This window comes from Ovis aries, chromosome 2 (assembly GCF_016772045.2).
Source record: "Ovis aries strain OAR_USU_Benz2616 breed Rambouillet chromosome 2, ARS-UI_Ramb_v3.0, whole genome shotgun sequence".
In the NCBI taxonomy this organism is placed as follows: Eukaryota; Metazoa; Chordata; class Mammalia; order Artiodactyla; family Bovidae; genus Ovis; species Ovis aries.
Window position 1 is genome coordinate 84479822 of NC_056055.1, and position 288358 is coordinate 84768179.

The window sequence follows — 288358 nt, forward strand, 5'->3', positions numbered from 1 at the left end:
TCCCTTGGCCTCCCATCTCCAATCCCATCTATTGCTTTAACCCCTGTCTTGTTTTGTGCTGCTTCTTTCAGATGAAGAAGAAGGGAAAAGAGATTTGATTTCTGCGCCTATTAACCATGCCAATAGAAGGTTGTGTGAAAAATGAAGTTCTTGGTAGAAGTTAGGAAAAAATCTAGTTATAAGACCAGAAGAAGACTTGAACTTCAGAGAAGACCACGAATGAACTGAATTAAAAGCACAGTTCTCTTTTCAAAAGCTAACACAAAATGAGGATGGGTTTTATACAAAAGCAGCTGCTCCTGCCAGTGAGTTTATGCATGTCTTTCTTTCATATGCCACAGTCAGACCTAGGAAATTCCCTGGGAAGTCCCCTCTACCACAGTGCTTGCAGTTTCTCCATTTGACTATGATTCCACTGGATCTTGGGAGACTGATCTTCAGGAAGCTGTTATCACAAAACAACTCTTCCTGGAGTGAGGAGAGAGCATGGTACCTGGGAAGACAGAGGGAGTGGACTGGGACATGGGAGTCTGGTTGCTGTTTTAGTTCTACAGCTAGCAGCCTGGGGGCTTTATGAGGAGCCTGCCATTCCCCTGGCCTCAGTGGTTTCATCTGCAAATTGGAACGGCCTGGAGATGACAAAAGTGAAAGCATCCATCACCATGCCTGGAAGTGCTCAAGAAATGATTCTTTCCTGCCTGCTGACTTCCATTTTCCATCTGTAAGGTAAGGGATTGAACAAGAAGATCTCTTGTCCACTCTAATGTTTTAAGGTTAAGTCACTTTTAGGTAACTCTATTGGTGACATTTTAAGAAATCACCAACTAACATTCTGTGGTTGTAGTCTATTAGATTGCATCCAATCAGAATAGCGCAATGATTGTGACTTTGTATTATGATTTTTTATTTTCCCTTATCCTGATTTTTATTTTCTATTTTATGGCTTGTGCTTTATTAAGTTGTCATAAATCCTTTCAGGTATAAGAAAAGAAGTATAACAGACTAGATGAAAGAATGCCTTAATGGAAAGCCAGAGAATAATGCTAATACTAATAAACTGCTTTTATTGGCTACATACTATGTATGAGGAACCTTGCTAAGCACTTTATAAACATTAGGTCACTTAAAGGCCCACAATAACCCCTTGATGTTATAATTATCATCCCCATTTTATAGATGAGGAAATTGAGTCTTTGAGATACCAAGCAGGTTGTTCAAGGTCATACAGTTAATGAGTGTCCAAGCTGAGTCGCAACTCCAAGTCTGGCTAAATCAGGGCAGTGGTGGGCTGACAAACAGGCTTCCAAAAAACTGAAATCAAAACAAAACCCTAAATGCCTGATATAGAGTATTTACTAATTTCCATCATGTAAATACTTCCACCATGACCAATTTCAAGTTTCTAACAGTTAAATCAGCTGAAAAAAAATCCCAAATATTTAACAATCTGCTCTTGCAAGCCAACAGGAGCCAACCCCAAAACACTCCAGAAAAAGTGTAAGTCATCACCACTGAGATACACTGCCTCCCTGGATCATAGGCTGAGGTTGGGGATAATAGAAAAGAAAGAAGAAAGGGAAGATGGTCATAAACAGAGAAAGTAGAGAGATGACAGATTCATTCATTCATTCCACATAGGCTTACTGAATGTTGGCTGAGGACCAAGTATTGTGATATGTGCTTTGGATTTGGGCAAGAGTAAGAAAAGCAGGGTGCCCAAGCCAAAAAGTTTGGAGTGTTTGGGGGAGAGAGCAACACTCAAACAAATAATTGAACACATTATGTGATAGAAGTATGTGAGAGTCTACGGAAGCCCAGCAGAGGGAGGAGTGAATTCTGTCTGAAGGATGCAGTTAGCGACATACGCATGGGGGCTCCTAGGTAACACACATTGTTCTTCCGTTCCAATTTATAGAGGTTTGCCTTACTAGAGAGGTGTGCTCAGCTTAGAATTCTGCATTTCTGATTATAGAGAAACCAAAGGTGGGGTTAAGAAAGGGACAATGATATAGAAAGTAAGCTCTTTGAGTTAGGGGTGTTGTCTGATTTACCCCTATATTCCTGAGACCTAGCACCAGGCAGAGAACGTAGTAAGCCCCCAGTAAATATTTGTTGACTGGATGAACCACTGTTGAATAATGATTTATGAGCTTCAAAGAACTTTGCTTGAGGAAAGAGGGCTAATAACAGGTAAGAAGTAAGCAATATAAATGGGCTTCCCTGGTGGCTGTAGTGGTAAAGAATCCACCTGCCAATGAAGGAGATGCAGGAGACCCAGTTTCGATCCCTGGGTTGGGAAGATCCCCTGGAGGAGGGAATGGCAACCCGCTTCAGTATTCTTGCCTGGAGAATCCCATGGACAGAGGAGACTGGCAGGCTGTAGTCCGCAGGGTTGCACAGAGTAGGACACAATTGAAGCGACTTAGCACAGCACAGCAAGCAATGTAAGTGTATGGAGGATCACATAGAAGAACAGAGTACGTGGGGGGCAGTATATGGGCAGGGACTCCAGGTGTCCAGGGTGGAGGAAAAGGGCCCAGAAGGTTGTGTGTCATGCGATGCTGTCACCTGTTGTGCTGGCTGACCTCTCTGAGGATGATCAGAGGGTGGGACAGATCTCTGGCTTCCTCTGAGAAGCAAGATGTCCTGTCACATGCCTGCAGATGTATTTGGTGAGCTGGAAAATGCCAAGAATGATACCATTCATCATTTGACTTCAAAGTTCAGTATGGGAAGTGTTAGTTACTCTGTCACGCACGATTCTTTGAGACCCCATGGACGGTAGCCCACCAGGCTCCTCTGTCCGTGGAATTCTCCAGGCAAGCATATTGGAATAGGTTGCCATTCCCTTCTCCAGAGGATCTTCCTGATCCAGGGATCAAACCCAGGTCTCCTGCATTGCAGGCAGCTTCTTTACCATCTGAGCCACCAGGAAGCCCTCAATATGGGAGAAGCTTACAAGTCATTGGTGCGATGAAGTTTGAGGATTTTAGTGGATTTCCTTCACATTTGTTTGTTCTTCTCTTTCTCTGATTATCTGAGAGGAGGCTGCTGTTATGGAAAACCAGGTAGTCTGAATATTCATTCTTAGGACTTAGGACTGGTTTGGTAAGAAATGGGTCTGCTACAAATGTGGGATTTGTAGATTATTTTCATCATAACAATGCCTTATACATGTGGATGGTTCCTAGCTGCAAAGATTTTTCCAGTAATTACTTTTGATGCCTCTTCAAGACAGTCCCATGAGGACATTAGAAAAGATGTGAGTGGCTCTATGTTACTAAAGAAGTCAAATAACTCAGAACCACAGAACTGAGCTCTAGTAGAGCAAGGGCCCAAGATCTGTCATTCCAGACACAGAGACCTCCGTGTCCTCCTGGTTTCTCTCATGATAATGCCTGCCTCCTGGAGTGAGCTGGGACCCAGCAGTGTCCAGGAATGGTCTGTCTTGATATTCGAGAACTTTTTTCTCTATAGTGAAAAATGGAACCTGCCTGCCCCAGTTTCCAAGCCACCTCATGATTTGAAAAGCAATTGCTTTAACTCTGACAAAATTAGGCCACCTCCAACCTAAATGGAGCCCGTTTTCAGAGTAAGACCCTGCGTGGAGACAGCTCTTTCCTGGAAGGATAACAAAAGCATGCTTTTGTGTGTATTTCACTTGATGGAAAGGAATCCCCAGTGAGGCCATTTTTTCCCCCTGAATTCTCCCAAGTCCAGAATGTGTCCAAGTTTCCAAGATAATCTCAGAAGAGCCATTCATCTATGAAGATGGCCAAACTGTCTTCCAGCTCAGTAGACAAGGTCTGTTCAAGAGAAAGAAGGTGAGGGGGTGAGAATAGCGGTGTGGGAAGAGGGTGAGGGAGGCAGAGAGTGAAGGAGTAGGACATGCAAGGAGGAAATGTGTGTGGACGAATGCTGACCGGGAAAGGAAGGAGACCAAGGGGCCAGCCCCGACTCCGGGGTCCCATCTGCCAGGGACATTTGCAGCTGATTCTTTTTAGAACCTGTCACGGTCTGCCTGGCGAGCTGTCACTTCTCATCACTTGGCTCTCGCTGAGGATCTTTGTGTCATCACTGTCATGAAGAGACCTGGCAACTGGCAAAGAATTTCCTGGGGCGCTACCTGATATGCCATTATTTGCCTCTTATCATCTTAGTAGAGTAGTTACACCGCTGTCAGAGGTAATGGAGACTATGCCACTAAGAAAATTGGCTGTAATTTATTTATCAGTTGTTTCTGCATACCACAAAAGCGGCCTTCTACTTTACAGTTGTGTCTAAGGTATTTGAGAGCCCCTGAAGTTAAGGTTTTCCGGCATTCTAAGTTCTACTTATGGCCTTTCCTGTATATGACACACAACACCACCCTTGTGGCTTGCAGGCCGTTTTCTTCTTTGCTTTCTTTAGTCACAAATCATCCTGAGGCATCCCTTAAGTGCATTTGTATTGTTAAGTGCACTGGCTTGATTTGGTGTTAATTCAATTTGAGTGCCCTTAATATCTTGTGGGGGTGATGCAATGCGGGCCGCCTGTACCTTGTAAAATCGGGTCCCAGGTCTGCCTGGGAGCAAAGCACCTTTCCCATAGCCATTTACCAAAGTTGCTGATAAAATTTTCATAAGGGAACCTTTTTAGTCTGACCCTATTGTGTTATTGTACCATTAAGTCTCAGAGAACTGAGCTGGCTTCTAGTGACAGCTTATCACGTTCTCCATTATTGCTGGCTGCCTGAAGAGCTAACGGACTGGGTGCAGTGCGAGCTCCCTCCTCCCTCCCACTTCTGGTCCGTTCTGGGAAAAGCTTATGGGCCAGCACCTAGAGGCTAATGTGTGATTGTCTCTCTGTGGGTGCCAGAGAGCTGAGCTCTCTTTCTGATGAGCCTGGGAAAGCTTGAGAGGCCCTGAAGGACTTGGTGGAGCCTTCGTGACAAGAAGGGGAGAAGAATGGGCTGAAAGAGAATGAGAATTACAAAGCACTTTGCTTAAAAAGCAACCTCCAAAGTGGTAATGATAATATTGACACCACTTTGACACATAGCTGGAAGTAGTGGATTGGGCCAGGACCTTTGGAAGGTTGGCATTAGAATTCTGACAACATGATTAACTCAAAAAAGAACTCCTAATGCTGGGGTTTGGGTGTACCTGGGTTTGCATCCAGCCTCATTCATTGGCTTACCTGCCCTGTGACCTTGATCATGTTTAGTCTTGGAGCTTCAGGGTTCCATCTGTGAAATGGGAATATCAAGGTCAACTCCATAGGCTTTTTGTGGTGATGACGTGAGTGTGGAGTGTGGCTGGCACTCACACAACATGTCCTAGGGTTATCTTGGAATCTCAGAGGTTAGAAGGTGAGGAATCTGGTTCATATGGTAAAGAAATTAGCTGGCTACCACAAGATGAAAAAATGTAAGAGAAAAATCTAGAAATCTGGTCTCCAGACCCTCATCTAGGTGTCTTTCCATCCTTCCCATTGCCTACCCAATGCTGTCCACAGACATCAGGAACTTGGTTGGATTGGGGGCGCAAGAGGCCACATTCCACTTCCCTGATGATGGTATTTCTTAATAGCAGACTAAACTGCTTCTCAGTCCTTCTGCTTGTCTTGGTGGAAATGGCTTGAGCCTGCCTAACCGTGTGAGCCCAGGCCCTGCTTGTCTCTGCTGCTCTGGCTGAAAAAGCTCAGTGGTCTGAGAAAAGAAATGGAAGGTGCTGTTTCAAAAGAACACTTAAAAATCATTGTCATAAAAGCAATACATGTTTACTGTGGAAATGAGAAAATCTAGGTAAAATATAGAAACTCTAGTGAAAGAAAAAAGCTCACCTGTAATCCTACCACCTGTAACCCTAGGCTGCTGCCGTGTGTTTCCTTTCAGGCTCCTTTCCGTGCCCACACACATGCTAGCTTGTTTGGGCCCTTGCTCACTGCAGTATATTTTAGGCATTAAAAGTGCAGTCTGGCTCCACAGGCAAATCATTTAACTTTTCCACTATTGTTTCCTCGTCCATAAACTAGGGCTTCCTCAGAGGGTGGATTAGAGAAGTAAATGAGCTCATCCACCTGACACACAGCATGGAGCACACACAGGAAGCCCTGCCGAGGCTTTCCTTAGCATGACTATTATTCAGTATAAGTCTGGGATTACAGTATAATCTGCTGGAAATACAGCTCTTATGGGGGCCATTTCTTCTTTGCTCACCCCCAGTTGCTCAACTCTGATGCTTTCTTAAACTGCTCATCCAGACAGGGTCTCAGGGTCAGACTGACCTGGCCTTTCCCCAGCTGAATGGTGATAATCATGTGTTCATCTTCCCAAAGGGTTAACGCATGAATTCTCACAACTTGACTCCTGGTGGGCGTATTAGACCCACTTTATAGGAGGGAGAACTAAGATGGAGCAGGCATTGAAGTGGCTGTATGAGGTCTCCAAGCAGATGAGGTGGATGTCCTGGTTGCCAGGAAACAAACAGGGCCACCCATAGGAGTGGTTGGGCTGTTCCTGGGCTTGGATTTGCCTTCATTACGCTGGAGATGAGGCTTAGATGGTACAAGGAGGAAGGCTGAAATCACAAAAAGACAAGTTCTTGCAAACGAATATCTCGTGGAAAAGCTCTGAGAGTCTCGTTGATGTGTGTTTGTGTGTGCGCACGTGTGTGTCATCTTTTTGGTGCTTTAAAGCCTCCTTTCCTGGGATTCAAAGATTCTGAGAGCGAAAAATGATCATTTTAAGCCAGACTGGACAAGATAGGATCATAAATCAGAAAGGATGGGTCCAGCTGTGTGTGTATGTGTGTGTGTGTGTGTGTGTGTGTGTGTGTGTGTGTGTGTGTGTGTAACACGTGCACAGAGAAGGCGCCAGTGTGCAAGCCTCTTGGGGCGAGTGGGAGGAACGGACATGGGCCTGCAGAAGGGAGCTGGTTTTGATGAAATATTGGCTAACGCTTGGGGCACCGAAGGAGAAGAGGCTCTGGTCAGGGAACTGCATTAGAATTTATAATAGATTAGTTTATCTGCCCCTTGATCTTCAAGGGTATTTGGGGAGCTGAGGATGAAGCATGTCTGCCTTGATTTTCACAGCAAGAGGAAACCTCTGGAACAGAATTCCCAGCCTCTCCCTCTGCGCAGCCCAAGGCGGTGAGAGCTTGCTATTCACACCCCCACTCAGGTCATTTGGAGGAGGCTGATGGTACCCAGGAATGCCGACATACCTCACAACATCACACAAGAAAGAGCCCACTCAGATTCCTCAGGGGAGCTGCTGTCAGGCCATCCGGGTCTGGAGTGCAGCACTGGACATGCTGGCCCCTGCTCCCCATCCCGCTGCAGAAGTTTGCAATCCATGTTCATCCTCACTGTCCACAGGATTCACTTCTCTCCATCCATCTGTGTGTCTGTCTTTCTCTCTGTTCCTCGCTCACTCTCATGAAAAGGGGAGCCTGCTAGGGTGTTTCAGATGCTCTGCTTTAAACGCCGATGAGCGAAGCAGCCAGGAGAGAAAGAGTGAGAGGTGAAGTGTGGTTTGATGTCTCGGGGTGCTGGGGAGGTGATTCATGTAACATGAGCCCCTTGGGGCCCTTGGTTAAATCCCAGCCTAGCACCCTACCCCCGACCCCAGCTGAACTGGGACTCTGAAGTCCAGCCAAGGAGCATTGCTGGTGCTCCTCTGGCAAACAATCGGAGCGTCAGAGGCAAAGTCCAGGGGAGGGGTGATTCTTTCACTGGAAAAATTACCTGCCGGGAAAGAAGGAATCATATGATGTGTGCGGTGAGAAGTCCAGTCAGGAAGGACCTGGCTGTTGCATTACAAGGCCGCTTGCTGAAGCCAGAGGGACTTTTTATTGTCTGAGAGGCATGCAGGCTCCAGCTGAAGTGGCTGTGGCAAGTCTCTGGGAGGGCATGGTGATGAGGGGCTGCGAGCCAGGGCTCTGGATGCCAGGTTGGGAATGAATGGGGCAGAAGCTGAGGAGGGGGCATCACTGTCCTCAGACTCACTCTCCTAAGGCAGGAGGGAGACCCAGCGGAGAGAGGGGCTGCCTGCTTCCCAGCTAGCCAAGGGCAGAGCAACCTCCATTGCCCCCACCTTAGGCTTTGTTTGACATCCCCTATGTTTGGCCACCCTCTCTCTACCCCCAGCTTCTTAAAACCTTCCCCTCTCTCACTGCACCTTCTCTGTGCTTCTCCCTTTTTATGGAAGTTGCATAACCATCTTTCACTGAGGGCAGCCCCTTTCCCCCAGACTTCCTTCATATAGGTATGGGTGCAAAGACTTTGGGGCACCTGACCCAGGTCTGGCCAGGTGATCCGGTAAGCCAGGAGGGTCCAATCAGAAACAAACCTGGAACTTCTGTTGGAAACTTTTGTTGGAACTTTGGGGATGGAGAAGTTTTCTTTCATCTTGGTTGATGAGAGGATAAAAGGCTGGCTTCCAGGCAGGCCCATCAGGATTGGAAAGTCTGTGTGAAAATGAAGCCACTGGAAAGGGAAGAAGAGTGAAGAGGTGGATAGAGATGAGTTTCTAATGGCATCCTTCGAGCACTAGGATCTGATCTTACTGGAAGGCAGGGTCTACACCTAGGACTCTTCAGTTTGACCAGCCAGTATGTTTCCTCCCCTTTTCCATTCCTTGTTCAAATTTTTCCTGCTACTTACAATTGTAAATGTTATGTCTGTATGTTAGGTGGATATACTTTTCTCTCCTTCGTGCATGGAACCCCCTCTCTCCCTTTCTACTCCTCAGCTATGACTATCTCCCAAAGTTGAGTGCGTAGCTTGCTCTTTTTCCTGACTCACTCGGGCTTTCCATGCACTCTGTGGTGTCAACTGTGTGTGACCCCCATGAGAATGATCCTGACTGCCACATTTGTGTTTCTACCTTAGATCTTGTTCCTCGTATAACATATTTCCACATGGGCGTCATTCACGTGGTCACGCACAGCTAGCTGAAGTCAATATGTTACTCCTGATCCTTGGGAAGGATAGGGGCCCCCTTTTCACATTTCTTCTCTTCAGACTGGGCATCTGCTTCCTCTAGTTCAAAGTCAGGATTATTTTTGATTCCTTCTTTTCCTCTTTTCTGCCCGGTATTGCATTATCCATCAAGCCTCAAGAATTTCTCTCGCGTAAGTTGTTTTCCTTCATCTACTGCCATCCTCTGGTCTAAGATCTCATCGCGATGATCTCAAAAGCCTCTTACCTGGCTCTCAAACTGTCCCATCTATGTAGCACCCTCCAGCATATTTTTAACTTCCTCAAATACCTCTCTCACTTCACAGCTTACCTGGGAATGTTGGATTTCTCACTGTTGGGCATCTCGGTGTCCCTTAGATGTTGGCATTCATGACGTGTGAGAAGTCACAGAAACATCTTTCTGGAATACTAATTTAATCTGAAATCTTTCTTGGGGTGTGGAAAGTTAAGGGTTTTCATGAGAAAGTAATTTAAAAATGTTTTTGTATTAAAACAGATTGATCCCGGGTTTCCCAGGTGGTACTAGTGGTAAAGAACTCACCTGCCAAGGCAGGAGACGTAAAAGAGGCAGGTTTGATCCCTGGGTCAAGAAGGGAGCATGGTAACCCAATTCAGTATTCTTTCCTAGAGAATCCCATGGAAAGGGGAGCCTGGCGGTCTACAGTCCTTAGGGTTGCCAAGAGTCAAACGTGACTAAAGCAACTTAGCATGTACACACAGATTGATCTCATATAAAGAAGAACACAAAATGCATATGAATTTTAAAGATTAAATATTGATTTCAAAGACGTTCTGAGATTGTAGAAGTCTACTTCCAGCCACCACCCAAGAGTTCTGGGTTTCCTTTTCCTATGGCATTGGGAAGAAAGTTTGGGGAAGCACTAACATGTTGAGTCAGGTCTCACGTCCTCAATTTGGTGTCTACCTCAATTGCCCCTGTCTTTCCTACCCTCCTCCTTGTCGCTCATCATTTCTTGGAGGCTTTCCTATTTGTTCTTTGAACTCTGTACTCATTCCCAGCTTCGTTTCTCGTCAGTCACTGTCTCCTTTCCCCAGTGATTTCCCCTTTCTTTTTCATCAGCCTAAATGATCTGCCTCTTTCAGCCTTAATCACCAGCTCACAACAGTTTCTCCCTTCTCATACCCTTGTAGCCTTTGGCAATCCAGACCGATAAATGGATTATGTACTGGCCAAGAGTCACTAGCCTGATCAAAACCCTGACAAGGCTCCCTATTATCTGGCTGTGGGATGAAGCCTGGATTCCTTGGCATGGCTTACTGGCCCTAGGCTGAGCTGGTCCCTGCCTGGCTTCAGTCTCATCCCTCCTGTGACTTCTTCTGATCTTTGCCATCCGGACTTCAAGAACCATTTAGTGCACCTCCAGCACAGTGGGCCTTCTCACCTTCATCTTAGCCCTCTCCATCCCCTTCTCCTTATCTTGTCTTTATCCTTTATAGAAAGTATTGAAGAGGGTGAGGTACAAAGAATGGAGCTAGAGAGGTGAAAGGGACCACATCATGGAGGGCCTCACAAGCCCTGATATTGAGCTTTATTCTGAGGACAGTAGGAAAGCATCAGTTGCTCTAAGTATAAATGTGACTACTTGGTTTATGCTTTTTTTTTTGTGGCGGGAGGGTGTTGCCTTGTTTTCTCTTTCTCTCATTTTTATCATTGTTACTTTATACATATTGAATCTATATTGTGAAGTTCATATATCCCAGTGATGGTTATGTATAGTTCTTCTTTCCTGTTGTTCATATTCCCTTTTTTGTCTTAAATTCCATTTTCAGATATTGGCAGCAATGCTATGACTTTCTTTGATTCATATTTTCACTGAATATTTTTTCATCCTTTCATCTTTCTGTTTCTTTTAATTTTTCTTACAAACCACATATTGTTGAATTATATGCAAAAAATTTAGCTAATCTGAGAGTCTCTGTCTCTTCTGTACTTAAATCTACTTATCCCCACAACTGTCTCAGATCTATCTCTATTCCATCCACCTATCATCTATTATTGATCATCTATCATCTGTGTATAATCTTACCCTGAACAAGTTGAATGTGTTAACATATCCTCATTCTTTTTGCTGTCCATTCCTTTCTCCCATTCCCTTGTTGATATTGTTTGAAACTTTTGTTCTGAGTTCTTATCAACACACTGATTTATTTTTATTTGTTTCTTAATTTTTTAGATAGCAAAAATTCTAGTAATTATTTGAATTTCTTTATTTTCCACATTTCTTTTAGTAATCTCCTGGATTTATTTCTTACCTGAGTTGTCTAAATAGTTTGTTGTGTAGCAAGCCTGCTAAAGCCTTCTATGCTTAAGAATATATCTATTGAGCTCCCAAATTTAAATGATAATTTGCCTGAATATAACATTCTACTATAAAACTCTTTTTTTTCCCCTTTAGTAACAGGTGTCTGGTTACTAGGAGGGGCTTTAGATTGATGGAGCTCCGAGAAAGGGTCAGAGATGAGCTCCAAGGCAGAGTATCCAAGTCCCTACAGCATCTTACCCCAATTTTTTGCCCCTTCACAGGCCACAACTCTGGCCAGAATCCTCTTTTAAGTGTTCTGAGAAAGTGCCCTTGGAAGAAAGTGAACACTGTGGATAAGCTTTTCAAACTCTGGGTGGCAACCCATTAATGGGTCATGAACAGTTTAGTGAGTCAGCCAGTGTAGGTATGGGGAGGAGGAGGGAAGGGAGAGAAGGAAGAACGAGAAGAACAGAACATGAAGAACAAGGAGGAAAATGAGGAGGAGGAGGAGCAGCTGAGGAGGAAGGAGAAGGGGCGGAGAGGGAGAAAAAATAGAATGGAATAGAACAAAATAGGCTGAAAAAAAGTGGAGGGCATCCCAATGGAAGCACATTCTTCTGTGAAATTTTCTTTCATTTATTCAGGGCTCTATGTATACTGAGTCACCACATGAAATGTGTTCTGTCATTGTGAGTGGGAGTCAAATTTGAAGAATATAGCTCTTGATGTGACCCACCAACCTTGAGGTGAGGGGGCATGGAGGCAGTGGTTTGGTGGTTTACTCGCTCAATCGTGTCCAAATATTGTGACATCATGGATGGTAGCCCGCCAGGCTCCTCTGTTCATGGAATTTCCCAGGCAAGAGTCCTGGAGAGGATTGCCATTTCCTTCTCTAAGGAATCTTCCCTACCCAGGAATTGAACTCAGGTCTCCTGCATGGCAGGAGGATTCTTTACTGACTGAGCCACCAGCAGAGGAGTGAGTGCTCAAGACCGGCTGACCAACCCATCAGTTTGTCCCTCCACAGGGTGTTGCATTGTTCTGGTTTTACCCTTGTGCCACCAGCCATCTGGCTAATGTCATTGTCTTCTTTTCCACAGTAAGGCAGGAGATTGTCTCCTGAAGGTAATGGCAAGGGCAGAACTGGGGAGCTTCTTTTATCACTTCGCTCATACCTGTTGTCCCCACCCACATTCAGTCTACCAAGGGCTTCCCCAGTTTTATGTTAGCTCTCCAAATCCAGTCTTGCTTCTTCTTTCTGTGGTTCTTCCAGGTTGGTTGTATGAGAGGGAGCCAGCATCTCAGGCTGGTTTGCACGCTGTCAGGAAGCAGAAACCTTATTTGCAATCTGATCTAGAGCCACTATGGTCCCATACCCTGCTCTTCTGTATCCTTACCTTTAGCAGCCTTCATCCTTCCACACCACCCCAGGCCCTCCCACCTCATAAATCCTCCTGCTTCATTCTCTTCCTTCCCTCATGCACTGTCTATTTTGACTTCTGCCTTTGCCTGTGATTATTGGAAACCTCAGGCCCCAGCCAGCAGGGAAATTTATAGCTAAACAATTACACTGTTGAAACCCTGACAAGTCTACCCTGGTTAATGGCTTTGAAAATATGGGAGAGGTGTGAACAGCTAAGTCTATGAGGCTCCATGTTGCGGGCCTACAAAGATAGACTTGTAGGACTTACTTACTTTAAAGGGAATTGTTCATTTTCTCTTCCCCTTACATTAGTGTTCCAAATGGTAGTCTCACTCAATATGGATTCGTTACCTAGAGAATACCTTGGATATTTGGATAATCATCTTCTAAATAGTTTCTTTTTTCCCTTTCTTATTATGATTTTTGGAGCTTGGCCAACAACAATGCAACAGGCAGGCTGCAGACTGAGGGAAAAAGCACACAGTGCTGGGTTACATTAGTAAATTATCGTCTATTAGATGCAGGTGGGATTCCTCAACTTCCCGGCCTGGCAGAAAGCTTTTAATAAAGCAGCATGAGAAGGGAAGAGCTGCTTTTGAGGTGGTGTCATGGAATCTGGGGAGGAAAGGGTCAGGCAGGAGAGTTCCGTGGTCAAAGACAAGACTCGGTGCTGCTGGAAAAGTGGGTACCTAGGGCGAGCCATCACGGGCATCCTGAAGAACTGGACCGCTGCCTTCCCAGGGCAAGCAAATGACTGATCTGACCCGTCATTCCCTTGGAGCAGTTGTAGCTGCATACCTTTTACGCGACTTCCTGGTAGGGAGGTGTACTTTCCTGCCCTTTGACTCTAGAGTGGGCCAAGTGATTTGCCTTGGCCAGTGGGAGGTTTGCAGATGAATTGTGAGCCCGGGTTTGAAATACACACATGAGATGGGACTTGCCACCTTGTGCTCCTACTTTCGCCATGGAAAGGACACACCTCAAGAAAGTGCCCTTCCAGTGAAGATGAGAGACGTGGGGGAGCTCAAAACCCAACCCACAGGTTGGAACCAAGCCCAGCCACACTCAGTCTCCATCACTAGCCAAATCCCTGTCAACTCATAGATGTGCGAGTGAAAAATAAGAGCTTTTTGCTGATTGCTGCTGAGATTTTTGTGGTTGTTTGTTATGAAGCACATCTCACGGATGTACTCAGCAGGGCTGTCCTGGGACTCAGTGGGGAGCCACACTCTGCTCTTCGCTGAGTCGGTGTAAGAAGTGGAGGTGGTTTTAGAACCCTGGAAAAGTCTAAGCTGTTGCTTTCTGTGGCAAGATGACCCATGCAGATGGCAGTGCCACTTTCTCCACAGCATGGGTCTGGAAAGGAGAGCAGAGATACAGTCTCCAGAACTTCCTGAGACAGAGGAAGAATTGAGAGAGCAGTTCTGTAAAGGAGCAGGAGTACAGCATTTCAAAATGTTGCTTCAAATGGGAGGTTGAAGTCCTGTAGGTGATCTGCATGTAGTTTGTGCCAAGACAAAAAAATAATGTGCTGAGAGGTTTTATGGTCATGACTTAGCTAAGAGCGAGTGGGAATCTGTGTTGTCTTGACAGGTGTAGCTTCTAATTCAACGCTGGAAGTTTCAAAGGTTTGATTTGACCGATACTTGGTCTCAGTCTTCAACACTTAACCCAGTACTAAACAAATAGGAGATGCTCAATCAATTGACTTATAATTGATAGATTATCAGGAAACTTAAACCTGATCACAGCACTGCCATTGATTAATTACATGATCCCAGACTAAAAGCTTAACCTCAGTTCCCTCATGTGGAAATGAGTAGGAGGCTATTTGATGTCCATAGTCTCCATGATGATAGTTGGGAGGATAAAGTGACATGAAGATGGAAAAAGTCTCACTCTCCATAAGTGATAGACTATTATTATCCCCTAGGCACTGCTGTACTGGGTGCTTGTAACTTGTTGAGCAAAAAGGAGGCTGAAGCAAGAATGCAGCCTTGAAGGGGTCAGAAGGTGCTATTTCCCTCTGCTGTCTCTACAGGAAAATGAATAAAGGAAGTAACAATAATATTTCCCAGTCCTTTTACCACTGTAATTTGTGAGGCCAAGTCAGGTCTCTGGGTTGAGAAATCAAGCTTTTTATTGCACCTTAAATTGCGTGATGTGAGCCCTGATTTGACCTATAATTGTTTTGTAAAAACATTTCCTCAATCAGCTACATTGGAGGATTAAACTAGCAGCATCTCTGATCATAGGCCCTCTGACCTCTTTTTAAAGCTCCCTGGTGACATAGGTAGTCATGTACAGATGTGAGAGTTGGACCATAAAGAAGGCTGAGCACCAAAGAATTGATGCTTTCAAATTGTTGTGCTGGAGAAGACGCTTGAGAGTCCCTTGGACAGCAAGGAGATCAAACCCACCAATCCTAAAGGAAATCAACCCTGAATATTCACTGGAAAGACTGATGCAGAAGCCCTAATACTTAGGCCACCTGATGTGAAGAACTGAGTCGTTGGAAAAGACCCTGATGCTGGGAAAGATTGAGGGCAGGAGGAGAAGGTGGTGACAGAGGATGAGTTGGTTGGATGGCATCATAGACCTGACGGGCATGTGTTTGAGCAAACTCCAGGAGATAGTGAAGGACAGGGAAGCCTGATGTGCTGCAGTCCATGGGGTTGCAAAGAGTCAGACATGACTGAATGACTGAGCAACAACAATAACAAGTGACATAGGTATGGTTTGAACTGTGTCCCTCCAAATTCACACGGTAAAGTCCTAATACCCAGTAACTCTTAAAGTGACCATGTTTGGATATAGGGCTTTACAGAGATAAATTGCAAATAAACAAAATAGCCTTCTGTGACCACCTAACTTAAAATAGAAGCACCCTCACCACACATGTGTTTCCTATTTCTCTTTCCCGCTTTACTCTTAACACCTGTATCTGCATGCTTTAGCTTGTTGAATATATATTGCCTAAATCCCTGTACTGGACTGCAGACTCCATGAGGGCAGGAATTGGGTCAGGTAGCTGCTTTATTTTGTGCACCTAGAACAGTGCCTGGCACAGAGTAGCCATTCAGTGATGTGTTTGTTAATAAATAGATCGGTGTTTGACATACGGTGCACTGATAAGGTACAGTGTTGTATCATCAGATATTGTACCATAATGTTCAACCCCGACTCATTCTTAGTGATATGGGAGTGATAAAAATGACAAGTAAAAAATCAGTTTTCTAAGGTGTATATAGTAGAAGATCCTAATTATATAAATACATGTTTCCAGGAAGAAATAAACCAAGGTGTTAATAGTTATCTTTGGTGTGACTTCCCTAGTGGCTCAGGCAGTAAAGAGTCTGCCTGCAGTGCAGGAGACCTGGGTTTGATCCCTGAGTTGGAAAGATCCCCTGGAGAAGGAAATGGCAACCCACTCCGGTATTCTTGCCTGGAGAATCCCTCGGACAGAGAAGCCTGGGTGGGATACAGCCCATGGGGTTGCAAAGAGTCGGACACGACTGAGCAAATAAGCACAGCACAAAGATAAACAAGTTAAAATGAAGTCATTCCTGTGAACCCTAGTTTAGGATGACAGGTATCTCCATAGAAAAAGAAAATATGGAATCAGACATTCACAGAGGGAGAGCTCCATGTGAAGATGAAGGCAGAGGCCAGGGTAATTCTTCTAAAAGTCAGGGAACACCAGAAATTACCAGTGGTCTACCGGAAGCTAAGAAAGGGGCATGGAACAGATTCTCACAGCCTTCAGAAGGAGTCAACCTTGCCAACACCTTGATTCAGACCTGTAGCCTCCAGAACTGTAAGACAATGAATTTCTGTGTTTCAGGTCACCCAGTTTGTGGTATTTTTAAAGAGTAGCCTTAGCAAACCAATGCACATAGAATTTTTATTTGTGAAAAAGCTGGTTCGTTGTATTGATAGCAAAGATGTCTACAGTGCTTACGATTTACCAGGCAAGGTTCTAAGTACTCTACTTATAACTTATGTATTCCTCATCAGAATTCTCTGAGGTAGGGACTCCTAGTATCCTCGTTTTGCTGATGAGGAAACTGAGGCAATCAGGTGTTTTAGTAACCTGCTTAGGGTTAGAGTCAGTATGTGGCAGAACCAGGTATGAACCCAGGCTGACTGGCTCCAGAGCTTGTCCTTTTGCTTTCCAGGAATGTGAGATAGGACATTTAATGGTGTCCACTTGTTTGTGCAAAGATCCCAAATCTGCTGCCTCAGTCTTTGCTCTCTAGAATAACAGAACAACTTTATTTCCAACTCTAAATGATGCCTTTTCTGCTATATTTATGATATAGTTTCCCAAACTTTCCCCCTTGCCTTTTCCTCTGAATATTCCTTACTTACTTGTCAACATTGTCATTCATTTACTTCAGTTATCTAGGATCCCAAATGTGGTCTGATCCAGTTGGAAAAAGAGTTATCACTTGCCATGATCTAAATATTATATTGATTTTTTAGTAGTTGCATTACCCTAATGATCACATATTAAATCATGGTCAGCTGACAGACCTGGTCAAAACTCATAGCTCTTAAGCTGGTATTATCCTGTCTGTACAGTTGATTCTTTCAACCGAAGTAATGGACTTTGTGTTTGTCCCTGATCTTTTTTTCCCCAACATTTGCACTGTCAAATTATATTCAAATTATTTGAATCTTGATTCTATAATTCATGGCTACTCATAATTTTATAGTAGATTTATTTGTTGGAATATGTTATGGACAGCTAGCCTTCTGGAACAGTCTATCCTTTCTACCTAATTCAAGATGACATAGCCAAGCAGTTACTTTGGTCTTAATGAAATGACAATTTCAGGCAAGTGTGTGTGTGTGTGTCTGTGTGTGTGTGTCTGTATTTATGTTGGTATGTACTGTATTACAGTTTTAAAAAATTTGGTTTGCTCATAATTTTATTTGATTTTTTAAGCTCCCTGAGCTTTAAAATAGAAATATTGAAGCATGTTTAGATGAAGAAGCCATGCCTTGTTCTAGGCTTGATCTGCCCCAGAGGAGTAGTATTCTGTAGCCTTCCTATGGTCATGCAATCCAATCTGGAAATCCAGTCTGCTCACCTTTGGGCAGTTCTTGGAAGATCCTCTTTTATAAAAGAAACATTATTTTCTACCCTGAGAGAGAAAGGAGGGCTAAGCAAGTATTCTTAGCAGTTCACCAAGCACTCTGGAATTATCTTCACATTTTCAGCTTCAAGCCCATGTCTAAAAGACATACTGATTCCCAAAGCCATACCAGCCTCCTTCTTTTTCATGGTAGGTGACTTTTGTCTTCTTTGGGCTTTTCTCCTGCTACTTTGCTACATTTATCCATTCTGCTGCTTGCTATCCTAAACCAGTAGCTGCTATTTCTGTTCTGCTGATATGGGGAATGTCTTTGTTTCTACTGATTTTATGGCTCTTATACTAGGCTCTGATAAAGTTTCATCAGTGTATTTAAGTTTCTTTGCAGCCCTCTCTCTTAAGGAATGCAGAATCTTTTTCTGAGGCTAGGTGGAAGCACATGGGTTTTTAATTAGAAATACCCCTTCTTACTGACAGTGGATCACTGTTCCACATAAATTCCAGACACACCATCAGAGGTCAAATTCTTACCACTTCTGGTAAGGTAAGCTCATTGGGTTCTAAGGTGGACATTGTCAATTGTTTACTAACATCCATTCTTTCTTCTTTCCTAACAAAATCCTTATTTTCTTCTTGGTATTCGATGTCTGTACCCAACTCAGCCTTGTAACTCAAGGGAGGTTTGTTCAGTCTTTCATTTCAGGGATGGGTCTTGATTGGTCTAAGCCAGTCCTTACCACCCCATCTCCTTTGCTGGTCATTATGCCTGGAGCCAGGGATAGGACAGTTCATACCTGATGGTTCCCTGGCAACTACTGGTCCATTGGGTATCCCTGGGACTCGTGTTGACTGAAGGGAAGAATTTTTAGTTCACAGTTAGGGGAGAGTTTTTGTCTTTTGCTCACTGAACATGAATAAGGAAAAATGTAACCATCTATGCTGCTGAGAGCTAACTTGTAATCTTGAAGGAAGTCAGCTTGAAGACAAAGCCAACAAGTGCCAGAAGAACAGACTAAGGGAACCTCAGAGGTTCAGAGTCTGGGCTATGATGTGCCCTGCCTTCCTCATATGTGGGGTAATACTTCTTCTTTCATTGTTTATACCCGTTCTAGTCAAACAAGTTCAAATTAATGCAGGATCTTAAGGAAATGGGAGTCTTATGTTCTTGCAGGTTTGGTAGAATTCCTGAGGTGGGCTTGCATCCAGGGGAAACCCAGCTTTCAGCTTTGTTTGTATAGTGCAATTGAAATATTTGTTTCCTATGGATTAGCTTTTTTTTTAACATAACAGAGATGCTCACTGGACCCTCAAATAAATTTGTCTCCATTGATCCAGTCTCTTATCCCAATTATTCTAAGCTTCCCAGGTGGTGCTAGTGGTAAATAACCTGTCTTCCAATGCAGGAAACATAAGAGACACAGGTTCTATCCCTGGGTCAGGAAGATCCCCTGGAGGAGGGCATAGCACCCCACTCCAGTATTCTTGCCTAGAGAATCCCATGGATAGAGGAGCCTGGTGGGCTACAGTCCATAGGTTCACAAAGAGTTGGACATGACTGAAGTGATTTAGTGTGTAGCATGTATAGGGTGGTGATGATTATGTCTGATCATGCCTTATAAATGAAACATAAATATAATGACCTTAAAAACCTTAAAAAGTCTGACGTTCATTTTATAAAGCTGTATAAATTATGTTGACGAAGGGAGACATTTAGTTCATGCATGACTTAAAAAACAGAAAAAGTTCATTGTGACCATCCATTCCAAGATGCCTGCTCTTAGGAAAGGTACTTGGTATCTTCCTAACAAAAAGGTACAGACTCTTTCCAGTGTGTCATATCTCTGGTAGCTTGGAGAACTTGGAGAAAGAAGGATTTTATGTGGTAACATGATTATTTCCAGCCTTTCTAATCAAATAGCTTATAAGGAAGTGAATTATATACGGTCCAAATTGGTTTGAGGCAGAATAAATTCACTCACGTCTTCATGCTAGGTATGATGGGTTTTTAAGTTTTAGACATTCAGTTTCTTTTCTTTTGTGACAGCCTCACTTTAATGTCTCAGGTTTCCTGAATACCAAACTCTCTTTGGCTGATGTAAACTTGTATTAGTGGTTCTGACCTAAAGGTGGGATAATTTGGTTTTTTAGGGCAAAGATATACCTAGTTTCATTTCAAGTAACCAATAACCTCTAGTTTTTCTTTTAGTTGAACTTGTATATTTGTGTAGTGTGTGTGTGTGTGTGTGTGTGTGCGTGTGTGCGTGCATGCGCATGCTTTTGTATGTCTCCTTATGGACACACTTGCCTGAGCTTTTTATAAACCAGTAGCCAACAGCTTAAGAGATGTGGTCATATAGAATGGACTGAGAGTCCTTTTCTTGAGTGAGAGATAATAAATCATTCTTCTCAGGTGGAATCTTTTATTTATGCTTTGGGATTCCATTTTATCAAGAAAGCTTTGGTTTTCCTTTTTGGCTTTGTGTAAGCTCTACTTTAGTAAGTAATTCCAATCAAACTGACATTTATTAGTGAGGACATGGTCCACTCCAATCTCATACTCACAGTCCAGCTGTTGCCATAACAACTTTGCTCTGGACTTCCCTATTTGTAAGTATGTGTGTATAATGGCAGTGCTGTGTGGTTGTAGATTTGCTGTTTGTTAGTAGAATAAAATCACTATCTACTCCTATGTCTTAGGAATCAGTTAGCAAGGGTTTTTGTCATTAAGAGTTTTCACTTAAAATCTGGGGAATTGAATAGTATTATCATAAACAAGAATACAAGATTTTACTTGTGGGTTGTACACTGAGAATATTTCTGTTTCCTAAGACATTTCACACTCATAGTTTTATCCTCACGGTAATCATGGGGGTCTGTAAGGTACGTGCGTACATGTCATCATCAGTGTTTTATAGCTGAAGAAAATCAAATCAGAGCAAAGTGATTTTTCCCAGGCCCACTCAGTTAAAAACTGGCCAGTCCTGAGATTCAAACTTAGAGCTTCTAAATTCCAGTATGGTTTTGCCACAGGAAGAAACAAAGGTTGAAACAGTGCTCTGAGGTCATTCCAAATCATTGTCTGTGTTGTTCTTGTGTGTGTGTGTGTGTGTGTGTGTATGTGTGTGCGCGCGCGCACGCGCGCACCATCTCAGAATGTAAGAGCTGCCTGTGTTGTTTTCAACATTAATTTTCTGAGATATCTCAAGGAGATTCCTTAGTTGGAAAATAGAGCTGTTTATTTGGGTGCTCTGGCTGGTGTGCCAGTTAAATAATTCCTGTGTTGTTAAGTACTTCTTAGAAGTGGTTCTAGAAAGATAGAGCTTCACATTCCTTTCTTTCTTAGAGATCCAGAAATTCAGATTCCCTGGGGATGGAACCTCTTTAGCTTCAGGGTTTTTTAATAATCAAATTTATTTATTTTAATGGCAACCCACTCCAGTATTCTTGCCCAGAAAATTCTATGGACTGAGGAGCCTGGTTTGCTATAGTACATGGGGTCACAAAGAGCTGGACATGTCTGAACGACTAACACTTTCAGACTTTATTTATTTATTTTTAATTGAAGGCTAATTGCTTTACAATATTGTGTTGATTTCAGGTTTTGGAAGGATTTGAGTTGTTAGCTCCCCCATGGAAGAGTTTACCATTTTTAGTGCTCTTTCTACATGTAAGAGAGAGTATTTTGTCCTGATTGTCACATCTCCTGGAGTGCTCTCTGTGATTTCAAAAACTCATTCAGTGAATTTTTTGAGTGTTCGTATATGCTGGCAGTGCTCAGTGCCTCCCTTTAGTGATCTCAGTTTTCTGGTTTACAGAGACTGTGTTCTGAAGCAAACAGTTGATTTTGCTGAAACCAGTGATAAACTAAAGAGACAAAAACATTGTTTTTCTCTCCAGTTACTCTGCTTTTACAGACTATTCCATTGAGTTAATGTTGGACACAGGTGGTTCCTTTTAAACCTGAATCAATATGTTCTAGAGGTTGTGCTATTAACATTTGCAATCTGTATAACAGGATACTTAAAGTAAAGGCTGTTTCTTTAAAACAGAGAAGGAATATTTGTGGAGGCTGGGCACCATTTTTTCTTAGCTCCGATGAGCATCAGAAGGGGTCTTTGAGACTGGGAATGGGCCTGCTGAGCTGGAAGGCAGCCTGTCGGCACAAGGCAGAGGAAGGAAAGACATAGCTTGTGTGCGTCTTTGTCCTCTTCTTGATCTACACTCCCTCCCAAAGTGGTTTCATCCTATCCCAATGGCTTGCTGCATTTTCAGAGCTTGTTCAGAGAGATAGAAGCCATTCTAGGGAATTCCCTAGAGGCTCAGTGGTTAGGACCCTCTGCTTCCAATGCAGCAGGGCTTGGATTGGAGTCTCACTTGGGGAACTAAGACCCTGTATGCCTTGCAGAGTGTTAAAAAGAAAAAAAAAAAAAAGCCAGTCTAAGTATTATAAGCAGTAATGACTTCAGTTCAGAGAATCAGAGGCAAGCAAAAATGTTGGAAGGGCTGTGGAGCTAAGGTCAGGGAAACTCCCAGTGCTGATCTCAGCTGCTGGCAGCACTGGAGTGGGTCACTCTGGAAAGTTTCCCCGGAAGTCACTGTGGACTTCAAGTCTCCAGGAGCAGGTGATTCTCCAGAGCTCTCCTGGAAACCCCCGTATCTGCTGATATATCTGCCTGGAAATCTTTCTGGAAAACTCTGGCTTCCAAACTTTGTGCAAGGGCCTCTGAAAAGAGACCCTAAGCCACAACCACAGAGGGGAAGACTTGTAAGAAATGTGTTTCGAGGCTCTCCCCCACCCTGTGATGCAGAGGAGAGTATAGCAGGAGGTGGTGCCAATGCTAAGTTATCAGCTGACAACCAAGAACATTGCCTGTATCCATTTTAAAGACCATTTTTTCAGTCCTTACCACGTGAAAAACAGTTACATATGAGAATGTGCAAGTCCGAGGTTCCATGATGATCACAAATATGAATGGATTTGGTAGCCTTTATCCTCTTAAAAATTGTTCTTTTAGCAAAAAAGTAGGGAAATGAAAAGAAGAAAGAAGAAACCCAGTGATAGCCTCACTTTGACCTTTGTCTCTGTCCACAAAGCAAACAACTTCACTAACCAGTGACAGTAATTTTTAAACCTTTCTCATGAATCATTACAATTGGGGCTTTCCTGGTGGCTCAGTTGGTAAAGAATCTGCCTGCCAATGCAGGAGACCTAGGTTAGATCCGTGGGTTGGGAAGATCCCCTGGAGAAGGAAATGGCAACCCACTCCAGTATTCTTGCCTGGAGAATCCCATGGACAGAGGAGTCTGGTGGGTTACAGTCCATGGGCTCACAAAAGAGTCGGACATGGCTTAGTGAATAAACCACCACCACCTCCCTGAATCTTTACTAAATCTGAATGAATTTCAAATATTGGCTAAGAGTTTATCTATTCTACCATAAAGAGAAACTCCTAAATCAACAGTTCTCAAATGTCTGATACAGTGAAGTACTTCTGGAATATTAACACAATGAAAAAAAACACCTTTCCTTTTACAAGTGAAAGAGGATGATCAGGAAAATAGAAATAATTCTTATAAAGTAGAAAATCTTCTCCTAGCTCTTCCCCTCCAGCTATTTCTTTTTTTAAAAATCCCTGTTTCATCATGTGCTTTTCTTCTAATTCCTCTTTCTCTCCTCACACCAGTTGTACCATTAGCTCTTCCTTCTCTTTGTTTTTCCAAGGAAACTTGGTCATGGCCAGGGATGGTCATCCCCCACCTCAGGAACACTGACTGTGCTAATATAAATCATTTGTGGAGAACATACGATAGCCGACAGCCCAGGCCAGCAGGTCTTGGAATGTGTTCTCCTGCCAAAGCCCCTCCTCCCTCCCACAGACATTTTCATCACTGGATTTCAAAGACAGATAATGCATGAGAAGAAGTAACAGCCGTTTTTCTTCCCCCAGCATACCTTCCTCCCACTAAAACTCACCCTGATACCCAATGGGAAAGAAATGAGACAATTAGGTTTTTTTTTTTTTTTTCCTTAGAAAATTTGCAAGACGAAGCCCTAGAGACAGAGCATGCCAGATGTTGTGGAGAGCATGGCCGCTGGGTCCCTTCGGCCACACATGCTGAAGTCATGAAGTCAGGAAACCTGACTCAGGAGTCGCCGTTCCAGTGTGGGGGCTGACAAAGCACCGCATGGTCCAGGACGGCTGGAAACCGAGCCCATCCCCGGAGCCCAGTCCTCTTCTGAGTGCGTTCTTGAGCCGGGGTCAGTGGGAGGGAGCCTGGAGACGTGGATTACTTCAGCACTTTCTGGGAAACCCTGAAAGGTCAGGGTAAGCTGGGGGCTTGCTGTCCCTGCGGTTGCAAGGAGAGTCCCGTCCACACTGTTGATGGATGCTGAGTGCTTGGAGTCTAACCCTGGGTCCCGGTACAGGGTCTTGGATGCATACTCCCACAACAAATGAGATGAGATGTCCAATAGGTTTAAATGTGAGAAAGTAAGAAAGCACATGCTTCCATGTTTTTCTGTTCCAGGTTTGCCTTTATTAAAATTGTAGTGAGACAGTCCTACAATAAATGAACACAAACACAAGAGTGAACCAAGTCTTAAAATACAAGCTCTAGGCTCAGCCTGCTCCTCCTTGAGCCCAGATGCAGTCAACTCCCACTCTGCCATAGGCTATTGTTCCAGGTCGAGCTGGCATATTTATACCAGACTTCTATGGATTCAGAAGGCTTCAGTGCTATGCTCATTTGCTCCAGACTTGACACAGCCTGGCAAAGCAAATAAGATCCTCCTTTTTGGCCCTGCTGATCAGCTCTGGGAACAGCTCCAGCTGCCTCTGATTCCCTGGAGACCAGAACATCCTCCTGGGCTCACACATAGAAACGTTCCCCAGATTTGGAGTTGTACAATCAACATGGACCCATGCTCTGGTTCTTAAATTAGTTCAGAACATTCACCAGGGAGACGTGTTATAGATATGGATTCCAGGCTGCCAGCCCCAAAGATTTGAGTGGATTGCTACAGACCAGGGCATCTTTCCTGAGTTCCCAGGTGGGTCTGATGGACTTGCTGATCGTTGGTGACCTGTCTGGGACAGCTGCATTAGAAACTTCTTCTTACAGCGATGCCTCCAAGTGCCTCCCTAGTCCCCCCACCCTCCCCCAGCCAGACAGGTGCAGACATTTGCTGTTTGCTGTACATCAGAGCATTTTACAACTAGCTTTCTGCAGAACAATAAAAACAAAGGAGTTCAACTTAAACATAGCCAAACGACTTTTCACAGAGCAGTAAAGTGATTTCCTCCCCGGCTCTGCTGTGAAGCAGATCTGAGCGGCTCTGTCCATGCTGCAAGTTGACCCTGGGCCCACTTCAGAATCGCCCTGCAAGGGACCTGGACTGCCAGGTCCAAAGTCCATCATTGTGGTTAATTTCAGGCCTGCATCCCCAAGGGTGGGTGGGAGCTGGCTGAGGCCTCAGACCAGCTGGGTGGAAGAGCCCCATGCCCACGCTGCCTGGTGGCCTTTGGAGCGCTGCAAGGTGGGTGGTCTGTGAGCTGGCAGAGCTCAAGGCTGCAGGAGTTCACAGCCCCCTCTGGGGGACATGACGAATGGCCGCGCTGACAAATCCTGGTCTGCTTTCCATCTCGGAGCCGTGCATGGTTTCGCTTTCAAAGCAGGAAAACAAACCACAGGAACCAGACACAACACTCACAGGCCACAAATGATACAGCCATTTTCTCCTCTCAAATCAGGGACCTGCAAAGGTGAAAGAAAAACTGCTCTGTTAGAATTTTTTGATGAAGAGTGGGTACAGAAAACTCCCCCAGGGCTTGGCCTGAAACCCCCCCCCTGCACCCTCCCTCATCACCCCTCCTTCTGATCAGCCTGGGATTCAGTCCTCTTTGGTGCTCAGACCCATATGATACTGGTCTTTTCCAGGGCTTCCCAGTTTGCTCCAGGCCTGATGATCCCTAGGTAACTGAGGAAGGGCCGCACAGGACACACCAGTCAGTCCATGTCTGCCAGACGTGCTCCCTAGAGTGCCACTAAAACCCCTTCTGAAGAAAAGACTCTGCAGGTAAAGGATGCTCACAATATTCTAATCTACTCTGACCTCACCTTCATTTTAATGATGAGCCCAGCGAAGAAAGGAGAAAAGAACAATGTCATGAGAAGCAGGTTGATTTCTGTGGCCCGCTTCTCGCTGATGTTGTCTTGTCCCTATTCCCCTCTTTCACCCTCTGTCCCTTCCTTTAGGGTGTGCATGGTAATTTAAGGTTGAATTACCAAGAACCAGAAAGAACTTTGTCTCTGCAGATTGTGAATGAAAACCATGTTAGCTAGCCGATGTAATAAGTGATTCCCCTGCTTCAGCCTCTCCCATTGGCAGATGGATCTCTGGGATGCCTGGGTCCTGTCTGCCACACGGGATCATGTCAGGAAGCCTGTCTTCTCTGTGTTCCCACAGCAACGTAGGAAATGTAGCAGACAGCTTAGGGTGGTCCTCTCCCCTGGCGGCTTGTGTATAAAGTGGCTTTGTTCCCCTAGCCATAGCTAGCTAAGCCCATCTGGACCAATGAACTCCTTCTCTTCATTATGTAGTGGTTAACAGCAGGGATATGCTCATGAGAGAGGTGCTATAAGAAGTAGGGCCATAAGTGTTGTGGGTAGACGGGACACTGTGAGCAAAGCAGGGAGGACCAAATGAATAAAGGGTTCAGAGAAGGCTGTAGGGAGCACTGGGAAAGAAGGGCAGAGCCCCTGTTATATCAGGTTAAAGTACTTGGAATACTCTTTTAGGCAACTGGCAGACACAGTGGCACCCCACTCCAGTACTCTTGCCTGGAAAATCCCATGGATGGAGGAGCCTGGTGGGCTGCAGTCCATGGGGTCGCTAAGAGTTGGACATGACTGAGCGACTTCACTTTCACTTTTCACTTTCATGCATTGGAGAAGGAAATGGCAACCCACTCCAGTGTTCTTGCCTGGAGAATCCCAGGGACGGGGGAGCCCGGGGGGCTGCCATCTATGGGGTCGCACAGAGTCGGACATGACTAAAGCGACTTAGCAGCAGCAGCAGAAGGTACATTAAATAAGGAAGTGAAATGATCAAATCTAGGTATGACAAAGTTAACTCTAGTGGCTCAGTGGCACATGGGTAGGGAGTGAAGAGGTGGTTAGGAAAATCTATCTTAAATGGCTTATTTGTTTAGTTGTTCAGGAAAAAAGCCTCTAGTGCTCATTGGGTGTCAAAGGAGAGTAGATAAGAGCTTTAACTTTGGTGATACCTGTGAAAAAGAAGGAGAAAGGGATTCACAACCCAGGTCCAACAAGGCTTGGCAACTGATTTGCTGCGGCTATGTGGGAGAAGCGGGACTCGAGGTAACCGAGACCACGAAGGGACTGTGTGTGCGCAAGTGCCAAGTTGCTTCAGCCATGTCCGACTCTTTGTGACCCTATGGACTATAGCCCATCAGGCTCCTCTGTCCATAGAATTGTCCAGGCAAGAATACTGGAGTGGTTGCCGTGCCCTCATCCAGTTCTTCCCAACTCTGGGACTGAGCCCACATCTCATGTCTGCTGCATTGGCAGGTGGGTTCTTTACCACTAGTGGGAAGCCCACAAAGGGACTGACAAGCCACTGTTCTGAAAGGGACATGCAGGAGGAGGAGCTCTGTGGGATGGAGTAGGGGGAGGGATCAGGATATATATCGAGATGTGTTTCCTCCCTGACCGATGAGAGAATCCTAACATTAGAGAACTATCCAGAGGTTTGGAATCAGTCCACGCCACCTACAAAACTAACGTGAAAACAGAGGAGTATATTTCACGATGATTGGAAACAATCAGAATGTGCTAACAGGGAGGTCATGAAGGAAATGAATTATTAGGAAAGAGTGTGACCCCAGTGCTAATATGAAAGCCCTTTTCAGGAGCAGTGGGCCTCTCAGAGATTCATAGCAGGGCTAGGACACAGCCACCTTCAATGAGTGTGGGCTTCTTTGGAGAACTGAGATAAACATTTGGGCCCATGGCTGGACTTCTATGGAGAAAGGATCTCAGGGAATGAGTAGAGCAGAAAATTTTTTATTTTCTGCCAGTTTTCTCTCCTTCTTACTCCCAGTGTTCTAGAATATTCCTCAGATGTGGTCTCCCACCACCTTCTTCTGAAATTCACACTTGGCTCGCTCTCTCTCTTTTTAATGCATACCACATGCACCTGTGTTTTGAAATATGGATAACTCTGACTTACTAGGGTATTTTTTTCTGTTATCACCTGCTTCCCTGTAGAAATGTTAGAAAGATGGAATGGGGGAAATCACAGAAAAAGCCTGGTTTTGGTGCCAGAAAAACCTGTTGTCAGATTCTACCTGATGTGACCTTGAGCAAGACACTGAGCTTCTCTGGGCCTCAGTTTCTTTAAAACTTCATTAGACTATTTCAGTATTTGAGCTGATGTCTAAAAAAATAGTCAGTATTTAGTAAGCATTTGGTAACTATGAGAATGACTGTGACTCTACACTCTGAGATTTTCTTGTTTCACTATTCATTATCGTAAATGGTCCCAGCATATCTGCCAACAGGTAAAATTCTCTAGAAACAAAACTTTAGCAAATATCAGTGTGGAATTTATTCATGTTTTATTTAATTACTTAGGGCATTTAATGAAAGAATGCATTATTAACTGAGAACATTGATTGTTCCCTGTGTATGACAAGAAGATCTCCTGCGTGTGCTTAAAATAACTCCATAAAATGTAGATCAAGCTATAGTAAATTAAAGGAAGGGAGAAATGGCACGAAGATGAAAAACATGATTGAGCCTGCAAGTCTGCACAAAATGGCAGCCACACCCCAATTGTCCCGCATCCCTCACACTCAGAACTCTGGCTCTCTGGAGTGCTGGTGGGTGCTGGGTTCATGAGCCAGAGTGAGACAGGCTGTCTCTGGTGTCTGCGTTTCTCCAGACCCTCTGCCCTTCTTCACCCTACTCTGGGCCCTGGAAGCCTTGCTCTCTGGCTTTTCACTGGGTCTGTCCAATGGGAAATCCTTGTAGGATGTGGCAATGAGGGAGAAGAGAGGTCTGAGGTATTTATTGCCCTGATTCTCTCTACTGAGTCCTTCTCTCTGACATTCTCTAGGTTCTAGAAGTTAAGTTCCAGGTTCCCTCCCCTTACCACTATGGGCCTGGAGGTGGTGACAGCTCCCGTGTCTTTAGACCCAGGGGACTGGACCATCTCTCATGTGGTATACGCTGCCTACACTTTGCAAATAGTCCTTTCTTTAAACCTTTCTAGAATTCTTTGGATTTGAGTGTGCCATCTGTTTCCTGATAGGCAGTTAGCAGTTGATACCAGCCAAGTCACAGTGGTACTAAAGGCTAAGAAGACTGGAAGAAAGGAAGCAAAATGAGAAAAAAGAAAATTAGAAAGAAGGGAGGCTATGACAGCCATGGAAAGTATCGCTGGAGGACAGAGGGATAGAGAAAGCAGGAAATAAACTAGGACCGCACCAATGGAGCGGAAAAGTGGTGTGTGGGGCAAAGACACGCACCAGCAGCCTCGAGTCTAGGACTACCCCTCACACTTGGCCTCACCAGCCCTTGAGAACCTCTCAGGTGTCAAAGTAAAGCCACTCAGAGTGGTCCACACAGGTGGGCTGGAATGCTTAGCGCGAGAGTAAATTGAGTCACACATAAGGCAGTAATCTTTGAGTTACTTCACTGTGTGAAGACATAGCTGATGGTTCAAATGTATGTAATCTAGCATCTTGAGATAAATCTGCATTATATTCCATACATTCCAAAAGGGAAAACCATATTTGTTGAGGGTCTAGTCCTTGCCAAACCAGGTTTTTTGTAATCCTCATAGCAGCTAAAAGGAGAATAGTGTTACCCTCATGTCATAGGTGAGGAAGTACCTTCAGTGAAATCAACTAACTGCCCTGAGCTACACAGCTTGTGTGTCTCAGATGTGGGAGCTGACCACGGTCTTTCTGATTTCACTGAGGAATCATGCTATCTCAAAAACAATGAATCTTTATCCAGAGTGATCCATGAACATTCTCAAATCCACGCACATTTGAGGCATGACTCTACATTACTCTGGTTTGCTTTCAGTTTCCAGAGGCAATTTCTTGATTCATTTTCCTTTCTAATGTTCCCCTCCTTGTGAGAAATAGACATATGTGTGTTAGCCAGAGGTGGTACGTGAACTGGGATTGGGGAGTGGTACTGGTGTGGTGGCTCAGATGGTGAAGAAGCTGCTTGCAATGCGGCAGACCCAGGTTCGATCCCTGGGTTGGGACGATGCCCTGGAGAAGGGAATGGCTACCCACTCCAGTGTTTTTATCCGGAGAACTCCTTGGACAGAGGAGTCTGGCATGCCACAAGTCCATGGGGTCACAAAGAGTTGGACATGTCTAGGCGACTGACACAGTCCTATCGCTATAATGGTATGATGTGCTGTGCTCATGTTACGTTTCCAGGAAAACTGAGGCTGCTCTGTGAATTCCTAACACCTCGTACTAGGGCAGGGTGACTCATGTTGTAACTCTGACAGGAGATTGTCACTAAGGATATAATGATAACCCCTTGTGGAAGGTTTGTTTTGTTTTTTAATAATTTTTCTTAAAACAGGAAAGAACTAATCAATATGAAATCTAGTTGATTCCACAACTGTGTAGTGCGTGACTGTTATATGTAGGACTCTAGGTTTGGAAGCTCCACCTCTTTAAGGCTTATTTAAGCATCAGTTTTTACTAGAATTAATCAAACAAAGCACTACCATGATCTTGGCTACCCCACTTCCCTAGTGGCTCAAATAGTAAAGAATTTGCCAGTAGGGCAGGAGACCTGGGTTCGATCCCTGGGTCGGGACAGTCTCCTGGTCAGGATCCCCTTCATGGAGAAGGAAATGGCAACCCACTCCAGTATTCTTGCCTGGAAAATCACATGGATGAAGGAGCCTGGCAGGCTATAGTCTGTGGGGTCGCAAAGAATCAAAAACAACTGCGCAATGAACACTTTCAACTTTTACCTTTCAGAGGGGTTAACACCCAAATGCCTCTGAGGGGCAGCTGCATGTGCCTGTGGGACTGCAGCCTGTTCTCCTAAGTTTATGCTTCTGTTTCCTTTTCAGAGCAAAGAGGAAAAGAGGCACAGGAATTCCCAGGCAAGAAATATAGATAGTAAAAGCTGTTGCACGGAGCTCCTGGAAGGCTGGTGAGCAGGTGGGTAATGATGTCAGGGTGAAGATATGGTGGGTGAAAGAGACTAAGGTTAAAGTAACCATGGTTGCGTTTGAAGCCACATCAGCTCTTCCTGATTTCCTGTTGCAGACAGAAAATTTTTAAACATTTAAAAAAAAACATAAAGACATTTAAAAAGACACTAAAAAACATAAAAGACAAGAAATTTTAAAACATTTCTGATGTCCTTTTCATAAGAAAAATACTTTAGGATTCCCTAGTGACTTCTATGACAGATTCTGAAAAGCATGCAGTGGAGGCAATGTTTGCATGAGGTGCATGAAGAGGTTAATGAAAGAGAGCATCAGAACCCTATTAAATATGCCCCAGATACTCATATTCATGGATTTCTGATGCGAGTCTCCAGCCTGCACTGGTTTGGCATTGAGAGTGCATCAATAAGAAAGACATTGCACAACCGATATATTTAATAAATGTGATGATGAAGGAAAAGACTTGAATAGATCCTCTTCTGCAGGCAGTTAGGAAACTCAGAGCAGACACAAGACAAGTTAGTGTGTCTTGGCCAAAAAGGAAGATGGAAAGAGAGAATGATTATAAAAACACCTACCCATCCTTTCAGTGGCCATTACTTGGCTATGGAAAAGGCAACTTACAACAAACCAGAGACTCTAAGAACCAACGCTGTAGGGAGATAGCTGTTGGGTCAGAAAAAATCCTCACTAATCCCTCCTTTGCAAAACATCAACGAGTACATCTAATACTAGCAAAAGCTGAGCTTTCAATAAATCAGAAAACAATGGAGGCATTGTCTGAACTCGCCAAATAGTCCTTTGCTCCCACCACACAGAACACTCCAGTCTGTGTGCAGCCAAAACTCAGCCCAATCTTATCGAACTAAATTGATTTATGAGAGGAAAAACCTAAAAAGGGAAGCAGAGAAATAATGATATTAATTCTAATAATGCATTGACTAGTGCTCATATAAATCATTCTCCCCACTCAGATTGATTTCATACAAATAAGAACTCTATGCATAAACTCGTCTCCAGCCACCCAGGCAGCCACCCAGAGCCTGCTCTTGCAGATAGAGCTCAAGAGAAAGGGTGGGGGGGTCTGCTGGAAGTTCACAGAAGTCTTGCCTGAGAAAAGCCTGTGGGATCAGCCCCAGAGGTACGATGTAATTGGCCACACACACAAATGTTGCCGCATCCGAACATTTTTGGCAACTCATGAAAGCCTCGTTCCTAGAGGCCACTTGAGTGTCCAAATAAAAGGGGATTTTTGTTAGTGAAAACTGGAAAGAATAACCCATCCTAGGATCAGGCTAATAGGGCCTGGCCTGTTAAAATGTAACACTGGGCCGGCCAGAGTTTGAAGTGTTGTTGGCAAGGATTTGGAGCAGCCGTGAGGAGAGCCAAGCCTCTCTCAAAAGGAAAACTGCTGGTGAGGGGAGCTTTCCACAGCCCGAAGAGCCTGTATGGCCCACCTCGAGAGGAGAGCTTCTTCTGGGACAGGGATCTTCCATACAGGGCTGAAGGGAGAGAGCCTGGGGTTGCTTCTGTCTCCCTCAGCACCTCGGGCTCCACTCCCCAGTTCCCTACCCCACCCACCAGGCTGTGCTGCGAGGCAAGTGAGACTTGGTGGCTGACCTCCGGAGCCGCTTCCGCACATGGCCTGGGAACAGCAATTGCTCTCCGTGTGTCTGCAGGGTGTTGACAGCCCTGGGCTGAGGGAGCTGGGGGCGGGGAAGCAGAAACAGTGATGCTGTAGAAATCAGGCCACAGAGGCCTTCTCTTATCACCAAAGGGCCCCCAGCTGAAGAAAGTTCTACTGCTGCCTGCTTCACAAAGGAAATGCCTTCTCCTACTGCAGGCCAATCTTGGCCTGTTCGTGTAGCAGAGGCCCCTAAGTTCTGCCTCTAGTATTGCCAGATGCCTTCTCCTACTGCAGGCCAATCTTGGCCTGTTCGTGTAGCAGAGGCCCCTAAGTTCTGCCTCTAGTATTGCCAGATAAAATACAGGATGGCTGCTTAAATTTGAACTTCAGATGAAAAACAAATGATAATCAAATATAAGTGTGTCCCAGGTGTTGTATGGGAAAATAGTATTTTCATTTGTTGTATTAGGTAGAATTCTTAGACACCACCAATGACCCTGACTTTTGATTAATCTTCTCCTCTGAAGTGTGGGTAATACCAGTAACTAAATGAGCCATCACTGCTGTAATTGTCTTACATTACATAACAAAAGGGATTTTATGTTTGCAAAATGCTATTAAGGTAACTAATAAGTCGTGTTTGAGTTAATCAAAATGGATTAACTATACCTATCCATATGAACCCTTTATATCTGGATCTAGAGGCCAGAGACAGACACAGTCCAAGATTCAAAGCAGTAGAGAATTCTGCGTTGGCCTTGAAGGAGAACACTCTTGTGTTGCAGAGAAACCTCACAGCCAGGCACAATAGCCAGCCTCTAGAACCTGAAAACAGCTCCCAGTTAACAGTCAACAAGAAAACAGGGACCTCAGTCGTTTACCACAATGAACTGAATTCTGACACCCTGAAGGAGCTTGAAGGAGGACCCCAGGCCTCAGGAGAGATGGCAGTCTGGCCGACCCTGATTTCTGCTATGGGAGACCCTGAGCAGAGAACCCATCCGTGTTGTGCCAGACTCTGGACCCCTGCAAACCGAAGGAGGAAAATCCTTTTGTTTTCAACAGCTAAGTTTGTGGTAATATGTTAGGCAGCAATAGCAAATAAATACTTTTGCTGTATCTTAGAGCTCTATCTGTATCCTAGGGTCTCTAAGGCACACTTGTAGGGGTTCCTGGTGTAGACAATAAGAATAGAAGATGTATGAAGGGACAAAGCAGACCTGGATAAACTGGGCATCCACTTGTTAGCAACCTCAGTAGAAGAAAAGCAAAGGCAGGAAGACAAACCATAGTTTTGTCTGCTCTGGGGCTTGTGTCCTAGCAGGCAGGGGTGGTCTGGCCTCATGGACCTCACGGGCCCCAAGTCTCAGTTTAGACCTTTAAACACACACACACACACACCCTTATATATACCTTGTCTCCCAGGGAGGAATGTGGGAGTGTGCAAGACAATCTGTCCCTTGTCTCAGAGACAGATACAGTTAATAGATTTGCACATAAAAGTGTGGTGTCAGCCAGAGCCCATTACTGATCCAAAGCTATAGAAACATATGTGTTCCGTGTAAGGATAAAGTGTGTGTGTGTGTGTGTGTGTGTGTGTGTGTGTGTGTGTGTGTGTGTGTGTGTTGGAGGGTGGGTGTGAATATAAACAAAGAAAGCAAGGGCTGTGCCAGTCTAGAACTTCCTTGGGCATCAATTCAGCTTCCATTCAGGTCATATAAACAAGCCTTCAGAGACTAAAAGAAACTTGGATATCATTTTAAAAAGGCTCAGAGGCTTGGTTTTGTGTTTCATTTATCCAAAGGTTCTTTTGCTTATGGATTCCCCTAAATTTTCTTTCCAACCTCTTCTCAGCCCCTCTGGCCTCACACTACCCTTGAAAGTGGCCAGGAGGAAACTCTTAGGTGTCAGCCAGTCGGCATGGAGAGTTTCTCTTTCATCCCCTGAGTGTCTGGAGATGTGAGTTTAATGAGAGTCATCGACCTTTGAATTATACAAATGGACCTCTTTAGCAATCACTTCCCTCCCCAGTCCATACCCACCCTCAGCTTTTAATCTTCTCAATTATATTTCCTTTTCATTGATTACTACTTTGCTAACTTTCAGATTGAGCAGGCAGTAAAACCTTAGCCACACAGGTAATGCAATTGCTTTTTGAGCCTGATGCCTACATCTCACCTCCTGAGGGGGCTTTCAGGGCCCCCCTCCTACCCTACTGGATCTTGGCAAGTCCATCGGCCTTCAATTGATTTTGCAAAATGGCCCCTTCCAACCAAAGACCTGTGCAATCCTAGTTAGGAAGATAGAATTACCGTTCTGAGCTTTGGTAGCAAAGATTGGTGAGGTGGGGGTGAGGGAAGGGAAGGGGAGAGGCGTGCTGCTGTAGGGAGTAGGGAAGGGTCCTCAAAGAGGCTGGCTGTTCCCAGCTCTGCCTGGGAGTGGCAGGTGATAGGCTTGGGAGCGGGGAGTTCTGGGTTCTGTTCCCACCTCTGCTCTTGACTTTCTGAGCGACCTTCGCTGAACCACTTAAGTTTCTGTGCTTTCCTCTCCATGCCATCTGGAAGGGGGAGACAATGACACTTGTCTGTGAAAATGCTTTGAGGGATCTTGGCATAAAAGATCCAGTGTAAAAGCAAGTGATGGGCAGTGCTTCCCATAAAGAGCCCCTTGTGTGCATCTGCAAGAGGCCCCACTTGAGGGCAAAGAAGAAAACTGGAGAAATTTCCTTGATTATCAAGGCCAGGTGGAGGATGGACGTTGCTCGGGATGAGCTGGAAATCCCTGCTGTAGCTGGGGGCTCCAGAGCTACAGCTGGGATATGAGCTCGGCGAGGTGCATGCTGGGACCTGGCCAGCAGAACAAACAGATCTGAGGTCTCTGCACCAAGTAGGACCCTGTGCCATATCAGGATTAGCCAGGGGACCTGACTGACAGCAAGGCGGGGGTGGGGGGGGGGCTGCCTCCCACGATTTACGGGCACTGACGCAGGGACCCTGCGAGGGAGGGAGGAGTCAGAGAACTTTGGGGACATTTTCAAAACTGGAGGTCGTTCAGAGGAAATTACTCAATAAAAACCAGGTTTCTCTAACTGAATAGATCAATTTACAGCTCATAAGGTGGAAAAAGTCTGAGACTTCAAGATTCTGGCTGGGCGGGTCTCCTAAGGTTTCCTCCCTTGGCAGAGCGGCTGTGGCTTTGGCTCTCTCAAGCCAGGCACCCCTTCTGTAGCTTTTAGGGCCAGCATTTTTTCTCTCATCTTGTTTCTCTCTTTCTCTGCTACTTAAATTTTTCTGGTTAAGATTCCTCCTCTCCTCTCTTACAAGCCTCCAACTTTCACCTCCCTACAGTCCTATTAGAGAAGCCCCTATTGTGTTTGTTTTCCTGATAATACTATTTCTTTTTTCATGGCTCGCCCCTCTTAGCTGCCTCCCCTTCCCCATGGCTAGTCTCAGAGCCTCTCTTCCCTCTGTTCTCCCTTCAGGTCCCTAAAGCTTCTGCCTTTCTCCTCCAGCTGCCCATGGTGTGTTTTCCTGTGCCCCTCTCAACCTCTCTATTTCTCCCTCTCTGCCTTTTATCTTCCCGGCCCCTCTCTTTGGTTGCTCTCTTGGCCTTTCTCAGTTGCTACTGCAGTAATTCATGATGAGCGTCCAGTAACACCATCACCTATTGACTGGGCTTCTTTAAGATAGCACAAAAGCAAGAGATTTCTCAGGGAGGCAGGATCCAGGACCCAGGAAGGAAGATAGACAGGACCCAGATGGAACTGTATTGGAACTCCATCATCCATCAATCATCATCCTTCCATCATCCATCTATCTACTCATCGACCCATCCATCCCTTCATCCAAACCTTCATTTAATCATTCATTCAATGAGCACTTGTTGATACGTGCTACATGCCGTGGACTGGGCTAGGCCCTTGAGAGGAAATGGAGATCCAGTATAGACATGAGCCTTGATTTCAGTAAGGGCTAAGGAGAGGTGTAGAGTTACCAAGAGACCATCTCCTTAGGATAGGAGCCTCTTAGGAATAGGGAATGAGGCTCAGAGGGGAGAACATGCAGGCAGTGTACATGACTTTTGAGAAAGGCTGCCACTCGTGACCCCTACCAAATCCTCTCCCATTGGCAGACCAAAGGCTCTAGTTCTTCTAGCAGAAGTCAGTGCTGTTGGGCATTGACTTCAAGTGAAACACATCCTGTGACCTGAAAACAATGACTTGGTCTAAGTGGTAAATAATAGTCATTAGTCCTTTTTGGAACAGACTTTATGAGTGGGCAGAAGGCATTTGACACCCGAAGGTGGGAGCTTGTGGGAAGAAATCACCTCTCGAACGTGGATGTGTCCCCAGGATGGCGTGCTTGCTCTGCACGGTGCTGAGAGTGGACTCTGAGGGTCTGAGGGAAGAGGGCATGCCTCCTCGCCAGCCTGCTCTTCCAGCTGTCAGCTGGTGGGCCCCACAGGCTGCTCCTTCCCTCTCTGGAGCCTCAGTCCTTCCATAAACTTTGGAGACTGGGTAGTTCTCAAAGCCCCACGCCTCCCTCCTCCCTCTCTCTGGCATTGGTCACAAATTCAAAGCGGCCCTTGAGTTTCATGCCTTGATGGCCTGGTAATTGTTATTGGAACTCGCCTTGGATGGATTTACGGTAATGAATTCACCTAATAGCAAACCTGTCACAGGGCTCTTTGCATACAGGATCTTTCCCGTGTGAAGATATTAGAAAACCATTCTGCAAAGGAAAAGCAGTACTGACTGGTGACTTCAAGTTTAGGAAAAAACACCACTGTTTGAGTTTTTCTGTTGGCCTCTAACTTTAAACACTTCATTGGCCAGTTGCTAACCAATACAGTTTTTGGCCAAGATCCTGTTTATATTGGCACCAAATGTGTGTATCACAAGCAGTTTGTGTGTTTTGGGGCATGTGTGTATATGTGTGTGAATCTGTATATGTTACAAACTGCAAAACTTTTGAGCACAAGGCCTTATGCTCTGCTTTTTACAGATTGTTCTGTCTGTAGACTGAACTAGCAGGCAGAGCACCCATGTGCATGAATAACTTGTTGTCAGGCCACCCTTTCCCATCACAGCCGCCCTCTGGCTTGGCCTGACCTGGCATGGAGCTCTCTGGCTCCCCTGGCCCCCTGTCCTACTGAGTAATGAATGAGTGAGATGGCCTCTGCCCAGTGAAAGGGGCTCCGGGGACAGTGGGTGCTTTCTGTGTCACCTCAGTCCGCAGGACCAGAAGGCTAATCATCAGGAATGCTTGGGATGAGGAGGAATTTGCTCCTAGCTTGAGCCAGGAAGGCTCCATGTTTCTGTGGCTTGGCATTAAGCAAACAGCTGCTTTTTTGTTCTCTCCTCAAATTATTTGTCCAAACAAAAGGCAACTGTCATGGGGAGAAAAGTACAATTTTTCCAGTGCGTGCCCCTCCGTGTGCCTCTTCTCACAGCATGCTCTCTGACTGTGTGCATTTCCACAGTGCGGTGTCGGGTTTCCGGCTGACAGCAAGGCAGGGTCTGCTGCCCTGCAGTATGAAAGCCACCCTCTGCCTCTCTGAAGCCTACTGACCCAGCCCAACATCAGAGCTGAAGGCCAGTTTCCCAGGATGGCACCTTCCCTGTCCAAAATCCCCAAGGGTTTCCTAAGTCTGTAAATCATGAACTGAGAAACACTCCCTTGGAAACTGAAAGTTTGGAAAATCAGTGAATCCTAGAGGAAAGAAGATGCTCCCTCAAACTCCCATTTCTTAAGAAAGTTTTGTAGTTGGTTCTTCTGCCTGGCAAAGGATTGTTATTTAATTGCGAGTCATCCTTTAGAAAAGATTTGGGTTATTAGTTTGCATGTCATTAGAATATGGTAAAATATGCTAAACAATACAACTAAATGATACAGAATTTAATCTTCCTCTGAGGCTTATTGGGATTAGGCCATGTCCTTATCTGCCCAGCACACTCATGACTCTTCTTCAAGACTTGGGGCAAATGTCACCTTTCTAGTGGGGACCTCCCCTGTCACCTGACCCAGAACTGCCCTCACCTGCCCTGCAGAATTAGGGCAGCCTCATCCAAGTCCCATAACTCTCCTAGTACTGGTACATCGCAATGTTTACACTTTCTGTTCTGAAATCATTTCAGACTTATAGAAAAAGTTGCAAGAAGAGGATAAAGATTTCCTATATACCAACGTTTCTCAACCTTTTTCTCATTATTGCCGCCTTTCCCCCAACCTTTTCTAGATGTTTTTTCCTAATTACCTTCTGCCATGAAATTTTAATACCATAGATTTGCTGTAAATATACTTGTGAACTCTCTGTATGTCTGAGCTTTACATGGAAAACGAGTGCGTTTTGTTGCCCCCAAGAACAATTTCCATTCTTGTGAGCACAGTATTGCCTCCTGGAGAATGTATGCTGTATATCCTTTACCTAGACTCCCCACATGCCAGTATTTTCGCATATTTGCCTTATTGTTTTTTCTCTAAATATGTATTATTGTGTTGTTTAGTTCCTAAATTGTGTCCAGTTCTTTTGTGACCCCACAGGCTGTCCATGTGTCCAGGTAAGACTAGTGAAGTGGATTACCATTTACTTATCTGGGGGATCTTCCTGACCGAGGAATCGAAGCCGTGGGTTTGCGTCTCCTGCGCTTCAGGTGGGTTCTTTACTGCTGAGCCACTGGGGAAGCCCCTAAATATGTGTGCATATATATATATATATATATATATATATATATATACATATATATACACATACACATATATGTACATAGAAATATACACATTTATTTATACATATATACAGTATACATTTTTTCTGACTTGTTTAACAGTAAGTTGCAGACATGATGCTAAATAATTTAGAAAGTGTTCTTGTAAATGAAGGCTTTGTCTTTGCATATTAACAAAAAAATTTTTTTAATGTTTCCATCTTTTCCATATGGCTGTGAGTTTCTCAGGGTCTACAACCTGTTTTTCACTATCTTTGGAGACTGAGTACCAGGATAGGGCCTAGCATATAGAAGGAGCTACTATAAAGTAATACATTTCATTGGAATATAGCATATGCCATGCATTTTGATATAACTTCCATTAATAGATATGATGAAATTTTTTCTCTTAGTATAAAATATATAATGTAAAATATCGTATGCTGTACATAAAAATGCAAAACATTTTTATTTGTAAATGAATGGAAATCTCAGGGTCATCAGTATAAACGTCAATCACAAAGTAGTCTATAGTTTCAGAAGCTAGAAGAAATTGTACTGAAAATTTTCAGACTTTGGAAGTTGCTTTAAAAATAGCAAATAGCAACCAAAAAACTGTTCACCTGATGTCAGTGTCATAGAAAAATACTTGGAGTTGTCTGAGCATGGTGCTTGCCCCCTGGTCTCAGCATTTGTGTTACTCTTTGGGAGACAGTGTAATACAGTAATTCAAACACTGTCCTGTCTTTTTGCATTCACTCATAAAGATTTATTGACAACCTTCCATTGACAAGCAGGTATCAGAGGATCCTGAGTTTTATTTTTCATTTTCTATGTACTGAAAAGTTGCCTAACCCACATTTGCCTTGATTTCTTTGACTGTAAAATGGATATCAATATATTGTGTCCTGTGCTTCTGTACATTGCTTAATGTGATACAGGATATGCTGGGGACTGATTGTTCATGGATTTTAGAATGAGAAAATGTAGAGCAAAGTTCCAGGGACTAAGATGACCCAAATAAGACTTATTCCAAGAATTTGGCATCATAGGTATGAATACACTTGGTATGAATAGATACCCATCCCACAAAATATGTAGTTGATGTACAAAACATGTAAAATATGTATGTTAGGTTAATTTATTTCAAAATAAATTATTTTGCTGGATTAAATTTTACCAATGAAACATTGACAACCCTAAGCATAAATGAGAAAAAAAAATATAAGTGTTTGCTGTAGTGACCACTATTTAAAGATTTTCTTGACTTTCTTGAAGATTGCCAAACCCCACTGTTTCCTTGTGTCTTGTCAAGTCCATGCAGTCTGCTCACCAGATTACCCCAAATATCATCTCAGAGTCCCTGAACTTGTGGGGGAAAGCTTGGGTTGGGGGAGCTGAGAATAAGCTGTGATGTTCGATGGTTAGAGAGTAAGACTATATCAAAGACTAATTTTGTTGAAATCACAGTATTCACAATTGATGTTTCCATACTTTGTGCTTTTCATGTCCTCCACAGCAAATGGACAAGAGAAGCTATTCACATCTTCCAAACCCTGAGACAAGACACCCCGGGACAAATCACTGTGAGGACTGCAGCCAGTTACGGCAGAAGGGCCCGCATCACTGAATCCAGAGCTGGAGGAGTCCAGGTGGGTGAGATCTCATCCTGTAATTTTGTAGACAAAGTTAAGTCCCTGTGGATGGAGGTGACTTGGTTATGGTCACAGAACAAGTTACTGGCGGAACTAAGACTAAAGTCCAGGTTTAGCCCCTAGTCTTGGCACTAGGACACTTTCTATTTTTAAGCGCCCTCCTTGGAAAATTTAAAGATTAGTAGATGAGAAAATGTTTTATTCCCACTTCTTTGAAAGAAATGTTCTGAATAAATTTAAATACCTTATGCACCATTACTTGAGATGATCAAAGGGTCTGATTAGATATCATACTAAACTCGTGAGATTAAGAAACAGAATCAGTATCGTCATCTATTTTTAACTTCCCCATTTTGCAGATGAGAAAAATAGGGTCTAGTTGCACTATTTTTGGCACTGTGAACTTTCCTTGAAGATCTAGCAGAGTTCGGATGAGGATTTTTATCCTAACTCAGTTATCTGTAGAGTTTCTACTAGATTTCACTGTTCCTTAGTGGTGGGGCTAGGTATTTTGGACAAGTGAAGTTTGATTTCACTTCTTTTTCATGTTTCCTTGTGCGTATCTTTTCTTTAAGCCTCAAGGTGACCAATTAGAGTATATATTGGAACTCTTTTCTTCCCCATGACTAGGCTTTTCCCTCTCTTACTAACACTGTGCCGCATGTACTAGAATGCCAGACCTCTCTGTCTTTTGAAACACATCCATCCTCTGTCTGATTCCCTTATAGTCCCATTTGTCTGCTGTTGGGCACAGTGGGTCCCAATAGGTTCATCATAAAAGTGATCTATACCAATGAATAAAATAGGCAGTGTGTTAGTCTATCCATATAGCTTGATGTCATAACTAATGAAATGTGTATATAGTGTAAACAATTCTCTCCCTTGTGGTAAATTTGAAATTTTAAGTCCCTTTCTTTAAAAACTTATATTTGTGGCAAAAAGGCTAAGATACAAAGTGATAATAAACTGAGAACGTTCTTCCATTTTGCAGGAGACACCAGCAGTCATTTTGCCAGAGATACTGATCAGCCAGAGAATACACCTCTGTGAACTGGGTAAGTCCAGGGGCAGGATTGGAGGCAGGTTTACCTGAAATAAGCAATAATGTCTGGTGGAATGAGGAGCCTAACATTCTAGGTGACAATTTTTACATCCAATTCACTGGAAATATGGTTGAGTTCCTTGGTAGGAAAATTTATTTTTTTGGCACTACAGCCTCGGAACCAGCAGAGTTCCAAGAATGAGAAGTAAGCGTTTAAAAAGTCCAGCACTGGGTGAAATACTAAGTGTTCCTTTCCTCTTTCTGCACTTTTGTTGGTGGAGTCGTGTTCTCCAGCTGTGGAAGGATCACTCTGCACTTTTGGTGGAGTCGTGTTCTCCAGCTGTGGGAGGATCACTCTGCACTTTTGGTGAAGTCGTGTTCTCCAGCTATGAAAGGATCACTCTGCACTTTTGGTGGAGTCATGTTCTCCAGCTGTGGAAGAATCTCTATGAATTGGTCACTGGTTCACAGCGCATGTCGCATCCTACTGTTCAGTCGCTCAGGCGTGTCTGACTCTGCGACCCCACCAGCTGCAGCGTGCCGGGCCTCCCTGTCCTTCACTATGTTGCATTCTACAGGACTCAGTCCAGACTTGGAATATGGTATCTTCCATTTGGAGCTGAAACTGAGTGTCCAAGTCGGTTTTACCATTCTGTGAGACTGGCTACTTCTGGGTGTTGGGATACATAGTAACACAATGGATGCCATAAGCTCAGTCTGTTGCCTCACTTTTTTGATTGAAAATTAGGCAAGACACAGAAAGAAAACCATTAAATAAAATGTGATCATTGAACTTCATCAAAGTTCAAAGCTTCTGCTCTTTGAGAAGCTATTAAGAAAATGAGGTAAGTCACAGATTAGGAGAAAGTATTTATATTTGTATAGCTGACAAATGACTTGTTTACAAATATATAGAGGACTTTAACAACTCAATAAGAAAATCAATTGACAAGGGGCAAAATTTGAACAGAGACTTCACAAAAGATAAAAAAAAATATCTAATAAACCCATCTCCCCATCATTAGACATCAAAGAATGAAAATTAAAACTACAATTAAATAGTTATAAACTATACCTATTAGAATAGCTAAAATTTAAAACATTGACAGTACTAGATATTGGAGAGGATGGGCAGCAGCTGGAACTCTCCTATATTTTGATGAGATTATAAGCTGGTATTTTGAAAAACAGTTTATTGGTTTCTTTCAGAGTTAAATATGCACTCACCATATGCCCTCAAAATTCTACTCCTTCAGTATATACCCAAGAGAAACAAAAGCATAAGTCCAAACAAATACTCTACAAGAATATTTATAACAGCTTTATTCATGAGAACTATAACCTGGAAACAAGCCACATGTTTATTAATGGACAAAAAAATTGTGGTGTGTCCATACAATGTGTTATTTCTCATTAATGAAAAGGAGCAAATTGCTAATATTACTGATACGTGTGACAGAATGGAGCAGTCTCAAAAATATTATACTGAATGAAAAAGATCCCAATACAAAAGAGTTAATACTGCCTGATTCCATTTATATAAGACTCCAGAAAAGATAAATCAAGTATATAATGACAGAATTAGTGGTTGCCTGGGGCTAGGTTCAGGGACTGGGATAGGGATTGGTGTGAAGAGGCATAGGAGGCATTCTGGTTGGAAGAAAATATTCCTTGTCTTGATTGTGCTATGGTTTATCAGGCATATAAATTATCAAAAGTCATTCAAATGTGCACTAAAATGGGCTTGTTTTATTGTATTGTACTTACGTCAGTACAATAAAACAGATGGAGAAGCTCTATATAATTAGCAAGAACAAGAGCTGGAGCTTCACTGTGGCTCAGATCATCAGCTCCTTATTGAAAAATTTAGGTTTAAATTGAAGAAAGTAAGGAAAACCACTAGGCCATTCAGGTATGACTTTAATCAAATCCCTTATGATTATACAGTGGAGGTGACAAATAGATTTAGGGGATTAGATCTGGAAGACAGAGTGCCTGAAGAACTATGAATGGAGGTTTGTAACATGATGGTACAGGAGGCAGTGATCAAAACCATCCCAAACAGAAAGAAATGTAAGAAGGCCAAGTGGTAGTATGAGGAGGCTTTACAAATAACTGAAAAAAGAAGAGAAGTGAAAGTCAAGGGAGAAAGGGAAAGATATACTCATCTGAATGCAGAGTTCCAGAGAATAGCAATGAAAGATAAGAAGGCCATCTTAAATGAACAATGCAAATAAATAGAAGAAAACAGTAGAACTGCAAAGGCTAGAGATCTCTTCAAGAAAATTAGAGATATCAAGGGAACATTTCATGTGAAGATGGGCACAATAAAGGACAGAAATGATAAGGACATGACAGAGGCAGAAGAGATTAAGAAGAGGTGGCAAGAATACACACAACTATACAAGAAATGCAGATGGTGATTGCAGCCATGGAATTAAAAGATGCTTACTCCTTGGAAGGAGAGTTATGACCAACCTAGACAGCATATTAAAAAGCAGACACATTACTTTGCCAACAAAGGTCCATCTAGTCAAGGCTATGGTTTTTCCAGTAGTCATGTATGGATGTGAGAGTTGGATTGTGAAGAAAGCTGAGCGCCGAAGAATTGATGCTTTTGAACTGTGGTGTTGGAGAAGACTCTTGAGAGTCCCTTGGACTGCAAGGAGATGCAACCAGTCCATCCTAAAGGAAATCAGTCCTGGGTGTGCATTGGAAGGACTGATGCTGAAGCTGAAACTCCAATACTTTGGCCACCTCATGCGAAGAGTTGACTCTTTTGAAAAGACCCTGATGCTGGGAAAGTTTGAGGGCAGGAGGAGAAGGGAATGACAGAGGATGAGATGGCTGGATGGCATCACCGACTTGATGGACATGGGTTTGGGTGGACCCTGGGAGTTTGTGTGCTGCGGTTCATGGGGTCACAAAGAGTTGGACATGACTGAGCGACTGAACTGAACTGAACTAATACAAGAAATGTCTTAATCACCTCGATAACCATGATGGTGTGGTCACTCACTTAGAACTAGACATCCTGGAGGGTGAAGTCAAGTGGGCCTGAAGAAGCATTACTATAAACAAAGCTAGTAGAGGTGATGGAATTCCAGCTGAGCTAAAATCCTAAAGGTGATGCTGTTAAAGTGCTGCACTCAGAATTTTAGCAAATCTGGAAAACTCAGCAGTGGGCATAGGACTGGAAAGGGTCAGTTTTCATTCCAAGTCCAAAGAAAGGAAATGCCAAAGAATGCTCAAACTACCACACAATTGCATTCATTTCACATGCTAGTAAGGTTATGCTCAAAATCTTTCAAGCTACGCTTCAGTAATACCCGAACCAAGAACTTCCAAATGTACAAGCTGGGTTTACAAAAGGCAGAGGAACCAGAGATCAAATTGCCAACATTTGTTAGATCATAGAAAAGGCAAGAGAATTCCAGAAAAACATCTACTTTCCCTTCATTGACCATGTTAAAGCCTTTGACTATGTGGATCACAACAAACTGTGGAAAATTCTTCAAGAGGTAGGAGTACCAAACCACCTTACCCATCTCCTGAGAAACCTGTATGCAAGTCATGAAGCAGCAGTTGGAACTGGACATGGAATAACTGACTGGTTCAAAATTGGGAAAGGAGAACAACAAGGCTGTATGTTGTCACCCTGTTTATTTAACTTATATGCACAGTGCATCATGGAAAATCCAGGGCTGTATGAATCACAAGCTGGAATCAAGACTGACTGGAGAAGCACCAAAAAGACTCTCAGATATGTAGATGATACCATTCTAATGGCAGAAAGTAAAGAAAAACTAAAGAGCCTCTTGATGATGGTGAAAGAGGAGAGTGAGAAAGCTGGCTTAAAACTCAACATTAAAAAAAACTAAGATTATGGCAGCCGGTCCCGTCACTTCATGGCAAATAGAGGGGGGAAAAGTGGAAGCAGTCATAGAGTTTATTTTCTTGGGCTCCAAAATCACTGCAAATGGTGAGTGCAGCCATGAAATTAAAAGACACTTGCTCCTTTGACAGAAAGCTGTGATAAACCTAGACAGTGTATTAAAAAGCAGAGACATCACTTTGCCAACAGAGGTGTGGACAGTTGGAACTCTAGTTCTTCCAATAGTCATGTACAAATGTGAGAATTGGATCATAAAGAAGGCTGAGTGCTGAAGAATTGATGCTTTTGAATTGTGGTGCTGGAGAAGGCTCTTGAGAGGCTCTTGGACTGCAAGGAGATCAAACCAGTCAATATAAAGGAAATCAACCCTGAATATTCACTGGAAAGACATCTGATGCTGAAGCTAAAGCTCCAATAGTTTGGCCACCCGATGAGGAGAGCTGACTCACTGGAAAAGCCTCTGATGTTGGGAAAGATTGAAGGCAAAAGGAGAAGGGGGCATCAGAAAATGTGGTGGTTAGATAGCATCACTGAATCAATGGACATGAATCTGAGCAAACTCTGGGAGTTAATGAAGGACAGGGGAGCCTAGAGTGCTACAGTAAATTAGGTTGCAAAGAGTTAGATTCAACTTAGCAACTGAACAACAACTTATACCTCAGGAAACTTGTTTTTTTTTTTTTTTTTTTTTTTTATAAAAAGTGTGTACTTATATGATAGTGGATATAATCACCTTGTGATTCTATCAGAACTTGAACGCTTCGTTGTGAATCATCTTTCAGGGATTGACATGGATTCCAGTGAGCACCCTAAACACTTCAAGCTCCATTAGATTCATTAGTCAGAAGACCTACTGGCAGAATGATTTGTGTTGTGGCCTGAATCAGCTTCTCCAGCTTTGGACTCCACTCAAGACTGAGTAACCTTATGCCTTACTCAGCAACATGGTCAGAGGAGGACATCCATATGTGGTATGTATTGACCCAACAAAGGCCAATAAAAGTGTTGCTCATTCTTAGTGGTGGTGTATGTATGATACAGCAGTATTTCTTTCATCTTGGAGGAACTATTCTAGTATTGCAGAAACATGAGCTTCCAGAAATGCCCCTGAGGCCCATGAAATTCCAATGGATGTATCTCCCCACTTGTGACACATGTGTGCTTTACCGAAATATCTGCTCCTGTCTGCTTGCCTGGTTGATTAGCCTGGTATCAGCTAAACTGGTCCTGTAGAACGTTCCATGGAATAACAAGAGGATCAACAATCTCTCCTGATCTAAATTATGGCACAAGGCAAACAGAGTCCCGAGGCCAGGGTGGTGAATATATACTATTATTCCTGTCAGATAAAAGCAAATTTCTTCTGATAGAGAGTATACATTCACCAGGTCAGCAGCATTAGATAACTAATTCGGTGACTTGGTGACAAGCTCTTCTGCTGTCCCAGCTATTACTCATGCCAGTCGTGGGAATTATGCGTCAGACGAGAGGGAACCATTTATATGAGGTCAATGGGGGAGATATTTTGGGAAATGTGACTTTTCTTCATACCATATCTCTTTATAAATTGTGGCAGCCCCACTGTGTGATCTGGCCATTGATACTAGGATAACTTAGATTTGCAGGGAACTTTAACTTATAAAGAAATAGCTTACAAATATATTTATTCACATTTCCTTCACAATAGGTCTATGGAACAGAGAGAGCAGATATTATTTTCTTTAAAAATAAATCATTTATTTGGCTACACTGGGTCTTAGTTGCAGCATGCAGGGCCTTCTTGTTCCATTACCAGGGATCGTACCTGGGCCCCCTGCATTGGGAGTGCAGGGTCTTAGCCACTAGACTACCAGGGAAGTCCCAAGGGCAGATATTATTTTTGAATTTGAAATGACTGATATAAGACAATGTCAGGATTTGAGTGTAGATCTCTCTGATTCCACAACTGAGTTGCCACCATGCCCCTTAAAGCAATGCCGTTCCTAATATGTGGGTTAAATTCAGTTAAACATACTTAATGGTGAGAAATGATATCTACACAGCACTTGGTACAAGATAGAAGATTCACTTGTTGTTGTTGTTTAGTCTCTAAGTCTTGTCTGACTCTTTACAACCCCATGGACTGTAGCCCGCCAGGCTCCTCTGCCCATAGGATTTCCCAGGCCAGAATACTGGAGCAGGTTGCCACGCCCTCCTCTATGGGATCTTCCCAACCCAGGGATCAAACCAATGTCTCCTGCGGATTCTTTACTGCTGAGCCACCAGGGAAGCCCACTAAGCAGTGGCTCCTGCTAAGATTGACATGCATATATTCAGGATATGCCAAGCGCTGGGAATACATGCTCCTCCTTAAGGAGCATGGTGTGGGAGGATAAAGCAGAACCTGCTGAGGTATATGCTTCCAAGATTGCCTCAAAAAGCCAGCTGCTGCTGCTGTTGCTAAGTTGCTTCAGTCGTGCCTGACTCTGTGCAACCCCGTGGACAGCAGCCCACTAGGCTCCTCCGTCCATGGGATTTTCCAGGCAAGAGTACTGGAGTGGGGTGCCATTGCCTTCTCCCTGATTAAAAAAAGAAAAAAAAAAGATTACCATTTGAATTCTGTGTAGGCCAGGCAAATTAAGGCTGGTGGTGGAATGCCCAGGGTTCTTTATGGATCCAAGTTCTGTCCCTTCTCTGATGTAGGGCCCTTCTCAGGTAGGGCCCTCCCTCCCCCAGTGATTTGCCCTGAAAGCAGCACCCACAGAGCAGGTTGCTTCGGGGAGAGGAATACAGTGATCACTGTGAACATTCCATTTTTCAGTTTAGCCAGTGATCATCACCTTATTTCTTGGATCTAATGTGACTTATTGAGGTATAAAAATCAACTGGAACACCTTAGGGGAGAACACCCTGGAATGAGCTTCCTACCTCTGGGGGATCACCCAGGAAACGTCCACATTCATATCACTTCTCAGCGTTCACAGGACAGAAGAGTCAGATGGGTTGGGGGTGGCAGAGGAGGCCTGCAGTGAGGCAGAGTGAAATTGCTTATGCAGTCCAGGGAGGGAAGAGGCTGACCTGGGCATTAGAGAGGTTTCTGTGACACCCAGATGCTCCAGAGGTGCCCTGGTACCACCAAGGGCTTTCCCCAGGGGAGGACAAGAAGCATTCTGAGTGGCTGCTCAGGGTCTGCATGGCGCTGAGAGTGGCCTGGTTTGGCTGGATTTCTCTTGTTTTTGTTTTCCTGTTTTTCAGAAACGGTCACCAAATTCCCATCATTCTTTGTATGCAACACCCATTAAACCTAAGTGATTTTCCAAGACAAAGAAAACACCATGTCTGGGAACACGTGCCAATAAGAAGTACATGACCTCCTCTTGCTGGGGCACTGGTATTTTTAAAGCAACAAATGCTTGATATTGAATATCCCATCAAGGCTCCCTTCTGAGCAGATCCAACAATTGTCCTGGGGAAGAAACAATCTGAGAAATGCCCCCAAACCGTTATGGGGTGCCCACAAAAACAGCTCATCAAATTCTTCTCCCTAATCAGGAAGGCAGGGGGTAGTGTGTGTATGTATGTGTGTGTGTGTCTGTGTGTGTGCGCGTGTGTGATAGAGAGAGGTGCTTGGCATGGTGCTTGAGACCCATCGTTGTCCCCTTATCAACCTTTTGCTTACCCCTGTAAAAACACAATACAACTTCTCTCCGAGAACATTTTCCAGCCAGAGGTCTCTGCCTCAAGGCAGATATATCGACTCTTCTGTGAAGACCCTTCACAGGCCTTCTGGAAGCTGAGCGCCCTCGCTTGGCTAAGTAAATATCAAAGTGCTGGGGCTTGTGAGCAGGTGGAGCTGAGCCTGGTGGGCCTGAGCCTGAGCCATGGCCTTTCTGATCCTTTGTTTTTCAGCAGCAAGTGGAGGCTAAGGCAAAGGTGGAGGGAAGGGAAACGTGATCTCCAGTGAATTGCAGTGTTTTGCTTTCTCTAATCCTATTCAGGTGGTGACTGTAGCAAAAAGGAAAAACAGGCCCATATGTAGGATGCAGAAAAACCCTGATTATTACCCCGATGAATGTGCATTGGCGGAATTGAATTCAAGTCGCAGTGATTCATTATTAATGGGTCCCAAGTTCTGACCCAGGGTGGAGGTGGGGCTCTTGTGAAGGCGGAGATGGTGGCTGAGGGAGGGTCTCTGCCCTGGAGAGGAACTGGGCCCGGGGCAGGCGGCCCCTGAGCCTGGCCCAGACCGCAGCTGGCCCAGGGCCGCACTTCCTCCAGGACTGCCTACTGCACACCTGCGACTCGGCTTCTCTTGTCTCAGAGCTGTGCTATTGGTAATTTATTCCACCCTGGAGCCTCCCAGAGGCAGGGCTCGGGGAGAGACTGCGCTCCATCTCCGCCATTCCCCAGTGAGGACTCCCCAGGGAGGTGGATGGAAAACGCTGTCTTGCGTGAATAATACGCCTTCCCCTTTTTGAAGATCTCAGAACACCTAGCAGACAACATGCTCTTCACCCTCAACCACTCCCTGAGGCTAAATCAGGTTTTGATTTCCCCCTCCCTGCCTTTTTTTTTCTTTTAAATAGATGAGGAAATGACAGCACTGAGCAATTGGTCCCTGGGAGTGAGTTGTGTTGGGGTAACAGGAAGCAGGCAGGGAAGAGCTGATTTGGTAAGAGTCCTTTGTAGAGGCAGAAATTCTCTCAGCTAACCCCATGCTCAGTCAGCACAGACACACGAAAGGGATCCCAATCATTTAAAAGCTCTGGTCTACATAACAGCTTACCCCAGATGCTGGTCAATGCACAGGCCTTTTTTGTCTGTTTTAACTCACAGGAGGGTTCCCTTCTAAGAGGACACTTCTAGGTCACATAGAAATAGAATTGAAACCACACCTAAGAATTGGAAAGCCACAAGGAGAACTGTGTATTCAAACTTCAGTCCTGTTGAGCTCAGGAAATGAAGGCAAAAATTCCCTGTCCCCAGATTTTTCTGCCAAATGAATGGAACAAGAAGGGAGACCCAGGAATTTCTCTGTGGTAGACTCTCTGTTAGGCAGTGGTGACTAGCCCTCAATTCTCTTTGGCCTTTATTATTGTGCAAATTCTTACTAACCTTTTACCTGCCCCCAGTTGACTCAGTGGTAAGGAATCTGCCTGCCAAGTAGGAGATGTGTGTTCAGTTTCTGGGTCGGGAAGATCCCCTGGAGAAGAAAATGGTAACCCACTCCAGTATTCTTGCCTAGAGAAACCCATGGACAGAGGAGACTGGTGGGCTACAGTCCATACGGTCACAAAGAGTTGGACACGACCGAGCAACTAAACTACCCCATGCTACAGCAAAAATGATCTTTTACGAAACCAAACTCCTATCGTGTCATTCCTGTACTTAAAGCACTCTGTGGCATCTCATGGTCTTCAAAATAAAATTCAAACTCCTTAGCATAGCATGAAAGACCCCTATCTGTCCCACCAGATGCAGGAAACAGCCTGCTACTTTTTATACTCAAGCTAATTCATTCATTCAAGACATCAGACTGTCATTGACTGGGTGTTGGATGTTAGTCTCTCAGTCATCTCTGACTCTGCGACCCTGTGGACTGTAGCCCACTAGGCTCCTCTGTCCATAGGATTCTCCAGCAAGAATACTGGAATGGGTTGTCATTTCCTTCTTTAGGGTATCTTCCCAACCCAAGGATTGAACCCAGGTCTCCTGCATTGCAGGCAGATTCTTTGATTAAGGACTCAATATTCTTCAGTGGGTTTGCCAGGCACTGGAAATGTACTACTACACTTGGTAGAGCCTAGAACGTGATCTGACCAAGACTCAAGGAATCCACCCCTAGCCCCAGAACTTACTTCTCTCTCTGCCCATCACTCCCTCCTCTTCCACCAGCTAGCTTTTCAGCTTCATGAATTTTCTCCTTCATTTCTCCCAGATGCCTCTCTTGAATTTTCTGATAGCTCATGGTGCTGTAATTAGGTACTTATCTGGTTTCCCCCTTGGTGTATGAGATTTTTGAGCACAGGAACTTTGCCTTGTTCACAGCACCTTACATAGGGCCCAGCTCATGGTAGGTGACTCTAGAGGTCATGGTTCCACAGCCACACTGGTTTTGGCCAATGTAGGGTGGTGTAGGGTCTCTGGAAGAGAAACCTCTAAATACACTGTCCCTTGTTTTTTCCTTGGTGTCACATCGAGACGTGATGCCTGGCGCTGCTGCAGCCGTCTTGCTATCCAAGTGGCACTAGCTTTACAAAGAAGCCAGTAATGAGGGCAGCAGGGCAGAGAGTTGCAAGTAACCTCAGCCTGGGATCCTCCTACATCTGGACCTGAAGTTATGTATATAGCAAATTTCTCATGGTTTAAGCCATCTGATTCAAGGTCTTTTCTTTCCTTCTTTTTCTTTTCCCTGCTTCTCATCTTCCTCCTTCTTGTACTTTTTCTTTTAGCTTTTATTTTTTGCTGCCCATATCTTTCTAACTGATTTGTAACTTAGTACCAGTCTTCGGTTGGACTGACAGTGGAGGGCCTAGCCAACTGAGTCTAGCTGACAGCATCTGCAATTAATTGTTTTTATTTAAAGGTCTTATTTTTCCTACTAAGCTATAGATTCTTCTGAGGGGAGGAAGTGATTTTGTCTCATATTGTCCTGTTATTCTCTTCTTTGAAGGATCTACCTAGTGCCTATTACGTAATGCAGAGTTCCAAAAATATTGAGTCAGACTGAACTGAATTGACATTTTCAAATAATTTTTTCTCCTTTTTCTTAACCCTCAATATATCACTTATCTTTATACCACATAATTTAGTATTTTGTGCTATATGGTGCTTCTTACATTGATTCCCACTGAAAGTCTTACTAAGGTCCGTCTAGTCAAGGCTATGGTTTTCCTGTGGTCATGTATGGATGTGAGAGTTGGACTGTGAAGAAGGCTGAGTGCCGAAGAATTGATGTTTTTGAACTGTGGTGTTGGAGACTCTTGCGAGTCCCTTGGACTGCAAGGAGATCCAACCAGTCCATTCTGAAGGTGATCAGCCCTGGGGTTTCTTTGGAAGGAATGATGCTAAAGCTGAAATTCCAGTACTTTGGCCACCTCATGCGAAGAGTTGACTCATTGGAAAAGACTCTGATGCTGGGAGGGATTGGGGGCAAGAGGAGAAGGGGACAACAGAGGATGAGATGGCTGGATGGCATCACTGACTCAATGGGCGTGAATCTGAGTGAACTCCAGGAGTTGGTGATGGACAGGGAGCCCTGGCGTGCTGCGATTCATGGGATTGCAAAGAGTCGGACACGACTGAGCAACTGAACTGAACTGAGCTGAAAGTCTTACACTCCCCAAGAAGACGTTAAGGTTCTGGAGAACAGCATCTGAGTCTCATCTCATATTTCTTTGATATCCCTTGTAGTTCGCAGCATTTGTAGGGCTCATAGAAGCATCTAACAACTTCCTGATGAACTAATGCTCTGAAACCTTGCAAACATTACATCCTACCAAGGTTTTCAGTTGTGCACTGTTGCATGTTTGTCTCGGTTCATGATGGCAAAAGTTCTCACCGTCTTTGCTGGACACCCTATAGACATAGAGTACCTTCTCTTCCTTCCCATGTGCCTAGAGATGACATCAAATAGAGCCTTTGTGACTAATGAAGGAGAGTATTAAAGTACTGTCTTCCCACAGATTACAATTTCACAAAGCGATTTTGGTGAACTTAAACCTCTCAGGGACTATTGTGGTGGAGGTGGAACTAACATTCAAAATATTGTTTCGGATGGAGGGCAGTTTTTGGAAGTGACACCACACGCTGATCATCTTGTTTAGCTGTTAAGACTGGTTTGCTATTAACTGTGGGTAGTTACAGAGCCTAGTTTTCTTTCTCATCTCCAAGACATTTCTATTTTTGAAGCTCTACTTCTTAGGTATGTCCCTCTGGGTTTCTAAAGAAGTCTGCAGTCACAATTACTGTTTGCTGAAAGGACAGTTGGTGCCCTGCTTTCTATCCCTTAGAAGGTCCACTGACAAGATGCTCCAGCTGCCTGTTTTTCACACATTTTTCCAAGACTGAGATTCAACAATACAACTCAGCAGTTTAAATTATTTAAACAAGCTCCCAACAAATAAAAAATCAGGGAGAGGTAAACATAGGGACCTATACATTCTTATTTTTCAATGCCTCTTTGAACATTGCTTTCCCTCTCTTGGTGATGGATTTTGACTCTGGTTATAATAACAGTATCTCTTAGAGAAAATATTTTAAAATCCCTGAAACCAACAGAAAGTGGGAATTAAGAATCAACAAATTTGTCCTCATTTTTCCCTCCTTATGGTATATGTCTGACTGGTTTTGCTCTCCAAATCTGATGAACAAGTTTTCCTTTTGAAGAATGGTCATGCGTTCTTTGGGTTATTTAGTTTGCAGCCAGGTATGTGAAGGTGGTAATAAATTACATGTGTGCTTAGGTGTCAGGAACGTCCATAGTATAATCGAGGGGATGCCAGAGAGCAGGGCTGTTAATTTAATCTCCTGTGTCAAGTACTATACAGTTCAGTTCAGTCGCTCAGTCATGTCCAACTCTTTGCGGCCCCATGGACTGCAGCATGCCGGGCCTCCCTGTCCATCACCAACTCCCAGAGTTTACTCACACTTGTGTCCATTGAGTCGGTGATGCCATCCAGCCATCTCATCCTCTGTTGTCCTCTTTTCCTCCTGCCTTCAATATTTCCCAGCATCAGGGTGTTTTCAAATGAATCAGCTCTTTGCATCAGGTGGCCAAATGATTGGAGTTTCAGCTTCAGCATCAGTCCTTCCAATGAATATTCAGGACTGAGTTCCTTTAGGATGGACTGGTTGGATCTCCTTGCAGTCCAAGGGACTCTCAAGAGTCTTCTCAAACACCACAGTTCAAAAGCATCAGTTCTTTGGCGCTCAGCTTTCTTTATAGTCCAAATCCCATCCATACATGACTACTGGCTTTGACTAGATGGACCTTTGTTGGCAAAGTAATGTCTCTGCTTTTTAATATGTTGACTAGGTTGCTCATAACTTTTTTTCCAAGGAGTAAGTGTCTTTCAATTTCATGGCTGCAATCACCATCTACAGGGATTTTGGAGCCCCCCAAAATTAAAGTCTCTTGCTGTTTCCACTGTTTCCCCACCTATTTGCCATAAAGTGATGGGACCAGATGCCATGATCTTAGTTTCCCGAACATTGAGTTTTAAGCCAACTTTTTCACACTTCTCTTTCACTTTCATCAAGAGGCTCTTCAGTTCTTTGCTTTCTGCCATAAGTGTGGTGTCATCTCCATATCTGAGGTTATTGATATTTCTCCCTGCAATCTTGATTCCAGCTTGTGCTTCATCCAGCCCCACGTTTCTCATGATGTACTCTGCATATAAGTTAAATAAGCAGGGTGACAATATACAGCCTTGACACACTCCTTTCCCTATATGAAACCAGTCTGTTGTTCTATGTCCAGTTCTAACTGTTGCTTCCTGACCTGCATACAGATTTCTCAAGAGGCAGGTCAGGTGGTCTGGTGTTCCCATCTCTCTCAGAATTTTCCACAGTTTATTGTGATCCACACAGTCAAAGGCTTTGGCATAGTCAATAAAGCAGAAATAGATGTTTTTCTGGAACTCTTGCTTTTTCGATGGTCCAGCGGATGTTGGCAATTTGATCTCTGGTTCCTCTGCCTTTTCAAATCCAGATTGAATATCTGGAAGTTCACAGTTCACGTACTGTTGAAGCCTGGCTTGGAGAATTTTGAGGATTACTTTACTAGTGTGTGAGATGAGTGCAATTGTGTGGTAGTTTGAGCATTATTTGGCATTGCCTTTCTTTGGGATTGGAATGAAAACTAACCTTTTCCAGTCCTGTGGCCACTGCTGAGTTTTCTAAATCTACCGTACAACCAATGGAAATATCTCAACTTAAGGAAACTTGACATGTGAGACAGTGTGTTATGTGCCCTAGGGGATAAAAAATATTTCAGACATATTCAAACCCTACAGGTATACTATAAGCAATCAAAAAAAGGGGGGGGAAACCCCTTTTTTTCGAAAATGGAAAAATTGTATCACAAAAGTAATTCACTGAGAAATAGATTTAGTGTAGAGACTGAAATGTCTAACTCTCCATCTCTCATCCCAGAGATAGACACTGTTAAGAGTTTAGTTGAGACTTTCAGAATTTTTATGTGTATAGTATAACGCCTATGTATAGAAATGTGTATTTTTATGCAGTGGGATCATATTATATATATATGGTTCTTTAACCTCTGTCAGTACATCTAATTATCTTTGCTTTATTTCTCACTGGCTATGTACTATTCCATTGTATGTGTGTATCACTCTGCCTCATATTGACAGTGGGACCCAGTTCTCTGAGTTTTTTAAATTGAAGTATAGTTGATTTACGTTGTTGTTCAGTCATTCCGTCGTGTCTGACTCTGTGACCCCATGAACTGCAGCATGCCAGACTTCCCTGTTTTAGGTGTGCAACCTAGTGATTCAATATATTCATAGATTATACTTTATTTAAAGTTATCATAAAATAATAACTGTATTTCTCTGTGATGTACAAAACGTCCTTGTTGCTTTCTCTGAGATATTTTTTACTCCATTAAAAACAGTGTTGTAGTAAATATCCTTGTTCGTTTATTTATTGCACTTGTTGAACCAATTTCTTAGGAAGATCAGGGAAGATTTCAGAGAAGTGGACCTTTAATAGAGCCTGCAGGACCTTTAATAGAGCCTGTGGCATGGGCAAGGATGGAAACCACAAGATGTAGCCTGGGATCTGTGAATAGATAGATGTCTTTGGGTGAAGTGTAGATTTTGTGGTTTCCATCTTGGGCAGTTGACTCACAATAGAAAGTTTAGATGAAGGGGGAGTTTGCTAAAGAACATGAAGTTCCTACAGTTTAGACGTTTTGAGTTTGCAATGATGCCATGATGCCTAAGAAGAAATATTAGATGTGGGAATGGAGGGTGTCAGGTAGATGGGAACCAGCAGAGAGGAGGAGGCATCAGTTTCCACTAAGCACTGGGAAAGCCATGGCACACAAAAGACATCATGAAAGATGATTCAGCAGGGCTGGGGGACCGACTGGATGTGACGGAAGTCAGGAAGCCATGTTTCCCTATCTAAAATTTGGGGGACAACAATTTCCATCCCTCACAGTTAGTATGAGCACTAAGCAAAATAACAGGCAAACTTTTCATAAGTAACAGTTATTCCTGTAATACCATTTCATTGGGTTGTGAACTTTCTCTGTAGTCCCCCAAACAATGGTCATCCCAGCAGGGCTCTAGGAGTTGTTCGTTTATGGAACGAAGAGGGTGAATTACAATGACCTTTTCAGGGAGCAACTGTGAAGTCACCGAAGGGGGTTGGCTATGTTTTCCCAGTGATTCAGTGGAAACTTAAGAGTTTAACTTAACAGTCACCTCCAAAGATGTGAATCTGGTCTAAATACTTTGGGGCACTTTCACATCTGTGGTTACTGAGTTAAATTTTCCCTTTTATCTATTTCAACACCCCCTATCCACCCCACTCCCCATCAAATTACAGAGATTTGTTTTTGCTTTTAGAGCAGAAAGGAAGGATGGGAAGACACATTCCAAATATTTAGTTAGTTTCAAAAGTATGTGTTATTCAAAGCACCTTCAAGTACTAGGTTTCTTGAAATAAGAAACTCTATCATCTCTCTCCGCTGTGTTCCCTTGGCAGGAACAGTAACCATCTACTTCAAGTGCAAAACACTCAGCTCTTTGCAGGGAAAGAATAACAGCCTGAGAGTTGGGAGAGGGGATTTCCAGGCTCAGCTCTCCTCATCCAGGTGGGAAGACTTCTCTGGGCCTCATGATCCTGATCAGTAAAATGAGAGGGCTGAACAGGAAGCCTTTAGTTTCTTATTGGTGAGAAAGCACAACCTCTGGTTCACAGATCCCTTGTGAGGTTGATGGGGCAGTAGCATGAGCCTTGTTTTGCAGACTTGGAAATGGGAAACCCAAGAGGTGAGTGGCTTGGCTAAGCAGAATGTGATTTCCCTCCTCAGAGATAAGACCAGAGCCAGTGTCTGCCAGCTGATTACTAGCGGCAAACACTGTCGTCTGAACAATTCTGCCTTTGATTGGGATGGAGACTTCTAGAAGGTCAGGGATCTGCTTCCTTCATGTGGAAATCACCTCCCATCCCTTGGCAGCCCCCATTATTTCTTCCCTCCCCGCTCCCACTTTTCACTCTTTATTCCAGCCACCATGAACTGCTCTGAATTCTTCATATGGCCCCACTCCCTCTCACCTCCTGCTCTTTGCATAAACTGGGTGTATTTTTCTTTTCTCTTGGAAAACTTTTCTCCCCATGAACGTTTTCCCCTAGTTAACTCCCCCTCCTCCTTCAGGCTTTTGTTCTGTCCTTGTCTCTTTCAGATAGTTTTCCCCAACTCTCCCTCCAAGCTATGTTGGAGATACTTTCTCTGAACTTTTCTAATCATTGTGATAATAGTATTTACCACCCTGCAAGGTAAGTGCCTGGTAACTTACTGAAGTATATGAAAAATATACTTGATTTCAATGGCTTCAACCAGGTAAAAGCTTTTCTTTCAGGTAACAAAAAATGTAGAAATATGCTCTCCAGAGTCAATGTGGTAGCTTAACAGTCAACAGGGACCAGATCCTTAAAGCTTTGTGCTCCGGTGTCCTTAATGTTGCCTCATGGTTCAAAGATGGCTGTTGGAATGCAAGCCATCGTATCCAGGAACGGGGCAGGAAACAAAGGAAATATCTACCAGATCAGTCAGACCCCTTGATGAACCTTTCCTATAAGGTCTACCAAAAGTCATCTACTTGCCTATTCTAGGTTGGTAAATATAGTTTGTCAGTATCCTGAAAAACACTGGATGCTCTTGGGAAGGTACAGGAGAGAGGAGCTGTTTGGTAAACAATCTGCGCCTCTGTCATGTAAACTACTCAAGATGTGGTAGGCCATCCATGTCAGTCTGTGAGCAGACGAGTGAGGAAATGTAAGAATTTATGAACTTTTATAACAGCTTGACATTGACATGATGTGGTACCTGTCCACAATTATAGGCAGTAAAACAGTAACATTTTGTTCTTTCCCACAGAGTTTGAGAAGCCCTCCTTGCCACAGGTCCTCTGTCTTCCCCACAAGACTGCAAGCATCAAGAGGGCAGGTGAGCTTTGCTCTCTGTTTTATTCATGGGTCCTGCTGCTGTGACACCTAAGGAAGAGGTGGTTCACAAACCTGTGAGTCTGGATAATGCCAGAAACTCGGCCTCTGTGCACTGATGCCGGATTGAATCTTGGAGACAGTTTGGTGTGAAATAGGAAAGAATAGAAAAAAAAAAAAATTTGCTTTATTGCTTTGCCAGGCAAAGGGGGACACAGTGGGCTCCTGCACTTGAAAACTGTGTGTACCTAGCCAGGAGGGGTTTTTTGAGGAGTTTTATAGCAATAGTTTAAGGGTAGGGTTGCTGATACGATTAAGGTGTTGCACGGCCTACACTCCTTTAATCTGGTCTCAGGTGGTCTTCTCTGGCATGAGGACTGCTGACATCTTCCATTTATAGAAAGTTAATTCTATAAAGAACTTTAAAACATTGTTATGTGTATCACTTGAGGCTGAACAAGGACCCTGCCCCAAGGCTGCACTGCTGTTTCTTGGCTACTCCTCCCTTGACTCAGCATCCCCTCCCTTCCTGGATTAGCAACTGTTCAAATCTGTGCTTTGAAACTCAGGGAATGTCATGGAGGCTAGAGTCTGTTCCCTATCAGAAATGGGATTACACACAACAGCTTCAGTACCCAGGAGCCCCACAGGGTCCTGCTGGGCTTCACTGATTGCATCTGTCACCATCTGATTCTTGCTCAGCTCACCTGCTCAGATGCGTCTGAATTTCTCTCCTCTCCTGTGTCCCTTCATGATCTTGTGTTCTTGCTTCTTTCTTGCCCTACCCTAGGATCCCTCTTTCTCATCCAACTCTTGAATTTGCCAACTCAGCCCTGAGCCGTCCACTTTTCTCTTTCCACACCTTCTTCCTCTGGGGTTACCTACTTCATCAGTTTTCCTGCTCCTACAGGAGAAAGACCTCCAGATCTTGGCCTCAGGCTGAACTCTCTCTTGGCCCCTGGTATCTTCCAGGTGCTTGCTGGAGTGGGTCCAAAACTGAAGTCTCCCTTCTCCTAAGTTAGGCTGACTTCCCGACTCTTTTCCCAGAAATCAGTGGGATTTACCGAAGACCCAAGAGAAGCCAAGCCTTGAGAATGGATAAATCTAAACAGTTGGGGGAGTTAGGATGTGCTTCTACATATGAGCAAAGGAGGCTCCCCACGCTTAGACCAGGACCAGAGGGGCCCCTCCTGTAAGGCTCTGGGAAGGTGGTGCAGGCCCTGCTTGTGAAACTCGAATGCTTTCTGTATTGGGGAGGGAGGTGTGATTGAAGATGCTTCCTCCCTCAAGGATGACCCTTCATCACAGTGAGCAATTGCTCTTCTCTAATTAAGTGCAAAGCCCACCCACTGTGAACTCACTCCCCAGGTCTGTCTAGGACTGCCCTGGCCTTCTCAGCTTGCTTCACAATCGATAGCTCTAGAAAAAGGAAGCTTTATTCACTGAAATTACAGATCAATGAGACAAGATTTGCATATAAGCTTAGTATATAAATCCTGGGGTGAGGTAATAATTTTTTTACCTGCTATCTTCTGATTTTCCTCCCTTTCTGTTTTCTCAGTTCATTCTCCCTTCTGCTCTTTTGTTCTTCTCTTCACTGATAATGTCCTTTCCTTAAAGACTCCTACTTTCCCCACCCCACTCCTATGCACTTCCTCCAGGCCCTGTGTGATGATTATCTTTGAATTTGCCTCCTTCCACCTAACCCTGAGGGCTGAGACACTATTTCCCTCTGGGTCTCCAGAGTGAGGGCTTCCCTGAGAGCTCAGTTGGTAAAGAATCCGCCTCCAATGCAGGAGTTCAGTTCAGTCGCTCAGTCGTGTCCACTCTTTGCGGCCCCATGAATCGCAGCACGCCAGGCCTCCCTGTCCATCACCAACTCCCGGAGTTCACTCAGATTCACATCCATCAAGTCAGTGATGCCATCCAGCCATCTCATCCTCTGTCATCCCCTTCTCCTCCTGCCCCCAATCCCTCCCAGCATCAGAGTCTTTTCTAATGAGTCAACTCTTCGCATGAGGTGGCCAAAGTACTGGGCCTTCAGCTTTAGCATCATTCCTTCCAAAGAAATCCCAGGGCTGATTTCCTTTAAGATGGACTGGTTGGATCCCCTTGCAGTCCAAGGGACTCTCAAGAGTCTTCTCCAACACCACAGTTCAAAAGCATCAATACTTCGGCGCTCAGCCTTCTTCTCAGTCCAACTCTCACATCCATACATGACCACAGGAAAACCATAGCCTTGATTAGACGGACGTTAGTCGGCAAAGTAATGTCTTTGCTTTTGAATATACCATCTAGGTCGGTCATAACTTTTCTTCCAAGGAGTAAGCCACCCTGGTTCAATTCCTGGGTCAGGAAGATCCCCTGGAGAAGGGAAAGGCTACCCACTGCAGTGTTCTGGCCTGGAGAACTCCATGGACTACAGTCCAAGGGGTTGCAAAGAGTCGGACACGACTGAGCAGCTTTGACTTTCACTTCTCCAGAGTGAGCTGGGCACGGGGGTTTGGGGGCTGCCTCATGGCCTATGCTTAGCACTGTTCTTTGAACTCATACATCTGTTTATTGAACAACCTCTCCTGTCCCTCTCTTTCTCCATTCTTTCTTCTTCACTCTCCCAGCTTCTCCTTTCATTTACCTTCCTTAGGAGGAAGATTCCTACAGGTACCTTGACAAGGAGGAGTTAGTGTGTGTCACCACGGTTGGGACTTCCCTGTCCCAGAGGCCAACGGGTCACCTAGGACAATTAGGGATCATTTCCCTACATAGAAGTATGACCTGTGTTCCCCAATATTCTCCCTTACTCCCAGGGGACTTGAAAGACCTGAAGAATATTTGTGTCCTTCTCTTGACTGAAGGCTTTGAAAGCTTCTCTTAGAGAGGTGGAAATGGTGTGATGGAAACCCCAAGAACCTGACCTCAATGAGTCTCTCCAGAAGATAGTGCCCATAGAATTCTTGGGTTTCTATTTTGTCTTGACTAAAAAGTTGTAATGTGTGCACTCTTTCAAAACAGATACAGCTTTTGACTTTATTTTTGCCAGTTTGATCATGTTTTGTTGTAACTTTCTTTTCTTTTCTCTGGGATATCAAAAAACTTGCATTGGTACATTTGGGGGTCCTCTTCTCAGTGTGGTACTTATATTTAGAGATAAGTGATTGTTTGAATAAAAATTGGCATGGGTAACTGCCAAGACAACTTCCTGCATCATTAGAGACGAGTCCAGATGGGAACGGAACCTGGGGTCCCATCTTGTATGCTGGCTGGTCAAGATTAGAGGCTCCAGTGCTTTGTACTTGTGACATACGACAGTGGTGCCCACTGACATTCTTGTGGTGTCACTTACAGTGTGCCTCCATGTAGGATCTTATTTGAATCTTGTGTTAATGCTCCTAAGGTCAGTTGTAATCACCTACATTGTAGGTGAGTGAGTTGAAGGTCAGATGTTATGTACTTAATAACTTGCCTGCAGTTCCACAGCCAGGAAGCACTTCCTAAGGCTCAAACCCACTTTTTGCTGCTAAATTCCTTGTTCTTCCCACTGAGCCCCATGGTCCAGGTATGAGCTCTGCTCTCGGGTGATGAGCATCATGGGATGGTTCTTGACTGCTACTGCCCTACCTGTCAATGTGAGAAATAGCTCCTGATAAAGTTCACTTTTCCTGGGAGAGAAGGAAAGTGAATGATGTGCAAATAGCTGAACCTCCTTGCTCCAGTTTCCAGAAAATGCTGCCAGGGCCCATGGATAAAGTGAAGTCACTCAGTCGTGTCCAACTCTTTGTGACCCCATGGACTGTAGCCTACGAGGTTCCTCCGTCCATGGGATTTTCCAGGCAAGAATACTGGAGTGGGGTGCCATTTCCTTCTCCAGGAGATCTTCCTGACCCAGGGATTGAACCCAGGTCTCCCACATTGTAGGCATATGCTTTACTGTCTGAGCCACCAGGGAAGCTCGGCCCATGGATAGGGCCACTTTAAATCCATCCCAGTCCCTCCTCTTCCTGTGCATACCTTCTCTTCCTTGCAGCCTCTCAGTACTGCTTTCCTTCAGCCTCCGGCTCTCTGCGCATCCCAAAGCCTATTAATACCCGTTGTTGCAGTCAAAAATATTGTGCAGTTACTCTCCTGTCCCAACCTTTGCTGAGAAAGAATCTGGTTAATTAACATTGATTGCAATCCACCAACTGCAAGTAAAAATCGATTGCTAGGGTCTCTAATTTGAATGTACTTCTGTCTCCTTATCTCTGGTGAGAAGGAGAGAGGCAGAGAGGGTGAGAAAGGGAAGAGGGGAGAGGACAGAGGGTATTTCTTAAGCAGTCCAATTTCCAGGGTCCCTGGTGAGGGACATTAGTGATGCTGCTGGTCTTTAGATTTTGCCCACTCGCCTTCAGCGTGGCCATTTTTCAGTGTGACGTCTAATTGCCACAAATAGTCACTGTGCCCATTTGGGCCTTGTTCATAGCTCCCTACTTTATTGAGAGAGGAGTGCTAGTATTGATTCTGGATGGCCAGGGAGAGCGGCAGAGAATATTAGTAAGGAGCGGAGAGAACACAGTACATAAACTTTTATGACACAATGTCAAGCTGGATTGTGAAGACATAAATGAAAAGGACAGCATGCTCTGTAATTACCACAAGCACATATCTTCTGTCTGCTGGGGAAGGCGGCCCAGGCTGGCTGGGGCAAATTGCAGAGGGAGATGAATTGTCCAGCTCACAAAAACAGTGGCCTGTAGTGGTTGCTCCTCATAGCTGAGAAAGAATATATGGAATGTAAAAAAAAAAAAAAAAAAAAAAAAAGCCCTTTTTTTTTGTGTGTGGCAGTGTGGTCCTGAGAAAATTGTGTGGATTCTGATGTCAAGTCTGTCTCTGACTGTTAGCCATGTGACAGTGGGCTAGTCACTTAACCTCTCTGAGCCCCAGTTCCCTACAGGTAGTTATAATGACTTTGCAGGGATGATGTAAAGCTTAAATGAGATAATGCATGCAAACATTTCACATGGTATTGGAAAATAGCAGGCTCTCAGCATAGCTGGACTTCCCTGGTGGCCCAGCTGGTAAAGAATCCACCCGCAGTGCGGGAGACCTGGGTTTGATCCCTGGTTGGGAAGATCCCCTGGAGAAGGGAACAGCTACCCAACTCCAGTATTCTGGCCTAGGGAATTCCATGGACTATATAGTCCATGGGGTTGCAAAGAGTTGAACGTGACTGGGTGACTTTCCAGAGAAGGCAATGGCATCCCACTCCAGTACTCCTGCCTGGAAAATCCCATGGATGAAGGAGCCTGGTAGTCTGCAGTGCATGGGGTCGCTAGGAGTCGGAGATGACTGAGCGACTTTCACTTTTCACTTTCATGCATTGGAGAAGGACATGGCAACCCCCTCCAGTGTTCTTGCCTGAAGAATCCCAGGGATGGGGGAGCCTGGTAGGCTGCTGTTTCTGGGGTCGCACAGAGTCGGACGCGACTGAAGCGACTTAGCAGCAGCAGCAGCAGCAGAGCGACTTTCACTTCCACTTTCACTTCTTTCAGCAGATAGTAGATATAATCATCATTATTCATTTTTTGATGCGATAAATATTTATGGACTATTTGCCCTGTGCCAGCACTATGCTTGAGGTAGATGCCAGAGGGAGATGGGCATCCCCAGTCTATGGATCTCACAGTTCTATGGGTGAGACAGATGTTAATTAATTATCAACCCAATATGTTAGAAGCTGGGAAGAAGGCCATAGTGCTTACATGACAAGGTGAGATTGAGGGCAGGAGGAGAAGGGGGTGACAGAGGATGAGTTGGTTGGACGGCATCACCAACTCAATGGATATGAGTTTAAGCAAACTCTGAAAGACAGTGGAGGACAGGGAAGCCTGGCATGCTGCAGTCCATGGGGCTGCAGAGTCGGACACCACTTAGTGACTGAACAACAGTAACTCCTGTTCCTGCCTTTTCCGCACTCACATTTATTTGTTTATTGTCTGTCTCGCTCACTGAGAACAGGTACTTGGTTGGTTTGATTCACTGCTCTGTCTCCATTGCCTGGAAGCATGAATGACATAGTGAGTGGGCACTCAGAAAATATTTACTAAACCAGTGAGTAACTATATACCCAGGATACCGAGCAAGAATTTGCACCTGACTTTTAAGAGCTTATAGTCAAGGGAGGTACAGAAGAAATGCATAGTATTTAAAAAGACTCAATGAAATCATTATCAAGTTTAGCTACAAAATCACAATGGCATGTGTACCTAGAAAACTCTCTGCCTGGACACTGGCATCACATACCAGCATGGGCCAGATGTCACATAGTCAGTATTTAGTGAGGAGTAAGGAAAGGCAATGGAAAGATAATGTAAGTGGTTGTCCCTTCTGAGGTTAGTGGCTGTGTTCACCCAAAGTGAGTAGTTAGTCGGGGTAGGTTGACTTATTCAGCCAACAATGCCCAATCTCAGCAGTGAGGTCAGCACAGGGACTCCACTCCACCAACTGTCCAGAACACAGGCTCTGCCGGTCCGGTCTTGGGTGCTCCAGTGGAGCTTCCTTATCTAGCTGGCAGGTGACTCACTGTAGCAGCCTGGAGCCTGCCAGGGAGCTGGCTCTGGCTCACGTGAGCTCTGGCTCGTGTTGTGTTGGTGAGATGTCACGCGGTCAGTGTGGGCTAGGCTGGGGAGTACAGACAAGTGGTGTGTCCAAGACGGGGAGCTGGTGGGCACCTATGTCTCTACTGCCGTGAGCTCAGCAAACTCAAGGAGACCCGACCGGGAGCCAGACACTGGGTTCCAATGTGGCCAGACCCCGGAGCCCTCCAAGAGAATGCCATCTAGTGGGCAAAACACGGAACCAGGTCACCAACGGCAGGTCTTAATCAGGGCCATGGCAGAGGGACAGCAAGCACAATAGCAATGTGTAGAGGCAGGAAGGAGTTATTCCACGCCAATTATGGGGCAGTTGCAAGGGGCACAGTCAGACTGGAAAGGAAGTTAAGACTGTAATCCCTGGGATGGTGAGATAGCTAACTGTACACCGTAGACTCATGTTCCCTTCCCGTGGTACACGCTAGTGACAGGTAAGCAGCTGTCCAGGGTCTCCATTTCACACATCTCCTGTGAGGTTTCACTAGCTCTGAACAGTGAAGTGTCAATCAAAAGGACAATGTTTACCTCTGGGTCAAGTGGCAGGGCTTCTAAATGACTAGGGAACAACCTCCCCCTAACACCCTGATGCCCTGGAATTACCCTGGACAGTATGTGAATGAGAAAGAAAAATATTATTGAGTTTAAAATATTATATGTTTTGGAAAACAGTGTGATATTTTCCTACCAGCTTAAAGATGCACCAGTCCTATCATCCAGCAATTCTACTCCTAGGGATTTACCTAGGAGAAATGAAAACATATGTCCACAAAAAGACTTGTGCTAGAGTATTTATAGCAACTTTATTTGTAATAGCCAAACACTACAAACAGTCCAAGTATCTGCCTGCAGGTGATTGGATAAAAGCACTGTATATTCATATATGAAATACTCTTTGACAATACGTCTAGTCAAGGCTATGGTTTTTCCTGTGGTCATGTATGGATGTGAGAGTTGGACTGTGAAGAAGGCTGAGCGCCAAAGAATTGATGCTTTTGAACTGTGGTGTTGGAGAAGACTCTTGAGGGTCCCTTGGACTGCAAGGAGATCCAACCAGTCCATTCTGAAGGAGATCAACCCTGGGATTTCTTTGGAAGGAATGATGCTAAAGCTGAAACTTCAGTACTTTGGCCACTTCGTGAGAAGAGTTGACTCATTGGAAAAGACTCTGATGCTAGGAGGGATTGGGGGCTGGAGGAGAAGGGGACAACTCAGGATGAGATGGCTGGATGGCATCATGGAGTCGATGGACGTGAGTCTGAGTGAACTCCGGGAGTTGGTGATGGACAGGGAGGCCTGGCGTGCTGCGATTCATGGGGTCACAAAGAGTTGGACACGACTGAGCCACTGAACTGAACTGAACTGAAAGAATGAATTACCGGGTTACTCAACAACATGTGTAAATATTGAAAACATAACGTTGGGCACAAGGAGCAGGACACAGAAGAGTACATGCTGTGTGATTCCTCTGTGTAAAGTTCAAAGCAGACAGACTAATTTGTGGTGACAGAAATTAGGATAGTAGTTGCCTCTGGGAGAGAGAATTGGCTAGAAGGGGACATGAGGGAACGTTCTGAGATATGGCATGGTTGTCTACATTTATCCAAAGTCATCAGTTGGTACCCTGAAGACCTATGCATTTCATTGTATATAAATTTTACTTTAATGTTAACTAAGCAAAAAAAACCAAAGTGTTCAGGCAAAATGAATGATAATTTTGATTAAAGCATGAGGTTCTAGATGGAGGGATAGGGGTAGAATACAGTAGTATTAGTACTTAATATAGAATGATAAGTAGTATTCTAAGACTGGTAAACAGCTGGGCTTCCCTGATTGCTCAGATGGTAAAGAATCTGTCTGCAGGGCAGGAGACCTGGATTTGATCCCTGGGTTGGGATGATTCCCTGGAGAAGGAAATGGAAACCCACTCCACTGTTCTTGCCTGGAGAATCCCATGAACAAAGGAGCCTGGTGGGCTACAGTCCATGGGGTTGCAGAAAAGTTGAACATGGCTGAGCAACTAACACTTTCACTTTTCACTCACAGTAGCCTGTAAGACTGGTATACATTTTGGGCATCTAATGCCAAAGGAGTTGGATTCTATTACCTAAACAATAGGGTGCCACCCCAGGCTTTTGAGTAGTGGAGAAACAGGCTCACGTGCAAGTTTTGGGAATGAAAGTGCTGGCGTGTGGAGGAGGGAAGGGCAGTAGGAGTAAGATGACTAGTCGCCTTAGGAGCCAGGGCCCTGTGAGTTATACGCAGACTGGAATTTTCCTCTGCACGTATGCAGTGGCCAGTCCAGGGAGCCGGCCTGTGATCTAGTAGCTGTGTTGGCCAAAGGTCGAATTGTGAAACAGTTTCTTTCATGCAGAGGATATTTTAATCCCTATGACTCTTTAGTAAGATCAGGCCTTGTGTTTTGATTGGAAATGATTTCTATTATTAGTTACTATTACTACTCTTGGACTGTTGAATGCCAAGGCTTGGGAGGAGCTGGGCAAGACCCAGAGAAAGAAATAGTCTGTGAAGTTTGCATTTCCCAGAGCTCAGCAGACAGGCCCTCAGCCTTGTAGCTAGTCATTTACACTCATTCATCCACACCTCGGGCTCTGTCCTTCAGTTTGCGTCAGAGACCGAGAACCTGGAAGCTGTGATGGTAGCACCACAGGGCAGGGTTTCAGAGGGGGAACAGCTACTTGGACCCATACTCAGCAGCTCACGTGTTCCTCAAAAATCCTAGGAAAGACTGTGGCAGAAATGCCCCCATGCTGCCCTGAGTTATCACCTAGATGAGCCTCCCATATCTCTTGAGGGTGCAGAAGAGATGAAAGGACTACCAAGTCAGCTCAAAAAAACTCTTGTTTGTTAAGTCAAACATTGCATAGGTATTTTCTGAGCATTGACTCTGTGTGGGCCCTGGGACATAAAAGTAGGTGAAACAAACGAGGCTCTTCACCTCTTCTGACTCCTTCCTATCACCCAGCAGCATCTCCATGTCAAGTATTTTCCATGACAGAATTTATGTATTTGGATCCTTTTCATCAGAGATGATTCATGAAATATCAAACCAAATGTGGCCTTATTTTAGTACCATTGTCAGATTTTTCTCTTAGACACCTCCAGGAATTGGAACAATGAATCCTTTGTCAGTCTCTGAAGCAGAGCCTCAGAAGTAGTCATTGTAGTTGGACACACCAGGTGCTCAATAAGTGCTGAAACTGTGCCTAACCAGGAAGGTAAACCAGGGTCCCAGTCATCCTGGCTGTGATGCGCCAGGGGGCTCCCATCCACACTGACTGGGGATGTCCAGCAATTTCATGTAATGAGTTCCCAGTGAATTGTTGCAATGTTTGCGATCTCATGGTGCCAGGGGTCTATCAGTGGTCTTTGGGGTGGGAGTGGCCCTCTGCCAGCTGTCCTGAACACGCGATGTTCGTCAGCTGAGGAGTTCTTCAGAGGGTCCTTGCTTTGCCCTGAACAGCAGAGGCCTGGACATGAGGAATCAATCTTCCTGGAAGCTGCAGATGGTCAGCCTTCCTTCCAGACTCCCCTGGAGGCAGGACTGATCACCAAAGAAATCTGGCTTTTCCTGCCAGGCAGACCTGTGCTCCCACTCTGAGCAAGTCTGTGGACCTCAGAACCTTTGCCTCACGTGGGCCTTTGCCGGGAAGAGACGAAAAAGCAGAAAAAAAAACAAACTCTGGAGGCAGAGAGGCCTAGGTTTGTGTCCTGGATGCACTGTTTACAAGTAGTGAGCCCTAGCCTATTACTCCAAATCCTCAGTTTTCTCATCAATAGGTGGAGGTAATAATAGTGATCACTTGTATTAGAATAAGTAGTGCTGGGAACCATAACCAACAACCTGAAATATCAGTGTCCTACCACGAGAAAGGTTTATTTCTCATTCATGAAGAGTCTAACGTGGATGGTTTTGACAGATGGCACGCCTGGGTGGCTCCTCTATGAGAATGGATTCAGAAATCAGGATTCTCTCTATCGCCTTCCTCTCCTGTTCTAGGGACATGAAGTCCTGTGTTTCCAGCATTGGGACAGAAAGAGAGAGAATACCTATATCTTTAATAAGATAATCCAGAACAAAAACTGTAAGTACCTTTGCTAACAAAATATGCAGAAATACAGGAGGTCAATGAATCATCTCCCCAAAGTTGGCAGCTTGAAGTTGACCTCGATGGGGGTATTTACATCTCAGAAATCAGCAGATACTACAACTGAGGACCATTCCCCAGCTGACCGTTAAACATTTCCAGGAGCATCCCTGGTCCCCTTCAGCTCTGAGTTAGATGAGCATCCTGAGGGCTGAGCGCCCTCCTCAAATACTTTGTGTCAAATGATGTTTGAGAAAGAAGTGATCCTATTCGTGAGTCTGTGCAGAAAAGTAGGTCCCGAGGAACAAAGAGAATAAAGTATGGCCTCGACCAGGAGTCACATTCTGTTCACAGCCTCTGGAGGCTGTAGGCCTGTCACTAAACCATACTTTATCTCAGTGACAAAACCCAGAGCTGTGCCCTTGGTACCCATGACATCTCACCTTCTGAACCCTGGAAACAACACTTGGAAAAGTCACGGGCTCTCTGCCTGAACTCTCGAACCTGCCTCACAGTCTTCCTATCTTGACTGCTACCCCAGTGGTCTCTAGGCCAGCAGAACTGAGAGCTTTTCAGCAGTTGGGAAGCTCAGCAAAAGGCTGTCCTTTACAGCATCCCCCATATAGAAGAGCTGTCTTCTAAAGATAATTATGGGTCCTACAGTGCGTGCACCTATGCACATTCCCTGTCTCCTAATGCTCAAGTTTCCTACTCTTGCCATTTTCTTTTCTGAGACCTCTGGGAACCATTAACAGGGTTTTCCTGCTCCCCAGGATTTGCAGGAGAATGCAGATGGGCCCAGAGCGGCCTCAGTGACGTCTAGAAGGATGTGATAGAATTTGCTACTGGAACACTTGATTTTCTTACCTGTGGTGAACATTCATCGTCACTTCCCAAAATAGCACAGGCAGAACCAAGGCTTCTGGGTCTCTGGGCTGGCCTTGGCGTGGGCCTGTGTGTGCTGGGTAGAGAGGGCTGGGGTTCGTTTCACTCACCGTTCCAGGGGAGGAAAGGCAAGATTCAGTGCCTTTCTGTTTGTTTTCACAAACTCAGTGGGACCACCTCCATCCCTGCTACCACCCAGTTTGCAATTAGACCCTCCCCAGACCCTGGAACACAGCCTCGCGCAGCCACAAGCTCCAAATGGCAGTGGATGAATGGCCAAGCCTGCAGTGATGTCAACGGCCTGTGCTGAGGCCAAGGAAAATATGCGGGGGCCCGGGATGGCTTCATCCCTGGGCTTGTTGAAACGCAGCTGCGCGTCGTAAGTTTTCCATCTGAGCAGACAGAGTACGGTATATCTGAATTAGACTCAGAACCTAGCATGCCGTCTCTGGAAGCCTTGCCCCCTCCCCTGACTCCTCACTCTCCTTGAAGAACCACAATTCTCCAAGCAAGTGGAGCTTGAAGGGGCTAGAGATCGAATGTGAGGTAGCTAGCACTGTCGGTAATTTGGAGATTTGGGGGAAGAAAGCTTGAAGTCCACAAGTTATAGCAATGCGGGGTGGGAGTAGGGGGCAGTGAGCAGGCAGAGCCAGGGGGTGTAAGAGACAGAATTCTGGAATTCTTGATATACTGCTGAGAGTAGAGACAGCTGTTTTGATCATTCAAGCTCCTATGCCTACTTCTTCCTGATTTATGTAAGTCCTTCCAAGTTGTGGTTCCTGTTTTGAGGGGCAGAGGCTTGAGTTGCTTAAAATCATTGTTCCGGTCTTTCACTTGCCGCTCCCCAAGAAGACACGGCCAGTGGGGCTCTGAGCACCCTGCTGCTGCTTCAGGCTGCTGCTGGTGGAGCCATCTCCATGGTCAGTAATTCTCCTTTTGAATCGGCATCACACACATGCAGCCCCAGGGGGACCATCCTTAAGTACCCGAGCGATGCATTTTATGGATCAATTGACAAGTGGAAACCGAATTGTTTTTCAGAGTCTAGCAAGGCCTTGGAGCCTGGGAGCAGTTTAGCGTGACTCCCTGGCTGCCCCCTCTTCCTCCTCCCAGTTGCCTCCGCCTCCCCCAAGTACCTCTGAATTGCTCCAGCAGAGTGGAGGTTGAAGAAAGTAGGGTCTGTATGGCCTGACAGCCTGATGGGCTGCAGGGCCTTTCCTCCCCCGTGCTGACCAGGGCTGGCTGGACACAGCCAGCCATCACCAGGATCGCTGCCTCCCCCTCCATCACTGACACTTGGCTCTCCTTTTATGACTGTGTTTATACAGCAAACATACTTCGGAAAAAGAAGAACCCTCCCGTGGCTGCTGGCCATTCCACCTTGTGATTGCAGAAGCAAAGCATGGCTGGGCTTGATCTCTGGATGCCACAGAGTCCTCCCCAGGGTCCTGGGGGTGCTCTGAGACAGTTGGGCCTTTGACGCACATCTCCATCCCCTCTTCTGGATCACCTGCCACCATGAGATGATGCTGGGGCTTTAAGTCTCCTGGGGAAGGTTCAAAGCTGAGCCACAAAGTTAGAGACCCATCTGCGTTTGTACCTGTAACACCCATTTGCTTCCCTGACCAAGAAGAATAACCTAAGAGCTTCCAGCTCCTGAGAACATAGTGAATGCTCCCCAGACTTTGGCTCTTGTCATTATCAAGGTGCTGCTAGGTATTGTCTGGGTGCTTTGTGTGTTTTTTCTAATCTTTATGCCATCTTAGCAGGAAAAGTACCATTAGCTTCATGTTAGAGGTTTGGCTCAGAAAAGTTAAGTAACTTGCCCAAGGTAACAGCTAGGCAATGTTAGAGGCAGTCTAACTCCGAAGTCTAGGCTCATTATAGGAAAACCTGCAGCCTCCTCATATTTTTTCTCATGCATGCGTGCTAATTCCCCTCAGTCATGTCCAACCCTTAGTGACCCCATGGACTATAGCCCACCATGCTCCTTTGTCCATGGGATTCTCCAGGCAAGAATATTGGAGTGGGTTTCCTTCTCCAGGGGATCTTCCTGACCCAGGGATTGAACCCACGTCTCCTGAAGCTCCTGCACTGTAGGCAGATTCTTTACCTCTGAGCCACTGGAGAAGCCCAATTTTTTTTTTTTTTTTTGGTTATCTGTTTTTTTTCTCTGTCTTGATGGGCTGCACAGGGGCTGACCACTCAATCCTCAGGGTCCATGAGTCCTCGGCCTCTCCTTGAAGAGCAGATACCTCCTGGTTTCTCCTTCCCTTGATCCTGTGTACTCTCCTCTGGGACTCTTTAAAGAACCCCTGCTGGTCTCTGAGCAGCTGAGCTGTGACGAGTAGTGGTCTGTTGGCCAAATGCCCTTTCCAGCTCTCCTCATGGACCTGTTGAAAATTCAACTCAGTCAGGGTGGGGTTGACTTGGGCCTCAGAGTGTTGCCTCCCAGGAGAGGCCTTCCCACGGAACTGATGGCATCTCCACGTCCTTCCCACCTGTACTGGGTGGTGAGACCCAGTCGGCCCAGGGAGGCTCAGCAGGCCAAGCTCCAACAGCTGTGGGCGCTGGGGAGATGGCCAGTGAGCGAGGGGGCCAAGGTCATACAGTTGGGCCCTGAGGAGAGGATCTGAGAAGGGAGGCAGCAAGGAGGGCTGGGGTCCACCCGGAGAGTCCATCTAGGACCTCAGAAACCATGACCACTGCAGCCACTGCGCTTCCAGGTTTAGTGGTCCTCTAAGAAGCAGCGGAAGAGAGAGAAGTCTGTGACCCCAAGATCTGAGGGAAGAAGGAGACGTCTCTCACCATTCAGTACCAACATTCTCTCTTTCATGGTGTGGTCTTCAGTTTGGCTAAAGCTCTGTGTGTGTGTGTGTGTGTGTGTGTGTGTGTGTGTGTGTGTGTGCAAAGGCCATTACATGCCCAGAGCTCAAACCTCCTCTGTCTAGAGTGTGGCTAGGAATTCTCCAACATAGAACCTGTGGCATTGTTTGGTGGGAGCTAGCCAGGGCACCCCACAAATCTTTAGTGGAATAAAAGAGTGACTGTGTGAGTGAATCCATGAGTGACTCAGTGAACAGATGAGATGGGAGACCTCTGCTGGACTCATCTACCTGTCCCTCTCCTTTCTCTCTGTGCACAAATTCCACATGCTACCTTGATTTCTACTTTCTCAATGAGCATAATTTGGGTCAACCTATCAACAACCCTCAGATACAGTATCCAGGGTCATTACCGAGGTGAATACCCTCTCAACGGCCTCTTCCAGGCAGTCTCGAGCAAGCACTGAACTGAATCAGGAGTCCCATACTTGAGCCCCGACTTGGTTCCCAGTTAACTGTATGGCTTTAAGTAGAACGCCTGCCTTTTCCAGGCATTAGCTGCTGCCTCTGCCAAAGGAGGATGGCCTAGGGGCCATCAAGTTATGATTCTCTGTAAGTGGCCTTTGAGTGAGCCACAGCCATCACACTATTGGCCTTCGGTGCAAGAACCATAGTCACTGAAAACCATAGACTCTTGAGGCTTCAGCTTGATTATCAAGTATCTGAAGCTTGAACCTTATCTTCCTGTTCATGGAAAAGAGGCACTGAGGGAGCCTAACACAGTGCCTTCAGGCTGGCAAACAGGTCTGTCTTTGGAGTTGTAACAGAGAGCGAGGGAAGAGGGATGGGGATGTGAGAGGAAGAAGGCCCAGGCTGGCGGGAAGTTACAGGGCAAGGCTCCTCTCAGAAAGCAAGGAGAGCCCAAAGCAGGCAGGGTCACTGAGGAACGTCAGGTGGCAGAAGAATGTGGCTCTTCTGGGCTTGGGGACAGAGAACAACAGGCTTTTTAGTGCTGCAGCATTCTCCTCTCTCCTCCTCTCCTCCTGTAAACACCACCCCGGAGAGGAAGAGGGAGAAGGGTGAGCTGGGGGTTTCTCCATCCTTTGTCAGTGGCTCTGGACCGAGTTGATGATTCAGATGATTTAGTGATGATAAAAGAGTCAGTGAGACTCTAGAGGAAAAGCACAGCTTACCAAAAAGACTCACAGGGAGTCTAGGTCAGTTAGGGAACAGCATCCAAAAGGAGAAAGACCATGAGAAGCCTGCAGACTGGGCTGCGGGCCTGGCACTTGCAGGTGCAGCTACCAAGGAGCCTGAACCACAAATCATCTCACTGGTGAGGGCTGAGGAGCTGTGAGGAGGGCAGGGGAGCAGGGGCCAGGTATGCCGGGGCTGAGGAGCCCAGCCTCTGCCCCACGAACAGCAGATGTCCTGGTGACACCTCTCCCAGAGTGGGTGCGACTAAATCGTATGCTTCAGGGCTGACAAGCAGATCTGCTTTCCCTAATCCCCAACTCCTAATAACCTCCTACAGGCACCTGGAGTTCTGTCCAGGTATGGAAAGCTTTATCACTTAGGGAATTAATGATCATAAGAGAAGACTCTTCTTGAGCACAGACTGTGCCAGGAACTACACTCAGTGCTTTGTAGATGTTGTGTTAGTCGGGGTTCTCTGGAGAAACAGAACAAATAGGAGATCTATCCGTCCATCCTTTCATCCATCTGTCTATATCCATCTGTCCGTCCATCCATCCATCTAGAGATGGGGAGGGAGAAAGATTTATTTTAAGGAATTGGCTCATACAATTGTAGAGTCTATCAGGCACGTTGGCAGGCTGGAGTCCCAAGGAAGAGTTAATATCACACTCTTGAGCTCAAAGGCAGTCTGGAGGCACAGTTCCTTCCTTTCCTGGGGATCCTCAGTCTTTTCCTGTAAGACCTTCAACTGATTGGATCAGGCCCACTCACATTTTGGAGGGTAATCTGCTTGACTCAAAATCTATTGATTTAATCTGCTTGGCTCAAAATCTGCTCGGTCCTAGTGCTTGACCAAGTCTCTCGGCATTGTGGCCTAACCAAGTTGCCACATAAAATAAACCATCACACATACTTTATTTCTTTAATTCTCTGTGCCTGGATAGGTGCTAGAATTATTTTAAATCTTGTAACTAGGTTAAGCATAAATCCTATTTTCCTTAATCCTCAGTTATAGGCCTAAAGGAGATTAAAGGAAGTTAACAAGTCACCAAAAGTAACACATCTAGTAGGCAACAGCGGAGAAGGCAATGGCACCCCACTCCAGTACTCTTGCCTGGAAAATCCCATGGATGGAGGAGCCTGGTGGCCTGCAGTCCATGGGGTCGCTAAGAGTCAGACATGACTGAGCAGCTTCACTTTCACTTTCATGCATTGGAGAAGGACATGGCAACCCACTCCAGTGTTCTTGCCTGGAGAATCCCAGGGACAGAGGAGCCTGGTAGGAGGCCGTCTATGGGGTCACACAGAGTCGGACATGACTGAAGCGACTTAGCAGCAGCAGCAGCAGCAGCAGCAGCAGTAGGCAACAGAGTCAGGACTCGTGTTCAGGACTGTTTGATTCTAGAGCCCACCCCCAGCCACTGTACTGCACTGCCTTCCTGCTTTGGCTCCCAAAGTGTTTGTTTAAAACTACATATGTTTGGGAGGTGTGTCATGTTAAATAATGAACCGTGACTCTCTTGCTCATTCCCCTTTTAAATATTTGGCAGTATGTATGATAAGTAGGACATGCTAGTGAATCAGGCAGGTCAATCGTCTCCTACCCATGGGGTCAGGAGTTTCTGACCTTTCCTACTGAGAGCGCTATCACTTGCCTAGCATTAAGGGGGATGCCCAGCATTGGGGGTGGCACTGCCTGCACACTTGTGGTTTGTCTTTTCTTTTATATTCCACTGCAAAAGTACTTTCATTCCCAGAGCATTGCCTCTCTGAGACTCTTTACAAGGCCATCCACCTCCTGCCTTCCCTGCCCAGAGTCAAGGCCCCATTGCTCTCCTGCCTGTGCTTGGAAGCCTGGGCATCCTTCTTCTAACTCCCAATCAAAGATAAGGAGAGAAAAGGAGAAACTTAAATTCCCATGATGAGCCTTGAGAAATGATGGATTTGAACTGGAAAGCAAAACTTTTTTCCAGCTTCAGGCCCCCTAGAGAAGGATGAAGAGCCCAAGAAAAAGGCAAGAAAGAAATCATCTACCCTGTCTCTGTCTGCCAGCCTCGCCCTCACATGGCTTCTTCTCCCAAGGGTCTATGGTCTCTTCCCCCTCAGCTTCCACCTTCTGGGTTGACCTGGATGAAAAGGGTCAGTGCAATGACCACCCTGATTCCTATCAGCTGAAGTCCCTCAGCCCATACATACACAGGAGATGAATGGCTCCACTCACTACAAATCATGATCCTAACAAGCTGCTCACCAAAAGTCAAGTACGCAGCAACTGTTGAGACTCCCACACTCTCTCTGCCATGGAGGAATTTGCCTAATAAATTTCCTTTCCACTGTGTGAGGGAGAAAGGGAAGAGAGAAGCCAGCCAGCTTGGACAGGAAGCCCTGCATGCTGACGGTGCGGTGCTTGCTGCTTTGTTGGGTCTCCCTTGTTCAGCCCCAGCCACCGGCCGTTATTCAGCATCTGCTCCCTGGTAGTGCCCCACACTGGTTGATGGAAGAGAAGAAAGGCAGACAGATGTTGTTGCTCAGGTTTCAGAGTTTTAGGAGCCACTGGCTCCCTGAGATTCTAATACCACAGGTGTTTCTCAACCCAAGCCAAGAAGGTCAAGTTACAGCAGGAGACAGAACCTCATTATGGGCAGAGACATGGTGGGGTGTGGGCCTCTGGAAATAGCTACTTAGGTCTAAGTAAAACAATTGACTGGTCTTATCTTCTGTATAGAAACCTGAGTTTCCTTTCCATTTTCTTAATCAGAGAACTTATTTGATACATTTTATCTGAATAATGATGTTTCCAGAAGGATCTTTCTGGTCATAAGATCCACTCTCCTTACTCTTACTCATTCAGTTCAGTTCAGTTCAGTCGCTCAGTCGTGTCCGACTCTTTGCGACCCCATGAATCGCAGCACGCCAGGCTTCCCTGTCCATCACCAACTCCTGGAGTTCACTCAGACTCACGTCCATCGAATCAGTGATGCCATCCAGCCATCTCATCCTCTGTCATCCCCTTCTGCTCCTGCCCCTAATCCCTCCCAGCATCAGGGTCTTTTCCAATGAGTTAACTCTGCATGAGGTGGCCAAAGTACTGGAGTTTCAGCTTCAGCATCAGTCCTTCCAGTGAACACCCGGGACTGATTTCCTTTAGGATGGCCTGGTTGGATCTCTTTGCAGTCCAAGGGACTCTCAAGAGTCTTCTCTAACACCACAGTTCAAAAGCATCAATTCTTCGGTGCTCAGCTTTCTTCACAGTCCAACTCTCACATCCATACATGACCATTGGAAAAACCATAGCCTTGACTAGATGGACCTTTGTTGGCAAAGTAATGTCTCTGCTTTTCAATATGCTATCTAGGTTGGTCATAACTTTCCTTCCAAGGAGTAAGCGTCTTTTAATTGCATGGGTGCAATCACCATCTGCAGTGATTTTGGAGCCCCCAAAATAAAGTCTGCCACTGTTTCCACTGTTTCCCCTTCTATTTCCCATGAAGTGATGGGACCGGATGCCATGATCTTCGTTTTCTGAATGTTGAGCTTTAGGCCAACTTTTTCACTCTCCTCTTTCACTTTCATCAAGAGGCCTTTTAATTCCTCTTTACTTTCAGCCACAAGGATGGTGTCATCTGCATATCTGAGGTTATTGATATTTCTCCCAGCAATCTTGATTCCAGGGTGTGCTTCTTCCAGCCCAGCGTTTCTCATGATGTACTCTGCATAGAAGTTAAATAAGCAGGGTGACAATATACAACCTTAATGCACTCCTTTTCCTATTTGGAACCAGTCTGTTGTTCCATGTCCAGTTCTAACTGTTGCTTCCTGACCTGCATACAGGTTTCTCAAGAGGCAGGTTAGGTGGTCTGGTATTCCCATCTCTTTCAGAATTTTCCACAGTTTATTGTGATCCACATAGTCAAAGGCTTTGGCATAGTCAATCAAGCAGAATAGATGTTTTTCTGGAACTCTCTTGCTTTTTGATGATCCAGCAGATGTTGGCAATTTGATCTCTGGTTCCTCTGCCTTTTCTAAATCCAGCTTGAACATCTGGAAGTTCATGGATCACATATTGCTGAAGCCTGGTTGGGAGAATTTTGAGCATTACTTTACTAGCATGTGAGATGAGTGCAACTGTGTGGTAGTTTGAGCATTCTTTGGCATTGCCTTTCTCTGGGATTGGAATGAAAACTGACCTTTTCCAGTCCTGTGTCCACTGCTGAGTTTTCCAAATTTGCTGGCATATTGAGTGTAGCACTTTCACAGCATCATCTTTCAGGATTTGAAAGAGCTCAACTGGAATTCCATCACCTCCACTAGCTTTGTTCGTAGTGATGCTTTCTAAGTCCCACTTGACTTCATATTCCAGGATGTCTGGCTCTAGGTGAGTGATCACACCATCGTGATTATCTGGGTCATGATGATCTTTTTTGTACAGTTCTTCTGTGTATTCTTGCCACCTCTTCTTAATATCTTCTATTATTGGAAGTGGTCAAACAGGAGATGGCAAGAGTGAACGTCGACATTCTAGGAATCAGCGAACTAAAATGGACTGCATGGGTGACTTTAACTCAGATGACCATTATATCTACTACTGTGGGCAGGATTCCCTTAGAAGAAATGGAGTAGCCATCATGGTCAACAAAAGAGTCTGAAATGCAGTACTTGGATGCAATCTCAAAAACAACAGAATGATCTCTGTTCGTTTCCAAGGCAAACCATTGAGTATCATGGTAATCCAAGCCTATGCCCCAACCAGTAACGCTGAAGAAGCTGAACTTGAATGGTTCTATGAAGACCTACAAGACCTTTTAGAACTAACACCCAAAACAGATGTCCTTTTCATTATAGGGGACTGGAATGCAAAAGTAGGAAGTCAAGAAACACCTGGAGTAACAGGCAAATTTGGCCTTGGAATATGGAATGAAGCAGGGCAAAGGCTAATAGAGTTTTGCCAAGAGAATGCACTGGTCATAGCAAACACCCTCTTCCAAAAACACAAGAGAAGATTCTACACATGGACATCACCAGATGGTCAACACTGAAATCAGATTGATTATATTCTCTGCATCCAAAGATGGAGAAGCTCTGTACAGTCAGCAAAAACAAGACTGGAAGCTGACTGTGGCTCAGATCATGAACTCTTTATTGCCAAATTCAGACTTAAATTGAAGAAAGTAGGGAAAACCGCTAGACCATTCAGGTATGACCTAAATCAAATCCCTTATGATTATACAGTGGAAGTGAGAAATAGGTTTAAGGGCCTAGATCTGATAGACAGAGTGCCTGATGAACTATGGACAGAGGTTCATGACATTGTACAGGAGACAGGGATCAAGACCATCCCCATGGAAAAGAGATGCAAAAAAGCAAAATGGCTGTCTGGGGAGGCCTTACAAATAGCTGTGAAAAGAAGAGAAGTAAAAAGCAAAGGAGAAAAGGAAAGACATAAGCATCTGAATGCAGAGTTCCAAAGAATAGCAAGGAGAGATAAGAAAGCCTTCTTCAGTGATCAATGCAAAGAAATAGAGGAAAACAACAGAATGGGAAAGATTAGAGATCTCTTCAGAAAATTAGAGATACCAAGGGAACATTTCATGCAAAGATGGGCTCGATAAAGGACAGAACAGTGCATAAAATAGAACAAATAGAAAATAGAACAATGCAATGAAATAAGTAAGAGTAAAAAGATCACCAGCTTCCCTGGTGGCTCAGTGGTAGAGAACTCGCCTGGCAATGCAGAGTCAGGAAGATCCCCTGAAGAAGGAAATGGCAGCCCACTCCAGTATTGTTGTCTGGGAAATCCCACGGATAGAGGAACCTGGCCAGCCATAGTCCATGGGATCACAAAAGAGTTGGACAAGACTTATGACGAAACAACAAACAACATCAAAGCAAAACCACTTAGAGTAGGTCTGGAATTTATGCTGGAATCTTCATGTTATAGGAGTACATCACTGGCCTTGAGATGTGTTGAACTGGATTATCTTTGAGTGTGAGTCTGAGAAACAGAATTTTAAAGCTGAATGCATCCCATATAAAACCATGTAGTCCAATTCCCTTTTCTTCTAACAAACAAGACAGCCAAGGCCAGAGAAGTTAAGATTCTTGAAAATCATTGCACAGATAAGACCAATCCTGAATTCTGAGTTTGGAGAAATAGAATCAATTGCAACTTAAGACTGAGGAGGAGGCCTTCTTTTTCCTGGTGGAGCATGAAAACCTTTTGAAGGCCACCTTTTGTGGCTGCTGCCTTTTCCCTTCACCTTTCTGTCCCTCCGACTCCAATCTCCTCTAAAAACAGAGGATCAGGAGGTCTTCTGTCTTTTGCAGATGTCTCCAAAGGCATGCCTATGTTAGGCAAGCTATCTTGTGAGATTCTTGGTGGGAGAAGAAAACTTGAACTTGGAGAACCTCTGACATATTTTATCCTTCCTTTGAAAAATGTCTTGATGCCAGCTCAAACTGGTAAGGAGCCAAACATCAGATAAGGCACACCCTTAGAAATGCTGGGTGTTACTCTGTGTCATCATTTTTCAGAGCTGAGAATGATGATTAATAGATAGAGGATTTAGGGTGGCTAGGCTAAAAGGGTGACATAAACTCTACTTTTATCCTCCCCTTTCCTCCTGGGAGCCCGGAAACTCCCCCTTGTGCTCTCAAATCCCTATGGAATGACCCTGGCATCCTGGTTTGGTATCCTGGTTCTGTGATTTTATTGCAGTGTTCCCACAGTAAGATTCTGAGAGAAAGGGGTGGTCACACAAAATGGATTCCTTTGCAAATCAAACGTGCAGGACTCTGGTGATCGTCCTGGCTTGAAATGGAAGTTCGGTTATAATCTTAATCATCGTCCTGGGACTCAGTGTAAACAGATTTAAGCCTTCCTTGTAACCCGCATTCTCTTTTTTACACTACAGTAGCAGAAAATTTTTCAAAACTTAAATCCAGTCATGTCATTCTCTTGCTCAAACACTTCCAGCAGCTTCCCTTCATTCTCAGAGTGAAATTCAAAGTTCTCAGCGTGACCTAAAAGGCCCTGCATGACCTGGTGCTCGCTACTTCTGTGGCTTCACTCCCTAGCATTCTCTGTCCTACACTCTGTTCTAACTACGTTGGCACATTTGTTTCTCTAAGTCACAAAACAGGTTCTGCCTCAGGGCCTTTGAACTTGTTTTATCTTCCTAGAATATTTTTTTCTGGGCAAATAGCTGTGTATTTAACTCCTGACTCATTCCGATTTCTATTCAGAGAGGCTCCCTTGACTGCCCTGTAATACCCCACCCATCATTTTCCATTACCTCATCTTTCCCTTTATAAAACAGCTGTTTTTGTTATTTATTCCCAGTCTCCTTCATTCAAATATAGATATCATGAGTCTGGTAATTTTCTCTGTATTTCTAGACTTGTACCTAGCACATGGTAGGCATTCAATAAATATCTGCAGAAGAAAGTAATGAAAAAAAAAGAAAAGAATGAATGTCTTGTATTTAGTGTTTGCATATATTTATATCTCTCTATATATTTTTGTTCCAAACATGCATACATACATCACATACCACAAATCAAACGTACACTAAGCACAAAACACTTAGGCAGGAGGTCATTTCAAATTCATTAAGCATTAATTTAACACCCTCTTAGGGCAAAGCCCTCTACCAGGTGCAGGAAAGTCCTAGAAAAAGAAACAAAATAATCTGTCTCTCCAGCAAAACCCCTTCCCATTGACGCCACTGAAGCTATTTTACTTCTTGCAATTATAACATAAAACATGAGAAATTATTTGTTTACAGTCAAATATCTGAAATTTTACTTGGTTTTTAAGCATGTCCTCTATGTTCTTCCTTTTTATGTCATCCTGTCTTTGAGTTTATAATTATTCTTTTACGCTGAGTTGTGATTTTGGAATTCTTTATGAGGAATAATCCCAGTGCTGAGATCACACAATTAATTCTTCAAAATGAGATTAAGAAACTCTGCATTCTGGATGGAAGACCCTGTCTGGTGATTAGTTGCCTGGAAGAGCTTGTTACAAGCCAAATAGAAGGAGCTGTCATCCTGTTGATGGTTTCCAGGGACTAAGGCTCCAGGACCTGCAGTAATTTCATTTGTCATCATTGCAAAGTCAGAGAGTCATGTGAACTACCAAAGCCTGCAGCAAAGGAAGTTCACTTGCCAACTGTCCTTAAGAATCTGAACAAAAGATAGACACGGCAACTGCTGGAAGTGAATTATATCCAGCAGTTATATTATCGTTGTCATGAAAAATAGAGGCAGCGAGTTTAGATCTACTTGTAATAATTTCCCAACTCCAGGCAAAGACTTTTAGCAATGAAGATATCTTTAGAAATCATGATGTTAGCTCCTTTCCTTGTCATTACAAAAACAGGCTCCAAGAAAGCTTTGATCAGCAGTAGGGCTGGACTGGAGAAAAGAAAGGAGAGTCGTCTTACCAGCATGCTGTGCGAAAGGAGAAAAGGTACCTGCCTGAAGATTCAGCAATATCCCAAGGGTATAGAAGTACAGGTGATGCTGAGTCAGTCAACAGAGTTAGTGAGCAGTGGATAGCATCATGACCCCAGTAGCTAGCAGGACTGCACTCTTATTCTGGTCAATCTGTCCATCTGTTGATTCGTGGAAACACCCAGCTGATAATTGGGGATAAAAAGAGAGGACTTCAAGTGCCCAGGAAAGAGATTAGCAAAAGCTGAGAGCCCTCACAGACCTCACACAGCCCGGACAAACTGGAATTATGTTGTAGGAACAAATAATACCCATGCTCAGTGACTTAAAACCAGGAAGGTTTGTTCCTTGCTTATAGTAGTAGTGTTCGTCACTCAGTCTTGTCTGAGTCTTTGAGATCTCATGGACTGTAGCCAACCAGAATCCTCTGTCCATGTGATTCTCCAGGCAAGAATACTGGAGTGGGTTGCCTTTCCTTTCTCTAGGAGTTCTTCACAGCCCAGGGACTGAGCCCAGGTCTTCCACATTGCAGGCAGATTCTCTGCCATCTGAGCCCCCAGGGAGGCCCTCCTGGCTCCTACTATGTATATATTACACATCAGGAGCAGGCTTAGCTGGTTGTGGTCATTCAAGGGCCCAGATGCCAATCTCCCTGCTTGAGAGAACAGAGGGCTCTGGCAGTCTTGTGCTCATAATAAAATGCTCCACTATAGAGGTGACCCACAGACAGTCTGCTTACAAGTCACTGGCCAGGGCTAGTTTTCACAGCACCTGCACAAGAGAAAGTACAGTCCTGCTGACTGGGTAGGTTGAGGGCTGGGAACTGGAAATGCTTGGTGAATAGCATTAATGACTTGTGCAACCTCTTCTAGGTCCTGCGGGTGCTCAGGAAAAAAGAGAAGAGGGTTGTCCTAGTCAAGGATGGAAATCCAGAGGAGTTTGGGAGAATGAGGGAGACAATATGGAGAACAAGAAATGGAGGGGCACAGCGGAAACCCAAGATTTGAGACCAAGTCTGCAAAGTGGAGGTGGGAGCCCGAGGTGGTGGCAGCTCAGTGGCCATCCCCAGCCCAGGGCTACCCCTGGGGATTGGGTCTGGATGGTGACTAACTCAGATCCATCCCCTCCCAGTAGGAGACTGAGGTCAGGGGATATTCTTTCCTACAATCTTGAGTGGTTGTAGGTCCTCCAGGCCTTGCAGGAGGAGCCTGTCAGAAGACGTACGTGGGAGGGAGCTGGGGAAGGGAGGCTGGGGCTGACATCTGGCTCTTATCTCCCCCTGACTTAGAAAACGCCTATATTTTCAAGGACTGTCATTCTAAGTCCTAACACCCATGAGAATAGACACAAGGAAGAATTTTCTGAAGCTTTTGAAATTCCCAGATGAGTTCCAAGGGAGGGAGAAGACTTTTGTTTGCCTAAGACTCCACGGCAGCATTTTTTTTGCAGTATGTAGTTCAAGGCCACCCGCCTCTGAATCACGGGGGAGCTTGTCAAAGACGAGGTTCCCTGGGCTTCTCCTCAGACTCACTGAATCATGACTCGTGGGGATGGAGCCCAGAAAGTTGTGTTTTTGACATGTTCCCCTGATACAAATTAAAGTTGGAAAACCATTGCCTTATAAAGGAATCAAATCACTGTTGGAATGGCACAGGTTTGTCCTCCCCAGAAACAGAAAAGGAAACCCTTCTAGTCCAATGGTCATGGATTCCAGGGCTGCAGTGTAAAGATTCCAGTAGATTTCACTAATTAGCCCTGTTTTCTGGTTCATAACTGTATAATGGCTTCAACCTCTAAAACTGTTTCAACTTTCCCAAGCCTTTGCTGAAGTCTGAGCACCCGGTTGCTGCGATGGGAAAGACAGGTGGCTGGGCCTATGGGGTAGGGGGGTCTGCTCTCTGCAGGAGACAATTACATGCTCTGAAAAGGACAACCGTGGCTTGTCCTAGGCAACAGAGGGGAACTCTTGTCAGCATTTTGAAAAGCTGGCGCCATGCTTGAAAGGGGCTGACGGGAGCTACTGATGGGTCCGGCTGCAAAACAATTGCTTATGAGGAGGATCGGTGTCAACTTTGAAGTGAGCCATGCTCGAATTAGCACCGTCGTGGTAACAAGCAGAATGAGCACGGCTGAAATGACATATTTAGTCAGGAGAGAGGTCTGTGTTTAAGGGAAGGACTCTTGCCCCAGAAACAGTGTGTGAGACTTGGATGAGATGCTTCTGGCTCCTTGTTTGTCTGGCTTTAAGAAGCTTCAGCAAAGTTCAGACTTAGAACTGAGTGGCTCCCTGAACTGAGCGACATGTGTATCTTCTGTATTTACGCAGTGGATGGAACCTGCCCTTTCTGGATTGTGGTAGGGTTGCCTTCATGCCCTGCACATCCCTAGGAATCCCGGAGCTCCTGTATGCTCCAGAGTCTCCAAAGGTGGGATTCATGCCTTTCCCCACTGACTGAGGGGTCTCTACAGAGCACCGTGGAGAAAATGAACCATGGTTGCTGCACCTAGGAAAATTGGGTCGATTGTCCCCTCCTCCTCGGGGGTTGTCTCCCTCAGATGTATTTGCAGAGAGTGATGGTGTTGTTTTTGGAGGTGATGGTGGGCTGAGAGGGAGTTGCCAGGTGGCACTAGTGGGAAAGAACCCACCTGCCAATGCAGGAGATGTAAGAGATGTGTGTTCGATGCCTGGGTTGGGAAGATCCCCTGGAGAAGGACTTGGCAACCCAGTCCAGCACTCTTACCTGGAGAATCCAATGGACAGAGGAGCCTGGCAGGCTGCAGTCCTTGGGGTTGAAAAGAGTTGGACACGACTGAAGCAACCTAGCACAGCACACGTGTGGAGAGAGAGGAGTGAGGGATGGTGTCGCCTCTTCCTAGTCTCTGCAGCTTTTCCTCCCTCTGTGGCTTTTTGCTATGCCATGAGCCACACCCACAAACTCCTCTAGGTTCCTTTCTCTTCACAGAGCTTTCTATGCATAGCAGTCGTGGCCAAACTAGGTTCTTGGACCAGGTCTTTTCCTCTCAAGATCTGGTGGAAGGTGGAAAATGGGGCATGAAGCAGGGTATTCTTTCAACTATACCTTCATAAGCCTTTACTTTCTCAACTTCCCCATGTGTAAAATATGGGAATAATACCTCCCTTTAAAGATAAAATACAATCTCTAAGAAGCCTAGTCCAATATCTGGCAAAAAAAATCAGCACATGACACATACTTTTGCCTTTAATTGGGCTATTTTGATGAATATTACAAATGATATTATGATAATGACTTCCTATTTGGGAGTGGCATTGATTCAGGCTCCTGTATCAGTCACATTACAGATGTCACAAAAGGCGGGGTTTTTATTCTGTCTGTGGCACATCAAACAAACAGCTCTACTTTGTCTTCATTTAGGTGAAGAGTTTTTGCCTCTTTTCTCTTAAAAGCGTTCTTTAGCGGAGCCCAAAGTGCACAGTTGGAATACAGTGTTCAGTTTATAATTGAAATCAGGAGTTCATTATTAGCTCTCTGGACTTGTAGAGACAAGTTGCTTAGCACCTCTTCACCAGGTTGTCTCCATCTGGAAGATGGGGACAGCGTTCATTTTCCGGATGGTCGTTTGTCAGTTGTGTTATAAAGATGAATAAAAGAAAATCCTTCAAACACTTTCAGTTCTTAACAACAACAACAAAAGTTGCCATAGCAACCCAAAGCATTAGTCGAGGTTTCAGTTCATGGTTGGAAAAATCTCTCAAAACCTAGTTTCTATGTGGGGGAAAAAAAAGAGAGACATCATGTTACAATCACGCATTCAGGTAACCCTTGGCACCTTTCATACAGACCAGGAATCACTTCCGGAAGGTTATAGAGTGCCTGTGCGAAGAGTAAGTTGCAGCAGAGAAAAAGCTTAGCACAGCTTCTCACAGCTCAGCCATCTGGCTGCCCAGCTTCCCACCACCCTTCTGTCGCTCACCTGGTGGAGCGCTTGCCCAGGGACGGCAGGGGGCGGCCTTGCAGATCCAAGGCCAGGCTGCTCAGCTGCAGCAAGCACAGCAGTCCAGCCACGAGACCAGAGAGTCCATTAATTGGCTAATTTTGCTTATAATGTTTGGTCACTGCCTGGCAGGCCCCACTGTCTCTCGGGTGATATTGGGCTCATTTGGAAAAACAGCCTGGCTTGGAATTGTTTTTTCTGAATGGCTTATGACATCTTCTAATGGTGCCCTTTGCTCCACTTCCTAGTCTGGACCAAGTCTTCTGGTCCTAGGCTACCCAGCAAAGCCTGGTGTGGAGGTGAATCCCAGTGAGTCTCTCAAAATGCCTGCTCCTTCTTAACTGAAGGTTCTCTGGTTTTGGGTGAAGGAGAATGGCTGGGAACTCTAAGCTGCCTTGGGAATCCTTTTCAGACTAGACCCTTTAATCCAGCATGTCACTATCCCAGGGAAGTCCTGGGTTTCTCAAGTCATCCTACATTTTCAGCAGCAAAGGAAATGAAGCCACCAGGTGTTTGCTACAACCAGGACTTCAGAATTTTCCTCCTGAGTTGTATCTGTGTTTGTGTCTGTGTCTGTATGTGTGTTCCTAAGGCATTTTTTGTTCTTTGTGAAAATTTCCTAGAAATGGCTGAACGAGGTTGAGCCCGTTACTCCACCCTTCATTTGATGTTTTGCTTCAGTGCCAGTTACCCCTAGATGTTTTTCTATTTTCTTAGGATTTTGTCTTTCAAACTTCTTACAGGCCTTAGAAACATGTTCTTTTCAACACAACTTCATCCTTAAAACCCTACCCTTAAATTCTTCTTCCTCTAGACCTAGAGAGGGACCAAGTCTCCAATTATTGACTTCAAAGTCCTTAAGAACTCGATAGTCCTATCTTTCCCCTTCTTTTGCTTCTAAGGAAATGGCGTCACCACTTCATCCTTCTAGTCTGTGCTGGAAATGCCCTTTTATTTCTTACAGTGTGCCTGCCTTCTGCTTTTATTCCTCAAAGATTTTCTGAAATCCCATCTCCTTCCTAGTGACCATTCTGCCTGTTGGAGGGATGTTGGTGACTTATCTCAACACCCAGTACACAGGCCTCCTTTTGTCTTTTCGTCTTTCTGGGTCCCTCAGCTTTCACATAATGAAAATTCCTTAATTTTCCTGTTTGCCTAATGCCTGCGCCTCAGTGTATGTGACTTGCCAGCATCCCAGGTTTTCAGTAGGCCGAGTCCGGTCAGATGTTGTCTTTACCTAACCTCGTTCCCTAGCCCCTGTGGCTCCAGGTACTTGGGGTAATTTAATTTTCTTGCACTGTGATGAGGAGCTCTGGTTTACAAATGGCAAAATGAGGTGCAAATAGATTCCTTGGAACAAATGAGTGACTTGATTAGACGTGGAGTTAATCTTGCAGCTCATGAGTCATCTGGCCACGGTCCCCAGAGCTCCGCATTTCTTTCAGATCCCGCTCTGTGTGCAGGAAAGAGAGGAGCCATTCTTTTGGTCTCTGTTCTGCTCCATTTCCCCTACCAGTTGGTAGACATTTTGTAAATGCTATTTGATGAAAATGAAAACCTCACATTACAAAGAGCAACAACATTTGAACTTTATCTAATTCTTAAACTTCTAATAAGCTCTCAGAATGTGACTTGTTTTTCTGAGGGAAATAATTTAGTTGACAGTCCATTTTGGTTCTTCTCAAGGATAAGATAGTTTCATTGAAACCCAATTCCTTTTGAAGTTATCCTTTTTAGTGAAATTGTTTAACTCTGGAGCTCGTGTGGGTATATGAGAGTGATATGTGTGTGTATGTGTGATACATTTGCGCTCTGGGGTGTCTGTGTGTGTGATGTGTATGTATCTATGTACACTGTATTCATGCTATGTATGTAAATGTGATGTCTATGTAAATGTACACTCTGTGTACATGTGACATCCTTGTGCTGTGTGTGTGTACATGTGATGTGTTTGTGCTTTGAGGTGTCTGTGTGTTTATGTGTGATGTATTTGTGGAATCTGTGTGTGTGGTGTGTGTGTATGTACACATGTAGGCTGTGTTTGTGCTATGTATGTAAACATGTGTGTACATGTGATATCCTTGTGCTGTGTGTGTGTGTGTGTACACGTGATATGTTTGTGCTTTGAGGTGTCTGTGTGTGTATGTGTGATGTATTTATGGAATCTGTGTGTGTGATTTGTTTGTGCTGTGTGTGTGTGTGTGTGTGTGTGCATGTACCCATGTATGCTGTTTGTGCTATGTATGTAAATGTGTGTGCACATATGATGTGCTTCTGCTGTGGGGTGTCTGTATGCTGGGGGGTGTGTTGTGATGTGTTTGTACTATGTATGTGTATGCTGTGTGTGTATGTGTGTGCTATGTGTTTATATACATATGTATGCTATGTTTGTGCTATGTATGTAAATGTGTGTATGTGTGATGTGTGTACATGTGATGTGCCTGTGCTGTGGGGTGTCTGCTGTGTGTGTGCTGTGGGGTGTGTTGGGATGTGTGTGTGCTGGGTGTGCCTGTGTGTGCTGGGTGTGCCTGTGTGTGCTGGGTGTGCATGTGTGCTGTACTTGTGCTCTGTATGTAAATGTGATGTGGGTGCATGTGATGTGCTTGTGCTGTTTGTGTTGGGGTGTTCGTGTGATACATTTGTGCTGTTGGTGTGCACGTGTGTTGGGAATTGCTGGTGAGAAGAACACAGCTCCAGGCATCTTGGAGGGAATGTTTGTAACTGAATTTGAAGTTAAGAGCTTTTCCTGGAGCTCATGTTTCATAAAAACCCAAAGCACGGGCCAAATTCAGCAATAGGCTGATTTGCGGTTGTGACACTTGAGGACCGGGCAAATCTGATAGTTCATCAGGATTGGTTTCTGGGGGACCCCGGGTCAGTGTGTGGGAGAGAATCTGTGTCCAATTAGGACTTGATGGGTGAGGAGGGTTTGTTGGTGATCTGAAGAACAATTTAGGGTTCCTCTCAAGGGAAGCCACACAGGCCTGCACACGCAGACAGACCCCATACCTGGGTTTTGTAAGATTTGCCTGTGAGGGACTGTCCCAACTACTTTTCACATGGATGGCTTCTGGCTTAAAGAACTGCACTTAAAAATAGAGAAGACATTTTCTGTGGTAAGACATTCAGAAACCAGAAACAAAGGAGCAAGTGCGCTGCAACTGCCCTGGGCTACGGCAGCCCCCGGGTTCCTCCTCTGATTTCTGGGAAGAAGGGTGCTCATCACAAGCACTCACTTCGGAACTCCAACTTTAAAGAAACATTTCTGACACATAAATAAATTTGCAGACACTGTATCTGGAAAAGCCTGGTGTGCCTTTCCAATTATTGAGTACAGACCAATACTCAAGCCTGCTTTGCTCCCGAGGTTCTTATTACAGAAAACAATTATATCTGCCTGTGTGTCTTGTCACTAGTTAAATCACTGTGTTAAAGCAAGACAAATGTATTCCTTGCATGAGGAAAAAGCATAAGTGAGTTATTTTGAAAATTTGATTGTGAGATGTGTCTGGAGAGAGAGCAAGAATATGAAAGAATGGCGTTGAATGTCTGTGTCCTGTAAACTCCAGCTTCCTGAACTAATCTTCTCATGTTCACTGATAAATGATGCTCCAAAGAATTAGGCAATTGCTACTTTTTTGAAAGACCATGAAAAGTAACACAAAACCAAAGCAAAAGTAAAAAGCCACTAGGTGAAAAGAATGAAAAATCGTTTCCAGGTAGTAGTTGGCTAAGGTATATAAAGAGAAGCATCTTTCTCTCTCACGTCCTGCTGTGTTTATCTCTTTGTTTTGACTCTGACCTCAGTTTTCCACATCGAGTGTGACAGGTGGCAAGAAGACTGAATTCTTCAACATGGGTGATATCGTAAAGGAAGTTTCAGTTCCATGGTAGAAGTTTAGAAGAGCTTTTTTCTATACTAGAGGGAAGATAAGGAGGGGGTGGGGGAGGCGCCTCTGTCTCTGCATCCACTCAGGCAGAATGTACATTTAGAAACAAAAATCCTGTGTGTCTGGAAATAATTGAGACTGCACAAGATATATAAGTGAATAAGAGAAAACATGTAAACAATCCAGATAGCAACTAAGAAACAGATTAACATAAAATAATATAATTTGGTGACACATTGGCCTCTGCCTTCTTTACAGGTAATGAAAACACATGTTTGTATAGTCTGGTTTCCAGGACATTCCTTTAAAGTATCTTCAAAAACCTTATCTTATCTCTGGCTCACTGCCTGCTTAACCTTGGTCTGATGTCTGGGATAAGAATGGGGATGCTCCCGAGATCCATAAAGCGGTATGTTAACCATACAGTGTTCAAAACTGCTCATCGGATGCAGTGTGTGCATATTTCTCAGTACAGAGCAGAAAGGCTGGACGGAGGGCCTTTATGTTGTCTGATAATGCGGCTCTTTGAAACGTTGCTGGCAGACTCTCCTCACATCATGTCACACAAGACAAGAAACGGGACAGGCCCTCTCTGCTTCTTGATTCATCGACCTGCCATACAATACAACAAACCAGCTTTTTCAAGGCCCCCTGAATGAAGGCCTGTGCCTGCGAGGGAAGTTTAATTGGATTTCTTTATGGGTTGCAACAATCCAATGAAAAATTATGTAAGAATGGTATGATTCAGTTTCAGCATGCACTTGAATAATAATAATTTTTTTATTTATAACAAGAATTCTTTACAAAATAAAAAGAAGAATTTTTAAATGAAAACACCGTGAAATAGCACTTTTCAGCTCAACGAGACCAGGCAGCCCAACTATGTCTGAGGCAGCTTGTGTTGTGTAGATGTTTGTGTCATTGTCCCAGCTCAGAAAATGATTTTAAATGCATAGATTACATTCAGAATGGAGTCAGAGGTTTTCAAAAGCACTTGGTTTGGCTTTCTGGAAGAATAATGTTGTCTTTAACAATGTCCCCTGCTTTGAACCCAAGTGTTATTTGTGAATCCTGGAGAGGAAGAAAATGGCCATCCCTCTATGCATTCTTTGGAACATCTATGTGACAACTGAAGATTAAGTCTTCTGTAGTGTTTTGACATCTTCAGATTGGTTGAAACTGCATTGAAGATTATTTCTTTTCTTCCTCCTGGAAGTGGGCAAGTGGCTAGTATCTGCCTAAAATGCCTTCCTTGATATCCCACCTATTTTCATGGTCACAGGGTACTCTTTTTGGCTACTTGGGCAGCACAAGGAGCTAAAAGCACCTCATTGCACCCACCTCCATCCATAAATAGCCACATGGTTGAAATACAAGGTGGCAGATCACTTAGGCTTATCTCCTTTGTGACTGCAGCTGTCCATTTATTTGTTCTCTTTTATTCATCAAAAAATATGCTCTTCTCACTTCCTGTATTATACTTCTTTCACCTGGTTTACCTGGGAAACCCATGTTCATCCTTCAAGACTGGGATCCAGTGTATCCTCTGAAAGGCTCCTTGTGATCCTTCACCCATTCCAAAACCAGCACCCTTCCCCTCTGTGCACCCACTACTCCTTGCCCCTCTCCAGTGTAGTTCATACCGCATCGTCGTAACTGTGTTCACAGACTGGGCCCCCACACTAGACAAAGAGCTGAATACAAGGGCCATTGGCCGTAATTATCATTGTCTCCTCAATGACTGATACAGTGTCTAGCACCAAACAGAAATTTAATAAATAGTTCTTCAGTGTATGAGGCTTCCTTGGTGGCTCAGATGGTAAAGAGCCTACCCACAATGTGGGAGACTCAGGTTCAATCCCTGGGTTGGGAAGATCCCCTGGAGTAGGAAATGGTTATGCACTCCAGTATTCTTGCCTGGAATATCTCATGGACAGAGGAGCCTGGTGGGCTATAGTCCATGTAGTCTCAAAGAGTAGGACACTACTGAGCAACTGACATTTGTTTTCGGTGTATGAATGAATCGTTAAGTGTGTAAATAAAATGAAGTATCAGTAGCCCACATATACCTGCCCAATCAAAAAGAGAATCTATTTTTCTGAAGATACTACATTAAAATGCAGGACTTTATACTTTTGAATCAGGGCTCTTTGCTGAATTTCTTTGGAAATGTCTAAAAACATCATACTCGTTTATGTACAAATGATGTGCCTAAAAACTGTACGGTGGAAAGGAAAGCTTTTTAAATACATATATGAATTGGTGGAGCAGGGCAGCCCCATAACCAATCACTTGGTATTTGCATGATGTCTCATAATAATAATAGTATCTGACATTAGCATGTGCTTTACAGTTTTCAAAGTATTTTGAGATACTTATTCTTGCATTTATTCAGCAAATGCCTACTGAAGGCTGCTTTGTTGTAATTGCTCTGACAGTGTGCTGTGTGGAGCAAAATAGGCCTCAGGGTGCTTACCGTCTAGCAGAGGAAGAAGATGTGAAAGGAATCATTGAACAGGTGATTTTAACAAAGACCATTACGCATTAGGATGGAGTATTAAGAGGGTATCTGTCATGTCCTATGTTACTCGAGTTTTACACTTTTGTGAAGATTGAAGATCATTGTGTATATTGTCACGTGTCACATTAAGCCAGAATGGACAGAGTTTACATCGGCTAGCAAGAGTGGAAGCTCCAGCCCCAAGCATGCAGTATCATGCATCGAACCTGGACTGGTGATTGGTTCAATATTGTAATTAACCTCCAATTAAAATAAATAAATTTATATTTTAAAAAAAGATGGGAAGCAAGAGTAGAATCTAGTTGTACTTCCAAGTAGGAGCAGGCATTGAGAATTGCTGGAGGCTGAGCCACATAAGTTACTGGCCTGGGGCCCTTCCAGAGATGTCTCCACTGAAGTAGAGGAAAGAGTTCCCAGATTAGTGAATGGGAAGGAATTGGAAGCCAGAAAGTAGCTCTTACGGGAGTGTAGCACACCTAGGAGGCTTGGTCAGTCGGGTGTGTGTGTGTGTGTGTGTGTGTGTGTGTGTGTGTGTGTGTGTGGTTGAGATGGCTGGCGTTGGAGGGAACCATGTTCATAACATCTTCTAGCTCCTGTGATGGAATAATAATGGCCTCCATTTTAGCGCTTCTTAGATGCAAGGCATTTATATACTTTAATCTCCATTTTACAGACCAAAAGGCAGAAAGACATGAAAGAGCTTAGAAAAAGTAAGGAAACTGCCCACAAGCACAGAGGTAGAAGGTGACAGGCCTGGGATTTAAACACAGGTCTGTGGCCTCAAAACCTGTGTATGTTGCTGTCATCTATTCTGTGTCTACTTCCTGATCCTCAGATCTCAGTTTTGTAAATTTGGTGGTTGCTGTCAAAAGAACTTTTCCATCATCTTTTCTGTTACACTGGAGCATAGATGTTAAAGGATTCCCAGCACAAGTAGGTTGGCTGATTTTAAACTATAAAGAATCAAAAATGGTAAGAATCTTCCACCCATGCAGGCTGCTACACACACACACACACACACACACACACACACACACACACACACACACACACACACCCACGCACACACACACACCTTACTCTGGAGACTGTCCGTACGACTCGGCTATCTTGCCGCCAAGGAGAGACTTCAAATGTGTTTGGAGCCTCTCTGACTTCAGTGGGATGCTCATGTGTGCATCAGGAGACAGCATTTGGCTAGTGGGGAAGAAATGAATTGTCGCTGTCAGTGACCATGGGGGGAAATCTTGAACCAAGAGTCTCTTTTTACCATGGGAAGTAGCTTTGTTGGTAACAGTCCTCCTAATCTTTTCCAGCGGGTGAGCAGGGTAATGACACCTCTGGCTGAGGTTCATGGGGAAGTGTGGCACGTGGGGGAATAGCTGAGCATTCAAGGGGAGGAAATGTAATCACAGGAGCCGTAAAACCACTGCCATTCAACCCCACTCCAACAGCCCCAGGCCCTCACATTTCAGCCACTAGTAACTTTACGACAAATTCTGCTTTGGGGATAAAACTTTCCAAGTTCAGTCTCTGCTCCCTGAGGGTCAGCTTTTTATGGGAAATTTGTGCTAAATCAGCAAAGCTCTGTTCAAATTGGAGAAATACAAGATACGATATGCTTTCCCTTCGCCAGCTTGAAAGAGACAACCAGCAGGGAGCGTCCCCTGAGGTCACCATCTCAGGGATGTCTCTTGTTTCTGAAAGTTCCAGGCTTGGATATGATCTCAGCGATGATAAGAAACAGCGTTGACAATTTTCAGAGATGTCTGAATCAATGACGGAGCCAACAAATGCATACTGCCAGGTCACAGGGGCAGATGTGAGAGAAATTGGGGGGTAGTAACAAATGAACAGATTTTATAACACAGAAAATGTTAATTGAAAGGGATGTCTCTGATGAAAAATAAAACTCTGAGGTTTAAATAGAAAAATATCCTGTGAGAATCCACCCACCTGTGCACCAAAGCTAGTCTTTCAGTTGGGTATCTAATGTCTCCTGAGGATGTACCTGGTGTCAGACTCCCCTTGAAGCCCCTGGCATCAGATCCACTTGTTCTCAGCATGAACCTGTGTGGCAGAAATTCCTGTCCCCATTTTACAGGAAACGTTGTTCATTTATTCAGCCAATAAACACTTTGGAGAGTTTAACATAGTTAAAAGCAGCAAACCAGACCAGAAATTTCCTCTCTCAAGAAAGTCCCGTTCTCTCAGGGCAGGGCAGAGAGAAACAGTTATGTGTCCAGAAGCGATCAGAGCAGTGAGGAAAAGGTGAAGCGGGGTGTGAACTGCCACTAAGGGCCAGGACCAGGCTCCCTGGTGAGGTGGCATGTAAGCCGGGCCCTGAGGACAGGTATTCTTGGTGGCTGCAGCGTGAGCACAAGGGCAAAAGGGATAAGAAATGAAGGTGGGGAGTTTGTCAAGGGCAAGATCGCACAGGGCTCTCTGGGTCCCTGGAAGTTTTTAGCTTTTATTCTATTGGGTTGGCCAAGGAAAGTTCACTTGGGTTTTGCTATAACATCTTACAGAAAAAAAACCAAATGAAGTTTGTGGCCAACTCAATCATGCAAAAACCAAGGCCCTGGAGGTTGTGACGCTAGAGTACACATTCAGCTGCCATAGTGATGGAATGAGATGCACGTCTCGCTCTCTCTCGGGCGATACCCAGGGCGGGAGGCCCAGGGCTGTTAGAGTGGCCGTGTGAGGGTGCGTGTCACTGCACCCGTAGGCAGGGGGAGGGAAGCAGTGATGTGCCCCCTCTGTCGGCGCTTAGTCTGGATGCCATACACGCTGCATCTGCTCATGGCCCACGGACTCCAACCTAGCTGCGAGGACACGCCAGCTGCTAGGGAGGTGGAAGACAGTCTTTGCCCGTTATTCAGATGCATTTTGGAGGGTCTATTATTAAAGGAAGAAAGGGAGAATGGGTGTTACAGGGCAGCTGAGAGTCTGTCAGAGAAGATTGTGAGTGGAGAAGTAGTGTGATCTGATGTATGTTTTTAAGAGACTGCTCTAAACACTGTCTTGAAAAAAATCACCTGGAGAACCGAGGATGGAAGTAAAGAGACTAGTTAGGAAGTGATTTTAGTAACCCAGGTAATGAATAATGGCACAGGCTAGGGGGGCAGAAATGAAGATGGTGAGAATCATATAGATTCTGGATATATTTCAAAGTAAAGCTAGAAAGATTTATTTTTTAATTAAAAAGCTTTATTGAGGCATAGTTGATGTATAATATTATGCAAGTTACAGGTGTACACTCTAGTGATTCACAGTTTTTAAAGGTTATGTTCCATTTATAGTTATTATAAAATATTGGCAATATTTCCTGTGTTGTACAATGTATCCTTGTAAGCTTATTTTATACATAATATTAAAAGTTTGTACCTCCTTAGAAAAATTTCTTTAAATTTTTATGGATAAAAGTATGAGATGTGATAAAAACAAAAAGGAGTCAAAGATGACTGAAAATTTCTGATGTGTGTACTAAAAAAAATGGACTTATCATTTACTAAGATAGGAAAGACTGAGTAAAGGGTAGATTTTGGTGTAAAATTAAGAGTTTGCTTTTAGACATATTGAGTTTGAGGTAACTATCAGACACCAAAAAGAAATGTCTAGAATGAAGTTGGAATTTTGACCTCCCATTTGGGAGGAAGATTAGACCTGGAGATACAAACTGGGGAGTTGTCAGTGTTTAGATGATGTTTGAAGCCACACTCAGATGTAATGACCTTCTTCCAGTCACTGATGTAGTTAAGATCTTTTTGTCTGTTTATGACAAAGCCTATGCTTTCCCCACTAGGCAACACTAGTGATCCAACTCTCCGTCTCCTAGGAACGGCTCATCTGTCTTCTCAGACCCACTGTGAATCACTCCACCCCTCCCACTCTCCCCCCACACCCATTTAAACTTGAGTTTGTGCCTTCACTATTTCACTAGAGAAAGGAAACAAAATATATTCCAGTCAAGCAGAGAGACTGCACAGAAAGGGGTGCCCTCAAGTCCTTGTTATTCAGAAACTCCTAAAAGTTAACCATAGGGCATGAGATGAAAACAGAGCCGAAAGGAGAAGCTGGTGAAATGGGATCACCTGGGAAAAGGCACTGTGAGTCTCTGAAGGCACGAAGCATAGACAGAACAGAGGGGTGAAGTGGTGGCTAGGGCAGGTGGTGGAGGTTGTCAGGGCAACAGAACGAGGAATAGCTCAGAGCTCAGGAAGCCTGACAACCAGCTTCTGGGACTTTGCATGCTGTGCAAGGGGTGGGGCAGTCCCTGTATTTCAGAGCCCTGTTGACCTGGTCAAGACCACCACTGGGAGGGGCTGTCCATTGTGCAGCTGCTAAGAACAACTTGTATAAAGGTATCATGGGGATTGAGGAAACACTGGGGCGGAGTTTGAGGACTTACAATAAATTTCCTCTAACTTTTAGCATCTCTTAGTTTCTACCCTATATGAGCTGAAAAAGATGAGTGAGACTCTAGAACAATGGAGGAAATGGAGAATGCCATCCTGAAGCTTTGCTCCTGTGGTCTTTCTTCTGGAACTCACTTTCCTGATGACCTGCTTTCAGCTGGCTCATGGAGACAAGGGATTTTTCTGCCCTCCTACTCTAGAGGCCTCATTATAGGTTGAAGAGTGTCCCCCATCCCCCGCCCCCACCTCCTCCACCAATTTCAGTGTTGAAGTCCTAGCTCCCAGTACCTCAGAATGTGACCTTATTTGGAAATTGGGTCATTGCACTTCTAATTAGTTAGATTGAGATGAGGTCATTAAAGTGGGCCCTAATCCAGTAGCACTAGTGTGCTTATGAAAAGGGGAAATTAGGACACAAAGCCATGCATAGAGGGAAGATGATGTAAGTAGACAGAGGGAGAAGAGAGTTATTTACAAGCTGCAGAGAGAGGCCTAGAACAGATCCTTCCCTCACAACCCTCAGAAGGAACTTCAAAGTGTAGTTGAGGTACCATCCTGTGCTAGTTTCTGCTGTGTAGCAGTGATTCAGTTATACAGTGCTTATCTGGTTTTATGTTCTTTTCCATTATGGCTTATCCCGGGATATTGAATATAGTTCCTTGTGCTATAGCGTAGGGCCGTGTTGTTTATCCATTCTACGTATAATAGTTTGTATCTGCTAATCCCAAATTCCCAATCCATTCCCCTCACCCCCAGCCCCCTTTGCAACCAAAAGTCTATTCTCTATGTTTTTGAGTCTGTTTCTATTTTGTAGTTAAGTTCATTTATGTCATATTTTAGATTCCACATATAACTGATTCTTATGGTATGTGTATTTCTTTTTCTGACTTACTTAATTTAGTATAAAGTCGCATCCATGCTGCTGCAAATGGCATTATTTCATTCTTTTTTATGGCCAAGTAATATTCCATTGTATATATGTTCCACATCTTCTTTATCCATTTATCAGTCAGTGGACATTTAGGTTGTTTACATGTCTTGGCTATGTGTATATTGCTGCTATGAACATTGGGGTGCATGTATCTTTTTGAATTATAGTTTTGTCTCGATATATGCACAAGAGTGGGATTGCTGGATTGTATGGTAATTTGAATTTTGGTTTTCTGGGGAACCTCTATACTGTTTTCCATTGTGGCTGCCCTTATGTACATCCCCACCAACAGTGTAGAAGGGTTCTCTTTTCTCTCCCCACCGCTTCAGCATTTGTTACCTGTAGACTTTTTAATGACGTCCATTCTGACTGGTCTTAGGTGGTACTTCATTGTAGCTTTGATTTGCATATTTCTCTCCTGATTAATGACATTGAGCATCTTTTCATGTGCCTATTGACAGTCTGAATTTCTTCTTTGGAGAGATGTCTATTTAGGTCCTCTCCCCAGTTTTCAACTGGACTGTTTGTTTTATTGTTCTTGTTGAGTTGTATGTCAACACCTCGATTTAAGACTTCTAGCCTCCAAAAGGAAAAGACAATAAATTTCTGTTGTTTAAGTCAGCCAGTTTGTGGTGCTTTGTAACAGTAGCCCTAGCAAACTTTTTACAGGCCTCCATCCACATCACTGCAACAGGTATCCACAACAGGATACCAGACTCAGCCTGAGGACAAGGCATTTATGCAAAAAAATGTTTCCTTCTCTCTAATATGTTGTGAAGTCCTGTTCTATGTACCCAAGATTTTGTCTTTGATGATGCTTTTTAGAACCTGAGAATCTTTTTCCCAGCAGCACCATGGCCCTGATCAAAGAGATTCATGGCGTACATGTATACCTTAAAGAAAGTGGACTATATCAGTTCAAGGGAGAAAGAAGAACAGTTTAAATCAGTGGTCCCAACCTTTTTGGCACCAGGGACTGGTTTCATGGAAGACAATTTTTCTGCAGGTGGGGAGAGGGATGGTTTCAGGATGATTCAAGTGCAACAGTGGGGAGCAGTTGCACGTACAGATGAAGCTTTGCTGACTTCCTGCTTCTCACCTCCTGTTGTGTGGCCTGGTTCCTAACAGGCCATAGACTGGTACTGGTCTATGGCCTGGGGATTGGGGACTCCTGGTTCAAATGATGCTGGCAAGTTTGCCCACCATCCCACTCAGCAAATTTATGCTTCATAATGAGTAGGAGCCAAGAGGCAGGAATCTACTGTTCCAACCTACTGTTTGCTCCTGCTCTTGATTCTGGCCTGCCTTCACATGAAAGTCCCTTTCCAGGAAAGGGTGATTCCTCTGTATAAAGACCTGGTTTCATTATTTGGGGTTTAAATTATTTTGCTTTATAAGATGACTCTAACACCCATCCCTGCATAGGCAGTGACCCCACAAAAATACTGCCATGGGGATACTTCTGGTAGACACAATGGCATGTGAGGTGATCCCCATGTGAGTATTGGGCTCCCTGGTGTGGATTAGAATAGGCTCAAAGGCCAATTAGAAGATGCCATGCAGGGAGTGTTTATGAAATTATTTTTTTCCTCATGCAAGTCAAAGACAACAATGAATGGATAGTTCTTGTGTGAAAGAGCAGGAAGATCATCTAAGTTTAATTTTCTTTTTAAATGTCTCTTTTATACATAGCAAACCTATGGGGAACCCAATGTAAAAATCAGATAAAGCAGGAACTTCCCAAGGCCAGAGTCACACTGGTCAAATATCTCAAGGTAGGTCATTCAGCTGAGTGAAGTGAGCTGGGTAGATCTCTGTTGAGATGGAGAGAGTGGCCCTGGTCTTAAGAGACAGCCACTAGATGGCTTCAGCCCTGCAGGAATGGGTCCCAGTGTTACCAGATCTACTTCTAAGGGAAGCCAGGAAGCTAGAATATGTGAATGCGCCTGATTTCTAAACTGCTGCTCTGTGATGGACACTGCTAATAAAAAAAAATGAAAAGACCAGCCATAGTCTGAGAGAAAATATTTGTAAAACACATATCCAATAAACAACTTTATCCAAAATATACAAAAAAGTTGACAATAAGAAAACAAACAACCCAATTTAAATGGGCCAAAGGTCTGCACAGACACATCACTAAAGAAGATGTACAGATAGCAAATAAGCATATAAAAATATGTTCAACATAATATAATATGACCCATGGGAACTGCCAGTAAAAACAGTGAGATGCCATTACACACCTCTTAGAATGGCTAAAATCACAAATACTGTTGCTGCTGCTGCTGCTGCTTCTGCTGCTGCTAAGTCGCTGATAACACCAAATGCTGATAAAGATGTGGAGCAATAGGAGTTCTCATTCATTGCTTGTGGGAATGCAAAATGGCACAGCCCCATTGAAAGACAGTTTGGCAGTTTCTTCCCAAACTAAACATAATCTTACCATATGCTTCAGCAATGATGTTCCTTGGTATTTACCCCAATGATTTGAAAACTTGTGTTCACACAAAACCCTGCACATAAATGTTTATAGCAGCTTTTTCATAATTGCCCAAACTTATAAGCAACCAAGATGTTCTTCAGTAGGTGAATGGATAAATAAACTGTGAGACATCCATAGTGCTAAAAAGAAATGAGCTATCAAGCCATGAAGAGACATGGAGGAATCGTAAATGCGTATTGCCCAGTGAAAGAAGCCAATCTGAAATCACTACCTACTGTCTGATTCCAACCATATAACGTTCTGGAAAAGGCAAAACTATCAAGACAATAAGAAGATCAGTGGCTGCTAAGGGTTAGGCGGATAGAGGGATGAATAGGCAGAGCAAAGGAGACTTTTAGGGCAGAGAAACTAGTTTGAGTGATACTGCAAGGCTGGGTACATGCCATGAGCATTTACAAAACCCATAAAATATACAACACGAAGAGTGAACCCCAATGTAAACTGTGGGCTTTAGTTAATAGTCATCTATCAGTTCTGATTCATCAGTTGCAATAAATATATCACACTGATGCAAGATGCTAATAATAATAAAGAAAACTGGGAGCCAGAGAGAAGTGAGAGGAAACAGTTAGTATCTGGGAGCTCTGAATTTTGGCTCAATTTTTCTGTAAACCTGAGACTGCTATAAAAAAAAAATATTGATTTAAAAACTCCTGATTTTGAAAGCTTAGCAACCAACTCAATAGGTAAGGAAAACAGAACCATTGTACAGGTCAAGGAAAATACTCATCTGTAAGCTGAGCATGAGCTGCTTGATTTTGACCTCTGCCCCAGGCCCCTCTCCCTGGTGGCTCAGACCATAAAGAACCTGCCTGCAATGCAGGGAACCTGGGTGTAATCCCGGGGTTGTGAAGATCCCCTGGAGAAAGGAATGGCAACCCACTCCAGGATTCTTACCTGGAGGATTCCATGGACAGAAAAGCCTGGAGGGCTACAGTCCATGGGGTCGACTGAGTGACTAACACTTTAACTTCTATCAGGTCCCTGCAAGCAGCCCCGTGGGCACTGCCACCAGATGCCAGGCTCCATGGGACACAGCATGAAAACCACGTTGCTTCTCCAGTCTCCATCTATAGAGACAGGGAACTGAGGCCCAGAAAGCGGGGACTGGCCCAGGGTGACCTGGATGATTAGTGACAGAGTTCAGACTGAGACCCCCGCCTTCTGCCTTTAGTTTCTTCCCCAAGAGGTCTTTACTGAGGCCTCAGGCCCTCAGCTTCCTTTCCTTCCATTGCTTAATCAAAGAGAAAGGGCCACCACGTTCATTTTAATAGAGGCAAAACTGAATCCCTGAGGCTTGGACTTGGCAAAAGGAAGGTAAAAATGGAGTGGAGAGATTAGCCAAACAGAGAAAGATTAATTCTTCCAGCAGGGAGCTTCCTGCAAAGCCATAATGACACTCAATGTTTCAAACACAAGTCAGAGGTTGAGACTGACTGTATGTTGAAAACAGTTGGGTGACACAAAGGTTTTGAGGGGGAACAAAGCCTAGTGTTTATGGAGTACTGATGAGTAATGATAGCTGTCGTTATGGAGCACTATCTCTGTGTCAGGCACAGTATACGTCCCAGGCTGTGTTATCCTCAGCAACACTGTACAAGGCAGGCGTCATTCTATCATTGCCATTTCACGAGACAACTAAAGCACACAGGGGTCACTTGTTGGCCCAGCGTTATACAGGCACTAAACAATAAGGCTTGGATTTGAGTTCTGGTGGTATGACTCCCCACCCCCTGCTATAATGCCTCTTTAACACCTATCAAGTGCCCAAATTGGTGGTGTGGTCTTTTGACTATGTAATTGAATGTCCACATAGCCCACTGAGGCAGCTGCAATTGGTTATAACCATTTGTGGTCAGATATTCTGGCTTTGGGCTTCCCTGCTGGTCCAGTGATAAAGAATCCGCCTGCCAACGCAGGAGCCACAGGTTCGATCCCTGGGTTGGGAAGATCCCCTGGAGAAGGAAATGGCAACGCACTCCAGTATTCTTGTGTGAGAAAACCCATAGACAGAGAAGCCTGGTGGGCTACAGTCCATGGGGTTGCAAGAGAGTCAGACACGACTTAACGAGTAAACAATAACAACAATTCTGGCTTCAACACATACCTGTGTTGTTTTCAGGCACCTGAAACAACTTAGCCTCTCTGTACCTCAGTTTCCCACCTGTAAAATTGGGCTGATAACAGTGTCAACCTCGTGGGGCAACTGTGAGGTTTAGAAGAGGTAATGTGCCTGAGAAACCTAGCGCTTTTTTTTCCCATTTAATAAATGGGAAGAATGAGTATCCGAGAGATTAAGTCACTTGCCAAAGATCACACAGCTGGTGCGTATATTGCCTTCTTGGACAGGGGGGAGAAGGGAGTTGGGGGCTGCTTCTGAAATCAATGTAATTCACTCTAAAATGAATGTAATTTGGACACCAAATGCAGCGGAGAGCATCGGACTCTAATAGAGAAAATATGATTTAGTGGTTGGTTTTTAAACTAAACAAATTTACTGTGGTCTCTAAATGAGTCTCATGACAAGACCAAAACATTTCTTTAGCCCCAGATTACCAATATCATATGTTAAGGAGAGAAAGCCAGATGGCTCTTAAGCTGGTGTCAGTAGAAATATATATAGGTGGGTTGTTTTTTATAGCTGTTGGCATATAAAATAAGTCATTATTCTAAATAGAAAAATATTGATGATGTCATCGAGGCCATTGAAAGAACATCAACCTGATCTGATGAACCGGGAAATCAATAGATACTTTCCAAACAAGATGACATGCCTTTTTAATTGGTTGTGTGAGTGTGATATACTGTGTACTGCAAAGTTCAAAGTTAATTCTCACTGGTTTGGGGTTTTGATTGTTGTTTCTGTATGCGGGCACTTTTTGATCCACTTAGTGTGATATTAATAGTGATAATAGTACCTGCTGTGTGTGTTTTCACTCCAGCAGGGACAAAGTCATAGGTATCTTTGTCAGCAACATAATAAGAAGATTGGCATTTCTACCTACTTCGTTGGAGGTCAAGGGAAGCCTGGTGTAGGTTTGACCTACATCTAACGCATGAGACACCAAGAATTATCCTATTTCCCATACGATGTTAATTCAGAGGCAGGTGACTCAGTAGACAAACTTGATTGATTCTGGTTGTGGGATCTCTGAGCTATTGTCTTGGCCCCAAATAAGGTCCAAGTGAAATCTGTGTACACCCTTGTCACTGAAGCGCCTGGTTGAAAAGGTCTTGGGATCAGAGAGAGAGAGAGGTTTATGGGTCAGGGAGTGGTGTCTTGCTGCCGTACCCATGGCTTCTGTTCAGGAAGGTGAAAGTGAAAGTCGTTCAGTCATGTCTGACTTTTCGTGACACCATGGACTATACAATCCATGGAATTCTCCAGACCAGAATACTGGAGTGGGTAGCCATTCCCTTCTCCAGGGGATCTTCCCAACGCAGGGATCAAACCCAGGTCTCCCACATTGTAGGCAGATTCTTTACCAGCTGAGCCACAAGGGAAGCCCTGTGTTCAGGACTTGTGCAGTGATTTTCTGGCGCACCTTCCTAAGAACCAAGACCTGGTAAACATGAAAATGCTTTGTCCCCAAAGGACTTGCTAGCCCTTCCTATGTTTCTTGGTGTCTTTCACATGGTTTGGTATACATTTCCTTTGAAAAAGTGACTGTACCTCCTGAGAGACCCATTTTGAGGAAGAGGCATGAGTGGATTCTGAAATTTCCTGGGAAATCAGTGCTAGAAGGAACCTGAGAAATGATATAGTCAGTCCCCCTCTTCATCAATGAGGAGGAGTTTCAGCTTATAAAGCAGCCTAAAAACATGGGCTGTATATCAAGCTAATTTTAAAAACTATAATGTTTGCTTTTGTAATGATGTATGTAATTATGCAATATAATTTGAATGACAATAGGGAAAAATGTAAAATAACTTGTGAAAGTCCTTTCTGGAGTTTCACATTTTGGAGAAAATGATATATGAAAGAAAGGGAGGAAAAGTCAGAGGATTGGAAGAGGGGAAGAAGAGGACAGGGGGATGAGAAAGAGAGGAGAGAGTGACAAGAAGGCTCCCACACCAGCATCTTAGTCCTTGCACCAGCTGCCTCCCCAGTATCCCAGTGCTTTGTCCTGGCTGCAGGGAATAGTTCCTGTGGACCACTGTGGAAGCTTTCTGCCCATCGGCAAAGATACACTGATGTTTCTCTCTGCATCTCCTCAGCATCGCTGGGTGATGTCTGATTGCTTTCCCCCAGGAAGCAAAAGCAGTAAGCCCCCAGTTGTTATGAAACGAGAGCGGGTAGAAATCTGATTGACGGGGGCTGAGGAAAGTCCTATATGGAGCCTGGAAAGGGGAGAGGTCAAAGACCATGGCCAAGTGGGTGGGCTGGGAAGTAAGGCAGGACACTCCCATGCTCTCTTCAGAAAGTTCTCCAGCCCCTGCAGAGGGTCCCTGCACACGGAGTACTCGCATTAGAAGACAAAGCAGCTGTCATGCTCCAGACCAACCCCATATTTATAGTGACCAACCCTGCCTGAGATTTACAAGCTCAGCCCTTAGGAGGGAAGCGCCTAAGAACGCACACCAAACCCTGTAATGAAGTGGGTCCATCACTCCACACCTTATCACCTCTTCATCCATCAGAATGACATTTTTTATGGCCTTCTTCCCAGCCCAAGGTCAGCCAGAGGGCAGTTGGGCTTCTCTTGTTTTCCTTCATACTGAGAATGTTCGGTGACCTTGCTGCACTCTTTCCCACCACGCCTCTTGGAGGATTTTTCCTGCCTACTCTTAGCTGTTGATTATTGATGTCCAGTCCTTGCTGTGAAGGTGGTGACCCATCTTGGGGGCTCTTTGGCTGGTTTTAGTTCAACTGATTACAGTTTCCAGTCAGATGTCCTTTCTCCCTTGAGGCACTGTCAATACCACCCTAGGTAACCCCCTGCCAGAATACGCCTGGGGGAAGCACCCCATCACATTACAGAAAGGGGCTTAAATGCAAAAGCTTATTATACTTTCTCTATAGAATTGTGACCTTGACCAGGTTCCCTGGAATTGAGTTTCTTCCTGTTGGACAGCAGCAACAACAATACTAATCATTAGAAGAAGCGCTAACATTTATGCTGTTCTTACGCGTCCGGCACTATTAGCGCCTACGTGTCTAGTGTGAGTCCAATCTCTCAAGAACCCTGCCGTGCAGGTATGAATATTATACCCTTTTCACAGCTGATGAGACTGAGGCCTAGGGTGTTTAAAACGTCTCATCTACAGTTTGTTCAGCAGAACTTGGGGCCCAGGCAGCACGACTTTGGTTTAGAGGCCTCAGAGAGTTTGCGAAGCTGTTTCACTGATTCCTTAATATAGTTCCAGAAAGGAAGCCCGGTAAGAATGATAGTTGCCATTTTTCAAATAAGAAAACTGACTCTCAGAATTTAAAAGATGTCCAGGGATAGCTGGCTTGGGCAGAATGGGACCTGGAACTTGTTCCTTTTTGGTAAATCTAGACCTCTTAGCTCTGAGGCCCTGCAGGGTGTAGCTCTCGGCCAGGCACTTCCTGAGGATTCTTCCAGAGCCTCATTCAAGACTATAAATTGGAAAGTGTGAAAGTGTTAGTCTCTCAGTCGTGTCCCACTCTTTGTGACCCCATGGACTACAGCCCAGCAGGCTCCTCTGGCCATGGGATTTGCCAGGCACAAATACTGGAGAGGGTTGCCGTCCCTTCTCCACACAAATTGGAGAATCACCTCTCTTGGCTATTGGGACAAATGTTCCTTTCATTTTTTAAACAGTGATTAGAATATAGGAAGGAAATTCTCCTCAGTGAAATGAAACAAGTTGCTTTATGTAGAAAAATCTTGCTGATAACCTGCTTAACAACAACAATGAGAAAAACCCAAAGCATTTTCTTGGATATTTTGTGTGTGTGTGTGTTTTTTTAACAGAACTCTTTAAAGGAAGCCTAATATTTACTCAGGATTGCCCTATCTACAGAATATTAATTAGGAAATGATTAAAGGATATTGGATTGCCTTCCATTCATTGCCTCAATTATTTATGAAGAATGCATATTTATAGAAATGCTCATTTTGTCATCTTTGAATCTATTAGCTTTCATACTGAGTTGCATTTTGTCAGGTTGCCCCAAAATCCAGTGGCTAAATAGGACCTAAATCTATTAAATATTGACTCCAGCTCTGCCAGGCAGAAACGTTCCTCTGTTAATAATGCAAGTCTATTAAGCATCATTGATACTGTAAGTGAGACAACTTCGTGTTCGAGTGGCTAAGTTTACTCTCAGGCAAGGGAGCAGAAAGGGGTTTTCCAATTTGATGTCAGTGAGTTTCTTCTACCATGGGATTCTTGTGAAAGAAAAAAAAACTGACCAAATTAAAATTGGCCTATGGGCTTTGTTTTTTATTTCCTGTAGCTAAAAGTGTATAAATGGAACTGCACTAAATAACACACAATAATTTGTTCTTGAAATTAGCAAGCACACATTTCACCCATAAAACCGTTGCTCTGTGATGTGAGGCTGGATTTCACTGCAGTGGTCTTGATTTATTGTTTGGTCTGTTTTATTTTGAGGAGGTGGGGATAAGACCACTGCAGAACAGATCTATTAAAAGGGTTGACAAGAAGAGATTTGAGAAGGTTTATTAATCTTTAAAAATCTGAGTCAGTGAGTTGAAAATGTTTAAATGTTAGGAAGAATTATAAAAGACCTTAAAGATGTATATATTCAATTTAAACCAAAAATATTTGATGGTAGTTTGGAGATATCTTCTTGTCTCTATTCCATTCTTCTTTTTAAGGTCATTTTCTATGCTCTTACTTTTTGTGTTTAAGGGAGATTGTTTTGCCATGCAGGTTGAGAATCTGGTGTATTAGGACACCTTGACTGGCTTTGAGAGAGCCTAGCTGCTGCCTGTATAAACAACCACCACCACCATCACCCCCCCCCCCGCCCCCCGCCCAGACCCTGTTCTTCCCCTGCTCATCACATCTGTATGCATTCTCTGATAGGAGCCAGTGTAAATGGGAAAAAAGGGAAGCATTTTGATTAGAAGTGCAAACCAGGGGGCAATATGAAGAGAGGGATTAGAATTTGCAGCTACCTTCTTGGGCTGGTTGTTAAGTTTCTCTGGAAAGACAGGTAAAAAGGCAGAAGCCATCAGAACAGCTTGAAAGTAACTTGGCAAATTGCTAGACACAAGCACTAGTTGCTTTGGATCATAGATAATACTTAGTGTTACTCTGCCAAACAAATTATTCAGTTAAGGTTCTGGGTTCCAGTGATGACCCAACTCAACTCAACTGGCTTTAATGAATAGAAAAAAGAACATGTTGGTTCATGTGACTGAAATTTCAAGAATAGGCTGGTTTCAGTTATAAGGTAGTCCCAGGGGCCCAAATGATGTCACCATCCTCCTTCTCTTCACTCTGTTCTTTCCCAGATGGTCTCATGATGAGGCTCTATGGGGTGCCAAGATAGCTGCTGGCAATGAGTCCAAGGGAAAAACGTTAGCCTCTCTCCCAGGATACCCAGCAGAAATGCCATTGTGTCTCATTGCCTCTGGTTGGGCCACCTGACCATCCTTGAACCCATCACCAGGTCTAGGGGAATGAATGCTCTCATTGGTCAGGCCTGAGTCATAGGCCCACATCTGGGACCAAGAGAAACAAAATCTCCCCAAGTACACAAATTGAGAGAGAAGGATCAAGTGGTTTCACAGAGGGAAAAAGGATGGTTGAAAAACCACATGGCAGGAACAGCAGAAAGCGTGGTGTTCTCAAAGAGGCAGGTTAACAGAGAGACAGAGCAGGGCCAACACCAGGTGGCAGCTGCTGTTGTAAGTTGGGACACACAAGGCACCCCTGTAGGGACACCAAGAAATAACTGAGAAACACTTCAAAGGGGCTCTGTCTGCCAGTTAACTGGATGGGAGACTTGGGCCATTGTGACGAGTACAAAAATGATGACTTGGTTTTCCTTGCAAAGCGAGGCCTAGGGCATTTGATTACACTTGGGACTTAGAGAAGGCAGATGTCACTTAAAACAGAATTGTATGAGTGTATGCAATAAAATCCCCACAACACTCTATTTAAACTCTAGTTATGGTTTGTTTTAGTGCAGTTTTAAATGGTTCGTTCTGGTAGAAATACAAATCCATTTATAGGGCGATTTGGAGGAGCTGGAGACAAAGAAGTCTTTATCCAAGGCAGTTATTAAGTTGAAAATTTCCAAGGCAACCTCAGCAGCTCAGAGATATGACTGCATTTGTCTCCTGAAATGAATTTAGTCCTTTTGGTGTCTGTAACTGTGACTTTTCTTTCTCATTCCTCATGTTGTATGTTTCAGTTTCCGGTTTTAGGCTTGCTAAGGGTTGGTAAATTTTATTTGTCTTTTTGAGGAATCCACTTTGATTTTACTAGTCATATATATTTTGTTATTTAAATTTCTAAAATTAATCAATTCCAGCTTTTTTTCCCTACAATTCCTCTTCTAACTTCCTATTACTTTATTTCTTGCTGGGTTTTTTTTTTTTCTGTTCCATTGAGTTGCATGTTCAGTGTACTTATCTTCTTAATTAGTAAAGCTACATGTTTTCTTTTGAATACAGCTTTAGTCATTGTTCATTAATTTTTTATATCAAGTGTCACTTTTCTGCCAATTTCTGGGTAATTTATCTTTCAATTTGATTTCTTCTTTGATTCAAGAATTTTTTAGAGTTATTTTAATTACCAGTGAATGAGTTTCATTGTTGTTAATACTGGTTTCTGGTTTTCCTTCATAATGATAAGCGAATACGACCAACATTTTGGAGGTTTACAGTTTTATTTCTGGCCAAGAAATAGTCACAGTTTTTTTGTGAATATAAATTAGACGTAAAAGGAAAAAGTAATTCCTTGTGACATATATTATACTTGTGCAAATATATGTACATGTGCACATATATACACAAAAACACATATATACTAGATAGACGCAAGACATTCATATGCTGGATAGATTCTATAGATTGTTTTTCTAAACCTTTATATCCTTTTTTCACCCCAAAACTTAGACACTGAAATCTGAGAAAACCAAAGTCCCTCACTATGGTCATGATTTTATCAAATTATTCTTATATGGTTAAAAGTTTTCATATGATACATTTTACTGTCTTCAACAATTCAAACTATTCCTCTTTACCTAATTTCATGTTTCTGGTCTTAAGTTTTACTTTATCTGACATTAATATCACCATTGTTTCATTTGGTCTGTATTTGTATTTAATGAATAGTTGCAGCTAGTCTTTATTTTCAAACTTTGTTTTTATTTTATTTAAGGGGCATACCTTACAAACCAACTAAATTTTTGGATTGTTGCTGGTTGGTTTGGTTTTTTTTAACCTAATCTGTAAATCTTTGCTAACTGGGCTTCCCTGGTGGCTTAGATGGTAAAGAATCTGCCTACAATGCAGGAGACCTGGGCTGGATCCCTGGATCAGGAAGAAGGGAATGGCTGGAGCATGGAATGGCTACACACTCCAGTATTCTTGCCTGGAGAATCTCCATGGACAGAGGAGCCTGGTGGGCTACAGTCCATGGGGTTGCAAAGAGTAAAACACAACTGGGCAGCTAACACTTTCTAGAAAACCATTTGCATTAATTATGATATCTGACATTTTTGCTCAGATCCCATCCATGTTATTTTAGATTTTTGTTTTTAATCTTGCTTATTGTTTCTTCTTTTTTTTTCTGGTTTCATATTTTTTGCATTCTTTTTCTGTTCTTTACTATGAAGGTCAATTACGTTTCTTATTTTCCTCCTAAATAACTTTATATAATCCAGCAGTAATATTTAAACATACCTCTCTAAATTCAGTAATACAAAAAATTAAATAATATTTGTACCCCTGTCCCTGCCCCCGAAGCACAAGAGTTTTAGCATGTTTTTGCTTCCCTACTCTTTAGCCCTATGCCTACTCCTTACCCTACTTTTATGCTTGCATGCTCAGTCGCTTTATTTGTATCCGACTGTTTGTGACCCTATGGACTGTAGCCTGCCAGGGTCCTCTGTCCATGGAATTCTCAAGGCAAGAATCCTGGAGTGGATTGTCATGCCCTCCTCTAGGGGACCTTCCTGGCCCAGGGTGGAATTCCCATCTCTTAAGTCCCCTGCTTTGGCAGGTGTGTTCCTTACCACTAGAGACACATGGAAAGCCCACTCTACTTCTGGGTATTGTTTAATTAATATGGCATTTTATTTCCAACCAATTATTAAATTTTTATTCCAGTTACCTCATTCTTTTCAAATATGTTTTATTAATACTTACATTATAATTTATGACTGTATTATTATGAGGGTATTTTTAGAGGTCTTATGGTGCAGAGGATAAGTGTGCAGGCTCCAGAGTCAATCCATCTGAGTTCAAATCCTGGCTATATGACCTTGGGTAAGTTACCCACCCCTCAAATAAAAGTAATAGTAAAATTTGATTTTTTCCCTACAATGTGAAGAAAGTAATAGTAAGTTATATATATAACATACTTAGAAAAGCACCTGAGACACAGTAAGCAGACAAAAACTTTTAGCTATTTTTATTATTATCTAGTTAGATTTAGTTGGAAATTATTGCATTAGGCATTTGGTCACCCCTAATTCTTATATTCCATTAGCTTTTATCTTGAGATCTGTATTCTAATTTTATTTTTATTTGACATGCACATTTTATTAAGTAATTCTTTTAGAAAATAGTCTTTTTTATTTTTTTCTGCTTCCCAATGCCTTGGTCAGGTAGATAGTTTTGAAATTATCATCCTTTACTCACCAGACAGGAAAATCAATGGCAGTCTCATTCTGTTCTCTGTGTAAGTGTGTGGTTTTCTCTTTACCCTCTGATTTCAGAAACTTTACCCAGATATGTCTAGAGGTTTTGGTCTGTTTATTTTAAATTTGCCTGACTTTTAGTAAGCCTTTTTTGATATGAAGATGCAAGTTATCTTTTTTTAGGTCAGGAAACTTTTCTTCTGTAATGTTTTTGATTATTCTCTTCCACCTGCTCGTTTCTTTCCTCCTGGGCTTCTGTTATTTCACGTTAGGTTTCCTGCGTCTATCCTCCATATCACTGATCCTTTCACTCATTGCCATTTCTTTGCATTTTTGCTATGTTGGGAGACCATTTGTCTATTTAATTTTCTAAATCACTAGTTTAATATCCATCATGGTCTAGTCTATTGTTCAATTTCCTTGCTCTATTTTAATATTAGGGGGTTGGGTTGTTTTAGCAACATCATTTTGTATCACTTTAGGAGTTTTCATTTTAGTTCACTATTTTGTTTCCATCATATTATAGCTTATTTCCATCATTAAGTCATCCTTAGTGTGTGCCACCTTTCTGGTTTTCCCTTGGTCTCCTATTTTGGCGGCTACTGGTTTCATTTGCACTCTTTCCTTGTTTATTTACACTAGCATATGTGAGTTGTTTTGGCACCTGAGTTGGTCAGGCTACCAGTATCTCCTGACCATACACGTATGGTGGGTAAGATTGGCAGGTGACCAAAGGGAAAGCAGATTATTTTTCCCATCGGTTACCAACAGAATAGCACACTGAATTTTGTCGTGTAGGCTATGGGGACAGCTCTCAAGGATTTCATGATTCTCCACAGTGACAGAGATGTGCTGTCCCCAGCCATAGAAAGGAAGCTGTTCATTCCAAGATTGATGCGCATCAGTGGGAAGGCCCAGGGCTGCGCACAGCCAGCAGGTGGTGCAGTTCCTTTGCCTGTGACAAGTGCACGCTTGGGCTCAGCTGCCTGGCAGCCCTGGGAGAGGTAGTCTTTGTCCCAGAGCCCTTCAAAGGCAGCTCACACCTCCAGTTCCTTTCCCCACCAACCCCCTAGGGCTGAAAACATAGAAAGCTACCCCTCTTGACCCCTCAACTGCACCTCTTCTCAAGAACCTTTCTCTTCCCAAACAAACACCACAGATTCCCTCCGTGCTCAGCAGTAGACCTCCCTCAGAATGAAGGATGAATCAATCCCTAAAGCCAGGGGTCTTCTAGAGTTGTATTTGACCTTAAGTAACTCCTAAGACACAATTCAGTGCTAGAAAATCCTGTTGGGAAGGAAAAAATATTTTTTTTATTATTTTTTTTTATTTTTTAAATTTTAAAATCTTTAATTCTTACATGCGTTCCCAAACATGAACCCCCCTCCCACCTCCCTCCCCACAAGGAAAAAATATTTTTAAGGAAAGTAGGACATTATCTCTTTCTAATTCAGAGAGAGAGGTAGATTGAGATGTACAGATTTATACAACAAAGCTATGCAGTTTTTTTCTGTGATACCTGAAGAGGGAGGACTCAGAGGAGCGAAAAAAGCCAAACGTCCTACCTCTATGCATTTTATTTTTTTTTATTTTTATTATTTTTTAGTTTTTATTTTTACTTTATTTTACTTTACAATACTGTATTGGTTTTGCCATACATTGACATGAATCCACCATGGGTGTACATGCGTTCCCAAACATGAACCCCCCTCCCACCTCCCCTCCCCATAACATCTCTCTGGGTCATCCCCGTGCACCAGCCCCAAGCATGCTGTATCCTGCGTCGGACATAGACTGGAGATTCAATTCTTACATGATAGTATACATGTTACAATGTCGTTCTCCCAAATCATCCCACCCTCTCCCTCTCCCTCTGAGTCCAAAAGTCCGTTATACACATCTGTGTCTTTTACCTCTATGCATTTTAAATTGAATGTGGCTGGCGCTGGTATTTGGCTGTTCAATGGGCATCCCCACCCCCTTATTCCCAGTTAGCCATACTCCAGGGGAAGAGTTAGAATTAGCCTGAGTCAGTCGTGGAAACTCCATCCCCCTTTGCCAGACTCACTCTCCAACCTTTCTTGTGGCTAAAGAGGGTCGTGATGAATTCTAGCCAAAGACACGTTAAGATACATGTTTTGGAGGAGTTCTTTTCCTCCCTTTCATTCTTGTTGGGACGATCGTTCAAAAAGTGATGCCAGTGCTTGGTAGTCGTTTTCTGATCAGAAAAACAACAGCAGCAACAGGACAATCATGAAAAACCAACACATATAAGAGGCTGAATTAACCTATGTTGGAAAAATCAGGTTGTTGATGATAGAAGTGAATCACTAACCATTATTAAGTATACTAAGTAATCATATAGATTACTTACAGCTTGGTCCACTATATTTGACTATTCTATTATTTGTAATTTAAAGCATTTTTAACTGATACATTGACATTTGGATTAATGTGTTAGAATTATGCAAAGGCAGATAACAACTATTATTTTGTTTTAAAACTAAAACCAATATATTACAGAGTATAACTCAAAACTCCTGTGAATTTTTAAAATGAAATTTCACTAAGCCCTTGCAAGAATTCCAGAGCAATTCATATATAGGGAAAGCAGGACTTAGAAAAGTTATGTAATTGGCAGATTTTAGTCTGGTGAGCCTACATTCTTAATGCAAAACTATGCCCTCTTCTAAAAGGCAATTTAATGCCACTCCTACCTATCAAACATATTTTAACCCAGTGGTCTGGCTCTTTTAAACAATGTACCTGTTGATGGTGACATATTTAAACTTTTTTTACCTTTTAAAAACTGACTTCCTACATCTTTGAAATTGTATTGGCGAGATTAAACCAATCAATTATCAATAGAATGGCATGACATTTCTTTATTATCAACCACTGGGATATTTATTAAATAGTAACATACATACTTTCATTGTATTAGATTCTTAAAATATCAAATGAAACACAATTCTGATGGTCCTTGAGCCATAGGTAAAATGAAAAAAAAAAAAATCAAATGTGTTGTGGGGCATGTCACAGATAATTTGGACATAGTGGAGTAGTTTTCTTCATAAAACAGTGCATATAGTCTCTGACATTTTTTCTATATTGACAAAAAATAATTCCAATTTTCACACTGTCATGGTACAAATAGAAGTGTGACTTACGTCTCACAATTTGCATAGCTGATTTCATGTCCTTTTAGCCATTCCATCATGTGCCTGACAGTTACAAAATTGTTTTTCTTTGGGACATCATTGGTATATGCTTATGTTGCAAGGAGTTTCCAAATTAATTCATGGGTTTATTATATGACACAGAGGGAACCTGATCCCGTGTGTATGAAAATCAGGTTTCTTGTGAATTTTCTGGGCCAAGGTACTCAGGAGCCCAGTAGTGAATGATGGATAGACTCAGCACTCCTAAGGCCTGGGGTTAATCATCTCAGAATCCTAGTCTCCTGTGTTTAGTCCCGAATATGCTTCTCTTTAATTAAAATATATATGTATTTGTGTCCACTTCTTGGCTGCACCGGGGCTTTTCTGTTGTGCTTTCTCTACTGCTGCTCTTTGTTGCGGCATGAGGCCTCCTCACGGCAGTGGCTTCTCTTGTTGCAGAGCATGGGCTTCAGTAGTTGTGGTCTGCAGGCTCTAGAGTGTGGGCTCAGTATTTGAGCTGCGGAGCAACGAGCTTGGTTGCCCCACAGCATGTGAGATCTTAGTTCCCAGACCAGGGACTGAACTCATGTCTCCTTCGATGGCAGTTGAATTCTTAACCACTGGACAACCAGAGAAGCCCCTCGAATACGCTTTTAACTAGAACTCTATAAACCTGCAAATGGTGCCTGATAAAAAGCCAAGTTTGGGAGAGCTTAAAGGGCTTTACCAGAGAAGGCAATGGCACCCCACTCCAGTACTCTTGCCTGGAAAATCGCATGGATGGAGGAGCCTGGTAGGCTGCAGTCCATGGGGTCGCTAAAAGTCGAACATGACTGAGCGACTTCACTTTTACTTTACACTTTCATGCATTGGAGAAGGACATAGCAACCCACTCCAGTGTTCATGCCTGGAGAATCCCAGGGATGGGGGAGCCTGGTGGGCTGCCATCTATGGGGTTGCACATAGTCGGACACGACTGAAGCGACTTAGCAGCAGCAGCAGCAGCAAAGGCCTTTACATTCTAACACAGGGATAATAAAGGAAACTTGAATGGCTCTGGCTTAAGGCCAGCCTCTCTACCCTGGTCACCTGCTGCACCATGAGTACCTTGTTACAGCACTATGACCCCTACATTCTCCCACCCCTCTTCTTAGCGGTGCTTTTCTGCCTATGTGAAGTGAAGTGAATTTGCTCAGTCGTGTCCGACTCTTTGCGACCCCATGGACTGTAGCCCACCAGGCTCCTCCCTCCATGGGATTTCTCCAGGCAAGAGTACTGGAGTGGGTTGCCATTTCCTTCTCCAGGGGATCTTCCCAACCAAGGGATCAAACCCGGGTCTCCTGCATTCCAGGCAGACGCTTTAACCTCTGAGCCATCAATTTCTGCCTATAGCTCTCAATAAAAGACAGCTGTATTTTATATCATATGACTTGTCTGAGGCACAGCTGATCAGAACAGAGGTGAGCACTGTTCCAAGGAAGCCAACACAAAGCTTGCCAAAGACACAAGACACTGCCTGTCCCCCAAAAGATGAGCGGAGTCAACCAAGACCTCTGTTTCAGTTGAAAGGAGGGAAGGAAATATCACTGATGCAGGCAAAATAGAAAGGATATCACACAACAGAGAAGAGCTGGACAAGATCCTGGGGAAACAAATTCTGAGTGAGATGGGAAAGCCAATACCAAGGAAGCAGGGGCTATGAGGGGGAAGAAAGGTGTGATACCCAGGGCAAAAGCTGATCATTGAAAGGATAGACGAGAAAGCTGCATGGGGAGAAACAGAGAAGGAAGGAGGGAGGGGCAGAGAAAGGCTAGTTCCCAAAACTGTGTAAGGCTAACGCTTTCCAATTCCTGTATGTGATCTTGTATATCTTTATATTAAACCCTCATTTCCGTAAGAGTTAGTCTGTCCCCTACAATCCAGAGTCTGAATCACACAACAGGCAAATGAGAAGTGGAGGGTAGTAAGGCTAGATACATCATGATGATGAATCCAGGTGAATACAAACCCCAGGACCTGTCTCTGTGTCCTTTCCTCTGTGATTTCAAGGCTCCATGGCCCAGTCTGCCCTAGAAGATGCTAGAATCTCAGCTCTGGAAAGGTCTGGTGTGCCAAATGGCTTACACTGTGAGGACATATTCAGAGGCAGAGACCTTGAAAAGTTCTCTGCAAGAGATCTCAACAGCCCACATACTGAAGTTGATTCCGCTTGGGGTGACCTTGGCTGTGGTCACACTGTTATCATTAAGAACAAACTGTCCTGAGGAAGGGCATATCCTGTGACCTTAAATGAAGAGTCTAATTTAAAAAAGCAGACTCTGGCTTTTCAGGTCTTTAAGGAGAAACTCACAGTTTGCTTGGTGGGGAATCATCTTCTGAATTGCCTGTGACCTAATTCTGTGAACAAACCCCCAGAGACCAGCCACTGTTTGTAGCTGAGGGAAGTATCTGTTCACTTAAATATAGCCCATCGTGCTTGTAGCCAAATGCTTTGACAAGTGGGAAAGGACAGGTGAAATTATCTAAATGGCTCGGGCTATTTATCTATCTATTGAGAGTGCTGTTTCCTGGAAAGAAGCCGTGAGTTAAGAAAACAGTTTTAACTTGTTCTCTCAACTTCCTGGCTGTTCTGATACTCAAACCACATTTCAATATTTCTGGGTTTCGTCTGACAAAGTAGAAATGTGTGGGGAGGGGAGGAAGGGAAAGGATGTAGTGAAGACGAAACCATGAAACTGGAAGAATTTCAAGGGTTCAGAGGCTACAGTCTCTGTTCGCTAGCAGGGCTGCCTTGAAACGGGGGTGAATGTGCCTCTTGTTTCAAATTTGCAATGAGGGCATTATATATATATATATGTGTGTGTGTGTGTGTATATATATATATATATACATATATATCTCACTGCTTTTTCCTTATCTGTCTCAAGTTATCAAAAGCTAAGGAGAGATGATCTTACTTGGTGTCTGTGTAACAGGGTACCAGGTACTTGCCTGTCTTCCAAATCTCTCATCCTTTGTGATCTAAAATATTGTAGACTGAAAGTCATTTCTTTGGATTACAAATCTCCAAGCATCTTCTTTTGATCTTTATATGAATGTATCAAATAACTTTTTCCCAAGGGCAGTAGAGAATTACTAATGAAGTTGAGATTACTGGGCATCTATGTGATCTGTGGAGAAAAATGAATCACAGTTCTAATATTTCTGCAGCACCTTAAATCTGTGGTTTGCAAAATGCTTAGTATATAATCTCATTTCATTTCTACAACTCAAAAGATAGGTAAAATCAGTTCAGTTCAGTTCAGTCGCTCAGTCATGTCCGACTCTTCATGACCCTATGAATCACAGCACGCCAGGGCTCCCTGTCCATCATCAACTCCCAGAGTTTACTCAAACTCATGTCCATCGAGTCAGTGATGCCATCCAGCCATCTCATCTTCTGTCGTCCCCTTCTCCTCCTGCCCGCAATCCCTCCCAGCATCAGAGACTTTTCCAATGAGTCAACTCTTTGCATGAGGTGGCCAAAGTATTGGAGTTTCAGCTTTAGCATCAGTCCTTCCAGTGAACACCCAGGACTGATCTCCTTTAGAATGGACTGGTTGGATCTCCTTGCAGTCCAAGGGACTCTCAAGAGTCTTCTCCATCACCACAGTTCAAAAGCATCAATTCTTCAGTGCTCAGCTTTCTTCACAGTCCAACTCTCACATCCATACATGACCACTGGAAAAACCATAGCCTTGACTAGTCGGACCTTTGTTGGCAAAGTAATGTCTCTGCTTTTCAATATGCTATCTAGGTTGCTCATAACTTTCCTTCCAAGGAGTAAGCATCTTTTAATTTCATGGCTGCAGTCACCATCTGCAGTGATTTTGGAGCTCCCCCAAAATAAAGTCTGACACTGTTTCCGCTGTTTCCCCATCTATATCCCATGAAATGATGGGACCAGATGCCATGATCTTTGTTTTCTGAATGTTGAGCTTTAAGCCAACTTTTTCACTCTCCTCTTTCATTTTCTTCAAGAGGCTTTTCAGTTCCTCTTCACTTTCTGCCATAAGGGTGTTGTCATCTGCATATCTGAGGTTATTGATATTTCTCCCAGCAATCTTGATTCCAGGGTGTGCTTCTTCCAGCCCAGCGTTTCTCATGATGTACTCTGCATATAAGTTAAATAAGCAGGGTGACAATATACAGCCTTGGCATACTCCTTTTACTACTTGGAACCAGTCTGTTGTTCCATGTCCAGTCCTAACTGTTGCTTCCTGACCTGCATGTAGGTTTCTCAAGAGGCAGGTCAGGTGGTCTGGTATTCCCATCTCTTTCAGAATTTTCCACAGTTTATTGTGATCCACATAGTCAAAAGCTTTGGCATAGTCATAAAGCAGAAATAGATGTTTTTCTGTGGAACTCTCTTGCTTTTTCGATGATCCAGCGGATGTTGGCAATTTGATCTCTGGTTCCTCTGCCTTTTCTAAAACCAGCTTGAACATCTGGAAGTTCACAGTTCATGTATTGCTGAAGCCTGCTGCTGCTAAGTCGCTTCAGTCATGTCCGACTCTGTGCGACCCCGTAGACAGCAGCCCACCAAGCTCCTCCATCCATGGGATTTTCCAGGCAAGAGTACTGGAGTGGGGTGAATTTTGAGCATTACTTTACTAGTGTGTGAGATGAGTGCAAGAGTGCAATTGTGTGGTAGTTTGAGCATTCTTTGGCATTGCCTTTCTTTTGGATTGGAATGAAAACTGACCTTTTCCAATCCTGTGGCCACTGCTGAGTTTTCCAAATTTCCTGGCATATTAATTGCAGCACTTTCACAGACAGATGTTCTTATTTTTCCCAAGTCTCAGATAAGAACATTGAAGCTTTGGGATATTCTATGAATGTTTCAAAGTGTGTATGTAAGAATCTGAGGCTAGGTAAGACTCAACTGTTGAGTGTTTTTATTTTTTCCACTCTAGGCAGACTCTCCAGGGAAGTGAAGAGACTCACTTCCTAGACTGTTCTGGGTCAGCCTTTTAGCCAGTGGCCAGCAGCCTGGGGGTCGGAGAGTTAAGTATAGTAGCAGGCAGTGGGCCTTCCTATTCTGAAGGCAATTCTTCTCCATGAGGGGAGCATCCAGGAGCCCATGGCACCCCCAGGCGAGTGGCAGCCTGGCTAGCCCTAATGAGAGGTGCCGTGAACTCTCTGTCCACAAGACAGAAAGCGTTATAGGAAATTACCACCCCGCTTTTCTGCCTTCTCATTTTCTACTTGAAGGCATATCACTTTGAGACAGCAATCTCACCCAAAGTGTGCTGTTGACTTAGTCACCTCCTTAGTATGTTATCTATTGGTGCATAAGAAATTAAGAACAAAACTTAGCAGTTTAAAGCAATAAACATCAATTATCTTCCTTTCTGTGGGTCAGAAGTTTAGGAGCAACTTATCTTGGTAGTTCTGGCTCAGGGTCTCTTAGAGGCCACAGCATCTGAAGGTTTGATGGGGGCTAGAGGATTCACTTCCAGAATGAAAAGATTCACTCTCATGACTGTTGGCAGGAGGCACCACTTCCTTACCACATGGACCCTCCATGGGGCTGCTTGAGTATCCTTACAACATGGCAGCTGGTTCCCTCTGGAGCAGGGGATCTGAGAGAAAGAACACAGAGGAAGTCATGATGCCTTTTATGTCCTAATCTTGGAAGTCACACCATCACTTCTGCCATGTTCGATTTGTTAGACTTTAGTTGCTGAGTACAGCTTACATTTATGGGAGGGAATCAGGGTATTTACAATGTAAATCGATGAAATTACAATACAAACTGCATCTAGGGCACTAACAACCATGACTAAAATTTATTGAGCACTTACTGTAACCCCATCATTATCAGAAGGGCTCTACAGTGTATTAAGTCATCTAATGCTCACAGCAAACCCCTGGGGTAGGGGCTGATTTGACGCCCATTATCTTAGGAGTGCAGGTAATTATTGGTGGGGCTGAGATGAAAGGAATACAAATGAGAAGCAGAGGAAGCCCAGAGAAGAAGAACCTCCTTTTGCCTCGGTGGTGGGGGTGAGAGTTTTAAAAGTCATTCTGAAAGAGGAGATAGTTGAGTTGGTCCATAAGGCATGAGCGATGGTTGGTGGTTTAGGAGCTAAGTTGTGTCGGACTCTTCTGTGACCCCATGACTGTAGCCTGCCAGGCTCTTCTGTCCATGGAATTTTCCAGGCAAGAATACTGGAGTGAGTTGTCTTTAATTCTCCAGGGGATCTTCCTAACCCAGGGACTGAACCCACATCTCCTGTGTTGGTAGGCAGAATCTTTACCATCTAAGCCACCTGGGAAGCCGTGAAGCATAAATAGGAGGTCATTAAGAAGACAAGGGAGACGATATAGAAGAACAGAGCCTGGGTAGTGAATTGTGAACACTGAGGCTAGGGGGTGGAGAGCTGCTGGAATTTTCCCACGGTCTTTTCATACGTTCTGGTGGATGTGAACCAATTTTTTATAGTATTCACATCTGAGTTTTACACAGGTCATGCATAAAGTCTGGTCCATCCTCAAACAGAAATTCCTACACCAAATAGATCCTTAAGGGTAGAGTTCTGGGTGTGTAAGAAAGAGAAAAATGTCTCTGTCTTGCAACATATTGCTCAGAGCAGGTAGGGAACGAAGTTGCCCTCTTAAATTCATTGTCTACGTGGTCTAGTTTGCTCTTCTTTGATCCATTTCACAGACAGTGACCACAGCCAGCTGTGACCTGGCCGGCCATCCCACTGGTATGTCTAGCCGGATAATCAGTGGTTAAACCTCATGTATGTTATTAGGAGTGAATGGGAAGCACATCTTAATGACAAGAACCATCTTTCTATGTGAAGACACTCCATAATGAAGCACATTATTGCCATATTAGACTCCTGTCTAGCCTAAGTAAGATTGTAGTTAGTTCAACATTTTGGTTAACAAAGGATTCCGACATAGATCATCCTTTTGTTACTGGTTTTCAAAGAATTAGAATCCAGTAAGACACTACTTTTTTCTAAAGTAACTCTGCATGATTTAATATTTCTGTGAAGACTCACGGCACTGCAGATATTAAGGGTTCTTAAAGTCCACATTAAGATGGCAAGGTTAGGTAGATGAAATTGAGAAGGAAAAAGAGGGAAAAGAACATTTTGCCCGTGGAAACCACCAGCCTTGCTCTGGACTTTGAATGTGGAGGTCAGCTTAGGAAGTCATGCGTCTTCTAGGTGGTTCTGGGAGTGAGCAGACTTTCAAAGAGGATCACAAGGCCATGCCGGGAGAAAGATGCTGCCACAGATAGAGTTCTGGAGCTTTCTGACCCATGAGTAGAAAGGCATTTGTTGAAAACTTCCCTGCTAATCAAAACCGGCTTCGGAGGTGGGTCAGAGTGTGGTTTCTAGAAGCATAGCTTCCTAAGGGCACTAGAACATTGCTGGGGTGCTACATCTTTCTGGAAATATAACAAGACAGAGAAAGTTGGATTTATCATAAGTGTTGTGAAGTTGAAATATTTAAAAGAAATGTTATTTGAAGGAGTTGCGGTTTCATAATAGCTGCATGGTATGTCTTCAAAAGAGGGAAGGTCTGGTTGGCTACCTACATTTGTTTATCGGAGCAAGTTATGCAGATTTGGGACTGAGCAGAATTGTTCAGAGAACAGAGGAGGTGCCTAAGGCTGTTATTAGTTTTCCTCTCCCTCTCTTCCCACCCCTCCACACTGTGTTGAACGGATATGTACAGAAAATCATTTTGGAGAAACACTGAATTACGAGGCATCCCACTAAGGTTGGGATGTCTCTGTCTGGCTTTGTTCCTAATGCACTGATGCTTCAAAGCTCACTAGTTAACTTATCTTGTGACCCCAGTCACCCAACTTTCTACTGTTTCAATATTGATTATGTTTCCTTCAGAAAGTGGAAAAGATTTTTTTTTTTTAAGAAAAGGGATCAAAAGCAATCAATAAAGTATTTCACTTCTTAATAGCTCTTTTTTAAATAAGGGGGTGGGGAATGAATGGAAGAGGTTGCAACTGGTGTTTAAAATGAGGTTTGAAAATTGCCTATATCTGGTTTTAAAATAATTTATACTAACGTGGATCTTAAAAATGATGTAAGAAGCTTTGCAGATGAGGAAACTGCTCTCCAGTATGACTTGCTGCAGGCCACTGTGCTGTTACAATATGTAATTAAGTGACAATCAATGAGATCCAGGAAAAGTATCCCCAAGATAGAAAGACTTTGAAGGATGTGTCCATCTGGTCATCATCTGTGTATGAGCGCTTTCCCTTCTTTCACCTGATAAGAAATAGAGGAAGAAGAATTACTCATGATTCTTGTGATTACCCGGGATTACTCTCGTGAATAACACAACCACCTTGGATTATGCACCTTTGTTCGACCACATTTATATAGCACTTCTTCCATGAAAGGCATTGTTCCAGGCAGATTCCAAACATGGACCCTTCTCATGATGCTAACAGCCCCCTGGGACAGGCACATCTCCATTGTGCAGATGGAGAAACTGAGACATGCAGTTAGGAACTCGACAAAGTCAAGTCAGGCTCAGAATCTGTGCTGGTAGCCACTAAATTAGCCTGACTACAGAGCTCTGGGCCTTCTCTGGTGACTCAGATGGTAAAGAATCCTTCCTGCAATGCAGGATATCTGAGTTCAATCCCTGGGTCAGGAAGAAGGGAATGGTTACCCACTCCAGTATTCTTGCCTGGAGAATTCCATAGACAGAGGAGCCTGATGGGCTACAGTCTATGGGGTCGCAAAGAGTTGGACACAACTGAGCTATTAACACACACACACATGCACAGAACTCTGCTCCTTGTTTTTCCAGAAGTCTTCATTGTAATCCCCTGTGATCCACCTAAAGTAATGAAAATGCGGTAAGCTGTGCTGGTAAGAACACAGAACCCTTGCTGGCTGGGAAGGGGTCCCTGGAAGGGTCCTCAGGATGAAACAATAGAGCAACACCAGACATCCAGATGAGATTCTTCCCCCACAAAAACATCAGGTTTTTTGGGAACAAAGAGAAGAAGGTGGGTGAAGGCGAGGCTGAGAATGTGTAATAAGATGCAGTCCATATGGGATTACATGAGGACATATGTATATATGTGTTTGGAAGTCTGCACACATGTGGTTCCAGTTGTGTGTGAAAGTGTTTATGCATTCAGGTTTTTATACCCACTGTGTGCATGTGTGCGTGTGTCCGTGTGTGTCTGTGTGCACACGCACGCACACACGCACCCGTGGGCTTGCTAATATTCACTGAAGGTGCTAGAATAAACTCCTCCAGTGACTGGGAGTCTGCCTGCTCCGTGAGCTCATATCCACATCTGGGTTTATTCTGCCTCAGGAGTGCCTGGTCTTCCCTGTCTCCTGAAGGAGGATTCTGCTCACCCTTCTCTTGGAGCCAAAGCAAAATGAAGCTAAAGAGGAAAAGTAGAGAGAGAATTTATAAGTTAGAACATTTTATTTTTTCTGAAAGGGCAATTATTTGTTCAGAAATACATGGGATGAGCAGTGCAGTTGGAAGATTTTCCCACCTCTTTAAAGAAGCTGAGGCCCAGTTGAAGAGGACCAGAGTCCTCTGACATCCTGGCCCCTCAAGCCCACAGCCCATCCCGTGGGCGGCCAGGACCTTACCCCTGTGGCTCACATGTACCAACCATCTGGCCAGGAACCAGGAACCTGGGAGGGCCCTCAGGTCCCATTTCCCTAAACCCTTAAAATGTTAAGACCCTGTTTAAGGCTAGCCATGCTATCCCCAGAAATACTGTGTGTACATGGCCTTTCAGGTTGCTGCTGCCAACAAGCGGCCAAGCAGACAGGGGGAAAGAAACAGAGAATGCTGTGGCTGCTGCATTTTAGCACACACCTGAACATGGCTGTGGGCTTGTGTCTGTCTACAGAAGTGTGCATCCAGGCTTCTTTCCCTAAAGGGGAAGACAGGGGTGGTCTTTCCCAGGAAGGGGTGATTGCTTGGCAGCTGGGATGATAAGCAGGACCAGCAGAGGGCGCCACCGTGCTGACTCTCATCTCACTCTGAGTTACAGATGTGTGGGAGGGCTGCTCAGGAAGGCCAAAGATGGATCGATTCAATACTGTACCCTCTCCCCTGTCTCCCGCCTGCTCCCATCTCTTCTCTTCTCCCTGCCCCCTCCTGTGTTCCCTCCTTCCCTCTCCTCTCTGTCTTTCTTTCCATCTCTAGCCCCCACACCCGCCCCAACTTGAGCAGTTCACCCCAGGGAACCTCAAGTCTAGTAACTGAGTGTTAATTATGTCTGAGTGGATTCTAGAGAAAAAGAAAACCATATACTGTATCAGCAGAGAAATGGTTTCACTATGAGGAAACTAATGATGCTTTTATCAGGAACAATATAAAGATTGCTTTTTTACTAGTGTGTGTCCCATAGGGTTCAGGGCTATGAGATATTTCTGTATCTGGCTTTAGGTTCCTCTGAGCTTTTACATAATCAAATCAATATAGCCATGATTCACCCTCTGGCAACAACTACTCCCTGCAAGTTTGCTGTTGTTTCTTTAGCGGCTAAAGAGAAAATAAATAAATATATGGAAAGGAACTTATTATGAATCTGTAAACATTGATTTGCTCGGTCTTCGGGCTTCCTTTTTAATTGCTCTGCATACACAAGCACAGACACACACGCAAGGCGAGGGTGCAAGTTCATGGTCAGCAGACAAGGTGGCGAGTCCCACCCAAGTGTCTGCTGCTGTCTGGCTTTCACATTCAGAGATGTCTTGCCTGTCTATCTACCAGCGTCCTTTTCATATCTCTTCTTTTCATCCATCGCTCCTGTGAGTTCCCTACATTCTGGGCGTGATTTTGCTTCTTGCCTTTCTCTTTGAGTCATATTGTTTTTATCAGGAATTTCCCTCCCCTCTCCAGGCAGAACAGATCCCCTTCAGACCTCTATCTGGTCCCAGGGCTGTGGGAAAGAGAAAGAGAGCCCATGGCAACCTGAAAACGGGCTCACCGTTTCTTTAGGAAACACATCTTCCCTTTGTGTGTTTTGGAGTCTCAGCCCAGCCTCTACAGTTCCAGAAGAAGCTCAGCTCGGAGAAAGGTTGACATCCTTCCTAGCACGTGCAGCGTGCCCGTGAGGCTTCCCCTCCCCTTCTCTAAGTAAATAAACACAGCCGTCTGTCTTTCACACTGAGGCATGGGGGAGGTTCCAGCCCTCTGTCATCCACTCTTCATAGATGAATCAAGATGACAGAGGCCTCTAAAGATGTCACTTGCTGCTTTGGATCCACAGAGAGTCAACAGAGGAAATCGGTGTGTTTAGCTGGATTTGGAGAATAAAGGTGGAGTCTTACAGGCCTCTGGTCTGTAAGGGACAGGCAGAGATTGTTAGTCCTGAGCCTTTGAGGCCTTGTTCATGATATGCTTTCTTTTCTCTGTCCCTCCAAAGAAGCAAAAACATTAGAAGTAATAACAGAGACAAGGCGGGAGAGAAAAATCACTTATGTAATCAGGTGTGCTGAGCCCTGGGGCTGATAATTATCACAAAAGTGAAATGGCTCCCTAATTACGAGGGAGTCTGATTACTGAAGCCATGCTTCCGTGACAGGGACGCCATACTCCTCTGAGAGGACTGCGAGAGCAAAGTTCCTCAAAGCTCTTCCTTCTCTGGGTAAATATTTGCCACTGAAGTGCCCTCAGCGCTGCTGTACTCCAGGACTTTCAGGCCTCCAGGCAGAGGTGGTGTAGCCTGTGGTCTGGGAAGGGAGGGGGCATGCAAGCACTCCTGGGTGTGCTGCTCCTGGCGGTACAGCGTGTTAGCCTGTGCGGGTTGCGGAGGCTGCCACGTACTGAACATCTGCTATGTACCAAGGACTGTGCTTTGTGTGCATTATTGCATTAGGTTAGTTCTTATCCTCTGGACAGTGTGGCAAAGAAAGTCTTACTATTCCCATTTAATGAAAAAGGAAAGCGAGACTCAGCAAGTTAAATGATTTGCCCAAGATCGCAGAGCTGGCATATGATGGAGTTTTTCCTCTCTCTCTCTCTCTTTCTTTTTAATAAGTGTAATGAATTTTTAACTTTTTCTTTTAATACTTGTTTTTTTATGTAATTTATTTGGCTGTGCTGGGTCTTTGTTGTGGCATACACGATCTTTGTTGCAGCATGCGGGATCTTTTTAGTTGAGGCATACAAACACTGAATTGCAGTTTGTGGGGTCTAGTTCTCTGGCCAGGGATCAAACCTGAGCCCCCTCTACTAGGATCGTAGAGTCTTAGGCACTGGACCACCAGGGAAGTCCCTGAAAGAGTCTCTTGAACTCCAGTCTGTGGACTTTGCACCATCCTGATGTCCCAGGAAGTGTGGAAAACATACCAAGGACAAACTTATAAAAATGATATGATTATGTGTTTCTTCTGAACTCGTGTTAAAAATCATACTGCTACTACATTAAATCCCCTGTTTCATAAATCTTATTCTTAGAAGGGGCTGTTTTTTTGGTTAAAAAGAAAGAGAAGCAGTGTAAAGCAATAAAGCAAACTATACTGAGATGGTGGAGGGTGCTGATGTGGTAGACATCACAGAGGAGATCGAGGCATGAGTGGAGGCTGGCGAACGCCACTACTGGCCGCATGGCCTCACAGAGCAGGAAAGTAGGGAGCCTGTTACTAGCTGCCTCGAGTTTTGTGTTGAGAAGGATTCTGAGGCCCCATATGTTATCTATTAGTGATGCCTGCCTTGGGACACCACGCGGGCTTGGGGGAAACAGTGACTTGTGAGGCCTCTTTGATCAAGCCAACCTGCTCCTTTTCCAAAGGAAGATGAAGCCCAGAGCAATTAACTGAACCAGTCAAATGTTTTGAATCCATAATTCTACCATGAGAAGCTTTTTCCTAACAGTTCCAAACATTTGCTCATCGATACCTTTTGTCCTTGGGGAAGAGATGGAGGTCGTGATATATGCATACTTTCTCCCAGTTGAAGTTATTTCCAGTGGACAGACAGGACTGGATGAAAATCCTACCCTTTTCCACATGTGATTGAGAGGAAGTGACCTTTGAAGTTTACTCCTCCATAGAGTTGAGATTAACATGGTTAGGGCGCAGTTGCAAGGGTTGGGTGAAATAAACTGCATAAAGCACCAATTCTGATAAGCAGAGGAAAAGTTCAAGAAAGGATACCTAATATTCAACTATTTCCTTATCCAAACATTGGGTGCTTGGTCAGTGCCTCCTGTATGCATTGGCCAATAGGTTTGCACAACAGTGAAAAGATCGAGGCAGTTCATCCTTTGGTGCAAACTTAGAAGGCTCAGCTGACACTTTTCCTGATGCCTTTTACAGACGTCATCGCTCTGGCACACAGCCCTCCATCCTCACCAACACACGAATGCACAGATCCTGACCACATGCTCTCACACCAGGAAAATCAGAAAATACACTAAGAAAAATCCAATAATACTGACTTGAGGTTTTCAGACTCCTTGGGGGTAGATAGATACAAGGCAGTAAACCAGCGTAGGGAAAGAAAAACAGTTTAAAAAAAAAACTAATAAAAAAAAATCCCATAGGAAGGAAATGGAAACCCCCTACCCTCCAAATGGAGCTAAATTGTGTGGTTACCGGGACTGCTTTCCTGGAAAGGGGACCAGAAGCTGAGAGCGTGCAGCACTTAGGCTGAAGCTGCTTTCTAAACAGATTTTTCTCTTTTTTTTTTTAGCGTGTATTTTTCACATATTTTAACCTTTCTCAAAATGCCCTGGCCAAAAGCACTAAAAATGCTGTACTATTAAACTTAAATTAAGGGCCTCTGTTGGTTGAGGCACCCAGCTGGGTTTTTTCTGGCAACTGGAGAAGGGCCCTGGGGGTGGTAGGGGAGGCACACAGCAGCCTGTCACCCTCAGGTCCTCACGGGGTGAGGAAGTATACTCGGCTCGGCAGCCCCTGGTGAGTGACAGTGAAGGAAACTAAAAAAAACAATGAAAGGACATGAGTATACGAAAGAAGTTTGTTGTTGTTTTTTTCTAAAGTTTAATCTGCCTGTTTTTAGAACCAGCAAGAGAGGTTATGACTACAGTTTCATTTTGGATTCCTAATTACAAGAAGTGGAAGTGGGGGGTAAGACTTGGCAGGGGATGCCTAGAGGAAGGGTATGAGAGTGGGTATGAGGTAGGGTAGGAGAGTGGCCCAGGTTTTATTCACAACAGTAGGTTTTAGCTGAAGCCAAGCTGGGCAAAAGAGACATGTTCACAAGTCATCACCAGTTGTGGCCAAAGAAACATCACTTTCCATCTCATAATTTTCCACAGTCCTTGGGGACCGAATGGAAAACTTTAGGACTTCTTTCTTCAGGAAAGCATACCCTTGGTGAAGCTGAAGTCCTGGGTGACACAGTGGGTCACTGGGCCATGATGAGAGTCCATTCAGCACAGCCTGACTCAGTCAAAAGGTACCCGAAGGAAATTCTGTGATCGGGGATGAGTGAGTTCATTGATCTTATTGGAAAATGGGCACTTCAGCTTCTTTCCAGGGAATCAACCTGGACGTGTCAGCAAAGAGTCCCTTTGGACACATCGACCCAAGCTGAAAAATGTACTTATGACACTTCACGTCTACTGATGCTGGTGCTAATGGCTGTACTGTCTGGTGGGCCATGCGGGAGGAAAGGGAAGTAGCGGAGTTGGGACTGCCTCTCTCTGCAGCACTGGGCACCTCACAGCAGGCCCTGGCGCATCTGTGGAGGCTCTCAGGGACCTGCTGAACCTTGGCACAAAGATTGTTGCAGTTGGGAAGAGTCTTCGGAACATGGGAAGTGGTCTGCTGGTGCCACCAGGCCTCGTCGTTGGAATCGGGGCTCAGACTGCTGCTAGGACGTGACCAAAGGCAACAGATGTTTGACCAGACATCTGAGAACATCTGTTATGTTTTGCTTGTGTGGATGAAGCTTGCTTGGCCTGAGGTGTCTGCTTTTGGCCCAGATGCAAAATGGATGCCTGTGTGCAAACATGGGCAATGCCAAATACGGGCAAAGCCAACTTAGGTGACTGCATTTTCCCCTACTTAAATCCCTCAGTAAAGATGAGTTTCTTCCTGGTTTATTCCAAATGTAAATGTTCAGCGTATTAAGGGAGAGAACACAAAAGGACCCGGGTGTCTTGGACACCAGCTATTCTCTGGGCTGTGAACCGTCTTTTTTCTCTCCTTTTCCCAACTGCGGATGCTAATGGGCCTCAAGTCGCCACTGATTGGACCTCCCCATGAACCCCTCTTCTTCCTGACCAGGACAGGAAAGTGATGGTTAGGGAGAGGATGTGTAATGGAGCTGTCTTGGGAAGAAGCACTGAAAAAAAAAGAAAAAAGAAAAGAAACAGAAGGAGCAGTGACATCCTGGTCATGATGCCATAGACTTTTTAAGAATGCCCAGGCTTCCAGCCAGGAGTGGCAGCTATTGCTCCGCGGAAGAGTGATGCCTGGTTTATTCTTAGTAAAGTGCTTGGGGAGCGTGAGCCCAGGAGTCCTAGAATGGAAGAGCAACCACCAAACAGAACAGGCTCGCTCTGCCTGTCTTCTGGACTATTCAGAGCTGGGGATGGGACATAGATGAAGACCAAGACCCAGACATCATGGCATTACGAGTGCCCCCAGCCCCCTGCCTCCTGCCCCCCAAATCATGATTGCTTTATGTGGTTCATTTTCCCTTTGGTGAAGGAGAATGGGATGTGGTGTCAATTACTAGGGAAAAATATACAAAGTCCTAATGGCTAATCTATTCTCCTAAGTACAAGGAAGACTAGTACACCTAAGAGACTTGATCTAATTGTATAATAAAACTCGAATCATTTCAAGCAGGATTGGACCTGCCGGGTCTGTTGGAGAAAGCTCAGGCGGCTGCTGCTGCCCTGGGCTAAGAGAGCGGTGAGCTGACCCTGGAAATTGCTTGTGGGTAGAATCCGAGGAGAGACTGAAGGGAGGCGGGAATATGGCTGCAGGGAGCAATGAGGGACGGTAAAGATGTTGGACCATAAACAGCATCTTCTCATTTTATGTGTCTCCATGGTGGCAGTTGTTTTCTCAGCTCCAGTGTCTATGTCAAGAGTCTAACCTTGGAACAGAATCCACATGCCACCTCTCGTTGGTCTCTCCTTTCCTCGTCCCGGCTCTCATCTTTTGTAGATTGATGTTTAGAAAACTCATGGTGCTAAACCTTTTCACATAATTCTCTTGTTTAATTTAATCATCCTGACACCCCTGGTTGGAAAATCCAATTATCATTTTACTGATGAAAAAGAAAAAAATCCAAGAAAGGCAAAGTTGTGCAAAATTACATTGCTAAAAAGTGATGGTTCCGGGGCTCAAACTTGGACTTTCTAACCCATTCCTGGCCTCTGCCGTGTCCCTGTTTGGGGGCAGCATGCCCTCTTTGCCAAGCCCACTAAGTGATTTGGGTGTCAGGGCACTGTGGGGACTTCAGGAAGGCAGTGTGTGTACGGGAAGCTAGTGGCAACATGGATCCTAAAATTAGCTTTTCTCCTTTCAACTCTTTCTGATCTGATCTAAAAACATGAAAAGACTTGCAACTCCTTTGCATGTAAGTCCAGTGACAGCTTCTAACGCCACCACAAAAGGCAAAGCCTATGTTTATTTAAGTGTTGGGATTTTTTTTTTTTTTAAAGAAAAATACATCTGGGAGTAGAAGTCACTGGGTTATAAATGAGCTCTCACCCCACCAAAGAAAAAAATAATAATTATAATAAAAATAATGGCACCATATTCTCTGATAAACCAGTGCCAGAAAAGCTCTTGGGGATCAAGTTTTGTCAGTCCCCAGCTTTTACCAATTTAAATTCTTGGCAGAGTATTAAAAAAAAAAGTATAAGGTATTTGAAACTCCAGTCCCTCAGGTACTAAATCTAGTGTTTCCTGGCACTAGATGAATGTTACTGAAGTGAAAACCTAGCACCACAAGAGCATATCTCCATGGCTGTTCGTATTTATACTTAACAGACAAATATGTCATTCTTTCGGGATCGCTTTACAGGGCCAATTTTTTTTTTTTTCTCATATGTTACCCACCCTTTTCTGATAAAAATGAAGGCAGATCAAGGCCAGGACTCAAACTCTGAGTTACTGAGATGCTCTTTCAGTATCAGAAAGCATGTTTCCCCAAAGCTGTGTCTAATATCCTAAGCCACAGATCAAATGAAGGAATAGGACAGGCAGGACGCTATGGGATGATAAAGGGGAACTGGATGGATGTAGTCTGGTGACATTTACTCCCTGGTCACTTCGCTTGTTTTGTTTTTTTTTTTTTCTTTACAGTGTAACTTTAATCCACAGGGAGAGTAGAAACTCTATGATCCCTCAGATGTTTTTGCCAGAAATCTAGCTTGGCAAAGGATACTCAACTCCCTCTGCACAGTTAGCAAAAAGATCCTTTTTTAGTATCCATGTCCACACTCCATTCATGAGCTAGAGATCATCTTTTCTATCCTAGGCTCCTGCAGTTTGACCCCATCATGGAGTCCTCTAGTTGCCTTTCAGAATTTTCTTCTACTCTTTGGCTACTAATCAAGTTTCTTCTCTCTCCTCTCCCCTAACTCCAGCTAATGAAAGTTTAGTCTAGAAATAGCTGGAAATATCTCAAATGACTCAAACTCTTCAAGTCTGTAGACCACATTTTAACCTTCATCATATAGGAAGGGAAGATGACATGTTCTTATTGAACACCTACTATGTTTGGGGCACTTAGTCCTCACTCAGTTTTAAAACTGGATGATGAATCTTATAAACCTCATGAAGAAAGGAATGGTATTAATATTTTAAGTACCCTGAAACCCTGAGAAGCACTGCATAAAATATTGCAATATGCCACTTCCATTGCTTTGTCTAATCTAAAGGTTCACATTTTTGCAAGTGGAAAATACATCCTTTAACTTTCAGAAAAATGAGTTTTTAGTCAAAGTGTTAAGATATCTCAAAGTACCCTCTGTACTTTGTAAAATATTTATATCCTAACCTGAGGGACACAGAATGGAAAATAACTGGAGTGAGGATTTTCAGCAAGAAGTTGCCACAGGAACTTTCCACATCTCCCGTGGGTACCACTTAAGCTTTAGCCCACACGGCAGGCTCATCTTGGCCCGGGCTGGTGAGATGCGACTCAACTGTCTAAAGCAACTGAGAATCACAGCATCAACCAGCAGTGGCAATGAGGTCGACTTTTTATTTTCGTTGTCCCGCTCCCAAAGTAAGGCACCTGCCCGCCATAGCCCCTTTTGTTTTGTTCTCTCTTGGGAGTTGCTCATCATCTGCAAATTCAATCACGATTTCTATGCTAATCTCTACTCCCCATGCTGACTTCTCCTTAAGGCATCCGTCCTGTGTGCTGAGTTGCCTGTAGGACATTCAAACATGGTGGCCATACCGCAAACTCAGAGTCCCCCCAAAGGAACCCTTTCTCTCCCAGTGCACCCTGCTTTAGCCAGTGTCCCCATTTTTCAGTTACCCACCTCTGAAATACTGGACTGTTCTGACTCTCCAGTCTTTAGTCTTTCTTAGCATGAACAATAATGGTGTGCTTTGCCTTTTTTGGCTTCACAGTCTCATTGAGTCTTTATCACAATTCTATGAAGTAGATATTATTATTTTCACTATATGATTGAAGACTAACCTCAGAGATGAGACATGCTTGGCCAAAGGTTACACTGCTGAGGATACAAGGAGTGGCTTTCCATTCATATCTTGTTCTTTCTCCAGAGCCCATACAAAAATCACTACATTATATGGCAGGCAGGTAGAGTCTGACCAGAATTCCTAAGAAATATCTCTTGAAGTCATCTGTCCTGGTCTATTCCAAGTCTACCTAGCCCTTCACCATCTTTCTCCTAGACTGATTTCCTAAAACCACAATTTCCTTGGATTCAGCCTTTTCCCATCAGAAACATTATCCAGAGCTCATCTTGTGAAGATACTGTGCTTACTATTTTCAGCAAGAACCAACTTCTAGTGGTTCTCTATGAGTGCAGCCTTACCCAAGATGTTTTCTGGAACATTCCACATACATCTCCTCATTGGAGGGTCAAGAGTCTGTTCTGTACCTGGAAGGAGTCAAGACAAACTAATGGAGTTTTCAGTCTAATAAAAAGATAGGCATTAAATAACAGTTATAGAAGTGATGAATGTTTTGAGGAAAAGCATGGAAAGCTTATGGAAGCCCCTGAAAGGTGTGCTAATCTTATCTAGTCTGCTGGTCATGGAGGCCTCTTTTAGGAAGATCCATAGGATGCCTCTTTCACTGGGATTTTTTCCTAGCATATTTTGTAGTTTTGGAGGTAAGCTTGTCTTCAGGGTCACTTTCTTTATGGAAATCCAGTGTGGTCTCCACTGAGGGTGTGACTCAATGGAGAGTTTTGTTGGTTCATAACTGTATTACATCATGGTCTAGCATCAACTTTTCATGTTACAAATCTCATCTCCAGATATCCTTAGACCACATATATAGCGTAAATTCAAACCTCAAATCCAAACAAGGCATTAGGTTATTGGTTGAGAATTCTTGACTAAGGCAAACTTCTTTGTACCCAGATCTCAGATTAAGACAAATTCCCTTGTCTCCCCGTGTTGATGGCTCCCTTGTCAATGCCTGCCTTTGACCCAATACGGAGACTGCAACATGTAAGTCTCAGCATTCACAATTACTTGCCTTTCCAGTTCAACTTCCCAAGACAATCAATATTGTCTATTGGGCTTCCCAGGTGGCTCAGTGATAAAGAATCTGCCTGCCAATGCAGGAGACACCAGAGATGTGGGTTCAATCCCTGGGTCAGGAAGATACCCTGGAGAAGGAAATGGCAATCCACTCCAGTATTTTTGCCTGGAGAATCCTGTGGACAGAGGAGCCTGATGGGCTACAGTCCATGGGGTCGCAAAGAGTTGGAGTTGACTGAGCAACTGAGCACACGCACGATAAGGTATCTATAGGTGAACATAGGGATGAAGAGAATGAAATACATTTCCTTACCCCAGGTTTTATCAAAGCTTGGCAATCTTCTAAGTGTAGCTGGTGGTCAGCTTCAAGATGACTGAGCTTGCCTTGTCCACCTGTGTTCCAGGGCCTGTAAAGCACCTGGAACAGGGTAGAGACTCTCAATAAACATTTGTTCTAAAAGCTCATCATTGAACAATGAAATGCTTTTGCATGAAATTGATGTAGAGATCATGACACTTACAATATTTACACTTTTGTGTCTCCTAAGAGATAAATTCCATTAAGACCTTGTTTCCTTTAGGTTTTTTACTCCAGGCTGAGTTTCAAGGGATTCAAAATGGAAGTCATATAGGCTTGGATTTGAATCTTCCTCCATTTATTAGCTGTGTGAACTTGGGAGACTTACTTAACCTCTCTGTTCTGGTTCTCTTATCCATAAGATGAGAATTATAATCTCAGCCTTTCAGGGTGACTAGGAGTAAATACAATAATGCATGCTCTAAACCCTTGGTATAGAGCCCGGCATAGAGTAATGCAGTAAATGGTCGATGTCACTTTTGCCATTGCAGTTGTGATGGGTGGCTTGTCCTCAGCCTCAAAAGGCTTGCAGTCTAGAGGGGAGACACAGAGCACTCCAGCATGCTCATCAATGGATGGCTCACAGTCAAGGGTAGCCAACACACCAACCTGAATTTTTTTCAGACCCTTCTAAGGTCATGTTCACTGTCTACCATGAAAGGAACTGACCTTACTCCACTTGCCATGCACCCTTTAGACCCCAGTTGGAGTTCTCACTCCCTAATTGCATAGCTGAGTGGGCCTAGTAAAGCCAATGTACCTGTTTTCTTTTCTGGTTTCTGTTTCCATGCTTATGAAATGGTGCTAGCAATGCATATCGCATTGGGAGATGATGGAGATTAAATTAAAGAAGCTAGTGTTTGTGATGGAGAAGGCAATGGCACCCCCCTCCAGTACTCTTGCCTGGCAAATCCCGTGGATGGAGGAGCCTGGTAGGCTGCAGTCCATGGGGTCTCTAGGAGTCGGACACAACTGAGCGACTTCACTTTCACTTTTCACTTTCATGCATTGGAGAAGGAAATGGCAACCCACTCCAGTGTTCTTGCCTGGAGAACCCCAGGGACGGGGGAGCCTGGTGGGCTGCCATCGCACAGAGTCAGACATGACTGAAGTGACTTAGCAGCAGCAGCAGCAGCATTTGTGAACAGGCCTTGTGTAGAGTAGATGCACAATAGCTGTTAGCTGCCTCCCCTTCTTAGCCCACTGCCCTAAACTGTCCCCCTGCCTGTGGGAAACAGCCCTCCTGCAGTGCCCTCTGTCCTCCTCTGGGGGCTGGGGTTTCACTCTCACCCTGTATAAAAATGCCAGGCACTATCCAAATGCCCATATGAGTTTCTGCATCCTGTAAGAGGTAAAAGGATTCTTCTTATGAGAGTTTGCTCAGCTTTCTGGACCATCAACAGAGGGGCCAAATGCAGACCCTTCCTTCCCCAAGTCCTGACTTCCTGTCTTCCTTCCAGTTAAACTTGCATGGTGGCCCTGGCTCCGAGGAGCCTGCAGTCAGAAGGGCGCAGTGTGGCCTGTTCTCTCTGCCCCCCAGCAGGCCCCTTTCTGGCTCTCAGAGCCCCACTGGAAACAGCTCCACTGGTGTCCGATCTCCGAGCTTTCTGATCAGACTCGCTCATATCTGCGCAATGCAAGTACCTACATAGAAGGGAGGGGAGAGAAGTGCTGTCTCCCTCCCCAGCCTCCTGTTTCTGGTTTCTGTGGTGGCTCCTCAGCATTTCTGCCTGTGTGTCCTTGTGACCCTTAAGGTCCAGAAGGAGCAGTTGGGAAGAGCTGGAGGAGGGTACAGACCCCGATTGTAATGTGATAACACATTCGGTTCTCTTAGTAGGGTGCATGGCAATGTCTCTGGAAGAGGGGAGTGATGTTGTGGAAGGAGTGGGGTGACAGCTTGAGGGCAGAAGCAAGAAGCTGAAGAATGTGTCTAAAGCCTGCGCGGTTTAGGGGGAGGTGGGGCGGGGGGGGGGGGGGCCAGAAGTGACACTGAGGAAGGACGACAGAGACCAGAAATGTGGATGGGAATTTAATTATCTGCTGTAGAGTCTCTGTGGACCCTTATCAGATTTTCAGTAAGATCTGTGCTGCTCACTGAAGCACTGTGCCAATGGGTTCTTTCTTGGGAACTCCCATAGGAGCTGGATTCTGCCCAGGGTTGTGCAGGACAACAGTGCAGCTTAAGGAGAGGTGGGAGGTAGAGGACCTCTGGCTTCCAAGGCGACCAGAGCTGCAATAATGAGGACAGGAGACAGGGCCATGGCGGTTTCCTCAAAGGCTGCTCATTTTGAAGTTCAGTGCACTCTGAGAACTACCTACCTTCCTGCCTGTCGTGAAAAAGTTTACAGTGTCTCTTCTCATGGAGCAGATGATCTAATGGACAAAACAAATAAGCAGACACCCAACTTGGATCCACACACAATGACCTCAAATCAGTAATGGTGGGGCCATTAACTTCTGGCCAGGAAAGTCAGGGAAGGTATCAGGAGCCTTAAGAGATGACATAGATGGAAATAGGTAAGGTTATACCCATGGGGATATAAAGGAGCATGCTGGTGTTTATGGGAGCAGGATTGAGTATTGTCACGAGACTTGTATCAAGAATGGGGGCCCCCACCAGGGAGAGTCTTGAAAACACTCCATGGACTAGGATTTTATTACTCAGGCAGATGTTGAAGGTATTTAAGGACACAAGTGACATGATCCAACCGTATTCGACAGCCAGTGTAGGATAGACTGGAGGAGTAGTACATGAGGGGCTCAGAGACCAGCTAAGAAGTAACTGTAGTCATCCAGGTGAGAGGATCAAGGCCTGAATGAGTGACACTAGAAGGGCCCCCTTCTCAGCCAGACAGGCTGGGTTTAATTGTCCCCTGAGATATGTCCGTGGAAGAATGCTCAACACTGAATAGTCAATCCTGAGAGTCCAGCTTGTGTATCTGAAGACCAAATCTGGCTTTGGTTGTTCCCCTCACCCCTGCTTTCTCCATTCCCAACACATCCACCAGGAGAAGGCAATGGCAACCCACTCCAGTGTTCTTGCTTGGAGAATCTCAGGGATGGGGGAGCCCAGTGGGCTGCCATCTATGGGGTCGCACAGAGTCAGACACGACTGAAGCGACTTAGCAGCAGCAGCAGCAACACATCCATCAAGGACACGAATCAAAAAGCTCCAGTCAAACAGGTAATCAGCAGGTTGGAAATGATACTGGGAGAGGGTGTGGTCAGCCTGCCAGTGTGGGAGCTGGGTGCTGGGGGAGGAGGACTGATGTGAATCCACATGTGAGATTCAGCTGAGTATCGATCCAGCCCATTTGCACGTGCACCTCATCATCAGCTCCTGCTTAAGCCCTCGCTTCCCCAGTAATTGACTCTCGCATATTGATTAAGATGTTGATGTGTCCCAGGATTTCTCGGTGGCCATGCCGGCTTGCCTCCCGGCAGGCAGGCTGGGAAAGCTCTCACTGTACGCCTGTCACTGAACGCTCCTTAATGGATAAAGCTGTCATCTGAGAGCTGGAATGTCTTGCAGGCACAAAGACGAAATTAACTGTTCAATAATGTATGGGACATGGAAAAAACTTTACCCAACAACTTGAATTGATTGCTCTAAGTGTTTTGACTGCACTTGCCTGCTTTGCATAAAGTCAGCGACTTTGGCCGATTTTCACATACAGCCATTTGCTGGCCGCTTTCAGAGTAAGAATTGAGACACTTCCGCTGCTGCCAGGAATGGGCTGTCTGGAGGGGCGGGGGCGGGGGGTTCGGGGAGCAGGTGGGCATGGCCAACACTCACCCCTTGGGATTCTTGAGTGATCCCAGGTCTTTAAAGCAATGGGTTCCTGGCAGTTCTGTGGAATCTTGCTGGAACTGATCATCACGGGTGAGGTGGGTGAATCACTGGGTATGGAATTCCTGTGACCTCACTTGGCCTGTGGCTTTTGTCCTCAATTCCAGCATAAAGTCAAAGGCTCCTGCAGAGAGAGGCTGTGTGTTGGACCCATGGGTGGGGAGAGGGCAACTGGGTCACATATTTAACACCAGTTTGATAAACAAGTTTTGTATCACTTAAATTGGCCCTTGCTCTTAATTTGGAATTCATACTCTTGAACTGTCTTCCAGGTACTGGAACCCACTGTGTGCTTCTCTCCCAGTCTGTTACCCATTTCTAACCTGGTAAAGGGGGGAAATGGGGAGGGAGCAAACCTATACTCTACATTTTTTCTGCCAAGCTCAGCCTTTTAAAAACATAACAAGATCCTTTGAACATAGCTCTGTTTTATCACAGGATCTTTATTGAAGTTTTAATCAACACAAGCAGCTGACAAAATAGGAGAGTGCAGATTCGGCTGTACATTATGTATCCTCCTTGTGAGTCTGAAAAAAAAATCATAACATTAAAAGAAGAGAAAATAAACAGCTTCGTTTAAAAAACAAATGAAACGCACCAAACCGAGGAAATCCTCTTGCACCCAGAGGAAGGCCTGCCGTGTGGCCTGCCGACGGCAGCCCTGGAGTTTGCAGCCTCCTGGAGGTCATTACCATAAAACAAATAACCATCTCCTTTTTGTCACCCACTATGAGCGGACTCAAAACCTCAGGCCCACGTCCAAAGATTCCTTCTTCTCAGGCCCGACGAGCCACGGATCAGGAGGACACACCTATAAAGAGGAAAGGAAGGTGCGGGCCTGTGTCCCAGTCCAGGTTCTCTTCTCAGTCCAGCCGCTGTGCCTTGGCCCACGGCCTCCTCTCATCACCACTGCCTTCAACTCCCTTGTTTCCTTTCTCTCCTTACTCACGGATGGGACAAACATCCCTATCTGGGTTTCTCCACTTAGAGTGACAGGGAGAAACCACTAGATCAGGAGGGGTGGATGCTTTTCTTTTTCTGTTCCCAACTAGATATTTCTCTTTTTTTTTAATTTATTCATTTTTAATTGAAGAATAATTGCTTTGCAATGTTGATTTGATTTCTCATTCCAGGGAGATCTGCTTGTCTTTTTGGAGGCCTGGGGTCTTCTGCTGTTGTTTAGAAGTTGCTCTGTAGCGGTTGTTCCATGTTTTGATAAGTTTTTGAAGTGTTTGTGGAAAGACAGGCAATCTGGCCATCTAACTCCTCCACCATCTTCTCCCAACAGCCTATATCTCAAAAGAGCTGGGCTGCAGTTGTGAATTCCAGGAGGGGCATCCCCTGAGTGTATATAGCAATATAGCAATTTCACTTCAAAAGTGGTACATGGGAGCTACAGAAGAGAGAGACCCTGGTGGCCACAGCCCACCTGGTAGGACTCCTCCCTCTGTGGCCAATGCCGCCTCTCTTTTCACTGGGACAGGAAGGAATGCCGGAGCCAGGGGAATGGAACCCGTTGTCTCAGGCAGGGCAGAGTCGTGCTGTGATGGAGAGCTGGACTCTCCTGTTGTCAGGACCTGGATTTGAATCTCAGTCCTGCCACTTAAAATGTGTGGGCCCAGCATCCACTGTGGCTCACTGAATTGGGATGCATTGGCAGAAAGTACGAATGAGGACGAGGCGGATGGTGAGGAGCAGACGGGACAACAAGTAAGACAGGGATGCAGAGTAGCAGGCAGATCAGCCAGATTAGTGTCCTTCAGGAAGTTTTCTTGGAACAGTGCTTTAACTGGGTTATGAAGTAACAGATATTCACCAGTTGGCAGGGAAGACTCTAGGTGGGACCAAGCAACATGTGGTGAGAGAGGCCCTCGGGGAGTCTGGAGACTCAGAGATGGTCACTGACAATGTTGGAGAGCCTTGGATGCCAGGTGGGGCCTGGGAGTGAGCACTGGATTCTTGAGTAGAAGACTGGCAGGATTTGTCCTTAGGAAATGATCCGTGGCCACAATGAAATGATGCTGAATGAACCACAGGGAGTCAGGACACGTGCTTTGTCCAGGATGGCCACCATGGTGTGGCAAAACAAGGGCCAGAACTAAGGCTGTGGGGATCAATATAAAGAAATGATAACAGTATTGGCAGATCTCAGTGGAGGCTGCCCAGCCATCCTGACCCACCCCCTAAGATTGGACTGGCATTTAAAGCAGAGTTTCTACATTGGAATAAAGACTTTCCAGGTAGCTTTCCTAGAAGCTCTATTTCTGTGCATTTTCTCACTTTGCAACCAGATCCAGAGAACTGGATCACCAGGCCAACACTTCTTCCCATCATCCCTTCCTCCTTGCTTCTTCAGACACCCGCCCCATGCACACTCGGGTAGGCAGTGGCATACACAAATGCAAGACACCAGGTCCCTCTTCTCACATGTTTGCAGACCACAGCAGACAGACAAACTGATACACAGACATGGCCATGGTACTGAGGAGGCCAAAGAGACAATGTCACTAACTCAAATGAGAGGCACAGTTCACAGGCACTCATACCTCTGGATCAGTAAAGTGCACACAGGAACTTGGTCTCTGCAAAACAAAAGTAAAAGAGAGGTTCCAAACCTGATTCCTTGTAATGTGATGAGAGAAAGTTTGGACGAAAGTGAAGTTAATACAGAGAAGGGCATGATTGAGTCTGATCAGGTGTGGTAGCAAGTTACCCAACTTGGTAGAAAAGCCAGACTGGCCCAGCCAGGGCACCCCATATACTGTGGGCTTTCAAGAATCAACACCACTGGGGCTGGGGGACTCTTGCAGAGATTTCACAGTTTATTCTGGTCACCTTTTGCTTCTAGACTTTCTGAAGTACAGCGAGTACTTGCCCCTTAGCCATGGGGAAGAGCAGTAAATTAGGTCAGAATTGCAATTTATCTCCACAGGTAACTAGGGGGGATTGTCCCAGAGCCTGGGTGACCAATAGCTGACTCCCCAAATCTGTCTCAAGGCAATCACAGTAAGTGATTTGCAGTGGTGGGAATGGAAATGATTTATTCTGAGAACCCTGTCGATGTTGCTGTTAAATCATTTGTATTTTGTTATGGGACGTGAGTGGGCTGGCTGTTCCCCAAAGGATATTCCTGTGCTTGGGGGCCCCCATGCTATTTCCACAACTGGTTATTTCAGGTGACAATTAACAGGAAATGATGAAAACTGCCCCCAGGGTGGTCACTTGTTCGAGGGATGCTGCGTATTAAGTTTCTGTTACTTATAGGCTCTAATCTAGGTCTCCAGAAGGAAATGAGCTGCTTCTGGAGTTGTCAGAGAAAATCAGTTTCTTTTTCCCCTCCTTTCCATTCCCTATTTTGTCAATTTTCAGGAAGTTACAATAGAGTTAATCTAAAGTTTCTCTGGGGTCTCATCTGTAAGAAACACATCTATTTCCCTTACCATCCAAACTCTAAAAGCAAAGTAGGAAACCTAAGAAGACGAAGCAAATAAACTGAACAAAATGACGTTTATTTGCCCATTTCCCTTCATGAGGTGAGTGCTGTGTTATTGAGAAAGCTCCGGGCAGAGTCCCCGGGTGGAAACGTGACAATTGAGCACTCCCTGCCCTGGTGGATGACAGCTCATTCTTTCTCCTCTGAGGAACCACGTTTCTGGTCCCTGGAGGAGGATGTGCTAGTATTCAGATGAGACAGCAAGCCAGGGTCCAGCCTGGACATGGCGAATATGTGGAGTTTCTGTTGCCTGCTGCCTCCGAAGTTGGCATGGTGCTTCGCTGCCTCTGCTATGGCAGCGAGCAGTGTCTGTTTGAAGTCTGGTCTTTGGGAAGGAAACCCAAGAGAACATGAGCTGGGCTTGTCTGGATATCAAAGTCCAAATTAAAAATTTATTCCAGTGTTTGAAAAATTCCCGACCCAAACCTTCGTATGGATTTAAAAAAATGCAGACTCCCATGTTTCTGCAGTGTCTCCAATTGAGAACTAGAGGATTTATTCTGAAAAAGGAAAATAAAAGCAAGGTCAAATAGCTCCATAAATGGACTCTGGTCAGATAGCGTCTTAGCTAAACCTGTAAGGAAAGTAATCCGTTTAACCATGTTGGGTAGTTGGGAAGTCTTGTTTTAGTTATCATTTTTGAATCATTTAAAAAAATTTTTTCTCTTTTCCTATTACATGTCGGATCATCTAGCCCTTCCCTGCTGGAGCTGGAGAGTAGAGAATGATAAAGAGTTTCTCCTGTTCAAGCCCCCTCCCCACTCTACCCCATTAGACCAAAAAAGTAGAGAGAAAGGCTTTTATTTAAAGTTGTGGATTTGAGGAGGAAAATGCAGGCCAAGCAAATAATCAAATAATGATTATGAAGTCATAGATAACAAGAACATAAAAGATGGTTAGCAAAAACAGGAAATAAATAAAGGAGTAAACATTTAGACAATCCATTGACAACAAGGTCATTAACGAAATTTACAAAAGAAGTAGAACTAACCTGAAATGGGGACTTGGTGAAATATTGAAACAGAAGTTGAGAAAAACTCAGCTTCAAGTGCAAAACACTAGATGAAGGATCAGGCTCAATGTACCAAGTTCTGATTGAAAGCAAAGGGCAGAATAGAGGCAAGTGCTAGAACCGTGTCAACAGAGAGAAGTGATGGAAAGCATGAACGGAGGTAATGCTAGAGCTACAAAGACATAAAGCAATCAGCAGAAGATGCGTGCTGGGGTGTAAATGCATTTATGCTGGCCCAGGGTTTTTGCTGTTGTTTTGATAAACTCTGGTGACTTATATGCCTATCATTAGTGTACAGTCTGAGGAATTTCAGAGAGAGCACACCTGTTCAGATGTGGCTATGGAGCTTCACCGTCACCCTCAACGCTATTGTCTTGACTCTTGCTTCCAAATGTCATGTCTCATCAGACATCTGTCATAGATCCAGCCTGCTCATTTGGGAAAGTCATATAGAGTCTTAACAATATCTATTTCATTTTTATTTCCCTCTCTTCCATTCAATTTTGATAAGACCAATTTGCCAATCTTTTGTTTTAGGGATAGTGAATTTCACGTCTTGTTCAAATTTACCTTCACCAAAATGAAGATATCCTCATGTGTTACATTCTAGAAGCTCTATTGTTTAACTTTTTACATCGCAGTCTGTGATCCATCCATATTTTATCTTTATTTTCAAATCCATTAATATAGAATTATTTATAATATCCATTTAATTTTTGTTAATGTCTGTACAGTGTGTCTTGGTAATTTATGCCAACTCTCTTTTTATCTAATTCAGTCTTCCCAGAGATTTATTTTTCTTTCTCTAAAGGATATAGACAAATACATAGAAATCCATTATGTGATAAAGAATTAAGGGAATGCCAACTGAAAGATGTATAGTGAGTTGGTAGTTTAAAGCAGGAGAATTGATTGACTGAAAAGCTCAAAAGAGACTTGTAAAGTGAGAAGTGTTTGAGATAATCCTTGAAGAAAAGGTAGAATTTGGGCAGTATAAGTAGAAGCATTTGAGCATTGCTGGCAAAAGGGAAACCTGGAAATAGTCATTTGGATAAAGTATAGCTGAGAATTGGTAAGAATACAGGAAGTCTGACAGAGGATAGGTCCAGACTATCAGGAGATTTGAATCATAGGCCACTGAGAAGACAGTGAATATTTTCAATATGTTGTTAACTTGAAACCATGAGGAGTGATGTTGAGAAAAGACTCCAGGTTTTCCAGCCTGGTGATTGGGAGAATGGTGACATTTCTAAAAAAGAAAAAGCATCAAGGAGAAAGAGCACTGCAGACTTTAGAGATGTAGATTCACGGGTACCAGCATAAAGCCGAAGCCTGGAGCTAAGTCTGAATGAGTTATCGAGGGATGAAACAGCTCAAGGACATAATCAGCCTGAGTCCAGCATCACTGACCAGCTCCCTTTAAGTAGTAAGAGGAGTGTGGAGTCAGAGAGCGCAGGAGAGAGGAATGCATGGAGGGAGCCCTGGGGGTCAAGAAGGCAGAATTTCATGCTGAGGAGGGTTCACTGAATCAGCCTCTACTGATTCAATGAACTACTAAGGAGCTAAGTGATGACTGGGAATGCTACTAGGCTTGGTGTCCAGTGGGAAATCACTTTTGACCTTGGCGGTATTTAAGGAGATTGTGAATATTTGGTGTCAGCAGAAAGAGAAGAAGATCCTCATTTGAATGGGTCTGCTCTTCCTAGCTGTGCAACTCCATTTTTTTTTTAATCTATTCAGCAATTCTTCACTGGCTCCCTCCTTTTGTCAGGCACCATGCCAGGTATTCACTGCATGGTGGAAAACAAGAGAAACAGGATTCCTCTCCTACTGAGCTTACTTCTAGAAGAGGGGCTAAACATCTCACAAATATAAAGAAATGATTTAAAAAAACCCAACATGATTAGTGGTCAGGGCAAAAGAAGAGAGGATTATGGGAGAGAATAAAAGGAGCTTGATTTAGGAAGCAGGGAAGAGTCCGGGAGTGCTTTAGCATGGATGGCACACAGGGGCATAAATGGATTGTGACAGTATGGAAGTGACCTTGAGAGCCTCATTCAGGGGCCACGTGGACTATGAAGTTCTGAAACTTACAGAATATCGCACATCCCCGTCATATACCTATCTTCAAGAGACAGAGATCAATGGGAAAGTTGTATAGTTTGAGGCAAAGTTTTCTTTGAAAACACATGGGGTATATGAATCTACCAGTGTTAAGTTATAATGCTGGGAGACTATGAAAGCTCATATGATTAATTGTAATTATCATTTATAATGTATGCTCATAATCACATTGCCGCAAGAACATCTACATTATCGTTCACTTTTGAAATGCTTGTGTTTCCCAACAGACTTGGGAAGGGGCTTTTATTAGGTCCATCAATCCAAACCTTTTAAGGTAAGGCTGTTGCTACCTTAGAAGGCAGAAATGCATTTCCTAGCCTCGAAAGAAAGCACTAAATAGTCATTAGCTTCTTCAGTCTGTTTACCAGACTGCCTGTCACTGGGGTGAGACTGGCCTCAAATTAACACTCTGCTCTATTTGTCCACTGGCATCGTCGCCTCATAGAATGTATTCTCAAGTGACCGCATGCGCAGACCTTACCCCATGCCAGAGCTAAGTTCCTGGGGGGAAAAATGTCTAAATTAAATTTAGTTTATTCAGTTCCATTTGAAATGAAATCTGCGTTTAAAAGAAAGTCCCACTCAAACCTTTTTCAAGCCCGTATCCATCATTTGCACTAGTTGGTCTCAGAAATCTTGATTTGGAGGGGGTTCACACCCTTCTTTTATCACCATGGTAACTTCATTCTCAAGATGGTTTCTTCTCACCTCCTGTGCTCCCTTCACAGGAGCAGGGATGCTCCAAGGGGGGCCCTGCTCTCCCCAACCCCTGCATCCCTCTCTGCCATCTCCAGCCATCCTCTTCCTTTTTCTGCCTTGTATCACTTATTCGCTGGGCTCTTGGGTCTTGTCTCCCTGGGGAATCTCTCAGTGGAAGCCCTTGTGGTGGCTGGCCCATTCACCTTGATCTGTCAGTGTCAAGACCCTTTGGAGCCCACAGGGACAACTCGCCAGTGACCAGGGGCAGAGCAGCTGTATCAACTCAGCTTGGGGAAGCTCAAGTATCCAGTGATCTTGGCTGTGTGGAGTTTGAAACTAAGCCCAACATATTACTCACGGCAAAACTAGGGACCAGCCAAGTTAAATAGAGCTCTCCCCAAAACATTCACGGACTGAGTGGAGAAGGAAGCTGTGATGTGAAGAGAGGCTATTTTGTGCCTGCTTTTATTTTTTAATACAACACACTCTCCATAAGTGAGATGAGAAAAGTAGGAACCTCAAAGAGCAATGTCTATTACTTTAAAAAGTTTGGACCTGTGACCATATGCTATGTCCCTCTAACTTCATAAGCTTGGTCACAACTGTAGTGGTGTCTTCTTTTGTCCAGAAACTGTGCTAAGATGAGTTACAAACATATCTTCATCTAGTCTTCATGGGTACCATTGCTATCCCCCTTTGCACATGGCCAAGCTAAGACCCTGGGGCACGTGCTGTTATATGGCTGTTAAGTGATGGAGCTGGAATTTAAACCCCAGTAATCTGCCTCCATGGGCTTCCCAGGTGGCTCTGTGGTTAAGAATCCTCATGCCAATGCAAGAGACACAAATTCGATCCCTGGGTCAGAAGATTCCCTGGAGGGAATGGAACCCACTCCAATTTTGTCACTTGGAGAATCCCATGGACAGAGGGGCCTGGTGTGCTACAGTCCATAGGTTTACAAAAGAGTACACCTTAGCGACTAAAACAACAAAACAAACAGTTCTGCCTCCATATGGGTACCTGTCTGCAGGTACCAGTGCAAACAAATGCAGGTAACCAGGAGCTTTCACTAAGAGGATACGTCAGGAGAATGCCATGATGCCACCTCTTGGGTCTGTGAATAGAAGCCCGTCTGTGTTTGAGAGAAATTGGAAGTTCATAAAAGTTGGGCATGCCCCATTGAACCAAGCAGGGCTTGAGTCTGCAGATTATTTTCCAAACCAGAGGGAGTTCATTAAGCTGGAGGAAAAAAGAGGATCATTTAATAGACACAGAAAATATTTTTCAAATTTTTCCCCTAGCGGAACGGTTCAGTCTTCCCAAGTCATGGTCCGTGCCTCTGCTGGCCTTCCTACCTGGCATTGTTTCGAGAGGCCTGAAGCAGAGGCCTGGGTCCCTAGCTGGTCAGGCCTGCCCCTTCGCCAGTCGGGGCACCCACACGGCCCTCTGTAGCAGCTCGTCCTCACAGACACTGTTTATTCGAGCACTGAGAATCTCATTTCTCGAAAAGCCCGGGGAATTAGATTGTTTGTTTTCCACACAGAAAGTTTTCATTTGAAAAATAACCCTCTTTGTTTAACTAATGAAGAGGTGGAGGTGGGGGGCGGGGGGAGCTGCTTGCTTCTCAAGCTGGGTAAGAATTCCATGGGCAGTAATTCTGTTTCTCAGTGGAAAATGTTTCGGTTTCTTAATGTTGTTTGGCAGACTGGCCGCTGCCCGGCCCTCGCTCCACAGACCACACATACACACTTATGCACACTCTTCCCACCCTCCCCTGTTGGGGGCTGGGGTGGCTGCCTCCACTTTCCAACACCTGCAGAACAAAAACGAGGTGGGTCCACGGCTGCCGGCTGGCCAGAGCTATCCCCGTCTGTTTGGGATCAGAACGGGTTCCGGGGCCACGCTTTCGACCCCAGAGGCTGGGTGGGCCACAGAGGAAGGAAATTGGACTCCGAACGTCTCTTGTTTCTGTGCATCTCCACGTCAAGCAATTCTCTCACACCATGGAGGGGGTGGTCTAACATTCCCTCCTCATTAGGTTAGTATGAGATGGTGATAAACACAGTGCTGTCATCATTGGCTTTCCAGCGTGGTTGGCGTGGTGCTGAGTGGTCTGCATAACCTATCAAAACATGGCCCCAGAGGCAACTTAGTGGAGGGAGAGAAAGCATGGATACTCAGATCAGACAGATCTGCTCTGTCACTTAGCACCTCAGTCCACAGGCAAGTGACAGCCAAGCCACTCGGAACCTGTGTCCACGACTGTGGACGGGGAAAGTATTTTATTTCCCAGGGATGTGCAGTGCGGAGGATGGGGTTCATCACATTGTAAATGTCCAAGCAACGTCAGTCTGGTTCCCCCCTTTGTTCTCTGAACACTGCCTGTCTCTGGTCCAGCTGAGGAGACAAACCCCATTCCTGTGGAATAAGCTACCAGCCATTGAGTGCTGTCCTTGCAGAGGTGAGCACAGAGCAGGGCACCCTTGCTGAGGTCCACAGCAGAGTTGGGGGGCACAGTGGAGCAAGTACTGGAAGCACTAGGGACTTGAGGATCTGTCACCAGTGGAAACAATTATGTTATCCAGGGAATTTGAAGACTTCCCTCTGTCTACATTCTTCATGTGGGAGAGATCCATCTGTTCTGAGAGGCATGACTGAAACACTGTCCTGCTTCAGGCAAGCGAAAGAGATGGGCAGGATGGCTGCTGTGTAAAAGTGGACATTTAAAAGATCCACACATGTAAGGCGTTAAGGAGAGAGTCAGCAGTTAGCATGGAGTAAATGAATAGCTTCCAGAGGGGATGTAATATGGGACATGTGGGCTTCCCTGGTGGCTAAGCTGGTAAAGAACCTGCCTGCAATGAAGGAGACCCAGGTTCTATCCCTGGGTGGGGAAAATCCCCTGGAGAAGGAAATGGCAACCCACTCCAGTACTCTTGCCTGGGAAATCCCACGGACAGAGGAGCCTGGCAGGCTACAGTCCTTGGGGTCACAAAGAGTTGGACACGACTGAGTGACTAAATCACCACCACAGGTGTACTAGTGAGACCACTTTGGGTTTTAAGTGATAGATACCCTCTTCTAATATGACCTTAAGTAAATAAATATCTAAGACAGTCATATCACTAAGACATTCTGAGTTGATCTTCAGCTAGGGCTGAATACCCAGTCATAGTATGTTATGAACTGGCTCATTTGCTCGCGTCTCTCTCTCTCTCCCTCCCTCTCTCTCACTCACCATCCCTTCATTTTGTCTGCTAACCTTATTCTCTCTTTGTGATTAACTTCCTACTCTCACCATAGCAGCTCCACAGAGAGAGAAATTCTCTTTCTCAAGATCTGTAGATCAAAGCCAGGGAAGATTCTAATTGACCCAGCACTGAACTTCTCCCTGGCTGGAGCATAAGGGACTAGATTCTGCCGAAGTCAACCAGAGTGTTGGTGGAGCTCTGATTCTGTGCAAGGCACTGTTCTAGTCGCTGGGGACCTGGTGGTGAGCAGCAGCGCTCCCTGCCCCCGAGGAACTTGGTCTTGTGAGAGGCCAGGATTTTAGTTGAATCCTGCTGCTTCCTGCTCTGCAGTGTCAGGAACCAAACAGTAGGAGCAAGTCTTCGCTCTTCACAAAGAAGCCAGTTCCTTGGCAAATTTAATACAAAGTCACGAAGTACCATTCTACGTGCTGAAGGTTCCCACACAAAAGACAAATGTACCTGTGGTCTCTCCACATGCCGGCCGGCAGGACAGCCTCAGTGTGAAGGGTGCCTCCTGGAGCTGAGCTTAGGCAGCACTGCTGGCCAGAGTGGCTTAGGTTCTGAGGAGATGCCATGGCTTTGGGGTTTCTTGCAGGAAACTCCCACAAGGAATGCAGATGGTTTCCGTCATGGGTAGGAGCAAAGCAGGATGACCCTACAGCTCATGACATCTCCAGTTGTAGAAGGGCTTAGAGTCATGCAGCTTCTGCTGAATTGTCAGCATCTCCTGAGGACCCAATGAAGACCTTAAAAACCCTAGTCTTCTTTTTAAGGTGAGGGGGGATATGTATGTGTGCGTGCGTCAGTCTTTTGAGTTGTGTCTGACTCTTTGGGACCCCATGGACTGTATAGCCTACCAGACTCCTCTGCCCATGAGATTCTCAAGGCAAGAATACTAGAGTGGGTTGCATTCCCTCCAGGTGATCTCCCTGAACCAGGGATCGAACTCGTGTCTCTTACTTCTGTATTGATAGGTGGGTTCTTTACCACTAGTGCCATCTGGGAAGCCCAGGATATATATATATACACACACACATATACATATATAATTATTTGCTTTCTGGTCAGAAGATGGGATGCTCTCTAATTAGCAGCAGAAATGGACGCAACCCTGTGCCTGTTGGAGTGCTCTGTAATGGGCATTGTGGTTTTAGGTTAGAGGGAAAGAATAGCTTTTCAAACTGTATGTGGAAAGAACAGTAGATTTATATGTCCTGGTGACTTGGATGTGTGATGGGGTGGGAGGGAGGACTCACTACATGTAATTGATTCAGTATTTATTGAGTACCTACTATGTGCCAATCCCTGGGTATATATAATCCAGGCTGTCTGCTTCATGATGGAGTGACGAGCTCAGGAGGCTCCATGTAGACTGACCACACTACTGTGTCTAAGAGAGGTGGCCAACAGACAATGATGCCTCATGTGTCCCAGACACATGGTGGGGAGGTTAATGCTTATGGTGGATATAAATGATTTTCCCCTCACTTCCGAAAGGCTGCCTGAAGCCCCAGCAAGGAGGCTTGGCTGGAAGGCAGGAGGTTTGGGAGAAAGGTGGAGGCAGACTTTCATGTCAGGCCGTGGAGTCATCAGAGGCCACCACCCGCTGAGCACGCTTAGCCTCTGCAGGCCCAAGGTGCTGTGTGACAGGGCTCCTGGGGGCCTGTGGACAATCATTACTTTTATTACACTTCTCACTGTCAGGTCTTCCGAAATCCACACGGACTGCTCTTATGATTTCAGGTTGTCCCCAAAGAGAAGCTCAAGAATCAGTGATGAGCACAGCGGGAGAGGCAGCCAGCTGCCTATCTCAAAAGGGCACATCACCATAATCACGGGGACAGGGGGAGCATATGCAGAAAGAATGAACGGGGCGGGGCGGGCGTGGGGTGGAGCTGTGTGTGTCAGGAGCCAGCCCACACAGTGTACAAACCACGTCCCCTCCCTGCGTGCCTTCCGCCTCCACCGCCAAAGAGTGCCTTTAAAATAGGTGATGGGCACCCGCGTCTTCTCGCCGACCCTGCAGGGCCCCCTCCCGTAGTAGCCACCTTGCCTGCTATTCCAGTCAATTCACCCTGGGTCTCCCCAGGGCTGGCTGTTGCCTTCATATTTCATGCGGAATGTGCAGCCTCCCAGGAGCCCGAGGCATGCCCTGCATTCTGATGCATCGGCCGGCTCTGACACCAGCCTGCCACGGAGCATGCCTAATGAGGAGGCCGACACCGGAGGGGGAAGAGTCAGCCCGGCTGCGAGGGCCTGCCATGGACCTGGAGTGGGGCGGCAGGAAGACGGTGAGGGCGGACTAGGGGAGAGACCACACTCCATCACCAGATACAAGAAGTGCGGGCCATTTAAACAACACTGGGAACGGATCCGAGCCTCAGAGGAGGAGCAGTTCAGATCAGGGAACAAGCTGGGGGAGAGCTGGGGAGACTAAGAGGAGGAGGACGCGCCGAATCGCGTGGGGTTCGGTAGGCAGGGCTGTGCCTTTTCAGTGTTCCTTCCTGTGTAGGGTTTCTCAAGCTTCCTTAAAGACCACTTCATTAGCTCAAAGATCCTGCTGAACAGAAGTTTTTCCTTTGGTTAAAGCCTCATCTACCTTAATTTCACGCACTGCTCCTCCTTCCGACTGGTTCTGTCAGGATAACTGGGCCCTGGCTTCCTCTGGGACTGAGGGCATTTATGCTTGGGGCAAACGGAGCGGCTGCAATCTCCGTCCCAAAGCTACAGGGATGCAGTGCTGACTCCGCCCCCTCCCTGACGCTAGCCCCGCCTACTTCCGATGGGCCATTCCCATGCCTAGGAAGTAGTGAGGCTGGTTCCAGTTTACAGACAAAAAACCAGGAGTGAGAAAAGATCACACACCAGAAATAAGCTGTGCATGCGTGCCAAGTCCCTTCAGTCGTGTCTGACTCTGTGACCCCATGAACTGTAGCCAGCCAGACTTCTCTGTCACTGGGATTCTTCAGGCAAGATTACTGACGTGGGTTGCCATTTCCTCTTCTAGAGGCTCTTTCGACGCAGGGATTGACCTCGCCTCTCTTACATCTCCTGTATTGGCAGGTGCCTTCTTTACCACTCGCACTACCTAGGAAGAAGCTGGTCACCCCTAAAATCTTGTCCACCGTTCTGTTTGAAATGTGTGTGAAATGAGGTAGCAAAGCATGATTCCCAATAATTTCACTTATATATACACTGAGAAAGAGTGAAACATTCACATTTAATCGAAAAAATCACTTTTAAGTCATAAGTGTAACAAAAAATTTCCTTTAAAGCTCTGATTTCTGTCATCCTTGTGTGTGTGTGTAATCAGCCTTCTGTTTGGGTGCTGGGGACAATAATTTCATAATAAGAATAGTAATCCCTTATTGAAGTCTTACTATGTGCCCCATACTTTTCATTAATTATCTCATGTCAACCTTGGAACACTGGGAACCAGGTGATATTGTCCCACCCTGCAGGGAGGAAATTCTTGCTCAGAAGAGTTAAACATATTGGCTAAGGCCACAAAGCTCGTGAGTGGCAGGAGAGGAACCTGTTTGCCTTGCAACTCCATGCTTTTAACCCCTACAGCTAATGCCCAGATTAAGCCACCCTGGTTTGCAGCCACATCACGTAAATACACTTTACTTTCAGCATTACTGTTCCTCATGTACTTCCTGCCTACAGTGTTCTTGAAATATCTCCCTTGTTAATACCTATACTTTTTCTCATGTGGAATCATAGTTTACTGGTTCTGATTTTATGGTTCTTTAGATTCTGTCCTGAAAACAGAGTAATTTCCACTTTCAAGAAGATTTTTTTTTTTAGTTTTTATTTTTAAATTTTAAAATCTTTAATTCTTACATGCGTTCCCAAACATGAACCCCCCTCCCACCTCCCTCCCCATAACATCTCTCTGGGTCATCCCCATGCACCACCCCCAAGCATGCTGTATCCTGCGTCGGACATAGACTGGCGATTCAATTCTTACATGATAGTATACATGTTAGAATGCCATTCTCCCAAATTATCCCACCCTCTCCCTCTCCCTCTGAGTCCAAAAGTCTGTTATACGCATCTGTGTCTTTTTTCCTGTCTTGCATACAGGGTCGTCATTGCCATCTTCCTAAATTCCATATATACGTGTTAGTATACTGTATTGGTGTTTTTCTTTCTGGCTTACTTCGCTCTGTATAATCAGCTCCAGTTTCATCCATCTCATCAGAACTGATTCAAATGAATTCTTTTTAACGGCTGAGTAATACTCCATTGTGTATATGTACCACAGCTTTCTTATCCATTCATCTGCTGATGGACATCTAGGTTGTTTCCATGTTCTGGCTATTATAAACAGTGCTGTGATGAACATTGGGGTACATGTGTCTCTTTCCATTCTGGTTTCCTTGGTGTGTATGCCCAGCAGTGGGATTGCTGGGTCATAAGGTAGTTCTATTTGCAATTTTTTAAGGAATCTCCACACTGTTCTCCATAGTGGCTGTACTAGTTTGCATTCCCACCAACAGTGTAGGAGGGTTCCCTTTTCTCCACACCCTCTCCAGCATTTATTGCTTGCAGATTTTTGGATCGCAGACATTCTGACTGGTGTGAAGTGGTACCTCATTGTGGTTTTGATTTGCATTTCTCTAATAATGAGTGATGTTGAGCATCTTTTCATGTGTTTGTTAGCCATTCATATGTCTTCTTTGGAGAAATGTCTATTTAGTTCTTTGGCCCATTTTTTGATTGGGTCGTTTATTTTCTGGAATTGAGCTGCATAAGTTGCTTGTATATTTTTGAGATTAGTTGTTTGTCAAGAAGATGTTTTATTGTCATGGAATTCCTTTAGAATTAGAACAATAGAATTTTTACAACTGGAGGAAACCTTGGAGATGATCCATCCTACTGAAGCAGGAATTGCTCCTACGTCATCCTGAGCAGATGGTCATCTCTGCATAAGCATCCTCAGTGCTAGAAAGCACGCCACATGGAAAGTAGCTCAGCCTGCTTTCAGGCTGAGAGGTGGGCGAGGTCTCCCTTTCGCTGCCTCCTGTTGAGTGCCTGCCTTCCATAGCCACCGAGAGTCATGTCTACCACCCAAGGACTTCAGCCACTGTGTGAGTTTCCCAAGGATGTCATAACAGAGCACCATGATCTGGGTGATATCTCACTCTCTGGAGCCTGGAAGTCATGATTCAGAGGGTTGTCAGTGTTGGTTCCTTCTGAGCGCTGTGAGGCAGAATTTCCTCCATCCTACTCTCCTAGCTTCTGGTGGCTCGTTGGCAATCATTGGTATTTCTTGGCTTATAGGTCTCTGCCTTCATTTCACCTGGCATCCCACCTGTGTGGGCTTCTGTCTCCAAAATTCCTCCTATCAGGTCACCACTCATATTGGGTTGGGGACCCTCCTTAGTCTGTGTGTGTGTGTGTGTGTGTGTGTGTGTGTGTGTGTGTGTGCATGCACTGGCATGCAGTCGTATCTGACCTTTGGCAACGCCATGGACTGTAGCCCACCAGGCTCCTCTGTCCATGGGAATTTTCCAGGCAAGAATACTGGAGTGGGTTGCTATTTCCTCCTGCAAGGGATCTTCCTGACCCAGGGATCGAACCCAGGGATTGAACCTGTGTCTCTTCAATCTCCTGCATTGGCAAGCAGGTTCTTTGCCACTGCACCACCTGGGAAACCTTCTTCTTGCTCTAGTATGACTCATTTTAACTAATTACATCCTACAACAACTCTGTTGCCAAATATGGTCATATCCTGAGGTAAAAGGGTTAGGGTTTCAACATGTGGATGGGGCAGGAGCGGGCCACAGTTTGACCTTTACCGGTCCCTCTTCTGCAAATTAGCCTTTCAGACATAAGAAGACACTTGTGTTGCCTTAAGGCTTCTCCTTCTCATTTAACAACCTCCAGCTCTTGGCCAGACTCTTCTGTTCTGGGAGTCTCTTCCAAACACACCTCTCTCCTGGTCAGTGCCTAAGAGGGTGGCACCCTGCCAGTTGGGCTCTGAGGGCCCACTCCCCCAGCCCAAGACTCTGCTTCTCCAGGTCAGCTCTGTGCGTCCACATTCTCAGCTGCCTGAATGTGCAGAGCTTCACTCTACTAATCCTCCTGGTCTCTGTCAAATGGATTGCTCTTAAGCCTGGACTCCACCCAGTAAGATGCTAGTTGACTCCCTTTGAGAACATCAGTGAAACAACCCTGGCCAGAGAGAGATCCTTTGCTGGAAAAGAGAGGCACTTTGCTGAAAACTTCTTGTCCAGGTCAGAGGCAGTGCCACCTACTCGTGGGTCATTTAGTCACTTTCCATGTCCATCGCTGCAAACCCTTTTCTAGTCTTGGTATCAAATCCATCGCAAAAATGAAGGAATATGGAGTGCTTTGAAGCCACCTCATTTGTTAACCCTGAAGCTGAAATGTTAGTGGATATCCAGTGTGTCTGGCAAGCTCGGTTTTTCATAAACACACTGTGTTAAGTTCTCGCTGCCCACTTGCTCACTGAGCTTTTCTCACTTAAGATTTGTTCCATTTTCTTGCAAAATAGTGAAATTCCCAGTTCTCTGTTTTCCCTGGATTGTTTCCAGGGAGATAATGCTTTTCTATTTTGGAAATCGGTCCCACATGTCTTCTTTTCATACTTCTGATAAATCCCCTGATCATGATGCATGGTTTTCAGTCCTTTAATAAGTGGGCTTCTTAAGCAATTGTTTTGATCAGTTTTCTAATTTGGGCTTGGGGAGGGCGTTTCCTTCAAATCTACCAATCTGAATTCTTTCCAAGGGCACCATTTTTTGGGTAGTCTTTCTTTGTAGATAGCAAAGAACTAAGGCAGGGCCGAACAAAACCTGGGAGTGGAAGTAGGGTAAAAAAGGGGCAGGTTTAAGAGGGGAAAAAAAATAGCCAGCTCTGTTTTCCCAAATTCTTTTGGGGAGAATATGAGATAGGGGAACCAGACGGGGTTCTGAGTGGAAAACACTGGGGACCAAGATGGAGAAAGGTAGAGAAGGCACGAGGTGAGGCAACCTGGATTGCCTTGGTGTATGAGAATGAGGTAACCCCACCAAGCCAAGTGACATTCAGCGGGGAGTTCAAGCCCTAATCCTTCCGGGACAAGTTCTGGGGTCTCTGGAGAGCTGTGGCATCACTGGTGTATCTGACATGCAGAGCAGGGCATTCTTACCCCCTCCTCTATGCTACAATATTAATTTTTAGGAATTAGCATGTAGTATTCCATAGTAATTATTTCTAATTCTCACTTAGTTTTAAAACTAGAAATTTAAAGAAGAAAATCTCAATTTTGAAGATATTATTTAAAGTCAGCAAAATACTTCATGTATGCACCAAAATGTGGGCTACCCAGGGGGAATTAGAATGGTAAAGAACCCGCCTGCCAGTGCAGCAATGCAAGAGACACAGGTTCCATCCCTGGGTTGGGAAGATTCTAGAGGAGGGGATGGCAACCCACTCCAGTATTCTTGCCTGGAGAATTCCATGGACAGAGGAGCCTGGGGGACTACAATCCATGGGGTCAGATACAACTGAAGCAACTTAGCATGCACACACTAAAATGTATGTGTGTTAAACAAAATATTACGCCTCACGGTTTGCACTGTTTCACTGCCTTAACTATGCAAAACAAACTAAGAGGTCACATAAAATAACAGAATCTTGTTGTTTCATCCTCACGATCTTTTACTATGGCTCTTCTTTTTTGCTTTTATTGTTCAAATGCAGAGATATATTCTATCACAGGAGTTGAATACATAAATAGCACCCTGTGTGAATTCAAAGGCTCCCTAACTAAGAATTTACTCTCAAAAGCAACATGAATGTATATCTGCCTGTGCTGGAGACTACATGGATGAAAATTTCTGATTAGCTTCCATGAAAAATATCTCTATTAGATGATAAGCAGTAAAAATGTGCATATATATGTGTGTATATGTCCGTGTGTGCACACACATGTATATAACAAAAATGCCACAGTAATGGCAACAATTGTTTAACTGAGACCAACAGAAGATTTTGGGGGTGTGGGATCAGGACTGTTTTTAGCATCACTGGCACTTTTTAGCGTCACTGGCACATGGTGGAAATAAAAGCTGACCAACATCACACTGGTCGCTGGGGCATTCTGTTCCCTTAACCTCAGGGGCCACTGCTGACCCATTATGGGGGAGGTAAGCAGAAGAGTGTACTCAGATAAGCCTAGAGGATTGTTGCGGGCAGGCAAGAATTAGGGCCTGAGATAAGGGTCTATGTTGTTTGAAGGGTAAAATGACACACGGTTATTTTGTTCTGCATATTTCTACTTTGTCTCTTTAGCTCTGCAAATATCTCCAGGGTCCCCCATCGAGAGCCCTCGGAGGGCACAGGCCCTGTCTGTACGTCACTGTATTACCCACCTCTCCTGCCGGCCCCCTGGATGTAGCACAGCCCTTGGTTCATTCTAAGTCCTCTGTAAATGTCCACTGATAGATTTCTCTAACCATTATCTTCAGCTGTTTAAAAGCAACTCGTCCTCTCTGTGCTATGTGAGCTCAGGAATTGCAGCCTCCTCCTCCTTCATTCATTACGCACACCAGCGGGCTCGCTGTTCCCCAACATGGTTATATAATAGTCTTGATTCTCCAAAACGCTATTAGCTCACCTTCACCATCTTGGCTTCTGCTGCCTCGGGAGACTGACACAGGGGAAGGGAGAAAGAAGGCAGGAAGTAGAAAGAAGACCCCTGAAGATTTCAGCGAGTTGGCTCCACCTGTGATCATTCAGATACAGGTTCTCAGACCCCCAGGCCTGCTGAGGTTCCCATTATCTTTACGGAAGGGAAAATGACATATCCACAGAGGAGTCCCAGGGCCCTGTGGGAGTGCCTGAGGGAGCTGGAAGATGGAGCCTTTTGGAAAGTGCAGGCCCTTGTCTGCCTTCCTGCTGTGGGGCAGGGAATCAGCGCTGCAATTTGGAGCACTTCCGCCAGCCCACCTCCAGACCCCACAGTTTAGTTCTTCATTAAAAGAAGGTCCGAAGAGGCGCTTAAACACAAAACTCCCCATAATGGTGAATACTCAGAATTACTTTCCACCTGATACTGCTTCACTTAATTGGACTAAAGCAGGCTCCCCTGGCTCCAGGCTCCCTTGAAATCCTGCCCAAATTTGCCTGGCTCCTGCGTGGGCCTGGGTAAAGATGAGGCAGGTGCACCGAGGGGCCGCGAGCCGGGCTCCCATGAACTGTAATGGTTGCTGCATGACTGATTTCCCGACTCCTCCACCTTCCCGCCATATCCCAGGACCCCCCTGCTTATGCAAAGAGCAGGCTCCCTAGTGCCACCTTATGAGGAAGTGGTAGGGCAATTTCATTTAATATTGCTAGTGCTTCCATTAACCTGACTATATTGCTCTCCATCCTCAATTTAAGACTCTCTCTTTCTCTTGATTATCGATGTATTTCGGAGCCTCTGAATGTCCTCTCCAGACCTCTAAGCCAGCCTGGAATAAGCTGATAATCGAAAGCTTCAGTTCCTCGAGGTTTTCTGGCTTTAGAGTAAGGCAGCCTTCCCATGCCCCACCACCCCCAGGCCTTAGAAGCCGTCCTGGGGTTCCGTTTTGCTCTAGTGCGCTCTGATGTTCTCTGTCTTCACTCTTGCCTCTATTTCTCTTCCTCCCTCCCCACCTTCCCTCCCTTCCTTCCTTCCCTCTTTCCTTCCCCACCTTTTTTTTAATCGGCCTCTTCTTTTTGTTGTTAAGATTTGCTCAGTGAGAAAGTGTTTTAGAGTTTTCTTGGAAACAGGTAGACAGAAATGTATCATGGACCATTTTTACTCTATGATTGACTGATTCAATTGTTAATTCAGTAAGTATGCATTAAGTGTCTACTATGTGTCAGGCACTCTTGTAGGTTCTGTAGATGAATCAGGACCCAAAGGTTGTGCTTTCATGCAGCTTAATTCTAGCAGAGAGAGAATAAGTTAAGAAAAAAAAACAAAACACATTTACAGCAGATGAAGATAAAAAGTGTGAAGAAAACTAATGTAGTGTAAGAGGCTGGAAAGTGATGGGAAACCCCCCATGCCTGCCCTTGTATCCATACATGCTCCTTTGAACGACAGAGGCCTCTCTACATTTAAATTCTACAATAAGAACGAAGTGGGAGTGAGATCGGAATACTCTCTCTGGGGGAGAGTACAACTGGCAATGTAAACAAGCTTACATGCCCCCTCCCCATGGCTTCCCTGACATGGCATACAGAAAGCTGGGGCAGGGCCCCTAGGAGAACAACCCCAAGCTTTCCTCTGGAGTGCAGCCCTGGGAGAATGAGGCATCGATATGACTACAGAGAAAAGATGGTGAGTCACCCTGCTCCACCCTGTCACTGCATCAGAACTCTCATTCCATCACCGCTCAGTTCCCAAGGTCTGAGAGAAGGCCATCGCCCCTACTCCTTGCATCCCGTGGGCAGCCTAAGATTGAATGCTGCTGCTGCTGCTAAGTCGCTTCAGTCGTGTCGGACTCCGTGCGACCCCAGAGACGGCAGCCCACCAGGCTCCCCTGTCCCTGGGATTCTCCAGGCAAGAACACTGGAGTGAGTTGCCATTTCCTTCTCCAATGCATGAAAGTAAAAAGTGAAAGTGAAGTCACTCAGTCGTGTCCGACTTTTAGTGACCGCATGGACTGCAGCCTACCAGGCTCCTCCATCCATGGATTTTCCAGGCAAGTGTACTGGAGTGGGTTGCCATTGCCTTCTCCGAGGATTGAATGAAAGCTGGCTTTTCAAACCTATGGTAATTGGGATGAAGGCTGCAGCTGGATTCCTCCGGCCTCTAATGCCTTCAGGGAGTGGTCCACTGTAGCCTGGCCAAAGGAGAGCACAGTTCTCTGACCTCAGCAAAGAATAGAAACCTCAAATGCTCGGACCAGAGGATGATTCTGTAAGAACAGCAGGCCAAGACAAAGGTAGGGCTCAGAGCATGAGAAGAGTTACATGCCTTCCATGAAAATGGGTCTCTAGGCCTTTGTACACAGTGAAGGAGGGATGGAGGGAAAGCTTTGGACTTGGTCAGACTTGGGGCTGGATCCTGGATCCACAGGTCTCTGCTCTCTGGTTGTGGATAGTTTATTAACCCTTTCTGGGATATAGTGTCCTCACTGGTACAATGGGCCAGCCACACCTTGTTCATAGACTTGTGAGGATTAAAGAAAAATGTAAATGGATAAGTCCAGGCACTGGGAAAGGAACCTGGCACTGAGTTAATGACTATACATGTCCTTGTCTGGAACTGCACTTAAGCAGGACTATGTCCTCATTTATTTGAAGCCTGAAGAATCTAGGGGTGAATAGCATGGCTATAATTTACTTTTAAAATTCAAAAAATATTGTGAACTATATAGTACCTTTTCTAGAGAGTTTCTAGCCAATACACTTATCCACTTTTATTCAAAATCTAGGTAATGTCATTCATTGTCTTGGCTTAAAAACCATCTACTTGCCAACAGGGCTTTATTTTTATCTCCAAGCCAGACCTCTCTTAGGAACTTCAGACTCACATATTCAACTGCTAATTTGACATCTAAGAGCGTGCATATCCCAAACAAAATGCTTGATTCCACATCCCAACCCTACCCCCACAACCTGGTACCCAGCCCAGCCCTGCCCCACCTTTCCCATGTCACTAAATAACCACCATGATTCACCCAGAAACCTCAGCCAGAAACCCTCATCCCTCCTCCTTCTCCACGCCCCTCAGCCAACCCATCAGCATTCCCTGCTGATCTTACCCAGGATTTTCCTAATCCAGCCCCTCCCGACCACCTCCACTGCCACCTTCAGCTGGATCACACCAGCAGCCTGTGAAATTAATCTCCCAGCTCCCACTCCTGTGCACTGTAATCCATTCCCTGAATGGCCAGCATCATCTTTTTAAAGCACAAACCAATCTTGTCATTTGCCCACTTAAAACCATCAGTAACTTTCCTTGTACATAGAGTCAAATCAATACACCTTCCCTCACCCCGCCGGACTGGGAATGTGTACCATCTTCTTTTCCACCTTTCTCCCCCTCCTTCCCTTGTCCATCCTCCTGCTTTTCTCACAGCACTCCAAACACACCACCCTCCAGATACATTGCCCTCCTTTCCATTTCTTTGACAAACCAATCCCCTTCCCCTCTGGGCTTTCCGCTAGGCTCTTTCCTCTAGCTTGAATTCTCTCTCCCTTTCTCTTCCCATACCCAGTTCCTTCACATCCTTCAGGTCTCAGCTTACATTTAACCTCTCTGAGTATCCTTCTGTGACACCCCAAGTTCCAAATAGGGCCCTCAGTCATTCTTATAGCACATGGCTCTGCTAACCTTCAGAGAGGGAAGGATTGTCTATTTACCAGGGGATATCCAAAGCCTTGCATAGAGTTCATTAAAATTTGATCTCTTAATGAATGAACCGATTAAAAATCACACTGCCCTTATTCTAAATCCCCATCTCTAGGCCCCACATCTTGCTTCTCAGCCACAGGTATACCCAGCCATTCCTTTTGCCAGGCCCCCGCTGCTTCTTTGTGAGACCCTCACACTTCCACCTCAGCCCATCACTGCATCAGCCTCCCTGTTACTCTGCCAGCACCCAAGTGCCCTTGAAAGGCAGGTTGGCCAACCTGGGGCACAAAGGGTAGCTACGTTCTGCACACGTGTGCATATGTGCATCACACATTTCTTCCTCAGTCTTTTATTTCTCCTGCAACAAATGCGGTCTTTGTTTGCCCATCCAACAACCCAACCCCTGCAAAATGAGACGGTGCCAACACTGGCAGCAGACCACAGGCCCTTGCTTGCCATGTTGGCCCCCTCAGAGGCTTTCTCCTTGCACTTTTTGAGGTGGTTTCCTGTTGTTGCTGAGGTCAGCATTCAGCCCAGCTTTGAACATGGAAGCCTCACCCATCCCAGGGCGACTCTGGCTTTCTTATCAGACTCTGCCCTAATGGGAAGTGAATGCTGCAATCACGGGGCGCACTCCGAGGTCACAATTACGTAAGGATTATTAATGAAGCAACGATGTCAAAATTGTGTGAAATCAAACTCAGATTTAAGTACTTAAAATAAACAGATATAAAGTAACAGATGTCCCGTTTTGTTCTCAGATGATTTCATCCCTTGTTAAAAATAAATGTCTGGCTTGAAAGGAGAAAAAAAAAGAAAAGGGGAACTTTACTTCCATGTTAAAAATTAATTGAATCCAGAGGTTGGTAAAGCAACTAAGTGGTGTGGGTTTTTTTTTTTTTTAAGGCAAAGACATATTTGTGTTGATTTTTATTTCAGTGAGTAATAAATTCATTGCATAGCCCCAACTTTGATAGACCAAGCTCACGTCCTTTGAAACCCAAAGGGAAAATTTCTCCATAGTTATTATGTAGATAAGAATGGGGCCCAGTGTATCCATCTGAGGAGAATTTAGTTCCATGCTTAACCCCAAAGGGTGCAACAGCAGAGGCTTCAAATACCACAAGTCCTGATTGTCATGCTTGCAGCCATCAAAAACCCATGGAGGTGGACTTGCCTTGGAATTTCAGTGTGGAATTCCCAGAGAAGACGCCTACTGAAATTAGTAATGGGAAAGGCAAATTAGGTCATCTTGTCCGTCCCCCTGCCAGCTTCCTACACTGTGGTTAATTTTCTCCTCCTTTGATCAGATACATTTTAAATGTTTCAAGAGATGGAAATTGCACCAGTTGGCTCCCTCTAGAGTTCCACAGCCTACTGAAGTAACAGGACTCGATTTTCTGCCTGTGAGACTCAGTGGGAATTTTTCCAAGAGTGGAAGGTTGTTTGTGAACTGGGGGCTGCCTTTACCTCCCCCAAATGTCTCTTCCTCATTCTGTTTATGGCCCAATTCTGAGGATTTAGAAATCCGGAGAAATGTTCATCTGTCCAAAATCACAAAATGGCCCCGGGAACATTCAAAGGAAATAATTTATTTGTAGATTCTGAGTAAAAAACACAAGGGGATTGGTATTGATGCCCTTGAATAAAAGATGGGGCTGCTCATAGCCCTGATGCTGGCTGTCTGTGCAGGAGAGTTGCATGTAGCACCATTTATTGAAGGGGATAAATAATCCAGATAAGAAACCATATGTTTCCAGGCAGAAAATACATGTTACTAAACTGTTAGCCACTTTGGAAGTAAAAATACTTGGTTTTTCAATCGGTTAAAATTATCTTGCCTGTATTTCCAGTCCCCATCTCTGAACCCCAATGCTTGAACAAACCAACATTAGATTAGCAACGAAGAGTAAAGAATAGTACAGCCTTGTCAATGTACTTAACGGCTCTGACTTGTGTGCTTAAAAATGGTTGAAATGTTTTTTTTTTTTTTTAAAGGGAGGTAGAAAATGAAGCCATTCTGATTGTGTCAGAGGTAAGGAGTGGACAGTTTATACAATAGGTAGAGTGGGCGGAAGGGATGGGGTCTAGTTTTGCTCAGACTTGCTTCATTTCTCTGCACTTGACTCTGCAGCTTCTGCACAGACTGAGTGTGGGCCAAGATGTCCCCGAAGTGTCCCCAGACCCAGCACGTGCCTGCTTTGTGGCAGACACTGCTGTTGCCAGCTCCCCAGTCATTCTCCTTTCCTGCAATAGAACGTCGCTTGGGGTTTTGAGTGTCGCTTTGCTGAACCATTAAAAATAAATAAAAACTCAAAGCTCACTTACTGCCTCCCTTGCAGCTGGTGACTGGCTGTGTGACTTAGCTCTGACCGATGAGATAAAGGCAGCATCCCCAGGGAGGTAGCCATCCATGTCCCCCTCTGTGTCCCTTTGCCTTCCACCTTCTTCCTTTTGCTCCTTTGTGGTTGTGATGCTTGAAGGAGTAGCAGCATCCAGCAACTATAGGGACAATGCAGAAAGGGAGAAGGCAGGTGGTGACATTTCAAAGTTGCCCTTCGAGCCCTTGTAGGGGCAGAAAATGCTCCCTTCTTCACTTCTAGATTCTTTGGATGGTCTTATAATTAAGTTGACAAAAGCAGATTAATAGGAAAAATTTAATTCCATATGTCCAGAAGTGCCAAGGATATGAGACTCAAGACCAAGTCAGGCAGTTGAGCTTACGTCCCAGCTTCAGCTAAGGAATGGGATGGGGGTCAGGGGCTTCAAGTAAGGGTGGGGGGAGGACAATTCACAGAACAATGAGATGAGCAGATGTTTGGTAATTAGAAATTTGCCATGCCATGCAGATATGCCTTTCAGATAAAAACATTATCTCTGGTAATAATCCTTTTTTTTTTTTTTTTTGGTACAGGTCCCTATCTAAATTCTTCAAGGCAGTTAAGGGAGGAGTAAAAGATTTTCCTGAGTCTCGAGGTCTTGATTGCCTTCAGCTCAAAATAATTCACATGCCAAAGTGACATATTTTGGGATAGCATGTTTTGCTCCCCTTCATCCTGGGCAAATCAACACTCTGTGTGTATGTGTGTGTGGGTGAAAGAGATGTGTATGTTTTCCTATAACAAATAAACACTTTTCCTTGTTTAAGCCAGGGCAGTAGGGTTCTCTGTTATAGCCAAATGAATTCTTAACTGCTACAAGTTCTATGTCACGTCCTTTGAAATTCCACATTACTTGCTCCTTTGAATTAAGTGCTGAAGGCCAGTGTTAAAATACAAATGCTCATTGAGAGAAGAACATTTTAAGTTGTAACAAGCCATTGACATCTTACTGAAAGTGAGTTCATCAAAATAGCTCTCTGGTCCAGTAGCAGGGGGCTGAAAGATAGGCAGGGAGGCAGATGGGCTTTGATGGGAGGACAGGGGTTCTATTTCCACTGGATCACTATAGTGACAGTCCTGGGGTCTTGGAGTTAGAGGTCTTCGGGGAGGTGGGCAGTGCTTGAGGGAAGATGAAGGACTGGAAAGAATATGGAAAAGACCAAAAGTGGCCTTGAATTCATCTTCCGAAAAGAACACTTCAATCCTGAACAGCATTGGAGTTAGCCTCAGACATCTACAGGGGAGATGGGAGAGCTGCATAAATATTGCCTGGACAGTTTAGACTTCAGTTCAGTTCAGTTGCTCAGTCGTGTCCAACTCTTTGCGACCCCATGAATTGCAGCACGCCAGGCCTCCCTGTCCATCACCAACTCCCGGAGTTCACTCAGACTCACGACCATCGAGTCAGTGATGCCATCCAGCCATCTCATCCTCTGTCGTCCCCTTCTCCTCCTGCCCCCAATCCCTCCCAGCATCAGGGTCTTTTCCAATGAGTCAACTCTGCATGAGGTGGCCAAAGTACTAGAGTTTCAGCTTTAGCATCATTCCCTCCAAAGAAATCCCAGGGCTGATCTCCTTCTGAATGGACTGGTTGGATCTCCTTGCAGTCCAAGGGACTCTCAATAGTCTTCTCCAACACCACAGTTCAAAAGCATCAATTCTTTGGCGCTCAGCTTTCTTCACAGTCCAACTCTCACATCCATACATGACCACTGGAGAAATCATAGCCTTGACTAGACGGACCTTTGTTGGCAAAGTAATGTCTCTGCTTTTGAATATACTATCTAGGTTGGTCGTAACTTTTCTTCCAAGGAGTAAGCGTCTTTTAATTTCATGGCTGCAGTCATCATCTGCAGTGATTTGGGAGCCCAAAAAGATAAAGTCTGACACTGTTTCCACTGTTTCCCCATCTATTTGCCATGAAGTGATGGGACCAGATGCTATGATCTTCGTTTTCTGAATGTTGAGCTTTAAGCCAACTTTTTCACTCTGTACTTTCACTTTCATCAAGAGGCTTTTTAGTTCCTCTTCACTTTCTGCCATAAGGGTGGTGCCATCTGCATATCTGAGGTTATTGGTATTTCTCCCAGCAATCTTGATTCCAGGGTGTGCTTCTTCCAGCCCAGCGTTTCTCATGATGTACTCTGCATAGAAGTTAAATAAGCAGGGTGACATTATACAACCTTGACATACTCCTTTTCCTATGTGGAACTAGTCTGTTGACCCATGTCCAGTTCTAACTGTTGCTTCCTGACCTGCATATAGGTTTCTCAAGAGGCAGGTCAGGTGGTCTGTATTCCCATCTCTTGAAGAATTTTCCAGTTTATTATGATCCACACAGTCAAAGGCTTTGGCATAGTCGATAAAGCAGAAATAGATGTTTTTCTGGAACTCTGTTGCTTTTTCTATGATCCAGCAGATGCTGGCAATTTGATGTCTGGTTCCTCTGCCTTTTCTAAATCCAGCTTGAATAGCTGGAAGTTCACGGTTCACGTATTGCTGAAGCCTGGCTAGGAGAATTTTGAGCATTACTTTACTAGTGTGTGAGATGAGTGCAATCATGCAGTAGTTTGAGTATTCTTTTGCATTGTCTGTCTTTGGGATTGGAGTGAAAACTAATCTTTTCCAGTCCTGTGGCCACTGCTGAGTTTTCCAAATTTGCTGGCATATTGAGTGCAGCACTTTCGCAGCATCATCTTTCAGGATTTGAAATAGCTCAACTGGAATTCCATCACTTCCACTAGCTTTGTTTGTGGTGATGCTTTCTGAGGAGATAATGCTTCAACAAGAGATAATTCTCATTACAGTTTCTTTTCTCAGGGAAAAGGTATTTCCCTCCCCTGTTGCCATCGCTTCACATCTCCCCCACTTTAAGAGCGTGCTCAAAGCCTAGAGCCTGCCAGGACCCCTGCCCTTCCCCAGGACACTGACAGCAGGCCCTTGCTGGCTTCCCAGCCCTCCCCTCCCAGCTGCATGGTTACGATTCTCCCGGCAGAATGTCCCCTTTGGCTGGGCTGCCTTTTTTGTTTGTCTTAGTGTCTTTTGCGGTGCCTTATGCCTGGTGGCCTTTAAGCTAACATTTGTTGAGTGCTCATGGTAAACTGGGCTTCCCTGATAGCTCAGTTGGTAAAGAATCTGCCTGCAATGTAGGGGACCCGGTTTGATTCCTGGGTTGGGAAGATCCGCTGGAGAAGGATAGGCTACCCACTCCAGTATTCTGGTCTGGAGAATTCCATGGACTGTATAGTCCATGGGGTTGCAAAAGAGTCAGACACGGCTGAGTGACTCGCTTTCATGGTAAGCCAGGCACCTTTCTAAGGCACTTACAGGAACTCTTCCTTCAGTCCCCAGTCCCTGGTTCAGCCCCACCCCCAGCCAGGCCCTCAGTGTTGGCCTGGCAGCGAAGGGGCCCGTGTATTCACCCTGGGTCTGTTCATCACATCCCCTCCTCTTCTCTCAGTCACTCAAGTTAACCTCCCTGCTTTCCTGCCAACAGAGCCAGGCCCTTAGCTGCTCTACTGCTAAAAGATATACCATCCCTATAAAGCTTCTAATGGAGGAAATTACTTCATCAGGCTCAAGTCAAGAGGTAAGAAAACAAGGGTCCTGGAAAAGGAGCATTTAAAGAAGACAGCCCACTAAAATCAGTCCCACACAGCACAGGGGAGGAAGATCCCAACACTGTGAGCCTCAGTCATACCCAACTCTGCGAGCCTATAGACAGTAGCCTGCCATGCTCCTCTGTCCATGGGATTCTCCAAGCAAGAATACCGGAGTGGGTTGCCCTGCCCTCCTCCAGGGGATCTTCCTGACCAGGAATCAAACCTGGCTCTCCTATGTCTCCTGCATTGGCAGGTGGGCTGTTTACCACTAGCAACCTGGGAAGCTCTGGTGAGTCTCTAAACCACCTCACTATAATAATCTGATGGGGGACCAGGCTTGCTCCGAGGTGTAGAGTTAAATACAGGAATTTTAGGCATAGGTAGCCCTGTTTTATGGAGAAGACAATGGCACCCCACTCCAGTACTCTTGCCTGGAAAATCCCATGGATGGAGGAGCCTAATGGGCTGCAGTCCATGGGGTCTCTGAGTCGGACTCAGCTGAGCGACTTCACTTTCACTTTTCACTTTCATGCATTGGAGAAGGAAATGGCAACCCACTCCAGTGTTCTTGCCTGGAGAATCCCAGGGATGGGGGAGCCTGGTAGGCTGCCGTCTATGGGGTCGCACAGAGTCGGACATGGCTGAAGCGACTTAGCAGCAGCAGCAGCAGCCCTGTTTTATGTCCCTGCTCTGCCCCCACCTTGCTGTATGATCCTGGGCCAGTCACTTAGTGTCTCTCAACCTCAGTTTTCTCATCTGTAAAACAGGAGCATAGCTTTATTATAATAGCTCACATCTCCTATGTTTCTATGAGAATTCAGTGAGAAAATCCATACGAAGCACTTTCAGTGGTTCATCAGGGGAGATTTAATACCAGAGATTACTGGGGTTTAGGGTGGTTTGTTGGAGCAAAACTAGGGAGACAGTGTTACCCAGAGAGATGACTGCAGGAAGTAACTGCAGGAAGACCCTACCCTTTGAGCCAGGAGTGAAAGAGGAGAAGGGGTTACCCTTGCTTACAAGCACTATCTCATGAGGCCACCGCTGCCCCTTCTGCTGGAGCCACCACCATTGCTGCAATGAGGAAGCAGAAGTCTGGGCCCTTGCAGACACTGCAGGACCCCAGTAAACCCGAGGGTGCTGCTGCTCACCAGCTAGGCACAGCAGCCTGCGGTCACCTGAACCAGACAACTAACTAGTTACAATATTGATATAATGACTTCTCCCAAGTCTCTGTGAGTTCTTCCCGTGATAGAACCTAACCCAAGCTAGCAAGGAAGTCTGGGAAATGTAATTTTCAGGCTTCTGAATCCTGGATACAGAGGAGAAAATACAAGAGTGTGTAGGAAGCTAAGAACCAACTAAGAAATCACCAACACTGAGGTTACACAATCCAAGCACTTGATTATGTTAATTGTCATCATCGTCATCATCCTTTTTTAAATTTTTATTTCTGCAACAAACAAGTAGTGGGATCTCAGTCATGTTATTTCATCTCTCTGGGCTTCCCTGGTGGTTCAGATGGTAACGAATCTGCCTGCCAATGCAGGAGACTGGAGTTCAATCCCTGGGTCGGAAAGAGCCCCGGGGGAAAGGAATGGCTACCCACTCCGGGATTCTTGCTGGGAGAATTCCATGGACAGAGGAGCCGGGTGGGCTGGTCAGGGTCACCAAGAGTCGGACACAAATGAGCAGCTAACACTAACTGACTAACCAGGCTTTTATTTCTTTATCTTTAAAGTGAACAGTTTGGGCTGGACAAGAAATGGGTCCCTCCCAACAAGCAATTTTATTCTTTCCCTCTTGTATCCAGTCAGTAAACATTTTGCTGAGGTCCCAAGTGTGAACTGGGCACTGAGGTGAAATCAGCAAGATTGGGTTTGAACTAAAGGTCACTTGTAGTGACAGAGACAAACAAATGCGTAATCTCGAACTCATCCAGCTAGTTAAGGGCAAAACACACTGACTCCCGGGCCAGTGCTCTTTCCTGTTTATTGCCTTACTTCCCTAATTGATCTAATAAACTCCACACAGAAGAATTTCTTCTTCTGTCTCTGGATGTGCAGAGAACTAACAGTCCTTTCTCTGATAAGCTCCATTTCCCATTGTCCATCATCTACCTCCTCCCTGACCTGTACCCCAATATCAGCCTGTCAAGGATGTAGCAGACAGGTGAGCTGCAGAGCGGGTCATCTGCCTGGGGTCCTGGTCAGCACCTGCGGAGCTCTCAGAGTAATAAGGGGTGTGAAACTGTGAATGCTCTGGGTGTCCGTGATTCCCCTGTTCGCCCCCTCTGCCATCGTGCTGCCCACAGATTTCCCACTATTGCTGATGACCCTGATGTGCAGTAGGAGACCCTGTGTATTCCATCTCTTACTCCTGCTCACTCTGAATGCATTTCAGATATTGCCGTGGAAACGTCAATTCCCCAAGCCAAGAAGACCCTGTTTCCCAGAAGCTGCTTCTACAGACTCTAGCATATAGATGAGCCTGGCCCAATCACGCACTGTATCTTGACCCAGCGGGTTTGCAGCACACCTGCATTGGAGGTGAATCGATTGGTGCTGCTTAATCCTGGCTACTTCCAGGCAGGTTCTCCCCCACTCACTGAAGCTTAGTAGCAACAAGCCCTTCACTGTAAAGAGAATTTTTTGTCCTCTCACTTGGGACTAAAGGTCAAAGTTTAAATCTATATTTAATGCCATTTTCTGAAAACTGGATTTGTGATTCCCTTTATGTTGGTATTACATATCTTAAGGGATTTCAAGGGGAGAAATCTGGGAAGCCCAGTTTCTGAGAATGACCTTTACTTTAAATGTGTAAATAGGATGGAGCTTGTGTTTCTGCTTTTTAAACCTTTTAATTGTGCTTCCAAAGACAATTCTGGAAAGCATGGGCTGTGCTGAGTGGTTACCCGGAAGCCACTTTGACAAGAAGAGACTCAGACTTTTGTCTCATACAGAAAGGCCAAAGGTTAATGGCTCCTGCTCTGTTGGCCTGCTAGGGACAGTCTCTTTTGAAGCTTTGTACCTTGAGCTATGGTGATCCCATATTAGAATATGCAAATAGTACGGCCTTTAACTGCCTCGGAAAAGGGAAAGTTCAAATTTACTTAATTCTATTTTTCCTCTGAATTTTATAAAACATTATTGAAGTGGTATCAGAATATCATTCAGAATGTCAGTTTTAGAATATTTCAAATATTTACCTAAAGTTTTTTTTAAAGGGCCGCTTTCACTGTCTGAATGTGGCACTAAAGGCAGTTATAAAATTGAATTTCCTTGCACTTCATAAGCTCAGACTTGCATGTTTAAAAAAGTAGTGATGGGAATTTCTCAGTTTGCAAACAGCCTCTGGGCATGGCCAGATAGATAGATACATAGATAGACAGGAAGAAATAATTCTAATATTTAATAAATATACCACAATAAACTTATTTTAAAAAAAAGCTGATCCTCATGTTATTATCACATAATCTCCAATACTTCCTACTCCTAAAATTTGGAGCTTGTTATTTTGAAGCTAGATGTGATTTGTCCTCCATGGCCTCTGTATGGTCAGGCCACCCAGCATGGCTGTCCTGCTGTCTGTCCATCACCTACGCCACCATTACCTGCTTCACCTGACCCTACTCACAGGACAGACCTTCCTAAGTAGCTGCTCCTACCCTGGCTAGTGATTGCTCTAACCTTTAGATCAAAAGATCTCCACCTGTTATCAATGTGGTGATGAAGGGCATGGCTCTCTGCTGGTTTCCTGGTAACTGATGAGCCCACTTGATGTTAATTCCCCCCTGGACCCTCCCCTTCCTCCAGGGAGCAGAATCTGCCACCCTGGCTTGCCCGTCATCTGCCGCACACTTTGGGGTGTCGCTCTAGGACCTGGTTCAGACGTGTAAGTCCCCCACTCATTGAACCATTGAAGGCTCTGTCACCAACTCCGGGCCCTTTCTTTGGTCTTGCAGCTGGGCAAGCACAGGGCTCATAGGTGTGTGGGGTGAAGCCTAGCAACTAGCGGAACAGCCAGGAGACCGAGGAAGCTCCAGTGAGCACCGACATGTTGGGAAATAAGGATGGCAGTTGTGGGGCCTGAAACTTGCAGGGGTGATCCTGGGGTGGCTGTTCACTTGCATATGGGGCACAGAGGTTCTGGGGTGATCCCAAAAGTGGTGGGGAAATCCTGCATGGCCGTCCACTAGTATGCCAGAACCTGGGGTCGATGCGCCAAGAGAGTTCAGAGAACTCATAGAAAATCCTAAGGCTGTTGTTGGCCACAGCTCTGGGCTGGCCGCTGGTTTTTACATAAAGAAAGACCACAGAGGCTAACTGCCGAGGCAAAGGTTAACTTGAATGCTGATTCTTGTTCCTCTGAAAGTGAAGCACGTGAATGTGAGTGAATATGTATTATTGTCTATTACTGTTATTTGTTTAAACCGAATTGGCTATATAGAAACGGAAAAGAAATCCCTGAAAATGTCCCAGGATGGGATTCTTGACATTGTGAAACTGGTTTTTATTAGCTTTCTAGAAGGAATGGGTGTTTCTCTTCTTGTGCCTTTGAGATGCAAATGATCTAGCTGGGCTCTCAGGAACTTTCATCAAATCCCTATGAGTAAAGGGGGGGAAAAGGAGGCCTTTTCAACTCGCAGGAAAATTGTGAGATCTCTGTGTCTGTGCAGATACCTGTATATCTATGTGTATCTTACAAACCTGAGGTGTCTCTGCCTTCAAATGGCTTTGCCAAGATCAGTTTGTGGATGAGCTCTGTTTCCCTGGGTTAAAAAAAAAATGTGTGACGCCAAAAACTCTGCCTCAGTGCACCAGCGCCGAATCGAATCTCAGAGACAGAATTCTGAGTGAAGTAAAAAAGAATACAGTCATTGCTTTACCAGGCAAAGGGGAACAGAACAGGTTCATGCCATCAAAATTGTGTGTCCCAGGGACCTGGGTGGTGGTGCAGTGGTTAAGGCTTCATCTTCCAGTGCAGGGGGTGAGGGTTCAATCCCTGGTCAGGGAGCTAAGAGTCCACATGCCTCATCGTCAAAAAACCAGAACATGAAAAAAAAAAATAAATAAAAGCAATATTATAACAAATTCAATAAAGAATTTTTTTAGGGAAAAAAAAAATTGTGTGTCCCAATGCAGGGGATTTGGTGAGGAGTCTTATGATGAGCATGGTTCAAGGGTGGGGTTGCCAATAACGATCAAGTTATGTGCAGGACCTGCAGTCTTTAATCTGGCTTTAGATGGTCTACTGATGAGTTTCTGTGGTTCTTGAGGTTTCCAAACTGTGACCTTCTCTCTGGACTAAAGAATGCTTCAACAAGTAGTAGTAGTAGTTGTTGTTCTTCAGGCGCTCAGTTGTGTGTCCAACTCTTTGCGACCCCATGGACTGCAGCATGCCAGCTTCCCTGTCCTTCTCCATCTCCCAGTTTGCTTAACCTCATGTCCACCGAGTCCTTGATGCCATCCAACCATCTCCTCCTCTGTCGTCCCCTTCTCCTCCTGCCTTCAATCTTTCCCAGCATCAGGGTCTTTTCCAGTGAGTGGGCTCTTCTCATCAGGTGGCCAAAGTAATGGAGCTTCAGCTTCATCAAATAGTTAACATCTTCCACTTGTTGGGGTTTTAATTTTGCAGAAAAGTTCAAAGATATTGGTACAGTTATCCCTTGGGGCAAAACAGGACTCTGTCCCAAGCCTGAACTATTGTTTCTTGACTGCTGCACTCTTGACTGCTGGTCCCTTGTCTCTGCATCCCTTCCCTTCCCTGATTAGCAACTGTTTGAACCTGCCCTATAGAACTCAAGGAAGGGCATGGAGGCTGAGGCCTATTCCCTATGAAAAAAGAAATGGGGGACACAGATAGGTTTCCATGCCCAGGAGCCCTGCAGGGCCCTGCTCAGTTTCAAGTGCTAACATAAATTCTGAGAATTCATTCCTGAAGCTGGGAAAGTATAGGGCTTGTAGGCCTGTGGAGTACAGCCCAATGTCATATGGAAAGGAGCTGCTAAGCTGCTAAGTCGCTTCAGTCGTGTCTGACTCTGTGCGACCCCATAGACGGCAGCCCACCAGGCTCCCCCGTCCCTGGGATTCTCCAGGCATGAACACTGGAGTGGGTTGCCATTTCCTTCTCCAATGCATGAAAGTGAAAAGTCAAAGTGAAGTCGCTCAGTTGTGTCCAACTCTTAGCGACCTCATGGACTGCAGCCTACCAGGCTCCTCCATCCATGGGATTTTCCAGGCAAGAGTACTGGAGTGGGGTGCCATTGCCTTCTCCAATGGAAAGGAGGGTGGCTCCCAGATTAGATTTTTCATTACTCAGCAGTGTAACAAAATCTAGCCCTAGGAAGTTGTCTCTCTGGGTCCTTCCAAACAGTTCTGCCCCCATCATTCCTACGGCTGACTTGCCCACCCATCTCTGGGTGCTTTCTCTCTGCACAATATCTATCCATGATGCCCTGTCAGGGGTGCTTTTGTATGGATGAGGCCCAGGAAAGGGCATATCTTGCCTAGGTGCAATTCAAAAGTGGCAGGACCAGGTTTTAACCTCTAGCCCATCTGACCCAGAACCCACACCCTCCCTGTGACTCCACTCTGCTCCAAAATGAAGTTCACTGGGGTCTCTCCTCTGAAAAAAAAGAAAAAAGAAAAACTTTTGTTTTATAAAGAGAACCATTTCTTGTAACATTAGTTTTTTCCCTTTCATCCATACCTGTCGCTCAAGTGCCTCCTCCTAGCCCCCTGCTTCCTTCCTCAGAAAGCAAAGTCACAGACAGGTTGAGGCAGAAATGTGCTGGTGTTTCAGCCACTTTAATAACCGGATCAGGTGTCTTTGTGGTCAGCACTAAGCTAGCCAGATGGAACAAAGCTGTATATGCCTGGGGCAAATATGTTCATAGATGATAGCCACGGTGAGCTTCAATTCTCCTAGACCCGTCTAAATATTCACTTTATGCTTGTCCCAAACTTTCCCCTGCTTCCTGTGGTCATTTATGCCTTAACGTTGGTCTCCTGCCAGCAGCCAGCAACCTGCAGCTCCCGAATAGCCCCTTAGGGAGATGGCAGCTCTTCTGCCTCAGTCCCTTCTTCATTTTCTGGGTTGGTCTTTGTTTCTTCATTCTTGCAGCTGGGCTCCTCCCAGTGTCTCCCCACCTTTGTCCCCTGGCCCCCAGATAGCTGTCACTGAGACCGCTGTTGACCCTGGCCTTTCCAGGACCTGCTCTCCTCCGCCCGACATCCCTTATTGAACTGCAGCTGCCTTAGGCAAAGCTGATTAAACTCGCCTCCTGCACTGCCACGCTCCTTCCCCGGGGCTTTGTGCCACCTCTGGCTTTCTTCTTACCTCTCCTGTGATCTTTTACCTTCTGTTCTCCCAGCTCCCTTCAATTCTGCCTGTGCACTTTGTTTCTGTCTGACCCCCTCTATCCCTTCACTTTTAACTGTAGCAGACTCAAGGGAATGTCTTAAAAAAAGAGAAAAGAAAAGAAACCTGAAACACTCTTCCCTCTATTCCCTGCCTTCTCTCTCGCAGCTCCTCCTTTCTCTTTTAAGGCAAGTTGCCACCATGTCAAACTAAAATCGAGTTTTATTGTTTTTGCCTCAGGCCCTTTCCTTTCTCATTCCTAATTCCTAAACTCCAAGCCTAAAGTACTCCTGCAGTGTCTCAGATTGAGACCCTCTTTTCCTTTTTTTCCAAAGATCTTCAGAAATCAGTCTTCTGCTCCTTCCTCAGCAGAAATGTCTTCATTCAGGGTCTGTGTGGTACACCTCGGCTAATGAAATTCTTGGCTTTTCATCATGGAGACCAAGACAGAACCCAAGACCGCCACCTTCGAGGCCTTCTTGGATGGCTAGTACAGATGTAAACACAAGAGAAGTGTCTTATTCACGGCAGGCACGTGATAAATACAGAACAGAACGAGGTAGGATTGTGGTTTCTGGAGTCAGGCAGATGAAGGTTCCAATCCTGCTGGATTCCTTAAAATCTCCCCCTTCCTTCCTCTGTGAAGGATAAATTATAATGACTGCCTACTTTATGTGCTTGTCGTAAGGACTGGTGACATAATGTGTACAAAAGTTAAGCCCTAAGTCTGGTACAAAATACTGTTCAAAAACATTAGTTGTTATTAATAGACAAGGAACAAATTCCATGAGACAGAATTGTAGCTTCTTACAGCTTAACTTCTGACTCTAATTTTTAAAAAATAAAATCTCAGCTTATTGCTAGGTTTAACTGACTAAAAGTGGTTCCCACTGTGTCTTAGGCCTGTTTCTAGTTCTTACGTGTAATACACATTTGGAGTATGAGCAGTTCAGCATGAATCAGGCAGCCCCCACCCCAGCTTTATCGAAAAATCCCACAGCTCACCTTGTCACTTTCCACTGGTATCCCCTGTCAGAGAGCTTTGAGGTACGTAGGCTTCACTGGTAGCCCAGCCAGTAAAGAATCTGCCTGTAGTACAGGAGACCTGGGTTTGATCCCAGGGTTGAGAAGATCTCCTGGAGAAGGGAATGGCAATCCACTCCAGTATTCTTGCCTGGAAAATTCCATAGACAGCTTGGTGGGTTACAGTTCATGGGGTCGCAGAGAGTCTGACATGACTGAGCGACTAATACTTCAGGGTTCACTTGAGGGGACAAGTTTATGCCTTAGGAAAGAATTATTTTAACTTGCGTGACCACCCATCCCCAGCCCAGCCCTGTGCACTTTATGTCGCTTAAGACAGTCACAGGAAAGGCATGGAGAGGTTGTACTCTTTCAACTCTTTTAATTAAATTGGCCAGTAAATTCAATAAGCATTTTAAAGAAGGATCAGTGCAATCAAAGAAATAAGGAATTCAGTATAGCCACAAGTTCTGTGTGTGTGTGTCTGTCTGTCTGTCTTGTGGATGAGCCACTATTGCAGTTGAGACAAAGTGGAAGCATCTGGATTGCATTAACTTCCTTTAAAGCACTTGCAAGTAAGTTGCCTTGACCAAGGGGCTAAGCAGTCGGCCTTTCACTACCTTCTCAACAAATGATAATTTTTTTTCATCAGCCCTGTAAAGTCAGTGTCTGAAGCCAAAGTGTTCGCCATTATTCCCAGAAGAAGAAGAGGGAGCCCAGTGCTGTTGCTTGAGCCAAGAACCGGCCGCCAAGACTTGGAGCTCTTGGTTCTGTTGCATGATCAAGGCTCTATGAAGACGCTCGGCTTCCTCTCCCTCACCTTCTGCATCTATGAAATAGGAGTGAGTGATGTCTAGAATGGCCAGAGACTCAAGGAGAAACAGGCATCAGTGAGGCCCTATGTGAAATGTTCGGTGAGATTCTTGGATAAAGAATTACCAGGGATTATATATGTGCCTGCCCACTTCCAGATTTACCAAATCTGTTATGTTAATGCATAGTCAAATTCAAGGAAAGCAAGTCCAAATTGTATTAGAAGGAAGGACTTTAAGTGCAGCCAGTTGGGGAAGGCTCCTCTCACCATCTGGGCTCATCCTACTTGCTCTTCCAATTCAGGCATTAGTCTCTGTGTGTGATGGGTCCCCCAGGCCTGCAGTCTCAGGGTCACCCACTCCTTGCTGCCCACCGCCTCCTGCAGCTTTGTGCTGTGTCCTCCAATCTTATTTCACAATGAAAGATCACAAGGCTGCCTTTTTGCTGCTAAGTCTCAGATACCCCTGACGTTAATCCTTGGAGGCTACACAAGAGTGTCATTTTTTCAATGCCATCCTCTATTCCTATCAGTGGGTCATCTAAGCTCAAGAATATACACACCATACGCTTCACCCCTGACTCCATGAAGCCATTTTTCCTTTGAATGAGGGAGTAAGATGCCTCCAAAAATGTATTGTTTTTTTACTCTTTTTCTTTTCTTTTTGTATTCAATTTTATTTTTTTATTTTTTTATTTTATTTTTTATTTGTATTTATTTTTAGTTTTTTGTTTTTTAAATTTTAAAATATTTACTCTTAACTGACATTTTTGTGAAGAAGTTATGTAGCATTTGCCCTGCTCTCAGATTGTCTCATGCAGTGAGCCATGTTATAGAGACAGCCTTTCCCAAATATCCTCCCACACCTCATGCATCCCCTCTGAAAAAAGCAAAGATGTGTGTGCTAGACTTTGGGGAATGGAAATGGTTCAAGGCTCCCACCCACTCAGAAGGCACCTGGTCTTCCAGCTCCCCAAATCTCATCCTTACTCCCCTTAACGTTTTTCCTTTGTCCTATTTCTTAAAGGAGCCAATTCAGTGCATGTGTGAAGCTGGTCTCCAGGGAGAAGCATTCTCTCTCTAGTGAACCCAACTAGGCGGGGGGAAGCCAGACAGGGTCACGTCCCCCCATCCCCTTGGTGGAACCAAGCCAGCAGTCAGCTTGGAATGTCTGCGGAAGAGGACTCTGGCAGCCAATCTAATTGCACAACCCCGCAACTCCCCTGGGCCATGAGTCACCCGCCTGCTGTGAGCCCACAGCGCTTTGATGCAGCCCTTCTCAGATCCCTGGGCCTGCTGCTCTCATGACTGTCTAGCCCATTTCCCCATGAGTCCAGGCAGGCAGCATTAAATGCTTTTCACTGTGTCCCTCTGTGCCTAGCACTGTGCCTGATGCTTTGGAAGCCTTTACTAATTGTCTGTCAGATGAACGAACACAGATAAAATATCAGTTGACAATTAACCCACTTCAAAGGATATGGAACTCTATTTCTGGAAACTGTATTGAAGTAATTGGTTCACAGCTTAAATTACTAAAAGTGCTTACTGGATAAATGAGTGACTTTCTTGGCACACTTTATAACAAGTGACACCTCTTTGACCAGTCACCAGAAATGTGAGTTTACCCTCCAGTGTATATTGAGATCCATCTGTGCACCCAAGATTGTTTAGCACATGGGAAAGGGGAAGACAGAAAGGGAGACGTAATAGAAAGGGAGACCTCAGCCTTGTCCTCAAGAACATCTTAATCCTAACAAAGAGGGGCAGATTCAGAAAACTCTTTGCAGAATCCTTCTGCTATTTCAAGCTGGCCTCAGATCCCCAGACAAGCTTGCTGGGATTTAGACATTGCTCAGCCAGCCAGATTGGTTCTGGTCACAGTGTCTCAAGAGCTCATCATGTCACGATGCTCTACGGTCACATCACTAAAATATTCAGACAGGCGTTCAAGCATTATGAAGCCAAACCAGTGTCTGTGGGGAGATGAGTGGTTCCCGTGCAATCCCCAGTCTGAAAGCAGGAAAAGCAAATGGAAAACTTCATCAGACATACCAACTGAAAGAGGAGGAGATGTGCCAGCCTCTTCCATCAGAGCTGTGGTCTCTTCCTTCTGTCTGTCTAGATCCCCTAGCCATCTCTTAAAAGGAGAGTGTGCCTAAGTTGTTTTGATGACACCTATTTCCAACTCCCTTTTCTTTCACAGTCCTCTACTCTAGAGGCTGGAGAAACTATCATTTTTCTCAGCCTGCATTATGAGGAAGGGTGGTCATTTGATCTTTGTGGCCAAGAGATGAAAGTCTTCTAGAGGCTTCTGAGAGTGCTTCTGCTTTCCTGACACTACCCCCATTCAACCCCCAACTTTCTGTCTTTTTTTAAATTATTATTTATTTGGCTGCACCAGGTCTTGGTTGCGGCACACAGGATCTTTAGTTGCGTCTTGTGGGATCTAGTTCCCCGACTAGGGATCCAACTTGAGCCCCTTGCTTTGGAAGCATGGAGTTTTAGCCACCGGACCACCAGGAAAGTCCCCTACTTTCTGTCTTGAATACAGATATGATGCTTCATGTTGGACAGTCTTTTTGTAAACATGAGATAGATGAAGAGAAACATCAGTCTCGACACCCTTGAACCACAAAGCAACCTTCAGACTTCTTATGTGAGAAAAAAAAATTGACTTTTGTTAAAGGCATGATTAGATTTCCTGTTACTTGCAACTAAATACGTACCTAACTGGATTAAAATTTTAAATGTGTTTTTAACTTTTCATGAGGAATAATCAACAAAACATTAACAATGAACAGCAACTAGGAAAGAGGAAAATGGTAACAGAGAGGCTGGTCTCTCTGGGAGGCATTTATGAAAGAAGAGCCCATTGTGGTTGTTAGTGGATGTGCAAGGGGGTCCTTTTCTTGTTTCCCAATTAATACATCGTGGAAACTTTTTTCAGTTTTAATATTTTTTTATTGAAGTAAAGTTGATTTATAGTGTTGTGTTGATTTCCGCTGTATAGCAAAGTGATTCAATTTTTTGTTGTTGTTTAGTTACGAAGTTGTGTTAGAATCTTTGTGACCCCATGGGCTGCAACATTCACACCAGGTTCCTCTGTCCTCCACTATCTCCCAGAATTGGCTGAAATTCATGTCCATTGAGTCAGGGATGCTATCCGATAATCTCTTCCTCTGCTGCCCCCTTCTCCTTTTGCCTTCAGTCTTTCCCAGCATCAGGTTCTTTTTCAATGAGTGAGCTCTTTGAATCAGGTGGCTAAAGGATTGGAGCTTTAGCTTCAGCATCAGTCCTTCCAATGAATATTCAAGTTTGATTTCTCTTCGGATTAACTAGTTTGATCTTCTTGCTGTCCAAGGGAGTCTCAAGAGTCTTCCAGCACCACAATTTGAAAACATCAATTCTTCAGCACTCAACCTTCTTTGTGATGCAACTCTCACATCTATACATGACTAGTGGAAAAACCATAGCTTTGACTATATAGACCTTTGTCAGCAAAGTGATGTATCTGTTTTATAATATGCTGTCTAGGTTGTCAGGAGAAGGCAATGGCACCCCACTCCAGTACTCTTGCCTGGAAAATCCCATGGACGGAGGAGCCTGGTGGGCTGCAGTCCATGGGGTTGCTGAGGGTCGGACACGACTGAGCGACTTCACTTTGACTTTTCACTTTCATGCATTGGAGAAGGAAATTGCAACCCACTCCAGTATTCTTGCCTGGAGAATCCCAGGGACGGGGGAGCCTGGTGGGCTGCCGTCTGTGGGGTCACACAGAGTCGGACACAACTGAAGCGACTTAGCAACAGCAACAGTCTAGGTTTGTCATAGTTTTCCTTCCAAGGAGCAAGATATACATTCTTTTGTAATATTTTTTCCATTTTGGTTTATCATAGTGTATTGAATATAATTCTCTATACTTTGGAGTAGGAATTTATCGTTTATCCATTCTGTATATAAAGGCTTACGCTTGCTAACCCTGAGCTCCCAGTCCACATCCCTTGCTCAACCTTCTCCCCATTGGCAACTGCCAGTCTGTTCTCTATGTCCATAATCCTGTTTCTGTTTCATAGATAGGTTTATTTGTGTCCTATTTTAGGTTCCACATGTAACTGATATCGTGTATTTGTCTGTCTGATTTACTTCACTTAGTATGATAATCTCTAGGTCCATCCTTGTTGCTGCAAATGGCATTATTTTGTTCCTTGTTATGGTTGAGTAGTATTCCATTGTGTGTGTGTGTGTGTGTGTGTGTGTGTATGTGTGTATCTTGTCTTCTTTATCCATTCATCTGTTGATGAACATTTAGATTGTTCCCATGTCTTGGCTGTTGTGAATAGTGCTACTCTGAACATATGGGTGCAGGTATGTTTTTTAAGTTTCATTTTATTTGGATATATTCCCAGGAGCAGCTTGCTGGATCAGGTGGTAATTCAACTTTAGTTTTCCGAGGAACCTCCATACTGTTTTCCCTAGTGGTTGCACCAACTTGCAGTCACACCAACAGTGTGGAAGGGTTCCCTTTTCTCCACAACCTCTCCAGAATTTATTGTTTGTAGACTTTTTAATGATGGCCATTCTGACCATCATTGTGTAAGATGAGGTGGTATCTCATTGTACTTTTGATTTGCATTTATTAAATAATTAGCGATGGTGAGCATCTTTTAATTTGCCTAATGGCCATCTGTATCCCTTCTTTGGAGAAATGTCTGTTTAGGCTTTCTCCCCATTTTTCAATTGGGTTTTTTGTTGTTGTTGTTGTTGTTGAGTTGTATGAGCTTTTTATATATTTTGGAATTTAAGCCCTTATCAGTCACATCATTTGAGATATTTTCTCCCATTCCATCGGCTGTCTTTTCATTTTGTTATGGTTTCCTCTGTGCAAAAACCTTAAGTTCAATTAGGTCCCATTTGTTTGTTTGTTTGTTTTTCTATTGCCTTGCATAGTGACCTAAGAAAACATTAGTACAAGTTATGTCAAGGACTATTTTGCCTATGATCTCTTCTAGGAGTTTTATGTTTAAATCTTTAAGCCATTTTGAATATTTGTGTGTGTGTGTGATGTGAGGGTGTGTTCTAGCTTTATTGATTTATATGCCACTACCCCACTTTCCTAGCACCACTTGCTAAAGAGACTGTCTTTTTCCCATTGTATATTCTTGATTCCTTTATCAAAGTTAATTAACTGCATGTGTGTGGGTTTATTTCTGGAATTATGTTCCATTGATCCATATGTCTGTTTTTGTGCCAATACCAAACTGTTTTGATTCCTGTAGCTTTTTAGTATTGTCTGATGTCTGGGAGGGTTATGGCTCCTGTTTTGTTCTTTCTTCAGGATTACTTTGGCAATTCTGACTCTTTTTTGCTTTCATATGAATTTTAGGATTCTTTGTTCTATTTCTGTGAAAAATTCCATAGGTAATTTGATAGAGATCGCATTAAATCTAGGTTGCTTTGGGTAGTGTGGTCATTTTAGCAATATTAATTCTTCCAATCCAAGAGCATGGAATATCCATTCATTTCTTTGAATCTTCTTCAATTTCATGGAAACTTTAATGTTTTTAACAATGAAACCTCAATTAGCCAGCCCATTGGCTTCAAATATCTAATTACAACTCTCAAATAATTGGCCAAGATCACATCATTGATTACTAATATTTGGATCAATGCCTTCAGGTATTAGAATTTACATATGTCATTTGGTTTGATCACCACATCCTTCATCAGTTCCATGGATATAGATATACACAGGCATGCCTGCCTGGTATTAGAAGGGCATTTTGAATCCTCCAGGAAATAGACCTATTAACTAATTATTTACTGCATGTGAAATATATGCTGGTTTTATGTTTTTAAAAGCTTGTGTTAGTCACTATAGTATGCTGGTCCATAGTACCATTTCTTACGATAGCCGAAAAGTAGAAACAAACCCATGTGTCCATCAACTAATGAATGGATTTTTAAAATTTAGTATTTCATACCACAAGATATTATTTGGCCATTAAAAGCATTTAAGTACTGATACATACTACTACATGGATGAACCTTGAAAATATCATGCTTGATGAAAGAAATTGGACACAAAAGATATATTGTATGACTCTATTCTATTTTTAATTCCATTTATAAGAAATGTCCAAAATAGACAAATCCATAGAGACAAAGTAGATTAATGGTTACCAGGGACTGGACAAAAAGATGAATGGGAGGTAATGCTCATGCTCACCAGGTTTCTGTTCGGTGGTAAAAGTGTTCTAAAATTAAAGGGAGATGATAGTTGTACTAGCCTGGGAATATACCGAAAACCACTGAATTGTATACTTTAAAAGGATGATTTCATGGTATATAAATTATCTCAATAAAATTGTCATTATCTATATCTAGATAGATATGAAAGCTCAGACTTTGTAACCCAGCTTCTTGGGTTTGGATTCCAACACTGTCACATACCAGGGGTGTGATTTTAGCCAAGTTACTAACTTCTCTGTGCTTTAGTTTTCTCATCTGTAAACCAGAAATAATAAGATCCGTGTCTCATAGGACTGTTGGGGGGATTAAAAATACATATAAATTGCTTAGAATCATGCCTTACATATAGAAAGTACTATGTATTATTATATTAAATATTATTTATTATTGTTATTATTAAAACCCAATTGTCTTATTTGGTACAAGAACCATTATTTATATCAAGTTGTAGATAAATTTATTTGAAAACTAGAAAAATTTTAATGTATAGATTTGGTTTTCCTGTCTTCATCCATTTCCTACCTAAATGGATATCTGTTATAGACTTAGTTTTTTGTAGATGCAAAGGTAGTAATCACTAGCTAGTGATTTTAAACACATACACACACAAACGCACGCACGCACACTGTGACTTTGAACTCCACGTATGTTCAAGTATAAGACTTCAAAGACCCCTCTTTTTTTCTGGAAGTCCCAACAAGGAGCTTGCATGAGCCCACAGTCTATCAGTCAACTTCCATGGGTAGTGGGTGCCCACATTTTCTTTCTTTCTCACTCTGGCTAGCATAGACTTGCCTGAAGGATCCCCTGCTACACTGGGACAGTGAGCATCCCCAGTGCCATTTCCCACCTAGACTGCTATCTCCAGTGTGCCCAGAGTAGGCAGGGGACCTATACAGAAGAGAGAGTAGAGACCTTCCCTGCCATACCACCCCCCGTGCTGCAAAGCTGCAGTCCATGCCCAGAATCTCGCAGAATAGTCTCAGGAGAAGAGCTCTCTCCTGCTTTCACTCTTCTTCCTCTGATGGTGAATTCAAGCCTTATCCACCAGACCATACTGAAAATGGTTGTTCCTACCATCTTAGCCAACACATTCTTTTCTCTTTTGCCCCCTTCCCCTGCCAGTAAAAAAAAAAAAAAAAATTCCCCATGCAGTTAAAGGAAGGATCAGAAACAGATACAAGCAGCATGTAAAGAGGAGGCTTGTGTAACTAGCAGCACCCAGGAATGGGGGTCCAGTTTGGTCAGCAAAATGTTCCACCCACTTCTGGTAGAGAACTGCCATCTGAACCCCTCATGAGGCTGAGAGCCTGTAAAGCAGTCTTTTAAAAGGTCATGCTAATTCATTCAGTGAATTGTTATTGATCACTTACTAAGTGCCTGGCATTGGGCTAGTGCCAGGGGTACCATGATGCATAAATATAGAATCTAGCCTAAATCACAGTTTGCAGTGAGATGAAACATGGGTGAATTTGCACATGCTTCCTTTCCCAGTAGAGAGCACATCAGTGGTGTGCTCTCCCTTTTGGATGAATAAGACACATTCCCAGCCTGGACTCTCCAACTCCCTCCATAGAGAACAGAAAGATAAACATTCTTTTATTTGCAGTTGACATGGTTTTATTTTCATGAACTAGGAGTGGCCTTAATAGACAACAGGCCCTACTCTCCAATTACTGCCAAAAAGAAGAGCTACAAAACATCTTTTCTGAAACCATCTCTGTGAACATTTAACTCACTCAAAGTTCACAGTCCTATACAGTTACCTTTTGGTCTATAGTGTAAATACATATATTCGATACCTTCTAATCTAAATTTTCAGGATAGCACATTAAGTACCTAGTGTAGTCCCCAGATGCTCATTTTATAGAATTCCTCTAGGATAAAGAGAAGTCCTCCTAGGAAAGGCTGCATAACTCATCTAAAAAACAAACCAAAACGTTTGGGAAGAATCTCAGCAAGAGTAATTGGAAGAAAAATGGAGAATTCTAACTAAACCCTCCATTAACCAGACTGTTCTCTGCATGTAAGCATTCTAGCTGATCAAAATTTTATTATACTCTCAAGAATTTATAGTAAATCCTTAGGGGGCCCACTTCAACGTCTAATGGTATATACTTCCACCTCCTGGTATATATCCCAAAGAATTAAATGGGGGGCTCCCATAGATATTTGTATGTAAATACATGAAAAGGTTCTTAACATCATTAATTATTAGGAAAATGCAGATCAAAACTACAATGAGGTACCACTCTACACCCATTGAGATGACTACTATAAAAAAATGGAAAATGACAACTGCTATTGAGGATATGGAGAAATCAGAAACTTTGTGTACAGTTGGTTGAAATATATAATAGTGCAACTGCTACTGTGGTTCCGAAAAAAAATTAGAACTTGAACTACATATGATCCAGCAATTCTGCTTCTAGGTATGTACCCTAAATGTTTGAAATTAAGGTCTGGAAGAGGTACTTATGTATGCATGTTCATAGCAGCACTATTTACAGGAGAAAAACAGTAGAAGCAATTAAAATGCACATGGATGGATGAGTGAATAAAAACAATATGGAATATACATATTATGGAATATTATTCAATCTTAAAAAGGAATAGAATTTTGATACATTCTACAACAAGTGTGAATCTTGAAGACATTTGTGCTAAATGAAATAAGCCAGGCACACAATGACAAATACTACATGATTCCATTTATATGAGACACCTGGGGGCCAACTGAAACTAGAGTAGTGGTTCCCAGAAGCTAGAAAGGGAAGTATAGTGGAGTTTTTCTGTAAGGGGTACAGAGTTTCAATTAGGGAAGATGAAAAATCCAGGAACTGGATGGTGGTGTTGATGTACCATGTGAATGTACCTAATGTCATTGAATTGTGCACCTAAAATGATTTAAATGGGATATTTCATGTTATTTATATTGTACAAAAAATTAAACTAAGGGAATTCCCTGGCTGTCCAGTAGTTAGGACTGCACACTTTCACTGAACCTGGGGTCAGTCCCTGGTCAGGGAGCTAAGATCTCCAAAGTCACAGAGCAGCCAAAATAATCAATAAATAAAATTTTTAAAAATTTTTAAAAATTAAAGAGAGAATAGGTGTACTTAGAATGCGACTTGCATGTATGTGCATGAATAGAACAGGCCACTTGTCTCTTCAAAATCTGAAGAGCTCTGCCTTCTTGGGTCTGTTTATCCTATAGCAGGGTCGTTGGCCATAGTCTCTATATCCACCATCCAGTAAGGAGTATCTGATTAAGTGACACTGCTGTATCCGCATGTGATTCACAAAAACCCTGTTTCGTCTTCACCATCACTACTGTTTGTGGCTGCACACTAAATAGGAGTAATCTCAAAAGGTTCCAGCTGGCCTTCCTCAAAGGTAAAGAAAATCCAGCATTTTTAAGGTCTCTCTAATCTTTTGTTTCAAGTGAATGCTTCCTCTGAAGGACTGTTTCAGCATTTCTGGGATCTATTAAGAAGAGCCTAATGAATGATACAGAACCAGTCAACTTAAAAAAGAGAGATAGAGAAGAAAATACTGCCAACTTCCAGACACCTCCCCTACTCCTTTTATACCAAAGGAGCCATATCTTCATGCCATAATAAATGCAAATTTGGAAAGGCTCGCAAACCCGCCTGCCTCTTCAGCTGACAGCCTCAATTATGGGGCCTAATCCTGCATTCCTGACACTCCCTTTACCCCTGTATAACTTCCAGAGGAGTCAAAGGACCCTCAGCCCTGGCCCTGGCAAGGAGACATTAGTTATGCAGGAGCAGTGCCTGGGGCGTGCTGGCAAATTTAAGGGTCTGTTCATATAATGACACACACTTGGAAGCCTTAAATCCTCATGCTTTGGACTCTTCACCTTCTACTGAAATAAAAAGCCGCAGCAACTCCATTAAAAAATATAAAATTGCTCCACAGGAAATGAACACTAGTTTGCTTCCAGTTTACTTTGGTTTTAGGTTTCTTCTTCCCTGCCCTTCCCCCTTTTTACTTTTAATGTCAGTGTCCAGTTTTATGGAAAATATTTTCTTTAAGGAAAAGAATAAACACAAGCCTCGTGCTGGGTCTTAGCTTTTTATTTACTGAAGTGGGCAAAACAGCTCTTACTTGCTGGCTTTCACCCTCCCGTAAATCAGTTGGAATTCCTCGCAAGTATACACACAGGCTACCCGCCTTATGTCACCCTGTGAGGACACCTAATGACCTCTGGCTTATTGAGAAGTGGCCTTGTTTTATATAAACTAATCATCCATCCAGCTATATTAATAACGAGGCTATAACTCATTTTCATCCCAGGCACACGCTGTACATTATCAGTCTCCTAATTAATCCCAGGCAATTCAGGGGGCAGGGATTATTCCTTCCAATTTTCCTCACCACTCCTCACTCCCGAGACCCAGCCAACAGAGGGTCAGGCTCTGCGTCCCGCAGGCACGGCCCTGAGTCCCAGCCCAGAGCCCAGCCCGCCCCAGACTTGCTCCCTCCGCCCTGGGGAAGCCTGGGAACTCGCACACCCCTCACCCCTGCTGATCTCAGAGGCGGCAGCGCTGCCTCTGGGGAGAAAAAACCTGGGGTCAGCAAACATCTGGCAAGCCTGCCGAATGGACGAAGTCCACAGCTGCTCCCCTGAGTCAGAAAATAAACTAAGAGCCTTGGGGCACGAAGCAGAGCTGGGGCCCATGCTCTGGGCAGCTGAGATATTCACCATCCGCCCCGAAGTCCACCTTGTGGGCACCTTTGTCCTTTCTGGGCACAGGTGGGGGCAGCTCCAGGTACCCTGCCCGCCACCACAGGCCAGGCTGCCAGCTGTTCAAAGTAGAGGCCAGGGACTGAATGTTCAAATCTCTCCGGCACATCTCCCCACCTCACACAGGGAAAATCAGAATCCTTTGATGACATGGTGTCCAGAATATTGAATAGATTCTTAGGCTTACTGAGAAAGGAGTTTCTCTTCCTCTTCCTCCTTGGTTCTCAGAGCCTGTGTCTGCCAAGGTGAAGTGTTCAAGCATGAGCATGAGCATTTCTAAACATCCTTGAAGAAGGACAAGCTCCCTTGACTCCCGGGGTGCTTGAGCACTGGAGAAGCTTCCCTTGTTTCATTTGAAAGACCACAGGGTCTGGAGTGGTGGTTTAATCACTAAGTTGTGTCTGACTCTTGCGACCCCATGGACTCCTCCTCTGTCTATGGGATTCTCCAGGCAAGAATACTGGAGTGGGTTGCCATTTCCTTTTCCAGGAGATCTTTCTGACCCAGGAATCGAACCCAGGTCTCTTGCATTGCAGGCAGATTCTTTACCAACTGACCTACAAGGGTCTGGAGACCTGTGTTCAAGTCCTAACTCTCCCATTAACCTGGTGCTTACTTGACCTCCAGAAGTCTTGGTTTTCTCATCTTTAAAGTGGGGATAATAATGCCCTCTTCCTTTGCAGGGTGCTTGTGAAACAACAGCCTTTTCAGGCTCCTTGATAAGCCTTTCTTTGGATCAGCCAGCAATGTTGAAGTTCCTGAGCACAGGGTCCCCAACTCTCCTCCCTTCTCACTCTCTCCCTGGCAGTCCTGTTTGCCCCAGTAATGACCATGTCAGTGTTCCACCTGGTAGGATTTTGATCATTTTTGAGAGTTCTGTGCCTCACCTATGGTTCCTAGGACAAGGAGGAGGACTGCCCTCAGGTTGACTGCATGGCAAAGAGAGGGACATGCCTGGGGATGTATCACATCACATGTGGTTCCTACATGGTGGGTGGGAAAGCTGTGAGGCTTAATGAGTTCTCCAGAATTCCCTTTAAGGAATCAGGCTGACACTGATGCCAAAAACTCAGCCTCTGTGCATCAGTGCTGAATCAAGTCTCAGAGACAGAGTTTGGGCTAAAGTAGAAAAGAATAGCTTTATTGTTTTGCCAGGCAAAGGGTACGCAGCAAGCTCATGCCCCTGAAAAACGAAGTTTCCCAGCCTGTGAGGGTTTGGTAAGGAGTTTTAGAGCAGTGCTTCAAGGATGGGGTTGCTGATAAGATTTGGGTGTGTGCAGGGCCTGCACTCCTTTAATCTGGTTTCAGACAATCTCTTGATGAGCCTCTCTGATTTCACTAATCTGGCCTCAGGTAGTGTTCTCTGGAATGAAGAATACAAATCCATTTGTCAGAGGTTTTGGTTCTGTAAAGAGCTCAAAGATATTGTTCTGTGCATCACTTAAGACAGAACCAGGACCCTGTCTCAAAGCTACACAATTGTTTCTTGGTTATTCCTCCCTAATCTCTGCATCCCCTTCCTTCCCTGATTAGCAACTGTTTGAATCTGCGCTTTGGAACTCAAGGAAGGTCATGGAGGCTGAGGCCTATTCCCTACAAACAAGAAACGGGGGACACGGACAGGCCTCCATGCCCAGAAGCCCCACAGGGTCCTGTCGATTTCAGGATCAGGCGCACACCTCCCCTCTGCAAGAGTTTGCCTCTATAAGCTTTTGTGAAATGAAATGTGACTTCTGTCTCATATGTTATACTCTTATGTTAAGACAAAATATTAGAAGTTTCTGGTTCCACTTAGTTTCCTCTCTCAGCGTTCAGCTCATTTTCCAGACTAAGAGCTTGACTGGTTTTGGGGAAATGAAACCGGACCTTTGGAAACATAAGAATTAAGTTTTTTCTCTTTAATTGTTGCATGACCCAATCACAATGGTTAATTTGGCCATGGGCTGGAGTAAATTTCAGATAGGGCTGTTGCTTTTGAGCAGGGAAGTGAATCCATGCCGCTTCATTTTTTACCCTAGAACCTGGGCATTTTTACACAGTACCTTGACAGCCCCAGGTAAGCAGCATGTCCTAAGGTGATTGTTCATCTGGGACTTTGAGGATGGCCACACACAGGGACCTCAGAGTCTATGTGACAAGGGAGGCAGGCCCCACGCATCCTGCTTCTCTTGGAATCCATTTTGTATTTCTGTAGATGTTGGGTGCATCCGGTCCCATCACTTCATGGGAAATAGATGGGGAAACAGTAGAAACAGTGTCAGACTTTATTTTGGGGGGCTCCAAAATCACTGCAGATGGTGACTGCACCCATGAAATTAAAAGACGCTTACTCCTTGGAAGAAAAGTTATGACCAACCTAGATAGTATATTCAAAAGCAGAGACATTACTTTGCCGACTAAGGTCCATCTAGTCAAGGCTATGGTTTTTCCTGTGGTCACGTATGGATGTGAGAGTTGGACTGTAAAGAAGGCTGAGCACCGAAGAATTGATGCTTTTGAACTGTGGTGTTGGAGAAAACTCTTGAGGGTCCCTTGGACTGCAAGGAGATCCAACCAGTCCATTCTGAAGATCAACCCTGGGATTTCTTTGGAAGGAATGATGCTAAAGCTGAAACTCCAGTACTTTGGCCACCTCATGTGAAGAGTTGGAAAAGACTCTGATGCTGGGAGGGATTGGGGGCAGGAGGAGAAGGGGATGACCAAGGATGAGATGGCTGGATGGCATCACGGACTCAATGGATGTGAGTCTGAGTGAACTCTGGGAGATGGTGATGGACAGGGAGGCCTGGCGTGCTGCGATTCACGGGGTTACAGAGAGTTGGACGCGACTGAACTGAACTGAACTGAACTGGGTGCTTTCTACTTCTTTGTGGCCAGGCTTGTCTTGCCGAAGTCTGCCTTGATTTGACACTTCCCTATAGTTTACTCCCTGGTAGCTCAGACGGTAAAGCGTCTGCCTACAATGCGGGAGACCTGGGTTCGATTCCTGGGTCAGGAAGATCCCCTGGAGAAGGAAATGGCAATCCACTCCAGCACTCTTGCCTGGACAGTCCCATGGATGGAGGAGCCTGATAGGCTATAGTCCATGGGGTCGCAAAGAGTCAGACACAACTGAGCGACTTCACTCACTCACTCATAGTTTACTCAGATTGAGGAGCTGGGTTGAAAATCAAATTCTCAACCTCGGACAAAGCTCTTGATATCACTCAGGCCCAACATTTCAGTGACTGTACAGTTTATACGATGCTTTTTTATAAATTAGCTTTGGAGCCTCGTCCGGCTGCCCTCTTTCTGGTACGTTCTATCCAGGTCTTCCCTCCTCTTAATTCAGATCTCAGTGTCATCTTCCCTGACCCATGCTGTGAGCAGGCCCTTACACAGCTGTGTATTTTCTTTCCAAAGCTCTCATCACTCTTGGAAAGGATCTTGTTTACTTTTCTGTTTCCTTGCTGAATACCTCTCTCCTCATACCAGAATGTCAGCCCCACAAGGGCAGGGACCTGTCTTATTAATCCTGCCTCTCTGTGGCCAAAAACAGTGCCTGGCCCTTTAAAGCACTCAGCAATTTTTTTTTTTTTTGCTGTATTGGTGGAGAAATAAATGATTTTATTTGAGTATCGTGGTCATGTAAGGTAGTTTTTAATCTTCACTTTTGAAATGAGTTACCTACATCTTCATGAGATTAAGCAATTAACCTGAAGTCCCCTGGAGTAGGAAATGGAAACCTGCGCCTGTAGTCTTGCCTGGAAAATTCCATGGATAGAGGAGCCTGGCGGACTATAGTCCAGGGGTTCGCAAAGAGTTGGACGTGCCTGAGCATGCATGCACACACACAGCTGGTCTGTGACAGAATAATACCTCAAATCCAGGTTTTCTACCTCTGTTCTGGAGTCTTCTTATGGGAAGGAAAGTGAAGTTTTACCCGAAATTGGATCATGCTTGGTACTTTTAAAAACAAGCACCCCATCAGAGATCATTGTCAACAGTTTGGAGTGTAAAAACTTGATAAAACCCTGACTCTATTCCCTTTATCAAAGATGAAAAAGCAATCGACAGGATGGGCTTATAAAGCAGAGCCCGAGACTGCTTCCTACACCAGCCCCTGGGTGGATCACTGCCCCTCTCCTCTGACATACCATGGACCCTCTCCCATCCCTCCCTTCCCTAGCCTTGGACCTCACTGGCCTCTGGGTCCCTCATTCCTGGAGGCCCTGGCCTGGCTTTCTAGACTTTCTGCAATTTTTCTGATGTCCTAATTTCTTGATCACCTGTGCTGACACGATCCTGATTTCCTTCAAAATGTCTTTTTTCCACTCCTGGGAAATTTATGTCTGTTCTGGCATATGTCCCCATCTTCCTTTGTGAAAAGAGAGGTAAGGAGGGGAAGGAAAAATGCCTTTTAATATTTTTTCACAATGTCTTCATGTTCTGTCAATAAATTACCTCTGTCAGCTTTTAGAGGCCCTACTGACTCTTGTACTGACCCCTTGTTCTTCCTGTACTTGAAAAATGCCTTATTATTTATCTTAGCCTCTCTCGCAATCTTCTTTTCATTCTTCACCTTTGCTTTCCTTATCATGTTTTTGCACTTTAACTTTGTACTATAATTTCTCCAGCTGAGTTGCTGTTTGATTTTTTTTAATACTTTCTCGCTTTCCTAGTTCTGATTACTTCCCCTACCACTACCACATCCTTTTTAGAGCTATTTGTTTGGCCTATTTTCTATGCAGCAGGTTGCTAGGGAGCACGCATTTTCTTTGGGCAGTTTCTATTCATTTCTCTCTGATTACACTCTTCCGTCAGCGGCTTTTCTTTCCAATCTTTCAGTGCCCTTGGCTTTTCTTGGTAGGAACTGACAACTTCTGTTCCTTCTGGAATTACTGCATGTCCTGCTAAGAGGGTCCTAACTCCTGCTGGGCCTTTCTTGGAATGAGCAGTTCCCCCAGACGGCAGGCCATGGGTCAAGAGGAAGCTGGGTACTTTGATTGACACATCACTCAAGCTTCTCCCACATCAAACTGCCTGCAGGTACAAGACCATACAGCGAGTGTAGGTACCCTGTGCATGCTGGCAGGAACTCAATGCCCTGCAAAGAGCTTGCCTTGGTAGTTGGGAGAATCCCATGGGCTCACTAACAAGACCAGTCGGGTGTGAACACTACCCTCGGGACTCCTTGGCCAATGTCTACCTTCTGGATGCCTTTTTATCTGCTAGGCACTGTTGCTAATGCTGGGCACTGCTGCCACCTCTGTTGGGTATTGTCACATTGACTGCTGTTACCACCTAGCCACCACCAGACTGCTCACTGCCGTGGTCAAGACCACAGCTCTCAATATCTCAAAGCCACACTGTGTTTGGATAGACATCTCCTCTCCTGCGTTATGCTGCAGGTGTCGAGGTGCCCTTGCCTTATAGAGCCTTCGGGGAGGCAGAGAGTTTCATCATTGCTTCCAGCCCTCCTTTACTGGAGTGAGAGCCCCGAGACTGAGTCAGATGCACCCTCAGGATGATGGTACCTTACTTGAAAGGGCATAGGGAACTGGCCCTGAAGTAGATAGCAGAGCAAGCCAGGGCCACTTGTGAGGCAAAGACACAGAATTGTAAGGACATGAGTAAGCAGAGACCGGAGAGGACCTCAGGAAGACAGAGGACTGGGGCAGATACACAGAGCATGGTGGATCAGAGTTCATGTGCGCCTCTGACAAATTAACATCCCTGATTTCCTGGTCTGGGCCCTCACACAGCAGCACTTTTTTCCTCTTACTTTCCTGTAACATTATCTGTTGTACATCTAAAGTAACATTCCTCTTAACTTCAGCTAGTTTAACTGGAGATTTTTGCTCTGCAACCAGAATCTTAACTAATGTAACCTCCCAGTTTACCCAGCTGCAGCCTTCTGGTGCAATTTTTCTGACGCGAATGCCTGCTTAGTCTTCATTATCCAACTTCATTGTCACCTCCTCTCTGAAGTCTTTCCTGACAGCGCCCTCTCTTGTGACACTTCAAAACTCTGCTCATAACCCCTATCCTGGAGTGTGATTCATCTGTTTATAAACACTCCACTTGCCAGACCATGAGGTCCTCGAAGACAGAACTGTGTCTTAGTGCCTGAAACCCAGAAGGTGTTCAGTCAGTGTTTGCAAAGATGACTCAGTGGCTCCAAGTGGATTCTGGGAGCCACCTGCCAGTTGGCACCACACTGCCTGCTGCTCAACCTTCCAGGCACTCGAGGGGTCTGAATTTCTGCTGACTTTGCTAACTTAGCCCTTCACCCTCAGCTCCATCTTTTCCTAGTCCTCCCTGGGGTCCAGGATTGCTTGCCTGCTGGGACCCTCCTGCTCTGTGCAAACTTCACTACCTTTGGATCGGTGACAATTCCAAGGTGACCCCCTCTGGGGCAGAGCACACGCTGTTTCCCAGGGTTCTAGAACCCTATGCTGAGTCTCGGCTCCTCTTAATGGCTTTGTGTGGTTGCCTGGGGCCCGTGCTACCTGCGTGTCTGCTCATGACAGCATCCCCCACCTGATCCAGCCATCTGTTTATTTTGGCTGCATCTCCTTCTTTATTCTCTCACTCCTGAAAGATGGTGAACAGTAGCTACTTCCTTTAATCAGCCAGAAGCCCGGGTTGCCTTGTCCATGGTAGAAAAATGGTCTCCGGATCAGTTGCTGCTTTCTTACATGAGAAAGAACATCAGTGCTCATTTGCTCAGGAAAAGCAACAACAAAACCCTCTCGCTCTGTTTAGACCATTTTTCCTTTATGGATTGCAGTGCCCCTAGCACGCCCACCAGGTTTCCCTGCCAACTGCCAGCCATGTATCCAAGTTGCTGTTTCACTCCCTGACAGCATGGGGCAAGGGAAGAGCTTCACAGCCTTGGGTGGGGGGTTGTTTGCTTTACTCAGGTTCTCACATACAGAGTGTTTTGCAAGAAGGGTTTCTGCCAGTAACTGATACTCTAACCTCTGTACCTATAGGTGTGCAGTTGCCTGGGGCATCAGGTGGTTTAAATGCTCTGGGGTTGTAACCCCTTTGCCCCTCAAAGTTTTACTTTTCTGACCTCTGCTTCCCGCCAAAAAGAAAAAAAAAAAAAAAGGATACCCACGCTTAGTTCATGCTCAGGAATTTCAGAATGATCTCCCTCTGAGCCCCACCTCTTGCGCTGATCGACATGGCTTTCTGAGATTCTGTGATAGCCACGTGCTGTGGTCTGGAAATAGAGTCAGAACTTTGGGCAAAACAGTGCCTGCTGGGGACCCAGGCTCAGGCTGTTTCTGGTCTCCATGATGGATAAGGATGTCCACTCAGGATGGGCTCATATCCAAAAGAGCTGCTTCTCACTTGAGAGGAAAGAAACAGCACTTCTGCGCCAGGCAGTGGCCTTTGGGCCTGTTGCTGTGGGTTGGACACAGAATGAGAAATGAAAGGCCATCTCCAGCCAGGCTGAGGCTATGAGGGATGAGCATGGCAGAGGATGGTGCTGTCCTGACTCTCTTTCTCTCCTCCTCTCCTCGGCTAACTGCCTTCAGTAAGAGATTTCAGTGCATCAAAATATTAGCTAAAGAGACACTTTAATCTGGGGACAAAAGGACACCTATTTAAACCTATTTATCAGTGAAGGCAGCTAGAAGTGGTTTGTATCTGAGCATAAATTACCACCCCACCCCAACCACCACCCGCCCCACTCCAAAGCTGATCTTTTAAAGTGAAAATCTGGTTTGATGATTTGGGGCAGCCTACAAGCATATGTAATAGAAGAGAAAGAGCAACTGTACAGGGAGTCAGGCCATGTCATTTCTTTATACATACATATACATGTATGTATATAATTTACTTGTTTTATTTTAGGTATTTGGGGCTGTGCTGGGTCTTTGCTGCTGCACGCAGGCTTTCTCCAGTTGCAGCTTGCGAGCTCTCGTTGCAGTGGCTCCTCTTGGTTCAAAGCATGGGCTCGTGGGCTCCAGTAGCTGCAGCTTGCAGGCTCTAGAGCACAGGTTCAGTAGTTGTGGCATGCAGGCTTAGTTACTCTGCAGCAAGTGGATTCTTCCAATGTCAGGGATTGAACCAGTGTCCCCTGCATTGCAAGGTGGACTCTCAACCCCTGGATCACCAAGGAAGCCCAGTGTCTCCATTTCTAATGCTAGACTCATTACTAATGATGTCATTTTGGGCAAATCATTTCTCCAGCTTCAGTAGTGACCTCAGTGGAAGCAGAAAACACTGACATTCTAATAGCCAAATCCATAGGCTAAGTTTCATTCCTCATCCTATTTGATAACTCTATTGTACATGGTGCTCTTGATTGCTCTTCCCCTCTCAAAACTGTCTCTGCTTTTAGTTCCTGGGGCTCGCCTCTATGAATCCTCTTCCCATCTCTCTCCCAGCCCTTCACACTCTTTTCTTAAACCCCTCCTGTCTCACTGCTGCCCATCCTTTGCCTGCTGGTATTTCCCAGAATTTCCCCATTGAGCCTCTTCTCATCATTCATCCATTTCATAAGCAATTCCAAGGATCCAAACACCATCTCTTAGCTGATAGCTGCCATCTCTCTACTTTAGAGCTCTCTTGGCCTCTCTCCTGAATGCCAGCCTCTCCTTCCAACTTTAGATGACAAGCCCCTCCAACTCAGCCTGTCCAAACTCAGTTCATTGTCTTCTTATATATGTCCCATCTGTCCCCTGAAACCCGAGTCCTTGCAGCCTGTTTTGCCTTCTGTATTTCACTCGGTCTCAGAAGCTAAATGATCTTTTGTGCTTCATTCTCCCTAAATAGATGTTGCTGCCTAGTTTACCTGAGGCAGGTAGGAACATGAAGGTACTCCTACATCTTCATGCCATTGCTGCTGCTCTCTTCTTGTCCTCAGGGTCTGTCACCTGAATCTCTAAAATAGTACCGGAAGTAGTTAAGGATGGGTGTAGCTGACATAATAGAAAGCAAGGCTTGCCATGGCCTACCCAAACAGAGAGTTTTGTGTGTGTGTTTTTTTTTTTTCATGCAATATGAAATCCAGATACAGAAGACTCAGAATCAATATGGCAGCCCCATTATACCTCCAAGGCATGCCCTAATTTCCTTCTATCTTTCCATTCAGCCATCCTTGACTGGTGCTATCATCTGTGGGCTTGTCACCTCATGCTCACTAAATGATTGCTCCTCTTCTACATCCACATTCCAGGCAGAAGAAAGGAAAGGCAAAAGGCAAATGTCTCTCAAGTCTGTTCCCTTTCAAAGAGCAGTCCTGAAAGCTCCATCCAGTGACCTGACTTACCTTCCATTGGCCAGAATGTCATGGGACCACTCTCTGCAAGGAAGACTGGGAAAGGGCGTGGGAGTTTTGTTTGTTTTTTTAAGCAGGGCACATTGCCTCCCTAGGGGGAGAAAAAAATTGAGGATGGTTCTGTTGGAAAGGAAGGGAAGGAATGAAAGGAATTAACACTGCATAAGCAAATATCTGTGACTGCAACAGCCTGTTCTTGGTCTCCTGGCCATCTGAATCTTCATCCACTACTCTGTCCTCTATATCCCCTAAAAGAAATCTGACCATACTGTGCCACTATTTAAAATATCTCTGTTGAGTCCTCAGTGGCTGCAGAATAAAGAACAAACACTTTGGTCCATGGGGCCCCATTTTATTTTCTATGCTCTCCTCTTGTCATCACCGTCTGCCCAGAACACACTCTAAGATCTCATAGAACCCATAATAGTATGACCATTCCCACTGGCCAACTGCCCTTCCCACTGCTGGAGATATTTCTTCAACCTTCATTCCTGGGGAGGGTGTAGGCATATATCAACCCCTTGACTCAAGTTTCTTCCTTAATCTTTAGAAGAGAGACTTCCTCATGCCTCTGAGTCCTCCCCATCCTACACAGCTTGTGATCCTTGGGTGCAGACCATGGTGTGTTGGTCAGTGTTTAAAAACCAGCTCTCTGGGGATGGGCTTCCCTCATAGTTCAGGCTGTAAAGAGTCTGCCTGCAATGCAGGAGACCCGGGTTCAATTCCTGGGTCAGGAATATCCCCTGGAAAAGGAAATGGCAACCCACTCCAGTGTTCTTGCCTGGAGAATCCCATAGGCTACAGTCTATGGGAAAGTAAGAGGCAGACGTGACTGAGTAACAAAGCACCCTCTGGGGATGGTTGGCTCTGGTCTCTAGAGTTTACTGAGTCCTGTAGTGTAAATACTACCCCCATGACCAGATTCAAGCTACCAACATGATGTAACGCAACCTGTAACTGAAAGAGGCATGGTTGGCTCCCAAGAGCCATTTTGAGTACAGCAGGAGACCCCCAACAGGGAAGAAGCGTGTATGATTAGGTCACAGCACCAAAACCACAGGCAAAGCTTAGTAGTCACCCCCTCACCATCAACTCTGAACTAACACTCCCCCCACCCCTCCCCTGCCAAATAGATCTCTTCTTTCCCCGAGTTCACACTGCTCTTTGGTGATTCTTCTCCCACAGTAGTGTTTTTCTGAAATCTTCTGCGTGAATGGGTGTACTTTTTCACACTGTAGGTTCCCTTGATCGTTTACTCCACACACGGGGCACTGAGCCCCTTTCATCCATGATTCCCTGGTGAATCCTCACCTCCCTGGAGAGGCTGCCACACCTCAGGTGACCACCAGGAGTTACTCTTCAGCATCAGATGCAGACACAGAACCTGAGCAGCAGGCGGCACATAGTGGGACTAAATGCCCACTTGTTTAAAAGGATGAAGGAGAAAAAAGAACTGATTTTTCTCTACCTGGAGCCCAGTCCCTCTTCCCTGATATCCTAGGACTATTCACTTATCATTTAGGGCTCAACTTAAATGATTAATTCTCTAGGAAGCCCTTCTTGGACCAGCAAACCCTCATCCCCACCACCAAAGGTGGGTTAATACCCCTTCTTTGGGCTCCCATAAGCCTTGGCCATCAGTAGAACTGATCACCCTGTATACCTGTTTCAGTTATGACAGTTTTGACAGCCTGAAGACCATCAGCTTCCTGAAGGCAGGGGCCTTGTTTGCAGTGCCACAAAGGAAGTCTTTACTGATCGTTTGCAGAATGGGGCCTGAGCAGAATGTGTAGAATGCTCAAATATTCCCTGGGGAGGTTTAGTTTCATTTCTTTTGCCTTTGTCTTTTGCTCTTGCTATCCTTATTATTGTTTTTCCCACCAAATCCCTCCTTTCAATTGGTAATACCAAAAGAAAAGAAGAAAGATTTCAATGAATTGCAGCTTCCAGCTGGTTATCATTATTTAAATTCTGGCTTTATCTTTGTGGGCAACTGAAACCTATGATTTAAGCTATCTCTAGCTGAGCAAGAAGGTCTGGTGCCCGCCCAACCACTCATATTTCTAGAGTGCACTTTGCTGTGTCAATACACATTACTTGTCACATTGCAAAGAGTCTGAGGAGAAGTTTGATCTCTGCTGTTAAGATTGTTGTCATGTGTCAAATCACACAGCCCAGGGGGAATGACTACAAATGCACAAGAAAGGCAGATGCTAAGCCATGGTTGGACTGCCTGAAAGATAAACACCTTGTAGAGACCAGGAAAAGAAAGGTCAAAAAACAATCAGAAGCCACAGACACTAAGCTTTCCTTTGTCTTCTTGCCCCTCTGAGCATCTCATTTTACCAGCCTGGGCAAATATGCATTTTTCATCCAACTGGCCTTCGAGCTGATGCTCCCTCAAGCAGGGACTAGTTTGAGTATGTAGTAGCATCACTGGTAACCAGGGTGGCAGCCACGATGCTCTCACAACACAGCTGAGGAAACAAGGCCGGGGACTGTGCAAGTTCCTCCCCGCCGGCTCCTTCCCAATGAAAACCCAGAGAAAATGGGCAAATACGACTAGACTCAGGGAAGAAAAACCCACTTCAGGGAGTGTGAGCTACTCAAGCAGGAAGGCTGGAATAACTGTTTGCTGCGGCTGGTGATAGTTTTTTTTTTTTTTTTTTCTTCTTCTTCTTGTTTCTTTTAAGTTGGCTGAAAAAAAAAAAAAAAACCCAAATGGGTACTAGCTGTTCCATATTAAAGAAGGAATGGGCGCTAGTCAGTCGCCCCATTTCAAAACGCCCACGCGCTTGAAATAGTTTCCTAGAAAGGCAGATATAATTTAACTGGGTGTAGCTTAGCACTCTGGCAGGGCATTTTTACGACACCCTCCAAATCCTCGATGGCTGATCTCGTGGTATGACAGCAGCACACCACACTCATTGCACCAGACAAGGATTAGGGGAGTAAAATTAGTCATGTATGTAAATTGTAATCACGTTGGACGGTTGTATGTGCTCATTTAGGCATTTTAACAGTGTGTGATGCTATCCTCTCCGCAGGACTAATAAGCATTAGCCATAATGAGGTCAGTCAGTCAGCCAGGCATTCTCAGGGGATTTAATTGGGACATGGGTCTCTGCTGAAGTGAAAATTAATAACTTTTGTCAATGTTCTGGTGAAATGTTCTGTCTTATTAAACTATGAGGGTCAATTAGAAAGCATTATGTAATAAAGTCCCCAGCAGCAGAACTCAAATTGAGTTATACCACAGTCATTATTCCAGGGCGAATGCATTTGAAAATGGAAAACCAGAGCGCCATATGGAGGATTCGGGTCAGATTTACAAGCATCGCATGTTAAGGCTTCAACAAGAAGGAAACAATTAAACGTAATACCGAAATAAATCAGTGCGCCCAGCGTGCTGTGCAGGGCGGGGCGCCTGGGGCCAGCGCAGCCCCGGAGCCGTGACACTGCGCAATGGCAGCACAGGCGAAAGGCTTGTTTAGGCTGTATCAGGCAGCGCCGTCCCCGCAGATCTCTCTGAGTGCTTGCTTCAAATCTGGGGCACACCTGGAAGGCTTGGGCCAGCACTCCGCCTCCTATAAATAACTCTTTATTGTCTGGCTATTAAGACGAGAGATTGCTTTTTATTAAAGTGCAAGTTATTGTGGTACAGCAAATTACAGAATTTTAAAGTACACTAAACAGCCTCCGATAGTCCCCATTCAGTCATGTTTTATTGTACTTAATTAAAAAAAAAAATCGTAACTCCCTCAGTAAAGAGTTCCACGAGGTTCCAGTAGGGTTGATTCGCCTGCCCCCTCAGGACCCTGCTGGGGCCAGGGCACTAGACCTGCTTTTCAGGAGCGCCACAACCTCCATCCTAAGAATGACGGAGCCCATCAGCAACTAGAATGCTTCTAGCTTCCGCCAATTAGCGCTCACGAATTGTACGCCTTTTCCTGTTTTCTTTGGATCTGCTTTTTGTGCTCCAGTGCTCTTGCCTGGAAAATCCCATGGACGGAGGAGCCTCGTAGGCTCCGCGAAGGGAGCGAAGAGTCGGACACACTGAGCGACTTCCCTTTCACTTTTCACTTTCATGCATTGAAGAAGGAAATGGCAACCTACTCCATTGTTCTTACCTGGAGAATCCCAGGGACAGGGGAGCCTGGTGGGCTGCTGTCTATGGGGTCGCACAGAGTCAGACACGATGGAAGTGACTAAGCAGCAGCAGTTTGCGGGCATCACAAACTCCTTCCTGCGAATGGCGGAGCCAATCAGCATCCAGAATGCTTCTGGCTTCGGCCAATCAGTGCTCACGAATCTTCTGCCTTTGCCGTCTACTCTGACCTTGCTCTAGGAAAGGTGCTAGTAGCCTCTAAGGTACTTGAAATGAGCAGCGTATTATGAGGGAGAGAGTCTAGGCCATGCTTTGAGCTTTGACACAGAACTGTTCAGGCACTTATAACGAAGAGAGATTGGGAAGAATGGATGCTGGGGACACGGCCTCAGGCCTAGATGTGCGGGGTTGCTAGGAGGTGGGGTGCTGGAAGGACCGGACTGTCCTGTCTCTTCTGGAATCCCGGGGAGGAGGCTTGTCTGCTGCACCCTTCAAACAGATATTTAAAGATGCTCTGCACCTAAAACAACTAGGGAATAGAAGAGAGGGAGGGGAGGAGAGGCAGGCGGATGGGGGAGAGGGAAAGATATACATAGAGTATCCTTACTCTCCTGTTGCTGAAGGACTACAGCTTCCTTATCTGTCCCACCCACTCTTTTCTGAACTTTCTCTTCCGTAGTGAAGTGATCTGGGGTCTGATTACTTCTCCTTTCCCGTAATCACGTATGTTGATTGTGTTTCTCATCAAACGCCAGTTGTAACAGTGCCCCTTTCTTGAGTCCAGACCACGGAAGAAGCCAGTTCATTCCCCTCACCCTCATCTTCATGGCCACAGCTACGGTCTGAGTCCCTGTCAGCTCCCACCAGGGCCCCTTTTCCAATGCTGCCCCCCCCCCATTTTTTCACACCAGTCACAGTAATGTTTAAAAAGACACACACACACAGATATGGTCAAGATGTTTTTTTTTTTTAAAAAAAAAAAAAAACCTCTAACACTTTTCGTTTGCAAATAGAATAAATTCCAAAACCCTTGCCACAGCCCACAGAATCCCGCCCGGATGTGTCCAGGGCTCACCGGAAGCCATGCGTCCTCTCACATGCGGCTTCTAGATCTTGTGATGTTGTTGCCCTACTTGGAGTTTTTGCGCATGTAGTTTTCTTAGTCTGGAATTTTCTTCTTCCTGGTTGCGGATGACTAGTTCCTCTTAAGCTTAAATAGCACCATCTGGGAGGCCTTTCCCAGCTATTCTATCTAAAGTAGACCCATCTAGAACTATCATCACCCTGTATGTTCCCAATATAATACTTTCCATAGTGTTTAATTTTAAAAAACAACTTAGTTTGGGCTGTTCATTTTTTTTTTTTTTCTGATTACTTCTGAGTTTAAGTTCTATGATGGCAAAGACCAGATCTGTTTTATTTTCAACTATGTAGTCAGCAGTGGGGACAAGTGACAGGTGCTGTGTGCTCGGTGAATGAAAACCTCATTGAATTAAAGGGTTGTTTCGGAGAGAAACGTGAAGTTTTTCCAACTCCTTTACTTTGTAGAAACTATTTCTGAGGATGGGGAAATAATACGCACAAGAAAATTTTGTAAGAGTTGGGACCGGTACCTGATTTACCCTGAAAATATTTCTTTATTACTTTCTTTTGCCACACCACCCAATCCTATCTATTGAACACATCTTGTCTATTTCCCTATTTGAATAAACACCACCAAATCCTATGGTGAAAGCATGTTTAAAACCATTTTAAAAAGTAAAGCTGCTCCATCAATAACAGAACAGATTATTTGATTCTAGTATATTCACATAAGGGAATGAAAATGAATGAACCAAAGCTATGGGCCTAAAAATGGTTGAATCACAAACACATAATGTTGAATAAGAACAGCTAGTTACAAAACAATATATAATTGTGATAGCACTTATATAGAGTTTAAAACATAAGAAAACTAAATAGCAAGTGGTTAGTGGATATATGGTCAAACTCTAATAAAAAATAGGAATTAAAATTTTTTTTTGAAAAATAATAAAAGGAACATTCAGATGGTTACTTGCCAAATGTAGAGAGAGATGGGAAGGAAAGGAGCCTGTGAAAGGAAGAGCATGGAGATGGGGTGGGTGGTGATACATTAGTTGGGTAGCAGTTTCACAATTACCCATTTATTTTTTATACTTAATAATTTGTAAGCTTATTTATATATAAAGGACTTATCAGGTGGTTCAGCAGGGAATAGAATCAGGAGACACAAGAGATGCACTTTCAATCTCTGGGTCAGGAAGATCCCCTGGAAGAGCAAATGGCAACCCACTCCAGTATTCTTGCATGAGAAATCCCATGGACAGAGGAGCCAGGTGGGCTACAATCCAAAGGGTTGCAAAGGGTTTGACATGACTGAGAAGCTAAGTACATGTATGAAAAATTGATTAATTTTTAATAATTAAAATGGACATGATTTCAACTTTGCCTGACTATACCCAATCTCAGAAAGGAGTTCTTTCTCCTTCTTCAGGAGTGCCTCAGAGAGCTTTCTCCAGCCTCACAAAGCTGGTGAACTGGAGTTCTTGGGGCCTGTTCCTGAGCCAGGTCAATATTATACAAAAACATGCAATAATTGTTCAGACTGTGTGGAAGATGACTTTGGAGTTAACTACCCAATGGGGTAGAGCCCTTGAGCAAAGTAACCTCTTTATTTGTCTTTCTACAATAACAGACTCTTCTTTACTGTCCTCAGCATTTTTACTCATTTTCTATCCTGTGATTACAATGCAAACACCCCTGGAAGTATCCACATCAAAATCAACACCCTAATGATCTTCATAGATGCTGAGTGAGTGGTATGTTGGAGAGAGGCATGGCAGTGGTAAAGGAGGTGAGAGAGCCTCAAAGGCAAGTCAGGCTACTGTCCTCTTATCCAGGTGGCCTTACCTGGTTTTTTGCACAACCTCATTAATTGAAGGAGAAGTGGGTGACAGAGGATGAGATGGTTGGACGACATCATTAACTCAATGGACATGAGTCTGAACAAACTCCAGGAGATGGTGAAGGGCCAGGAAGCCTGGCATGCTGCAGTTTATTGGGTCGCAGAGAGTTGGATATGACTGAGCGGCTGAACAGCAACAATTTATTTCACATTCTTCATCTCTGATTTGAGCCCTGGACTTGTTACCAGCACACAGTACCCCAAGATAGCCAGCAAGTGTGCCCTAGTGGTGTTGCCACATGCTGAAATTAGCCTCCTTGAGCAATTCCTTATTCTAATGTTAGTGGAGGGAGTTCCCACCATAAAGGTTTCTGGTTCATTTGTGTTACTGGGTCTCTCAGGGCCACACTTCTGTTTTGAGAGAGAATTTTGGCATCAGGCTCCTTCTGACATGTCAGGCTGAAAAGTGATTTTGAGCCAAAAGTTCTGTTGCTTCATTTCAGTTATTTATGAGAAGCTGGTATTTTCTGCTAACAAAGACAATGGGAAATTTCAAAACCTAAAAATTATCAAGCTGTTGGGATAATGGTGGGAAAATAGAAATTGCAAAGTATTTCTCAACAGTTGGAGTAACTTGCCTTCCATATTTTTTCCCAAGATAATTATGAAGATAAATGCCACTTGCCTTTTGGAGTCTTTTTGCTGATAAGTATGAAACTATTCCAGGGAGATTCTGGATGCCGGGTCCACATGACCACACGCTCCTATAGGAAAATGCAATCTGCCTGCACTTTCATCTGTTGGTTAGTGAAAAAATGGAAGAATAAATGAATGAGAAAACCACTCAGCTACACACACACACATTGCCACATATACTCATGCATTACTTAGTTTGAGGCTAAATTGTTTCTTTATATTAAAAAATGTGGGGGGTTTCTCTGATTGTAAAACTAACATGTCATTATAAAATGCTTGGAAAATACAGAAAAGTATAAAGAAAAAAAATAAAGGCATCCATAATCCAGCCTCACAGAAAGATCTTATTAACACTGAGGTTTATATCACACACGATTGTTTTTTTGAGCATGTAACTGTTGCATGGCTGAGCTGTTACTGTGCATACTGTTAATATCTGTATTAGACAGAATTCTAAGATAATTCCCCAATGCCTGACACCCTTGATTTATCTCCTCCTCCTGGAGCATGAGCAAAAGTGACCTGCAAATGGGAAATAGATATCACTCCCATGGCTGGGTTATGTTACAATGGGCTTTAAGAAAAGGAGACTATCCCAGGTGGGTCTGACCCAATCAGGTGAACCTTAAAAGAGACTGGACTTTTCCTGGACACAGAGATGTGAAGCATGAGAAGGATTTAAAGTGAAGGAGATTCTCTCTTGGTGGCCTTGAAGATACAGAGGGCTACAGGGCAAATAATTCTGGAAGGTTTCAGAAGTTAAGAGCAGTCCTCACTGACATCCAATAAAAAGACAGGAACCTTGGTCCTATAACCACAAGGAACTATATTCTCAAACTAGTTGAAAGAGTTTAAAAGAAGACCCCAGCTCCAGATGAGGACTCAGCCAGGCCAACACATTCATTTTGGTCATGAGACCCTGAATCTACAGAACCATAAAATAATAAGTGCCTCCATTTGTAGTAATTTGCCATGTTGCAATAGAAAAATGACCAAATATTCTTTTTCATTCATATTATAACTTAAACCTTTTTTTCCCATTATTGTTAACTAAGATTTTCATATTTTCATCTAATATGTGTACAGATCATTTGTTGTTGTTCACTCAGTCCTGTCTGACTCTTCATGACCCCATGGACTGTACCATGCCAGGCTTCCCTGTCCTTCACCAACTCTCAGAGTTTGCTCAGACTCATGTCCATTGTGTGGGTGATGCCATCCAACCATCTCATCCTCTGTTGATCTTTCTCCTCCTGCCTTCAATCTTTCCCAGCATCAGGGTCTTTTCTAGTGATTCAGTTCTTCACATCAGGCGGCCAAAGTATTGGAGCTTCAGCTTCAGCATCAGTCCTTTCACTGAATATTCAGGATTGATTTCCTTTAGGATTGACTGGTTTGATCTCCTTACAGTCCGAGGGATTCTCAAGAGTCTTCTCCAACACCACAATTCAAAAGCATCAATTCTTCAGCCCTCAGACATTTTTATTGTTCAGCTCTCACATCTGTACATGACTACTGGAAAAACCATAGCTTTGATTATATGGACCTTTTTCACCACAGTAATGTCTCTTCTTTTTAATATGCTGTCTAGGTTTGTCATAGCTTTTCTTCCAAGGAGCAAATGTCTTTTAACTTCATGGCTTCAGTCACTGTCCACAGTGATTTTGGAGCCCAAGAAAATAAAATCTGTCACTGTTTCCATTGTTTCCCCATCTATTTGCCATGAAGGGATGGGACCAAATGCCATGATCTTAGTTTTTTTGAATGTTGAGTTTAAGCCAGCTTTTTCACTCTCCTCTTTCACCTTCATCAAGAGGCTCTTTAATTCCTCTTCCCTTTCTTCCATAAGGGTGGTGTCATCTGCATATCTGAAGTTATTGATATGTCTCCCCACAATCTTGATTCCAGCTTGTGCTTCATCCAACCCAGCATTTTGCATGATGTACTCTGTATATAAATTAAATAAGCAGGGTGACAATATACAGCTTTAACGTACTCCTTTCCCAGTTTGGAACCAGTCTACTGTTCCATGTCAGATTCTAACTGTTGCTTCTTAACCTGCATACAGGTTTCTCAGGAGGCAGGTAAGGTGGTCTGGTAGTTGCATCTCTTGAAGAATTTTCCACAGTTCACTGTGATCCACACAGTCAAAGGCTTTAGGGTAGTCAATGAAGCAGAAGTAGATGTTTCTCTGGAATTCTCTTGCTTTATCTATGATCCAACAGATGTTGGCCATTTGATCTCTGGTTCTTCTGCCTTTTCTAAATCCAGCTTGTGCATCTGGAAGTTCTTGGTTTATATACTGTTGAAGCCTAGCTTGGAGAATTTTGAGCATTACTTTGCTAGCATGTGAAATGAGTGCAATTGTGCAGTAGTCTGAACATTCTTTGGCATTGCCCTTCTTTGGGATTGGAATGAAAACTGACCTTTTCCAGTCCTGTGGCCACTGCTGAGTTTTCCAAATTTGCTGACATATTGAGTGCAGCACTTTCACAGCATCATCTTTTAGGATCTGAAATAGCTCAGCTGGAATTCCATCACTTCTGCTAGCTTTGTTCATAGTGATGCTCCCTAAGGCCCGCTTGACTTCGCACTCCAGGATGTCTGGTTCTAAGTGAGTGATCACACCAACATGGTTATCTGGGTCATGAAGATCTTTTTTGTACAGTTCTTCTTTGTATTATTCTTAATATCTTCTGCTTCTGTTATGTACATACAATTTCTGTCCTTTATTGTACCCATCTTTCCATGAAATGTTCCCTTGGTATCTCAAATTTTCTTGTAGAGATCTCTAGTCTTTCCCATTCTATTGTTTTCTTCTATTTCTTTGCACTGTTCACTTTAAAAGGCTTTCTTATCTCTCCTTGCTATTTTTTGAAACTCTGCATTCAGATAGGTATATCTTTCTTTTTCTCCTTTGCCATTTGCTTCTCTTTTTTACTCTGCTATTTGTAAAGCCTCCTCAGACAACCATTTTGCCTTTTTGAGTTTCTATTTCTTGAGGATGGTTTTGATTACTACCTCTTTTACAAACCTCTGTCCATCGTTCTTCAGGCACTCTATAAGATTTAATCCCTTGAATCTATTTATCACTTCCACTGGATAATCATAAGGGATTTGATTTAGGTCATATCTGAATGGCCTAGTGATTTTCCTTATTTTCTTCATTTTAAGGTTTAATTTTGCAATAAGGAGTTCATGATCTGAGCCACAGTCAACTCCCGGTCTTTTTTTTTTTTTTTTGCTGACTGTATAGAGCTTCTCCATCTTTGGCTACAAAGAATATAATCATAATTTATATTAACCAGTCTGTATTATTGGGCATTTAGGTGTTGGCATTATCATGTTGCCATTATACATCTGTACAGTCAAAGTATGGTTTTTCTGGTAGTCATGTATGGATGTGAGACTGGACCATAAAGAAGGCTGAGCAACAAAGAACTGATGCTCTCAAACTATGGTGCTGGAGAGGACTCTTGAGAGTCACTTGGACAGCAAGGAGAGCAAACCAATCAAAGGAAATTAGCCTTGAAAAATTATTGAAAAGACTGATGCTGAAGCTCCAGTCCTTTGGCTACCTGATGCCAGCTCATTGGAAAAGACCCTGATACTGGGAAAGATTGAGAGCAGGAGGAGAAGGGGGCAACAGAGAATGAGATGGTTGTATGGCATCACCAACTCAATGGACATGAGTTTGAGCAAACTCTGGGAGACAGAGGACAGGGAAGCCTGGCGTGCTGCAGTCCATTGGGTCACAAAGAGTTGGACATAACTGAGCGGCTGAACAGCAACAATTATAGGTGTTAGAGATGCGTTACTTAAAAATTAAGTGCTGTCTTTTTATTTTGTAACTGTGCTTTTTATTTTATTTTATTGTCGCATGAAAGAAAAAACATCTGCTGAGCTTCATTGCCTCTCAGAGGAAGAGACAGAGAAACAAATAGGAACATGGTATGTCTAAAGTTTTCTCTTTGCTCCTGAATGGAAGGTAAAAACTGTGTGTTTCAAAGATGGGAGTCCTGCACACCTGCAGGCTACCTTGCTCAAGGGGAGGGATGAAGACTGGCTTCTCCCTAGTTAGGGGTTCCCCAGGGCTGAAGAGAAATATGGGTTGGACCCCTTATGGAGCTCTGGTCCCATCTGAGCCTGGTGCTCTGGGGCACCTCAGAGTGCATGACCGACTATGGGACTGATGAGGCTCTGCCAAGGTCCTCAAACCCAGTTTGAGGTGGGCAAACTGAGAACTTGTCTCATGATGCTTGGTTAATACTGGTTTCAACAAATTTAATTTCACTTTGAAAAATAAACATGAAATTTCATACTTAAGAGATATGGGGCATTGCTACCTGTTACTTAAATGGTACTGTGATAAATAGTCCTACATAAATGTGTCTCTCTATTTATTACTATTTATTTGAACAGGTTTCTAGAGATAGGTTCAAGGATATAAGTATTTTGACATCCTTTATATAAATTGATGCTTTTTAACTGTGGTATTGGAGAAGACTCTTGAGAGTCCCTTGGACTGCAAGGAGATCCAACCAATCAATCCATCCTAAAGGAAATCAGTCCTGAAAATTCGTTGAAAGGACTGGTGCTGAAGCTGAAACTCCAATACTTTGACCACCTGATGGGAAGAACTGACTCATTTGAAAAGACCCTGATGCTGGGAAAGATTGAAGGCAGGAGGAGAAGGGGACGACAGAGGATGAGATGGTTGGATGGCATCACTGACTTGATGGACATGAGTTTGAGTGAACTCCAGGAGTTGGTGATGGACAGGGCAGCCTGGTGTTGTACAGGCCATGAGGTCTCAAAGAGTCAGATATGACTTAGCAACTGAACTGAACTTATATAAATAATAAAATTAGCAGGTTTTTAGATTTCTTAAGCTAAAATATATAGAAGACACTAGATGCATAATAAATTCTCCGTTCAGCCTCTTCCCCCAACCACCCCAGTGTACCAATCACAGAAGATTCAAGCCCAGTGGAGCAAGTGTAGGCACTGTACATTTCCTCATGGAGAAGGTACTAGCATGCAGCCTCTGCTGCGTAACAACTGGCACAGACATGGCCTGATACACACCCACCTATGCCAGTAACTGGCTATGTGACCTTGTGTATGCATATCTTGGGGCTGCCATGACAAACTAGCACAGCTGGGTGGCATGAACAACATAAATTTATCATCTCACAGTTCTGGAAGCTAGAATTCCGAGACCGGGGTCAGTAGGATTGGTTCTTTCTGGAACTGTAAGGGAAGAATCTGCCTAACTCTGTCTCCCAGCTTCTGGTGGCTTACTGGCAGTCACGGCTGTCTTCTCCCCATGTCTTCATATGGTCTCCTCTCCACTCCAAACTCCAAATTAAAAAAATAACTTTGTCTCCTTATTTTTCGCTGTGCTGGTCTTTGTTGCTGTGCAGGCTTTTCCCCCGTTGTGCCAGGGGCTCCTCTCTAGCTGCGGCGCGTGGGCTTCTCGTTGCAGTGGCATCTCTCGTTGGGCAGCATGGGCTTTCGGGTGCATGGGCTTCATCATGCTGTGTATGGGCTCTAGAGCACACGCTCAGCAGTTGTGGCACACCGGCTTATTTGCTCCTCGGCACGTGGGATCATCCCAGACCAGAGATTGAACCCGTGACTCCTGCATTGGCAGGCAGATTCTTTACCACTGAGTCACCAGGAAAGCCCCCATTCACCTTTGTATAGGGATACCAGTACTATTGACCTCATCCAAACTTGAGCATCTGCAGAGACCCTATTGCCATACAAGGTGACATTCACAGATCCTGGGGGTTAGAACTTTAGAGAGACACAGTTCAATTCATGACACTTTGGAGAACCATTACTCTCTTTGAGGCTCTGTTTCTGATTAACAAAACAGGAATGATACTACCCTCCCTATAGTGAGGGTTCAGTTTACATGATAAATGGGAAGAGAGGTAAGTGATAGAGCACTTACTCAGTGCCTGGCACACAGCACTTACTTAATAATATTGACTAAGTTACCAAGAAAACTGTTGCTCTTTCTGTTGCAGTGCACTCACATGGATAGAGAAACCCATCTCTAATTACTGAGCAGAGATGTGGATTTATGTGACCACTCCAGCACCCCTACAGAGGAGAGGCCATCTTACTTTTCAAGTGTCTGGTGCATTTTCCTGGTCCAGTCTTCACAGGCTGATTGTTAGCCAGACACAGACCTCGCCTCTGCCACAAAGCCCACTTCGGAGATTGGTGCCTGCCTTCTGCTGCTAGTTCGTTGTTTGAGAAGTGCCAATGCCCCTGTTCATCCACAATGCCAGGACTCTGTGCAAAGCTGCCCACACAAGCAAGGCTTCCCTGAACCCCAGGGTTTCAGAAGGTGGATCTGGTACCAACCAAACGTAGTAAGAGAGGCCTTTGTGATACACACGTATGTGCATGCGTGCACACACACACACACAAGCCAAAGCAAAGACCCCAATCAGTACTTAAAGCAACTTTTAGAAGGAATAGAAATTGCTCAATCTCTTTGATGATATTCAGAGTCTTTTTTAATATATGAGAAAGCTCATTCTAAATTCTGAACACATCTGGTGTCCCCAGCTCTTTCTCCCCCCACTCTAAACCCTCTTAAGTCCATAAATTAGAAGGTCTGAAGACACACAAGGATCTCACTGCAGCATAACTGGGCATCCTGAGCCCTCTGGGTTGGTTTTGGTGCCCCACCTCAGCCCGGGGAAACTTTTTCACTGAGTAGGAGAGGGAAGGTTTGGGGAAGGGGCAGGGAGCGGGAGGGTGTGGACAGTGGCCTGCCTTTGATCGGAGAGCTAAGCCGCCTGCAGGAAAATGTTTGCTATTCATTTCACCCTGACACTCCAGGAGAGGAGCACAATTTCTTTTGTGATTGGAGGTAATGTAATCTACAGGAAAATCAATGTGGGCTGACAGGAGAATCGCCCAGCTGATCCGCAGACCAGAGACACTGAATCACAGCAGGCTGCAGGCAGCCGCTTGGCTCTGCACTACTGCTGCCTCTGGGAGAATGAGGTTTTGGAAAAGCTCACACCCTGGGGTGCTCCTGACTCCGCTAGGCTGTCAGCCCGGCTGGCTGGGCTGCTAGAAGTTGAGTGACAAAGCAGTCAGTTGAGGGGAATGTGTTAGGGGCACAGAGGGCCACAGCATGAGGCCTGGAGGGTTTCTGTGAGGAGGGAGACAGAGATACTCATATTACAAGGAGATGGGAGAAATAGACCCACAAACAGATACACGTACACACACACGCTCAGTTTTAAATGATCTTCGTGAGCCTGTATTACTTTACTGCTTTTTAAATTAAAAAATTCAGACTCTCTACCTCTGCCCTCAAACATGCATTACTCTAGTAATCAGAGAATTAAATGTAAAAATAAATCGGAGAAACTTAACGACTACAGCTCTTGCCACCCTCAAAACAGCTGCACATCTGCTGGGCCTGGTGCAGCTGACCTCAGCACCCATAGCCACTGCAGCGGCAGCGGCAAGGTTAGCAGGTGTCACCCCAATACGGCTGCGAATCACATCCTTCAATCTGGAGACGTAGTCAGGATCCTAGGCGCAGGCTGCAAGCAATTCTTTTACCCCGAATGTCCCTTTTACTTGCATCACGGCCACGGACAGCCCTCTGGTCCCTGGGTGTTTGATTTAGGCATTACCAACACTTCCCATTTGCGGGTGAGGGGACTTGAGATCTGTGTAGTTAAAACACGTAGTCTGTTGCAAGAAGCATGTGGAAAACAGCATTTGAGAAAGTAATGGGTTAAGAACCAGAACCCAGAGATTGAGTCCTGGTGGGTCCCATTGGTACCCAAAACCGATTCCCAGGCGCAGGAGCCCGGGTGGCCCAGAGGAACTGGCGAGCCTCACAGGCCTCTTGTGACCCCTCCCTCTCGGCTTAGCGAAACCACGTCTCCCACAGACACTGGCTCCTCCACTTCCCTCCTGTCTCCTGCCTCCCGAGCTCCCTGGCAGAGGCTTTCTACTTCATCTACCACGTTCCTAGCAAAAGCGTTTGAGGCCGTAGAGGCGTCGGCCTCAAGCCTGCTCTCTTCCCAGATCTGGGGGCAAGTCTTGGTCTGAACAGGCGCCCATTCCTTCCTTTCCCCCTGCACAGTCCCTGCTCTGCAAGGAGCTGACAAGGGCTCTGGACAGCGGGACAGCGGGATCCAATAAATCTGAGGCCTGTCTAGGTGCTTCATTTATCAAGAGGCCTCATTTACCCAGGCCCTTTAGACTAATTGCAGATTTGCAAAAACTGCTGAGAGTGTAGAACCGAGTATTGTGAGTGTCCCTTGCCATATTTCTGCTAATGTGTTTCATCTGGAGTGCATAAAGAGGCAGGGATGCTGATTTTAGACACAGCACTTTGGGGCTAATCCAGCTAAATGATTAGCCCTAAAATTCTGCAGTGATGTCATTTTCCCTACAGTGCTCTGCCAGTCGGCTTGTTTGCTTTATAGTGAGAAATATGTACTCGCAGCCCCTGCTAGCTGTCTCGGCTTCAGGGAAATCCGCCCTCCGTGGTTTATTTGGGGCAGCGAAGCAGCCCACTCGTCAATCTCTGGGTCTCTTCCCGGGTTGACAAGGATTGCCAGCAGACAGCAATAATGGCAAAATGTAACTTCTTCAGGGGACTGTTGGATATACTGCAGTCTCCTCCATCACCCTAGGCATGCCTGTGGGCAGGTTCTGCCAACCAGGGATGCCATTCAGATTCTGAGTGTCAAGCCAGATGGATATGGATAAGAGATGGGGTCTCAGCTCTGTCCTCAGCTGTGTTGGCACCTGCCAGTTCCACGACCTCTCTGAGCCTCAGTTTCCTCCTCTAGGAAACAGACATGAACACCTACTGAGAAACTCAAAAGAGATAATATGTATGCAAGGGTTAACCAAGGGGGCAGCCCTCATGGCAAGGATGAACAGGGAGCTCTGGAGTCAGATGGCTGAAGTTCAAGCTCAGTCACTTCTGAGCCCTAAGATCCTGATTACTTATCTGCAGTGAGCTCTAGGCTCCTCCTACCTCAGACGCACGGGTATGAAGGTAACCTTGCAGGATGGTTGAACTCAGCATCCACTCACCCCAGCTCCAGGTCTGTGTTCTGCACATGACGGGTGCTCAGAAAACAGTGCTCTGATTTGGGTTTATGCAAGTCCCCAATGTTGGGCCCATGTATCTGTTTCAGAAGTAGTTAATGGTTGTTTCACAGCCTAGCAAGTTGTTTTCCCAGTAAGTTCAAACAAGTCTGCATTTGGCATAACCCATACTTTGGCCACCTCATGCAAAGAGTTGACTCATTGGAAAAGAACCTAATGCTGGGAAGGACTGGGGGCAGGAGGAGAAGGGGACAACAGAGGATGAGATGGTTGGATGATATCACCGACTCGATGGACATGGGTTTGGGTAGACTCCAGGAGTCGGTGATGGACAGGGAGGCCTGGTGTGCTGCGATTCATGGGGTCGCAAAGAATCAGACACGACTGAGCAACTGAACTGAACAGGGTTGAAAAATAAAATTTCTAAAGTTGGTTAGACTTTCTGGAATTCTTGCTATTTTGGAGAAGGGGTAGCAATATCCAAATTGCCAAAATCTTTGCAAATTCCAAAGCGCATATCCTCCTTAGTATTTATAACAAACATGTATAGAGTACATGCCAGGCACTGTAATAAAAGCATTTTATGTACAACTGCCCATTTCCATCTTAACCACACCTCTCTAAGACAAGTGCTATTATTGTGTCCGTATTAGTGATGAGAAAAATAAACTTTGTAAGGTTAAAGACTTAAACCAAAATTTCTCTCTCTGTTAAGGAACAGAGAAGAAACTCAAACCTTTGGGTCCAGCTCCCCTCCAATTGATGCTTTGTCTGGAACATCACACAGGGGCAAAGTCACAGGAAGGGAAACCTGCAAACACAGGCTGCAACCCAGCAGTGGTCTACAGACTGCCAGTTACTAAGCTGGGTGCTGTCCACATAGCATCTCTAATCTTCCCAACAATGCTGCAGAGTGGGAAGTAATATTGATTCAAGTTACAGATGAAGAAAGGAATGCTTGTGCGTTTCCCCAAGTTACTGGGCTTGAAATGGGAGGAGCTGAGAGTAGAATCCAAGGCCAGCTCCCTCTAGAGGCTACTTCTTTGTGCTAATCTGGGAGGAGGATGAGCCCCGCAAATGGGCTCATGAAGCAGACACCCATGATGGAATTGCTGGGCCTGTAATCTTTAGAAACTGGCTCTGGTTCAGTTGTGAGCATGATCTTCATAACTAGGCCAGAATAAATGAGGCTTTGTCTTTGACACCTTCACAAGGCCCCTCGCTTGCCTAAAAACTCTGCAGCATGATCCTTTGGCCTAGAGAATTGTTAAATAGCAGCCCTGGAGAAGCTGAGGGCAAAGAACTCCTCTATGTTGTGAGAGGCTGGGTGTAAAGCCATCTTATTAATTGGCCCGCCTGGTGGGGATGTCTGTCCTGATGGATCAAAGCTTAAAGCTGAGACACAGCACCCAAAGCCATGGAGGCAACGTTTGTCTTGCATCTCCCATCTCTGATTAAGAAGCTGGGGGCATGGGCCAAATTGCATGATGGATTCCTCACACATCATACCATAAATTTACCCCCAAGGGCCCGGTGCCGTGGGTCCCGCCTGTGTCAGCATGCTAACACACAGCCTCAGAACCATAACATAGTGTTCTAGGGGGAGGCTGAAATTAATGAAACCCTGGCTGACATTTTGAGCACGCACACACATATCTCAAGATTATCCCACAAGTATATTTCTTGTAGAGAGAGTAGTTTTTCCATATTAAAAGATGGCATTAACCTTCAATAGTCCATCACTTGTGTTAATCCTTTCCACCTGTAAATATTTCAGATAAAAATATCACACTGGCTGTGCCTGTGTCTTACAAATGTGGCTTAGATCTGGACATGGGAGAGATGATAGGTTAAATTTTTCACTTGCAAATATCCATCAAAACTAGAATCAGTGGGTGGTGGTGGAAGGAACATGGGATTTGAGGTCTGCAAAGCCTGGATTCAAATACCAGCTTCATTACTAGCCCAGGGACTTTGGGAAAGTTCTTTGGCCAGTCACCCCCTACATGCGTGGAGTTTATGCCTTGCAAAAAAGGGCTTTATGTAATTAGTCCATCCAGAGTGTCTGAATCTTTATAATTCATCTGCCTGAAGGGCGTGGTTTCAATAGTTACACCATTGTAAGCATGAACACAGTCTTTGCTGCCCTGGCTTTTTCAACGCTCATCAGCCTCCTCCGTAAAACGAAGGACAAGCCTTCTTTTCCATGTTCTGAGCTTGAGTAATGCTCTATGTATAAGCCCAGACTCATATTTCTATCATGGAAAGGAGGCCCAGTGCATTCACTGTAGCTAGAACCAGGATTATAAAATGGCAGCCTGTGGGCAAGGGTCACTACACATATGGGTTTTATTTGGCTCACACCTGATTTTAGAAATGTTGAAGACAAATCCTTTAAAAACCACAATAATCAGGAGCCTAAAAACCTTTCAAAATCAAGAGTTGTTTGTTTTTATAAAAACTGTACTTCCAGTTGTTGTTCGCTGTTCAGTTGCTAGGCTGTGTCCGACTCTTTGCAACCCCATGGACTGCACTATGCCAGGCTTCCGTGTCCTTCACCATCTCCTGGAGTTCGCGCAACTCATATTCATTGAGTCACTGATACCATCCAACCATCTCATGCTCTGTCACTCCCTTCTCTTCCTGCCTTCAATCTTTCCCGGCCTCAGGGTCTTTTCCAATGAGTTGGCTCTTTGCATCAGGTGGCAAAAGGATTGGAGCTTCAGCTTCAGCATCAGTCCTTCCAATGAGTATTCAGGGTTGATTTCCTTTAGGATGGACTGGTTTGATACTCTTGCTGTCCAAGGGACTCTCAAAGATCTTCTCCAGCACCACAATTTTAAAGCATTCGTTCTTCGATGCTCAGACTTTATGGTCCAAATCTCACACCTGTACATGATGACTACTGGAAAAACCATAGCTTTGACTATATGGACCTTTGTCAGCAAAGCGATGTCTCTGCTTTTTAATATGCTGTCTAGGTTTGTCATAGCTTTTCTTCCAAGGAGCAAATGTCTTTTAATTTCGTGGTTGTAGTCACCATCTACAGTGAATTTTGGAGCCCAAGAATATAAAATCTATACTTCTAGTTCCTCTTGACAATTGGAATGTCTGGGCACATGAATGGCACCCGCCAAGAGTGATAATCACCAGGACCTGTGAAAGGGTGCTTCTTGCAGAAAGGCAAGCTCATTGCAGGTCTCACGGCCCCTGCTCTCAGCCTGCGCGGGCACCATGTGCGCCACCTCCCTCAGGCATGTTCACCACCAGTTCCTGTTCCCACTGCCATTCAGACGTCCAGGCTCCTGCTCCCTGAAGTGTGATCTCCTGGCCAGCACCTGGGAGTATGTGCAAGATGAGGAAGCTCAGGCCCCAGCACAGACTTCCTGGATCAGGATCCACAGTTTAACAAGGTTCCCCGAGTGAGCCACAGGCACACTAAGGTTTGAGAAGCCCTCAACTACGAAGAGGGTGGCAATCTGTGGCCTGCGAGCCAAATCCAGCCAACTGCCTGTTTTGTCAGTTAAATTTTATTGGAACACAGCCACGCCCATTTGTTTATATGGTCTCTATGGTGAGTAGTTGCAGCACGCCCTCAAAGCCTGAGATATGTACTGTCTGGCTCTTTACAGAAAAGACTGCCAACTCCTGCTCTAGAAGAATGCTTTTTCTAAAAAAAAAAAGCAAAATATATTTCTAAAAGAATATCTTATTATGGGTTCAAATTGGACATTCTGAGTGCTATAGATGCCACAGAGGGAGTAACTGTTCAGGAACATTTTTTCATACAAACTGCTAGTTTCACCTTCTCTGGTTTCTCTTGATTTGGGGTTCTGAGTTCAGTCCTTAGGGAGACCACAAAATTGTATCCCTAACGTTGGCAGAGGAGCCTCTTCCATTTGGATCTCCTGCCTCTTCTTTGTCTCTCTCTCAGCCTTCCAGGCATTTATCCCCTGTTTCTTCTCTTCCCCAGGACTTGCTGCTTCTTTTTTCGCCTGTTACACCTTCAGCTAGGCCAGGTTTCTTCCTGGATGATTTGGGTAAGTACAGCCCTGGGCCAGTCAGGATGCGGAGGTCAGGCCGGGTTGTCCGTGCAGAACCCGTGAGATAAGCAGGGCTTTCACCAAGTCTCAGATTCATAGTTCATCTTCTACACTAGTGCTTTGCTATGAGCATGTCTCTCTTTACCTTATGCCAGCCGTGTGTGTACAGACTCCAGAAGACAAAAAAAGCAAAGCAGAGACTCAACCTGCAACCTGATGGAACAACTGGCACACGGGAGGCCCTCGCTGCTGGTACCTGGGGGCCTTCCCACCTGAAGCAGCGTGTTGTTCTTTTTTTTTTTTTTTTACACTGATCTGGAGGTAGAAAACTCTGTGAAATACTGCAAAGTAAAATTGTTTTAGAGCCAAAAAAGTGTCTAGAGCCACACGATTTCCATATGTGGGCATGATGAATTTTCAACTGACCAGTCAGTCAACAAAGACTCTTCGTCTTCAAAGTGGAATTCAGCATTTCAGAAGGTGTGCCAGCCAGCAAGGTGTTCACCACATGGGGAGCCCACAGTGATGGAAAACTTCAGGTGGGCCTCAGGGCTTGCACAGAGGATCTGGAGTGTTAGGCACGGTCCCAAACCTCCCCTTGGCACCCGATGAGGGGATTGGAAGCCTCAGCGGCGGCTAAGGGGCATCACACTGGATTGTAGTGTCTGAGCTGGGAGAGGCTCCTACGCCTGCCTTTCCACCTCTTTGTCTATTTGAATGTGATTCCATCAGGGGAAGACTTCCAGAGATCCACACAAATCCTTTGTATTACTGAACCAACAGAGGATCTCATAGCCCACTCTGGAACCCTTCACCATCTCTGTCAGGAAATGATTCTTAGAGAGAACCTAAATCCCTCTTGCTTCTTTCTCTGCTTTCTGTTTGTTCTCTCTTTTCTAAAGAAGCTTCAGTTGCTACTCTCCCCCTGCCTTTTAAAAAATTCTCATTTGTTTATTGCTGTGCTGGTTCTTTGCGACTGCACACGCTTTGCTCTAGTCATGGCAGCTGGGGGCTACTCTCTAGGTCCAATGCGTGGGCTTCTCGTGGTGGTTTCTCTTGTTGCAGAGCATGGGGTCTAGGGCACACAGGCTTCAGTAGTTAGAGTGCACGGGCTCAGTAGTTGCAGCTCGCAGGCTGGAGAGCACAGGCTCCATAGTCGTGGTGCATGGGCTTCATCGCTCCGCAGCATGTGGAATCCTCCTGGACCAGGGATTGAACCCATGTCTCCTGCACTGGCAGGTGACTTCTTTACCACTCAGCCACCAGGGATGTCCCCATTCTCTCTTTTGTCTATAGGGAGGGGATAGTGCCCCTATCCTCCCTGCTGTCTCTTCTCCAAATTACAGTTATACTTCCTTTTGTCTTTCCCCATTAGTCTTGTTTTACAGCTTTTAAGTATCACTACCCTGGAACTGTTTCCAAATTCCCTGCATTCCTACAAACCTCATTCTTATCTTGAAAATTATATTAAAATGTATGAAGTCAACATAGGAATAGGATGGTTGTATAGGTATTAAACTCTATCATGTTATGGACGTGGCCAGGATTTCTTCTGAAGGAAGTGTTCAGAAGTAGTGAAAGTGGGGATCCAGAGCTGGAATTTTCTCACATTTGTTTCTTGGAGTCAGGGGATGTAGGAGATGGTTGACAAAGGCCTACTAAGAATAATGGTAAAGTTAATAATGATGACAATCATATTGAATGCTTATGATGTACAAGGCTCTGAACTAAGGTTGACACGTAGTATTTCACTCAGTCCTCATAATAACCTTTGGAGAAAGCACCGTTATTATTTCTGTATTCCAAACAAGGAAATTGAAACACACAGAGATTAAGCAACAGGCTCAAAGCCCTCCTGTGGTAATTCCAGATGATCTCACAGAAAGGTTCCTTTCTGCTATGAAGGATATAGAATTTCCCTGATTGTAAGAGAGACATTGAGAAGCCTGTTCAGGGAAGAGGCAATCTTTTTTTTCCCCACTGGACCCCCAGCAGCGTGCCTGGTGCACCGTGGGTGCTCAGCAAATGTATGTGGGGTGAGTGGGTAAATAAACTTCACTGCTGGCTTTGAGCGTGGTGTCAGGACTCAGCAGAGACCTGTAACTGAGGCCCAGGTGATGACGCATGCTTACAAGAACATAACTGAATTAAGGGGTTATCCCTCCTCCTGAGCAGCAGAACCACCCAACAAATGCGGAAGGTGCAGCTCCTCTGGGCTCACTGTGGGTGTCCTGAATTGGAACCTTCTCGAAGCAGCCCAGGAGTCTGCTTGCTATCAGACCTCTCTAGATTATCAGCAGGCAGGACGGCCCAGGGACTCCTTCACCCTGCGTTGTACCCAGGGAGGGGGACTCTACAGACTGTACTCGTGTGCAGACTGCTTCTATGGGCGCCTGCCCTGTGACTGCTGACTGGGTCCAGGCTTGGCAGAGTACCAGGGGGGATCAAGCGAAGGAGAGCTTTCGTGCAAGTTGCTCTGACAACTGCTGCTTCCCCTACGGAGGCCATAGCTCACCAGGCACCCAGTCGTGGCTCCCTCCCGCCCTCACCCCTTTAGCCTTTCTGTTTCTCTGTTGTTATTAACCTGGGCGCCCCTCAGCACCCCTTTTAGTTTCCCCCTGGTTGCACCCCTCCCCACACCTTTGAAAACAGTCAAGTATGCAGTCTGCTTCCTCTTGGGACCCGGACTGGCCATGTGTGACTGTGAGGTTAGGCACACTCTCACACAGTGGGGGTGGTATAAAGGGGGCTACCATGGGTTCCTTTCTAGGGAGTTTGCAAATGGGACTATTCTAAGCCCTTTATCCTACTGCTGGGACCCAGAGGCTAACCACTGACAAGGTCTATCTGTGTTCCAATTTGCAGTTTTCAACCCAGATCTGACTTATCAAATTTTTGTTCAAAGTAAGCTGGAAAAATCCTAACACTATCTTTTGGAGTACTGACCTGTACCGTCATGAGCCTGACTTGAAACATTCTACTGAAATGAAAACCTTTCTCTTGTGAGGTTTTCATGTCCAGGTTATTGAAAAGCCACTCTGCCCGAGGTTCCTCTGTTCACTCACTCCATGCATCCTGGAAGGTTGGGGTTGTGGGTGAAAGTAGATGAGCCTTATAGGAATGAACATGGGGAGAGAGGGCCAGCATTCCCTCCAGCAGGTAAAACTCAGGCTTCAGTCACTTTCCCAAAAACCTCAAAGTGAAAACTGCTCATAGCCCCAGGCTTTGCCTGTTTTCACTAAATCAGCCAGTTTGCATACCACCCAGACCAGCATCTGCTGAAACAGACTCAGGCCCTGAAGAAACCCAGGCTGAGAAAGCCCCCTCCAAACCCAGTCTAGAGTTTTCGAACCTTGGCCAACCTTTCCCAAGTGTTTGGCCCAACACACAGGCCTGGGCCCAGTTTAGGGTTTCAGAGTGGCAGTTTCAAAGCCGTCTCATTATTACTGATGACCAGGGCTTGCCGAGAGCAATAGTGTTTTATAGCCCACTGAGCAGAGGGCCCCTGGAACTGTGGGGGATACACTGCCTCTGAACTTGCACAAGAACTGTTCACAAAGGGGGTGGAGACCACATGCTTAGCTGAAGCTGCTCCAAGTAAAGGTTGCAAAAAGCAGACAACCAACTCTTAGGCTCCCACACAGCAGCCCAGACAAACAGCGGTATCCAGCTGTGGCCTCTGACCTTGTCTGTGGGCCTCTCAACTGCAAGGAAAGCAGAGGGAAGCTGTAGGCAACTGCATGGTTTTGAAGGCAGGTTTTGGTCCTTCCGGACATCATCAGGTGCCCTTAGGATTACTGTCGCTCCAAACTGAATGATGTTTCTACTCGTTCCCGGGCCATCTTGCTTAGGTGTAGGCCTGAACTCTCATTCTTTACCAAAGTCGATTTCCTTCCTGTCACCACTCACCCTCTGCTGCCTGGCCCAGTAGAAGTCCTGAGAAAAACTGGAGTGTGAGTTTCAGGGAGCAGAAGGAGTAATATTTATTGATGCCAGACTCTTTTCATCCTTTGAGTTTCACGTTTATTCTTCATAGCAATCTTAGGAAGTAGCAGGCATGATCATTCGCATTCGCATAGCTAAGGCTGACACACCGGTTTTTAGGCAGTCACACAGCTGGGGGCCTCCCTGGGGGCTTAGATGGTATGCCTAAGAAGTATGGAGCCAGCTTTGCTCTGTTAGCTTCATGGCAGATTCCAGAGTGAAGCCCTGGGCAATCTGTGTTTCCCCCAGTGCTGTTCTTGGGAACTGTTTATGCAACTTTTGTTATCACACAAACTCCCTTGACAGAATCTCTAATACAGGTCCTCTGGTTGGCAGCAGGGTGTCAGTCTTGGCTGTGGACCTCAGATCCGTGGTGACAGAATCTGTGGGTGTCTCCCAGAGGAAGTCAACGGAGGCAGCAGGGACCAAGGTGACCTCCCCTCCTTCCTTTCTGTATGAGATTGTCTGTTCCTTGAAAAGTCAAACAGGACTTGAATATGGTGGGTTGGCCCGCAGGATTCCCCACACCAGCCTTTGTGGCACGTGGTGCCTCCCTCAGCGATTTGAAGGCGAAACTGAGCTTAAAAGGCATTGCTTGTGCCTTCTGGCTTTACCCTGTTCTGCCTGCCTCTCCCTCTTTCCATCATTGCTGACCTGGGGACAGCTCAGACAATGGACTCTGCAGCCACCTGTCTGTTACTTACCAGCTGTGTAACTCAGCTCAAGATACTTAAAGTCTCTGTTCTCAGTTTCCTTACTTGAAAAATAGGAATAATAATCATAACAATACCTACCTTGTAAAACTGTTGAGTTGTTATCCGTAAAGCACTTTGAACAAAATCTAGCATATGGTAAGCCCTTTCTAATAATAGTAATAATACCGATATTATTATTCATTCTTACACATCATTGCAAACTCTGGTGTCTCAGGCACTGAGGAGATCAAAATAAATTAGCAGCTGTCCTCGCCCTCAGGAAGCACATGGTCAAGGAGGGGAGGCAGAGACATAAACACAGACAGGCAGTGATGCATTCCGAGTACCGTGGAAGCCTCCGTACAGAGCCCCATGGAGGACCACGGTGGGAGCAGTGGTTACCCTGCAGACCTGACTTGCTCACTGTTTCATCCCCTGCCCCAGGTATAGCCGCTAGTCCAGGGTCCGCATTCTACTGGACTGAAAACAAAGTCAGGAGCTGAGCCTGAAGAGGAGCTTACCAGAGAGCGGAGTTGGAACTGACTCAGGGTTTTCTAGGGGAACAAAGGGGAAGAGGTGAGAAACAGCCATGAGCAAATGTGCCCTAGCATGAAACAGCCTGGAACATTCTGACAACTTCAAGTTCAATGTGGCTGACCCTCAGGGGGTGGGGGTAGGGGGAGAGCAATGTGAGTAACAAGATCGAAGTAAGAAAACCAGTTAATAAACTTAGTGCTAATACTGAGGAGAGCTAATGAGGACCCAGATTGAAGCAGGTCCGTGAGGAGAGCTGGGAAGGCTGGCTGGGGGACTGTGGAGGAGGTAACCCTTGTGGTAAGCTGGGAGCGCAGTCAGCCCAAGGAGGCCAGCCCTGATATCTCGGAGCTCAAGGGGACAGCATGCAGACGAGAACCGCTGGGACCCTCGTTTACATGGATGAAAAGTTTTTGCTCAGATAGAGCAGCACTTTCTGTTCAACTCGTAACTTTGCAAGACACTCAGTTCTTTTATCAGATATTTTCTCTGAGGAAAAGAAGTCACGTCATTCCATGTTTAGAAATAGGATCAATGTGCACAGTCAGATCTTCCCAGTGGTGAAGAATCTGCCTGCCAATGCAAGAGGCGTGGGTTCGATCCCTGGGTCAGGAAGGTTCCCTGAAGGAGGAAATGGCCACCCACTCCAGGATTCTTGCCTGGAGAATCCCATGGACAGAGGAGTCTGGCGGGCTACAGTCCATGGGGTCACAAAGAGCCTGACACCACTGAAGTGACTTAGCACCAAGGGGGTTCACAGTCAGGGTCCCATGAATGCTCTCTGGTCCCAGGACTGCCTCTCACTTTCTGACCCAAGGCGCCCCCTACTGGAGGTGTGAAAAACACCCATGGCAGCAGGTCAAACAGGGCAGCCCCGTGAAATCAATCAGATGTCAGATGTAACCAAGATCTCAGAATCTGTGCTTTTGTAAACTCCTCCTCAGGTATGAGAAATGGCTCAGGATTTAAAAAACAAACCTGTACATTCACAGCATTGCTACTGTTGTGCTGCAGGAGGCAAAGGGGATGTGGCCGCGTGGCCTATTTGGAGTCACCCACCCGTGAGTTACTCTACCTCAAACCAACAGCATTGATGCCAAGAGACACCTTGGGAGCAGACAGCCCGCACGCAGAGCACGCCTAAGCCCCACCTCAAGGGGAACGTCTTGTCCTCAGAGTAGCAAACACCTCTTGTCTCTGTCGTTTGTTTTAAATGGTGAAATCCCTCCCTCAAAAAATGAGCGTGAAAACGTACCTCAGTGCGTCACCATCTATCATCACAAATGAACAATAGGGGAGAGTACCAAGTACTAGCAAGTTCGTTTTGTCCACTTTCATTTGGTTATTAATTTTTAATTCATAAAGCAGCTCACCATTATAACAATTTTAAATAATCCATTAAATTGTTCTGGGCACTGATAGCATTAGAATATTTTTAAAGTAAATTTATTACTGACAGCCATTAAATTGTGTTGGTAGTCTTTTGATCATACGCCATCCATTCAATACACTTTTCTGAGATGCCTTTCAACAAGTGCATATTGTCAAGGTTGCCTGTCTTTCTGATCCTCTATGTTAAAATATACTAACATTTGTTTAAAGTACAGTAATGAGACAGACAGCTGAGTTTACCTTACTTTATGCAGTATGTATACTCCTAAAAAGTTGCACCTAAGTGGCATTTTTTTAAAGTTTTCTCATACTTTAGTATTCTCAGTTTCAGTTCAGTTGCTCAGTCGTGTCCGACTCTTTGCGGCCCCATGAATCGCAGCACGCCAGGCCTCCCTGTCCATCATCAACTCCCGGAGTTCACTCAGACTCACATCCATCGAGTCCATGATGCCATCCAGCCATCTCATCCTGGGTCATCCCTTTCTCCTCCTGCCCCCAATCTCTCCCAGCATCAGAGTCTTTTCCAATGAGTCAAGTCTTTGCATGAGGTGTCCAAAGTACTGGAGCTTCAGCTTTAGCATCATTCCTTCCAAAGAAATCCCAGGGTTGATCTCCTTCAGAATGGACTGGTTGGATCTCCTTGCAGTCCAAGGGACCCTCAAGAGTCTTCTCCAACACCACAGTTCAAAAGCATCAATTCTTTGGCGCTCAGCCTTCTTCCCAGTCCAACTCTCACATCCATACATGACCACAGGAAAAACCATAGCCTTGACTAGGCAGACCTTAGTCAGCAAAGTAATGTCTCTGCTTTTGAATGTACTATCTAGGTTGGTCATAACTTTTCTTCCAAGGAGTAAGCGTCTCTTAATTTCATGGCTGCAGTCACCATCTGCAGTGATTTTGGAGCCCAGAAAAATAAAGTCTGACACTGTTTCCACTGTTTCCCATCTATTTCCCATGAAGTGATGGGACCAGAGGCCATGATCTTCGTTTTCTGAATGTTGAGCTTTAAGCCAACTTTTTCACTCTCATCTTTCACTTTCATCAAGAGGCTCTTTAGCTCCTCTTACTTCCTGCCATAAGGGTGGTGTCATCTGCGTATCTGAGGTTATTGATATTTCTCCCAGCAATCTTGATTCCAGCTTGTGTTTCTTCCAGTCCAGTGTTTCTCATGATGTACTCTGCATATAAGTTAAATAAGCAGGCTGACAATATACAGCCTTGATGTACTCCTTTTCCTATTTGGAACCAGTCTGTTGTTCCATGTCCAGTTCTAACTGTTGCTTCCTGACCTGCATATAGGTTTCTCAAGAGGCAGGTCAAGTGGTCTGGGATTCCCATCTCTTTGAGAATTTTCCACAGTTGATTGTGATCCACACAGTCAAAGGATTTGGTATAGTCAATAAAGCAGAAATAGATGTTTTTCTGGAACTCTCTTGCTTTTTCCATGATCCAGCAGATGTTGGCAATTTGATCTCTGGTTCCTCTGCCTTTTCTAAAACCAGCTTGAACATCAGGAAGTTCACGGTTCCCGTATTGCTGAAGTCTGGCTTGGAGAATTTTGAGCATTACTTTACTAGCATGTGAGATGAGTACAACTGTGTAGTAGTTTGAGCATTCTTTTGCATTGCCTTTCTTTGGGATTGGAATGAAAACTGACATTTTCCAGTCCTGTGGCCACTGCTGAGTTTCCCAAACTTGCTGGCATATTGAGTGCAGCACTTTCACAGCATCATCTTTCAGGATTTGAAACAGCTCAACTGGAATTTCATCACCTCCACTAGCTTTGTTCATAGTGATGCTTTCTAAGGCCTACTTGAGTTCACATTCCAAGATGTCTGGCTCTAGATTAGTGATCACATCATTATGATTATCTGGGTCGTGAAGATCTTTTTTGTACAGTTCTTCCGTGTATTCTTGCTACCTCTTCTTAATATCTTCTGCTTCTGTTAGGTCCAGACCATTTCTGTCCTTTATCGAGCCCATCTTTGCATGAAATGTTCTCTTGGTATCTCTAATTTTCTTGAAGAGATCTCTAGTCTTTCCCATTCTGTTGTTTTCCTCTATTTCTTTGCATTGATCGCTGAAGAAGGCTTTCTTATCTCTTCTTGCTATTCTTTGGAACTCTGCATTCAGATGCTTATATCTTTCCTTTTCTCCTTTGCTTTTCACCTCTCTTCTTTTCACAGCTATTTGCAAGGCCTCCCGAGACAGCCATTTTGCTTTTTTGCATTTCTTTTCCATGGGGATGGTCTTGATCCCAAACTCCTGTACAATGTCACGAACCTCATTCCATAGTTCATCAGGCACTCTATCAGATCTAGGCCATTAAATCTATTTCTCACTTCCACTGTTTAATCATAAGGGATTTGATTGAGGTCATACCTGAATGGTCTAGCAGTTTTCCCTACTTTCTTCAATTTAAGTCTGAATTTGGCAATAAGGAGTTCATGATCTGAGCCACAGTCAGCTCCCGGTCTTGTTTTTGTTGACTGTATAGAGCTTCTCCATCTTTGGCTGCAAAGAATATAAACAATCTGATTTCGGTGTTGACTATCTGGTGATGCCCATGTGTAGAGTCTTCTCTACACATGTTGTTGGAAGAGGGTGTTTGCTATGACCAGTGCATTCTCTTGGCAAAACTCTATTAGTCTTTGCCCTGCTTCATTCTGCATTCCAAGGCCAAGTTTCCCTGTTACTCCAGGTGTTTCTTGACTTCCTACTTTGCATTCCAGTCCCCTATAATGAAAAGGACATCTTTTTTGGGTGTTAGTTCTAAAAGATCTTGTAGGTCTTCATAAAACTGTTCAACTTCAGTTTCTTCAGCATTACTGGTTGGGGCACAGACTTGGATAACTGTGATATTGAATGGTTTGCCTTGGAGACAAACAGAGATCATTCTGTCGTTTTTGAGATTGCATCCAAGTACTGCATTTCAGACTCTTTTGTTGACCATGATGGCTACTCCATTTCTTCTGAGGGATTCCTGCCTGCAGTAGTAGATGTAATGGTCATGTGAGTTAAATTCACCCATTCCAGAATTCCATGGACAGAGGAGCCTGGCAGGCTACAGTCCATAGGGTCACAAAGAGCTGGACACAACTGAGCAGCTAACAACACTTTCACTTTTTTTTGTTCTTTTAGAAAATAAAAAAGATCAATACTAAACTTTTTTTAATACATAGATTGAGATTCCCCGTGTCCAGGGTGCTGGAGCTGAAGTATACCTAAGAATCATTTTTAAAATTATATTAACAAACAGTGAATGTATGTATGTGTATTTAGCCTTCATTCAATACATATTTACTGAGTACCTACTGCGTGCCAGGTACTGCTCTAAGAAGCTGGGAATTCAGCAAACAAGCTAATGTCCCTTCCCTTGCAGAGATGATATTCCAGTGGGACAGTCATACTAGCCAAGTAAATAATTGTGTAATGTAATTTCAGCAGCAGAAAAACTGCTATGAAGACAAATATTGCAGGAAAAAGAGAACAGTGGTGGAGAGGGTATCTTAGACATTGTGTTCATTTTCCATTGCTGCCTAACAAATTACCATGACCTCTGTGGCCTAAAGCAACACAAATGTATCATCTCACATTTTCCATGGTCAGGAATCAAGGGAGTGTTGGCTGGGTTCTCTGCCTAGGTCTCAAGGCTGTAGGCAAAGGGTCAGCCAGGGCTGGGCTGCATCTGAGGCTTGGGATCCTCTTCTAAGCTCCTGTGCTTGTTGGCAGAATTTAGTTCCTTGCAGCTGTAGAAATCATGGAGGCAAAAGGAGAAGGCCTGTGACTGCTCATCTGGTTAGGTCAGATCCACCCAGGATAATCTCCACTTGATTAACTCAAAGTCAAATGATTAGTAACCTAAACATGGCAGTTACACCCTATTAAAGTACAGGTTCCCGGTGCACAGGAACATTTTCCCAGTGGGGAGATCTTGGAGGCCACCTTAGAATGTTGCTTATTACAGAGTGGTCAGGGGAGAACTTTTCATGGAGGTTACATTTGAGTAAAGACATGGGGAAAAAATCAGAGATTGAGCTGTGAAAGGTCTGGGACAAAATCATATTGGCATGTGCAAAGGCCCTGTGGCAGGAATTGGTGTATTCAAGGACTGCAGAAAGGCCAGTGGAGTCGGAGGTTAGTGAATGAGAGGAAACATGGTATGAGGTCAAAGAGGGAAGCAGACCAGAGCTCATGGAGAGCCTTGCAGGTTATGGTGAGGAGTCTGGAGGTTTCTAGGTTGGAAGTCATTTGTGATCTGATTTATATTTTAAAAGCCCTCTCTGACTTCTTTATGAAGAAGGAATTGTAGGGAATTATAGAATAGAAAAAGAGAGACTATTTTTAAAACTTTGGCTGAAGTCCAGGAGCAAGGAAGGTGGTTTGAACTAAGGTGGCAGCTGTTGCTTAGAGAAAAGGAATTCAAGGTGGGTTTTGGAGGTAAAATCAATTAGATATACTTAAACTGTAATGATTTAAAAGCATATACTCTGGATCCAAACTTCCTGGGTTCAAATTCTTGCCCTGCCACACACCAGCCATGGGAACTTGGACAAATTAGTTAACTTCTCTGTGTCTTGGTGTCCTCGTCGGAAGAATGGGATTTATAATAACACCTACCTTGTGGGGCTTTGTGAGTGTTTAGTGAAATAATTCTGATAATAATTGACGTATGAATGTCATTTACGTGTATATAAATGGTGGCTGTTATTATATTTATTGATGATAGACATGGAATTTGAGAGAAAAGATATCATGGGTGTTTTCAAGGCTCTTATTCTGAGTAACTGGAAGAACAGGGGAATGGGAAAGACTGCAGGCTGCACCATGTCAGCTTGTCTAATATTTTCGTGATTAGAATACAGTTACACAATGCATGCATTTGCCACTGACTAGCAGTGAGAAGGTGGATAATAATTAATGTGACCCCACGAACCTCAGTTTCCTCATCTGAAAAAATAAATAGGGTTAGTCATTGAGTTAGACAAAGCTGTGATCCATGTGATCAGTTTGGTTAGTTTTCTGTGATTGTGGTTTTCATTCTGTCTGCCCTCTGATGGATAAGAATAAGAGGCTTGTGGAAGCTTCCTGATGGGAGGGACTGGCTGTGGGGAAAACTGGGTCTTGCTCTGGTGGGCAAGGTCATGCCCAGTAAATCTTTAATCCAATTTTCTGCTGATGGGTGGGGCTGTGTTCCCTCCCTGTAGTCTGGCCTGAGGCCAAACTATGGTAGGGGTAATGGGAACCTCCTTCAAGAGGACTTAAACACTATACACTCTGCCAGCATTCAGGGGCTCCCAGGTCTGTTGTAGTCAGAGCCCTGACCCTGCAGCAGGCCACTGTCAACCCACACCTCCACCGGAGGCTTCAGGGTACTCACAGGCAAGTTTGGCTCAGTTTCTTGTGGGGTCACTGCTCCTTTCTCCTGGGTCCTGATGTGAACAAGTTTCGTTGTGCCCTCCTAGAGTCTGTTTCCCAGTCCCGTGGAAGTTCTGCAAAGAAATCCCACTGGCCTTCAAAGTCAAATTCCCTGGGGGTTTTCAGTTCCTTTGCCAGATCCCCAGGTTGGGGAATCTGTTGTGGGCTCTAGAACTTTTGCAACAGTGCAAGAACTTCTTTGGTATAATTGTTCTCCAGTTTGTGGGTTGTCTGCTTGGTGGCTCTTTGGTGGGGCTAATGCCGACCTCCTCCAACATGCTGTGCCTCCAAGGTCTGCTGCAGCCAAAGCCCTCTTCTCTGCAGCAGGCCATTGCTGACCCGTGCCTCTGCAGGAGACACTCAGACACTCAAAGGCAGGTCTGTCAGGCTCTTGTGGAGGTAACTGATCCTTTCCCTGGGCCCTGGCGTGCACAAGGTTTTGTTTGTGCCCTCCAAGTGTCTCTGGCAGGTACAAGGTTTGAGTCTAAACATGATCGCACCCCTCCTACTGTCTTACTGGTGCTTCTCCTTTGCACTTGGATGTGGGGCATCAAAAACCAGACTGGAAGCTGACTGTGGATCAGATCATGGACTCCTTATTGCAAAATTCAGCCTTAAGATGAAGAAAGTAGGGAAAATCACTAGGCCATTCAGGTATTACCTAAATCAAAACCCCTTATGATTATTCAGTGGAAGTGACAAATAGCTCCTATACTTTGGCCATCTGATTGGAAGAGCTGACTCATTAGAAAAGATCCTGATGCTGGGAAAGACTGAAGGCAGGAGGAGAAGGGAATGACAGAGGATGAAATAGTTGGATGGCATCACCAGCTCAATGGATATGAGTTTGAGCAGGCTCTGGGAGATGCTGAAGGAGAGGGAAGCCTGGTGTGCTACAGTCTGTGGGGTCGCAAAGAGTCAGACACGATTGAGCGACTGAACAACAACAAAAGTGATATTCATCTTCCAGAATAGAATGAGGTAGCCCCCAGCACACCGTAGGGCAGAAGGAAATGTAAGGATCTCTTGCTTCGAGAAAGCAGTGGACCATAGGGCAGTTCTTATGTTTTCTCACAACTGTTGAAACAGCTGTCTCCTTTATACTCACTTAGCCAGGGATTTTGCAGTGTTTTGGGCTCTCACTTAAAAAGCCTGAGATCACTGCAGGGACTGTCACTGAAAAGCTACGAGGTAGAAAGAGCTTTTACCTTCCACTGTCATTGGGGCTAGCTGAAATCTAGCTACAATCTCTCTGAAAGCAGACATCATGGACTCTCTCCCCAGGGTGTTGTTAAGAAGCCCTCATCTCCTGATCACTCTGGGACCCTGCAGGCAGTGTTGGGACCCTTACAAACATGCACAACCTTATACACTCTGCAGCAGCTGCATGGCACAGGAGCAGCTGAGAGGACCTACCCCACATCCAAGGTCAGGAGCAGTGGCTGCACTTTGCTGGAGCAGCTGTGAAGAGATACCCCACGCCCAAGGTAAAAGAAACCCAAGTAAGATGGTAGGCGCTGAGAGAGGGCATCAGAGGGCAGACAGACTGAAACCCCAGTTACAAACAACTAGCCAATCTGATGACACGGACCACAGCTTGTCTAACTCAGTGAAACTAAGCCATGCCATGTGGGGCCACCTAGGACGGACAGGTCACGGTGGAGAGGTCTGACAGAATGTGCTCAACCAGAGAAGGGAATGGCAAACCACTTCAGTATTCTTGCCTTCAGAACCCCATGAACACTATGAAAAGGCAAAAAGATAGAACACTGAAAGATGAACTCCCCAGGTTGGTAGGTGCCCAATATGCTACTGGAGATCAGTGGAGAAATAACTCCAGAAAGAATGAAGAGATGGAGCCAAAGGAAAAACAACACCCATTTGGGGATGTGACTGGTGATTGAAGCAAGGTCTGATGCTATAAAGAGCAATATTGCATAGGAACCTGGAATGTTAGGTCCATGAATCAAGGCAAATTGGAAGTGGTCAAACAGGAGATGGCAAGCGTGAAAGTCAACATTCTAGGAATCAGTGAACTAAGATGGACTGCAATGGGTGAATTTAACTCAGATGACCATTATTTCTACTATTGTGGGCAGGAATCCCTTAGAAGAAATGGAGTAGCCATCATAGTCAACAAAAGAGTCCAAAATGCACTACTTGGATGAAATCTCAAAAATGACAGAAGGATCTCTGTTCATTCCCAAGGCAAACCATTCAATATCAAGGTAATCCAAGTCTATGCCCGGACCAGTAATGCTGAAGAAGCTGAAGTTAAACAGTTCTATGAAGACCTATAAGGCCTTGTAGAACTAACACCCCAAAAAGATTTCCTTTTCATTATAGGGGACTGGAATGCAAAAGTAGGAAGTCAAGAAACGCCTGGAATAACAGGCAAATTTGGCCTTGGAGTACAGAATGAAGCAGGGCAAAGACTTAACAGACTTTTGCCAAGAGAATGCACTGGTCATAGCAAACACGCTCTTCCAACAACATGTGTAGAGAAGATTCTGCACATGGGCATCACCAGAAGGTCAACACTGAAATCAGATTGATTATCTTCTTTACAGCCAAAGATGGAGAAGCTCTATACAGTCAACAAAAACAAGACCGGGAGCTGACTGTGGCTCAGATTATGAACTCATTGCCAAATTCAGACTTAAATTGAAGAAAGTAGGGAAAACCGCTAGACCATTCAGGTATGACCTCAATCAAATCCCTTAAGATTATACAGTGGAAGTGAGAAATAGATTTAAAGGACTAGATCTGATAGACGAGTGCCTGATGGACTATGGAATGAGGTTTGTGACATTGTACAGAAGACAGGGGTCAAGACTATCCCCAAGGGGGAAAAAAAAAAGCCAAATGGCTGTCTGAGGAGGCCTTACAAATAGCTGTGAAAAGAAAAGAATCAAATAGCAAAGTAGAAAATAAAAGATATACCCATTTGAATGCAGAGTTCCAAAGAATAGCAAGAAGAGATAAGGAAGCCTTCCTCAGCGATCAGTGCAAAGATATAGAGGAAAACAATAAAATGGGAAAAACTAGAGATCTCTTCAAGAAAATTAGAGATACCAAGGGAATATTTCATGCAAAGATGGGCTCAATAAAGGAGAGAAATGGTATGGACCAGCAGAAGCAGAAGATATTAAGAAGAGGTGGCAAGAATACACGGAAAAACTGTACCAAAAAGATCTTCATGACCCAGATAATCATGATGGTGTGATCACTCACCTAGAGCCAGACATCCTGGAATGTGAAGTCAGGTGGGCCTTAGGAAGCATCACTATGAACAAAACTAGTGGAGGTGATGGAATTCCAGTGGAGCTATTTCAAATCCTGAAAGATGATGCTGTGAAAGTGCTGCACTCAACATGCCAGCAAATTTGGAAAACTCGGCAGTGGCCACAGGACTGGAAAATGTCAGTTTTGATTCCAATCCCAAAGAAGGGCAATGCCAAAGAATGCTCAGACTACCACACAATTGCACTCATCTCACACGCTAGTAAAGTAATGCTCAAAATTCTCCAAGCCAAGCTTCAGCAGTACATGAACTGTGAACTTCCAGATGTTCAAGCTGGATTTAGAAAAGGCAGAGGAACCAGAGATCAAATTGCCAACATCCGCTGGATCATGGAAAAAGCAAGAGAGTTCCGGAAAAACATCTACTTCTGTTGTATTAACTATGCCAAAGCCTTTTACTGTGTGGATCACAATAAACTGTGGAAAATTTTGAAAGAATTCTGGGAATTCTGTACCAGACCACCTGACCTGCCTCTTGAGAAACCTGTATACAGGTCAGGAAGTAACAGTTAGTATTGGACATGGAACAACAGACTGGTTCCACATAGGAAAAGGAGTACATCAAGGCTATATATTGTCAGCCTGCTTATTTAACTTATGTGCAGAGTATATCATGAGAAATGCTGGGCTGGAAGAAACACAAGCTGGAATCAAGATTGCAGGGAGAAATATCAATAACCTCAGATATGCAGATGACACCACCCTTATGGCAGAAAGTGAAGAGGAGCTAAAGAGCCTCTTGTTGAAAGTGAAAGAGGAGAGTGAAAAAGCTGGCTTAAAGCTCAACATTCAGAAACTAAAATCAGAGCATCTGGTCCCATCAATTCATGGCAAATAGATGGGGAAACAGTGGCTGACTTTATTTTGGGGGGCTCCAAAATCACTGCAGATGGTGATTGCAGCCATGCAATTAAAAGACGCTTACTCCTTGGAAGGAAAATTATGACCAACCTAGACAGCATATTAAAAAGCAGAGACATTACTTTGTCAGCGAAGGTCTGTCTAGTCACGGCTATGGTTTTCCCAGTGGTCATGTATGGATGTGAGAGTTGGACTGTGAAGAAAGCTGAGTGCTGAAGAATTGATGCCCTTGAACTGTGGTGTTGGAGAAGACTCTTGAGAGTCCCTTGGACTGCAAGGAGATCCAACCAGTCCATCCTAAAGGAGATCAGTCCTGGGTGTTCATTGGAAGGACTGATGCTAAAGCTGAAACTCCAATACTTTGGCCACCTGATGCAAAGAGCTGACTCATTGGAAAAGACCCTGATGCTGGGAAAGATTGAGGGCAGGTGGAGAAGGGGACGACAGAGGATGAGATGGTTGGATGGCATCATCAACTCAATGGACATGAGTTTGGATAGGCTCCGGGAGCTTGTGACGGACAGGGAGGCCTGGTGTGCTGCGGTTCATGGGGTTACAAAGAGTCGGACTCGACTGAGAGACTGAACTGAACTTATACACTCTAGAAAACAGGAAATAACAGCTAGACCTGAAGAATCAAGAATGCACTTACCCTCTCTCTGCTGACCTATTCTGGCTGTTGCTAATTCTTGAGATAAAATGTTTATTTCTCCTTACGAGTCCTGGGATAAAGTGGTTCTTCTAGAACATAAGAACAGGAAAGAACCCTGGATTCACTGAGTGGGGTTCTCCCATTGCTCCTTCATGATCTCAGCATTCTGAAACCAGCTGGGATCTCAAAGAGTGGGACACGACTGAGCACCTCCCCTGCCCTCTTAGACAAAGTCAAGATCTCTCATTGTGTCCTCAGGGTTCCCTGTAATATGTCTTCATGGTCACAGGTCATCATTACTTAGATTAAGGTCTGTGTTACCACCTGAACTATAAACTTTGTGGGGGCAAAGACAGTCTCAGCTTTGTTCACCACAAACATCACCAGCCTGTCATAGACAGTCAGCTGATGCAGCTCTGCACCCACTACTGAGCACCAGTTGTTTGCCAGGGCCTGTGTACTGGGAATATGGTAGTTTGCAAGATAGACTCCTTCTCTTTAAAGGGTCTATAGGCAATGTAGTTGTTAACACTCCTGCCAGTGGTCAGCTGGGATGGAATGCTAGAAGAAAGGCTTATATGTTATCTCTGATGTTTGAGAGGTTTGGAGCAAATAGAAGGAGTATTATATAGCACTGATCAAATGCTTTCTAACAACACTGAAAATGAGCACTATTGTGTTCCTATTTTACCAGTAAGAAATCTGATGTACCAGGAGGTTAGATAATATCCTGGTGAAAATGTGGAAATGTGGTAAGACCATGATATGAATGTAGGCCAGGGACAGAGCTCCAGAGCAGGTGCATGGGAATGCAGGTGCACAGGCCCCCATGCTCAGGAGGACCCAGTGCCGGGCTTAATGCTCTACAGTCCCCACTGTGGGATTCCTAGCAATTTTGCCTTTAACTTGGGTGTGTAAGTGAAGTCTGACAGGACAATAGAGCAGGTTCGTGAGGAGATGCGCATGATCTATCTGCCAGTCCTCCCCCCTCTATTTACATATAGCATTTGGGATGCCCCGTGGCATAGAATTTCAGAGGCACCATCCTATGTGAGGGTCAGGGAGACTCCAAGTGAGTACAGGGTAAGCGTGTTATGTCTATGGCTGAATAAACGAGGGTGCTGACAGCCCTAAGGACCTGCATCATTTTCATTTGAACCAGAACTTACTTCTAACACAGGAAGGGAATAACAGCATTCTAAGAAACAAACAATCAGTGAACCCTAGCTTATCCTTTCTTACTCTTGCTGCTTCCCATACACTGAGAATGATGCCTTAGAAGGAGAGAGAGAGGGAAGTCAGTCCACATTTGGTTTCCTTCTCAGTCCTTCCACACTCAGCAGTGAGCCAGACACAGAGTGTTGCTAGAACGCACACAGATCCAGCAACTGAAATTTGTGGCATGCATCTACTGTTCTAGCAACAATGAACTACATGTGTGAGCCATGAAATAGGAACGTGTCATTTTGCTGATTCCTCATGAGTTAAATGCTATTATGTTTACATTTAAAACTCCATGACATAAAGTTAAATGGTAAAAGGGATGCTAATAATTTAAGATTTTAATTTAAAGGGGGCTTCCCTGGCGGCTTAGAGGTTAAAGAATCTGCCTGCAATGCGGGAGACCTGGGTTCAATCACTGGGTCAGGAAGATCCCCTGAAGAAGGAAATGGCAACCCACTCCAGTATTCTTGCCTGGAGAATCCCATGGACAGAGGAGCCTGGTGGGCTACAGTCCACGGAGTCGCAAAGAATCGGACACAACTGAGCGACTTCAATTTCACTTTACCTTTAATAGCTTTGTTTCCTGCTTTTTAAGCATGAGATGCTGCATTTTCATTTGGCACTGGGCCCCCCAAATATAGGAGGTCTTGGAAGGGAAGTACCATAGCTGGCACTATTCAGTGCTACACATTCCTAAGACAAGTTCCATTCTCGTAACTATAGTGTGTGGCTTGATAAGAAGGGTTGTGTAACCACCATTGTCACAAGTGACAATGCCCCAGGGAAGGGCAAGACTGTCATTGTGACCTAGGTAGACCCAGTCTGGGAGGAGCCAGTGAGCAGAGCTGGTGGTTGGTTGATCAGCAGACACCAGCTACTCTCACCTTGAAGCCTCTCATGGAGACTGCATCCTATCCAGAGATTAGTGGAGGAAAAGTGACTGCCTGTCACATCCAAAGAATGGAGATGAGAGTACTGCCCAGAAGGTTACAGAAGGCTGACAAGACACCAGATCCTAAGCACCACTGAGTCAAAATCTTCCATCTAGAAACCCCAGCGAGTCCGTGATGATTACCCAGCCAAACCCACCAGTTGAAAAGTTCATGTGAACTTTGGGGTTTTGTTGCAAAACCTATAATCAGGCCAGGTTTCAGGTTCCATAACAAAGTGCTTCCCAGCCTGGTGACCGCAAGCCAGACTGACATTTGTGAGTGCATTTCCATGGAAAAAGAAGGTGCTGCTTAATTGCATTAGGAGAATTATACCACAGTCCATGGGGGAACATTGACAGGCTTTGACAAGCATGAGGAAAACGTACTCTCTTCTGCGCCATGTCCATTTTCTTTGGGGTCATGGCCATTACTGTGGAGATGATCTGCAAAGAAGAACTAGAATTTATTCCCCTAATGAAAACCAACGTGGCTGTTCTTTCTTAGTAATAATCACAGCAACCACCCAGTATATTGCTACCAAACCATCCTACTTCCTCTAGTGATGAGGACTGTAATTCCGTTCTGCACAAGGCTATTATTATAACTTAGGAGTTTCCCAGAGGGAGGGGCATGCTAAGCATGGGGAAAAAATCTAGGGTTATAGGGAGGGAGCAGATAGAGAGATAACACTGATGATTCAGTGTTGTTTGTTAACCAGGAAAGTATAGAAAGCATGTGAAATAAAATCCTTCAAAGACAATTTTTCAGAGTACATACGACCCTTGGGAAAGTGTTTTAGGAAGGAAGTCGAAAATTATGGATGTTTCAAACAGCAAAATTGTATAAATGGACATTTCCTAAAAGGGAAGTGTGTAACTATGCTCCCTGAAAGCTCAAAATCGTATTTCTGTAGCAAGGATAATATTTTGCAAATATTACGCTCTTCTAACTTTTGGGTTTTCTCTTAAATCACCTTCCCCTGCTGTCTTCCACCTCCAAGGCTGAGGCTTGGGGCTTCTGGCCCCAGGGATACTGCCTAGAACAAAGAGACCATTGATCAGTGTGAATCTCAAAGCTGACTTTCTTGACCTCTTAAGCAAGAAAATCATCCTCAAAGCCAGGCATTGTTGAGAAGGAAAGAGATTTTCTAAATTCCTTTAGCTGCCATTAGTATATCAAGAGCCAGGCCTGGTGGAATAGGCCCTAAAGAGATTTACTCCACACCACCATGATGGGCTATGCAGCAGTGGGAAGCTGGCTGCTCTGAGCCAGAGAGGTCAGACAAAGAAGGCAAAGGAGGCAGGCAGACATGGGAACCAGCGGTGTCCTGGACTCTTCTCTCCAGTCCTAAGTCCTGGACCTGGGGGGCCTTGGTAGAAAGACCAAGGGAAAGGCTGAGAACATCAGGAGGACTGTGACTCACTTCTTGTCATGCTTCTTGGGGGATTCTTCGGGGTGGCTGTGAGCCTCAAGAAGTTCCCTGTATGGTCACCTCTGACAGGATACAAGACCATGAGACACAATGGAAGCAGAAGGGAACCAGGCCTGTGCGTCTCAGGTGATGCTCCAGGTTCCTTGCGCCCTTGGTTGTCACATGGAGGATCCAGGGTATAGTGATGAGAAGGTGGGAGGGATGAAAGCAAGGATCAGCATGAAGAGGCCATACCAGGTTCTGAGAGCAGGAAGAATGGCCGGAAGTGGGTACCGTTCCATCACCCCAAAAGGCCAGGTAAACGCTGATCCCAGTACAGGGAGCAGGCCAGCTCTGCCACTTTGCAACAGAGACCAGCAAGAGTCTAGAGGATCCCACCTGGTCCCCTGTCTCCCCTCCCACCAAATTACACAGAAACCTCTTTAGCCACCCTTTAAACCATCTTGAGATGGAGAAAGAGTAGGAGAGAGGACAAGAAGTCCTCTTAAATACAGTCCTTTTACATACAGAGGACACTCTGTTTGTAAAGGGAAAATTTAAACCAACCCTAGAAAGGAGTTGAATTTCAAATAAATAAAATATTTAAATGAAAATGAGGAAATTTAAATTGGAAGAGACTCATATTGTTAATTGGCAAGTGGTGGGGAGGGGTGGTTGTCAGAGGAAGATCAGACCAGCTTTGGGAAGTAGAGAGACCATTTGATATTGCGCATCTGAGTGGAGTGTGAGTGAGTTTGCAACACGGCTACATCTTTATTCCTCCCTCCTCCTTACCATTCTATTGAGCATACACATGTCATCTTCCTTCAAGTCAAAGCAAATTTGGTGTTTGGAAGTGTCCTCTGGGAAGCCTAGGGGCACGAGAAACTTTCTTTAATGTCCCAAAAAGGCAATAGCAATTTGAAGTTTGCAAGATATCCTCCTGAGAAGTCCTCAGTGCTCTCATCACTTGAATTAAAATCAAAGCTGCTGTGAAGACTCGCTGAGCCCCACTGAGCTCCATGTAAAAGTGGAGGTCAGCATTCTTTAGGGTCGGGGGAGGAGAACTTGTTGGGAGGAAGTGGGAGACGTGGAATGAAAAATCATTAAGAGTTTATCTCCCTGTAAAAGTCTCAGTTGAACCCACAATGTGTTGAAGCCAACTAGACAGACTCTGGTCTGCATATGAGAAAGAGACTAAATTTTTTGATAAGAGGTAGCTAGTAACAGTTAGTGAGCAGAGCTCCATTTTCCATCAGCATCTCTGCTCCCTCCACCCCTGGAGCTGTGCAGAGCAGTGCTTATGTGGCTATGTGCACGTAAATATGTGGCCCAGGCAGAGCCCAAGAACTCTTTTAAGGATGCTTAAAAGCTGAAGTTCAAGAGCAAAGCTGAACCTGCATCAGGAAAACGGTTGCACATGTTAAGTCATCTCTAAGGTGTTTGACTGTAATTGAATGCCCGCTTTATGGTCATAGGCTGTTTTATGAAGGTACCCATCCTGAGAAGCTGCCCTCTGCTGCCTCTGCCAGCCCTCCTTGATGTTCAGCAGTTTCTGAAAATCATGCTGGATACATGGAGCAGCCTGACTTCTTACAAAACACACAGAATCTCAGAAAGATTCAACTAAAGGTTATAGCTAGACTTGAGCATTGAAGATTAAAATATGACCTGGTCTGATTTATCGCTGAACATCAGATGTTCAGTAGCACAGAAACATTTAGAATAGCAGTTCTGCTGCCTTTTACTCATGTGCCACCAAATTCTGATCAGAGTATAAATTGATTTTTGTTAAAACAGGCATGTATACTGTTCCAGTGATGTCTGCCAGACAGATGAGCAGAGCCCCATGCAGGAGTGTGGAAGGGATCACCCGCCTGAGAAAGTGTACAAGGTGAGGCATGACAAGGAGTCAGTGTTCAGTGTAGACTAGTGTTGGCTGAAATGTGGGACATCTTTCCTCAGGAGTGTACAACAATGGGTGACCGAGGTGGTCAACAGTTCTATTCAAGGTCAACCCAATGCTGAAGATCAGGCAAGTCAATGGTGACATAGCAGTAAATGTAACCACCCCATCACTTGAGTGCTACTAAATCTCAGATTCAGAGAGCACAGACTGCAAGCCAGGAGCCGGGAGGGGAACCATTGATCAGTGAAATATATTCTTGAGGAAGGAAGTCACAGGTTCCACGTGCATTGTTGTCTTAGGCTGATGTACATTGATGTGATGGTTAATTTATGTGTCACCTGTGACAGAGGTGCCCAGATTTACATTGGTCCTGGCTGTGTCTGTGAGAGCGTTGCTGGATGAGCTTAGAGTTGCAATTGGTGGACTCTGTAAAGTAGGCTGTCCTCCCCAAAGTGGGCAGTCATCATGCAATTCATTGAGGATCTGAGTAGGACACGAAGTGGAGGAAGGAGAAATTGGCCCTTCTTTTTCTCCTGTCTGCCTGCGTCAGCTGGGACATGATCTTCTCCTGCCCTTGGGATTTATACCATCCATGACCCAGCCTGAGAAATACCACCTGCTTTCCTGGGTCTTCAGCTTGTAGGTGACAGATCATGGGACTTGTCGGCCTCCATAAACATGTTAGCCAATTCCTCATGATACATCTCCTTGCAAATTTATATATAGATAGACTCTAGGATATCTGTATCTAGCTATAGACTTACAGTCTTATTGGTTCCGTTTCTCTAGAGAATTCTAATATAGTTAATTCACAAACTCCCATCTTTGTGCTCTAAAGGGTATCAGAAATCATTCAATCCAACGCATTCATGTTTCCATACACATTAATTATATGTCCTGTGGACTGTGCTAAAATGCAATGTGACCCTGCCTTCAGCGTGCCCTCATTTAAGATGACATTGCCTATTTTATGTCATCGTATCATAGGTTCTTCAATTAGAAGGGAATAAAAAATCCACCACATCCAACTCTCCGCATTTTATAACAAGATTCCAACCAAAACATTCCCCTCAAGTGGTCCTTCAGCACTTCAAACACTTCCAGTGACCAGGAACTCACTACTTCCAAACACAGCCCATCCTAGCCTTGAAATGGTTATAAATTACTAAATCACTCTTTGGAATTTTTATGCTTTGTTAAGAAAGCATCAGGACATTAGCTAATTTTTTTAAACTATTCTCTGCAAAATATTATATGTATATGTACAAACGTATACAGTAAAACATAGAATCAGCTGCTATAGCACTTCTCAATAGGATTAATTAGGGAAATGGATTCCACTTGTGTGTGTTTGCATACGCATGAGCACACACACGCACACATAGTGTTACTCCAGTTCTTAAATTGTCGTCAAGAATGGTTTATTTATACAAGCATTGGCTGCTCTTCTCTTTGGAAATTATTAACAGACCCAAAAGAGTTTTGTGTTGTTGTTTTTTTAAAGCTCACCAGTTTACCTTGGAGCAGAAAAAAATGTAAGTGTAATTTATCATTTTGCCAAAATAAGTAAGCATTGAGGAGGTGAGCACCAATCAGTTGCTTAAGTGAGTTAATAACGGGAACGTCAATATGGGCACTATCCATTCTTTGTCTGGATATCAGTGAACAGAGCCAGTTCATGGTCTCTCACCCCAGCAGGTACCCAGATCTTCAATGCACATGCTTCCAGCCATGTGCAGAGCTTCTCTCCATGAGGTATGCTGTGGAACAATTGATAGGTCTCTTTGGTGTATTTAAAAGATTCAATACCTTCCTCCCTATTGTATTTCACTGCTGCAAGCACCTTGACTGGAAGGCAGGCCATTGGTTTTACATCACGTTTTAGGGGACACTGATATATCTGATGGACGCTGTAAGCCTCCAGATTTCAGAAAGGTTGAGTCGTGGGAGCATCTGTTGCAGTTAAGGAAATACAGTTTACTTTCCTGAGCATCAGAGAAATAAAATGCAAGGAATTTCTTCAGCTGAACCACCACAAAGAGGATTGAGTTTAGGTTTGTCTGGTGTTTCTATCACTTGCCCCATTCCCTCTGGTTGTTCTTCCAAGCCCCCCTGTTCTCGTGAACGTTATGCTTTCACCTCTGTTGGCATCTTCTTCTAGGTACGTTTACTTTTACCACCTTTATTTTTGGCAGTGGTGCTGAGTTTTTTCCAGCCAACCAAAATAGGGCCAGCTCTCATCTGAAGGTGTATCATTTGGGTTTCTTTAAGCTCCTAGGCTGATACATCCCGAAAAGCCGTTGTATCAGGAGAGATACAGCCCATGAATTATGGACATAAATAGTATTGGGGGAAGATTGACCTTCACACAGACCGATAAATAAGTGATAACAGTGAGACAAATAAGAGCATGTATATAAATAAGTGATAATCTCAAGAAAACTTTTTTTCTCCCTACATCTGCAACCTGAAAACTTGGGTGTTCTCTATTCATAGGTCTCCAGAACTCTAGAACAGACCCCTCATTTTGACTCCAGCAGATGGTCCAACAAAACTGAGACAATGCCCAAGCTTCTTTGCAAACAGTGACAGAGTACTGGTGCAGAGTGATGGACACACTTTGTCTCATTTTGAAAAAGCCACAGGTGGAGGCTAGGGATGGGGTAGAGGGTCTCCCTCTTTCCTTGGAATAAACTTTGCAAAATATTTGCAAATCCTGAGAGGAAATTAAGAGTGGGTCAGGTGCCCTCCAGGTCACTACTTTTTGCCAGTTTCACTGGCAGTCCCTTGCCCAGCTTTGTTCAGCTAATTAATCCCCCCAGACACTTGCATTCACTACATGCAAATTATAGCAGAAAGGAGCTTTTTTTTCCCCATTCTATTTTTCTTTAACATACACTTGAATTATACTCTTCTGACATCAGCTTCCAGCCCCACTGAGGGGTTTCCAACAGCCTAATAACAAACAGATTAGAGGCCAGAAGAGCATGTATTCCTCAAGTCCCTCTCTGCGTCCAGCTGTGAGGCTGCGTGGCCGGTACAGGCAGAGGCGAGCTGGGCTGCGGCTCCAACTCTGATGTTAAAATGGAAACTCGGTGTGAAGGCCTCGGGGGGATTAGAGAACACTAACTTTGCTGCCCATCAGAAAAGGATAATGTTCCCCGTTCTGTTCCTGCTGGTATCAGTTCCAAGTTGGAAAGCCGCCTCCTCTCCTAATTCAAGCTGGGGCCAGAGTGGAGCAAGCCCTCTCAGATATTGTAAGCCAGTGTGAGCACAAAAAAGAATTCACCGCTCAAGGCCAAATAGCTTCAAAGCTAATAATCCTCCAGAGTCGGTGTGAGAGTGCTACAACTGTCAATGTCAACTTGCACAAGGCATGGTGAGAGCGAAACTTCAATAATGACATCATGGAGGAGAGGGCAGAGGGCAGCCGCTACACAGGGAAGTGCCGGGGCCCTTCAGATCTTTGAAACCTGCAAGGATTTATCCGGACTAACGTGTCTCCATGTAGTCATTGCGGTCTTAGGCTACTCTGATTAAGGATTTAACGTATTCAAAGGGTTTCAGCAGCAGCAAGATGACACGTCTTCGGGAGCTCTATTGGATTCCATTATCTTCTCCTCTCTTCTCCTGTAGACGCCCTCCCTCCCACCCTGTCCTGTCTCCTCCCAGGCCCCTAGACAGACCTCCTCAAACGAGAGGCTGATCCACTTTGGGGTCTGTACTGGCCCCCATCTCGCTGCCTCCTTTGTTGCGTGCCTGGGTTTGATTGTCAAACAGGCCTGGCCACACTTATGTACTTGAGTGTCAGAATGCAAACCCCAGCAGACTTGAGCAAATTCCTGCAGGATTCCCTGGAGTCTCACATAACTTCCTTAGCCAGCCCCGTGGTGGAAAGAACGTAGGTTCTTGTTAAAATTCACCCAGAGATATATATGGTCATGATCACAGTTCAAAAGAATAAACTTCGCAGCATCCCAGGGGAGGGAGGAGGAGGGAAGTAAAGCTCAGGGCAGGAGTGGAAGGTCAGGGAGGAAACTCCCCCCATCCCCATCCCCGAGGCCCGTGAGGACAGGGCGGTTCACCTCTGCCACTGGTTGCTGGCCATAAATGTAGCGCCTGTCTGCCAGGCACAACGGCGACTACAGGAAAGAAGGGGTTTAAGAAGGCTCACTGGGGAAGGGAGATGCCCTGAGGATGTTGGCAGCACAGGGAACCTGAGTGCCTTGCAGCTGCGGCCATGTCTAGTGCCCCCTTTGGAGGACTGTGTGGTCTGATTTACTAGGCCACGATGGGCCCAGTGTCAGAGGCCCTGGACTGCAGGGGTAAGAGCTCAAGGTCTGAATCACATAGATGTGAATGCCAGTTCTAGTCTGACTTGCTATGTGCCCTTGGCAAAAGCCTTCACCTCTATGAACAAGGGTCCTGATCTGAAAAATGAGGATAATACCTCAGAGAATCAGGGTTATGTGACGATTACATAAAATGATGCAGAGTATCTGGCCCTAGTAAATATTCAGTAAATGTTAGCTGTTATTATCATCATCATCATCACCATAATCCAAATGGCAGTTTTCCCTACATCTAAAGGAATTTTCCTGGAGAAGGAAATGGCAACCCACTCCAGTATTTTTGCCTGGAAAATCCCATGGACAGAGAAGCCTGGTGGGCTACAGTTCATGCAGTCACAAAGAGTTGGACATGACTTAGCAACTGAGCACAAAGGAATTTAAAATACAAGAACTTGAGAGAAGCATAAAGACACTTCAGAGGGAAGAAATAAAAAATGTCTACAGATTAAACTATACACAGCTTTCCATAATGGTTAATGTCAATATATATCCAGATTGAAAATTCCAAGTGTGGTCTACAGGAATGTCTCTGGAATGTTGATGGAGTCCTACTCAAGAACAGCCATGAACAGCTTGGGATGTATTCGCAAATTAATCAATCTCACAACCTTATTAAAGCACAATTTACATATAACAAAATACATACACTTTTGGTACACAGTTTTGATGAGTTTGGGCAAATGTGTTCACTCATGGAGCCACACAACAATCAGTTACAGTCATGAGTGCGTTCTCAGTCACTCAGTTGAGTCTGATTCTCTTGTAACCCCATGAACTGTAGCCATCCAGGCTCCTCTGTCCATGGAAGTTTTCCAGACGAGAATACATGAGTGGGTTACCATTTCCTCCTCCAGGAGATCTTCCTGACCCAGGGATTGAAACTGTGTCTCCTGCATTGGCAGGCAGATTCTTTACCACGGAGCCGCCTGGGAAGCCCCAATTACAGGCATACTCTGTTTTATTATCTGTTGGCTTATTGTGCTTTAACGATACTACATTTTTTTTACAAATTGAAGATTTGTGGCAATACTACAAATCCTAGGTCTGTTGGCGCCATTTTCAAACAGCATTTGCTCACTTCATGTTTCTGTCATATTTTGGTAATCCTCAGAATATGTCAAATGTTTTCATTACTATTGCACTTGTTAGGGTGATCTTTCATCAGTGATCTTTGATGTTACTACTCTGACTTGGTAAAGGCTCAGATGACAGTGTCTTTTAGCAATAAGTAATTTTTAAATTAAGATTGCACATTGTTTAAAAACATAATATACACTTGATAGGCTGTAGTATAGTGTAAATATGACTTTTCTGTGCACTTCACGTGGCTCAGTTCATTTTTATATTCATTTTATTTCTGTGGTTGGAACAGAATCTGCAATATCTCTGAGGTTGTAATGAGCACTAGCCACATACCAGAAAGTTCCCATGTATCTATTCCTCGTCAATACTCACCCTTGGACCCGGTCTCAGACAACCATTGTTCTGCTTTCTGTCACTATAGATTAGATTTCCTGTTCTTGGTCTTCAAATACATGAGATCAAACAGAGTATATTCTTTTGTGTCTGGATTCTTTTGTTCAGCGTAATATTTGTAAGATTCATTAGTTTGTTGCATGTATTGGTACTTTGTTTTCCATTTCTGGTTAGCATTGCCTTGTACGGATGTATCACGTTGAGTCATTCAGCCTGCTGATGAACGTTTGGATTGTTTCCATTTTGGGTTTATTATAAAGAGAGCTGCTTGTGAACGTTTACTCCATGTGTTTTCGTTTCTCTTTGGTAAATATGTAGACGTGCAATTTTTTAATTTTAAAAGAAACTACCAAGCAGGTCTCCAAGGAGGTCATACCTATGACACCCCCACTCTTGGACTGTTTCCCCATCTTGGCCAAGAGTGAGGTATCAAGGGAGAGGGGAGGGGGCTGTTGGGGGGGTGCCCTAGCCAGGGAGCAGAATGTTATCACTGACGTTATGTTGCATGGTGATAATAAAAATTGGACTGACTTTCAGCGGCTTTTTACTGGTTTTAAGTACTCTGCAGACAGTGCCCTTCCTCACTGTCCTGGCCAGACAGACTGTTTGCACTGCATCACCATTGCTCACTGTTCCCCGAGAGGTGGCACGGTCAGTCTTTTGCATCTTAGCTACCTTAGTGCCTGAGTAGTGGTATTTTATGTGATTGCCTGGGATTCCTTTGGAAGGAATGATGCTAAAGCTGAAACTCCAGCACTTTGGCCACCTCATGCGAAGAGTTGACTCATTGGAAAAGACTCTGATGCTGGGAGGGACCGGGGGCAGGAGGAGAAGGGACGACCGAGGATGAGATGGCTGGACGGCATCCAGACTCGATGGACGTGAGTCTGAGTGAACTCTGGGAGATGGTGATGGACAGGGAGGCCTGGCGTGCTACAGTTCATGGGGTCGCAGAGAGTCGGACACGACTGAGCGACTGAATTGAACTGAGTTTGCCTTTTCCTGATGGCAGATGAACTTGAATTTTTTGGCTTCTCATACATCTTTTTTTTGGCCAGGTGTCTTTTCTAATCTTTTGCCTATTTTTAATTGGATTGCACATTTGTCTTTGTTTTCTGGTGCTGTAGTAGAAGTTCTTTATGTATCCTGGGGGCAAGTCCTTGGCCAGGTGCATGTATAGCAAATATTTTCTCCCTAAGTGTGTGGCTTCTTAAATTTTCGTTTCTGTGTCATCCTGCTGATCTTTATCTCACTGACCTTCATGGACATCAGATTTCTCCCTCGGCACCCAACAGTCCACCAAGTACGTTTCTGTTGCAAAGACATAAATGCCACGATGCCACTGACCTAAAGGGGGCGCTCTTCTTTGTTCCTTCCTGTGGTGATTCTTGCTGCTGTCAATGCCCTTTTTACAGATGCTGGTTAGATTAGGAAGCTCTGCCTTCTGGCCTGCCTGCTGCCAGAAATATTTCCCACCCTCCTGCTCTTTCCCATGTCTCCCTCAAATCCCCAGAATGCTTCATGTGGGCTTTTTCAGGGTCTTGCTCCTCAAAGCCCTACTCTCACAGCCCCCACTCCAGCCACACCGTGACATGGGGTCTGTGCTGGGCTTAATCTTCCTGAACCCTTCCCACCTCTATACCTCTGCACCTTCATACCTCTGCACGACGCCCAGAACTTAACTGGACGGTTTTGAAGCAACCACACTCTTCTGCGCCTACCCGCCCACTCCGTGCCCGCCCCCGCCTTGCCATGGAGCCATCAGGGGAGGTCAGAGTGTTCCAGAGGAGTCAGGGAACCCCCGGCCCTCCACCAGGAGGCTGTGAGGAAGCATGGCACTGGTTTATAGAGGCGCGATTCAGGAACAGGCTGCTGGCTGGCAGAAGAAAGGAAGGCAGGTGGGAGGCAGGAGAGGCCAGGACCTGCAAACCTGGCCCAAGCGCCACCACAGGATCCCGCCAGTATCTCACTCAGGCGTAGACTGCGAGGATTAAAAGAGATGCTACATAAAAGGCACTTAGTTGATGTCTGGCACCAAATAATTGCTCAATAACTGTTAGCTATTAGATCAGGATCCCTTTTATCTGACACAGTATGGACTGGTGTTGGTCAGTTAATGGAAAAAGTTGGTTGAAAAGGGAAATCAGAGAAAATTATACTACACACCTTCAACATTTTATTTTAACTTAAAATGTATAAGCGTACATCCACTCACTGTTGTTTGATGTAAGTCCAGCGCCTTTCCTTTGAGTGTGGGTCCATGGATGGGCGTGTCCAGCCGCCTTTCCTGAGTCAGCCACACCCAGTAATGTATTATCTACCATTTCCCGTTTCTTTAAAGTGATTCGAGAACTTACAGTTGCCAAGTCCTGAGTGAAGAATCATTAAAGATGTGTGCATTTCCCCCAACCTTTAACAGTAGCTTACCCATACCTAACTCATCAGCAGTGCTTCAGCAGCCCAGCATCATTTGCTCATCTCAAAGTACCCAACTCGGTCTGCATACGAATAAAGACTTTTTCTTTGCGTTCTCATTGTATCATCTGTTTGCAGAAGGTTTCATTTAATTACTTATTCGCAATAAGACTTTCACAAAGACAGGCGAAGCAAGAATAAGACAGGTCCAGGATAAAAAGTCCACCGATGCTTATCATGCAAGGGTACATTCGCCTGGGGGGAGTGGCAACTCAGGCTGGAGAAGGCTGTGCTGGTGTGCAGGGGTAGGGCACAGTCAAGGCCCTGGAGGCTACAGAACGGCTGCCCGCCAGGCTTGTTCCCTGTGACGTGGGCATCAGTTAATTTAGGAGGGGGTTGAAGAGCAGCTGTTATCTAGCAGGTTGGTTAAATAGAAGCCGTTGAGAGAAGCTCTGTGTAACTTGGGTCAGATGCTATTTGTCATCAAACTTTGCCTGGACCTTTGAGATTATAATAGTCCCCTCTCACCCTAGGGAGATACATTCCAAGACCCCCAGTGTTTGCCAAAGCTGTACTCAACCCTATATGTACTATTTTTTTTTCTATACATGCATACCTATGAGAAAGTTTAATTTATAAATGAGGCACAATATGAGATTAACAATAACAATAAATAATAAACTAGGACAGTTAGAACAATATACTGTGATAAAAGTTAGGTGAATGTCTCTCTCTCAAAGTATTATACAAATTTATTGCCTTTTTCACCTTAACTAAGCACTTAGCATGCACTGGGGCTATAACAGTTTGAGGCACAGCAGAAAAACTAGCACCGATTTCTTTTTTCTTCTTCACAGTTTTCATAGATAGAAGATTTGTTCTCTAGTGGGATGGGATGGGGCAGGAGGTGGGAGGGAGGTTCAGGAGGGAAACGACGTATGTATACCTGTGGCTGATTCATGTTGATGTTTGGCAGAAACCAACACGATCCTGTAAAGCAATTATCCTTCAATTAAATATAAATAATTTTTTTTTAAAGATTTGTTCTTACCGTAGACCTTAGCAACGTCAGCATACAATTTTCCTTCTTTCCTCTTTGAGTTGAAAACATTCACTCTTTTACTTAAAGGAAGCACTTTATGGCCTCTCTTTGGCATACCTGAATTGCCAGCATCACTCTTCTTATGCTTTGGGGTCATTAGTAAGTAAAATAAGGTTTATTTCAACACAGGCACTGTGATACTATGACAGTTGGTACGATAACTGAGGAGGCTACTAAGTGACCAGGGGGTAGGATGCTCTAGACAAAGGGAGATTCACTTCCCCAGGCAGGATGGAGTGGGAGGGCAAGAGATTTTGACATGCTCCTCGGGACAGCATGCATTTTAAAAGTTATAAATTGTTTATTTTTAGACTTTCCCGTTTAATATCTTTGGACCACAGTTGACTGCAGGTAACAGACCGTGGAAAGCGAGATCACAAATAAGGGGTCGGGGGAACTGCTGTACTTCCCATCCTTCTGGAAATCCACAGGAGGCACTGGGAGTTAGAAGACTATTCTGGGCCTGGTTCTACCAGTACTTACACACTTGTGACCTTGGCAATGACATTCACCCTCATTTCCTAGGAGGAAGGTTTGATGCTTGGGGAGTTGAGTGATTTTTTCCACATCATTTCTGAGGACCTAATGAGATCGTCTGAGTTATGACAGATCTCAGTTTGAGCAGTTTCTCTTGTCTTTCCACGAGTTGCCGTAACCCAGAGGCTGAAGGTCAGGCCATGCCACATTTTGTTGTTGTTGCTCAGTCATGTCTGACTCGTGACCCCATGAAATGTGCCACGCCAGGCCTCCCTGTCCTTCACTATCCCCCTTAGTTTGCTCAAACTCATGGCCATTGAGTCGATGATGCCATTCAACCATCTCATCCTCTGTCGTCCCCTTCTCCTCCTGCTCTCAATCTTTCCCAGCATCAGGATCTTTTCCAGTGAGTCAGCTCTTTTCATCAGGTGGCCAAAGGATTGGAGCTTCAGCTTCAGCATCAATCCTTCCAATGAATATTCAGGGTTGATTTCCTTTAGGATTGACTGGTTTGATCTCCTTGCAGTCCAAGGGACTCTCAAGAGTCTTCTCCAGCACCACAGTTCAAAAGCATCAATTCCTCAGTACTTAGCCTTCTTTCTGGTCCAACTCTCACATCCATATTTGACTACTGGAAAAACCATACCTTTGAATATACAGATCTTTGTCAGCAAAGTGATGTCTCTGCTTTCTAATATACTGTCTAGGTTTGTCATAGCTTTTCTTGCAAGGAGCAAGTGTCTTTTAATTTTGCAGATGGAGTCACCATCCACCGTGATTTTGGAGACCAAGAAAATGAAATCTGACACTGTTTCCAATTTTTCCTCACCTATTTGCCTTGAAGTGATAGGACCAGATGCCATGATCTTGATTTTTGAATGTTGAGTTTTAAAACAGCTTTTTCACTCTCTTCTTTCACCTTCATCAAGAGGCTCTTTAGTTCCTCTTCAATTTCTGCAGTTAGGACTTTCAAATTCCAGGCACCAGTCACTTAGGACAGGAAAGGGCAGAGGCCTGCCTCTCTGTTAGCTCCTCTTAGCATCTTGCATCTGCCTTCCTCCTTGCCCTTTCCTTGACTCCAGAGCATTGTTTATCAGGCAGACCCCAGTGCAGCACCTCAGGCAGCAGCTGCCGCACTAGACAACTCTCTCCTGGGTCAGTACACCCATTGCCAATAAAACAGAGTTAACTACAGCCGGATCCATGCCATTCTCTCTGCATGTCTTTGCAAGGGGATGAGTGTGGGGAGAAGGTGCTATATATAATGTAAAGAAGGGACTCATGTTAAAGACTTCTACCCACCAAGCTGAGCCAAAGCAAAAATGCCCAGCTGTGGATGTGACTGGTGATGGAAGTAAAGTCCCATGCTGTACAGAACAATATTTCATAGGAACCTGGAATTTTAGGTCCATGAATCAAGTAAATTGGGAGTGATCAAACATTTTAGGGATCAGTGAGCTAAAATGGATCAGAATAGGGGAATTTAATTCAGCTGACCATTATATCTACTACTGTGGGCAAGAATCCCTTAGAAGAAATGGAGAAGCCCTCATAGTCAACAAAAGAATCCAAATGCAGTATTTGGGTGCCATCTCAATAACGACGGAATGATCTCGGTTCATTTCCAAGGCAAACCATTCAATATCAGTGATCCAAGTCTGTGCCCCAACCAGTAATGCTGAAGAAGCTAAAGTTGAACAGTTCTATGAAGACCTACAAGATCTTCTAGAACTAACACCAAAATAAGATGTCCTTTTCATCATCGGGGACTAGAATGCAAAAGTAGGAAGTTAAGACATACCTGGAGTACAGGCAAGTTTCGCCTTGGAGTACAAAATGAAGGAGGGCAGAGGCTAACAGAGTTTTGCCAAGAGGACACACTGGTCATAGCAAACAGCCTCTTCCAACAACACAAGAGAAGACTCTACACATGCATGTCACCAGGCAGTCAATACCTAAATCACATTGACTATATTCTTTGCAGCTGAAGATGAAGAAACTCTATATAGTCAGCAAAAACAAGACTGGTAGCTGACTGTGGCTCAGATCATGAACTCCTGACTGCAAAATTCAGACTTAAATTGAAGAAAGAAGGGAGAATCACTAGACCATTCAGGTATGACCGAAATCAAATCCTTTATGATTATACAGTAGAAATAACAAATAGACTCAATGGATTAGATCTGATAGACAGAGTGCCTGAAGAACTACAGAAAGAAGTTCATGACATTGTATAGGGGACAGTGATCAAAATCATCCCCAAGAATAAGAAATGCGAAAAGGCAAAATGGTTGTCTGAAGAGGCCTTACAAATAGCTGAGAAAAGAAGAGAAGCAAAGGCAAAGGAGAAAAGGAAAGATTCATCCATCTGAATGTGGAGTTCCAAAGAATAGCAAGGAGAGATAAGAAAGCCTTCCTCAGTGATCAGTGCAAATAAATAGAGGAAAACAATAGAATGGGAAAGACTAGAGATATCTTCAAGAAAATTAGAGACACCAAGGGAACATTTTATGCAAAGATGGTACAATAAAGGACAGAAATAGTATGGACCTAACTGAAGCAGAAGATATTAAGAATAGGTGGCAGGAATACACAGAAGAACTGTACAAAAAAGATCTTAATGACCCATATAACCAAAATGGTGTGATCACTTAGCTAGAGCCAGACATCCTGGAGTGCTAAGTCAAGTGGGCCTTAGGAAGCATCACTATGAACAAAGCTAGTGGAGGTAATGGAACTTCAGCTGAGCTATTTCAAACCCTAAAAGATGATGCTGTTAAAGTGCTACACTCATTATGCCAGAAAATTTGGAAAACTCAGCAGTGGGCACAGGACTAGAAAAGGTCACTTTTCATTCCGGTCCCAAAGAAAGGCATTGCCAAAGAATGTTCAAACTACTACACAACAGCACTTGTCTGACACACTAGCAAAGTAATGCCCAAAATTCTCCAAGCTAGGCTTCAACAGTGTGTGAACTGAGAACTTCCAGATGTTCAAACTGGATTTAGAAAAGGCAGAGGAATCAGAGATCAAATTGCCAACATCCGTTGGCTCATAGAGAAAGCAAAAGACTTCCAGAAAAACATTTACTTCTGCTTCATTGACTACACTAAGGACTTGGACTGTGTGGATCACAACAAACTGGAAAATTCTTAGAGAGATGGGAATACCAGACCACCTTACCTGCCTCCTGAGAAATCTGTATGTAGGTCAAGAAGGAACAGTTAAAACTTGACAAGGAACAATGGACTAATTCCAAATTGGGAAAATAATATGTCAAGGCTGTATATTGTCACCTTGCTTATTTAACTTATATGCAGAGTACATCATGAGAAATGCTGGACTGGATGAAGCACAAGCTGGAATCAAGATTACCAGGAGGAATATCAATAACCTCAGATATGCAGATGACACCACCCTTATGGCAGAAACTGAAGAGGAACTAAAGAGTTTCTTGATGAAGGTGAAAGAGGAGAGTGAAAATGCTGGCTTAAAACGCAACATTCAAAAACTGGGATCACAGCATCTGGTCCCACGACTTCATGGCAAATACATGAGGAAACAATGGAAAGAGACTTTATTTTCTTGGGCTCCAAAATCACGGCAGGCGGTGATTGCAGCCATGAAATTAAAAGATACTTGCTCCTTGGAAGAAAAGCTATGACAAACCTAGACGCATTTTAAAGAGCAGAGACATTGCTTTACTGACAAAAGTCCATCTAGTGAAAGCTATGGTTTTTTCAGTAGTCATGTATGGATGTGAGAGGGACCATAATGAAAGCCAAGCAGTGAGGAACTGATGCCTTTGAACTGTGCACTGGAGAAGACTCTTGAGAGTCCCTTGGACTGCAAGGAGATCAAACCAGTCAATCCTAAAGGAAATCAGTCCTGAATATTCATTGGAAGGACTGATGCTGAAGGTGAAGCTCCAGTCCTTTGGCCAGCTGATGCGAAGAGCACCTGACGCTGGGAGAGATTGGAGGCAGGGGAGGAAAAGGGGACAACAGATGTTGAGATGATTGGATGGCATCACTGTCTCGATGCACATGAGTTTGAGTAAGTTCTGAGAGTTGGTGATGAACAGGAAAGGCTGGCATGCCGCAGTCCATGGAGTTGCCAAGATTCAGACATCACTGAATGACTGAACCACTGAACTGACCCACCAAGCACGTTCGCAGCCTTCGAGGGTGGTTCCAAAGAGCCAGGAGCGCCCGATGAGAGCTGTACTCGGAGAAGTCCTTTTGGGATGGTGGGGTTAGCAGCCCTCTACATTGGGAGCTTTGTTCCTAGGATATCTTCAGGGGGCTTCCCAGGTGGCTCTAGAAGTAAAGAACCTGCCTGCCGACACAGGAGATGTGAGTTCGATCCCTGGGTTGGGAAGATCCCCTGGAGAAGGGAATGGCAACCCACTCCAGTATTCCTGCCTGGTGAATCCCATGGTCAGAGGAGCCTGGCGGGCTATAGTCCATGTGGTCACAAAGAGTTGGACATGTCTGAAGAGACTTTGCACACACACCCAGGATGTCTTTTGCACCGCCCCCCGCCCCCAACTCATGGCTCCTCACCAGCTCCCGAGGCAAGAGGCCCCACACACTTGTGGCCATTTGTCCTGGGATCATGGCCTCCAGGAAGGAGACACATTGAGTTCTTTCCTCATGTCCCCTGCAATCTGAGTAGCTTGGAGACTTTCTGCAGACTTATTTTTTGTTGGGCTGAAAGAGGAAGACATGGGGACACAGAAGAAAAAGAGAAAGACAGTATTTGTGGGAGAAAGAAAAAGAACACAGAAAGGAAAAGGTCCAAGGAGACTGCCCAGGACTAGAGCAGAAGAAAAGCCTGACAGTGAGCCAGGTGCCTCAGCAGTGCTCCCTGACATAGCAGCTCACAGATGCAAACAGCCATGCTCTGTGTGTGTCTGTGTATGTGTGGTGTTCCCACAAAACCCCTAAAATCATTCAATAATATTTTAAGTTTTTTTTTTTTTTTTTTTTTTTTTACAGGATGAGCAAATTGACATTCGGTGAATTTTTTCCTCCCTATAAACCCAGCTCTGGTTCTTCTCTCTCCATCTGTGTTCCTTTGGCAGAAACTTGTACCAAAAGAAGAAGAAGAAGGAGCAAAGGGTCATTCTGAGAAGTGACGGGATGCTGGCCAAGCTGGGAATGTTCCACGACTGTGGTGCGCTTCTGCCGAAGGGACTCAGCCACCGGCCACCCTGGGAGACGTTCATGATGGAGTAGAGCCTGGTGAGGGGCCTGAGCTGCGGGTCCGTCTCGTGTGTGCTCACTCTTAAGTAAGGGTCACAGCAGCTCCGCTTTGGGGTTTTTGTGCAGTTGTGTTTCGTTTTTGTAAAGCTTCAGCCCTGCCATCCATACCACATGCTTCTTGCTGGGGGAGGGGGAGGGGGTGCAGGGTGGTCATCACATGAGCTTTCTGAGCCTGGAATTTCCACCCTGGTTGTCCCCACACATCGTGGAAGCTGAGGAATAAATCCTGCATGTTTGCGTTTGACCGCTGAGTGACTGGGTAGGCCCTGAAGGGAGGGTCAGTGTGACCTCCAGAGAGAGACCTGACATTGGTTGTTGACTTGCTGTGGTCCTTCAGGCAGGAACCCATCTTCCTGACCAGACCAAGCTGGGACTCCTGAGTCACTCCGCAGGGTTCTCCCCAGCAGGTGCAGTGGAGACGGCGTCTCTAAGGTGGCTTGCAGAAGTGGAGAGTCTGACTTGTGGAATCCCAGTTCTGCCCTGTCCGTGACCTTGAGCAAGTCGCTTAATTTATCTGAGCCCCACGCTGAAATGTATCTGGGACTTGACGGCAGGGTTAAGTGAGACTGAGAACAGTTCCTGGCACAGACTCTGAAGGTGACGGCCGCTTATCTTACTGGCCCTGGCCACCTCGTCCTCGTCCCTGGAGAGTGCCCAGTGCCAATGAATGAGGTTAGGGAGGGCTGGCATTTGGTGGAAGAGTCTGAGCTTTCAGCGTTTCCCCCTCAGCCCTACTCCCACTGCTCCCAGGAGCCCTCTAGAAGGCTGGTGTAGCCCTGAGTGCAGTCTTTACAATTCTAAGTGAGCCAAAGAGCAGCCTGTGGCTGCCTGTCACCATCAGAAAGGCCAGGTTGTGCTAATAGGAAGTGATGGTTGGTCCCATTTAGCAGGAAATGTCCAGGAAGGCAGGATTTAAAGGAGGCTAACATGCCTATGGTGCTTCTCCTGGGAGCTCAGGCTCAGGGGTGAGCAGCTTGGACTCAGATGCAGAAGGGCCTTGCAGTTTGGGTAGAAGGAGAAGCAGGGCTTGCAGGCCCTGCACTGGCCCTGCCACTCACCAAGGATTGTTCTATTTCTGTAAACCCTTTATTCAGGCTGAAGAGGGGGAAAGTTTGGGGGAATATTTGGGAAGGACGGAAATGCTCTTGGGCTGGTATAGTATTCCCAGAGGGACAGAAATGGTGGAGAACAGACACACGGGGTCTCTGTGCTGCTACTCTGGAGTCACCCAAACAAGGGCAGATCTGAGTCTTGGCAGTTTGATGCCTGGACGGATGAGATGATCCGCAGTTTCATCAGCAGTTCAGGGAGCACACAGTTAAACAGCCTCACCATCACTCTGCTGGCTCAAATGGATGACAATGTTGTTTGTTATTTCTCGTGATCGAGCAAGGCTCTTCTGAGGCAACTCAGAGATTTGATGTCATTGTTCAGTCTCAGGGAGGGAAGATCACTGGCTTGCTCAGGGCTCCCTGGACATCACTGAGGCGATCCCAGAGCCAGACCTTCCTACAGGATGGGTGTGTTCGTGTGTGCTCAGTCACTAAGTTGTGTCCAGCTCTTTTCAACTCATGGGGTGTAGCCCACCAGGCTCCTCTGTCCGTGGGATTTCCCAGGCAAGGATACTGGAGTGGGTTGCTGTTTCCTCCTCCAGGGGATCTTCCCAGCCCAGGGATCAAACCCACGTCTCCTGCACTGGCAGGTGGATTTCTTTACCACGGAACCACCTGGCAAGCCCAAGATGGGTACCAGGGCATAGTTCAGGGTAGGCTCAACTCTTTCTCCACCCACTGCCTGCTTCCCAGATGAGCTAGTGGGAATAACTTGACTTCTCAAGGAACAGCTTCCTGGGGCCCAGATCAGCAATTCTTGCCCACTGACAGGTCAGGCAAAGTGGACCTAAGGAGGGCCACTTTCACTGGGGCATAGAATCCCCTGCTCACAGGTCGGTCTAGTCATCTGGACTCTGCTCCTTTCAGTGGGGACACACGCTACCTTCTAGCTGGAGGCCTGTACATTCTGGGTGTGCATTTTGTTACAGAGACTTAGATACACAGCATAGACTCTAGCCATAAGAATCATTTAGCCGAGCTGAGTGTCTTAATCCTTTGAGCTGCTATAACAGAATACATTGGCCTGGGTGACTTATAAACAGCAGAAATTTATTACAGTCCCAGAGACCTCCTGATCTTGGAGGTCCAAGATCAGGACACCAACAGATTGGGTGTCTGGTGAAGGGCTGCTTCCTGGTTCATAGACAGCTGTCCTATCACTGTGTGCTTGTGTGGGGGAAGGGGTGAGAGAGCTCTCTGCAGTCCCTTTCAGAAGGGCACTGATTCCATCAGGAGGGCTTCATCCACATGACCTAATCACTTCCCCAAAGTCTTGCCTTCTAATGCCATCGTACTGGGGCTTAGGATGTCAACATGTGAATTTGCGAAAGACACATTCAGTTGATGCACTGAGCCCAGCAGGTAAACTAGTATCTGTTATATGTCAGAACACACGGAAGGTAGGTTACTGTGATGGGCAGCCATGGTGTAGAGTCACAGCATGGTAGAAAAAGAAGGCACTTCTTTTTCTGGAAAAGCATGGATTCAGAAAGGTCAAGCAATCTGCCCCAGCCTCCCAGTAGATTTGTGGTAGAAATGGGACAAGTTATACAGGTTTCCTGCACCCCAGTCAAGGGATGGTTCTGTCCTGTCTCTCATACCATAGCTCCATGTGGAATGAAGAGCTAACAGGGAACACAGCGCAGAATGATGGAAAGGCCTGAGCTTTGAGACCAGAGAATCCTGGGTTTGAATCCTACTTACTCTTCAGGACAACACGGGCTGAGTCCGTAAATGATGATGGACGCTCACAGGCAGTGATGGAGAACCTTCATTGAGAGGACCCGCTAAAAGAATTTATGAGTGTTTACATTTCCTGAGCCTAGGTTTCTGCATCTGTGAAATGGGAACAGCAGGGTCCCCCTAAGCTGTGCCTGTGGAGGGGGAGTCCACGAGAGAAGACACGGAAAGCACTCACAGTGTGTCCTGCCATTCCACAGACTTGTTTACCAGGCTGTCAGCTAAAGCAAAAGCCACATCTTGCAGAAAATAAGGTTAAAAGCAGGTCTGAGAGAGGAGAGGTTGTCAGAGCCCGGAGGAGAAAGCTCTCCAGGAGATGAAGAATGACCTTGCCGAGGGACTCACCAGGGAGGAGTCGGCCAGGTGAATGGCTGGCGTTTAGCTGAGCCAGGCATTCTCGGCCTCGCTCCCGGCCCCCTCGGCCTGGGAAGAGTGCCCTGCGTGTCGGCTGCCAGCGCTCCGAGGCGCCGCGTAATTACTTAGCGGTTTACTAGCATTGGAGACAGCCAGGGTGCACTTGAGCCATCAATTAGCTCCCGCTCACAGCCCCCCTGTGAGGCCCAGTGGTATCAGGACTCCCATTTTTCAGCCAAGGAAACTAAGGTGTAAACAGGTTAAGCAACCGGCCCAAGGTCACACCTCAAGTCAAGCGGTCACGAGGCGCCAAGGCCGCGTCCTTGCTGGCTCCCCGGCCTGTCCTTAGCCCACTGGCCCATGCTGCTGCCTATAAAATCTGCCGTTTATATCTCGTCAGAAAGCCAGGTAGTGCACCAGGGACATTAGGAGATGTGCAGAAAGGCCATTCAGCTGATTTCCAAGGCACTACAGGGTTTTTAAGGAGCTGTTTAACCCCTTGCTTTGAGAGGTCGATGGGGGCGACAGGACCTGAGTTGGCAGTTCCTGTGCTGGGCGGCCAGCTTGCCTCCCACATCACAGCTGACTTTGGGGGCCTGGCTCTGCTTTCTCTCCACCTGTTCCGGGAGACATGCATGCTGGCACCATCTGGGGACCACAGAGAGCATCTCCTAGGAGATGCTGAGGTGGTGAGTACGAAGTGCAGGCCCCACTCCAGCTGGCCCGTGGTTCCAGGACTCTCCCATCGGTTCCCACTTATAGGAGAGAAAGGTGGCCTGAGATTGGCCAGCTTTCACAGGTGTGTGGGTGAGCCGGCAGGAGGGGTGAGACCCGGGGAGCTCTCTGTGGCCTGATGATTCTCCTGGCCAAGCAGAGCTGCTCCTGATGGTCCCTGGCCCCAGCCAGCCACCTCCCTGACCTGCCTGTCCTAGAAAAGGTTCCAGACCTTTTCTCTCTCAAGGGCACTGTCCTAGCCCATGTCCTGTTCTTTCCAGGCCTTTCTAGGTCACCAGCCAAATATTCTTGGTTTCTCCCTCTCCCTCAGCATCCCTTCCCTAAATCCAACCACTTGTCTCCCTAAAATATCTCACAGATATTTCTGGAATTTCTACCCAGACAGTTCTACCCTAGACCATTGTAGGTAAATCAACAGCTTAGAACTAGATTGAGTGGTCTTCAGACTGCGTGGGGAAGCCCAGGTGGGGGCCTTTGGTCCTGCTCTTGGGATGAAGGAGAGCTCAGCAGGTAAGTCTCCAGTCTCCCAACATATATCCTTCTTCCATCAGATAGTCTGCTCTTGTTAATTTTATCAGTTGGGCTTCTACATAAGATATCATTTAAATGAAAGATCTTGCAGCTAGTGAAAGTTAAGGAAACTACCTAACCTATGGCAAGGCCAAATGGGGGCATTTCAGATAGACCGGGGTATCTTTTAATGTGGGCTTTCCAGGTGGGGCAGTGTAAAGAATCCACCTACCAGTGCAGGAGACCCGGGTTTGGTCCCTGGGTTGGGAAGATCCCCTGGAAAGGGGAATGGCAACCCACTCTAATATTCTTGCCTGGAGAATCGCATGGACAGAGGAGCCTAGTGGGCTACAGTCTATGGAGTCATAAAGAGTTGGACACAGCTGAGCACACACAACAGCAATCTTTTAATGTCCCTCCAGTCATACGCTTATAGCCTCAGTGAGCCTCCTTGAATATAAGCAGGGAGCCCACAGAAGCATCTCTTTTCTTGTAACTTTTGGGAGTCTCCTGGGACCTCAGACATCAGAGGCTACTTTGGGCAGAAAAGTTCAAGCTGTCAGCTGAGTCTCTGGGCTGGGAAGCTGCTTATAGCAGAAATCAGACAGGGCTAGTAGAGAGGATGGGCAGGGATTACCTGGCAATAAAAGGACTTGGCCCAGACTCCACTCCAACCTCCAGCTGCATCAGCCATGGCCTCACAGAGAGCTCATCAGAAAGGGACATGGAAAGATGCCAGAATCATCCTATTTGTCAGGAACCCAACCTGAGCCATTTCCAGGCACTCACAGGCATGAGTCCCTTTTTCCAGGTACAGACAGGGTGTGTTCAGGGTAGAGTGAGTGATGTGGGGAGCAACACAGCCTCTTCCTGGAAGGGCCACCCAGCTCCCTGCCTTGTGATCTCTAGTCTATGTGGCACCCTCCTGGCCACGTCTGTGGTACACGTAGGCCAACCACAAAACCTCACCCTTGTTTCCTGGGTCCTGAAGGGCACAGACATGTCTGGATTCTTTTCCCAACCTGGCCATTCTGCAAACCCTGAGACCTTCGTTAGGCAAGGGAATGGCTTTGAACCTCAGTTTTTTATCCTGTAAAATGGGGAGAAGTCATTTAAATGATCTGCACTTTAGTTTTCTCATATATAAAAGTACAAATAAAAGCAAAACCAATATCCTTGATTGTAAGGATCAAATGAGATCATGTATGAGAAGAAAGCACTGAGGCAAACCTGACTCGGTGAGCTCAGTTTATCAGGATGAGGATCTGGTTGCTGGCTGAGTCTCCGCTGGCTGCTGGCCCCGGCATGTCACTAACTTCTCCTGCCCACCCCCCAGCACTCTCCTGTGCAGAGTCGTCTGTCCCTCCTCCTCCCATTTCTCACCCCTGATGCCCCATCTGTCCCCACCAGTAGCTGGGTCTAGGATGTCCCCCTCAGGCATTCCTGCCCAGAGGAGTGCCTATAAACACATCTGGGACTAGTTACCATTACGCGTTTCAGCTGTTAGTGGGCATGCAGGCCTATTATTGGCAAATCACACTTTGTTAACAGAAGCCAAAAATTAAGCATTTTAATGTGAACGTTCTGACTTTTGAAGCATTGACTCTTTCTTAAGCACTGTGCAGGTTAAGCAGAATACGTCTGCCCCCGGATGGGCCCACATCTGTTCCAGTGCCTTTGGTTTCATGCCGACCTCCCCAGGGCTGTGATGCCTGCCTCCCCCTCAGCATGTACCTGGAGGAGGAGGGATATCCGTGGGGAAGGAAGGTGGCTGGGGAGAGAGGGAAAGTGGAAGGCCTGTGCAGCCGGGTGGCAAGTTCTCCCACTCAGAACATTGATCAGTCAACCGGCATGATATATTGAGTTCGTTTCCACAGGTAATTGTTTAAATGTTATAGCAGCTTTAACGTGTTGTCTGTTAAAGCGTATTGGTTAGGCAGCCATTGCAGACTTGTAATGCGGGTAATATTTAGATGATTTACTAGGTGAAGTGCAGCTTCGGATTCAATCAGAGTTGCCTTTGATTCAATAGGTGATGCATCTCATCTGACTGGGAGCCCATCGAATCCAGAGGTGATGTGTTTGATTCACGGGCTGATGTACCTGATTCAGAAGGTGATGGATCTAGTCCATGCTGAAGGATTCCAATTCCCCCACAACGGGTGTTTGCTTCAGTGTGTGATGTATCAGTTTTAATAATAAGACACGCTTTGGCGATGGTGAGGCTACCGGCTCCTCCACAGCTGGCACGTCTGTGGCTATAGCCCACTTCCTACAGAGCTGGTCTCAGCCTTGTGGACCAGAGGGACAATATGGGGGCAAAACCTAGTTTCCCAAGTGTGACCCGAGCCTCCCCATGCTGTGTCACCGCCACCCTTCTAAGATCCATACCTGGTCTTTTGTCTGTTTAATTGTCTAGAGGTCCACGGACAAGGCCATCATGCTTAGGACCTGGTTCCTTGCATTTGAGGGGACACCCTAGTCAATTAGGAGACGCTCGCCTGTGTAGATCTGCTCTCGGCTGCTGGAGGTTCCTGGAGCCTCACCTGACGCTTCGTGGGGTCCCAGTGCAAGTTTTCCCAGGCTGGATACAGAGCTTTCAAAGAGCATTTGAGGGACTGGATTTTCATATCCCAGCTGGGGAGAGAGGGAAACCACCTTTCTTCCCCTCCCCCATCAGCCCTTCCTTCCCCAGTGACTGGCAATCTCCATCCTCCCAAGAGTCGAGATGTCCTGTTCCTATCCTCCCCTCTGCCCAGTATGCCCCTCCCCTTCTTCCTCCTCGTGTCAGCAAGCTGTGTGCCCTGCCCAGAGTCACCGGCTCCTGTCACCCTCCCTGACAAGCCACCCCTGCCCTGCACCTCAGCTCAGCCCCAGAAGAGCACCTTCCATGGTTTTCCTAGTCTCTGGCTGTATCTCTGTGATAACACTGGTCACACATGTTGTCCTATGGCGGAGAGGTCTCTTCCTCACCCTGCTGTCCCCAGCACCTGCTCAGCACCTGGCCAAGTGCTGGCACACTGACACGCAGGACATTCCATGGCAGACACTCAACCTCAGAGGGGGGAGGTAAAGTTTTAATTAATAATGTTAATAGTGACAGCTCATATATACGGAGCTCCATGTATATTCTAATTGTTATAAGTGTAAAGTCCTGATACTTCACGAGTATCTTCTCTTTATCTCTCTCAATCCTCACAGCACACCATAAGTGGTAAGAACCATCATTACCTCCACATGTACAGACGGAGACACCGAGGCTCTGCAAGGTTAAATGATTTCCTCAGGGTTCACCTTAGCCAAATCAGAGTTGACACTAGATTTCTCAGACCCCAGAGCCAAGCTCTTAACTGTCGCATCATGATCTGGCCCCCAGGAACAGAGAGACTGCTCTGTCCTCAGCCAGGATAGGGAGGCCGGAGTCCCTGGGGATGCAGAGATGCCCACACACTGCTCTGTCCTCACCCAAGACAGGGAGGCTGCAGTCCCTGGAGATGCAGAGATGCCCTCAGGGAGACAAAACCATGACACAAGGCAGAACAACCTAATTAGCAAACAGAGGCACAGGGGGAGGGGCAGAAGAGGCAGGAGTAATTAGGGAAGGCTTCCTGGAGGAGGTGTTTGATCTCACTCTGGAGGAAGAGAAGAAGAAAAGTGGGGCTGCTGGCTATGCTGATGCCTATCTCAGCTGCCCTTCACCCAACTCTCATGTCCTCAGGCCACGTCTAAGCACGGAGGAGGCAACAAGGCTGCGTGTGTGGCAACTAGTCTTTCTGGTGGCAACTAGTCTTTCCCCTACCAGGAGCTCTGTGAGGCTGGGAGCTGGGCCGGGACCGCCCGACAGTAGGAGCAAGCAGCGATCCTACCTCTGCCCGCAATGCACGAGCCGTCTCACCAGATTCCAGGAGGGAGAGACGATGCTCTGAGCCCACGCTCAGGTGAGTCCTGGATGCTCCGCAGCCACAGGAATCATCCGGGTCCTGCTTCTCTCACTCCTGCTCCTCCAGTACTGACCCCACGGTTTCCCCCTCACTCGTTTCCGTCACAGCCTTGTATCCTCAGCCCTGGCCCCGCTTCAGCCTGTAGTCCGTTGTAAGATGCCATCATCCACGGAGTGGGGTTTTTGGAAGACAGACTCACAGAGTTTAACCTGCCGCCTCGCAGGGCTTTGTCATGTTGGGTCTGAGGAGAAGGCTGGAGGAGTCTGAGGCAGGGCTCTGCTTCCTGGTGACCTGGCCCACTTCCTGTCACAGGCCCCACCATCTGCCCCCCTGAAGCTGGCATCTGCGTTGACCCAAGCTCTCCGCTGGAGTTCGACCGTGACTGCGTTAGGCCAGGTGTGCAGGTGCCCAGGAACAGGGCCCTGGCGTCAGAGATCGCAGGGCCCGCCCCGCCCAGCTCCCCACTGTTCCAGTGCCACAGCTCCCTGAGCCCTCCGCCTCCATACTCTCCATCCCAGCTCCCAAGAGAGCAAATCTGACTGGTTCAGAGCAGCCTAGAGGTTGGCCCCTGGCAGCGGGGTTACAGCAAGAACAGCAGGCAGTAGTCGGGGGAAAGTGTGCAAACCAGAGCAGGCAAGGAGGAGAGGATGGGCAGTCCTGCCTGGGAACGAGGCTCTCCCGGCTGCCTGCTGCGGGCCAGAAACTCCCACATTCTCCATCCCGTCTGGCTCCTCAGCCCTGAACTCTACCCCCATTTTACAGAGAGAACACTGAGGCTTGGAGAAGTTAGTGGGCTTAGCCAGGGTCGTCTACCACAAGTGTTGAAAAATGCCAGCCCAGGGCTGCCCGCCCTGTCTTTCTCTGTCCCTGTGTGTCTCTGTGACTCTGTTTCTCTGTATGTCTGTCTCTGTGTCTCTCTGTCTCTGTGTGTCTCTCTGTGTGTCTCTGTGTCTCTCTGTCTCTGTGCATCTCTCTGTCTCTGTGTGTCTCTGTGTGTCTCTCTGTCTCTGTGCGTCTCTCTGTCTCTGTGTATCTCTCTGTCTCTGTGCATCTCTCTGTCTCTGTGCATCTGTGTCTCTGTGTGTTTCTCTGTCTCTGTGCATCTCTCTGTCTCTGTGTGTCTCTCTGTCTCTGTTCATCTCTCTGTGCGTCTCTCTGTCTCTGTGTGTCTCTGTGCATCTCTCTCTCTCTGGGTCTCTGTGTCTCTCTGTTTCTCTGTGCATCTCTCTGTCTCTGTGTGTCTCTCTGTCTCTGTGTGTTTCTCTGTCTCTGTGCATCTCTCTGTGTATCTCTGTGCCTCTTTGTCTCTGTGTGTCTCTCTGTCTCTGTGCATCTCTCTGTCTCTGTGTGTCTCTCTGTCTCTGTGCATCTCTCTGTGTGTCTCTGTGTGTCTCTCACGGTGGGCTGTCAGGCCCTGTGACAGGCTGGTGTGGGAGATTTTGGACCAAGTACATCTCCGTGTCCTCCGGGCTCACCACCCAGGCAGAGGCCTGCTCTAGCCCAAGGTTGGTGACGGGCCAGACAGGCTGATTCCTGGGAGGCTCGGTGCAGAACAGCTGCCGATTCCATTTCTGCTGCTTCCGGAGGCTGCCGCGGCCCTGGCTACACACATTTTCCCAGGCTGCGCCCGAGAGTGGGGGGTCCTCACATGCAAACAAAGGAACAGCTCAGCCCTGCAAATGGCTTTGAAAATGGGGCCACAGGGATTCCACTTGGCTGACACACTCCACCCTGGCCAGGGCTTCCTCCCCCAGGGGCATCCCCCAGCCCCTGCCGGCCAGCTGCATCTCCCACCGCCACCCACTCCAAAGCCCTGACCACACGGACATGGTGGCTCAGTCCAGAATTCCCTGCACACCCCTTCCCACGCAGGGAGGGGCGGGCAGCAGGGGTTGCGGGGGCTGACTCACCGCCAGAATCTAACACTGGTCACAGAGCCTCACAGGGCATCCACACCCACCCCGGGCTCAGCCCTGCCTGAGCCGAGCAGGGTGTTCACATGCGACTTGCCTGTCGTTCGTTCTTGCCTCGGATGAGACCTCCAGCCTGAGACAGAGGATGTTAATCCCCCCTCCACGCTATTGAAGGATGTCAGACCACTTATGCAGAACTTGCTAAGGGGTGACCACAAAAGACACAGGTACCTGTTAGCCCAGCAGTCTTCCTGGAGGGTGTCCCTGGGGACATATGGACACATTCACAAGAGTACAGAAGCACTGACAGTTTTGAAGACGTCACTTTCCAGCCCCTCTGTTTTAGGTGTTCTCTCCTAAAACCGATGTGTCTGAGCACACACTGGTGGTTTCCAGTTTTCCCACAAAACAAAGAAGGGCCTTGCCCTTCCTGAATCGGGCTGTGGTACGTCTCCTCAGTATGTAAAGCGCTCAGCACCAAACAGAACTGCAGACTCCAGCTATCATTCAGGCCAGGCGTGGTCCACACAAATGACAAGTCCCTGCGAACTCTGCATCTGGCTGCCTACCACCCATCTATCTTGTGCTAAGAATGCAAATGTCTCCAGTACATATTAATGTATACATTTGAACAGAAAAATGAAATCCAAAGTTCCTTTTTGTACAAAAAGTGATGATCTAGCTATTTGCTTTTTGCCGAATTACATTATAAGGTGGCTATTTTCTGTAAATTAAATAACCCAGCTCTGCAACTTCAAGGTTTTGATGAACAATATTTAAAGTGTACACATCATATTCAATACTCCAGACATTTTATCCTTTATAACTATGTAAACTTGTGATGTAACATTTTGGACATCAATCTCAAATGCTTAATCATGAAAGCATTTTAAAATGCTTAAAAATATTTGAAAGGCGACATGGTTTTCCAAAATTCTTTTCAGTTCAGTTCAGTTCAGTCGCTCAGTCGTGTCCGACTCTTTGCGACCCCGTGAACTGCAGCACGCCAGGCCTCCCTGTAATCAAACAGGAAATGTTGAAGGCCGTTGCCTGAGTCCACCTCACACTTCAATAACACACAGAAGAGGACCGGTCAATAGTGACTGATGGGGACAGTTTCCTCAGAGCAAGAGTTGTCTTGCAAGCCTGCTCTGTGGCCCTGGATCCTCGGGAGAGAGTGACCTCAGGCCTCTGGACAGATGCTTACTGCGCAACAGGAATCTGAGTCATGGTGAGAAAACTGGAACCTCTCAGGAAGGCAGCCCTCGAGGGAGCCTGACACGAACCCAGGAGCTGGAGACATTGTGTTGATGCCTGGAGCACATCTGCAGAGGCCCGAAGGTGAGCGGCTGGATGAGGGCAGAGAAGGCAGCAGTGGGGAAAACCGGGCTTCCACCCAAACAGGAGAAGGATGAGGCCACAGGCCATCGTTTGAGGGCCAGGTGCGCCTACGAAGGCAGCAAGTATGATTTTGTCTTGGAGAGCCCTCCAACCAAGCAGGCTTCCTGCCAGGGCCTAGGCAACACCAGGAGAAAGAGGCTAGAGGTGGCTCCTGGAATGCAGAGCTTGAGAAGGGCGGGTCATAAGCTGTTAGCTAGAGATCGCATCTCCCCAGCCATGTAAAGGCGCAACAGGGACCCCAGGAGGACCCACAAATGCCCATCACAAGAAAATGAGCCAATGTTTGCACAGGGGCCGGACTGTAACAGTCCAGGCAAGAAGGGTCTTCCCGCTCTCTGTCACACCTCTTCCTCTGCTCCAGCCCCAAGGAGCCAGAGGCTGCACGGTTGATAGAAAAGGAGTCGGAAATGAAAACAGTGAAGCTGGCCACAATGTTCCCCTGAGTCCTGGTGGAGCTGGAAACAGGGAGAGGCTTTAAAGTGGGTGGGAGAGTGAAGCTCTGGGATTAGACTGGACTGGACTTCTTAATATACTATTTGACATTGTGTGATAATAAAATAAAGTGATGAAATCTACCAAAGTTGGGATATGACCCAGGCTAGTGGAAAGACAGGCCGTGGTAAAACCATATGTAGTTATGTTTCATCTTTCACTAACTTCCCGTAGACTCAGACTCCTCAAGGCAGGGAGGGGGTGGTCAAAGCCTGGTGCTCATGGTTGGGCTTCAGAGAAAGCAAACCTCCACAGGTGATGTCAGGCAGAGAGAAGAACAAGGCAAAGGGTCCATGCTAGAGGAAGGTGATGGTGCAGGTGCGGCAGGGCGAGAAGGGTCACCGAGCAGCTTTCATTGCACAGCGTGTGGCAGCGGGGGGAGCCGGGGGGAGTGGCGGGCAGGGTGAGAACTGCTCCAGCAGCATCTCCACCCTCAAGCGTCCCCCCAGTTTAGTAACCGTGAGTTACAGGGGGCCATCTGTGACAAGTGCCAAGAGTGTGGTGCAACGTGTTAGAAGAATCTGGAAGAGAGACTTCACCTGAGATGACTGAACCTCTGAGCTGGACTTTGAGAGATGGGAGGCTGAAGATGCTGAACAAGTTTATGGAAGAGAAGGGCAGACTTGCTGAGTCCTGGGCGATGCCCACACAGCCTCGCTAACCCTGTGGTCTCCCAAAGCCCAGACAGCGCTACCCACCAGCACAGATCCATCTGCCACCCTCCGGAGCCCCAGCTTCTGAGCTGTCACTGTGATCACCTGGGCTTAGGCACCCAGATGAGTTGGGGCCACAGGCAGAGCTTTCAGATGTGCCTGGCAACCTGCCCTGCTAGGTCCATTCAGTCTCCATTCTTCTTAGCTCCAGAGCCAGTGTACCCACAGATGCAAACACGTGTACATGACCACATACACACACATGCATGGTGATACGTGTACACACACTGCAGATGCTACTTGTCTCAGGGAGCAAGCTCTTTGAGAAGAAGCAGAGTCAAGCACAGGCAAATACCTTTTGCCTCCTAGTCCCTAATTCACCAGACATAGCCGTTTTGTTGAAGGCAGCCAACGATGAGGAAGAAAATAGCCCAGACTCATCCCACCAACTAGGGAAGGCTTGGGTACAGACAGCTGCCGAGTCTTGCCTTGACCGTCTCCCTCCATCACATGAGCCCTGTTAACTTCTCGTCCCTTCAGCATTCTCTCTGCCTGCAGAGGAGGCCATGGCCATCTCAGGAGCATCTGGAGTCCCAAGGTCTCAGTGGCCTGGATGTGCTCAGTTCTCCATGCTCATGCAGGCCCCCCAGAGTCTGGACTTAGACATCTGGTTCCCCCATCTGTCCAACCTGCGGAGAGAATGCTACTCTCTCCATGAGAGCACCAAGAATCTCCTGTGTCAGTTCTAGGAAGGAGAAGCCCTGTGGGGAAGGGTGGTTGACCAAGTGACATGCACTTTCGCTGAGTTTGACCTTCTCTTGGGCTCACTCCCATTTCCACCAGCATGTCACCCCATGGGAGTATTGTTCCCCTGATTGCTCTGAACAAGAACACTTGGTTGTCTAGAGGGACCTTGGTGCTTATTCCCAGTTACCTGGACAATGAACTTGCTGGCACCTAGGGCCCCAAATTTCCTGGCGAGGAGAGCCTGGGCCAAGGTCAGTTGCCTAGAGTCATGGGTCTCAAGGGCTCCAGATGCTGGGAGCTGGTGTCCTTGGACACCTCTGGTAAGTGCTGGACCCCAGGGCCAGCCTGCATTGAGCTAAAGTGGTCTGATTGTTGCCCCCAAAGACATGGTTTTTCTCTTGCTTGTTCTATAAGAAGAGACCTTCAGGAAGGACAGAATCTCTATGTGGGAGTGAAAAAGTTTGCCAACCCAGAAAACTTCCCAAACCCATGGGCCCAGTGGAGAATGGGGGCCTTTGCTCTGGAACTCCTTATAATTTTCCATTCTCTGTACAACCTGTCCCTTAGCCCGTGGACTAAGACATCTGCCTCCACCTGGTGTGTGATACACTGTGCCCAGCAACAAGCCAGCTAACTGTGCCATAACAAGGTACTGTCAGCTGACTAGCTTAAACAGGTCAGGAGTCTAAGATCAGGGTGCCCATAGGGTTGGGGTGGTGGCTACTAGGGGTGGAGCCGAGCAAGGAGATTTCCAATACTGTTCTTTGGGCTTGCGTTGGGAACAGAAGTCTCGGGTTTATCTTTGTTTCCGTCTCTACCCAGGCATTGCTGGGAGCGGTTACATAATGCTGTCGCTTAACAATTGTGTGATATGTTCTTGTTTCCTGTACACCAGCATCCCCAGTGCAGTCTGTGCATCTAAGATCCAGAAGGATGAAGTATTAGGACTTGAAAGACCACCAGGGAAAGACTAGAAAGTGTTTGCTGCCCTTAAGGCTCTGCTTGCCTAGAGGAGAGTCACATAGCCTTTAAACAACACTATCACAATGTGTTAAGTTCCCTGATCAAGTGATGCTTTGGGGGTCCCAGCAAGGAACCAAGGAAACGGCAACCCACACCAATATTCTTGCCTGGAAAATCCATGGATAGAGGAGGCTGGTGGGCTACAGTCCATGGGGCTGCAGAGAGTCAGACACAACTGAAGTGACTGAGCAGGGATGGGAGCAAAAAGGATTTCCCACTTTTTGGATGATTAAAGTGGGGCCTGGAGAGTCAAGGTGATGACAACTCTTTTTTTTGTTTGCTTATTTTCTTGTTTGTTGGTTGGATGCCAAGCCCAGGAGAGACCCGAGTACAGCAGTGCTCTCTCTTTCCAGAGTCGGGTCTGTACATGGGGTTGCCTCCCACCCTTTGGTAGCCCTGACACTCAGCATCCCCAGAGAAGATGCTGGCAGGGCTGCCCTCGCACTGGCTGAGTACCTGGAGCCGTACCAGGCAGCCGATGCCCACTCTGTACTGGGGCCACCTGGACAGTGTGGTGGCCTTCCGGGGGTGGGGTGGGGGGGCTGTGCAGGGGCAGGGAGTCCACCTGGTCTGGTCTCCCGGCCACAGGAAGTGACATCTCCTGGGCTCATGTCAGCAGCTGTTGCTTGGTCTGCATGGCTGGGATAAACAGGCTGATGTCCTCAAGGCGACCTCCCTGACTCAGAGAGTTTGGGAACTGAGGTATTCATTCCCTAGGGGGCAGGGAGGAGGCCAGGGACAGGACTTGAGCTGCTGACTCACCCTCTCTTGCTATCTCTCTTTTCCCATTCTTGAGGAATCAGGAGAGAACTGGGCAATGAAAGCGCTCTCTGTGAGGGACAGGTTCCAGGACAGGCTCTCATGCCGACCCTCGCCTCTTCCAGATGGCAGCCGCTCGGGGCACTGTCTTGCCTTCATGAGACAGCCTTCCTTATGAGGCCTCTGGGTGGTCAGGTGAGCGAGGGAGGGGAGAGATGATCCCACAGGGTGCCAGCTGGAGGCACAGCTAGGTAGAGTCACCACAAATATTTTTGGGGTGACATATGAATTGTAAATATTGGAGAAGGAAATGGCAACCCACTCCAGTGTTCTTGCCTGGAGAATCCCAGGGACAGGGGAGCCTGGTAGGCTGCCATCTATGGAGTCGCACAGAGTTGGACACGACTGAAGCGACTTAGCAGCAGCAGCAGCATGAATTGTAAATAAACGAGGTGGGGATAATAGCAGAAACAGCCTAGAACTTTAGTGAACAGAGGAGCCTGAAGGGGCATTAGACACTGCACAGTCTCAGCCCATGGCCAGGGCCAGCTTCTTGGGCAGGTGACCTCCACAACCATATAGGGCCCCACCCTCAGAAAGGCCCCACTCTTGGTTTAATGCTCTGCTGCTACCATCTTGAAATTCACAATAATTTTCTGACAAAAGACCCACATTTTCATTGCACACCAGGCTCTGTAAATTATATAGCCAGTCCTGTCCACAGCCTTCCAGGTGAAACAGTCCAAGAGGGATCATGGCTGCTCAGGGTCACACACCTTGTTTGTTATAAAGTAGTAGTGACAGTGTTAGTCACTCAGTCGTGTCCAACTCTTTGTGACTCCATGGACCGTAGGCTCCTCTGTCCCTGGAATTCTTCAGGCAAGAATACTGGAGTGGGTTGCCATTTCCTTCTCCAGGGGCTTTACCCAATCCAGGGATCGAACCCGTGTCTCCTGCATCTCAGGCAGATTCTTTACCGTCTGAGCCATCGGGGTTTGTTATAAAATCTGAATGGACCCCAGCCCTTTGTTCTCCTGCCACACACTGAGTCTCACTCTGCCGATTGGCTCTGTTTGGGGCAAGAATGTCAGCCTCTTGACTCCTCAGCGCCGAGGCTCTGCGCTCTGTCGCTCTGTCCACAGAGATAGGCCATGGCATCCTGGGTGCGGCTGGGTGGCTGTTAGTTGTTGGCAGCCCCCAGCTAAGGGGAACTGGAGTTCAGGCAGCGATGTTGGAATCTCAGCTCAATCTTTCTTCCTTTCAACCTCTCTCTGACCATTTCAGATAATAGTACCTATTTTTAGCAATAACACGACGGTTAAAGATAGCGTATGTCAGGAACCCAGGATGTCAGCTCGTGTATGTTTTGGAGAAGGAAATGACAGTCTACTCCAGTATTCTTGCCTGGGAAACCCCATGGACAGAAGAGCCTGGCGGGCTACAGTCCAGTGAGGTTGCAAAGAGTCAGACACAACCGAGCAGCTAACCCGCCGCCACTAGGTATGCAGTAGTTCCCGCTGGTAGGAATCAGCGCTCCTTCTCCAGCCTTCCTTCACCTGCAGACTGTCACAGCTTCTCAGACCTCCACATCTCTGAGTGGCAGGTGGGTCAAGAGAACTAATTTTGGAGCAGATAGAGAGATTTAAGCTGCAGTTCCACCATTTCCTAGCTGGGTAAGCTTGGGTCAGTTCCTTTATCTTGCTGAGCCTCAGTTTTCTCACATAGGAAGCGGAAATAATAATGGGATTCAGTGTATGGAGTTATTAGGAGGATTGAGTCTGTGCAAAGCAAGGATTTAGCACCTCACCTGGCATAGATCAAGTGCTCTGATGAAGAACATTGTTGCTATAGCTCTGCTGGGCCTGGACTAAGGGGAAACCCCTGCCTTAGTTCTTGAAGCTGTCTTCTTGAACCCTCCTGCTGCTGCTAAGTCGCTTCAGTCGTGTCCGACTCTGTGCAGCCCCATAGATGGCAGCCCACCAGGCTTCCCCGTCCCTGGGATTCTCCAGGCAAGAATACTGGAGTGGGTTGCTATTTCTTTCTCCAATGCATGAAAGTGAAAAGTAAAAGTGAAGTCGCTCAGTCATGTCTGACTCTTAGCAACCCCCTAGTCACACCATAATCTAGGGACCCACAGGATTGGCCTCGCCTTGAAAATCACCAGAAATGCAGAATCAGGCCCCACCCAGGCCTACTGCAACAGAATCTGCAGTGTCGCAAGATTCCCAGGTGACTCATGGGCATTCACTTTTGAGAAGCAGTGTGACTTCCAGTGCATCCAGCTGGCCTCTCTTGCCCTGCCTAAGGGGAGATGAGTCACTTCCTAGACCCAGACAGAATTCTTCTTAAAAAGGCAGAGCCCAAGCCTGCCATGGTGGATTTGACTAGAATCTCGGGCCCTTCCTGAAGGCTTGCAATGTGGCTGGGAGACTAGGCGAGAAAGGCAGTGACGTGAAGGGTGTATTGAGGCATAAATGAGGGATGGTACTGCAGTGGTCCAAACAGGAAGTGAAGGGCCTGAATTAGGACAGGGCCAAAAGTGTGGGGTCGAAGGGGCTGAGTTGTAGAAAGTTGTCCATCTAGAATTCAGCAGACTTAGCACCCAGGTTACAGGTAAAATAGGATAAGGAAGGATCAGGGACAACTCTGAGGTTCTAGATGGAGATAATGGGATGATAATACATCGACAGAGACAAGGTTGGCCAGAAAGAGGAGAAGGGGGTGATGATTAAGAGAAAGGAGGTATGCTTTCCCTCCAGGACACTGTAATTCTTTTTTTTTTTCTTAATTGAAATATAGTTGCTTTACAATGTTGTGTTAGTTCGTGCTGTACAACAGCTTGAATCAGCTATATGTACACATATATCCCCTCCCTAGGGAGCCTCCCTCTCAATCCTAGTCTCCCAACTTGTCCTACCCTCCCCTTCCTGCTGTGTGCTGGACACTGTGATTCTGATGGACAGGTGGCAAACTCGTTAAAGGTTTTCCATGAGAAGAGTGGGCTTCCCATGGCAATTAATTCCCATCTCCTTGCAGCACTCATTGTTCTGTGGAGTGCTTCAGGGCACTGACGTGAAAAGGCTGTGGGTTCAAACCCTGACCCTCCCACTTAGGAGCTGTGCAGCTTGTACAAGCTTTTACATGCACAAAATTACCTATCTCAGACCCCAGCAGAGAGGATTACATGAATTAACATTTGTGATGTGCCTTAAACCATGCCTGGACCATAGCAAACGCTCAGATATTATCCATTATGATAATGGCCTGTTTATTTGAAATTGTGAGGTCCTTGGGGACAGGGACCTCAAATAAAATCATCTTTGTGTTGCATAACACTAAACACAAAGCAGGTATACAATATGGCCCATGACATATGTTGTTCATTAAAGGTGGCCCAGTGGGCCGGTGTGGTATCTGTACACAGATGAGTACAGATGTTGTATCCCTTTACAAATGTTCATCCCTTCCCCGCTCCTTTTTTTCTAATCACAGCTTAATGACTTGTAGGTAATGAGAATCCATGCTCATCCACAGCCTAAGCTTGGCTGTGGGTTACTCTGGTAACTGAGCTGGCTCTTGGGTAAATCCACTCTCCCCAGAGGATGATACCGCCCCTTGACCAGGGGCAGCCTGTCCTCTGAAGACTCTCTCGTTCATTTGACAAAGATTATCTGTGTGCCAATCAATAAGAATGATATTCACTGCCATTTCTTGAGGTCAGACCCCAAGCTGAGTTTGAGCAAGACCAAGGCTCTGCACCTTGCTCTAGAGCTCACAGTCTTGTCAGGGAGAGAGACCGGAAAGCAGGAGATTGTAAGAGAGTGTGAGATATGTGACGTGGGAGGTAATGCTTGCTGCCAAGGGCCGGGCAGACTCAGAGGAGAGAGAGCACCCCAGTCTGCTCACTTGAGATCTGTCTTCTTCCAAAAGAGGACCAAAATGGCAGCCTTGAATGCATGTTAGTCCCATCCCAATGCTGCATACATTTTCTCTTTCACTGTCACACTGGGCTTGGTGACACTGGTCAGGATTAAAGACTAGGAGCAAAAGGAAGGCAGAGGTCAGGTACCAGGCACACGTGCATGGAGGAGTTCAAGGCTGGCACAAATCTTAGTCAGAGTGTCTCAGGTCCTCTTTACTAGAAGCAGAGCTTGAGATTTGGGGAGAGTACAGCTGAGTTATTGAGGGGGTGCTTCTCAGGGAAATCTAAGGAGGGAGAAGGGACAGAAAATCAAGGAAGAGAAAGAACAGAGCAAGAATGGGGTCTCAGCTGAAGTCTAGTCTTTTCCCAGATCCTCAGGGTCGGGGCTGAAGAAGCCTTGCCCAGGCAAGGCCCTCCCTTAGTCACACAGCCGAGAAGGCAGGAGGCTCTGAGCTGTCAACAGCCAGCAGTTGCAGCATCTAGGGGGGCACACTGACCCAGAGAAGGGGACCTGGGTGTGGCCTCAACATTGCCAGCACAGGCAGGTACAAATCCAAGGTACCAGCATGCCACAAGGTCCACTTACCCCCAGGATCACTTTGGTCTATCTGTGACCTCTCAAGCATGCACTTTGTGAACTGGGGTGTTCTACCAGGTTCCTGGAAGAATCTCAGGCCACACTCGGTATAGAGCTTGCTGGTGACCAACTCTTCCAAGTCTTTTCCACAAATGCTGCTGCTGAGCACATCTACCTCATCTTGCTTGTGCATCCAGAATATTCCTAAGAACCAAGACTTTGAGTGTTCAGGACAAGTTGGTTTGCCCCACACGATTGGATATGGACACCCTGGAAGTTGGAACTCAGAAGAGCACTGGAATGAAAGTCAATCCAACTGGCTTGCTGTGTGACCTGGGGCAAGTCCCTCAAGCATCCCAGCTCTCCCAACTTTGGTTTCCTAACCTGAAAAATGAGGAACTAGACTAGAAAGTTTCCAAAGTGAGATATCCCGGAGAAAGCAGACAGACAAATGTATACAGCAGATATTAAAGTTACATCTACAGTTCACACACATCTGTAAAGTGGTGTGTGTAGTTCTGTGTGTAGAGAAAAAGGAGAGTATTTGCAAGCCAGAGTGCTGGGACCTTTTATTCATATGTATTTAGAACCTTTGCTGTTTGTACTTGGCCAGCTTTGGATGGCAAAACAGTCTATTCTCTGTGGAAATTCTGACTTATTTTTCCAGCTGGTCTGCCAATTGCCAAGAAATGTCATCTGAATATCATTATTTAATCGAAGATTAGTCCACGCCTGTGATATAGGCTGTAACTATTATCTTCTTTGATTCTTTACATAAGCACACATTTTCTTCCAGGATTAAACCTCACATTCATAGAGGTAAAAACTACCCCATCTTTGACCAAATGGCCAGGAGCGTGATGAAGTAACCCATTAGGATTGTGACCCTCTATATCTGTGTGTGTGTGTGTGTGTGTGTGTGTGTGAGTGTTCATTGCATATATGCGTGTGAGTGGGAGGATGTATAAGTGAGTATGAGCGAAAAAAATACCTTTGGATTCATTTCTTACAGAAAGAAAGAGGACCTTCCTTGATCGTTGGTCATATCACCACAGCCTTCTTGCAGCTGAATTCCAGTATTTGTTTTCAGATCAGAACATGTGAGAAATAAAACCCAGCCAAGCCTGCTGGGAGGTAAAGGGATGGACCAGACTCTATTTGCAACCCAGTCATATTGCAGATCTCTTGGGAAAAGCAAAGGAGGAGAGGGCAGGGAGGGCATGAGTTCAAGCTGTAAATGTTGGCTTGGGTGTTGGAAAACTCTAGACTGAATGACCTTAGGAGGCTCCCACTTAGCCCTGGAATGTCTCCAGCCTTCTTAAGCTCCATGTGACATCTAAGCTAATCTAGTGCTTTCAGTGTTTCCTAGGACAGTTTTCTCATTGGCCTTGGTCTAGCCAGTTGAGGTGATAACATTTCATTTCAGTTTCTTTTTTTTAATCAGGTTGCTCCCAGTAAAGCTGGGCCCCCACCTGCCCTCGAAATAGAGCTCATTACAAAGTTAGGACTAGCTCCCCAGTTCATGAAATCCCTTTAGATTCTTCCCTTTTTTTCCAGGCTCTTGGCTTCTGCCTGGTTTTAGGGCCACACTATGGCCAAACATCTAACACCACCATTCCCAAATTATTAGCTAAATGATTATCTGCCAGAAAAAGAGAGTCCAGGGACAAGACCTTGGACCTACTAGGCTGCGTGACTGTTCCCATACACCATAGTGGGGACAGAAGAGGTCACTGGCTTTATCTGTAGAGAGCTGTAGGGACAGCAAGCCTGGACCCAACAATCGGGAATTCTTAGGACTGACTTATTCTCCTCTCCACTTCCTTTCCTTAAACTTTTTCTATTTCCAAAGGCAGTTCATGGACGTGTGTTTGTGGATGCATGATGCTCAGTTATGTCTGACTCTGTGACCACATGGACTGTAGCCCACCAGGCTCCTCTGTCCATGGAATTTTCCAGGCAAGATACTGGAGTGGGTTGCTACTTCCTACTCCAGGGGCTCTTCCCCACCCAGGGATCAAACTTGCCTCTCTTGCGTCTCTTACATTGGCAGGCAGACTCTCTACCACTGGTGCCACCTGGAAGGTGCAGTCCACGGTTGTGTCAACTCGGAGAGGATCATAAACACCAGGATGATCACGTGCATGCCACCAACACTTCGCCACAGGCCTGGCCTGTTGTAGGCCCACAAATATATTTTTTGAATTAATGAATGGGGTGAGTGCATGAGTGCATGGAGTGGGTGGATAGATGGAGATAGGTTTCAGAACAGATCTTCAAGATAATCTTCTTTGGAAAGGGTAGAGTTGGGAAAAGTCCTTCATCTGCATTTGTTACACTGTTACAGACGTAAGTGTTTCCTACCCTACTGAGTGATCCAATCTTCAAATTAAATTGGAAAGCTCCTTTGAGGTTCCTCTGGGTGCATAAATGAAAGCTGGAGGAGGAACAGAGGCAAATGGGGAAGGAGTAACCAAGGTGAAGGTCAGACTTCAGTTCCCATTTGAGCTATATGTATATTTCAGGTCTTTCCCATACTACTCCGCACATCTCTCCCCCTGGTACTCCCACAGATAATGATGGGGAAGATGACTCGATGGAGAAGATAACCAGAAGCCCAACTGGATTTTTTTTTTTTTTGGGGTCCAGTTGCTCAGTATAGAGTGACTCGTAAGAACTCCAGACAAGGATGATGATGGAAAAGGAGTCTAGCAGTTCAGGGGAGGGTTGGGGGAAAGAACGGGGGACCCTGGAGGCTGGGAGAGAATGGGAAACATGTTTTGTAAGATTTCCAAGATTTTTGGGGGCTGTTGTTAAGGACTTTTTCGTAAGACCTGTTATCCTGCTGGGGTTTGCATCACTATTTGATCTAAGCCCCAACAGGACGGCTACATCTGCTACTAAGCTGTGTTGTAAATGTCTTTAATTTTTATATTTCATCTGAAGGGAGTTGTTAAAGTGAGTTTACAGGGTGATGGCTCTTTGAATAAAGGCCATCAATACTGGAGCAGGGCTCTGTGTGACACTTAATTTTCGCTCTAATAAGCCCTCCTAAAACATTACAAGATTTAGAAGAGGTGTGTGTTTTTTTCCCCTTCCTTTCTTCCTTTCTCCTTTAACTTTCCTCTTCGCATTTTTCCTCCGCTCTCGATCTCTTGTGCTCTCCTCTCCTGCTTTCCTTGAAGGACACATTTGAAGAGAATATTTCTGCCCAGATGACACCACTTCTCTTTTCACTGCCAGCCAGATGTGCTCTTGACTTCTGAACAGGAGAAATGTTTCTTTGAAGTTTTTCAAAGACGTTGCTTTTACTTAGAATGTTCTTCCCTTTTCTTTCTCTCCCTCATGTTTAACTGATTGGGAAGCCCTGAGAGGGGTTTTCACAGGGGCCTCTTTTCTTTTCTTGGGGGCATAAAAAGACTGGGATCAGAAGCACTTTATTCCCAGAGAGCCTTCTATCTTCGGCCCCAGTGATTCCAAGTATTTGCTGGTGGAGCTGCTGTCCCCAAAAGCAAAAAGAAGACGGCATCACATTTATCCCAGAAGCATGTTTCTGAGATGAACAGAATAGTTCTGTTGGGGGTGCATTTTTCTGAACATCTCTCTATCTTCCATAAGGTTGGATAAAAGAGGATTTTCTTTCTGGCTATGGTGCAGTGGCTCAGAAGGTAAAGAATCTGCCCGCAATGTGGGAAACCTGGGTTCGATCCCTGGGTTAAGAAGATCCCCTGGAGAACGGCATGGCAACCCACTCTGGCATTCTTGCCTGGAGAATCGGCATGGACAGAGTTGCTTGGCAGGCTACAGTGCATGGGGTTGCAAAGAGTCGGACACGACTGAGTGACTAAGCATACATGATGTGGTCACGGAGGCGCAGATACTCCTGTTCGGTCACTAAGGCACTCACTGTTCCTCACCACCTCCAGGAGTTTGCCCAAGTTCATGTCCAGATGCTCGTGCCTTGGCTTGAAATTTTGTTAGAACAAAGATCAGTGATGGGAATTCAGGGGACACTTCAGAAAAGTATAGATTGGCACCCAAAAACTAGATCAGAAGCCCCTCTGAAAACAAGAAGAGAGCTTTTTTCAGTCTTTATCTCCCTCAAAGCAGCATAGTTCAGCGTGCTACCGGGCAGACTAGTGTTTTAAAAGGGAACTGGGAAGAGTTAGTGCTTCAGGAGATGTAGTGATAGGAAGCTGCAAGGTCCATCTGGAGAATGGGCCCATCTTTAATACGACATATTAGGGCAGAGGATTTGGAATATGAAATCCTGGTTAAAGTTCCAGCTGTGTGCAGACTACCTGTTGTGTCTCTACCCCCATTGAATGTAACTTCCAAAAAGGTGACGTACTCTGGGGCCTAAAAGAATGCCTGGGACTCAGTAAGCACATGGTAAATCTTTGTTGCCTTTGTGAATGTGTCTGTCTAGCAATAGCTGTGATTCTTTGGGAGGGAAGGGCATTCTAGACTTAGAAAGAATTTGTTGCCTTAGAGTTTCTCAGAGGAAATAGTTACAGTAAGCCCCCTACATATGAACCTTCAAGCTATGAACTTTCAAAGATGCGAACGTGCATTCACATATCCAATCACGTGAGTTACTTCACAATGTCTGGTGTGCATCGTCATGTGTGTGTACCCTCTACAAGCGGTGGTGCTTCTGTGGACTTTTGCTCTACAGTACTATATAGAGTACAGTAGTACAGATCTTTATTTCAAGCTAGATCTGCAAGAGGAGGACTTCTTTGAACGACTTGCTGTGCAACATAAGGAGCTTACTAATGAAGACCTAATGGAATGGGAGGCCCAGGGAAAGGATGGACAGAGACAACAGGAAGAAGTAACTGAAGAATTGAAGAGGTTCACAGCACAGGAAATGTCAAGGGGATCTTGTTTATCTGAGCAGGTACTGTTAGTTTTTGAGGCAAAGGACCCAGCTGTACAAGGATACACGAAGGTTGCAGCAGCTGTTAAGAATGCAATCAGTGCTACTTGCGTCTAAGAGGAGAAACAGTTACTACCCAGACATCACTGGATTGTTTTTTCAAGAGAGTAGATGGACTTGAATCCAGCAAGGAACCAGAACCTGTGCCTTCAGCATCAGGCGTGAGTGAAATTGCCTCTTGCCCTGCATCTCCTATTGCTGACGATCCTTCAGCTCTCCCATCTCCCCCCTGCTCGCCCTCCTCCAGTCAGTGACTCTGTTCTTTTGATGCCAGCCCCTGTATGCTAGCTGTTATACTGTACTTTTCAAGGTTCTGTACTATAAGATTAAAAATGTTTTACTTTTCTGTGTTTGTTTTTATGTATTATTTGTATGAAAAGTATTATACACCTATTACAATACAGTACTATATAGCCAGTTGTGTTAGCTGGGTACCTCTGCTAATTCTGTTGGACTTCTGCACTCTCAGATTGGAATTTGCTCCTACATAGGGGACTTACTGTATTCAGGATTGTCAGATAACTTCTTACTCCATCAAAATACTTATATTTCTGAGGTTGTTGAGAAAGATAAATAGATTTGGTATTGTGGATTTTGTGTTTGGTTTATGTAAAAATGTGTTGATTAAAACCCAGAAGTGTTTGTGTACACATGCACACATGAACTGGTTTCTGTCTTATGTGAAGTGTGTTGATGCTACAGATAATCACAGTCAGGCACTCCTTTGACTAACTCCTGGGGACTAACAAAGACCTAGTCAGATTCAAGGCATGCCACCTCCCAGCTGCCTGGAATCATACTACTCCTCCAAGTGACTGGGTGAGTTAATAAAAGTTATTCTCCAGTCTCTCTTCTTACCTACTTACCTGTGTTCTTAGGGGCAAGTTTCACATATGACTTTAATTTCTGGATTTTGGTGAAACCCTGAAATTACCCTAGTGTAGCTAAAAAGATGAGGCCATCATATTTCCCAACCTCCTTTATAGTTACTAACCACATTGTCCTAATAATAAATTATATAGTATAATATATTTATATATAATTATCATATATATAAAATAAATATAGCATATTATTAGGATGGTATGATTAGTTCAGTACAGCAGACTGTGAGGAGAAGTGATGCTGATCACCTCTCAGTCAAGTCAGTTGAAGGTCTTTATGCCTCTTCTGTCCCTCTGTTTCTTCCTCTTCTTTAGCATCTGGAAGGCCACATCCTTCAAATGGTACAGAAAAACAGAACAGGACCTCTTTCAGGCTGGGTTTCTGAGTCTGGGATGTTCAACATAAGCAAGTAAAAACTTGTTGCATTGCATATTGAGATTTCAAGAATCATTTGTTATTGCAGCATAACCTAGCACATCCTTACTAACATGCCTTTGGTCCGCTGCCCAAGCTATCAAACCAACAAAGCTGATGGCTCCCCTTTCTTAAAGTCTCTCACATCTGTTCCTTTCCATTTCCACTGCCAAGATTCCCAGTTCACACACCCAACCTCTCACTTGTACACTTGCAGGAACATTACACCACCTCTAAGCCTCCAGCCTCTCCCACTCTATTCCTTCCTCCTACCTCATTTTCAGATCCTCAAACATAGCTTAGCATCCTGCCACTCTCTTGCTCAAAATGGCTCCCCTTTGCCTATAAAATAGTCCAAACACTGAAGTCAGAGCCACAAACTCTTCTGTAATGAAAATTTAATCCTGTTGTTGCAGCTTCTTTTCTCAGACCCCTCGTCCTACCTCTGATTGAATTAATCACTCTCTCTCTTCATGCTCCCATGCTGCACTTTCCCACCTCAACTATTGCTGTTTTTCCCCCATAAGTCTTATCTCTCCTCATTCCGCACCCCAGTTATTCCTACCTGACAGAGGCTTCAGGGCCAATTCCTCCATGACATTCTCTCTCTCTGTTTTTAATTTTTATTTTATATTGGAGCATAGTTGATTAACAATGCTGTGTTAGTTTCAGGTATATGGCAAAGTGATTCAATTTTATTTGTACACACACACACGCACACATCTATTCTTTTTCCAAATAGGTAATTACAGAGTATTGAGCTGAGTTCCCGGTGCTATACAGGAGGTCCTTGCTGGTTGTCTATTTTAAATTTAGCAGTGTGCACATATCCATCCCAAGCTCCCAGCCTATCCCTCTCCCACCCTTCCCTCCATAACCATAAGTTCTCTAAGTCTGCAAGTGTGTTTCTGTTTTGTAAATATGTTCATTAGTATCATTTTTTAAAGATTCTATATATAAACTATGTCACATATTTGTCTATCTCTGACTTCACCTAGTGATAATCTCCATGTTGCTGAAAATGGCATTATTTCATTCTTTTAAATGGATGAGAAATATTCCACTGTATGTATGTATGTATGTATGTATGGACCACGTCTTCTTTATCCATTCATCTGTCATCGGACAGTTAGGTTGCCTCCATGGCTTGGCTGTTGTAAACAGTGCTGAAATGAATATTGTGTGTTTCGTGTAGCCTTCTGAACCATGTTTTTCCCTGGATATATGCCAAGGGGTGGAATTGTTGGATCTTATGGTAGCTCTGTTTTTAGTTTGTTAAGTGAGGTCACTCAGTCATGTCCAACTCTTTGTGACCCCCATAGACTGTAGTCTACCAGGCTCCTCCGTCCATGGGATTTTCCAGGCAAGAATAGTGGAGTGGGTTGCCAGTTCCTTCTCCAGGAAATCTTCCCAACCCAGGGATTGAACACTGGTCTCCCAGATTGCAGGCAGATGCTTTACCATCTGTGCCACCAGGGAAGTCTCTTTAGCTTGTTAAGGAAGCTCCATATTGTTCTTCATAATGGCTGTACCAATTTATATTCCCACCAACGATGTAGGAGGGTTCCCTTTTCTTCACATCCTCTCTAGCATTTATTGTTTATAGATTTTTTGATGATAGTCATTCTGACTGCTGTGAGGTGGTATCTCATTGTATTTTTTAAAAATATTTTGTATTTATTTACTTATTTATTTGGTTGTGCTGGGTCTTGGTTGCACCACACAGAATTTTCTATCTTCTATTGGAGCATTTGGAATCTTTTAGTTGCAGTGTGCAAAATCTTAGTTGCAGCATATGGGATCCAATTCCCTGACTGGGGATCAAACCCAGGCCACATGTACTGGTAGTGAAGATTCTCAGCCACAGGACCACCAGGGAAGTTCCTCATTGTAGTTTTGATTTGCATTTCTGTAATGATTAGTCAAGGCTATGGTTTTTCCTGTGGTCATGTATGGATGTGAGAATCGGACTGTGAAGAAGGCTGAGCGCCAAAGAATTGACGCTTTTGAACTGTGGTGTTGGAGAAGACTCTTGAGAGTCCCTTGGACTGCAAGGAGATCCAACCAGTCCATTCTGAAGGAGATCAGCCCTGGGATTTCTTTGGAGGGAATGATGCTAAAGCTGAAACTCTAGTAGTTTGGCCACCTCATGCGAAGAGCTGACTCACTGGAAAAGACTCTGATGCTGGGAGGGATTGGGGGCAGGAGGAGAAGGGGACGACAGAGGATGAGATGGCTGGATGGCATCGCTGGCTCGATGGATATGAGTCTGAGTGAACTCCAGGAGATGGTGATGGATAGGGAGGCCTGGCGTGCTGCAATTCATGGGGTCACAAAGAGTCGGACACGACTGAGCGACTGAACTGAACTGAACTGAACTGAACTGAATGATTAGTGATGTTGAGCGTCTTTTCATGTGCCTCTTGCCCACTTGTGTGTCTTCTTTGGAGAAATGCCTATTTAGGTCTTCTGCTCGTGTTTTGATTGGGTTGTTTGTTTTTTTGATATTGAGCCACATGTGTGGTTTGTAAATTTTGGAGACTAATCCCCTTGTCAGTCACATCGTTTGCAAATATATTCTCTCATTCTGTGGGTTGTCTTTTCATTTTATTTATGATTTTATTTGCTATGCAAAAGCTTTTGCTTTTAATTGGGTCCCATTTGTTTATTTTTGTTTTTATTTCCACTACTCTAGGAGATGGTTTGGAAAAGATGTTGCTGCAATTCATGTCAAAGAGTGTTCTGCCCATGTTTTCCACTAAAAGTTTTATAGTATCTTGTTTTACATTTGGGTCTTTAATTCATCTTTTGAGTTTATTTTTGTGTATGATGTTTAAGAATGTTCTAATTTCACTATTTTACATGTAGGTATCCAGTTTTCCCAGAACCATTTATTGAAGAGGCTGTCTTTTCTCCATCACATATCTTGCCTCCTTTGTATAGATTAAATGACCATAAGTGTATGGATGTATTTCTGGGCTTTCTATCTTGGGCCCTCTATCTATGTTTCTAACCTCAGTTTTCCATCTATGTTCTGTTAACCTATGTTTCTGTTTTTGTACCAGTATCATGCTATTTTGATAACTGTATCTTTGTGGTATAATCCAAAGTCAGGCAGCCTGATTCCTCCAGCTCTGTTTTTCTTTCTCAAGATTGATTTATCTATTTGGAGTCTTTATGTTTCCATACAAATTTTAAGATTTTTTGTGTTCTAATTCTGTGAAAATCCATTGGTAATTTATTAGGGATTGCATTAAATCTGTAGATTGCCTTAGGTGGTGTAGTCATTTTGATTTTTTATTTTTCCAATCCAAGAACATGGTATATCTCTCCATCTGTGTGTGTCTTCTTCAATCTCTTTCACAGCACATGATAATCTCTCTTTCTAGCTCCCTCACATAAAAGTGATCCTATCTGCCTCTGGATTCCTAAAGACCTGGTCCTTTCCTGTCACAATTAACCCCTACCTCAGAGTATTACTTGTGTTTCACAGAGAAAGTCTAAGAACTCTTTATTTGCACCATCCTCATCTAATTCACAGCGACTAGCTCAAAGCCTACACACAGTAGCTCTATCAACTGCTGAAGAATTTACAAAGAATGAGCCAATAGCTCAGAGACCTAGTAGGAAGGAAGCTCTTTATTCTACTGTGTATACTAGCTTATCGAGTATTTAAAACTGTTATTTTGAGAATATTCTGATTCCACAGCTTTAGAGTGGATCTCCACAATGTGTATTTTAGTAAGGACACAAGGGGATTCTGATGCAAGAGATCTGCAAACCACATTTTGAGAAACACTGAAGTATACAAATGTGTGAGTACGTGTTAGTGAATGCTCTCAGTATATGACTGAAGTGCGATGGTAGTTTGGGTCATCAGAGTGCGATCTTTTCCAGGGATGGCAAATACACTTTATCTCACTTGTCAACACCAATACATTTGCTGGGGCTGTCCAGAGTGCTGTTTTAAGTAGGTCTCTAGGGCCACATCTGGACTGCACAGGAAAAAGTCCTGTGATTGATGGATGATGTCTGCTGTAGGACCAAGAAGGAAATGTGGCGGCCTGTGTGCCAGGTGTCAGCCATCACTGCCAGCCCCTTGTTTTGGAGACAGTGAACCAGGACATGGAGATGGAGATCAAAGGATCATCTGACTCTTAATCCAGCCTGCAACCAGAACTGACATCAGCCATCGACTCCCTCAGGTGACTTTGTGGCAAAAGAAAATAAAATCAAGATGTGTAATAAAAGGCCTCAGTCAACAAGGAGCTACAAGTTGTTGGAGCGAACATTTGTTGTTTACATCCAAGCCTCCATTGCCCCCCACCATTCAACGGCAACTTGATTTTCCCCTCATGCATGTGCCCTTCTCTGTTCTATTCTGTTCCCACTGGATGTGGCGTGACCACACTCCCTGTTCTGAGGCGGGCTCTGACCGGCTTAGGCCAAGCAGCATATTCTGTCTCTCCAGGAGCAGGAATGGAAGAGAGATTCCCAGGACTCTTGGGAACTTGAGGAAGACCCTCTCCTTACTCCTTGAAGGGAGGTATGAGGTTGTGAAATTGGACCTGGCTACAGTAATTTTATTACCATAAGAGGAGAAGTGCAGCTGCTAGGGGGCCACTCTGAGCAGTTGAGGATGATGCCAATACCACTGAGAAAGAGAGACGAGAAAGAGGGAAGTGGGTCCCAGGTAACATTATCTGGGCCACTGGATAAAGTCTGACATAGCATCAATCTTACCACTAGACTATTCAGTTATATGCACTTTCTTTGTTATCTAACTAGTTTTTTTAGTCATTCAGCACAAAACGAATCCTATCTACCAGTTCATTGAAGGAAGATGGAGATTCAGTGGTATTTGGCCCTAGCATAGGCCAGACACAATTGTGGCAGACTCAAGGCCCCGCCTGGAGTCCCTCTTTGTCTGACTGTGCACACATAAATTCACTTCATTCCTTCGGTGCTTCTGCTGCTGTTACCCTGGAGTGAGCCATTCATTTCAGGGGGAAAGGAAACAGAGGGAAGTCAGTCCCACAACGTGGTTTGCTCTGGGCCGCCAGCCTTGCGCTCGGCTTTCAGCACCTAGACCTCATCTGAGTCACTGGGCAGTGACGCCTGAGCTTTCATTACTTGCATTGGTACTGGTCTTTGAAGGTGAAAATTGCCGAACATCAGTGTTTTGATTCTTTTGAACTTAGGAGCATGTTATTACACATATAAAATAAAAAATCAATAGCCACTGAATTATAAACACTAAAAGTGGTTGGCTCACACATCAGCATATAGATATATAACAATTGCTTTCATGGGACGGAATTTAAATTTATGTATTATAAAAGATCCTATTGTAGGGCTCTCATAACTAGAATATTTTATTAGTCACCTTTTTTACTACAGCCCCAGCTAAAAAGAAAAATTTATTTCCACACAAACTTACTTGTCTATGTGCGGTTTATTCAAAATCACATGTATAGAAAACACTTTGAATGAAAAAACACTCAAACATAAAAACACAGGCCTCTATTGTGGGTTATTTTTCCTTCCCTCCATTGGTTATCATTTCTCTTCTAAATTAAAGGTGAAATTGATGAGAATTAGACTGTCTGCAAGCTGGAAAAGCAATCACTTAAATAATAACATTCAAATAGATCATTTGGTATCATGTAAATGTCGAGTGAGGGTCATTTTTCAAAATAACACCTTTGTTCAACTGGGTCAAGTGTCCAGACACACTGTGTCCAGCTGCAGTGGGTAGATCCCTCCCTCTTACTTTCTGTTGGTCCTTGAACAGAAGGGCACCACCTCTCATTAGAACATCCTGTGCCCTATGTGTGTGTGCATGTGTGTGAGTCTGTGCAAGTGGGTGAGTGTGGGGAGGGGAGGAGTCAGCCCAAGAAAGAGATCTTCCACTTCTTAAAATGATACTGTTAATTTCTTCAGTTTGGGAAAAAGAAAAGGTTGTCAAGAGGAAGAAAAAACAAAAACAGAACAATTTCTTTCCTCCCTTTTGAAATTCAGCCTTATGGCTTTAAACCACCCTCTGCTCTTTTCATCTCTCCACCAAAATCGTGCCGTCTGGTTTCTTACCTTATGAAATATTATCGACCAGCTTGAAATGAAAGTGGGCTGTAAATTAATGCAAGCTCCCATCGGACGGGTGGGGCTGGAAAGCCACAGCTTTTAGAATGTTAAATATTTATGGTTATCGTTTGAACCAAAATATGAAC

The 288358-nt window shown here is 45.1% G+C and overlaps 2 long non-coding RNA genes across 4 annotated transcripts; both read left to right on the forward strand.

Moving 5' to 3' along the window:
• Positions 1–402: 402 nt before the first annotated feature.
• LOC121818649 (uncharacterized) lies at positions 403–25017 on the forward strand. Its single transcript, XR_006058673.1, has 2 exons — positions 403–726; positions 23786–25017. It is a non-coding gene; the product is annotated as an uncharacterized LOC121818649 (long non-coding RNA).
• Positions 25018–25696: 679 nt separating this feature from the next.
• LOC121818650 (uncharacterized) lies at positions 25697–171669 on the forward strand. 3 transcript variants are annotated; one of them, XR_009599251.1, is made up of 11 exons: positions 25697–25830; positions 30892–30982; positions 39163–39272; positions 40846–40978; positions 41973–42036; positions 42305–42868; positions 46701–46889; positions 59030–59098; positions 164237–164273; positions 165153–168208; positions 170625–171669. It is a non-coding gene; the product is annotated as an uncharacterized LOC121818650 (long non-coding RNA). The 3 variants fall into 3 exon arrangements; XR_006058674.2 differs by lacking the exons at positions 164237–164273; positions 165153–168208; positions 170625–171669 and adding exons at positions 69742–69826; positions 72043–72433; XR_009599250.1 differs by lacking the exons at positions 42305–42868; positions 164237–164273; positions 165153–168208; positions 170625–171669 and adding an exon at positions 69742–72433.
• The last annotated feature ends 116689 nt before the right edge of the window (positions 171670–288358 follow it).